Source organism: Canis lupus, chromosome 8, assembly GCF_003254725.2.
Source record: "Canis lupus dingo isolate Sandy chromosome 8, ASM325472v2, whole genome shotgun sequence".
Lineage (NCBI taxonomy): Eukaryota > Metazoa > Chordata > Mammalia > Carnivora > Canidae > Canis > Canis lupus.
Window position 1 is genome coordinate 21,461,036 of NC_064250.1, and position 288,358 is coordinate 21,749,393.

At 34.7% G+C, this 288,358-nt stretch overlaps 1 long non-coding RNA gene, 1 other non-coding gene and 1 pseudogene across 2 annotated transcripts; all 3 read right to left on the bottom strand.

The window, feature by feature from the left end:
* Window positions 1-48,759: 48,759 nt before the first annotated feature.
* On the bottom strand, window positions 48,760-187,472 carry LOC125755553 (uncharacterized). Its single transcript, XR_007412290.1, has 3 exons — window positions 187,424-187,472; window positions 52,970-53,045; window positions 48,760-48,858 (listed from the first exon to the last, which is right to left on the bottom strand). It is a non-coding gene; the product is annotated as an uncharacterized LOC125755553 (long non-coding RNA).
* Window positions 187,473-214,496: 27,024 nt separating this feature from the next.
* Window positions 214,497-214,596, bottom strand: LOC112658124 (U6 spliceosomal RNA; annotated as a pseudogene).
* A 37,718-nt stretch (window positions 214,597-252,314) lies between these two features.
* On the bottom strand, window positions 252,315-252,420 carry LOC112658090 (U6 spliceosomal RNA). The gene has a single exon (XR_003135495.3). It is a non-coding gene; the product is annotated as a U6 spliceosomal RNA (small nuclear RNA).
* Between the last annotated feature and the right edge of the window lie 35,938 nt (window positions 252,421-288,358).

Genomic DNA, 288,358 nt, shown 5'->3' on the forward strand with positions numbered 1-288,358 from the left:
GCCCTTTCAGTGCCCACCACCCAGTCACCCCCACCCCCCACCCACCTCCCCTTCCACCACCCCTAGTTCGTTTCCCAGAGTTAGGAGTCTTTCATGTTCTGTCTCCCTTTCTGATATTTCCCACTTATTTTTTCTCCTTTCCCCTTTATTCCCTTTCACTATTTTTTATATTCCCCAAATGAATGAGACCATATAATGTTTGTCCTTCTCTGATTGACTTACTTCACTCAGCATAATAATACCCTCCAGTTCCATCCACGTCGAAGCAAATGGTGGGTATTTGTCGTTTCTAATGGCTGAGTAATATTCCATTGTATAAATAAACCACATCTTCTTTATACATTCATCTTTATCCCATTTTATTTTTTTTTCTACAAGTTTTTCCTGATAGAATACCCTTTAAGTATCACCTGTATGAAAATCCCCATCTGAAGCTCTGGATGTAGGAAAGCTGGGTTTACAGAGTGACTTAGTGAAATATTAGATTGGAGAAAAAAGTATAAGGAGACCTCTAAGTTTTGGGTCATGGTATTAGATGTAGATATTGGAGAGAAAAAATGGAATTTAATTCTTCTTGGGTCATTAACTGAGAGGTAGTATTTAATTTGTCAATTCATCTTCCTAGGACTCAATTTCTCCATCTTTAAATTGGATTACTCTGACTCTAAATCAGGGGTGTTGTGCTGCTTCTAACATCTTAAGTGCATTAAATAGCATTCCATCTATTATTGTTGAAGATGCCTAGTCTGTTGAAGGTAGTGGCTTTTCATACCAGTGTACCTCGTATCTGTACTCATTGAAAATGAGTTACCTCTTTCCAAAATGACCATAGTTAATTCAAAGAGCTAAAGTATATATATATTTATCCTAGGTGTCTCCCACCCACCCACTTATAAAAGGGATATTGAGTTGTATGCATTGAGTTAACATATGAGGACTTCCTTTGACTTCTTCGTACTGCTTTCTGTGGGATTACTAAGCAAAGAACATGAATGATCAGCCACTACCTTCCACTTCTGGATTCTCTGTTCTGTTCCATTGATCTATGTGTCTGTTTTTGTGCCAGTATGACACTGTCTTGATGACCACAACTTTGTAGTACAACCTGAAATCTGGCATTGTCCTAGAGGAGAACACAGGCAACACCCTTTTTGAACTTGGCCACAGTAACTTCTTGCAAGATACATCCATGAAGGCAAGAGAAACAAAAGCAAAAATGAACTATTGGGACTTCATCAAGATAAGAAGCTTTTGCACAGCATAATAAACCATCAACAAAACTAAAAGACAGCCTACAGAATGGGAGAAGATATTTGCAAATGACCTATCAGATAAAGGGCTAGTATCCAGGATCTATAAAGAACTTCTTAAACTCAACAGCAAAGAAACAAACAATCCAATCATGAAATGGGCAAAAGACATGAACAGAAATCTCACAGAGGAAGACATAGACATGGCCAACAAGCACATGATAAAATGTTCTGCATCACTGGCCATCAGAGAAATACAAATCAAAACCACAATGAGATACCGTAACCTCACACCAGTGAGAATGGGGAAAATTAACAAGGCAGGAAACAACAAATGTTGGAGAGGATGCGGAGAAAGAGGAACCTTCTTGTACTATTGGTGGGAATGTGAACTGGTGCAGCCACTCTGGAAAACTGTGTGGAGGTTCCTCAAAGAGTTCAAAATAGATCTGCCCTATGACCCAGCAATTGCACTGCTGGGGATTTACCCAAAAGATACAGATGTAGTGAAATGCTGGGACACCTGCACCCCGATGTTTGTAACAGCAATGTCCACAATAGCCAAACTGTGGAAGGAGCCTCGGGGTCCATCGAAAGATGAATGAATAAAGAAGATGTGGTCTATGTATACAATGGAATATTACTCAGCCACTAGAAACGACAAATACCCACCATTTGCTTCGATGTGGATGGAACTGGAGGGTATTATGCTGAGTGAAGTAAGTCAATCGGAGAAGGACAAACATTATATGGTCTCATTCATTTGGGGAATATAAAAAATAATGAAAGGGAATAAAGGGGAAAGGAGAAAAAAATGACTGGGAAAATATTAGAAAGGGAGACAGAACATGAGAGACTCCTAACTCTAGGAAAAGAACAAGGAGTGGTAGAAAGGGAGGTGGGTGGGTGGTGGGGGTGACTGAGTGGCAGGCACTGAAAGGGCACTTAGTGGGATGAGCACTGGGTGTTATGCTATATGTTGGCAAATTGAACTCCAATTAAAAAAAACACACACAAAAAAACGCTGCCTTTGATCAGGCACTAGCTCGAAGTGCTCTGTGGAATTCTTTCACTCTTCCTATTAACTACAGCCCAGAAGTGATTACCCAAATCGGCAGCTCTAATCTAAGAGCATTGTTTCTGCTCTCTTTTTACCAAAATCTTCCATTTTCTTCTTGGATAGTTGAGTTCTCTCCCCTTGTAGCATCAAAAGGAAATATTAAAAACTCCCTTGCTTCAGAGTATGAATTGAACATGGACCCACATTTGACCATTAATCTGAAAGATCTTTAATATCATTATTCTCCTACAAGGGTTGCTATGGAGTAGTTCAGAACTTTAGCTGATTCATGACCAAGATCATGGTGGTTAAATATACAAGTGAATTAATCATGGTAAGAATCAACAAATAGAGCCAAACTATTTTTTTAAATAGGCATTGCAAAATATATTCATTGTTTTGTGATACAAATTATGTGACACAAAATTTGGCATGCTCTTTTCTAGGAGGTCAATAAGTGGTAATCAAGGTTGTATAAGAACAGACTTAACAAAGCCTTAATGTCCATACATTTCTGAAGAGAACTCCACAGGTTTTATTACCTTCTTATATTTATATTCTTAAAGCAACTCGTTCTTTAAAGAAAACCTCATCCCCTTGCATGCACTTGCATTTTGCATAAGAAATTTTAGATGCTTTGTAAACAAAATCTTCACAAAATAAGCAAGTGATCCTTCTCAGGTACACTTATTATGAAAGAAAAGATGAACTTACATAAGCTACGTTTCTTTCAAGTACTTTACAAAGACAATGGTATTTTAATAAGAATTGTGAAAAGAACATTTTGTGAAGTCACCAGTGAAGCTTTGAGTGGTAGAGTGAGGTCCTTTTGACGTTTTTCCCTGCCAAAATTTTGAAATATCTGTTGTAGTGATAAAGAAAATAAATTAAAGTTATATCTGTGGCTATTTCGGCTTAGAAATAAATTATAACTTCAAACAATTGCTTGGTTCAAATAATGTTGCTAAGAATAATATGCCTCCCTGTAGTCTTCAGTTATTTTGACCTCATTCTTTAAAATAATTTTTAAAAGTGAAGAGAAATATGGAACAACCTATGACAGAGGACACATGATAAAAAAACACAAAGGAACACTAGACATAAAATCAAAAAGTAGGGATTCTAGTCCAACTCAGCCACTTATTTACAATGATTTCATGAAAAATGTTTCCTTGTCTATAAAATAAATATAGAAAACTCCCAGTTTATGACAAGGCAAAGATGCAATTATTAAATCTGAGAATGGCTATTGAAAATAAGTGAGTACACAAAAGCATAAACCTTGTTATTTTCATCATCTTTATCAATTCCCAACATTCAGAATAGCCCACCAAACTAACCAGTTGGTCAAGCAAACATGAGTTTGTTGCTTACTGCAGTAATGGACAACACCATTGACAGTCTTAGTAGTGTCTCAGTTAGTTAGTTGGCATTTATAACAATTAGGCTTTGATGTAAGGTGGATCTTTCAATGCAACATTCTCAAATTCATGATATAATAACAGAGAATTGATAGAGTGATAAGGGTTTTGAAAGTGTCTTGATGAATAACCATTCAGTTGCTAAGAGAATGACTTTCCTCAATAGGCAAGCTAATGGAGCAGTTATTTGCATAAACAGATTTTCAGGAAGTTTCTGAAAAAATTATAATGTTAATACAATATTACCTTCCTAGGAAAGAATTTTCTGAAAAAGTCATGTCAATTTAGATATTCTCAGTTTATCTTATTAACTATGTATTTGCATGAAGTTTATCATGACAATTACTGAGGTAAGTAAATGTTCTTAAGTATGAGCTATGTGGAGGCATTCATCTACTTGATGCTATACATATCAAATCTTATTTAATTCTAACAGTTATGTTGTTATTATCATCATTTTAAAGATCCAGAAGGTGAGGTTATGACCCTTGTTCAATGTTACAAAATCCTGATTTCTCCAATAAGAAAGCAAATACATGCGCGTGCATGTGTGTGCACACACACAACAAAAAACAAACAAGCATTTGATAAGACACTAAGCTTTCAAAAACCCATATTTACTCTCTCAGTTTATTTAGGATAAGGTTGTATATGTGTGTTTAATTCAATCCAGGAATGGTAGAGGCACAGAGAAGATTACTACTTGCTAGCGCCCCAGGAAGATGTTGAAGATACTGTGAAATAGTTTACATTTTCTGATCCAGGGAAGCCTGCTGTTGGTTGAGCATCTGACTTTGGCCGAGATCAGGATGTAGGGGTCCTGGGATCCAGCCAGCATGGGTCTCCATGCTTGGTGGAGACTTTGTTTCTCCTTCTCCCTCTGCTGCTCCCTCTACTTCTGTGGTTTTGTTTTGTTTTGTTTTTTTTCTCTCTCTCTCAAATAAGTAAATAAAATCTTAAAAAGATCTTTTGGCTCCCACTCAAGTTCTTAGAAAATTAAGGTACAGTTTCAAAATTGACTTGAAATTCTATCATTATAACAATGGAAAATAAATATATATTGAAAGCTGTAAATACTTTAATTAGTGGCTCTCTAGCACATGAGCAATCATTAAATTAGAATGAAAGGAAGCAGAGTGTATAACTGCTGAAAGTTACTGCCTATGTAGGAAATGTGAAAGTCTTCATCAGGCTCTGAAATGGGAATAAAACCTCAGACTTGGACAAGCTCTAAATGTGCACAAATTCTAGTGACTACCTCACTCTCTAATCAAAGTATCTTCTCATAAATAGAATTATCACTAAGAAGAGGGAAAAAACATAAAGGTCATGAATAGATGTGACTCATATTTTGAAGAGATTGTTATTTAACAAAGAGCTGTTTACCAAATTCATGAGTTCATATATATTTTATTTATGGTTAATTCATGTAAATGATAAATTAAAATTAACCTAAAAGAGAAAATATCTGTATGAAATGTTTTGTAACTCATCAGTTTGATCTTGATTGTACTCCATTCAGGAAAAGTTTTTCTATATCCATAAAAAGTAAACATTTTGATTACAGAAAGCTAGGAGTTTTTACTATACTAATTGCTGCTTATAATTAAGAAGGCTTATTTTAGAACTTACCTGAGTAAGATGATAATTATGAATCAACTCATTTTGAGAAAATTTGTGAACTATAAAAGGACCATATAAAATATAAAGTGAAAATAAAACTGAAAATCTGTTGTTGAATTTGCATGTCAAGTGGAGTAAGAACAATTTTAGTTTTCTATATTTAGAGACATACTTTTAGAGAAAATCAAAGAGCAATTAGGAATATCACCAAAGTTATAAAAATCCATTACTTATGTGTTCATTATACAAAACTAAGAGATGCTCTCTTTGGTGCTGCAAAATAATACATTCTTCTTGAGAATACAGAAAATGAAGTATCTTAAAGTCATATATTTTCCTAATTTTGATATTTGTTCAAATATCATAAATTATTTTTCTTCTAGTAACAGAAAAGGTAATCGCTAAAAGATTATTTAGTATGTCTGTAATAGCAAAGAGCTGTCTATTTTAGGGGTCAGAAAGAGAGAGTTACAGTGAAAATCTACTTTGGAATATCAGAACATGTTTAAGGAAAGCATTTGGTAACCAGGATAATATAAAATATACCAAGAATACAAATAGTACATTTGGTTTGGAGAAACACTAAAATATGTTTCACTCTAATTTTTCATTTGTGTGTGTGAATTGTGTTTCTAGCTCCATGAAGGAGAATCTAACCTTCTAAGTATAATTCAACTAATGCAAGTTTCATTTATATACATAATATAACATACAAAGCAATGATTTTCAACTAAGGGGCTTTTATTTATAGGTATGAACAAAAATAGTAATGGATCCACAAACTATGCCAAAACTTACAAAAGCTTACTACAGTTTATGAAATTTACATTCAAATAGTGGAATAAAAATTATAAAATTACTAAATGGTGTCTATGACAGGTTGATATGCATAACGGGATTTTTCTTCTTTTTTGCCTTTTACATATATTTCAACTTAGAGTTAAGAAATCTTTGGTGTTCTGATAATTATTTTTAAATTTAATTTTGTTTATTTGAAAATATAAAGTAAAAATAATAAAAAACATAAATCCTTGACCATTTAGGAATAACATAAAATATTAAATCAATATATTTATTAAATAAATAAGAGTCAATTTAAAAAATAAAGCAAGAGTAGCAGGAATAAGGGGAACAAAGAATGCACAAATGATAAAAACATCCTTGGTGGAAAAGTTTGGCTAAATATGTAAACATACATAAATCTATATTTAATATAGTGGCACTATTTTTTGTTTTTTTATTTTTACTTATTTTAAATTTAAAAAATCATTAATAATTATACTATTTCATGGCTACACTTATCACTTCTCTATGTTCTTCAATTTTTGGTATTTTAAAAGTATGTCCACAGTTTCTGTGCTTCTTCACTCTATGTTCTATTTCACTCACTCTATAACATTTCTTAACTTCCAACTACCATTCACGAAGAAACACAATAAATGTATTTCCAATCTTAACACACTTTTTGGCAGAAATAGGTTTGCAGTAAGGCCAAAGACCTGGAGGGGCTCTCCCTCATTTAGTGTGTTGATTTTGATTGGACATGGGCTGTTGAGTTTCAGTGCCACCTATAGCCAGACATTACTTTTGTGCAGCTGTGGGGGAGTATTTAGACGATACTTTCTGGAGAACATTTTTAAGTTGTTTTTAAATTGTTTTTGTTTTTGAAACCTATAACTTTTTCTGAGCATTTCAAGAGCTTCATGAATCAAGAAAATGTCAGAATACTCAATGACAGCATATTACATACAGACTTCGTATTATTAGTCGTGCCTTGTGTCCTCAAAGGCAATTACAAGATCAATACATTATAGTGTCACCTTTAGCTTGATCTTTTAAAATATTTTGATGACCTTTACAAACCAAATTAGATAGGCATTGTTTTTAATTTAATAATATAACCGACAAAGATTTTTAACATGAGAAGCTGAAAATTCAGCTCTATAATTGTTTTTTTTGTTTGTTTGTTTGTCTGGCTTTAATTCTAGATTCTTCTTCCTCCTTTGCAACCTGAGACACACCTCTCATTTGGCTTTTGGAAGCATACATTCTGTGACTTCTAGACATGAATGCCATTCATTTTTTTTCTTTTCTTTTTTTAAAAATATTTTATTTATTTATTCATGAGACACGTTAGAGAGAGAGGCAGAGCCACAGGCAGAGGGAGAAGCAGGCTCCCTGCAGGAATCCCGATGTGGGACTCGATCCTGAGACTCCGGGACCACACCCTGAGCTGAAGGCAGACGCTCAACCGCTGAGCCACCCAGGCGTCCTCATTTTTTTTTTTTTTTTCATTATTTCAAAGTGCTTAGCCATTCAATTATTTAAACAAGGAAATAAAAATATTGAAGATAACAAGATTTGTACCTTAAAGCTCAATCTTAAGGATCAGATTTTAATTGGAATATTTAGGGTATCTTTGGTGCCAAAATAAAATTCTTGTCTTATGTTATTTTTAAGGAACAAGTTATTATCATTTCTCTGAATTTAATATACATTATTTTTCCTTCAAACAAATATTTTTTGCTAATGGAGTAAGGGCAGCTACTTGTTTTTTCTCCTTTACTTGCTGCTATGAGTATTTTATTGGTTTATTTCCAGAGTGAAGATCTGTGACATTCACATCTATGAAGCCAATCTGGTTCTGATCACACTCTACCTTTGTAACACTGGTAAATTCACTCAATTTCTCCTACACTGTTTTTCTTTTTCTTTCTTTTCTTTCTTTTTTGTAACCTGTTTAATGGATATGATGATAGGATATACACAGTTTGCAGGGTGATTATAGGAGATAATGTATGTAAAGCGCTTAGAGTGTTCGATAAATGTGAATAGTTTATTAGTACTAACTATAATATTAGTTATGTAATAAATAGTTCATTTATTTATATGTGGTTTATTCAGTACTTTTGTGTTAGGTAGTGATAGATCTAGTAAAATAAAGATATAAACAATCAAAAAGAGAGACAAGAAGCCCAAAAAGGACAGCATTACTGACTTCACAAATTTTTCTGGAGCTCACCATGACATAGCTACATGGGAACAATGAATAGCACATAAAAATGACCCCCTACAATATGCCAACAACAGCAACAAAAAAAATCAGACTCAATATTCGACCAATCTGTGCATTTAGTTTTAGTTTGTGTGTGTGTGTGTGTGTGTGTGTGTGTGTGTGTGCATTTAGTTTTTAATTTATCAAACATCTGATAGGTTGAATCATTTTGTTTCAGGGTGTTGGTAACCTTTTAAGACCATATAAAGATATACAGGTCTATATTTAGTCTTGCATCAATTGCCTCTGTTTTTAAGCAAAAGGCATATTTGAAAACCAAGTTTTCAAGCTCAAAAGCATTCTTTCTAAAGTCATGATACCTATTGCCTACTATATGCAAAGTAATAAATTCATATGATAAATATTAGTGTAATAATAACCAACTACTAGATTTAAAATAGTGATTGTAGGAAAAATGAAATTTTAAAAATGTGCCAAATAACACAAATCATATGTTTACATGTTTTTTTTTGTTTGTTTGTTTACATGTTTTTAAAAAAATATTTTATCCTCATGACTTATGACCAATTTTCCATTATATAGATATGTTAATAGTTGATACACAGGGCTTTAAAAAATCAGTAAACAGTAGGATTTGAAACTGAGAGCTGTAAATTCTTCAGCAAACTAGTAGCAGTTTCTATGTCAGAGCTATTCATAATGCTTTAGGGTATTATCAAGCTTCTAATCGTAGTTTAAAGATCCCCACCTTCATCAATTCACATAGAGATATAGTAGTGTGCATTCTCTAAAGATAGTTAAGAAATATGCTGAAGCACAAACATTCAACTTCAGTGCAATTAACAGTACAGTAACCTCTGGAACAGGAAAGTTTAAAGTCAATAGCTGAGAACCACTTGAATGTACAGTGATTGATTTTGCTTGCTCTGGACTATAGGGGTATGATTGATCTAAGCTCTATTTTGTGCTAGCCTTTTCTCTATTGCAAGCCTAATGAGGCATAAGGGGTGAAGTGAAAATGGAAACAATAGAAATAGATTTGTGTCTGCATGGGGCCAACAAGACAGTGATGAAATAAAAAATTAATCGGACCAGCTATTTGGTATCAAAATGCTATACTCACAAATGTCCAAAAACTTTTTCCAAAATCATTATGGCTTTTTTGAATTTTAGTGATTCAATTCTCTTCCATCAAACATGTTGCAACTGAGTACCTTCTATGAACCTAGAACTGGTAGGACATTTTATTTAATATATTCTACAGAAGTGCCATTAAAATTGAAGAGTCCATTGCCAAAATGTATAAAAATATACTCTTGGCTGTCTGCTATAAACATTTGTAAGAATCAATTCTGCTGGTAAATACTTGTTTTCATGATTTATTGAAGAGGTTAAAAATAAATGGTATTTGGAAAATCATGGAAACTAGTAGGTCTAAGACTCCATGGGGCTCCCATAGGCTCTCAAACCATAAGCAGATGATACCTTGAGATTTTAAACTAAACATATTTACAACTAGAAAAGTACACTAAAATAGTTTTGTGGAGATGGTAGTTACAATGTAAATAAATCGGGATCCCTGGGTGGCGCAGCGGTTTGGCGCCTGCCTTTGGCCCAGGGCGCGATCCTGGAGACGCGGGATCGAATCCCACGTCAGGCTCCCGGTGCATGGAGCCTGCTTCTCCCTCTGCCTATGTCTCTGCCTCTCTCTCTCTCTCTCTGTGACTATCATAAATAAATAAAATCTTTAAAAAAAAAAAAAAACAAAACAATGTAAATAAATCATTTTTTGGAAGAAAAAATATATTAAATGTAATTGGTCACACATAAAGAAAAAAAGATTTGATGTGGCTAATAAAACTTGTTGCATTTTGTCTCTGGAGCGTAGTTTTATAACCACAAACTACATTATTTTATTCATTCAATAAATATTTATCATATTTCCTCCTCCTTCAGCTAATTAATTTCTACTCAGCTTACAGAATTCAGCTTATACAATATTTTTTCAAACCTTTCTATGTTGGGTCCATCCTGCATTTTATATCCTTATTATTCTGTCTTTCCTTGCACTTACCATAGTAGTAAATAAATAATTGTGTGCTACGTTTTTCCATAGATACACACACACACATAGAATGAAGAGAAAAAAGGATTTTCCTTATTTATATCTACACCTCCAGCAGCTGGAACAAGGCCTTTCACTTAATAAACACTAAATCAACTCTGTATAATCAATAAGTGAGTAAATCTACCAGGTATAATTTTAGGCACTAAAGTTATAGAATCAAATAAGGTATGGACATGCCCTCAGGAAGAGCAGCTGCTGGGAGACAGTGAGACAAGTAAATGCACAATTATAGTTCAGTGAAACCATGAAGGTGAAGGGATCCATTAGATTTCAGTTTCCAGGAGTCTGAGGGGTCAAGACAAAACTCCTGGAAAACGGACAGGGAGCAGGCATTCTCAGCTGAGGGACAGCTTGTATAGGATGGAGCGCACGAATCCATCCTACTCGGTTCCTCTGGAAATGGAAACTGAGATGGACCTAAAAGCTAACTGGAGAGTTAGACCTGTGAAAGGAGAGAAAGGGATGCAGGATCAGGCAGGGGAACTGAAACTTCAGTACAAGCCTGACAGGGTCTCTGACAGGCTCACAGGGAGCCTAGGGCGAAGATTTCTAGTTAGAGGGTCCTGCAACAGGCAGAAGTGGCCAAGGACTGTGACACAGTCTTTTTCAGCCTTTGGCCCGGGGCCACGCGGAGAAGAGCCTGGCTCAGCTCAGCTTTTGAGGACTCCCTGTCTGCCTTAAGCCTGACAGGTGCAGGCAGCAACGGTCTGTTCCGTACGCACGGAGAATGTGCACGTTAGGACAGAGCAAGGCATGAGGCTCGGCAGGAGGGAGGCCAGAGCCAGGACTCAAGGGCTTGTGCACATCTCAGGATTTTGGATCTTATCCCAGAGGCGGTGAAGGCCACTGGTAAGTTTAAGTTAAGGAAGCAATAGAATTTGCAAATTTGTGTTCTAAATCTTCTCTGCAGCCCTGAAATGAAACCTGAATACGGGGCCATTGGTGAGCAGGTGCTGGAGAAGCCCTTGTGAAAGCGTGAACAGAGAGCCTGTTGTAGAAATGAGGGGCAGGAGAGAATTAGAGAGGCGCTAAGTAGGCAGGCACTTCCACCTGTGATGACAGGTTAGACTTGAGGAGTAAATAAGAGCAAGGAGGCTGGGACACCTTCTAATTTTCTAGGACATAAAACTCCTGTATGCTCTGAGAATAAGCTTTAAAGGAAATAATAAAATGAGGCTCACTGCAAACTTCTACCACTCAAAAAGTTAAGTTGTCTAATTATCGCAGCCAGATCCTTGATCATCTCCCTGTAATCTAGTTCTTGCTGTGATTACACAGCACTGTGTCTCAGATTGGTGCCAATTGTCAAACAAAGAAATACAGACTATTAAATGTGATTTGGGAGCATGGGGGCGGGGAGTCTCAGGGTCTCAGTTGCAAAGGGAAGTCTTAGGTGGATAGAAGATATAAATGCAGAGAGTTAAATATTTAAAATAATACAAACACAAGAAAACAAAGAAACCCCCCCCACACACACACACAGGCATAAAATGGAGCCCTACGTGTGATATTTACTGGCATTGAATTTGAAAGCAAAATAATATGCCAATAATATTAGGTTATGATGTTATTTAAACTAAATATTTAATGAAACCTTTGTGCACAGAGTACCCAGGTGAATTAAATATGCACATAAGTCCATTTACTCCCTGATTCCAGGATATGTATCCAGCATCATAAGTAAAAAAAAAAAAAATTTAAAAAAAAGCATATTCACACCTTTGATTTTACTTATATACTGTGGTGCTTCTTCCTCTTTCCTCTCTCCTCAAATTCTTACTCACTCAACAGTGTTCAGCCCAAATTTCACAGTTTCTGGGCATTTGTCTCTCATGTTCTTCCATGGAATGAATCAATTACTCATCCATGTCTGCCTCTTCCATGGACATTTGCACATGCACATATGCATGTGGATATGGATATACTTATAGATATTTAATTAAACATTTAATTAAAATATTTAATTAAACATTCTCAAAAAATTCAGTAGTATGTCCTTGGTCTAGCAACATGTTTTGAAAAGTAATAGTTATTGAATAATTGCAATTAATTTTATTCCACTGGAGACTGTCACTGGACCATATTAAGTAGTACAAAAAGCATGAATGAAATAGAATGTAAAGATAGAAGGGGAAATGAAAATAAGAATAGAATAGAGGAAGATTTCACTGTTCTTATCACAGAGTTTGGAAATTCTTTACCCCTGACTTACCATGTCTAAAACCTATAAATCCCTTAATTTTAATATAAATCTTTCTTTAAAAGTTTTTCTAGCTTTCTACTCAGATTGAAATAAGTCTTTGAACTCCCATATAATTTCAAATTTTTCTGCCTCAATGCCTCTATGTCTATCTCCATTGTTAGTTATTTATATTTCTTTCTTTCTGTGTGTGTATGTGTATACTTAGTTTCTTCTCGTGGTAGATTGGATTATAAAATACTTGAAAGCAGGTTTCTTATAGAATCCATTTGTTCCCAACAGTGTCTAGTACAGTGTGCTGCAATATGTATAAGTCTTAAGTATTTGATAAATGCATTAATGAAATCTAATTTTCTCTACTGGAGTATTTTCCAACATAAGATAATATCTAAACTAGGGTCTCCCAACCCCAGAACTATTGATATTTTGGGGTTTCCTAACGATCTCACTGATCATTTAGACTTTGTGGGCTAACCTCTGTCATTCATTGTACAATGTTAAGTGATGTCTCTGGCCTTTATCCACTAGATGCCAGTAGTTCCCAGTTTCCTCCTAACAGTTGTGACAGCTACAAATATCTCCAGACATTGTCACATATTCTCTGGTAGAGGAGTAGGCAAAATTGTTGAGAGTTACTGATTAAAAAGGTAAAATTATAATTGTATAATAATTTTGGTTTAGATAGGCAATAATCACTGATTGATCCTAGCATCATGCAGAGGACATGTAAATAATGTGGGTGGCCATAAAATTGCCAATATGTTATTTACCTGGAAAACAAAAAAACCTGGACACAGAAATTTAATTTGTGAACACTGCTGCTATACATTCTTTAAATAGTAAACATTTTTGATAGTGATATAAACTGATGCAACAAATATTTTCAGGGTCAGATTAAGAACTTTTTGACTAGATTTATTTGTATATTAAAGAAAGCAAAATTTACCCCTGACCTGTAGAAACCATCAACCCATATGGAAGTATATAAGGCTAAGCACTCAGCACTAAAGGATAATATTTTGATTTATATTTATATTTATATAGATATTAATAGAATTTTGTGACTTAGCATTTTGCTTCATATCTTGCTACATAAATTGGTATTAGTAATCTGAATGACTTATTTTATTTATCATATATTCACTAAGCACCATTTTTTTAGAAGTACTGTTAGCATACAACTAGATACACATGATCATAGTTCTCAAAGAAGTTGTATTTAGTGGAAATAAGCTATCCTATAAAATAAAACAGCAATATATTATACTTAGTTCTATGATACAGTAAAAACATTGCAGAGGTGTAGAAAAGACACTTTTTTACCTGTAAAGGCAGTGCAGGAGGTACCTAATGGTTTTTAAGCAAAAGAGTGGTATAGTTATCAATATGGTATAGATAAAGCTTCCACTCTGGAGGCAAGTAAACCATTTCAAAGCCTATTAAAAGAATCTAGATGAGATCTGTTAAGGGCTGAAATAGGCCAGTGGTAGAAGGCTGGGGGGAAAAGACAAGACATGCTGGATAGATCTCAGAGTGATGGTGAGAACATGCTGTGGGTGATGAATCAAAGGTCTTAGGCTATCTAGAAATACATGAAATAATAAAGCTCCTCTTAGACCTTGAGAAGAGTTTAGGATCCACTGATCAATACAGTGGAAGTTTATAGGATTTCATAGAGTGAATGCACTATATGTTGTGGTATAAAGAATTTGGATGGGAAAAAAAAAGTGAAATGCTAAAATTTAAGATTTGTGATTTATAATACTATTAGGTGGCAACAAGATTTAGGCTATCACCATGGATGTTTGCAAGGAGTGGAGTCGAGATAGTTAGGAAATAGCCGGAAGATGTTGTTTGAATAAAACTTCCTCATGAGATTTGTACTAAGCTAGGGTTATGGCAAGATTTAGAATTAAAAAAAATATATATAAAAATATATATATACCAATGTTTTCAATACCTGGCCAGATCTTCAGTATTAAAGAGGAGTAGAAAAACTGTACGGAGAAAACTTCCAAAGAAAATGATACTTGTGTTTATTCCCTCAGCAAAGGAAAAGAAATAATTTAGAACTTCCACTCAGCACTGAAGAGGTATTCAAGGAATTGCCTTGAGGGAAAAATCTCTTCCATTCAAAAGCATGACAAACTTATGGGCTGAAAAAAAATTTCGGGAAGAATCAAAGCTGAAGCAATACTTGCTCAGTGATATGAATTAACATTGACTTCACTATTTCATATTCACTTACATGCTGTTTGGGAGCTACTATATTAAGAACCTGTCAGAATGTTCTTTAAAATAAAACCAAGACTTGGAAGCACAATAGAATTCAATTTGTCCTGATCAAAAAAACAAAACAAAACAAAACAAAAAAAACAAAACAAAAAAACAAAAAAAAAAAAGCAGATTTAGAGAGAAAATTTATCATAAATAGTAGAGTGCCCAAGTTTCATGGTGTAATTTTCTTATGAAGTATTTAAGTACCTTAAGGTTTATATAAAGATCATCAAAACTCCATTTGAGTATGCTTCTCTGTTTAACAGTACTGGGATGCTTCTCTAGTAATAAACTTGCTTTAAAATCCTTGGGATCAATAAACGGTTGAAATGTTAGGAATATTTCAAGGCATGGTAGATAATCAAAATGAAGACATTGACTAGAGGAAGCATTAAAGCCATTCATTGAATATGTGTGGGACAAGCAAGTAAGAACAGATTAAGATAGACATTATTCCTAAAATAGCATACTCATATATATAAAATATTTTAATAACACAAATTATTGGTGGGTTGCTAAAGGTAACTGAGTTACTATAGCTATGAAAGTATAATGTAGTTTGAGAGAGACCATATTTTACATTAATCTTGTGTATGATCCTGGCATATTTTTCTAAAACTCAGAAATTGTACTCAAAAGCCAGTTATAAATAGTCATAACTTTACAGTTTTATTTATTCATTTATTTAATCTTTCCAAAGAGCCCATGAAATAGAGCCAGTAGCATTCCCATCCCACTGCTTGAAAAAGAAAATTTTCATGATTTTTCCAAGGTTACACAATTAGAAGTTCCAAGATTAAATGCAGGTTTCATTATTTCAATTATAGCCCAAACTAATGAACACTTTACTTATGCTTAAACATGAACAGTCCTTTGCCGTTATCATTTTGCTAACTCACATTTTTTTGCTTTTTTTAGCATTTACATTGACACTAGGAAGGCTCACCACTACACTAACAAGAGAAAGAAGATGGTAGAGAGTAAGAAAATGAAATAGCTTTACCTATAAAACATCTCATCACAGACTCCTTTTTAGATGCTTCATCCACCAAAAGGGGGAATATAATTTTATTAGAGAATTCAAATCAGGCCTTCACAATATCCAATTGCTCAGTCATGAGGAAAAGATTCTACACTCAGAATACCCAGAAGCCCTTTTTCTTATGTTATTCATTCTTTTATTCGACATACATATATTGAGCACCTGTGTGTCAGATAGTAAACAAATGTCTCTTATATTCATTTTAATGAGGGAAGAATAAAGAAGATGGATAACTAATACATATATGTAAACTGGTGATAGTGTAGAAAACAGGAAGGAGAATAAGCAGGGTTGAAAGAGAGTTTGCAATTTTTTTTTTTTTTAAGATTTTATTTATTTATTCATAGAGACCTAGAGAGAAAGAGAGAGGCAGAGACACAGGCAGAGGGAGAAGCAGGCTCCATGCAGGGAGCCTGAGGTGGGACTCGATCCCGGGTCTCCAGGATCACACCCCGGGCTTCAGGCGGCGCCAAACCACTGCGCCACCGGGGCTGCCCAAGGGAGTTTGCAATTTTTAAAAAGGAAAAATCTTAGTGAGAATGTGACTCTTACATGAAGACCTAAAGGCGTTGGGGTAATGAGTCATACCACAGATGAGTAGAAAAGATTACAGGCGAACAGCAAACACTGAGGTCCTGAGGCCAGAGAATACCTCTTATGTCCCAAAGAGAGGAAGACAGGATGGTGGCATGCAGAGAAAAAGGAAGAGAAATAGGAGACAAACATAGTCCTATGTGTGAGAGGCAACAGGTCACATCTCCCAGGACCTCTCACAACCCATTTTCATGAATTTCTTTTATTCAGAGATATGAAGTCATCTGAAGGTTTTGAGCTGGAGTGACACAATCTGACATATTTTAGCAGGCTTTTTTTCATTTAGAATAGACTATAGGGAGCAAGGGCAGAAGGAAAGAACTAAAGACTTGCAGCAAGAATTCAAGCAAGTCATGCTGAAGTTTCGGATGAGAGTAGTTACGGTGGAGACCAAGAATAGTGAGACTCTGCTTAAATTGTGAAGGTAGGAGCTGTCAGGGATAGATAAGGGATTTCATGTAGGTTCTGAGAGAAAGGAATAAAAACTGATGACATATTTTGGCCAAGAATTAGAATGAAGCTAATGTGGTTCATGGTTAAAGATAAAGTGGTTAAAGATAAAGGGCTATTATTTAGTCTCTGAGTGCATCTTGCCAGTAGTAATATTTTAGAATCACCTGCCTTTTTGTGTCTTGATTTTTGATCTTCTTATTGTTGGTTTGGTGCCAAGTTATATCAAATCATCTCATGCATTATGTCCATTAATAATGAATATCTTCTTTCTTTTCACATTTCTTCAGTATGATCATATAATAAATGAATAATGATATTTTAACTCATGTTTGCTTTTGTAGTTTGAAAAGGCTATGATAATTTTAGTCTCACCAGCGAATCAACCTCTCTCAATCATAATTGTCATTCTCTTTATTTTACCCATCAATTTAGCAATTTATAGACTAGTGAAATGTTAACTTGCTAATTTTAAGTTTCCTGAATTTCCCAAGTAAGAAAATGCATAGAAGGATACAGATAGATCTGTGATATTTTACAATGTACTCACCTTTCTTCTTCCTTTTTTTTTTGTCTTCATTAAAGAACAATTATGAGCTTTGGAAATAATATTTTAAATGACACTAGTCATGAACAAGAAGGAGGCAAATGACATAGATAAAGGACTGAAGACACTGAAGTTAAGTTAGACCCTTCCATCCAATTATTGAAGAGCTGAGTCCTTAGATAGAGTCACATAACCAAGCTGTTCCTCATTCATTATTATTACCATGCATTTGTTGTGCATTTTTAATTACTAAGATAATATATGCAAAATATCTCATGACACCTGAAAAATATAAAGAGCTAAACTAATGTTAGTTTATAATTCCCACAGCTTCGAAAAACACAGATCCAAAAAATGTAAAACAATTTAGATCACTGAGAAAAAAAAGATAGGTGGTACATAAGCTCAGGTATGAACCACTTATACTCCATTCCTCTTCTTTATACTTTTTTATGTTTTGTGAGAGCTATTCAGTCCTTTATTACAAATCATTTCACTAATACCATTTCTACATATTTTGGACACTTACATCTACAACTTTTAGCATAACTGTTTGGCCATGAGCAATCATAAAAATGAGGCAAATGGCAAAGAATGTTCATTACCAGTTACCCTTATGCAGAACAACCATAGGGCACTTTATTTATTTTCATAGTCTATCTTTTTTTAGCTTTATTTATTTTAAGAGTTTATTTTTATTTATTTGAGAGAGAGAGAGAGAGTACAAGAGTGAAGAGGAAAAGAGAGAAGAAGAAGCAGACTCCCTGCTGAACAGAGAGCCTGACCTGGGGCTTGATCCCCAGACCCTGAGATCATGACCTGAACAGAAGGCAGATGCTTAACCTACTGAGCCACCCAGGTGCCCCTATTTATTTATTTAGAGAGAAAGTGAGTGCATGTGCAAGCAGGGATGGGGGATTAGGGGTAGAGGGGGATAATCTTCAAGCGGACTCACCACTGAGCATGGAGCTCCATGCAGAGGCTCGATTTCATGACCCTGAGATCTTGACTTCAGCTGAAATCCAGTCTGACACTCAACCAACTGAGACGCTCAGGAGCCCCTGGATAGTCTTTTTCTATTTTTTAACCTGAAAATTATCCCATGTTATTAAAAAATTAACTATGTAAAGAGTGCCAGCAAACTGAAAAAACTAAAATGTTTGTACATATGTATTTATGCAGCACTGTACTTGTACTTTTAATGATTGAGGAACTAAATAGTAATGTAGTAGGTACAGTAAACATAAATCACTCAGATATAATAAGGAAATGTTCTTTTACAATTTTACTAAATAAGAACAAAAATTAGTAATACAGAAATCAGAAAACAAATGTGATTTTCTATTTCAATGACAAACTTTATATTGTAGGATTCAGGCAAACACATGAATGCATTTTGTAAATCTATGTAATGTTAAGTTATTAGGTAGGTATTAGAGGATGATTAAGAAATATGAAAATTTTGTCACTTTCAGATTAATTTATACCATTATTTTCTACAAAATATTAACAGCTAAAGTATATATTTCTTAATAATAATACTGCTAAAATATTTGATAAAGTAGCTTTGACCAAATCAGGCCAAAAAAACCATTTAAGATCAGTGCAATATTTCCTATTTGGTTTTTTTTTTTTTGTCCACAAGAATTTTTAATAAAGATATTAATTTTCAAGTGCTCCCAAAAGTTCCACTCCAAAATGTACATTCCTTGCATTAAATTTAAGTCAAGAATATCATATTGATAATTTACAAATATATAATTCAAATTCTATCCTTATGTCAGGTTGGAAAATTTGACCAAAATTTACCCTATTGTTGGAATCTACATAGTCATTTTCCTGAAATTTGTTAACAATAGATATGAATACAAGTATGTAAGAAAGAGCAATTACTGTCATTTCATCCTAGGTTTGTTCTCACTTTTTTCATAGCAAAGGTATTTAAAAGACACCCAGACATCCTTTCTTCAAAACTATGTTTCTCACAACCAGTCAGAGTCCCTTCACAATCTAGCACTAAATTTATATTTTAGATTGAGCAACTATTCATTACTAAAGGGAAAATATATCTTGGTGAACTAATATATTTTTATTATTATCAATTTACATATTTAAACAACTTAACTGATTTTTTTCACCTTTAACTCAGCATCTCATTATAACTAAATTACTTTGAATAGAAAGTGAGATGTACAGAACATGAAAACTGTGCACAGTAATAAGAATAAATACAGAAAGATGCTTAAGAGGAAAACACACAAGCATGAAAGGCGTTTTTTTCTACTTTATAATCTCACCTAGATGTAGTTGTGCCTCCTCCTGCACTCAGCACTTAAAGGAATTGCAATCACGTAATTCCTTTACTAATGCTTTTTTTCCTTAGGTAAGGTCCCCACTTAGTAATGTCTGAGACCAAAGCAAGCTTGTAGGAACAGAAATGAGGAACTGAGGGAGTGACACAGGGAAGGAAGGGATACTTACCCATGGTTACATTACTGACTTAGGCACTATTGTGTGTATGGATCCATTCTCAATACTGCTAGGACCTGTTGAGGAGCCTCATGAAAAGTATCTTAGAACCAAGCCTTCCAAGGATGATAAAAAGAAACATTTACTTGTCACTCTCCCCTTATAGAATAAAACACTGCTCATGGAACATTAGTACTTCTAAGTTGTATATGCATGAGAGACAGGAGGTTCCTACAAATTCTCATGTTAAGGCATCAGAGAACTAGGGCAAGAAGCAAGAGGTGCAGAGTATGTGCTTGACATGAGAAACTGTCAGGTTTTACCCACTCCAAATTAGTTGTGACAATTATGCTATATATGAGATGAAGCCAAGATGATTTTAAGTGTTTTAAAGAGGCATTTTATACAATCCACTCCATGTGCCACTCAGATGTGTGTGTGTTCTCCATTAACCCCAATCCATCCTATAATCCCTTTCAGCTGGATTCAAATATTGTGAGATTTCATGAAAGATGATTATTGTAACTAATTATAGTCCCTGATTCTGCAAGTTACCTTGAGGCCTTAACTGATATTAACCATATTCCTCTCATCCTCCTCTACCATGCATTCTAGATTTCCTGAGCTTTCATTTCTCATATCAACTGGTCCAGTGTGTTTTTGTCTGTTGATACAGCTCAGAACATCATCCCTCAAGGAATCCCTCAATTGCCTTGCCTTTTTGAGGCTCTGGCTGCTGCAAGTGCAGGCCAAGAGAAGTTAGGATGAATGGGGCCCACCTTGCATTCTTCTTGTTCCCAGATGAGTGTGTATTTTTGTTTTGTTTTGTTTTGTTTTGTTTTGTTTGTTTTGTTTTGTTTTTAGGATGCAGCACACCATATCATTCATTGGTTGAACATTGAGACCACATCCTAGGAGACAGAATTCCAACTCTCAGTGGTACTCACTGAGCTGATATTTTATCTGAAACTTTATGAGTTCAATCTATGTTTCTATCAGTCTAGATGTTTCTGAGTAATGAGACATATAGGAGGACTAGTGGATCCCATAGTCATATGCATATTATAGAATCTCATTTATTAAAAATTAAGACCCCTTTTCCAATGTTACATTGTGCAGGTGCCATGGTAATAAATCAGGATTCTGTAAATTCTCCCATGATGATGACATCCGGTAGCACTTATAATGGGCTCCTATTGTCAGATGACTAGTAACACAGTCCTCAACTACTAACCTGTGAATATGCTTTCTATAGCTACTTCCTGTATTAACTCTCTCATCAAAAGCAGAGTCTGAGACCAAGACCTATAGTCAGGTAGGTTTTTGATAGGTTTTTGTTTGTTTATTTTTGTAGTGCTAGGGAATTGGTGAAAAGGAGTGAAGTATCCACTCAGGACAAGGAAACATATCTGTTGGCTCTTATCCTCCTCGGATAAAATGTAGCCTATGGAGTATTAACTCTTCCACTCTTCCAAGTAACTCGTTCATTAGGATCAAGAGGTTCCTTCAGGCTTTCTCAGCTGGCTTTCTATATCTTGTCTTCAGAGAAGCCCTGGGGCAGGAAGTGCAAGGTGCAGGGGATGCCAAAGCAAAGTGTAATCAGGGTAAGCTTTGTAAAGTTTGTGAAAGACTGCACAAACCCATTACAACATGACTGAAATAGGTGGTGAAGGTAAGAGGTTATGAAGTTGGCAGAAAAGCTTGGCAGAGGCTCAGTACATTCCGATGGTTAAGATGGTCATAGTGAAAGTGAATTCTCATTCTGTGGTTACTTTATCAATATATATATAAATTTATAAATAAATATCAATATTTATTTTTCTTCCTCCAAGAAGAATCAAGTTGATCCTTCAATATGTCCTATATCAATAAAATTGTATAACTATAATAAGCCATTAGCTAACATACTACTTAAAGAAAATAACTGGCTATTACAAGAGATGTCTATAATATACAGTAATTTTGAATTATTTTTCTCAGCCAGTGAGAGGCTTTGTTTTATTATGTTAGTAGATGATCTTCCTTCTTCTAAAAATAATATAAACCTAAGCCATGAAAATCAGATTTATTCTCCCACATAAATCCTTTATCTCAAATCAAAGAATCTCAAAGCAAAGAATCAAGATTTTCCAATTAATCTAAGGGAAATTCATGATGTTTTTGCATCAATTTTTTGATATACCAATTGTTTTTCTTGTTGAGTTCTCATTCAAAATAAAGTTAGATGAGTTAAAGTCAATAATTATACTCTTAATTTTATGGTATTTTTGTTATAATTATTGGGTGGGCTAAAATAGTATCAAACTATCAAACTAGTTAACTGATTTCTGCTATCCCATTGGCTTCTCATTTATCCTGATTCAGTAAAAGACACTAGGTGTCTTTATTTAATATATTAGAAATTGACATTATTTGCTCTTCCATGATGTACCAGGGGCATTGAGCTTTGGGATATATATATATATAAAGAGTTTTAAATAGAAATTTGCCTTTAAGGATAACCAAAGTAGTATCAATAAAGTACCTACAATGTGCCATAGAATGAACTAGATTCTGAGGGTTAAAAAAGGAATGACTTAATCCTATACCTTCACTGATTACTGAAGAATTTTAGTTTACTTTGTAAAACTCAAGAGTATTTTGCTTTAGAATTTCATGACATCATATACATACGATTTTATTTTCTCTGATACATGTTGAATTTGAAATCAGTAGAATGGATTTACTAATATTTAATGGTCATATATTCTCTTAAACATACAGCTAAAAATAGGCACTATTTTTACCCATAAGCATACCTAAACAAATGCCAAATCCTGCCCATTTGTCTGTATTTGTGCCTTTGAAAAGTTTTCTTTGATTTTATCCCAATATCACTGTAGTCTATTTCATATCTAGATTATAACTGTGTTCTCTTTCTTTTCTTCCATCCTCTTATATACATCCCTAAAGCACACCATGGTCTATAATTTGGGCAACGATACATTCTAATTTGCCTGAGAAATTCTCAGTTTTGCCTACTATAATTATTGAAAGCAGAACCATTCAGTCTAAAAAAATGACCAACTGGAGACACATGAAAAGATGCTCAACATCACCCATCATCAGGAAAATACAAATCCAAACTATGAGATATCTACTCACACCTGTCAGAATGGCTAAAATTAACAACACAAGGAACAACAGGTGTTGGCAAGGATGAGAAAGGGAAACCTTCTTGCACTGTTGGTCGGAATGTAAACTGGGGCAGCCACTTTGGAAAACAGTATGGAGGCTCCACAATAAGTTAAAAATAGAACTACTCTATAAGCCAGCAATTACACTACTAGGTATTTACCCAAAGGATACAAAAATACTTATTTAAAGAGATACATGTACTCCAATGTTTATAGCAGCATTATCCACAAGTGTCAAATTATGGAAAGAACACAAATGCTCATTGAGTGATGAATGGATATATATTACTCAGCCATCAAGTAGAATGAAATCTTGCCATTTGAAACAACATGAATGAAGCTAGAAAGTATTATGCTAAGAGAGATAAGTCAGACAGAGAAAGGCAAATACCATAGGATTTCACTCATATGTGGAATTTAAGAATCAAAACAGATGAACATGGGGGGAAATATGAGACAAACTAGGAAATGGACATTTAACTATAGAGAACAAACTGAGGGTTGCTGGAGGCGAGGTGGGTGGAGGATGGGCTAAATGGGTGATGAGTTATGAAGGGCACATGTTGAGTTCTGGGTCTTGTATAGAAGTGGTGAATTACTAAATTCTACACCTGAAAATAATATTACACTGTAGGTTAACTAACTAGATTTTAATTAAAACTTGGAAAAGAAACAAAATGATCCAGTTGGGAGATAAATTGCATGCCTATCATACTTCCAATGAAATTATATTCAATCTGCCATCTTATACTTTTCTAAGTCTTTCAATGACCAGCGCAAAAGCCTCTGTAATTTGACCACAGTATACTACTTTTAAAAATATTTACTTATTTATTTGAGTGGGGGAGAGAGAAGAGAGAGAGAGAAAGAGAGAGAAAAGAATCTTAGGCAGACTCCCCATGGAGTGTGGAGTTGAATGTTGGGCTAGATCCCACAACCCTGAGATCATGACCCAGTCTGAAACCAAGAGTCAGAAGCTCAACCGACTGAGCCACCTAGGCACCACCACAATCCACTATTTAAGTTTTATTTAGTATATCTTATATTTCAACCCACCTAAATTATTTTCCTTCTCTAATGATTTTGATGACCAACTCAAATTCTTGATTTTATGCTGTCTTTCCTGATCACTTACATATTTTCTTTGAACCATGGTGAATACTCCTTTGTCAGTAAAATACCAATATATATTGAAATGGCTCATATATATATTCTTATATAAAATTATTTTCTAGTAAAGTTAGCTCTAATATGCAGTATCTGGTTGCCTGACATGTTCTGATAAGAGACTGTATTGAATAGTGATTAATAGTGTGGTCTCTGGTATCATAATGCTTAGGGCTTCAATTCTAGGTCTTCTGACATGTTCTACCACTTAAGCTCTTTTTCATTTTATTACACGATTTCCAAGGCAACAAGGTAGCTCATTAAATAGGGAAAGTGTTAGAAAATGGAAATACTAGGAAGCAACATTGGACAATACTTCAAAAATATTACCTATGCCATCACCACTTTTCTCCCATTAATAGATTTTTTTGCAAACTTGAAGACAAATATTACTTCCATAAAAAGATGGGAGCCAGATATATATTATAGACTGGGTATTACATGATTGAATACACCACATTTAAGGAATATATGGGTGTGATGGGGGTGTTGCAGTATTTTCCTCAGGTCTATTGTTCACTCGTTTGGCTTGGTCTTGGGAAATTTCTTATCTCACTTGAGAGCAACTACTCATTTATCCCAGAAGGCTCATCATTCCAGCACTGGTTCTCTCCTCCACAAAAGTTGTAACCTAAATTTTTCACATTCTCTGAATTGGACTCCTTTGAATCCAGGCCCAACAGTTTCCCTGTCTTGTCCTTACTTGAGGCAACTTGTCATCTAGTGTATAAGAAAATACCCATAAATAAATCAAACTCAGTGTGATAAGTACTATGATAAAGCATGCACAGGTGAAATGGAGAATAAGTGTTGGAACTTGGATATCTATTTCTCAAATCTAGAGTAAGCTGGAAAATACTATCCATAACTATTTAATGGACAAATCAATTCACTGAAATAATCATTTTATGGATAATTAATCTCAATAATCATTTTCTTATTTTTTAAAATATTTTATTTGTTTATTCATGAGAGACAGAGACAGAGAGAGAGAGAGAGAGAGAGAGAGGCAGAGACAGAGACACAGGCAGAGGGAGAAGCAGGCTCCATGCAGGGAGCCTGACATGGGACTCGATCCCGGTTCTCCAGGATCAGGCCCTGGACTGAAGGCAGCACTAAACTGCTGAGCCACCTGGGCCGCCTTCATTTTCTTATTTTATAGTTCTTTCTGCTATGGTATTTCAACCATTTTTAATAGTGCTGAAGTGTGGGGTTATGAGAGGACTCTACAACTTGTGAGGCAAGATTATTATCTTTCAAGTCATTATCAGATTCATTGTAATGCTTTAAATTTTTTACAAGCCTGGGTAAGCTAATGAACAGTCTATACAATACCAAACTAATGTCATACAGATGATAACTTTTTTATAATAAAAGCTAAAAATAAATATCAAAAGTGGTGAGTGAATTATTCAAAACTACTATACTGTGTATATGTAACTTTACATAATAAGCCAATTTCATTATCTCTTCCTTGCTCACCAGAAGACTTATGTAACAGTCTGCTTTCTCTGAGATGCCAATATACATAGTAACTATAACATAGGCATCTTAAAATTTCTGTCATCTAGATGGTACTTCTGAACAAAAATTCCTTGGTAACGTTTTAAAAGAAACAAAGATCCTTTTAAAAAATTAAATGAGTAGATACAAAATTTTAAAAAGTAAAAAGTTAGAAAGTGACAGGTCTTTGTATATGAGTCTGTCAAGGATCTCCTTGTTCTGTTTTGGCCATTTAGCTTTCTCTCATTCTATACATGAATAATATTGGTACATTTAAGAAAGACAATTCAAAAACTCCTGAAGAAAAAAACTGGCAATTGAAAAGTATCTCAAAAGGAAAAGTTTAAAATTGCCTTTGATCATTTCCTGTGACTACTTTTTTTTAAAAAAAACAGATCTATTATCTTTAAGTTCTTCTACTCAGGTCCCTGATGAAATTCAGATGAAGCTAGGCCAGGAAAAATGCAAGATATATAGAAATGTATTAAAATGAAAATTTAGGAAAAATACACCCATCTACATACACACTAGTCCTGTCATGTATTTTTAGAATACAGTTTGCTAGTTATTATCAGTGCTGGCAGGTGCTTACTGGCAGTATTTGGAAAGCTTATAAAAAAAAGGAATAAGGAAAAAGAGTCTAAGTCATGTCAGATTAAAAGATGAAATTCCCCAAAAGGCTCCTCAGCTCCTGTATGGGTGTTTGGAAGTCAGTAATACATGAAGTTAGTAAGATCAATTCAGATCAGTTTAGGCCATTAAATAGTAACTTGACAGAAAAGCAAATATCTGGGTAAGCATGACTGTCAGCATTCATGAAAGACAAGAGTCAGCTGTGAAACTGTCCAGGAAAAGGTAGAGCAACCACACTTGTAATTAAGAACATAAAAATGGGAAAATATTGCAGCATGAGAGAATTAGGCACCTGGGCCATACATGCCATGGAAAATGGGGCCAGAGAATCAGAGGAAGCAGAAGAAACATAGTAAAAGACATGTAAGCATGTTAGTAATAAGGAAGCGTGATTCAATGAGTTTGTTTTCTGCTCTCTGTGGTCATAAGGACTGTTAGTGTATAACCAATAGCAATATGTATCCAGATGAATCATTTATTGATTTATCCATTAAATATGTTTTTATTAAACAAGGTTAACATCTCCTCTCTTTGACACTGAGGTGGTCGATATAACCAAAAAGGAATTTTAGTTCCTCTATAATAATATTAACTAAGTTAAAAAATAAATTACATTGTTATATTAGGATGCTTAATAAATTTATTTGCTCAGTTCAGTGAAGGAGATGCTAATTGCTCATTTAAGTGTATGTGACCTTCCTCACCTTCCTCCTAAGTACATAGCAAGATAGCATTTCTCAGCTTTCTTTTTTTCTTAACTTTCTTTTAATTATATATGTCCAGGTTACTGAGCCCTAGACAATGAATTTTGAGTAGAACTTATGTGTGGCTTTTTCAGATCAAGGCTTTAATAAAGTAGCTATGTCTCTTCCATAGCCTCTGACTCCTTTTTCCAGCTAGATAGAGATAGCACCAATAAAACCCTAGATTAAGATAGCCACTGGCTACATATAGCTATTTATATATGAATTAATGAAAATGAAATGCAATTATAAGTCAGCTCCTCAGTCATGTCAGTCACATTCCAGGGGCTTAAAAGCAACAAAAATGGTGTCCATTATAAAATATATCTATCATTGCAGAAAGTTCTATAGGACTGTGTGGCCCTAAACCATGGTGAGATAAAATTACAGAAATAGACTGAGTTCTTGAATCATCACAATAAAATCCACACAGAAATCAGTACCATCTATTTGCAACTATTATATGAATGAAAAATAAACATACAGTGTGTTTGAGGCATTCTGCAGTATGGGCCTATATTGTTCTAGCTGCCAGTTACCCTAACTACTACAATTAGTTGATATATTTACCAAAAATGGAGTTCCAATTAACCCAAAAAATAGCAGCACATACCAAACATAAGCCTAGGTTAGCATCAGGTAAGATGAACAGCATTCCATTTACATGGCAGATAACATGATATTCAGGTAGAGTATTACAATTTATTCTTTGTAACCTAGAATAAATTCAGCATCCATGTGAGACTTATAACAAGTAAGCCAAAGCAGTTTAGGGTTTGAGGATATGTGGAAATGGGTCTATTGTATAACTAACCCCATTTCTATTACACAGGACAATAAGTTCTGATGACAAAATGTGGGAAGATACTGGCTGCAATTAATTATTCAAGGACAGACAGAAACTGAGACTATGTCATTTCTTTAAGACAACAAATCAAGCAATAGAAGATTTACACTCACAAATCTAGGAAAGTTTAAAGAAATAAATATTTAAATGTTCACTGAGAATAACAACAACATTAAATTGATAAAAGGACTTAGAAATCCTTTTAGGAGGAAATCTTCAAAACATTTTTACATTTAGTGAGTTTTATGTTGACATTCTTTGTGTTGCATATTGAAGTGATATCTTGGTCTTTGGCCAACAACATAGAAGGAGGAGGAGGAGGAGCAAGAGGAGGAGGAGGAGAAAAAAGCAACTGAATATATTAAGTCAAAAACAAAAGGACAAAGTATTCCTCATCTTATTTTTATTTCTACAAGAAAAAATGGTGCCTAGAAAAACAGTAAAGAGAATGCTGTGAGATGGAAAGTGCACTTTTCCCCTGTACTGAAAGAAAAAATTCAATTGAAGTATAAATCTTCAGAGGATGAAAAATAACAAATTCCATTCAGACTGAAGGTGTTTTTTTTCCCCCCTGGAGATTACTGCAAGGAAGGTAATAAAAAAAATGTGGTGAGGTTTTCACGTGATCTTATAAAATAGTAAAAATAGCAAAAAATAATCACTCTCGAACCACTAAGCAATGATATGCAGGAGTGTAATTTATTCTATGAGCCTTTTACTTTAGGCCAGAAGGTACACTTGTAATAGCTGCTTAATTGTAACCTCAGGATTTTACAGCTCATGAACTTTTGTATTGACATTAATGAACAGCCTAGGCAAGGTAAAGTAGTGATCAACACAGACATCTTAGTTTCTTTAGAAAATTAACAAGGAGAGCTCTCTGGATGAGAATTTACTGTGAGTACCTTGAGAATTAACCACTCTAATGGTGACTCTTGATTGATTGAAAAAACACTTACACACACACACACACACACACAATTTTATAGGCCATGGTGTGGATAATTACACTATATCAAATCACCTACAAAGTTCATGTTTTTAGTTTTTCCCCTGTTACCATTCTTTAAACAATGAGCATGAATAAGATAGTAGATTGGCAAATAGAAATTAGAAACCCTGAGAAAGAAACCAGTCCATTAGCAAAGTAATTAACTGTTTCTTCATACAAATAATACTGCAAGGAAGTGTAATTAATGGTACCATAGTTATGGATACCAAAGAAACAGAATTTTCTGAAAATAAGACATATACTAAGAAACTTTTCATGCTTTTTTTATAGGGAAGACACTATTTATAATGTGTAGAATACTTGCCAATCTGACCTTAATCCTAACTGTCCATATATCTGAATAAAGATTGGATGCAGGACATTGGATCAGAAGTTTATTTCTTAATAGCCTCAGTACCAAGTAAACATAAATGTCTGGAAGTCAATGAATAGCAGAAATTGAGCGGCTTTTGCCCTTCCTGCATCATCTATCTTTCTGTACCATGTGCTTGGCAATGCAATTGTATTTTTACCATGAACACAACAGAAACAGAAATTTTGACTGCAGCTTTAAGGGTGCAGGAGCACTATCATCCATGTTACACAATTATACATTGATATAGTCACAAAGGTGCGGAGATGATTCATGTTACCCAGTATCTTACTTTGGGCTGCTAAAACAAATTGATATAAATTGAGTAGTTTGTAAACAAAAGAACGTTATTGCACATATACACATAAATGGTATGGACTTGCCCCTCCAACCCATTTGTCAATTTATATATTCTTACATAAATGTGTATATATTTTCATCCTGATTTATATAATAAATGATTTATATAAACATATATATATCCTGACTTTTAAATCCATATGTATCTTTATTTATATAAAAATAAATAAATCTACATATTTATAGCACAAATAGCTCACTATGTGAATCATTCTGTCTTGATAATGAGTTTAGGTATCTGTAGGAAGATTCACTTTCACTGTTAATTTTCAAGCAGGGTTTTGGTTCCACATCCACATATATTTTACCAATATTTCATGAAAATACCCTGTTGGTAATTTTATTTCAAATAATTATATATAAAGATCTATTTGAGGAGAATTGAGATTATTAAAATATTGATCCCTCCTATCCAAATATATATTACCTTCAGTGTTTTTCATGAGGTTTTAAAATTTTCTCTGTAGAGGTTTTACATATTTTTTCTTAAAATATTAACTTGAAAAATACAACACTAGCATAAAGATGTAAGGCACTGAAGTATAAATAGAATTCTTACTGTTTGTGCTTAAATAAATAAATGCTATTTATTTCATACATCCAGTTTGCTACTCTTTAAAAAAATTTTGTTTTCCTGAATATTATTTCAGTATAAATATAATATTTGTAATTAATGCAGATTTTGTTTCTTTCTTTTTAATCTTTATATTGTGTATGTTTTTAGCTTACCTTACTGAACTGATTAGGATCCATGGAATGAAGTTGATTAAAAGGTATTATAGTTGGCATGTTTGTATATAGTTACTGATTTTAAGAGTTAAACGGTTCAAAATATAGAATGCTGAAAGATTTCATTTTTAGCCTTTCTTTAAAAAAAAAAAAGATTTTATTTATTTATTTGAGAGAGAAACCAGAGTGAGAGAAAGCATATGAGTGGGGAGGAGCGGCAGAGAGAGAGGTAGAAGCAGACTTCCTGTTTGAGCACGGAGTCTGATGTGGGGCTCCATCCCAGGACTCTGGGATCACGACCTGAGCCAAAGGCAGATGGTTAACTGACTGAGCCCCATTTTTAGTCTTTTTAATTAAGGGTATTCATTTTTATGTTTCCTAATTTAAAAAAATAAATAAATGGGTAATGATATTTTTCTATTCTTCTTTTTCCTGCATCTATTGAGACACCATGGATTTTCCCTTTTAATCTGGTAATATATTAAATTTATTGTCTTAAGGGTACTATCCCTGCATCAAAAAGGTAAATCTAATTTGGATATATCTTCTTTATATGATACTGGATTATGGCCTATAATTTAAAAGTTGCCCTATTATTAATTTCCTTAATATTTTGAATTTAAAGTTTGAATAGCTTCACGCAATTATTTTAGGAAAACTATACTTTTTCTATCCTCTAGAAAAAAAGAGGGGACTGAGGACATGAATTCCTTGAAAATGCATTTAAAAATATTTCTATCTGGTGATATTTATATTTTTCCTTGAGGTAATTGTCAAATTTTATTTTTTCTAGCAATTTTACACTTTTGTCTAAATTTCAAACTTTTAAATGTTTTTATTTAAGTTCAATTTGCCAACATATAGTATAACACCCAGTGCTCATCCCATCAAGTATCCTCCTAGTGCCTGTCACCCAGTTACCCCAAACCTCTGCCCACTTCCCCTTCCACAACCCTTTGTTTCCCAGAGTTAGGAGTCTCTCATGGTTTGTCTCCTTCTCTGATTTTGTCCACTCAGTTCCCCTCCTTTCCCTTATAAGCCCTTTCACTATTTCTTATATTCCCCCTATGAGTAAAACTATATGATGATTGTCCTTCTCTGATTGACTTACTTCACTCAGCATAATACCCTCCAGTTCCATTCACCTTGAAGCAAATGGTGGGTATTCAACCTTTCTGATGGCTGAGTAATATTCCATTGTGTGTGTTTATCACATATCTATATCTATATCATCTATCTATCATCTATCTATCTATCTCTCTATCTATCTATCATCACATATCACATTTCCTTTATTCACTCATCTGTTAAGGGACATCATGGTTCCTTCCACAGTTTGGCTATTGTGGACATTGCTGCTATGAACATTGGGCTGGAAGTGTCCCATCATTTCATTATATCTGTATCTTTGTGGTACATACCTAGTAGTGCAATTGCTGTTCATAGGGTGACTCTATTTTTAACTTTTTGAGGAACCTCCACACAGTTTTCCAGAGTTGCTGTACCAGTTCACATTCCCACCAACAGTGTAAGAAGGTTCCCCCTTCTCCACATCATCTCCAACAGTTGTTTCCTGTCTTGTTCATTTTCGCCATTCTGAATGGTGTGAGGTGGTATCTCATTGTGGTTTTGATTTGTCTTTTCCTGATGGAAAGTGATGCAGGGCATGTTCTCATGTGTTTGTTGGCCATATGTATCTCTTCTTTGGTGACATTTATGTTCATGACTTCTGCCCATTTCATGATTGGATTTTTTGTTTCTTGGGTGTTGAGTTTAATAAGTTCTTTATAGATCTTGGATACTAGCCCTTTATCTGATATGTCACTTGCAAAGATTCTGTAGGTTGTCTTTTTGTTTTGTTGACTGTTTCCTTTGCTGTGCAGAAGCTTTTTATCTTGATGACGTCTCAGTAGTTCATTTTTGCTTTTGTTTCCTTTGCCTTCAAGAGAATAGTCCAGTTTCATTTTTCTGTCCAATTTTCCCAATACAATTTATTGAATAGACTGTCATTTTTCCAGTGGATATTCTTTCCTGCTTTGTGAAAGGTTAGTTGACCATACAGTTAAATGCCCATTTCTGGGTTCTCAATTCTATTCCATTGATCTATGTGTCTGCTTTTGTGCAGTACCATACTGTCTTGATGATCAAAGCTTTGTAACACAGCTTGAGATCTGGCATTGTGATGCCCCCGCATTGGTTTTCTTTTTCAATATTCCTCTGGCTATTTGGGGTCTTTTCTGATTCCACACAAATCTTAAGATTATTTGTTCCAATTCTATGAAGAAAGTCTATGATATTTTGAAAGGGATTGCGTTGAACATGTAAATTGCCCTGGGTGGCATTGACATTTTCACAATATTAATTCTTCCAATCCATGAGCACGGAATGTTTTTCCATCTCTTTGTGTCTTCCTCAATTTCTTTCAGAAATGTTCTATAGTTTTTAGGATATTGATCCTTCACCTCTTTGGTTAGGTTTATTCTTAGGTATCTTATGATTTTGGGTGCAATTGTAAATGGGATTGACCCTTTAATTTCTCTTTCTTCAGTTTCATTGTTACTGTATAGAAATTCCACTGATTTCTGGGCATTGATTTTGTATCCTGCCACACTGCCAAATTGCTGTATGAGTTCTAGCAATCTTGGGGTGGAGTCTTTTGGGTTTTCTCTGCACAGTATCATGTCATCTGCAAAAAGGGAGAGTTTGACTTCTTCTTTGCCAATTTGAATGCCTCTTATTTCTTTTTGTTGTCTGATTGCTGAGGCTAGGACTTCTAGTACTATGTTGAATAGCAGTGGTGAGAGTGGACATCCCTGTTGTGTTCCTGATCTTAGGAGAAAGGCTCTCAGTTTTTCCCCATTGAGAATGATATTTGCTGTGGGCTTTCCATAAATGGCATTTAAGATATTGAGGAATGTTCCTCTATCCTTACATTTTGAAGAGTTTTGATCAGGAATAGGTTCTGTATTTTGTCAAATGCTTTCTCTGCATCTATTAAGAGGATCATATGTTTTTGTTTTTTTTTTTCTTGTTGATGTGATCTATCACGTTAATTGTTTTATGAGTGTTGAACCACCCTTGCATCCCAGGGAAAAATTCCACTTGGTCATAGTGAATAATGCTCTTAATGTACTGTTGGATTCTATTGACTAGTATCTGGTGAGAAATTTTGCAAACATGTCCAAACGTCTAAAATGAGTCTCTTTCAGCATATAAATGGGTCTTGCTTTTTTATCCAGTCTGATACCCTGTGTCTTTTGACTAGACCATTAGCCCATTCACATTCAGAGTAATTATTGAAAGACATGAATTTACTGTCATACCTATTCAGTCCCTGTTTTTCTGGATTGTTTCTTTGGGCTCCTTCGTTCTTTTACAGGGTCTCCTTATTATTTCTTGCATAGTCAGTTGAGCGGTCACATATTCTTTCAGTTTCTGCCTATCTTGGAAGCTCTTTATCTCTCATTCTATTCTGAATGACAACATTGCAGGATAAAGTATTCTTGACTGCATGTTCTTCTCATTTACTACCCTGAAAATATCATGCCAGGACTTTCTGGTCTACCAGGTCTCTGTGGAAAGGTCTGCTGTTAATCTGATATTTCTTCCCATATAAGCTAAGAATCTCTTGCCTTGCACTGCTTTAAGAATTTTCTCTTTTCCTTTGAAATTTGCAAGTTTCACTATTAAAGGTCGAGGTGTTGATTTTTATTGATTTGGGGGGATCCTCTCCATCTCTTGGATCTGAATGCTTGTTTCCTTCCCCAGATTTGGGAAGTTCTCAGCTATAATTTGTTCAAAATATGCTTTGTGGTCCTCTCTCTCTCTCTCTCCCAGCCTCTTCCGTAATCACAGTTATACATATATTCTTCCTTCTTAAGCTATCATTTATTTTTTCTAAGCCTTTCCTCATGGGCTCTTAATTGTTTTTCTTTTTTTCTTCAGCTTCCTTCCTTACCAGCAACTTGTATTCTATGTCACTCAAGCTCTCTTCCACCTCATTAACCCTAGCTGTTAGAACATCCAGTTTGGATTGCATCTCATTTAATCTATTTTTAATTTTGGCCTGATTAGATCTCAATTCTGCAGTAACGAAATCTCTAGTTTTTTTTTTTTTTAATTTATTTTTATTGGTGTTCAATTTGCCAAAATATAGAATAACACCCAGTGCTCATCCCATCAAGTGCCTGTCACCCAGTCACCCCCTCCCCCAGCCCACCTCCCTTTCTACCACCCCTTGTTCGTTTCCCAGAGTTAGGAGTCTTTATGTTCTGTCTCCCTTTCTGATATTTCCCACTCATTTTTTCTCCTTTCCCCTTTATTCCCTTTCACTATTTTTTATATTCCCCAAATGAATGAGAACATATAATGTTTGTCCTTCTCCGATTGACTTACTTCACTCAGCATAATACCCTCCAGTTCCATCCACGTTGAAGCAAATGGTGGGTATTTGTCGTTTCTAATGGCTGAGTAATATTCCATTGTATACATAGACCACAGCTTCTTTATCCATTCATCTTTCGATGGACACCGAGGCTCCTTCCACAGTTTGGCTATTGTGGACATTGCTGCTAGAAACATCGGGGTACAGGTGTCCCGGCGTTTCATTGCATCTGTATCTTTGGGGTAAATCCCCAACAGTGCAATTGCTGGGTCATAGGGCAGATCTATTTTGAACTCTTTGAGGAACCTCCACAGTTTTCCAGAGTGGCTTCACCAGTTCACATTCCCACCAACTGTGAAAGAGGGTTCCCCTTCTCCACATCCTGTCCAACATTGGTTGTTTCCTGCCTTGTTAATTTTCCCCATTCTCACTGTTGTGAGGTTACGGTATCTCATTGTTGTTTTGATTTGTATTTCCCTGATGGCCAGTGATGCGGAGCATTTTCTCATGTGCGTGTTGGCCATGTCTATGTCTTCCTCTGTGAGATTTCTGTTCACGTCTTTTGCCCATTTCATGATTGGATTGTTTGTTTCTTTGTTGTTGAGTTTAATACGTTCTTTATAGATCTTGGATACTAGCCCTTTATCTGATAGGTCATTTGCAAATATCTTCTCCCATTCTGTAGGTTGTCTTTTAGTTTTGTTGACTGTTTCTTTTGATGTGCAAAAGCTTCTTATCTTGATGAAGTCCCAAAAGTTCATATTTGCTTTTGTTTCCCTTGCCTTCATGGATGTATCTTGCAAGAAGTTACTGTGGCCAAGTTCAAAAAGGATGTTACTTATGTTCTCCTCTAGGATTTTGATGGAATCTTGTGTCACATTAAGATCTTTCATCCAGGGGAATCCCTGGGTGTCTCAGCGGTTTAGCGCCTGCCTTAGGCCCAGAGTGTTATCGTGGAGCCCCAGGATCGAGTCCCATGTCGAGCTCCCGGCATGGAGCCTGCTTCACCTTCTGCCTGTGTCTCTGCCCCCCTCTCTCTCTTTCTTTGTCTATCATGAATAAATAAATAAAATTAAAAAAAAATAAAAAATGAATTAAAAAAAGTTCTTTCATCCATTTTGAGTGTATCTTTGTGTATGGTGTAAGAGAATCATCTAGTTTCATTCTCCTGCATGTGGCTGTCCAATTTTCCCAGCACCATTTATTGAAGATACTGTCCTTTTTCCAGTGGATATTTTTTGTCAAATATTAGTTGACCATAAAGTGGAGGGTCCACTTCTGGATTCTCTATGCTGTTCCATTGATCTATGTGTCTGTTTTTGTTCCAGTACCACACTGTCTTGATGACCACAGCTTTGTAGTACAACCTGAAATCTGGCATTGCGATGCCCCCAGCTCTGGTTTTCTTTTTTAATATTCCCCTGGCTATTCGGGGTCTTTTCTGATTCCACACAAATCTTAAAATAATTTGTTCTAACTCTCTGAAGAAAGTCCATGGTATTTTGATAGGGATTGCATTAAACGTGTAAATTGCCCTGGGTAACATTGACATTTTCACAATATTAATTCTTCCAATCCATGAGCACGGAATGTTTTTCCATCTCTTTGTGTCTTCCTCAATTTCTTTCAGAAGTGTTCTGTAGTTTTTAGGGTATAGATCCTTTACCTTTTTTTTGGTTAGGTTTATTCCTAGGTATCTTATGCTTTTGGGTGCAATTATAAATGGGATTGATTCCTTAATTTCTCTTTACTCAGTCTCATTGTTAGTGTATAGAAATGCCACTGACTTCTGGGCATTGATTTTGTATCCTGCCACACTGCCAAATTGCTGTATGAGTTCTAGCAATTTTGGGGTGGAGGCTTTTGGGTTTTCTATGTAGAGTATCATGTCATCGGCGAAGAGGGAGAGTTTGACTTCTTCTTTGCCAATTTGAATGCCTTTTATTTCTTTTTGTTGTCTGATTGCTGAGGCTAGGACTTCTAGTACTATGTTGAATAGCAGTGGTGAGAGTGGACATCCCTGTTTTGTTCCTGATCTTAGGGGAAAGGCTCCCAGTGTTTCCCCATTGAGAATGATATTTGCTGTGGGCTTTTTGTAGATGGCTTTTAAGATGCTGAGGAATGTTCCCTCTATCCCTACACTCTGAAGAGTTTTAATCAGGAATAGATGCTGTATTTTGTCAAATGCTTTCTCTGCATCTATTGAGAGGATCATATGGTTCTTGGTTTTCCTCTTGTTGATACAGTCTATCACATTGATTGTTTTATGAATATTGAACCAGCCTTGCATTCTGGGGATAAATCCCACTTGGTCATGGTGAATATTAATGTATTGTTGGATCCTATTGGGTAGTATCTTGTTGAGAATTTTTGCATCCATGTTCATCAGGGATATTGGTCTATAATTCTTTTTGGTGGGGTCTTTGTCTGGTTTTGGAATTAAGGTGAAACCTGTCGATTGTAGAAAGCGCTACATTGAAGTCACCTAGTATAACTGTATTATTATCTAAGCATGTCTTAACTTTGGTTATTAATTGATTGATATACTTGGCAGCTCCCACATTCAGGGCATATATATTGATGATTGTTAGGTCCTCTTGTTGGATATATCCTTTAAGTATGATATAGTGTCCTTCTTCTTGTCTCACTACAGTCTTCGGGATAAACTATAGTTTATCTGATATAAGGATGGCTACCCCTGCTTTCCTTTGAGTTTAGTGTCATTATACCTATTCAGTCCCTGTTTGTGGATTGCTCCATTGGACTTCCTTTTTCTTTTACAGAGTACCCCTTAATATTTCTTGGAGAACTGGCTTGGTTATCACATATTCTTTCAGTTTCTGTCTATTGGAAACTCTTTATCTCTCCTTCTATTCTGAATGAGAGCCTTGCAGGATAAAGTATTCTCAGCTGCATGTTCTTCTCATTTAGGACCCTGAATATATCCTGCCAGCCCTTTCTGGCCTGCCAGGTCTCTTTGGAGAAGTCTGCTGTTAATCTAATATTTCTCCCCATAAAATTAGAGATTTCTTGTCTCTTGTTGCTTTAAGGATCTTCTCTTTATCTTTGAAATTTGCAAGCTTCACTATTAAATGTCGAGGTGTTGAGCGGTTTTTATTGATTTTAGGGGGGGATCTCTCTATTTCCTGGATCTGAATGCCTGTTTCCCTTCCCAGATTAAGAAAGTTTTCAGCTAGGATTTGTTCAAATACATATTCTGGACCTCTGTCCCTTTCAGCACCCTCGGGAAACCCAATTAAATGTAGATTTTTCTTCCTTAGGCTGTCACTTATTTCCCTTAATCTATCCTCATGATCTTTTGTTTTTCTTTTTTCCTCAGTTTCCCTCTTTGCCATCAACTTGTCTTTTTATGTCACTCACTCGTTCTTCTACCTCGTTAAGCCTGGTCGTTAGGACCTCTAGTTTGGATTGCATCTCATTTAATTGATTTTTAATTTCAGCCTGATTAGATCTAAATTCTGCGGTCATGAAGTCTCTTGAATCCTTTATGCTTTTTTCTAGAGCCACCAGTAGCTTTATCATTGTGCTTTTAATCGGCTTTCTGACATTGAATTGTAATCCAAATTTTGTAACTCTGTGGGAGAGAGGACTGTTTCTGATTCTTTCTTTTGAGGTGAGTTTTTCCTTCTAGTCATTTTGCAGTGCAGAGTGGCCAAAAACAAGTTGTATTGGGAAAAGGAGAAAATGAGAGAAGAGAAAGAAGAAACGAAAAAGAGAAAGAAAAAACGAAGAAGGAAAAAAAAAGAAGAAAAAGGGGGGAGCAAACAGAAAACAAGAAACAAGGGGGAGTATCCTCTGATTTTGTATACTGTAAATCCCTCGACTTCATGTGGAACTTTCCAGTGCTTCTTGGTCAATAATTTGTTTTTCCTCTGTCCCTCTAGCTGGTCTTCTGTGGGAGGGGCCTGCTGTGCTGATTCTCAGGTGTGAGCACTTGGGGGAGCTGGCTCTGCCCCCTGCCTGGTATACCGCTCAGTGAAAGTTGTTTAACCTGTTTATCCTGTGAGGCCACTGTGAAGCTCAGTGGGGGTTGTTTATCCTATGAGGCCCCAGGAGGAACAACAACAGTGGCGGGGCCAGCTCTGCAGCCCTAGAGTCAGCCCTAGAGTCAGCTCCTAAATGAAAAGACATTTAACATCATGTGTATAGGTGTATACACACTACCGCAGCTCCCAGTCTGCAGGGGCCTGGACGCTCCAGTGGCGGGGGCACTGATCTGTACTGCTCCGGCGCCCAACCGCAGGAGTGTCCTTGCTGTCCTGTGCCCTCCCTGCCTCTGCCTGTCCCGGGGGGAGCGCAGGATCCTGGGCTCTGTTCCCCGGCGCCCTGGGCTCTGGGCCTGGGCTGCTGGAATCGCGCTCCTGCTCTGCGCAGCTCCCTCTGCCCAAGCCACCTCCAACTTTTCCCGGGTCCAGCTGGGGATGCACTGCAGCCCTTTAGGCCTCTTGGCCGCGGGGTGTGGCGCCCTCTCCCCCAAGTCGCAGGTGCTCTGTTAGTGTCCCAGGGACCCTGAGGGCATTCCTGCCCTTCCTGGGATCCTGCTCCAACTCCCTGCAAGCGCCTTTCCACCCGGGAAGATTGGTGAAGCTCCTGCTTCTCCTGGGCGGGACTTTCCTGGGGCTTTCCTGTACTGGGGGCACTCGCCCGGCCTTAGCCTGGCTCCTCGTGGGGCCCCTCCCCCTTGGGTGCTTTTTTATTTGTTTATTTTTTTCCGTCTTCCTACCTTGATAGAAGCACGAACTCTTCTCACTGTAGCATTCCAGGTGTTCTCTCTTTAAATCTCAAGCCGAATTCGTAGGTGTTCAGGATGATTTGAAAGTTATCTAGGTAATTTGGTGGGGACAGGTGACTTGGGGAGCCTACTCTTCCACCGTCTCTCCCTGCCCTCGAAATCTCTAGTTTTAAGATACAACACTAAAGGGGAATCCATAAAAACAAAAGTTATTGTAGACTTTATTAAAATTAAGGGGCAGCCCCAGTGGCTCGGTTTAATGCCGCCTTCAGCCCAGGGTGTGAACCTGAAGACCCGGGATCAAGTCCTATGTCCGGCTCCCTGCATATGGAGCCTGCTTCTCCCTCTGCCTGTGTCTCTGCCTTGCTCTCTCTCATGAATAAATAAATAATATCTTCTAAAAATATTAAGGATATGTGCTCTGCAAAAGACAATTTTAAGAAAATTAAAAGCCAATAATTGGGAAAAATAGTTGTAAAACATATATCTAATGGAAGACATAGACAAAATAAATGACCAACTGTTAAAACTCAACAGTAAGAAAAGAAAAAATGCAATGGAAATATGGGCAAAATAGTCTAATAGATGCCTCACCAAAGAAGATATGCAGATGTCCAACAATGATTTGAAAAGACATTTAACATCATGTGTATAGGTGTATCAATTTTGTTTATTCATCTACTTTTTGAAGATCATCTTAGTTGTTTCCGGTTTTTCAAAATTAAGAATAAAACTTCAATAAACATTTGGGTGCAGGATTTTTTAAACATAATTTTCCAACTCATTTGGGTAGATCTATTGGAGAAAGACAGCTGGATTATATAGTAAGAAAATATTTAGCTTTATAGGAAGCTGCCAGATTATATTACAAAGTGGCTGGGCCATTTAGATTTTCCACTAGCAATGAATTTGTTGCTCAACATCTTCATCAGCATTTGATACTGTCATTTTTTAAAATTTTCACCTATATAATGACACATGATGTTAAATGTTTTTACAACACAATCTGAAGAGTATTATTATTATAACTATGGCATTCTGGAAAACTATAGAGATAGTAAAAAGAATGATAGTTGAAAAAATTTCATGGGGAGAGAAAGGGGGATATGTTTAATATAGGAAATTTTTAGGGTGATGAAACTATTCTGTGTGATATCATAATGAATGAAATGTTTCAACATGCATTTGTCAAAACCCATAGAACTACAATACAGAGTGAAACAATGTAAACTACAGTCTTTAGTCCATTTTAATATATCAAAATTGATTTGTTAATTATAACGAATGTACCACACTAATGCAAAATGTAAAAAGACAAGGAAATATGTATGTAGGCAAGTGGAGAAGGCACATGAAAGCTCTCTATATTATCTTTTTCAGTTCTTCTGTGAATCTAAAAATGTACACAAATAAATGCTATTAATTAAAAAGGAAGTTTAGACAATTTTAGAGTAAATGTTCTTTTCAGCATAACAAGATCAGTTCTGTATGTGTAATGTAGTTTTATAAGACTTTTTTTCTGAAGTGACTCAACACTTAGCTTTCAAGCATTTTCAATACCCTATGTTAATAACAATTAGTACAATACCAGACAAACTAATTGTTTTTTTATTGGAGAGAATAATTATGTCATTAAAGTCTTCCCACTGAGATTTCTCATTAGAATAACTTACAGTACTATAACATTTACCAATTAAGTAACAAATTTATATCTAGACCAAATAGTTAACTTTGTCAGTAATTCATTAATAGTTCACTTAAATTTTATCTCTCTAAATAGGTCACATGTCCCATAGTCATTACTGTAACTCTCTATCCACATAATTTTTAAATATTGTATTTATTTGAATAAAAGGGAGTGCAAGAACAGGGGAGGGATAGAGGGAGAGGGAGAGGAAGAGCCCCTTAAGCAGACTCGCTGCCATGTGGAGCCCAATGTGAGGCTGAATCTCAGGAGTCTGAGATCTGACCTGAGCCCAAACCAAGACTCAGATACTCAATAGACTAAGCCACATAGGGGTCCCTCTCAATCTACCTATTTACTTTGTATCTGCATTACTCTGATTAAAGTATCTCCCTACGTTTATAGAGGTGAAATGCTAAGTGGCTTTTATTGGTTGCTATCCAGAAGCTGCATATGAAATTTTCATTCATAGATATTTTCTCTAGGAATTTCTCTATGAATTCTAGAGTTGTCATCTTTATTTTTATAGGAGAGAAAATTTAAGCTCAAAGAAGTAAACTTATAGGAAGTGGTAGAGTTGAAATTTTTATTAAGTTCTGTCTGAAACAAACAAGCCTATATAAACTTTTCATTACACTATGATATTCCTTTTTCACCAAGATGGAGATAAATCCAAAAATTATAGTACATCTTAGATTAAATATTAAATTATTAGTCAAGAGAGCCTAAAATGTTTCCAAAAAGCAGTTCTGGCTGTATTTGAGGAAAAGAAGAGATACCTGGAGAAATTGATTAATTTGCATAGAGAACTTTTCAATCGTTTGAGACTTTTAAGTTATATAATAGACAAAAAGGAAACATGGCAAAAGACTGATAAAATGGATACCAAGGAACTGAAGAAATGATGTGAAGACTCAAGATTCTGGGCAGCCTGGGTGGTTCGGCAGGTTAGAGCCACTTTCGGCCCGGGGTGTGATCCTGGGGACCCAGGATGGAGTCCCATGTCCAGTTCCCTGCATGGAGCCTACTTCTCCCTCTGCATGTGTCTCTGCCTCTCTCTCTCTCTGTGTCTCTCATGAATAAATAAATAAAATCTTAAAAAATAAGAAGACTCAAGATTCAAATTCATAAAGCTTGCAAACATATTACTGTTATAAAAGAAGAAAAAGAAACATAAATGAAGGAGAAGGTTACAGTGTAAGTCTGATGGATGGCAAAGACCTGCTTTCTCTTTTCAATGTAAAAGGTATAAACTAAATATTACTAATAATAGCAACAAGAACAACAATACCTAATAGAAACCCATAATAAGTAGAGGAATCATAAAAATAACTAAGTAACTTAAAATCTCTTGGTCTGAATGGGCTTAAACTTATATCAACAGATCTAGATAATAAATGTTTAGAATCTTTGATCAATCATGGAGCAAGGAAGAGGCAATGAGAAACTGGAAGCTATAAAAAAATCCAACTTACTAAAAATGAAAATACATGGATTCTCAAAACTAGAAATAAGTAAATATGACATCCACTCAAGGTAGATCTCCCAGCAAATATCCCTGAAAAATTTATAAATTAGAAATACCAATTTGTACACTGGTTGGCCACAATGATAAGGTTTAAAGTAGCATCATATATAAAAATATTTATGCAACAGTCTTTACCTCCTAAGGACTCTTGGACAGAACTGGAGGTTAAAAAGCCAAAAATAGGGGTAGGGGAGTTGAATAAGGGAGAAAAGAAGAATATTCTATGTTAAATATAGAATATCATTTTAATCTGCAGTGAATTTGTTCATAATACACACATAAACAAAGAGCCCCAAACTGTGCTTTCTGCTTTGGGTTTTTTAAATTATTAAACATAAATGGACAATCAGGAATCATCATATAATTGACAAACACACCCACATGGAACAGAAAAGAAAAGAAGCAAACAAAAACATGTTATAGGAAAGAAACAAATATAAATAAGGAAACCCAAATAAATATTTTTTAAAAAAGATTTTATCCACCTATTCATGAGAGTCACAGAGAGAGAGGGGCAGAAACATAGGCAGAGTAGAAGCAGGCTTCCTATGGGGAGCCCGAGGTAGGACTGGATCCCAGGATCCCAGGATCACAACCTGAGGCAAAGGCAGATGCTTAACCACTGAGCAACCCAGGTCCTCCACAAATAAATCTTTACACAAATCATACCACCTCACAAAATTGCCTCCACATAGGTACCTCAGGGCAAGAGAAGACAATTCATTCATAAAGTGGAAAGAAAAAATAAAAAGACCAGAAAATAAAAAATTTAAATGCTAAAATCTAAAAACATGCAGAAAAATTGGAAAGTAGTTAGGAAAATCTACTATATCTATTTAGAGGACTCAACATCTGGACTAATAGAAATTACAGATAGGGAAATTAAAAACTATGAAAAAGAGAAACAGTTTTTTAAATGATGTGAAAAAATTTCACAGAAATGAAGAATATGTGTTTCCAGATTGAATAGACCCACTGAGTCACTCCTTGACAAAATAAGAATGATGAAAAATAGAATGTCACACACAGTCACCTTCCAGCAATTTAATGGAGAAATGGGAGGTCACTTAATATATTTATCAGTGTGGCACTTTATACATAAAAGAAACAAGACAATTATAGTATAGCTACATGAGAGGAGTGCCTGGGTGGTTAGGTCTGTCAAACATCTGACTCTTGATTTTGGCTCAGGTCATGATATCGGGAGTTCTGGGACTGAGCCCCACTTTGGGCTCCACCCTCTGCAAAAAGTCTGCTTCTCTTCCTCTCTCTCTGCCTCTCCCTCAACTCACTTGTGGATTATCTCTCTCTAAAATAAATAAATAAATAAATAAATAAATAAATAAATAAATAAATAAATAAATAAAAAATCTTTAAAAACTTAGCTGCATGAGAATAAAACAGGGTAGTATAGTAACACAATTCAGATTAGCATTAGCTCTTTCTTCAGCAATGATGAATACTAAAACCAATGGAGAAATTGCTCAAACTTCAAGGAAAATGTAAGATTTTTGTATAAAGCTCTTTACCTCCTGAGATCCCTTCTGTTTGAGTATAAGTACAACTTAGATATTTCATGTAGCAATTTATTAGGTTTTTCTGTTTTTTGAACAGTCTAATTTCGATTTCTTTTTTTTTTTTAAATATATTATGTGTGTGGATGGGGAGATGACTCTGAAGTACACACAATTTTAATCAGACTCCTATATTCATGGCACATAACATCACCAGCTGGCATAAGGACCCTTTTTGTTTTCGTGTTTTTATTTTATTTTATTTTATTTTATTTTATTTTATTTTATTTATTTTATTTTATTTTATTTTTTAAATATTTTATTTATTTATTCATGATAGTCACAGAGAGAGAGAGAGAGAGAGGCAGAGACACAGGCAGAGGGAGAAGCGGGCTCCATGCAGGGAGCCCGATGTGGGATTCGATCCCGGGTCTCCAGGATCGTGCCCTGGGCCAGAGGCAGGTGCCAAACTGCTGCGCCACCCAGGGATCCCTGTTTTCGTGTTTTTAAATGTTCATTATTTTTCTCTCTTTCTTCCATCTCTCATTCTGAGGAAGATAAAAGTAGTCTCTAACTTCTGGGACATGACCTAATTTCAATGTAGGACTTGCTCTTTTCCTGTTGAATCTATTTAATTTTGTGTTCAGGCAAGGCCACTTCATGACTACAATAGAGAAGGACAAACATTATATGGTCTCATTCATTTAGGGAATATAAAAAATAGTGAAAGGGAATAAAGGGGAAAGGAGAAAAATGAGTGGGAAATATCAGAAAGGGAGACAGAGCATGAGAGACCCCTAACTCTGGGAAACAAACAAGGAGTGGTGGGAAGGGAGGTGGGTGGGGGGTGGGGTTGACTCTATGACGGGCACTGAGGGGGGCATTTGATAGGATGAGCATTGGATGTTATGCTATATGTTGACAAATAGAACTCCAATAAATAAATAAATAAATAAATAAATAAATAAAACCTTAAGAAAATAAATAAATAAATAAAAGCAAATGGAAAAAGAAAAAAAAAAAAAAAGATCAGGACAAAAACAAGACTACCAGGGAATCATTCTGAACATAGACAAAGACATGTCATCCATACCACAAAAATGAAGAAATGTTTTCCTATTTTGGTTAAAGTAAGTGATTGCTGCTTCTTCACTTTGTATCTATTTAGCTGTCATTAATTCTTCCTGTGTAATAGATCTAGTTTATTAAGATAATGAATCATAAGTTTTCACTTACTTTCAGACAGAATCCAACTCAGAACAAAGCCTTCTCCAAAATCATCTAACAGGAGCCCAAATGCTATACTAAGTTCATTCAACAATCTCTTACTACAACACCATTTGGTTCCCTGTGATGTATGTTGTCTCTCATTGGAAAGAGCAAAAAGTCTAAATTGTTCAATTATAGGTTTGTTCCTGGAAGTCTTTGGTTAGAGGAATTAACAATATCACTCCCTTTCCATTATAGCCAACCTACAGTCATTGCATATACTACAATTCAGTTATTCAAGTTACCAACAAGTAGGTTGCTACTACAATCACTACTGAAAAGTGAACTTGGATACATTTGTCTTAAGGACCTATAACAATTGAGATCTAAGCAGGTCTGCTGTACTCAGGAATGCAATGACAAGAGCAAAAGATACTCATTATGCTTTACATCTGAAACTAATATAATGTTAATGCCAATTATATCTTAATTAAAAATAAAGATGAAAAATATAAACTGATTTTCCTCTACTCAGCAAACACACTAAACAACCAAACTTTATGAGAGTTCATTAAAAAGAAATGAAATTCTCATCTGTGACACATACAGTTTGAACATTGCCTTTTCTTTAGACTTTGTCATCATAGAGAAATTTATAATTTGTAAGCAATTGTACTTATCAAAATTTCCACCATGGTTTCTAGAAGTTGATACATTATTTTTATGAACACATTTTCAAACTTGCACAATGTTGCATGGCAATTGTATATCTCAATAAAGTGTATGGGAGGTGGAAAGGACATATCTACCTTTCACCAAGACAAACTATAATAGGGGAGAGTGGACATTAGCTAGTGCCAAAATGTAAAACATTTGAAATTATAGAGAGAATTGTAACTGAGCACTTACAGATTAAATAAGATATAAATATCAAAAATATATCTGGACAATAGCCAAACCTTTTAAAATTAAATAGTATAAATTTAGATTATCTACAGGTGAAAAAAGAAATGACAAAGGAAATTGGAAAATATTTGAACTTACTGATGATAAAAACATGTCAAATGTGGGAGAAGCATTTAAAGCTCTGCATATATGGAAATCCTTAAGTTTAAATGAGTACATTAGAAAAAGAAATAGGTGCATTTAAAATTAACGATCTAAATTTCTATCTAGTGAAGCTAGGAAATTATCAAATTAAACAAAATAATAAAGATAAGGGTAGAAGTGAACAAAATATTAAATGGGTAATAGAGAAAAACCAATAAAAACAAAAAGATTCTTAAAAAATTAATAAAACAGATAAATCTCTAGATTTACCATTAAAAAAAGAGAGAAAGCAAAAATCCCTGGTACAACAGAATGAATGATGGAGTATCACTTCTGATTTTAAAGATGGGTGATATCAAACAGGATTAAGGAATACACTTGTGATGAGCACCAGGTGTTGCATGGAAATGCTGAATCACTATATTGTACACTTGAAACTAATATGACACGGTATGTTAACTAACTGGAATTTAAATAAATATTTAAAAATATGATTTTATATTAAAAAAGTATTGTAGGCCAAAGTAGACAATAACATAGATAAAACTGACCTATTAACTTCAAATCAAACTATAAAATATCCTTAGGAAGAAATAGAAAATATGAATAGTCCTATTTAAATAGCAATGTCAAATAAATTGAGTTTTAAGTAAAAGTATTCTCATCTGAACATTCCAGATTCAAGAGGCTTTTTTTTTTTAAAGATTTAAAGATTTTATTTATTCATGAGAGGCACAGAGAGAGAGAGAGAGAGGCAGAGACACAGGCAGAGGGAGAAGGCTCCATGCAGGGAGCCCTATGTGGGACTCAATCCCGGGACTCCAGAATCACACCCTGAGCCAAAGGCAGATGCTTAACCGCTGAGCCACCCAGAGATCCCCAAGAGGCTTTTGAAGTAAATTCCATGACACCTTGAAGGAAGAAATAATGGTCATGTTAACACAAACTTTCAGAAAAAGAGAGAAGCAGGGACACCCTCAAACTCAATATAGGAAACCACTATCACAAAAATATGAGAAAAACACAGACACTTGTATGGCTCAGTGGTTGAGCATCTGTCTTCTGCCCAGGGCATGATCCTGGAGTCTTGGGATCGATTCCTGCATCCGGCTCCTTGCATGAAGTCTGTTTCTCTCTCAATCTATGTCTCTGCTTCTCTCTCCATGTCTCTCATGAATAAATAAATAAAATCTTAAAAAAAAGAAAATATGAGAAAAACATTACTAAAAAACTAAAGACTGCTATCCCCCATAGACACACAAACACAAACCCCTAACCAAATAATAGTAAATATGTATTTAAATTATACTACGATAAAAAGTGATTTAAAATATTAGCATGTCAAATCTAACATATTTATAAAGTTATGTTATGACCAAAAGGAATTTATCCTAGGATTATAAGGTTGATTGAATATATGGAACCATCCTAGAATTATAAGGTTATTGAATATATGGAATTAGCTCATGAGATCTAAATCAAATCAAAATGAAAAATTTTCAGATACCAAGTGAAATAGCAAAAATTTTGAAAACATATACACAAATATCAAGTATGGACAAGTGTGTGATGTAATGAGAACTCTAATGCTCTGTTAAATAATATAACTACTTTGGAAATTTGTTTGGCAATCTCTTTAAAAATAAATATGACATGGTCCCTAGACTTGGTCTACATTTAATGTAAATGTATAAAGTTGGTCATACATTTAACATATGACAAAACAACTACATTCATAGGCATTCCACCAAAAAACTTTTCACAATAGGCCATAAATGGAAATAGGCTAAGGGTCTGTCAATACAAGGAATGAAAAAAACTGTTATGCTTATTTAATGGATTAATAGCAATAAAATACAACAAACTACTGATACCTCAATAATATATCAAAAATAAGATGTCGAATAGAACAAGTCAAACACAAAGAGTACCAACTGCATGATTCATTATCTGAAACAATATAAAGGCAAGATTAATCTACAGTGATGGATACCAAGGCCAGGTGTTGGGAGTAGCGATTTACTGAATGTAGCATGGGTGAATTTACCTTTTGGGATGATGAAAATGTGACATACCTTTTTTTTAGTGTGATGGTTACTTGTGTTTGCACATCTGTCAAACCCACTGATCCGAACACCTGAAAATTAGTAGTACGTTTTATTATGTTTAAACTATGCCTTAAAAACTGATTTTGCAATCTCTTTAAAAATAAATATGACATGGTCCCTAGACTTTGGAGTAACCAAAGAGAAACTAACACGTTTACTTTCCTCATGCCTAATGAAGTCATCATGGCAGGAAATAACAAAAGCAAGGCCTGCAGTCCATCTGTATTCTGTAGATATCTTGATTGAATAGCATGACGTTACAAAGAATGTGTTCAAGTGTTTTTAGTTGAGATAGGTTCTCTCTACCACACTGCCCACAGTTTTTTATTAGTAGAAATTTGTGGGAGTTGTGGGAGGGTTGTTTTGTTTGTTTGTTTGTTTGTTTATTTATTTATTTATTTATTTATTTATTTATTTATTTATTTATGGGGGCTTCACATACTCATGTTACTACCCTGGTCACTAAAGACATTGAAATGTGCTGCCTCTGTATTTTTGTAAAATATTTGCAAATCATACTCACCACCATAATCAAAGGTAGATTCTACCAAATTCCAAAAGCCTGAACAATCTGTTTTTGTAGTGCTGCTCATTCTGACTATTTTCACTTAACCTTAGATTGTCCTACACATTCATAATCATATGAGCAGATTCTTGGGCATGAGGTCCACATGCTTCATCAAAGTTTCTAGGAAATGCTACCAAATTACTTATCAGTCATACCATCATGCATATACTTAAGGAAGCTTCCTATATCCAACTATTTAATGTTAAAAATTGTAAGGTATATTTACTCAATAACATACTTTTGTGTTCTAAAATTACTCCGTACATAGTGTTTATATGGTCCTATAACCACAAAGAAATATTTTTTATATATCATTCTACATCTTTGTATTTTATAAAGTTGTTCTGATAATGAAAATTTGCCTATTTGACTTGGATTGTGTGTATGATGATCTTTGGCCAAACACGTTCTCGTTTAACGGAAACATAAATATCTTATAAAATAAATACATTGGCATAAATTACTTTTAGTGGAAGAGTTTTCTAACATAAGATCTACTTTAGCTTCTAAAAAGAATAAATAAATTATTAAAGGCAACTCCAGTGTTTTACATTTCTTATTAATAGTTTTCCTATACCTTTTAAGTACTTCTAAATGTGAATCAATTTTAATACCTATTGTGTGTTTTCCAGAATGTAGACTACTTTAAATTTATTTTATTTTATTTTCACTACTTTAAATCTATATGCTGCTTAGATGCAACTGCCTATCTTTGGAATTTTATTAGGAATTCCTCATGCTAGAGAAATCATGTCCAAATGCCACAGTCTTTCCTCTGTAGAGAGTCTGGACAATTACTGAATTTAAAAAAGAATTATCCTGTGTAATATATTTTGCTGCTTTTTCAGACATATTTAAACTATAAATCACAATGAGAAAGTCATTAAAGGTTCAAAGAAAAATATTCAATAAAAATGAGTTTGGGTTTAATAGTATCTACTTTTAGATGACTTGTTATTAAGAGTGCACAGGGTTCCCTTAAAAGGCTTCTTGTGTTTGTTTAGAAAGTTTCTCCTTGGAGGATGCAGATCAGATTCCTGAAATGGCTCTCAATATTCACTATGGAATAGAAATAAATGAACAGTTAAGCTCAAACTCAGAGCTTATCAGAACACTTGACTGAATTCAATGCTGAAGTGAAAATGTTTGCCAAGTCACTAAGGATTTATTTCAGTTTGCTACAGCCCAAGGTACAATGCTAAAAGGCCATTTACATATTAGTGCTGACTATCAAAAGTCCTTTTGTAACGTGTGTGGATTCATTTCCCATTACTTATTTATGAAACTGCATAAAAAGTGGTGCTAGACAAATTGCTTTAGTTGCAATGAAATTGTCAGATACTGTATTTTCAAGCAAAATAAACAATACGTGTATGATCAGTTGAGGCTTCATTAATTCACATAAAATATAGCCATCTTTATAACAATGAAAGTTAATATTTTCCATTTTGTTATAAAATCCATAGATATTTTTATTTAGATTTTTATGATTCAGTATTTCACAATAATTTTGATTTTTAGGAAAATGTAACACTATAAGTAGAAAATATAAAGTACAAACATCATCTTTGACATTCTATTAATTAGTCATCATTAAATGATTTATCTTAAGAGCTTAGAATTACAAGAACTGATTTCCATAAGAAGAATAAGATTTGGAAATTTTACAAAGTCAAGACAATTAGAACATTTCTTTTAAAATTCTTCATTTAAATGCATATCAGGTCTAAAGATAATCATAGCAATTATTTTCTCATGAAGAATAACCCAGATTTTAGCCTGTAATTAATCACCTTGCCAGTCACTGAAATATACCATGTATTATTTTTATTACTGGGAAGCTGTTTTTAGTAGCCATAAAAATGTGTGATTAAGAATGGAAGCAGAGAGGTAGATTAATGTGAAGCTAATGAAGCTTAACACAGTGCTATTCACTTTCATAGGCCCCTCCTGGACCTTGAGAGAAACTACAGCGATGTGTTCATGTGATCCTACATTAAAAAAAAAAAAAAAAAAAAGATATTTAAGAGTAATATTTTGACTGAAATCAAGTAAAAACCACATACTTTATAGACAATTATATGTTGCTGGAGTGATTTTGAACACATTGGGGATCCAGGAATGAAGTTGGATTTGCGCTACATTTAAGATATAGACCAACGTCATTATATGAATTGTGGTGAATTCAATGCATAGTTAGGTTATTAGTGCCCATCTGGTAGAGAGGAGCTCCACTATGCCAACTTACCTAACATCACAGGACAGAGGCTCTGGGGATAAGGACTAATGATGTTACAAAGTGCCCAAAATGCCTTGAATGAGACGTATGCACACAGTGGAAGGGTAACAAAGTTTAAAGTGAGCAGAATAAGAAGGAAGTCATGCAAATTCTTCCAAAAATTCCATGAGAAAAAGTAAAAGTGGAAGATTTAATTCTAGTTAAATTTTAATCAAATTCTATCAGAAATATATAATGCAGTAGTATAATGCGATATATGCAGTATTTGTATAATGTGAATGCACAATATTTTTCTTTTACCTTTTCTCATGGGAATCATGCAAAAGAGAAAATATCAGAATTCTAATTCCTAACTGTTATAATACACATCTGAATGTTACTACAGTGCTACTCTTGAGTGAACAAGTCCATGTGGAGAGTCAAATCTCAGTAATTAAAACAAATTTTGAGAACTACAGTAGAGAAAACTCCAAATTACCTTTTCATTTTTCTATAGAAAATTTTATTATAAAAATCATGATGATATGAAGGGGAAATATGAATATGCAAGCCCAAAATATGGAAATAATAGGGATATATCAAAATATTAATAATTACTTACTTTTTAAATTTTATTATGTTTATGGTATTAATAAACATTTTATAATTTATATTTTTGTCATTTCTTTTCTCTTATAATTTTATTTTATTTTAAAGATTTTATTTATTCATGAGAGACACAGAGAGAGAGGCAGAGACATAGGCAGAGGGAGAAGCAGCCATCCCGTGGGGAGCCTGATGCAGGACTCAATCCCAGGATCCCAGAATCATGACCTGAGCCAAAGGCAAATGCTCAACCACCGAGTCACTCAGGTGCCACTCTCTTATAATTTTATGTCCTGTTTTTAGAAGAGACTATCGGAACGCCTGGGTGGTGCATTCGGTTCAGCATTTAACTCTTGGTTTTGCTCAGATTGTGATCTCAGTAGTCTGCTTAGGTGCTCTCTCCCTCTCCCTGTGCCTCTCTCCCCACTCCCACTTTTTCCCTCTCTTTCTCTAAAATAAATAAATAAATATTTTAAAAATATAAAAATAAAAAGGGATATCAAAAAGTATAAAATTTTAGGGCCCAAAACACATGGCGTTTTTCTTATTAAGTAGTTAATATTCACACTTAATTAAATCAATATTTTTAAGAAATAAAAATTATTTCAAAACAAACCTAATGTCATTCCCCTAAATTTATATAAATATAAATGTCTGGGAAATTGTATTACTAAGCTTCTCATTTGTCCCAAGGATAGTCCATTATGCCAAAAAAAAAAAAAAAAAAAAAAAAAAAAAAATCACATACCTGCTTGTAGCAAGCAGAGCTTCCCATGATCCCAGGAAGGTTAAGACATCCAGGCACCCGAAATTTTTAAGCAACTCTATGAATAGCAAAAGTAATATAATTGAATATAAAAAATAACAATGAATGCAAGGATCTCATTCAATTAAAAAACCTTAATCTTGCTATTATTCTGAGTACTGTATAATTAATATAAATCCTATTACATAAGAAATTGTAAGCTTATATGGTTTATAGAATCCAAAAACAAGACCATTAAAAAGACTATAAATCGGACAGCCTGGGTGGCTCAGCAGTTTAGTGCTTCCTTCAGCCCAGGGCTGATCTTGAAAACCTGGGATTGAGTCCTGCGTCAGGCTCCCTGCATGGAGCCTGCTTCTTCCTCTCCCTCTGTCTCTCTCTCTACTCTCTGTGTCTCTCATGAATAAATAAATAAAATCTTTAACAACAACAAAAAGACTGTAAATTGCTCTATTAAACTAAACTAAAATAAGTACCTATTACAAAAACTTTCCTAGTGAAAGATTGACCAGTGAAATAATTGTACTGCTTAAAATCATTACTGTTCTGTAAATCTCCCTCCCTTTTACTTGATACTCTTTTGTTCCATCAATATTTTCTTTCTTTTGGGACATTTGGGTGGCTCAGCAGTTAAGTGTCTGCCTTTGGCCCAGGGCATGATCCTGGAGTCCCAGGATTGAGCCCCACATCAAGCTTCCTGCATGGAGCCTGCTTCTCCCTCTGCCTATGTTTCTGCCTCTCTCTTGCTCTCTGTGTCATAAATAAACAAACACACAAACAAATAAATAAATTCTTTAAAAAATTTCCTTTCTTTTGATTACTATACCATTCATATGGCAAATTACTATTCATTGCCTATATTAATATTTTGCATTTCACCTCCAGAGAAAAGTGACAATAAAGAATCTCATTTGTAAACTGAAATAGAAATGAGGTAATTTTTCTCTGTATTTTTCTGTCATCATCTTGGAGGTGGGAATTAAGATACACTTGAATTTCACAGGAGAGCACCTTGAAATAGAGTCTATATAAATCACTTAAGTATAAAATAAAAATAAAATGCATTTGAATATTGAGACATTTAAGATTTAATACTCAAACCACCATACGATTATTATAAAGCCTGTCATTTTTATCTCTTAAGTAATTTAATTATGTGATCAGGTGTTTTAGGATCAAGGCTTTACTCACCATTTATTTTAATTAAATGTTCTTCTTTCCCATCCTAATAGGTATAAATAGAACTATTTCTTACATCTTTGTATTTTTGCAATAGTGAAAGATTTTGTTGTTAAATAATTGATAATATTTTGTATAATACACATAGGATGTTCTTTGTAAATGCATGACTCCTGTACTTGCATAGGGCCCACAAAGTTATGTTTAGCAAGGGGGTCAATGTTGTAAGATAAACATATTTTTTTGATGATGGATACATTCTGAAAAGTAAAATAATGTCTCACATTGGAAGGATTTCTACATATAGGCAGCTAAGATGGATACTGGCATAGTTTCATTTTATTTTACTTTGAAATTAAATTTTGATAAGTAGAATAGGTATTTGAATATAGGTTATCATTTTTTTCATTTTTATTCAGACATAATTGACATGTAACATTGTATAAGGTGTACACTGTGATGATTTGGTATATGGACATACTGTGAAATGATTGACACAAGTTTAGTTAACAACCCATCAAGTCATATAGTTACAAAGTTGTAACTGTGAACTTCTGGTGATAACTTTTAAGATCTAGGCTCTCAGTAACTTCCAAATATACAAACCTTGTTATTACTCACAGTCATCATGTTGCACACTGCATCTCCAGAACTTACTTTCTTATAATTGCAAGTTTATACCTTTTTACCATCTTCACCCACATCTTGCTCTTTGTGTCAGTTTTAGAAGGAGGAAATGTCATTCTTTATGTTTTCAAGAAATATACTATGTCCAATTTGAAATTATTTTTCATATTCCCATTTTTCCTTCCACCAATTCTTCCACAAATGTCTCCTTGCCTTCTGTTTCCACCCTATGATTGGACATATTTCCTTGCAAGCTCTTTGCCTCCTCTAGTCCTTTAAATTGTTTTCTTCCTTAGGTTTGTCTTCTAGGTTCTCTTCTTTACTCTTTTTAAAAAATCTTGCCATGGATTGGAGTTACACAGAAATCTCGATGAGAGCAATTCTATATGTATAAGTCATCCTTTTCCTCAAGCTGCAGACAAATTATTGAACTGCCCCTTGGATGTCTTTATAAGATATCTTATAATATCAAACTCAACATGCCCAACACTGAACACTTCAGCTTTCCACAATAACTCAAATTTGAGGGTCATAGTCATAAAATTCTACTATGCAATTAGAAATAAAATTATGTCAATCTACATTTTCAAATATATCTAAAACCCCCACAGCCACTTCTCCATGATAGCCTACAACCATGATCTACATTGCAGTCAGAGTGATTTTCTAATATGCTCTTGCTTGAAAACTGAAAACTTTAAATGCCTCCTCATTTGACATAGAACATATACTAAATGAGAAACCATGTTCTCTTAGTCTGCAGAACTAAATGCAATGTCACTAAATTTATTTCCAAAGCTGGAATATTCTCTACCTCTTTCTACCTCTCCCAAGCCTGCCTGCCTCTCTCTCTGTCTCTCCCTGTGTTTCTATTTGTCTCCTACTACACTATATACAACACTCAACTACTCATATTTCAGATCTTACACTAGCTCTTTTCTAAAAATTCTCTTATGGTCACCTTTGTTGTGTTGTCAATTCATAGCATAGTGATAAAATATTTTACATTTTATTTCAGCAACTTATTGAATTGACTGTCTATTTCCAGGAGGATAAGAGATTATGCCTACCTATCTCTATCATTGCATGCCCAGCATCTAGCAGTGACTGATATATAACGGACATTCAATGAACACTGAGTGCTGTTGAATATCATAATACATTTCTTGCACAGCATTTCTCAAAGTATCTTGCTAGGAATGCTAATTATTTGGACTACTACTGAGTGTTACCTCAAAAAAAAAAAAAAAACACGAAGTTTTCATAGCCAATCAATGAATTTAACAATGTTTACCTTGATTATTTAGTAGAGACATACTCAGGACACTTAATATGAAAATAGAGATGATGAATTATGAAGATAACACTATATCCTGCTTTTTCCAAATGGTTTTATTGCACAATTTTTTTTCTCACAGCATCTCTCATATTGATTAATCTGTATGACTAACTTTAAGTCAACATCCTTCTACAACCTTTTTCTTTCTCTACAGTTAAGCCAGAGGTAAGTCTTCCTGCAAGAGTTAATGGTGCCCTTTGCTCTCAACATTTGTAAGCTAATTAATAACAAAATTCTAACACTTCCACAGATCAAAGAATCATATGGAAGTTCTTTTTACAGAACTATTTTATAATAGCTCATTAATACCATCAAAGGCACATGTAGAATATAAAAGCCCATTGTCAGAAGAACCAAATAAATAACCTCATTAAAATTTAACATAGAGTGCATGTATTAAGGAACAATTAGAGTTTTCATGATAAACATTTTAAGTGCTAATTGGTTCCAATGGGAGGTCTTAAGATTACAACTTCTTTGAAACTTGTGCATTGCTGCAAAAAAATGTCCTTATACATATAATAATGAAAATAATAATAAACAACAACATTAATATAAAACACTACCAATTGACCATAACGAATATGAACAATATCATTAAGCCAAACTTCATGAAATCTCTAATCACTAGGCAAAAATAATCATAGGCAGTAACAAAGAATATTTCTGAAAATGTAGATGTAAATTATCACAGTCGATGAGGATGCTTGTCAAACTTCTGGTTGGTCTATATGAGATTTAGATCCTGGTTCAATAACTCTAAGGTAAAGAAATCCCGAGATTCTATGTTATTAAATGTCAGAGATAAGACATTCCAAAACTTCCTCTGTTCTCAGCGCTCTTAGTGGTCTGTTGTGCTGTGTTTTGTCTCATAGCACCTTTAGCTGAAAGAAATACATAATTGTTTATTGAATGGCTAAACAACTTAGTAAGTATTTATATCCTAAAAACTCCATAACCACTTCAAAAAATGATGAATACAAATATTATTGTTAAGGAATATCTATCATTTACTGGCATGTATGCTAGGAACTCTTGGGCACTGCAGGACATCTCCTTCACTTCAGATTCCACATTGATTTTTATGCAGCAATTGCTCCTCATCACAGCAGCTATCCAAAACCAAACTATTGACTTAATATTGTTTTCTCATCCTTTAACATGAGTGACTCATTTTCAGAATCTGCTTCTTAGAGCCCTAGAGATGCCTTGGTAATAGTAGAAATAGTTGACAGCAAGTAGGGTAATACTACAGGTATAGAACCAACCATGGTAAGAGTAGCATCACATTTTGAAAAATTTTATGTGTATGGCCACTAAGTGATATGATTTTTAAATTATTGCAAGCCAACTCTAAAGGACATACACTTCTGCTTAGTTGTAACATGCTATGTAAATTTTGCTGCCAAATTTTCATGTATTTACTCATCTACATAACATTCAACATTTTAAAATATTCCACTTAAGGCTCATCTGTTTTGGTGGATGAAAATAGGTAGGTTATATAAGTTAGATGGGGTTATCAAGAGCACCTTAAATATGGTGGTTCACTAAAAGGACTCAGGAATAAGAAAAAATGTCCTACTCACAGTTATGATTTATTGCAGAAAAATGCAGATTAAAATGAGCAAAGGATTAGGTTTATTCCTAGGTATCTTATGATTATTGTAATTGTGCAATTGTAAATGGGATCAATTACTTAATTTCTCTTTCTTCACTCTTTGTTAATGTATAGAAATGCAACTGATATCTGTGTATTGACTTTTGTATCCTGCCACATTGCTGAATTGCTGTATCAGTTCTAGCAATTTTAAGATGCAGTCTTTTGGGTTCTCCATATATAGTATCATGTCATCTGCAAAGAATTAGAGTTTGACTTCAAGCTGTATTACAAGGCTGTGATCATCAAGACAGCAGGGTACTGGCAGAAAAAAAAAAAAAGACATATAGATCAATGGAACAGAATAGAAAACCCAGAAATTGACCTTCAACTCTATGGTCAACTAACATTTGACAAAGCAGGAAAGAATATCCAATGGAAAAAAAAACAGTCTCTTCAATAAATGGTGTTGGGAAAATTGGACAGCCAAATGCAGAAAAACAAAACTGGACCATTCTCTTGCACTACACACAAAGATAAACTCAAAATGGATGGAAGTTCTTTTTTTTTTTTTGGATGGAAGTTCTTAATGTGATACAGGAATCCATCAAAATCCTAGGGGAGAACACAGGCAGCAACCTTTTTGAAGTTGGATACAGCAACTTCTTGCAAGACATGTCTATAAAGGCACAGAAAACCAAAGCAATATGAACTATTGAGATTTCATCAAGATAAAAAAGCTTTTGTACGGCAAAGGAAACAGCCAACAAAGCTAAAAGACAACCTACAGAATGGGAGAAGATATTTGCAAATGACACATCAGATAAAGGGCTAGTATCTAAGATCTATAAAGAACTTATCAAACTCAACACCCAAAAAACAAACAATCAAGTCAAGAAATGGGCAGAAGATATGAACAGACATTTCTCCAAAGAAGACCAACAAGCCAACAAGCATGTGAAAAAAATGTTCCATATCATTTGTCATCACAGAAATATATATCAAAACCACAATGAGTTACCACTTTTCACAGTGAGAATGACTAAAAATAACAAGACAGGAAACAACAAATGTTGGTGAGGATGTGGAGAAAGGGGAACCCTCTTGTACTTTGGTTGGAATTTGAGCTGGTGCATCCATTCTAGAAAACAGTGTGGAGGTTCCTCAAAAAGTTAAAAATAGAGGCACCCTATGACCCAGCAATTTCACTACTGGGTATTTACCCCATTACATTTACAGATGTAATGAAACAATGGGACACCCGCACCCCAGTGTTCATAACAGCAACGTCCACAATAGCCAAACTGTGGAAGGAACCACGATGTCCTTCAACAGATGGATGGATAAAGAAAATGTGATATATATACGTGTATACACACACACACACACACACACACACACAATGGAATATTACTCAGCCATCAGAAAGGATGAATACCTACAATTTACATTGACATGGATGGCACTTGAGGGTATAATGAAATAAGTCAATCATCAATTGAGAAAGTCAATTATCATGGTTTCACTCATATATGGAATATAAGAAATAGTAAAAGGTACCATAAAGAAGGGGGGAAACTGAGTGGGGAAAAATTAGAGGGGAAGACAAACCATAAGAGACTCCTAACTCTGGCAACAAACAAAGGGTTTCAGAAGGGGGGGTGGGTGGGAAGATAGGGTAACTGGGTGACGGGCCTTAAGAAGGGCACATGATGAGATGAGCACTGGATGTCAGACTATATGCTGGCAAACTGAATTTGAATTTAAAAAAAATGAGCAAAGGAAAAAAGAATATGGGTGAAGTCAAGTAAGAACTCTGTTCCACACCTTATTTCCTCTATTGGTATTTTTTACTTAATATATTTTTATATTTAATTGTCCTTTCAAATTCAAGTATATTGTTATGTAAAAATGTATCTTGCATTGTATATATAAATAGAATTGGGGGAAAATTATGTTTATTTTTAAGTCTTTCAATACTAAAATCCATTATGGACTTAAATTGAAAATATTGACTTCAAACATAGGACTTTGTTACATTTTTCTTTCCTGTTTGAATGGTAAATGGAATTGTCATCCTTCTAATTCTTAACAAAAACAACTCACGGAGGTGAAGTATAAATAGCCTCTTTTCCTAAATTAACTGCCAAATATTTCATTAATTCTACATATATAATATCTATCATTTTGGTTTGTAACACTATGTTTTGGCATACTATAGAAATTAATTTTTCATATGGATTGAATAAGATGTTTAAAACTAAATATAACTTAGAGGTCTTTCTATTTGATCTACTATTTTACACTTTAGAAACTTAAAAGGTGACATAACTGGCAAAAGTTACAAGGAATAGTTTTATGAAAAAAATATACAAGAAAAAATGTTAAGTTCATAACTTAGGAACTTAACAGTAAATATACATTAGGCATTAGATATATTTAAATTAAATCACAATGGTATAATACCACATACTCATAAAAATAAAGTGAGAAATTAAGGAGAATACCAAGTAATGGAAAGTGTTTGGATTAACAGGAACTTTCACATACTATTGTTATTGGTGGTGAGGGGTACTTGACTTGGCAAACATTTTAGACAATTTTTGTCAGTATCTACTAAAACTGAATATATGCATACCTTAGGCCCTAGAAACTCCTGACTGATGTGTTTAAAACAAAAATTAAGTTATGCATCCTCATAATGCTCACATGTTAGTAGCTCCAATCTGGAAACCACCCCAAAGCTCATCAAGCATAGAATGAATGAATAACTTCTAAGTTCATATGGCAGAATACTACACAACAATGGGATAAATAATTGCAAATGACATGCAATAATATAGATGAATTTCACAAACCTAAAATGAATGTCAATCAACAGAAATCAGGTATCCACAAAAAAATCCCAAAATGGCAATACTTATGCTGTTAGAAGTCTATACATCCTGAAGAAGTTAAAAGCAGAACTACCCTACAACTCAGCAATTGCACTACTAGCAGTTGCACTACTTTACTCAAAGGATACAAAAATATAGATTCAAAGGGAGACATGCACCCAAATAAAATATCAGCATTTTCAACAACAGTCAAACTATGGAAAGAGCCATGTCCATCTACTAATGAATGGATAAAGAATAGATGGTACATATATGTACAATGGAATACTACTTAGCCATCAAAAATAATGAAATCTTGGGGCACCTGGGTGGCTCAGCTGGTTGTCTGATTTTGTCAGTGTCCTAGTCTCATGGTCCAGGGATCAAGCCCCACATAGGGTTCTGCACTCAGTGGGAAGTCTGCTTGCCCCTCTGCCCCTCCCCCTGCATGTAACTCTCTCTCTCTCTTTCAAATAAATAAATAAATAAAATCTTTAAAAAAATACTGAAATCTTGCTATTTGCAATGACATGAATAAAATAATAAATATTATGCTAAGCAAAATAAGTCAGTCAGAGAAAGAAATAGCATATGATTTCATTCATATGGAATTTAAGAAACAAAACAGATGAATGTATGAGAAGGGGAAGTGGGGGAAACAAGTAAAAGACTCTTAAAGATAGAGAACAAACTGAAGGTTGCTAGACGAAGGTGGGTGGAGGATGGGCCAATGGGTGATGTGTATTAAGGCAAATGGGGGATGTGCACACTTGTTGTAATGAGCACTAGGTATTATATGTGACAAATCACTAAATTCTGCTCCTGAAACCAATATTACACTATATGTTAACTAACTAGAATTTAAATAAAAATTTGAAAAAAAAAGTATACAGAGCATAGTTGAGGTGGTGGTGTGTAATGATGGTGGTGTGTAATGTAATGACCATTGCATTAAGGGTCTTTAGAGTCTGGGGAATATTCTGTTTCTTCATATAGGTGTATTACCTAGATGTGTCCAGTTTATGAAAACTTATTGTTATGTAATTATTATATGCACATTTCTATATATAAATATTAGGTTTTAAAATACTGCAATAGAAAGTAAGTATATAAAAATAAAAAATTAAACTTCTAGCAGAATTTTATTTTATTTTATTTTATTAATTTTAAAAATTTTATTTATTCATGAGAGACAGAGAGAGAGAGAGAGGCAGAGACACAGGCATTGGGGAAGTAGCCTCCACAAGGAGCCCGATGTGGGACTCGATCCCGGGACTCCAGGATCACGCCCTGGGCTGAAGGCAGGCGCCAAACCACTGAGCCACCCAAGGGTCCTCTCTAGCAGAATTTTAAAGAGAAAATTAAGATGTAAGCAACATTTGGAATAGAAAGGACATAATTACAGCTACAGGAAAGATTAATAAGATAACAAAATAATAATATAAAAGTATTAATATGGGTAGCCTGGGTGGCTCAGCGGTTTAGCACCGCCTTCAGCCCAGGTTGTGGAGACCCTGGAGACCCTAGATCGAGTCCCCGTTGGGCTCCCTGCATGGAGCTTGCTTCTCACTCTGTCTGTGTCTCTGCCTCCCTCTCTCTCTCTCTCTCGCTCTGTGTCTCTCATGAATAAATAAATAAAATCTTAAAAAAAAAAGTATTGATACATCTTAAAATGAAAAATGATTGAACAATTTTCTAGAAAACTACCACTTTCCAAAACTGACTCAAATAGGAGAGATTCCAAAAGGGCCTATAAGTATAAAATAAATGAATAAGTATTTGAAATCCACTCCCCATTAAAAAGAACAAGAAGTTTCCATTTTTTTCTATAGAACAATTCTGTCAAGCACAAAAGGAAAAATAATTAATCACCTTATCATTAGTCTCTTTGATAGACTAGAGAAAGAGGAAATGTTCCCAACCTATTTAATGAAGCCAGTATAATAGTATATACCAAAAAGGAAAATTAAAAATTAATATTATTTATGAAATTACTGTAAATATAAAAAGTATAATGGACAAACTGGATCTTCCCAAGGAATCTAAGAAAGTACTAATAATAGTATATCTACTAAACTAATTCAATAATAAAAATAATAGTTTAAAAGTATCACCTACACAGATGCACGAGAAATATTTGATAAAATATAATGTGCGTTCATAATTTTTTAAAAAATTCACCAAACTAGTAATAAAAGATGTTTAATTTAATACTAACATTGGCCAAAACCTAACTTATTTTTTTTTCAAAACCTAACTTATTGATAAAAATTTTAATTTTTTCATTTTGTACAAATTGTATATTTATTACATATTCAATATTAGGCCAAAATAAAGAGAAGCTATTAATTGTTGTATTTTTTCTTTTATCTAAGCACTTTCAACTTTCAATTATATTTACTTCACATGTCTTTTTTGTACCTGATTATCTTAACCATAACTAAAATAATTTTAGTTCAATTTTCAAAATTACTAATTTTGTATTTAAATTTTATTAAAGTTGTTACCACTTCTAAAAAATGTTTTAAAATAGAACTGATAGGGGTGCCTGAGTGGCTCAGTCAGTTGTGTCTGGCTCTTGATTTCAGGTTAGGTCATGATCTCAGAGCCCTGCCTTGGGCAACTTGCTCAGCAGGGAGTTAGCTTGAGGATTCACTCTCTCCCTCTGTCCTTCCCCCTGCTCACTCTCTCTCTCTGAAATAAATAAATAAATAAATAAATAAATAAATAAATAAATAAATAAATCTTTAAAAGAAGTAGTACTTATACATCTCTTTCTTAATTATAACTCCTATAAGTTCGTTTATTACTTTAGCATTTAGTACGAGTATTATATTTTATTTTTGAATTAAAAATTACCATATTTAGTAAATCTTTAAAATGAAACTTTTCTCTTTGTATTTAATTAGAAATTACTATTGGATTATGTGAAATACTGTTTTGTATCAACAGAAGTCCATGTATTTATATATGATTTAATCAATTGGGTGCAGGGTTATTCAATTTTTGAATAATTATGGGTTCCATTAATTAACTATACTTGCAGTTTCCATAAGGGTGTTTTAATACCTATGAGCCTATTCATTATTGTATGAAATCAGCAATCTATTGCTCAGGTAAGAGGAGTTTACAGAGCAGTGACAAACCAGCAGGACAGAAAAACACATAAAAATATATATTATTTTTGGGACAGAAATACATTGTTAAATGCTTTGGGACAGAAATACATTGTTAAATGCTTTTATCTGTATCTATTGAGATGATCATATTTTTATCCTTCTTTTTATGTGATATATTACATGGATTTGAAGTTGTTGTACCCTCCATGCATGCATGCATGAAATAAATCTTATTTTGATCATGATGTATGATCCTTTTAATATATTGTTGAATTTGGTCTACTGGTATTTTGTTGAAGATTTTTGTATCTATGTTTACCAGGAATGTTGGCTGGTATTTTTTTTTTTCCTATGGCATCCTTATCTGGTTTCGGTATTAGAGTAATGCTGGCCTCAGATATGAGTTAGAAAGTGTTCCCTCCTCTTGTCTTTTTTGGAAGAATTTGAAAAGGGTTGGTTTTAGTTCTTTTTAAATGTTTGGGAGAATACAATAGTGAAACCATCCGGTTATGGACATTTTTGTTTGGGAGGTTTTTGATTACTGATTCAATCTCCATACAATCCAAAGCAATCTATAGGTTTGATGCAATATCTTAAAATTCCAATGGCATTTTTAAAGAAATAAAATGAATAATCTTAAAATTTCTATGGAATTACAGAAAACCTTGAGTAAGCAAAGCAATCTTGAAAAAGAAGAAAAAAAGCTGAAGACATCATGCTCTCTGATTTCAAACTATATTACAAAGATGCAGTAAAATAATATGGCATTGGCATAAAAACAGACATATAAATCAATAGGACATGGACGCCTGGGTGGCTCAGTGATTTGGTGCCTGCCTTTGGCCTAGAGCCTGATTCTGGAGTCCCAGGATTGAGTCCCGCATCGGGCTCCCTGCGTGGAGCCTGCTTCTCCCTCGGCCTGTGTCTCTGTCTCTGTGTGTGTGTGTGTGTGTGTGTGTGGAAAATAAATAAAATAAAATCTTTAAAAAAATAAAAAATAAAATCAATAGAACAGAGTACAGAGCCCAGAAATAAACCCACAAAAATATGGTCAATTACATTAAAATAAGAGGGCCAACAACAAGAGGAGGGGCAAGACGGTGGAAGAGTAGGGTCCCCAAATCACCTGTCCCCACCAAACTACCTAGATAACCTTCAAATCATCCTGAAAATCTACGAATTCAGCCTGAGATTTAAAGAGAGAACAGCTGGTACACTACAGTGAGAAGAGTTCGCGCTTCTATCAAGGTAGGAAGACGAGGAAAAAGAAATAAAGAAACAAAAGGCCTCCAAGGGGGAGGGGCCCGCGAGGAGCCGGGCTGAGGCCGGGGCGAGTGTCCCCAGGACAGGAGAGGCCCGTCCCGGAGACGCAGGAGCTGCACCGACCTTCCCGGGCGGAAAGGGGCTCGCAGGGAGGTGGAGCAGGACCCAGGAGGGCGGGGATGCCCTCGGGCTCCCGGGGACACTAACAGCAACTGCGCGCCCAGGAGAGTGCGCCGAGCTCCCTAAGGGCTGCAGCGCGCACGGGGGGACCCGGAGCGGCTCGGGGGGGGCTCGGGGGCGGCTCCGCGGAGGGGGCTGCGGGGCGGGAGCAGCTCGGGGGGGGGCTCGGGGGCGGCTCCGCGGAGGAGGCTGCGGGGCGGGAGTGCGAATCCAACAGCACAGGTCCCGGGAGCACAGGGCGCCGGGACACAGCCCAGGATCCAGCCTCCCCCCGGGACAGGCAGAGGCCGGGAGGGCCCAGGACAGCAAGGACGCTCCTGCCCCAGCTGAGCAGATCAGCGGCCCCCGCCTGGAGCTTCCAGGCCCTGCAGAAGGAGAGCTCTGGAGCTACTGCAGGAGCTGACTCCAGGGCTCCAGAGCTGGCCCCGCCACTGGGGATGTTCCTCCTGGGGCCTCACGGGGTAAACAACCCCCACTGAGCCCTGCACCAGGCAGGGGGCAGAGCAGCTCCCCCAAGTGCTCACACCTGAAAATCAGCACAACAGGCCCCTCCCCCAGAAGACCAGCTAGACGGACAAGGTCCAGGGGAAGTCAAGGGACTTAAAGTATACAGAATCAGAAGATACTCCCCCGTGTTTTGTTTTGTTTTGTTTTGTTTTGGCTTTTTATTTGTTTGCTTCCCCACCTCCTTTTTTCCTTTCTTTTTCTTCTCTTTTTTTTTCTTTTTTTCCTTCCTTTTTTTTTCTTTTTTCTTTTTCTCTTTTCTTTCCTTCTTTCTCTCCTCTCTTTTTCTCTTTTTCCCAATACAACTTGTTTTTGCCCACTCTGCACTGAGCAAAATGACTAGAAGGAAAACCTCACCTCAAAAGAAAGAATCAGAAACAGTCCTCTCTCCCACAGAGTTACAAAATCTGGATTACAATTCAATGTCAGAAAGCCAATTCAAGAGAACTATTATAAAGCTACTAGTGGCTCTAGAAAAAAGCATAAAGGACTCAAGAGACTTCATGACTGCACAATTTAGATCCAATCAGGCAGAAATTAAAAATCAATTGAATGAGATGCAATCCAAACCAGAAGTCCTAACGACGAGGGTTAACGAGGTGGAAGAACGAGTGAGTGACATAGAAGACAAGCTGATGGCAAAGAGGGAAACTGAGGAAAAAAGAGACAATTAAAAGACCATGAAGATAGATTAAGGGAAAATAAACGACAGCCTGAGGAAGAAAAACCTACCTTTAATTGGGGTTCCTGAGGGCGCCGAAAGAGACAAGGGCCAGAATATGTATTTGAACAAATCCTAGCTGAAAACTTTCCTAATCTGGGAAGGGAAACAGGCATTCAGATCCAGGAAATAGAGAGATCCCCCCCCTAAAATCAATAAAAGCCGTTCAACACCTCGACATTTAATAGTGAAGCTTGCAAATTCCAAAGATAAAGAGAAGATCCTTAAAGCAGCAAGAGACAAGAAATCCCTGACTTTTATGGGGAGGCAGACCTCTCCACAGAGACCTGGCAGGCCAGAAAGGGTTGGCAGGATATATTCAGGGTCCTAAATGAGAAGAACATGGAGCTGAGAATACTTTATCCTTCAAGGCTCTCCACAGAGACCTCTCCACAGAGACCTGGCAGGCCAGAAAGGGTTGGCAGGATATATTCAGGGTCCTAAATGAGAAGAACATGCAGCTGAGAATACTTTATCCTTCAAGGCTCTCATTCAGAATAAAAGGAGAGATAAAGACCTTCCAAGAGAGGCAGAAACTGAAAGAATATGTGATCACCAAATCGGTTCTCCAAGAAATATTAAGGGGGACTCTGTAAAAGAAAAAGGAAGTCCAATGGAGCAATCCACAAACAGGGACTGAATAGGTATAATGACACTAAACTCAAAAGAAAGCAGGGGTAGCCATCCTTATATCAGATAAACTAAAATTTACCCCGAAGACTGTAGTGAGAGATGAAGAGGGACACTATATCATACTTAAAGGATCTATCCAACAAGAGGACTTAGCAATCCTCAATATATATGCCCCGAATGTGGGAGCTGCCAAATATATCAATCAATTAATAACCAAAGTGAAGAAATAATTAGGTAATAATACACTTATACTTGGTGACTTCAATCTAGCTCTTTCTATACTTGATAACTCTTCTAGCACAACATCTCCAAAGAAACGAGAGCTTTAAATGATACACTGGACCAGATGGATTTCACAGATATCTACAGAACTTTACATCCAAACTCAACTGAATACACATTCTTCTCAAGTGCACATGGAACTTTCTCCAGAAGACCACATACTGGGTCACAAATCGGGTCTGAACGATACCAAAAGGATCGTCCCCTGCATATTCTCAGACCATAATGCCTTGAAATTAGAACTAAATCACAACAAGAAGTTTGGAAGGACCTCAAACACGTGGAAGTTAAGGACCATCCTGCTAAAAGATGAAAGGGTCAACCAGGAAATTAAGGAAGAATTAAAAAGATTCATGGAAACCAATGAGAATGAAGATACAACCGTTCAAAATCTTTGGGATGCAGCAAAAGCTAACCTTACACATAAAGGAGCTAGAGAAAAAACAGCAAATAGATCCTACACCCAGCAGAAGAAGAGAGTTAATAAAGATTCAAGCAGAACTCAATGAAATCGAGACCAGAAGAACTGTGGAACCGACCAACAGAATCAGAAAAGACCCCGAATAGCCAGGGGAATTTTAAAAAAGCAAACCATAGCGGGGGGTGGGGGGGCTTCACAATGCCAGATTTCAGGTTGTACTACAAAGCTGTGGTCATCAAGACAGTGTGGTACTGGCACAAAAACAGACACATAGATCAATGGAACGGAATAGAGAACCCAGAAGTGGACCCTGAACTTTATGGTCAACTAATATTCGATAAAGGAGGAAAGACTATCCATTGGAAGAAAGACAGTCTCTTCAATAAATGGTGCTGGGAAAATTGGACATCCACATGCAGAAGAATGAAACTAGACCACTCTCTTGCACCATACGCAAAGATAAACTCAAAATGGATGAAAGATCTAAATGTGAGACAAGATTCCAACAAAATCCTAGAGGAGAACACAGGCAACACCCTTTTTGAGCTCAGCCACAGTAACTTCTTGCAAGATACCTCCATGAAGGCAAAAGAAACAAAAGCAAAAATGAACTATTGGGACTTCATCAAGATAAGAAGCTTCTGCACAGCAAAGGATACAGTCAACAAAACTCAAAGACAACCTACAGAATGGGAGAAGATATTTGCAAATGACATATCAGATAAAGGGCTAGTTTCCAAGATCTATAAAGAACTTATTAAACTCAACACCAAAGAAACAAACAATCCAATCATGAAATGGGCAAAAGACATGAAGAGAAATCTCACAGAGGAAGACATAGACATGGCCAACATGCACATGAGAAAATGCTCTGCATCACTGCCATCAGGGAAATACAAATCAAAACCACAATGAGATACCACCTCACACCAGTGAGAATGGGGAAAATTAACAAGGCAGGAAACCACAAATGTTGGAGAGGATGCGGAGAAAAGGGAACCCTCTTACACTGTTGGTGGGAATGTGAACTGGTGCAGCCACTCTGGAAAACTGTGTGGAGGTTCCTCAAAGAGTTAAAAATAGACCTGCCCTATGACCCAGCAATTGCACTGTTGGGGATTTACCCCAAAGATACAGATGCAATGAAACGCCAGGACACCTGCACCCCGATGTTTATAGCAGCAATGTCCACAATAGCCAAACTGTGGAAGGAGCCTTGGTGTCCATCGAAAGATGAATGGATAAAGAAGCTGTGGTCTATGTATACAATGGAATATTCCTCAGCCATTAGAAACGACAAATACCCACCATTTGCTTCAATGTGGATGGAACTGGAGGGTATTATGCTGAATGAAATAAGTCAATCGGAGAAGGACAAATATTATATGTTCTCTTTCATTTGGGGAATATAAATAATAGTGAAAGGGAATGTAAGGGAAGGGAGAAGAAATGTGTGGAAAATATCAGAAAGGGAGACAGAACATAAAGACTCCTAACTCTGGGAAACGAACTAGGGGTGGTAGAAGGGGAGGAGGGCGGGGGGTGGGGGTGAATGGGTGATGGGCACTGGGTGGGGCACTTGACGGGATGAGCACTGGGTGTTATTTTGTATGTTGGTAAATTGAACACCAATAAAAAATAAATTTATTAAAAGAAAAAGTATTTGATACTGAATTTCCTGTGAAAATACCCAAAGGTAAAGAACAGAGTGTCACTGTAGCATCACCTATAATGGTGCCAAACAGGAGACAACCCAAACCTCTATCAGGAGGGAAGTCAAAAAATGCCTGAACTTCCAGCCATGCTGCCATACTCTGCAGCTGCTCTGAGAGGGGCACTGGTCCGACATGTTATCCAAGGTATAATAAATGCATTGTTTTTCTCAAAAGAAAAAAAAAAAAAAAAAAAAGAGGGCCAACAACATACAATGGGGAAAGGATCGTATCTTCAATAAGTGATGTTGGGAAACTGGACAATCATATGCAAAAGAATGAAACTGGACCATTATCTTAAATCATACATAAAAGAAGATCAAAATGAATTAAACACTTGAAAATAATATCTGCAACCATAAAACTCCTAGAAGAAAACTTAAATAATAAGTTCCTTGCCATACATCTTAGTGATAATTTTCTTGACACTAAAAGCAAAAGCAACAAAAGCAAAAACAAGTAAATGCTACTATATCATACTAAAGAGCAAAGAAAACCATCAACAAAATTAAAAGACAGCCTACTGAACAGGAGAAAATATTTGCAAATCAAATATCTGATAAAAGATTACTACCCAAAGTATAAAAAAATAAAGAACTCACACAATTCAATAGTATAAAAGCCAATGATCCTATCAAAAAATGGACAGAAGATCTAGATAGACATTTTTCCCAAAGAAGACATATGGATGGCCAACAGGCAAATGCAAAATTGCTCAACATCACTAATCATCAGGAAAATGCAAATCTACACCACAATTAAATAACACCTCACACCTGTTAGAATGGCTAGTATTAAAAAGATAAGAAATAACAAGTGTTAGTAAGAATTCAGAGAAGAGGGAACTCTTAATTCTTGTTTGTATACTGTTGGTGGGAATGTAAATCAGTGGAGCTACTATGGAAAATGGTATGGAAGTTTCTTAAAAAAAAAAAAAAAACAAAAAAAAAACACCAAACAACTACCGTATGATCCTGCAAATCCACTTCTGAGTATTTATCTGCAGAAATTAAAAAAAAAAAAACACCAATTAGAAAAGAAATATATACCCTGATGTTCATTTCAGCATTATTTACAATAGGGAAGATATGGAAACAATCTAAGTGTCCACTAGGAATGAATGGATAAATTGTGGTAAATATACAATGGAATTTTATTTAGCCATAAAAAAGAATGAAATCCTGCCATCTGCAACAACATGGATGGATGTCAAGGGCATTATGCTAAGTGAAATTAGTCAGACAGAGATAGACAAATGCTATATGATCTCACTTATACTTATGTAAGGAACCAAAAAAGAAAAAAAAAAAAAGAAAAAAGCTTATAGATACAGAGAACAGACTGGTGGTTGCCCAAAGTAGGGGCTAGGGTATGGGAGAAACTGGTGAAAGAGGACAAAAGGCAAAAAGAAAAAAAAAGTATATGATGTATTACTGAACAACAATAACAAAAAGAAGCAATTGCTTTTTCTGGATGCACAAACCTAAAAGTAGAATGAAAATTACCATAGGTACCATGTACAACACCAAGAGTGAACCAAGAGTGATAATGATGTGTCACTTACAGTTCATCAGTTGTTACAAACGTACCACTCTGGTGGGGGATGTTGGTAAGCTATGCATGTGTGGGGCAGAGGGTTTATGGGAAATCTCTGTACCTTCAACAAAAAGGAGGGAATAGTTCTATTCTCTTAATTTTAATGAAGATAGATAGGCTGGAATATTAAATTTAGAGTTTTGTAACTCATAGTTCTACCACCAGTGCCTGGTCCTGACCTGACTCCTTCTCTTTTTAGTCTTGTATCTAGTTCCATTGTGAATTTTAAGAAGATTTACATTTGCTGAGTCCCAGTTTATACTGCATGTCCATTGCTTATACACAGTACCATGAACTCTTGAGCCCAAGGTTTGCATACCAGCTATGTATTCCATATTTGGGGAGACAGACTCAGGAATCAGCCCCCATCAGTTTCTGAAATAGGTTGAAGACCATTTGGGCAGAAAATATTGATTTGCAGGGTAGAAGCAGCAGTATGAATTCCTATAGATAATCCCTTTGGTTCTATAGAATCCTCACCTTGAAATGTGCTTCAGTTAACCAAAGTCTATAGTAAGGCTATCTGAGGTATGTAGCCTAGTTAAAGGACCCTTTTTACCCAGGTCTAGGGTTGGAATTTCAAATGATCCTGTTTCTGAAGCAAAAATATTGGAAGCAATGCATCATATATATTGGTAGCTGTAGCTCATTATACACTCTTCCAGTTCCATCAATATTAGCATGATTATGCCACTCATCCAATAATCAAAACCACAAATAGCAGTATTCCATCTCTGAAAAGCATCCGTAGGTTTCCAAATGTCAACCTCTTTCAGATAGTCAGGAAATTACATGTCTTCATCCCAGACATAAAGAAAAACATTCTTTCCTTTTCCACTGGCCTAATAGGTACAGAGAAAACAAAGTCCTATTCATCTTCTCTAGATCTCCATCCTCATAGAGATATACATAGAATGATATCTCAGTCACATACTTTATCTCAACTTGCTTTAGTTTATGTGAGTGACATAAACATTAGATCACACTTATACAGTATCAAGCTTTATAATAAGTTCAGGAATATAAGAAATCAAGAGGCACAGATGAAATAGAGGTCTAAGACAACTCATGTGGCTTCACAAATCCTCCTTTTCCTCATCACATTCTATGGCTTAGAGTTGTAGATGATATCTTAAATGAACTTTGCAAGTAATCTCACAAATGGAGAGCATTTAGGATACAAAAAGTGCCTATTTTATATTTAGATGTTCAACCAGCTTATGTGACATTGGTCAGGAAATCATGTCCCCCCCTTAATCCATAGAACTTGTGTTCAGATACCATAAGCAATCCTAAACTAAGGACATCCCAATCAAAGCATTGCATAAATGAGGACACTCCTACCAAATATCATAGATATAGTCTATTTACCAGGATCACTTACCATACTCTTTACAAAGATATTAGACCAGATCAGCTATCTTCTTTGTTTCCTCAGGAAAACTCTCTGCTCCAATTGTCATTGGTACTCAGAAAAGCATGAGTCATAATGTTTAAACTTCTTTGTTACCATTATATTATTTCAGAGAAGAAAATGGAAGAGAGACTATTAAGGGTTTATTCCATGACACTATTTACCCAAAAATCTAATTTTTTTCTTTATGAACCATGAATATTTTGACTAGTTATAAGGAATATGCATTGCCTTTATACTAAGGGAAAAATGAGTAGGGAATTATTTTTTAAGTCTTTATGGGTATGGAACACAAGAAAACACTGACTCTTCAAAGACATGAATTCCTATGATAATTTTTATCTCCCATTAAAATTATAAATAGTGAGGACACCTGGATGGTTCAGTGATTGAGCATCTGCCTGCAGCTGAGAGTGTGATCCTGGGGTCCTGGGATTGAGTCCTGCATCAGACTCTCCCCAGGGAGCCTGCTCCTCCCTCTGCCTATATCTCTGCCTCTCTCTGTGTGTCTCTTATGAATAAATAAATAAAATCCTTAAAATAATAATAATAATAAATTATAAATAGAATTTGTCATCCTTCAAATTTTGAATTTTGAAGTCCATTAAGTTATTAATGGACTTTCCCTCTAAATTAATGGCTAAATAGCTTATTCTACATATATCATGCATGCTAATTCGTTAATTAATTAACTTTCTTTAACAGAAGGGAAAGTAAACAAGACAGGGTTTTTCCTTAAAAGAAAATGTGGGTTTTTAGGGCATTATCATTTATTTTTCAAAATCTATGCTTTAGCACACTGTAGGAGTCCATAGATTAAGATGTTTAAAACTGCAGAAAAATTTATAGGTATAATATTATTATATTCTACTTACTTTACAGGTGAGGAACCTGAAAGAATAAATACACTGTCACTCAGCTCTGTATTGTCTGTCTTCTCAACACTTTTTCTAGAGTCTATAGTAGCTCAGATAATTCTTGAATTTGCCATTGTGCTCTCAAAATTACATTCTACTACTTATTCACTTGTTCCTAAACTCAATTCAACATTTCAATTTTAAATAAAGACAGATTTATTTCATTTAAAAACCTCTGGGTATTCAACCTTATCCCTTTAATGTATCATAAGTTTTATGCATCATATTAAGCCACAGAAAAGAGTGACAATTCTTACTTTTAAGCAACTGAAACTGATGATTGATTGAACATGTTTTAAAATATGGCTTTAAATCATCTAAAATTCTTGTCTCATTTTTAATTTAGAAAGGTCACAAACTGAGAATTACCACAAAATGAAAATATGATGCCTGATTCAACTGAAATTTAAATCAGAGAAAAAACAGTGGAATTCAGGAAAACTCTCATTATCTTAAAGTACTTATTAACTTTCTATTTCCTTTTTATATACACACCAAATATAAAGATGATTCATGCATTATATGCATCATCTTTCTGGCTAATTATAATTTAAAATAATCTCTAATGACAATGTAATAATGATACTGTAATTATAATGTCTATTTTCAGACAACACTTTTACCTTAGAATCAAATGCATTTCCTCAAAACATCAATTTGTTGCTTTTGTTAGGCACATAGAATAAGTGGATTCATATTTTAAAGTTAGAATATCTGGGCAAATAAACATGAAATTATTTTGTTATTGGTAGGAGGCATGTTATAAAGATTTTAATAAGATATCTACATTGGAACACTTTGAAAATTATATAAAAAATTGGAAAAAGAAAAAATATATAATCCAGTTGTATCTGGTTTTGTATTTCTAGTTTATATTTATTCAATCCCAAACAAATATTTATTTAATACCTATCATATAATGAGCATTAAATTGTGGGCTAAAGATCACAGAAAACCAAAGTTTTACTGTCAGAGGGCCACTGCCCAAATGGAAAGCCCAGGCCAACAGTTCTAATTCATAATATAGTAGAATGTCTAAATATTGTGTTGTACAGTGTCCTATGATGACATAGTCAAAGAGAACTAAATTCATCTGACAGGCTAGTGACAAGGTAAATATATCTAAAAGGATATGAGAGATCACTACTTAGAAACAAAGGAAGACAAATACATTTGTTACCCTGTTACGGAATTTTCCAACTGAAAGCAACGACCAACCTAACACTACTTTTATTATTTCAGTTTAGCAATTTTTAGCAGTAAAAATACACAGTAAATCAAAATACTTATATACATATCAGAACAAACGGGGTCATTATAGAAAGTGATATATATTACATTTTATATATCATTATAGAAAAATGATATATTATTCCTGAGAGAATATTACTGACTACTATTCAAATGAGTATTTGTATATTTTATAACAAATCAAGTCTCCTAAGTAAGCATGGACCACACTAGGTAACAGAGGAGAAAGTTTTCAACCTGAGTACTTTAGAAATTGAAGTGTTTTCTAGTTTAAACAGTATCCTCTGGATATCTCAGTCTCTACAAGGTACATACACAGTCTTTCAAATATATCCCTCACTCTTACCTGATTGCTACTCTTCAAGATAACACCTGATTGTATTTGTAGGGGCAGGTAGCTTAAATGGTCCCATGACTCAGAGAGAGAATGGGAGCTATATAGATCTACAGAGTGTTCATATTGTTTCCTGCTGCAGTCTGACCTGATCACTGGACTAGGGACTGCCGTGAAAAAGTGCTGATATGTTTTTAGGGTCAATATGTTGTCATCCACTCCTGCTACACATGTTCCCAGCCATGGCAAGAAAGAAGCCTCTTTGTTCTACTGCAGATCTCTAGTGGTTCTAGTATTCTTTCAGCACTTTCTTGCCCCTACCTTGAGATATAGATGTTTCTTAATTTTCTATGTGGCATAGTAAGGCTGTAGGAAGTCAGAAGTTCTACCTCAGTCTAACCTGTGTTGCTCATCTCCCTGTGCTACTACTGTTCAATTTCCCCAGCTGGGTGACATCGCTAAAACTCTAAAAAGGAATTGGGACAGAATATTTTGTGGGGTTTTTTTTGTTTGTTTTTTTGTTTTTTGTTTTTTTTTTCTTTTGCTTTGTTTTGTTTTCCCTTCAACCTATTGATTAAAACGAACTTCAAGAGGAGATCCATGCACCTGTATCTAATTATTTGTCCTCCTTGCCTCCATATCCCTAATCTATTTTCTATATCCATCAGATTTAGAGTAGCAGGCTTCTTCTCTCATCTTCTTGCAGGATATAGGATTTTTCCTATATCACATCTCCTGCCCAACGCCCACATGGAATTTTTTCTGATCCTTTCACAGATTTCCAAATTGTAGATGATAAGCAAACAAAGAAACAAGTTGAGAAATAGAGAAAGAGGGGCGCCTGGGTGGCTTAGTGGTTGAGCATCTACCTTGGGCTCAGGTCATGATCCCAAGGTCCTGGGATCATATGCCACATAGGGCTTCCCCTGGGAAGCCTACTTATCCCTCTGCCTATGTCTCCACCTCTCTGTTCCCTCACGAATAAACAAATAAAATCTTTGTTAAAAAAGAGAGAGAGAGAAATAGAGAAAGATGCGATGAGAGTTACCAAAAATATTATTCTCATTACAGCCAGAAAACTCAAGAACATCAATTAAAGTTTTAGCTACATAAAATGTAGTCAGAAATTTCCCATATGCCAGCAATAACTAGCTAGAAAATATCTAAGTATGTGCTATGTTTCTGTCTATAAAGCTAGATGTGAACATATTTGTACTGATCCATTTGCTTAAGTTTAAATCAATTAATCTTATAAAAGCATCTAAAAATAAATAAATTATATTAATTTGAAAAAGCAAAACTACCCATAACTTTGGAATCTGGTTGCTAATCAAGAAATGAGAATACTTCAAGCATCTGTGACCTGAGAATTTCATATAACTTCTATATGAATGTCTTTTCATTTTTAAGAACAAAATACAGGCAATAAGGTATGGTATATCTACATAGATTCTGTTCCATCTATGTTTTTACTTTTATTTAGCCATATATAATTATTAAGGACTAGATAGATGAAGGAAAAATCATTACTATAAATGATTTTTATTTCTGGATTTCATCATTTTAATAATTCTAATGTTGAAACAGGACTATGATGCAAGACACCATCTGTTTTCAGATACGAAAAAAAATCCCCATATGTGAACTCTAAAACTCTATAATTGTTCAAATGTTTAAAAGTAATAATCTTATAAGATTGACTGAAAGATAAATTTGGGTCCTCTTGTTTAATGTCATATCTTACAAAAATTAGTTTCTCTTCTGTGAGCTCAATGATTTCTGCTTTCCCAGTGAAACTATAAAATTTGGATGGCTATATAGTCACCCTGATTGGAAATGTTCACTTGTCTACCAAGATCACACAAATAGAAATAATTGCCAGAGTTTAAGGCAGATGGCTATTTCTTAGTGATACGTTAAACTACCTCTAATTCTAGAGATTGCTTTAGCAGGAATGCCATGAAAGTATATGGTGAAAATCTACCATGTGAAACCTAGTGAAAACACAACAGTTTAACACATCTCTCAATATAATTCTTCTGTGTCACTGATGTAAATACAATGTCATATTTAGCTATTATTTTTTTTAAAAATGCATTCAATTTGGAGTTTTATATAGTTGTGGAAATATAATTTTAAAACATTAAAATTAAAAGTATCTATATAATAATGATATAGTTCATATAGATATATATTCATGACTGAACTATATGTGTCATGAATTACAATGATCATTCATTAATGAATACTTGGCTTTCTAGTTTTTGTAATTTAAAAGGTAATTACATTTTTATTTTGAATTTTAGTTAACTACTACATTGCAAATGATTATAAAATTATAATAGCCTTCATAATTTTATCACGATTTGAGACAGGATAATACGCAATAAGAGCCCAGGCTTTGAAATTTGAGAGCCCTAATTTGGAGTCAAATTTACATCAATTACCAGTGATACTGACATTGAAGAAAGTTATATCACATCTTTCGGCCTGTGTTACTTCAACCATAAAATTGGGTACCTACCATGTAAGGTTGGTCTTATGATTATTTCTAAGCATAAGGTAAATAAATACTCAGTAGATGTTAGCTTTAAATAGTTTACTGATCCAAACATTCACATCTTCTTTTTTCAAATGTAGTATCAGTTATATCTGAGTATCAGACATTTACAGAATGCCTTCTAATTCAAAAGTCATCCTCAGACAATGACAAATTCACGCCCATCAAATCAATAGAAAGCATGTCACTTCAATTATAAAATCAAATTCAAAATCGAGTATCATTTTCTGATTCTGTGTTAGAAGTATTAAGCCTCAAGAAAAAGTCACTAACAACCCTAACCACAAGAACAAAATGCATAATCTATAAAATCATATTTGGGGGAGGGGGATGTCCACCTGAAAACTGAGAAAGCAAGCCCATTTGATCAACCAAACCCAAAGAGTGACATGTCTCTCTGTGAAGAGATAGGTCATATGGATTGTTTCATCTTGGCTGAGCATAAAAGGAACAGATGGTCACAATAAAGTAAGAAAGAAAACAGCTGGATTCTTAAAGAATCCTTTAAGTAGTAAGGTTTAAAATCCCTGGGAACCCTAGAAACAAGGCAACTCTGTACCTGCTTTCCAACTCTTTTATACAGTCTTCCACTGACTCCTTGGAGAAGTGAGGAAGAAAGTCGCTGAGGAAAGGAAAATCTGAGGTGAAGCTTACCTGTCTAGACAACGTGATTCAACAGAAAAGTGAATTGTTTCTAGGGTCAGAAGCTCTGAAGGCCAACAGTGGTTTGAGGTCTTTTATAACTACCAAATTTATCTAATCTAGGGCTAGCAGGTGTCAAGTTCAGTTTCACAGGGTATGAAAAGCAGGCAGACTCTCAAATGATTTTTTTAAATTCTATGAGATACATTTAAAGTAGTTGGATGTGCGGGAATTTGAGTTTAGTGCTGATGGGCTTCCCAGCGTGCTGTGAAGAAGTACCAATATGCACTAGCCATCTCTAGTCCATGTACATAAAACCTAGAGAAAGCCATCTGCACTCTAGGACCTATATTAGTACAAGTAGTTTTCTATCAATGGGGAATGGACAGGAAATCCAAATGTGCTTTTGACCGTGCTCTGATTTGAGTCAGGAAATATATGTGGACTTGACAGGTGTCATTTCCAGACAAAAGTTTTTAGGAAATAGTGCATGATTCTTGCTTTCCCCAACTGCCATGACAACAGACAATATCCATGATACAGACTCAGGCTGCATCCATGAGTGAGTTCAATGTAAAATGGAACATGATCTAAGCCAACATGAATATACAATGTGAACAGGAAACCCATCCTTATTGTTTTAATTTATAACTGTCTACGGGTTGTTCGCTGCCATGCATAAACTACTCAAATCTGACTAAAATAATGCAAATGGATTTGGTTCCTAATGCTGGTTTGTTCATGAGAATTAAATTTGCTATTTTATTGAGAGGATATAATTTCTAATTAATTACCCATAACTGAAAATTTTTATAAATCCCATTTTGACAGTAGAGATAATATTGAAGCAGGCATTTTTTTTAATAAGTGCTAGTCCTTTTTACTTACTCAATCTCATTTCACCATTAATGATTGTTTAATGTATAAGTGTTGAGCTTGCTTTCTGAACTTTGTGTACCAAAGAATTTTAACTCCCATACCAGACATAATTTTGCCTTATGCTTACTATTAATTTTTTATCACAAGTTGTGTTGTTATAAGTTTATCATTGAATAATAGTTGCATCTTTAAAATTATACTATAATTATGAAGACTATTGAAATATCAGTTAGATATCCAGATATATATCTATATTCAACGATATAATTGTTCTTCACAACAATAACAGTAATAGAATGTTTACATTTCTCAATGAGAACTGTGATGTGTAAAGTGAAAAGAACATGACAAAACATTGCTTTTTTGCAATGAATCTTCTTTTCCAGAGAATCTCAATTTCCTTCTCCCAAAATCTTATCAAAATCTCCATTTTACAAAATTCCCTCATGTTGAGAAGCCTAGTTTTACCAATGCAGTGTTTTATAGGTCACTGACACTCAGTATATATTTGATTAAGTGTCTTTCTATAAGATATTCAGAAATTCTCCATATTTGTTTATCTGATTTTTGAGTATGAATTGCTCATATAGAAATGCAGTCACTATGCTACTGGTGAAATGGTTAAATCACTTTTGGATATTACTTAACTTACAAACTAGATCAAATATATTCTCTGTGCTCTAGTCTATCCACTTCTCAGAATTTAACTTATCTTTATCCAGCTGTTTCAGTCATATTTAAAGCCACCATTCAGAACACCTACCTACCTACCTACCTACCTACACATACACACACACACACACACACACACTTTATTTTTAGAGCAGTTTTAGGTTGACTCAAAAGTACAGAAATCTTTCACAAAATATCTTTTTATAGAATATATTTTTAACAGAATATCTTTCAGTTCTAATAGTCTAGAAAAAGAGAATCATCTTGTCTATCTCAAAATCATTCACACTTTAGTTTTTATATATCATGGATATCATTAGAAATGCTATCACTTTACTATTCAGTAAAATATATCAGGTATGTCAAAGTATAGTTATAGCTAAAAGATAAACCCTTTCTTTCTCTCAACAAGAGTGCTTATTGAAAGAAACTATTATGTTAGAGCAGAAGAAAATGTAAGATCTTGTTTTGAAGTATAAGACATACTATTTGTAATGCTAAATAGAAAATCAAAGAAAAGAAGGAAAATAAATTTAAAAATGAAGATGCTAAACAAGTGTTGAGAAATTGGGCCAGTAGATCATGGCTAGAAAATTGATAAAATAATTTTTTATTGTCTCGAATTTAAGATCTAGGTTTTGTTTGTTTGTTTGTTTTTTTACATTATAACATCTCTGAAAATGGTAGTTATCTTATAGTTTATGATTCATTGATAATTATGTGATTTTTTTTATTTCCTGTTGGTACATAAAATAATGGCTTGTTTTATAGATTGCAACTTAAAGTCCATGAAATATGGAAAATGTATGAAATATTTTAGGGTATGTAATAAAAATTAATTTTACAAAAGCTATTATGATTGCATTCGGGAGTTATTCATTTCCAAAACACTTAATATTGTACTATGAAATGTGTATATTTACATGATCAAAGAGAATTGCTGATAACCCATTTAAAGCCCCATTCCTATATACATATACAACACTAAATATTCCAGGAAACATTAGCACTAGAGCATTTCTAAAACTTCTTTTAAAAAGTATATATATATACACGCACACACACACACACACACACACACACACTTTTGTATCTGGTGTGAAATTAGGTATTTAAATATTTTACACATTTGACATTATTTGAAATATTATGAAGTATATATGCTCAAACTCCCACAAATGGAAAGAATAAGGCCAGCAAAAACTGAAAGACAAATGCCTCCCTTACAAGATCATTTTTGGAAATAAAATGTGAAGATCTGCCTCTCTGCCCCCCAATATATATATGCTATGATTTAAACTGGATATATATATATATATGAGTTCACTCCATACTTACAGGTTTAAATATTAAAATTTACCTGAAAAAATATTCATGGCTTTGGTTTTTGATTTAAAAAGTTATCTTCCAAAGTTTTGAAACTTAGGCTTCAAAACTTCTCATGTCTTTATATATGTAGATAACAGCAATTTTATTTTTCTCTATTCTCATTTTAATATTTTTTATATTTTTTAATTTTTGTATATATATTTTTATTGGAGTTCGATTTACCAATAAAATAAATAGCATAACACACGGTGCTCATCCTGTCAAGTGCCCTCCTCAGTGCCCATCACCCAGTCACCCCATCCCTCTGCCCACCTCCCTTTCCACTACCCCTTGTTCGTTTCCCAGAGTTAGGAGTCTCTCATCTTCTGTCATTTTTACTGATATTTCTCACTCATTTTCTCTCCTAGCTCTTTATTCCCTTTCACTATTTTTATATTCCCCATATGAATGAGACCATATAATGTTTGTCCTTCTCTGGTTGACATACTTCACTCAGCATGATACCCTCCAGTTCCAACCACATTGAAGAAAATGGTGGGTATTTGTCATTTCTAATGGCTGAGTAATATTCCATTGTATATATAGACCACATTTTCTTTATCCATTCATCTTTCGATGGACACCTCCTTTCGAGGCTCCTTCCACAGTTTGGCTATTGTGGACATTGCTGCTATAAACATCGGGGTGCAGGTATCCTGCCGTTTCACTGCATCTGTATCTTTGGGGTAAATACCCAGTAGTGCAATTGCAGGGTTGTAGGGCAGGTCTATTTTGAACTCTGAGGAACCTCCACACATTTTCCAGGGTACCAGTTCACATTCCCACCAACTGTGAAAGAGGATTCCCCTTTCTCCACATCCTCTCCAACATTGGTTGTTTCCTGTCTTGTTCATTTTCCCCATTCTCACTGGTGTGAGGTGGTATCTCATTGTGGTTTTGATTTGTATTTCCCTGATGGCAAGTGATGCGGAACATTTTCTCATGTGCTTGTTGGCCATGTCTATGTCTTCCTCTGTGAGATTTCTCTTCATGTCTTTTGCCCATTTCATGATTGGATTGTTTGTTTCTTTGCAGGTGAGTTTAAGAAGTTCTTTATATATCCTGGATACTAGCCCTTTATCTGATATGTCATTTGCAAATATCTTCTCCCATTCTGTAGGTTGTCTTTTAGTTTTGGCGACTGTTTCTTTTGCTTTGCAGAAGCTTTTATCTTGATGAGGTCCCAATAATTCACTTTTGCTTTTGCTTCCTTTACCTTCATAGATGTATCTTGCAAGAAGTTGCTGTTGCCAAGTACAAAAATGGTGTTGCCTGTGTTCTCCTCTAGGATTTTGATGGAATCTTGTCTCACATTAAGATCTTTCATCCACTTTGAGTTTATCTTTGTGTATGGTGTAAAAAAATGGTCTAGTTTCATTCTTCTGCATGTGGATGTCCAATTTTTCCAGCACCATTTATTGAAGAGACTGTTTTTTGCCAGTGGACAGTCTTTCCTGCTTTGTTGAATATTAGTTGACCATAGAGTTGAGGGCCCATTTCTGGATTCTCTATTCTGTTCCATTGATCTATGTGTCTGTTTTTGTGCCAGTACCACACTATCTTGATGACCACAGCTTTGTAGTACAACCTGAAATCCGGCATTGTGATGTCCCCGGCTCTGGTTTTCTTTTTCAATATTTCTCTGGCTATTCAGGGTCTTTTCTGATTCCACACAAATCTTAAGATTATTTCTTCCCACTCTCTGAAGAAAGTCCATGGTATTTTGATAGGGATTGCATTAAATGTATAAATTGCCCCAGGTAGCATTGACATTTTCACAATATTAATTCTTCCAATCCATGAGCATGGAATATTTTTCCATCTTTTTGTGTCTTCCTCAATTTCTTTCAGAAGTGTTCTGTAGTTTTTAGGGTATAGATCCTTTACCTCTTTGGTTAGGCTTATTCCTAGGTATCTTATGCTTTTGGATGCAATTGTAAATGGGTTTGATTCTTTAATTTCTCTTTCTTTTGTTTCATTGTTAGTGTATAGACATGCCACTGATTTCTAGGCATTGATTTTGTATCCTCCCACATTGAATTGCTGTATGAGTTCTAGTAATCTTTGGGTGGGATCTTTGGGTTTTTCAATGTACAGTACCTTGTCATCAGCAAAGAGGGAGAGTTTGACTTCTTCTTTGCCAATTTGAATGCCTTTTATTTCTTTTTGTTGTCTAACTGCTGAGGCTAGGACTTCTAGTACATGTTGAATAGCAGTGGGGAGAGTGGACATCCCTGTCATGTTCCTGATCTTAGGGGACAGGCTCCCAGTGTTTCCCCATTGAGACTGATATTTGCTGTGGGCTTTTTGTAGATGGTTTTTAAGATGCTGAGGAATATTCGCTCTAGCCCTACACTTTGAAGAGTATTGATCAGGAATGGATGCTGTATGTTGTGAAATTCTTTCTCTGCATCTATTGAGAGGATCATATGGTTCTTGTTTTTTCTCTTGTTGATAAGATCTATCACATTGATTGTTTTATGAGTGTGGAATCAGCCTTGCATCCCGGGGATAAATCCCACTTTGTCATGGTGAATAATCTTCTTAATGTACTGCTGGATCCTATTGGCTAGTATCCTGATGAGAATTTTTGCATTCGTGTTCATCAGGGATATTGGTCTATAATTCTCCTTTTGTCTGGGTCTTTGTCTGGTTTTGGAATTAAGGTGATGCTGGCCTCATAGAATGAGTTTGGAAGTATTCCATCCCTTTTTATCTTTCAGAACAGGTTTAGTGGAATAGGTATGGTTTCTTCTTCAAAGGTTTGATAGAATTCCTCTGGGAAGCCATCTGGCCCTGGACTGTTGTGTCTTGGAAAGTTTTTGATGACTGCTTTAATTTCCTCCCTAGTTATCAGCCTGTTCAGGTTTTCTATTTCTTCCTGTTCCAGTTTTGGTAGTTTGTGGTTTTCCAGGAACATGTCCATTTCTTCAAGATTGCCTAATTTATTGGCAATAGCCGCTCATAATATGGTTTTAAAATCATTTGTATTTCCTTGGTACTGATTGTGGTCTCTCTTTTCATTCGTGATTTTATTAACTAGAGTCTTTTCTCTTTCGTTTTTAATAAGGCTGGGTAATGGTTTATGTAACTTATTAATTCTTTCAAAGAACCAACTCCTGGTTTTGTTGATCTGTTCTACAGTTCTTCTGGTCTCTCTTTCATTGAGTTCTGCTCGAATCTTTATTGTCTCTCTTCTTCTGCTTTCTGCTTGGTGTAGGTTTTATTTGTTGTTCTTTCTCCAGTTCCTTTAGGTGCAAGGTCAGCTTGTGTATTTGAGGTTTTTCCAATTTTTGAGGGACACTTGTATGCGATGTATTTCCCTCTTAGGACTGCTTTTGCTGTATCCCAAAGATTTTGAACGGTTCTATCTTCATTTTCATTAGTTTCAATGAATCATTTTAATTCTTCTCTAATTTCCTGGTTGACCCTTTCATCTTTTAGCAGGATGGTCTTTAACTTCCACATGTTTAATTTCTTCCAAATTTCTTCTTGTGATTGAATTCAAGTTCAAAGCATTATGGTCTGAAAATATGCAAGGGACAGCCCCAATCTTTTGGTATCAGTTAAGACGTCATTTGTGATTCAGTATGCGGTCTCTTCTGGAGAAAGTTCCATGCGCACTTGAGAAGAATGTGTATTCAGTTGCGTTTAGCTATAAAGTTCTGTAAATATCTGTGAAATCCATCTGGTCCAGTGCACCATTTAAAGTTCTTGTTTCTTTGTAGATATAGTGCTTAGAATATCTGTCATTTGTAGAAAGTGCCATGTTGAAGTCTTCCAGTATTAGTTTATTATTATCTAAGTATGTCTTTACTTTGGTTATTAATTGATATACTTGGAAGCTCCCATTAGGGGTATAAATATTCATGATTGTTAGGTCTTCTTGTTGGATAGACCCTTTAAGTATGATATAGTGTCCCTCTTCATCTCTTACTACAGTCTTTGGGATAAACTTTAATTTTTCTGATATGAGGATGGCTACCCCTGATTTCTTTCGAGGACCATTTGAAAGGTAAGTGGTTCTCTTACCTTTTATTTTCAGGCTGTAGGTGTCCTAGGTCTAAAATGAGTCTCTTGTAGACAGCAGATAGATGGGTTTTGCTTTTTCATCCAGTCTGAAATCCTGCGCCTTTTGATGGGATCATTAAGCCCATTCATGCTCAAAGTTACTATTGAAAGATATGAATTTAGTGTCATCATAATACCTATTCATTCCCTGTTTTTGTGGATTTATTTCTTGGACATCCTCTTTCTTTTACAGAGTCCTCCTTAATGTTTCTTGCAGAGCTAATTTGGTGGTCACATATTCTTTCAGTTTCTGCCTCTCTTGGAAGCTCTTTATCTCTCCTTCTATTCTGAATGACAGTCTTGCTGGATAACATATTCTTGGTTTCATGTTCTTCTCATTTAGGACCTGAATATATCCTGCCAGCCCTTTTCTGGCCTGCAAGGTCTCTGTAGAGAGGTCTGCTGTTAATCTAATAGTTCTCCCCATGTAAGTTAGGGATCTCTTGTCTCTTGCTGCTTTAAGGATCTTTGGAATTTGCAAGTTTCACTATCAAATGTTGAGGTGTTGAACAGTCTTATTGATTTTAGGGAGGGATCTCTCTACTTCCTGGATGTGAATGCCTGTTTCCCTTCCACAATTAGGGAAGTTCTCAGCTATTATTTGTTCAAATATGCTTTATGGCCCTCAGTCCCTCTCAGCGCCCTCTGGAACCTCAATTAAAGGTAGATTTTTCCTTCTGATGCTGTCATTTATTTCCTTTAACCTTTCCTCATGGTCTTTTAATTGATTTTCTCTTTTTTCCTCAGCTTCCTTCCTTGCCATGAACTTGTCTTGTATGTCACCCACTCTTTCTTCTACCTCATTAACCCTCGTCATTAGGACCTCCAATTTGGATTACATCTCATTTAATTGATTTTTAATTTCAGCCTGATTAGATCTAAATTCTGCAGTCATGAAGTCTCTTGAATCCTTTATGCTTTTCTCCAGAGCCACCAGTAGCTGTATAATTGTGCTTCTGAACTGGCTTTCTGACATTGAATTGTAATCCAACTTCTGTAATTCTGTAGCAGAGAATACTTTTTCTGATTTTTTCTTTTGTGGTGAGTTCTTTCTAATCATTTTGCTCAGTGCAGAGTGGCTGAAAAATGAGTTGTACTGGAAAAAAATAGGAAAAAAAAAGAAAAAGAAAAAGAAACAAACAAAATAAGCAGGAGGGGTATCCTCTGATTCTATATACTGTAAATCCCTTGACTTCCCCTGGCATTTTCCAGCTCTGCTCAGCCAACAACTTGCTCTCTCCCTGTCCTTCTAGGTGGTCTTCTGTCCTTCTAGCTGGCCTGCTGTGCTGATTCTCAGGTGCGTGCAGGGCTCAGCGGGAGCTGTTTATCCTATTAGGCTCCTGTCCCCTGGCGGCCCCACCCCTCCAGGACAGGGTGACACCAGGAGGAACAACCCCACTGGCAGCGGCCAGCTCTACAGCTCTAGAGTCAGCTCCCGCAGTAAGTATGGCAGGTCCCGGTCCACACTGGCCTGGATGCTCCAGGGGCAGGGGGAGCTCACCTGCACAGCTTGGGGGCACCTAGTGGCAGGGGAGTCGTTGCTGTCCTGTGCCCTCCATGCCTCTGTCTGTCCCGGGGGGAGCGCAGGATCCTGGGCTGTGTCCCCCCAGTGCCCTGGGATCAGGGGCCTGCACTGCTGGAATCCCGCTCCCCGGGTCGCTCCGGAAGGCAGCACGGCGCAGCCCCCTCTGCCCGGAGCCCCCACCTGACCGACCTGCTTCTCCCCGAGGGCCCACTGGGCCGCTCCAGCCCTTTACCGAGATGGGCCAGCAATATGAGGCCTGCTCTCACCCTGGTTCACTTCCTCTGTTAGTGACCCCGGGAACCTGGGGGCTCCACTGTCCCTTGGGTGATTCTTCCCGAGTTCCTGCTAAGCACCTTTCCATCCGGGAAGAATCTGGTGCGGATCTTTAAAGTTCCCACTTCTCCGGGTCTGGGTTCTCCTGTCCCCGAGGCTCTCACTGACGGGCCTTAGCCCGGCTTCTCGTGGGGCTCCAACCCCACTGGATTCTTTTTTATTTTATTTTCGTCTTCCTACCTTGTTAGAAGCGCAAACTCTTCTCTCTGTAGCATTCCCCTGTTCTCTCTTTAAATCTCAGGTCGAATTTGTAGGTTATCACGATAATTTGAAAGTTATCCAAGTAAGTTGGTGGGGACAGGTGACTTGGGGACCCTACTCCTCCACCATCTTGCCCGCCCCTTCTCCATATTTTTAATATTAAATACTTGAGTATGTTCTCAAGTTGTTATTAAAATTTTTCTTGATTATTCTGATAGGCTTTGACAAAAGGGAAGATTTATATTTCTTTTTTGTAAAGATTTTTAAAATTTATTTATCAGAGAGAGGCAGAGACACAGGCAGAGGGAGAAGCAGGCTCCATGCAGGGCGCCCAATGTGGGACTGGAACCCAGGACTCCAGGATCACACCCTGGGCTGCAGGTGGTACTAAACTGCTGCACCACCGGGTCTGCCCAAGATTTATATTTCTGAAATGTATTGGTACAAACTTCATTATACACAAGTAAAAAATTCCATGATTTTTAACTTTTTTTTGTATCTATTGAAAATTGCCATCAAAGTTCAATCACTTAATGTTACATTCAAATATTTTGTATTGCCATTTTTTAACTATACTTTGTATAAAGTAATATGTACAGATTACATACAGAAAAAAAAAAGCAATCATTCATTCACTAAAAACAAGTGAACAATAGCATTATCTTTGAATTTTTGTATCTGCCTCCAAAAAAGCATTACTCTCCCTGTGGCTAGAAATAATTGCTATTCTGAAATTTTGTTAATAATTTCCATGCTCCTTTTTAAACCCCAAATATATATTATTTACTTTTTCCAGTTTCAATCTGTTTTTTTACCTTTAAAAATTATTTGCTTAAAGTTACACTTCTATAAAATAATAGATCTTTGTTCCTTCACAAGGTCGCTTGCTTCTCACCACCTCTAATTAGTCATACACTTGCAGGCTTATCATCAAAATTGATAATTCATTGCTAAATGTCAAGAGGAAAGATAATTAATCTATATAGTATGAACTTCTATTCACAGCCATTTTTCGTTTGTTTGGCCAGATAGAATTGCTGATGAAAACTGGTCATGTCCACTGCTATTGTAACAACTTAGAACTGCAATGATATATAAGTTAGTAATATTTTAATGCAAATCTTGAAGAATGCATATGACTGTAGCTGAATAAAATAAGTTATAGCTCAAGGATTTCAGTTCAGGCAATGGGTTCAATTTCTTGAAAGTAGAACCTTACATAGAAGTAGTTGCATCAGAGAATCTGAGTTTATTTGCCAACTGAATATGTGTTTCTTTGGTGTTTATATTTGTCCATCCTATGATACTGCTATTGTAAAATGGAGCCATAGTGAAGAAGAGTGAAATTTTGATTTGTCATTGTAAATATGTGGACAGGAATGTGTCCAGCATTGCTCTTGCAGCTCAGTTACCTGTTCCTTGTTGAATTCATTTCATTTCCTCTTATGCCTTTGGATAGTGATAAAGTGTTTTCTCTGTATAATTATGTATTATCATTTTTAATGGTTATGTTTAATGTATTAATATATCAAAAAAGGTTCCTAACTTTTTTTGAACTGTGCAGCAGACCCTTGTTAGAGATATGATTTTCCTCTGAGTCGTCCAAATCAAGAGTCAGGAGTAAAGGGCTAAATATTAAAAATTTTAGGCTTTGCCAGCCATACAGTCTCTGTTCCAACTACTGAGCTCCATTTGTACAACACAAAAGCTACCACAGACAGAATGCAAATAAATGAGGGTGGCTATGTTCTCATAAAACTTTGTGTACGCTATGATTTAAACTGCATATAATTTTTATGTGTCCTCAAATATTCTTGTTTTTTATTTCAACTCTTTAAAATTGAAAAAAAAAAAACTATTCTTGGCTTGTGAGCTGTGCAAAAAAATAGGCAGTGGGCCAGATTTTTGCCCAAAAACTGTGCTTTGCCAATCTCTGTTCTAGATCTGTACTTCTCAATTCTAGCTACATATTGGAACTAGGATTTAAACCAATCAGTTTAATCCTAATCCCTGTTACTGGGGCCTGTGGGGCTTTCTTACAATGTAAAAGCCTCCTAGATGATTTCAGTGTTGAGATTCTAATCAATTCTGTTAACAAAGTATTTTCCTTCCATGCCACTGTTTGATTTTTCCCCCTTTATATTAATTCTCCCCAAGTATCTATATAATCTCAATCTACATGTACGGCAAAAGTATGAGGGAATTGCAGATCTCTCTGTTTACTCTCTACTCTGTGATCAGATGAATACCTTTCTTAGATCTCCTGCAAGTGAGGTCAAGAATTTTAGTCCTGGGATCCCTGGGTGGCACAGTGGTTTAGCGCCTGGATTGGCCCAGGGCGCGATCCTGGCAACCCGGGATTGAATCCCACGTCGGGCTCCCGGTGCATGGAGCCTGCTTCTCCCTCTGCCTGTGTCTCTGTCTCTGTCTCTCTCTCTCTCTGTGACTATCATAAATTAAAATTAAAAAAAAAAAGAATTTTAGTCCTATTCCTCCCTTCTAGCAAAATACAGTAGAGTTCTATCTTTATTCTACCCTTCATCTCCTGGTGGTATGGTGCTCTGCAACAATTTAATACATCAAAAACTACTTTCAAATAAAAATCATTACCCTCCTTCTTCTTTCTGACACTTCCAACTCCACTTTATTGAAAAAAGCTAAAACCATGGAATGTATTAATCCATCCTCTCACAGTCCTTCTTGTTCCTTTATTTCTAGGATTCTTTAAAAAAAAAAAAGATTTTATTTATTTATTCATGAGAGACACAAACAGAGAGAGAGAGAGAGAGACAGAGAGAGAGAGAAGCAGAAACATAGGCAGAGAGAGAAGCAGGTTCCATGCAGGGAGCCTGATGTGGGACTCAATCCTGGGACTCCAGGATCACGCCCTGGGCCGAAGGCAAGCATTCAACCACTGAGCCACCAAGCATCCCTGCCTATGATTCTTCATCTGGGTGCAGTAGGATCTCAGCACAGCTACAGGTAAAAATGTCAACTGTCTAGAAACCACTAGGAAAGCACTACTGATCAAAGCTGTTTTTTAGACTTACCGCAGTAAGGAGGACATTATTTTGACTGACTCTTAGTAGGGTCTCAGAAAGGTGAAGTCAAGGAGTATACTTGAAGTGTCTTAGGGACTGGGCTGAATAGTTTCAAAGTTTTATTTTTTACTTGGTTTTGGTGGGGGGTAGGGACTAGGCTAAAGGATTTTGTGGTGAATGTTGCAAGGTAGGAAACTTATTATGATTAGGAAGTTTACAACATAATAGTTTTAGCTTCATTGACATGGTGAAGTTAGTCTTGAAGCAAGTCTTAATAGCAAATAGTTTGGTAAAGTAAGATATTTTAGTTCTTTCCCCAGCCTTATCTTTCAGAAACAAGCTTTTCTTAGGGCAAATTGCTAAATTGTTTTTGCCTGGTCACAGTAGTGTTCATCTCAGGGACAGGAAATTATGTTGCTATCAGTATTCAAGGAAAATAGAATGGAGGAAACAGCTAACTTCATGAAGCAACTCTTCAGAAAAAGTGAGTGGGCAACGCCATTTTAGATTTGCCTACGTTCTAAAAATGTGAATCACAGAGATTATGGTGGAAAGGAACAAAGCACATTTTGTGTTTTTGGTTGGGTTTCTTTCATATTGTAAAAGTACAAATTCCAAGAGTTAAAACATATTTTTCAACATATATTAATTTATCATAGGGTTAGTTATGCATTATTACTGATTCTATAATTAGATTGTCCAGTGTATTTTTTACCACCACCAAGAAATTCTCAAATTCTTAACAGACACTAACTGTGTATCAGATGCTAGTCACAAGTTCATGTTGTTAACCTGTCCTTCTGACCAACTGGTTACAAATCAGAGGTTCCCAATGCCTCCTAGGGGTCAATTAATTTGCTAGAGTGGCTCAGACCTCAGGACAATGTTTGCTTACTAGATTACCACTTTATTAAAGGATTCAAATTAGCATCCAGATGAAGAGTTACATGGGACAAGGTCCAGAAGGATCCAAAACACAGAAGCTCTTGTCCCTATGGAGTTTGGGGTATGCCACCCTCCCAGCACACAGATGCATTTGGTTTGCAAACCTAGAAGCTCTCCAGTCTCTGTCATTTTGGGGTTCTGTTGAGCCTTCATAACATAGTCATGCTTGGTTAAATCATTGGCTATTGGTCATTTTACCCAATCTTCTCTAATCCTTTACCCCTCATGAGGCTGGGACTGGATGTGCCAATCCTCTAATCACCTTGTTGGTTCCCCAAGCAGCCAGCCTCTATACCTGAAGTCTTTCCAAAAGTCACCTTACTAATATAACTACAGCAACAACAATAAAAACCTTTATTTCTATCATGACTTAGGAAATTTCATGGATTTTAGGAGCTCTGTGCCAAAAATGGGGACAAAGACTCAATATGTATTTATTGTAAATCACATCATAAGTTGCCTTTTACTGCTTTTATTGGTATAATTTTCTTTTGTAAGTTGGAAATATTTTATATTTTATAAGTTAGAAAAATCTGCTTAATTATATGACATTTTGGAAAGAAATTGTTTATGTAATAACTTCTAAGATAATATACATATAGATCATTAATAGTTCAGTATTTGTAGACTCAGTATTTGTACTGAGTCATTGGCATAGTAAATAATTGCTTTGTAGGAATAGCTGGGATGACAGGACTATTATTGTGGTAGATAAATAACCCACAGAGACCTGGCAAGGAAGATGCTAAAGGAAAAGAATATTTCAACATCACTCTCCTTTCTACTTTCAACCTTCTGGTATGATTAGCTAAAACAAACCAGATATCAGAGTTAGCTGAAGAATTCCATTTCTGTTAATCCTCTGTGTCACAGAATGACTAGAGAAGGGTAAAAAAGGCATATGGAAGGGAAAATGGAACATATGCAGGACAATCACATTCTACACAGTTCAGGGAGGGCATATTTACACATAGAAACATCTTCATACAAACATCAGATCTGAAGGAAACCAATATCGCACAAATATCAAACCAGGAGGAAAGATATTATAAACACCCTGATTATGACATAGTGAGATTAAAATAACCCTGGAAATTTGGTGTTAATGCTGAGCTACAGAATCATATGTGAAGACAACTTACCTCAAACTATCTGCATTAAAAATAATAAAGTTCTCCTAGAATATAACGCCTGAAAAAAACCTACATGACCTTGGATATGGCAACGACTTTAGATACAATACTAAAGGCATGATAAATGAAAGAATAATTGATAAACTAGGCCATTAAAATTTTTGCTCTGCAAAAAAACAATGTCCGGACAATAAAAAGACAAGAAACAGACGGGGATAAAATATTGGTAAGAGATTTATCTGATAAAGGAATATTACCCAAAGCGTAGAAAGAACTCTTAAAACAATAATAAGAAAGAAACTAGATAAAAAGTAGGCTTATGAGCTTAACAAATACACCTCATCAAAGAAGATATATGAATGACAAACACAAGCATAAGATACTCCACACATGCCATCTAGGAAATGCAAATTAAAACAATTACTACTATTACACCTATTAGAATGTACAAATCCAGAACACTGACAGCATCAAATGCAGGCAACGATGTGGAGTTGGAATAAGGAACTCTTATTTATTGCTAGTGAGAATAATAGAGCCACTTTGGACAACAGTTTTGTGGTTTCTTACAAAACTATATATACTTTTACCATAGGTTCCAGCAATTATTCTCTTCAGTATTTACCCAAAAGTAGTGAAAACATATCCACACCAAAACTTGCACAAAACTAGCAGCTTTATTCATAATTGCAAAATTTGGAAGCCATTTATTCAGTAGGTAAATGAATAAACTTGGGTACATTCAGACGATGGAATATTATTTAGTACTAAGTAAAAAGGAACTTTCAAGCCATACATTCATAGTTCTAAATTAAATAAATTAATAAGAAAATGCTATATACTGTATGATTCTATTCTGGAAAATGCAAAAACTATGGAGGCAGTAAAAGGATCAGTGGTTGCCAGGATAGTGAAAGGGACAGACAAAAAAGTGAATACAGTTAATGGGACAATGAAAATAAAATACCATGATACTGTAATGATAATATATGTCATTATTTATCTGAATCCATAGAATGTTAAACATCAAGAGTAAACTATAATGTAAATTATGTATTTTGCATGATTATGATGTGTCAATCAGGTTCATCTGTAGTAACAAAGGTACTACTCTGGTAGAGACAATGATAATAGGAGAGGCTAGGCATGTGTTGAGGCAGATGTATATGGGAAATTTCTATAACTTCCCTTCAATTTCGCTATGAATTTTAAATTTCTCTCAAAAATACTTAGTTTAAAAAAGTATTTATATTATTTAAGCTGCAATTCTGTTATTTGTAGTTGCAAATATCTAATATACTACGTTGTGAGACAATTACTGTTGTTATTCCCATTATCCAGATTTTTAAAAAAAAGTCCAAAAGGGAACTTAATGAAGTCACATAGCTGATAAGTGTCAACATCAAACTAAATATCGGCTGTATCTGATTCTAGTGCCCCAGCTATTTAGGTCATTGCTGTATTACCTTTCATACTACTATACATGTAATTAAACATGCATATTAAAACAATGATCTACATTTGAAAGTGGTTCTATTATACTAGATTTGGAATGAAGAAACACGTATGCTTTTTTTAAATTTGTGAACATTACTCCAATGAGCTTCATTTTCCTTATCTGCAAAAGTGAAACCATGCCAATTAAGTCGGTGTGGTTGTTATGTGACTTAAATAACATATCAAAAATATTTCAAAGCAGTAAAATCCTATACCAACATGCAAAGTGAGAAATATTTATTAACGTGTATTTTCATATTTAATATCTATTTATATATTTCTTTATCAATCAACAGATTCCTCAGACAAAATAATCTGTTTCTACATTTTATCAATAGCTTCTTCTCATTGTTTCTTCACAGTTCCTCGTCTCCTCTAATTTAACGTAAGCTCTTGAAGCTGAGGATTATGATTTCACGGTTTCATATCCCCACAGACTTCTGAATCATAAAGTGTTATACATAATACATGTTCAATATATTTTGTTGAATGAACATGATGGTATGTTATCCTTTCACATCCAGCATATACATTTCCTACTATATCCCATAAAGTATGAGATGATGCTTATTTCCAACATTAACCACAAATACAGTATCAACAAAAAGTAATGTATTGTTCTATAGCTTAGGTTAGGAGAAATGCTCTCACTTGTTATTCTTACTGAATAAAGGAAACCCACCAGAAATAACATTTTTGAATTCACTTCAATTGGCTGGCTTGGATTTTTGTAAAAACTGAAAAGATTGTAATAAGAAAAAACCTTCTGGGTATCAATAAAGTTTCATTTCCACTACCAGCTTTTTGTCTGCATTTTTTCTTTCTACCCTATCTACCCAACTACTCATGGTCCACAAGACACTAAGAACATAAGCTTACCTGAAAGAGTCTTGAAAATGCATTTGGAAACATGGCTTTCTTTCTTGTTTTTACAATTCCCGTTGTTAAAATATATCTTTTACTATACATAACTTAGGGTTTTAAAAAATTAAGTCCCATCAAATGTGAGCAAATAATTGAACTATACTTACCCCAAAAAACAATAAAATGTAATACTAACACTAGATACTTGATGCATCTGACCTTTGAATATGTTAGCACCACTTAATAGAAAGAAGAAAATCAAATGAAATAGAGAGATGATTTAGTTTTTAACTTTTGACACAATTTCTGCAAAGGAATAAAGCATCTACTGTCTAAAAAAATTTGTATATAACTTATTCATTGCATTTGTTACTCTCTGTTGACAACTAAGAACAGATATGAGAATGCATTTATACATAAGCCTATGGATCATTAATAACTTATGTCAAATGTTTATTTGATTTTATGTACCCTAGGAGCAGTGAGCATTTAAGGTAAGTAAATGTGATTTTTAAAATATAAATGTTAAAAATTTTAAATTTAAATTAAATATGAATTTTTATTATGTACTTACTTTAAATTGAAGAATATGTTGAAAACTTTATTGTTTTGTTTACTTCAGTAACAATTCTATTATATATATATATATATATATATATATATATATATATATAAAACAATGCCAACTTTACAGTGTAGAAAGGTGGGATTCTGGGACAAAATTATCTGACTCCATTTCTAGGGCTTTTGCAAAGCTTCATAAATTGCATAGACTTTCTGGTTTAATAGTCAACAATAACCAAGATCTTACTTTTGTGGTTGATCATTGTATAGCCCTAAGCAATTCACAAGTACCCTGTGCTATTCTATCTGTCCTTACACAATGAAAAGTAATTCACCTGTTCCTTTTTTCCTATATCATTCATTCATTCAATCAGTCATATTTATTGAGCATATAACATCTAGCCTCATCCTAGCTCTCAAGATCTAGAAATATAATATGCATACACTGCCTTAAGAGATTTCCAGTGTACTGAATAATAATCAATTTAAAACCTTACTTATAACTCAGGGAGATAAATGCTGTAATAGTAGCATGTACTTGACTCTAATTAGAACACAAGGAAGGTGCATTTAATTCAGACCTTTTTATCTAGAAAAGCTTCCCAGAGGAAGTAGCATTTGAACTGAGTATTTGTAGTGCAATATCCTTAATCCAGTAGTCACTCCGTGAATTAAACTCACTGTTTTTAGCACTCAGTAAAATTTTCCTTAATCATCTTTATTTGCTGAGTCAATTAAAATAAGCACTTACTTGGCTCTTAAAAAGACTTATTTCTGGTATTGAAATATAGACTAGGCCTTATTGCCCCTTTCTCATCCTCTTAGTTTTAGAGATAGGGGACTCAACAGGGAAGAAGAAATTAGGCAGACGCTTTTTTCCGATAAAGAACTAGTAAATGAAATAAAAGGAGCTCTTTGGTGTCAGGTGAAAAAGTGATCTATTGATGAGCAGGGGTTTTTTAGATTCTCAAAGTCTAGATTCTATGTTATCCTGTCATCCATCTTCCTAAGCTCTATTCTCACCGGCCATTTTCTTACAATCTAAGAAAAAAAAATTGGTCAATTCCTCGTGTTTATAAGAATGAAGACAATCACTTTCTACCTTTTCCCAGGCTAATACACAGAGTTATCAGATCTTGAGCTTTCTTCAATCTTTAGCACTCCAAGTGGCTTAACATTTCTAGAACTTCTGGCATCCTACTGTGTATTCCGGGAAAGAGAAGAGAGAACCAAGGGTGGGGGGCTTTATTTCTGTTGGGTCAGCTTCCTTAAATAACTTTTCTGGAGTTACTACACAATACTTCTATTTGCATATTATATGTCCATTTCTAGCTACAAATGAAGAAATAATAATGGTAGTGGTAATAATCATCTCTGCAATATAGATTTGGGCTCAGAATATGTTTTAGGGTCAGGCTCAACAAAATTTATTAGTGTTGTGTATATGAGAATTGAAGCAAACAAGACTTCAGGATAACATGTAGGTTTTAGGCCTGAGGAAATGGGTGGCTACAGATGGCATTAATTTAGAAGGAACAAGTTTTGGATCAGGGAGAAAATCCGAGATTTCTGTTTTGATATTACCAAGTTTACAGTGCATAAAAGACCTATCATGCCTGTTTGACGTTAGTCTAAATTTAGGGGATAGGTTAGAGTTATAGTTATAAATATTCATTCAAATAATGATGATATTGAAAACCATGGAAGTAGATGAAGTTGCCAGAGAAAACATTAGGAAACAATTCTCCAAGACATTGCTGCAGTTTTTTGTTTGTGACTGTCTTTTTTTGAGAATATTTAAGTAGTAGACTGCCTTGAAAGGTAGAGATGGATAAATAGAGACCTACCTAGTGCAGAGGGGAAATTTGTTTCCTGACCAGGGTACCAGAAAGAATGACTCCATCTAGCAAGAATGCTGAGCATTTTTGCTAGTAGCTCTTGAAAGATCAGTTCAGGGCTTTCCTGAAAATGTGATGGAGGTGTGCCATAGTATCCTACTGGATCATCTTATATCTTTTCTAAGTGCATTGAGAAAAAAAAGAGAAAATAATGGAAACATGAAGGCATCATGCTATCTGTCATGCCATGAGCAGTAAAGACCATTGCCTCTGACTTAGGAGTTTTGAGTCTTCTGCTAGCATCTATAAAACTTTAGCAAAGCAGAACTTTTTAGTTCTTGAAAATGTAAATGAAGAAGAAAAAAGAGAAAATGAATGACATTTTGGACTAGCTGATATGTATAGATCAAGAGGGACTGGGGATGAAAGAAAGAAGAATAAAAAGTAAAGTAAGAGTCATATTGGAGCAAAACCAGGACTTATTTTACTATTTTCCATGGAATCCTATATTTAAAATGCATTTCGAATAGGAGATCATCTTTGTTCTGTTGCCAAGGGTTTGAATAGATAATTGGCCACTGGATCTAGTAAGTTGTAGGAACTAATTAAGGAGCTTAACTAATAATCCATTACCATTGACCATAACTGATTCATAGATCTGTGAAAAACCTCAATTTCTTTAATAAGCAGACATTGCTAATGTCACACAAATGATACAAATATTTATGGTCATCTGGGAAAGTTATTTTTCAAAGTTTTTTTTTTTAATTTTGAAATAACTGTAGATTCACATGCAGTTGTAAGAAATGATACAGAGAGATCTAATTATGCCTCACCCAGTTTTCTTTAGTGGTAACATTTTGCATAGCTATCATATAATACACAACTAGTAAACTGACATTGAAAAACCCATTCAGACATCACAAATGTTATATTCACTTGTGGGTATTTTGTCCTATGCAATTTCATTATATTTGTAGATTGATGTGATCACCACAACATTTAAGACACAGAAATGTTCCATCACAAGTATCTCTTGTCCTACTTTTTATAGTCATAACCACCTCCTTCCTTCCTTAAACACGAATTAAACAAATAAAACAGAGAGAGAAGTTGGGCAGAAAAAGATGTAGAGAAGCTATGAAGCATGAAAGAAAGCGTTAAGCTTAAAGAACAGCAACTTTTATTCTATATTTTAAATTTATTTTCCTTTGTTTTATGATGGGTGGACTTATAATCTGTGTTGTTCTGAAGGTGAAAACAATTTTTATGGTAGATGGATGGCTAGATATCTAAATAGCAGATGGACAGATGAATGGATGGATTGATGAATGGATCAATAAAGTAAGTACTTTTTTCATTATTATCCTCTTTTTATCATCTATGGTCTATCTTCAGCAATTTACTGTACAGATGTTATTAAATATCCTCCATTTATTTTAAAAATTAAGCTCTGATGAACTAAGACTATATAATATAATCAATGCAAATGTCATCTTATCCAATCCTAGGTCCCTGGTTGTAAATCAAGATATTACAGAACCCAATGCTGTGATTTATATGGCAGCATATAAGTTTATATAACTTATTATATAAGTTAGAAAGGGATACATGCCATAATTGAGATTAAAAAACCATGTCAGTTAAAAATGAGAAATAGTGGGAGAGGTTTTTGCTGGAAAATAGTAAAACATTTGTAGTACAGAAGCCATAATGCACATTTCCAACTCTTCTTTCCTCCTGGCCAGGGGAAGTATCTTTTGACATATGGCATGAAAATAAAATTTGACAGGTTTTCTTGTGTTCATCTATTTCTGAATCCTTCTTAGTACTAATAGTCTTTTTCCATTGATCCTAAAATCTCTATACACAATAGTCTTATATGTGGTCATCAAATAGAAGTCAGATACATGCTTAACTATTTCTCTCCTGGAGTCAATGAGGAGATCAAGTGAGAAAGTCTCTGCCTGCTGAGTCTCCTCCAAGATAGTCAACCTATGTTGTACCGAAAAATGGAACAATTCCAAATAAAAGGTACAATGTAGTACTGTGGACTATACTCTAGATTTCAAAGTAAAGGGATTTTGAGAGTTCTAATGTGTGCTTCTCTCCTGCTCAGGTAGATTCCCTTCCCTCAGGTTTATTAAATCTCTCCAGGTAGTCCTTCTTTAAACTTCTTCATCCAAATCTCCACCTACACTCCTAGACATATACCTTTTCCTATTGACAAGAAGAAATCTTGCACCTTAAATCTCTATGTCCCCTGAAACCCCTTCCCTTCACTAGCTTTGAGTTGATCTATCTGAAGAAAGCCCTGGGTTTCATCAATGATGTCTATTGTTCCCTAAGCTGCAAATGAATCAGGGAATCTAAAATCCCACCTGAGGGTTAGTATGAATCGTCTGGTTAGTAGAATCTCTTTTTTATTTTCCTACCCATGTTAGGAGGAGATATTCCAGTTTCCTCTATGTTTCTGCTCAATTAAACATATGTACATTCCCAAGTACAAATATTAATCTCCATAGAAAATATAGTTTGCATCCTTATTTTAAAATGTTATTTTATTAATTAACAAATTAACCAGCCTTTTTTTTTAAAGCCATTAGACCCATTTAATGTAAAGATTAACTTCAAAAGCCTTTCCTTTACAGACAGTCTTGCTCTGGTGAGGCAAGAACAGTGGAGAAGGGACAGCCAATATTCTATATGAGCCTATGTTAAAGATGGATATAGAAAAAGAAACAAAAATAACATTCCTCAAATTTTGAAAACAACTAGTGTCTACATATAAAATCAGTAAATTGTTGGGAATTCAAGGAAGAAGTGAATAATTCTACTTTGCCAGACAACAGTGCCATGGAAAAGAAAGACTATGGAGCTTAAGAAACAAGCAGAATTACAGAAAACTGTTATAGAAAGGACAAGATTTTCATTATTCATTAACGCAAAGGAAGTAGCATGCATGGAGATGTCTAAAAAGGACTAAAGTGAAGTGATAACTGGCCAGGGTGAGACTATTAAAATAATCCAGGTGAATGAGTCCTGAAACACCTGTCATCCATATTACCCCCAAGACAGTAATTGCCTCTCTACTACACAAAAATACCATGAAAATGAATGAATCGTATAGGCAGATTCTTACAAGTTAACATACAAAACAAAATAAAACTGTGAGCTCTAGAGTGTTTGCAAAATGTTAACTTTCCCAGAACATTAAGATATAATCTTTTAATAGGTTAAAGGGAAAAAAGATACTATCTGAAATATTTATCTTCATTTTCAGATTGTGCTCTCGTCTTGAGAGAATATTTTAGATAAACTTGGCAAAATATATTTTGATTCCTCTGATTTAACTGATGTAAGCACTGTATTAGATTGCAGTACCCAATACTTAACTATACTACAGTAATCTGTTATTGAGCTATAAATTTTACATTCTACACCACAATATATGTTAGTGTTTTATAAAATGCCTTTTTGTGATGAAATTTGAGATAATGAAATTGTAATAAAAACTGCTAAAATACATTATATATATTCACTTAACTTAAAGCAAGTTCTTTTTATTCTTTTTTACAGATAAAGAAAATGAGATTCAGGGAAGCTGTGTCTAATATTCAACTTAGTAAGTTGCTAAGCTGTGGTTTTAAATGGTTGTCTCCAAATCCAGTGCTAAAGTTTATAAGAACAGTTATATATCTAATTTGTCACTGTAGAAATGTTCATTTTAAGCCTTAGCAACTTCATTCAAAATATCAGTTTAACAGGTCTTCAAAGCCAGGACCCACTATTATTAAAACCATCCATTAAGCTCCTTTAAAATCATAAACAGGAATAGCCGTGCTTTCTTGATAGTGTACTTGAGTTAGTTCAGTAAGATATTTAGTCTAAAAAGGAACCTGTGTTATTCAGTCCCAAGCTGACAAATGCATAGCATTGTTGCTCCTTTCTGTTCCAAATTTGTTTTCTTTTTTTAAAATATTTATTTATTTATTTATTTATTTATTTATTTATTTATTTATGAGAGAGAGAGAGAGAGAGGCAGAGACACAGGCAGAGGGAGAAGCAGGCTCCATGCAGGGAGCCCAACATGGGACTCGATCCTGGGACTCCAGGATCATGCCCTGGGCCAAAGGCAGGTGCTAAACCACTGAGCCACCCAGGGATCCCCCAAATTCGTTTTCTATTTAAATCCGCTCCTCAAGGAAACACTCAACTCTTTTGATAGAATAAATCAGCAAAGCAAGAATTGCATCTCTCTCCTTACCCTTCTCTTTTACAGGTTCATTACTAAATTGTGTCAATAGCTTTTTCCCATTTCCCTCTATCCTCTTAAGCACCATTTATTCTAAGTTTTTTTCAACTTAAATAATAATCTCTTCTTTCAAAGAGAACTCTAGTAAACATCGAGAAGTAGGCATTTTTCCATCATCAAAGTCGAACTAATACTTGGCAATATTAGTGTCTTTCCATTCACCTCCTCATTCTTAACTCTCAATATCAAAACATGATTTCAGGTGAGAATCTAATTAGCACAAGTACATTAAGTTATGAAGAATGTATTATTTGCATTTTAAAAAAGGGTAACTACCTAGGCCACAGAAAGGAAACTCAGTTATAGAATTTAGACCCTGCAAGGGTGGAGAAAGCTTTTTTGGGAAGAGGGATCCAGCATAGAGATTAAAGTCATGGATCTTTTCTCATTTCCTCTAAAATCACTGAACTATGGGAGCACCTGGGTGGTACAGTCAGTTAAGTGTCTGACTCTTGGTTTCACCTCAGGTCATGATCTCAGGTTTGTGAGATTGAGCCCCACATAAGGGCCCACACTCATCACCAAGTCTGCTTGTGACTCTCTCTCCCTCTGCTCCTTCTCCCCACCAAAATAAATAAATAAATAAATAAATAAATAAATAAATAAATAAATCTTTAAAAAATATAAAATCACCAAATTCTGAAGCCAGTTTTATCCCTTAAGAGTAAATGAATGCCTGATGATTTTAAAGTGCTGACATAGACCATCCCTGCAAAAAGAAAGTTGGATAACACATAGAACACTAAGTCAACTATAATTATACTTTTAAACCCTTAATCTACTCCTTCACAAGCCATTTAGATAATCAGTAAACACCAAAAAATAAAGTCTCTTGGGGAACAGCTGCCTCTCTAAAGTACTAACAGAAACACAACTTTAATTTTACTAACTAAAAAAAGCTTGATAGAGATTAACTGAAATGATTTATACTCAGAACAAAATGTAAGATCTATATTATGACCCATTAATATTGCTAAATGAACTATTTTAATAGAATAATCATATGTTTATTATTGAAAGTATACTTTCTCTATGTAGAAAATCTTTCTATTCCCCTTGTCACATCCTGTAAGTTCAACTCTTTGCTCCAGACATAGCTGTGGTATCCAGCTATGCACAATGTAGCCTAACATCACCTAGACTCAGCTAATATGAATACATCTCTTCTTTTCTGCCCTTGACATTTCTACTACCACCATACAGGTTGCAATAGCCCAACTAACTACTCTAGCCCATGAGCAAAACAAACATGGATGTTTGAGGTATTTATTCTCCCTGGACAACCCTTGACAAATGGGAAACTGAATGAAACCAATACAAAAAGTCCCTCATGTCCCAAGCAAATAATGCTGAAGGATATTTTACATGATTCCTCAAAAGGCATTTGAACCCTAGTTACTCTCAGTGGTAACCAGCTCATCATACTCTTGAAATGTACTCTTGAAGTACATTTCTTCCTTTTTTTGCCATTTTTTGTCCCCCCGCCATTCCTGATCAGGAAGGTACTTGCATTCAAGACATAGTCTCTGATCCTGAGACAACTGTTTACAGGAGTGGTCCTAATAGTTTTAAATTGGTTGATCACTTGTCTAGGGGCCTGAAAAAAGAAAAGTTAGAAGATGGTGGGCAAAAAGTTTTGGGAAAAAGAAAGTATGGATGGAAGTATGAAAGTGGGCAAATGTGAAGATTTTTAATGACATATGAATTCCAACAAGAAAACACCTATAGTGGAAGTGGCATTAAGCAACCAATGCATAGGAATATATATCAGAAACATTTCACAAAGAAGATCACCATTTTTCAAAAGAATTCAGAGCCTTATCATGATCCCAGATTTCAAGGTATATTATAAAGCTGTAGTCATCAAGACAGTATGGTGCTGGCACAAAAACAGACACATAGATCAATGGGACAGAACAGAGAACCCAGAAATGGACCCACAACCATATAGTCAACTACTCTTTGACAAAGCAGGAAAGAAAGACAAAGCAGGAAAGGAAAAAATGACAGTCTCTACAACAAATGGTGCTGGGAAAACTGGACAGCATCATGCAGAAAAATGAAACTGGACCACTTTCTTACATCACACACAAAAATAAATTCAAAATGGATGAAAAACCTAAATATAAGACATAAAACCATTAAAATCCTAAAGGAGAACACAGGTTGAAACCTCTTTGACCTTGACCATAGCAAATTCTTCCTAGACACATCATCACAGGTAAGGGCAACAAAAGCAAAAATGAACTATTGGGACTTCATCAAGATAAAAACCTTCTACACAGCAAAGGAAACAATAAAAAAAAAAACTAAAATAAAAGCAACCTCCTGAGTGTGAAAAAGAGATTTGCAAATGACAAATCTGATATAGGGTTAGTATCCAAAATCTACAAAGAACTTACCAACTCAACATCCAAAAAACAAATAATCCAGTTGAGAAATGGACAGAAGACATGATCAGACACTTTTCCAAAGAAGACACTCAGATGGATAACAGACAGATGAAAAGATGCTCAACATCATTCATCATTAGGTAAATATAAATCAAAACCACAATGAGATACAACCTCACACCTGTCACAATGGCTAAAATTAACAACACAGAAAAAATAGGTGTTGGAAAGGATGTGAAGAAAGGGCAACCCTTTTGCACTGTTGGTGGGAATGCGCACTAGTACAGCCACTCTAGAGAACAGTATGGAGGTTCCTCAAAAAATTAAAAATAGAACTACCCTACCACCTAGCAATTGCACTAGTGGGTATTTACCCGAAGGATACAAAAAAATAAAGATTCAAAGGAACACATGCACCCTCATGTTTATAGCCGCATTATTAACAATAGTTGAAATATGGAAAGAACCTAGTTGTCCTTTTACAAATGAATGGGTAAAGAAGAAGTGGTATATATACACAATGGGGTATTACTCAATCATCAAAAAGAATGAAATCTTGCCATTTGTAATGACATGGATAGAACTAGAGTGTATTATACTAAGCAAAATAAGTCAATTAGAGAAAGACAAGAAAGACAAATAGCATATGATCTTACTTATATGTGGAATTTAAGAAAGAAAAGAGATGAGTATATGGGAAGGATGAAAAGAAAAGAAAGGTAAACAAACCATAAGAGACTCTTAATGATAGAGAACAAACTGAGGGTTGAGGAAGAACATGGGTGGGGAATGGGCTAGATGGGTGGTGGGTATTAAAGAGGGCACTTGTGATGAGCACTGGGTGTTGTACATAAGTGATAAATCACTGAATGCTACTCCAGAAACCAATATTGCACTGTATGTTAACTAAAATTTAAATTAAAAAAAGAACTGAGAGTCTCATTTGGTGAACATCTGAGCCATAGTTAAAGGCATACCCAACATCTAAATGTCAATAAATGTTTTCAAATGGAAAGAAATTTATAATAAATATTTTACGATGACTCCAGCTCCCTTATTTTTTAGACTTCAATTGTTAGTATATCTGACACCAAATCATCTGAAGGTTTAAGAGGTAAGACATGCGATAACTTTTTATACTAATCAACATAGACAATGTTATAGTCTCTTGAATAAAAGAAAACATATAAAACAAATAGAATTACATGAGGAAATCTATATGTGTTATTCATATTTAAGATTCCATACAAGGGAAAGAAGATTATTGTAGTGAGATTAAAAATGAATTTCAAACTGGCTTTTGAAGGAAAGGAAGAGTTTGGGATGACAAGGAGTAAGAGCAAGGTAAAAGGTACACAAGAATAGAAATAGCAGGTATGGTGGAAAAGCAGAGCTAATACTTACTGCACTCTTTGTAGGAACCAGGTCATACTCTAGGCCATGTTCATTCCATTCCTCTCTCCAGTTGAAGTCCTATTCTGTCTCAGCTTTTCTCATCTCAGTGAATTTCAAATCTTGTAGGTGCTCAGCTAAAAACTTGAGGGTCTATCAATCTACAAATCTTGTCTGCTGTACTTCAACTTATGTACTGAGCCTATAAATCTACCACCAATAGTCTCATCGAACCCACAGTCATGTTTCTCCTGGACTCTTCCTTCGTTTTGGTCTCACTGTACCTACCTTTGCTCTCCTAGTCTCTTCTTCCACAAGAAGCAAGTGTAACAATTCCTTAAAATCCCAAGGAGGATCATTTTATTGTTCCACATAAAACTCTAGTGGTTTCTCTTCCTGATTCAGAATAAAATCGAAAAAATTCCTACTATGGCTTCAGGAGGTCTGGGACTTTCCCCAAGATCTCTCTCATCCAATCATCAACCGATCCAGCCACATGTGCCTTTTTGCCTTTCTTTAAGGATGTCAAACACATGCCTATCTTTGGGCCTTTGCACTCATTTGCTGGTCTCTCTTAAAAACAAAACAAAACAAAAACCAAAAGACAAAACCCTCTTCTCCATATGATAACCACTTGACTGCTTTCACATTATTTGGGCTCTACTCAAAGATCACCTCTTGAGAGAGGTCTTGCACAATAACTGTATCTAAAATAGTGATCCCATTTACTCTTAATGTCTTTATCTTGCTTTATTCTTTTTAAAAACATTTATTACCGCCTGTAGTGCTATGTATTTATCCATTACTTATTTCTTATTACTAGAATTTCAGTGCTATAAAAGTAGAGATTATGTCTATTTTTTACTTCATTGGTATATATTCAGGAACTAAGACAGGGTATGGTGCATAGTGAGTAGTTTACAAATAATTACAAGTAATTACAAATAAATTACAAAGGATTTGTTACTTTAATTCTTTCAAAACCCTATGATATAGGTAGTATTCCCCTTTGTACTAAGAGGAGATTGCTCAAAGATATATTAAATGGTCTTACTACAGTAGTAGCTAAAAGATATATAACCAGATATATACCCAGGCTTCAGAATCTACATTTTTAATGATCATTTTATGCTCCTTTTCCAGGAAAGGACTTCGAACAGGAGGTACAAATGAGCAGAAGTTGCATTGGTGAGTAGTAAGAGATAAGGTTTGATAACCTGTATTTTTCATACTACGACATAACAAAATCCCCATATTTAAATCTCTTATTTATAGACATGCCTGACCCAGGGACTATCGGAATTTTATCACAGCCTGAATTTCTAAATTTAAAAAGATATTAAAGATAATTAGTGCTGAGGTTTTAAATGTTATATATTTTATTATTTTATTACAATAGAATAAAATAAATATCTTGAACTTATTTTTAATCAAAAAACAAAACTAGTATTGAAATGCTATTTGAAAATGTTGCAATTTCCCAAAGAAAAAAAGTTGGAGGGCAGCCCGGGTGGCTCAGTGGTTTAGCGCCGCCTTCAGCCCAGGATGTGATCCTGGGGACCTGGGACCGAGTCCAGGTCAGGCTCCCTGCATGGAGCCTGCTTCTCTCTTCTGCCAGTGTCTCTGCCTCTCTCTCTCTCCCTCCGTGTCTCTCATGAATAAATAAATAAAATTTAAAAAAATTTTTGGAAATATCATTTAGTAACTACTACTTGCTGACGGCTATAGTTTGGAAGTGCACATATAAGAAAATGTGTTCATTTCCAGAGCAAGGATCAAATACTTCAGAATGATGTTAATCAGCTTGGTGAATTCTGGGGCTGTAATCTCCACTTCCATGTAACATCATAATCATCTTTAAATATTTAGTACTGAACAACATTCATAAATTACTTTTACTCAGCTTACTTTAGCTGAGATATACCATCTGAAACATGCAGGTGGTGTATCAATGAAAATTTAATTTTTTAACTCCAAACCATGTGTTTAAAATAATAAACATTTAGAAAACTTAAAATATCCTCAGCTACATCAATAACTATTTACAAAGTATTTCTTGTCAATGTCTTAAATTTATGAAATATGACAATTTAATTAAACGCCTTCACTTTTTGTCCTGGTCTCATGTTCTGCATGCTTACATAGGCTCCAAAGTCCATAATTTCTTACACTGATGGGGCTTTAAGAGCCATTCTCCACTCACCAAATTTCATCAATAAGTAATCTTTTTAAAAAAATTATTTCAAGACAGTGAGATTTGTCTTTATATACATGATAAATTTCCCTGGAGATTTTTTTTTATTTTACTCTTATTTGTAACTCCAACAACACCAACTTCAGTAATTCATGATTCATTCAAAACTTAAATGTATGAATATTAGCTTTTCTTAACTTCCATTATATGAGGAAAATGAGACTTAAAGTCACAAGGCAAACATCCAATTCAAAACCCAGAAAGAGAGGAGAATCCAGACAGTATATAAGCTGAGATCTGCTTACTGAGAGCAGAAACCTCTGGAAAAATAAACTGGATGGAGTTGGAACACTTAAATAGTAAATTTGGCAAATTGCTAGAGACTCACTATGGACTAGCATATAAGTGAGAACCTAGAAGCCACTATCAAAGGGGTCCCAATACCTAAGTTGATTTTATCTTCAGGAATCCCATCAGATTCTCTTTAGTAAAGAACAACAACAACAACAAAAATCCCCTTGTGAATGAGGCAGTGGGAGAGGAAGAGTAACCATCATGATATATAATCACACAAAAGTCTACCCTCTGGTGGGAAAGACTTTATCCTACATGAGGTAAGGGCATTTCTCAGACCTCAGCATCTTCCAGTCTTCTTTATCAACTAATAGGGTGGCAATAGGAAAGCTAATAAACTTTCATGAAGGTCAGAGACACAGACCTATTTAAGCACTCATCTAATCACACATGTACAAAATGCTTTCTCTCTCCTGTACCTCTCCACAGTCACAACAAGGATCCAGTATAATAACAACAGATTATAGCAGAAAGAAGTGCAAAATGTAGACTAAGAGATCGTTTTTAGGGAAGTGCAAAGACATCAGGAGACTGAAATAAGGACCCTGGAAGATTCTGAAGACTTTGGAACCCATAACTACATCAAACACTAAATACAACCAACTCCTTACTAGATTAACCTGCATTCTCACAAGAAGGGCCTATTTAGCTCAGTTTCCATTACTCAACATGTGTGTAGTTTCAACAAAACATTATAAGACATACTCAACATAAAAAAAAAAATCTGAAGAGACAAAGTAAGTCATAGAACGAGACTAAGATGGGACAGATTTTTGGAATTATAACATATTAAAGATCGAATAACTATGATTAACATAGTAAGGTTTCTAATGGAAAAAGTTGATAACATGTAAGAATTGATGAGTAATATAAGTAGAAACATGAAAATGCTAAGAAAAAAATGGAAAGGAAATACTAGAAATCAGCAACACTAGGGCAAAAATGAAGAATACATTTGATGAGCACATCAGTGGGTTGGACAAACCAGGAATAAGAATCAGTGAATAGGACAATGGTAACTTCCCAAAATGAAATGCAAATAGTAAACAATAATAAAAATGGAATAACCATCAAAATCCTAGAGGAGAAGACAGGCAACACCCTTTTTGAACTTGGCCACAGTAACATCTTGCAAGATACATCCATGAAGGCAAGGGAAACAAAAGCAAAAATGAACTATTGGGATGTCATCAAGATAAGAAGCTTTTTCACAGCAAAAGATAGTCAACAAAACCAAAAGACAACCTAAGAATGGGAGAAGATATTTACAAATGACCTATCAGATAAAGGGCTAGTTTCCAAGATCTATAAAGAACTTCTTAAACTCAACACCAAAGAAACAGACAATCCAATCATGAAATGGGCAAAAGACATGAAGAGAAATCTCACAGAGGAAGACATAGACATGGCCAACAAGCACATGAGAAAATGCTCTGCATCACTTGCCATCAGGGAAATACAAATCAAAACCACAATGAGATACCACCTCACACCAGTGATAATGGGGAAAATTAACAAGGCAGGAAAACGCAAATGTTGGAGAGAATGTGGAGAAAGGGGAACCCTCTTGCACTGTTGGTGGGAATGTGAACCGGTGCAGCCACTCTGAAAACTGTGTGGAGGTTCCTCAAAGAGTTAAAAATAGATCTGCCCTACGACCCAGCAATTGCATTGCTGGCAATTTACCCCAAAGATACAGATGCAATGAAAGCTGGGACACCTGCACCCCGATGTTTATAGCAGCAATGTCCACAATAGCCAAACTGTGGAAGGAGCCTCGAAAGGAGGTGTCCATCGAAAGATGAATGGATAAAGAAGATGTGTTCTATGTATACAATGGAATATTACTCAGCCATTAGAAATGACAAGTACCCACCATTTACTTCGACGTGGATGTAACTGGAGGGTATTATGCTGAGTGAAATAAGTCAATTGGAGGACAAACATTATATGGTCTCATTCATTTGGGGAATATAAAAAATAGTGACAGGGAATAAAGGGGAAAGGAGAAAAAATGAGTGGGAAATATCAGAAGGGGAGACAGAACATGAAAGACTCCTGACTCTGGGAAATGAACTAGGGGTGGCGGAAGGGGAGGTGGGCGGGGGTGGGGGTGACTGGGTGATGGGCACGGAGGGAGGCACTTGACAGGATGAGCACTGGGTGTTATTCTGTATGTTGGCAAATTGAACACCAATAAAAAATAAAATTACAAAAAATAAAAATTAAAAAAAATGAAATAGAACATGCAAGAACTATGAGAAAACTATAAAAGGTGAAATATAAACATAGCTGGCATACCAGAAGGAGAAGGAAAACATAACAGAGCTGAATAAATAATTGAAGTAAAAATGACCAAAATTTTTCTAAAGTTAGTGATGGACACTAAATCATATATCCAGGAAGCTCAAAAATTCTAAGCCAGATAACTACCCCAAAAATCTATACCTCTGCTTGTCATATTCAAATTGCAGAAAACCAAAAACAAAGAGTACTTGTTAACTTGTTTTGTTGTATTAAAACTCTGGGAAACGAACAAGGGGTTCGTTTCCCAGAAACGGAGAAAGGGAGGTGGGTGGGGGGTAGGGGTGACTGGGTGAGGGACGCTGAGGGGGACACTTGATGAGATGAGCACTGGGTGTTATTCTGTATGTTGGCAAATTGAACACCAATAAAAAATAAATTAAAAAAAAACTCATTCTGATCTAAAATGCGGTTTTTAAAATGATTATTAGCAACAGAGTGCTTTCTTGAGATTAAATCTTACATGGAAGCCCAACATATAAAACAAAAGTATAAGAGAAAAGCAGAACTTGTTTCAGGGAAGTTTGTTTGGCATTGGAAGGATAACACAGAAAACCCTCATCTCCACATACCCCTAGGTTCCAAAACAACTCTGTCCAGTAAAAATATACTGTAAGCTACATGTGTATAATTTTAAATTTCCTAGGAGCCATCTTTTTAAAAAGTAAAAAGTTTAAGTGAAATTAATTTACAACATATAATATGTTAAAATATATATATGTATATATATGTATATTACAAGCATCAAACACCTGTACCAGACAAAAGGCACCTCTGCGCAACACACCAGGATCCCTGAAAGATCCTGGGATCTTTCACAGGGGAGGCTGTGGATCAAGGGAAGTGTCAGCAGAGCTAACAGCAGTAGAGGTAGCAGTACCAGAAAACACAGTGGCACGTCTGACAGTGAGCCAGCACGATTTTTTTGCAGAGGAGGTAGAGGGTGAAGGCAGTGAGTAGAAGAGTCTAATCAACTGGTACAGGCTGAAGCTGTAGGGACCAGCTGCTTTCTCTGAGAAGAGAGGTATGACCAGAAAGATGGAAAAGAAAGAAAAATAGGCAAAGAGAATTAAAGGAAAATGTCTCATTCTGTCTGCCCTGGGAGGGGAGAGGACTCCCCAAGGACCTCTGAGATTCCCTCCCACACACTTGAAGGATACCCCTACTGTTCTATGGGTATACTCAAAGCCCCAAATGCTAAGTATACTTCCCACCCACCGCCTTTATTTATTTATTTAGTATGTATGTATGTATGTATTTGTTTGTTTGTTTGTTTATAATTCAAGCACTCCCAACTTTGGCAGGGAATCAGCACTGGTTAAGGGAAACCAAAAACTTGTGCTATTACTCCATCTTCTGGAAATCAAGAGGAAGGCTCCTAACTACCAACCTGTTGAATTTAAGAATCAAAGAAAACAAAACCTTGCCTAAATAAGAAAGGTGTTAGCTACTTTAAATATGGTGGCAGAGGCACTTTTCATCAAGTACTTGAAAAATCATGGTAATACTGTATCACAAAAAGAAACAGGCAATTTTCCAACAACTGAACCCAAATTATGGAATATTGGAATCCAGAAAGTTCTAAAGTGCCATGGAATACAGCTTAAAAACTACTAGCCTGCTCAAAATACTTCTCAAAACCATCATTCAAGAAGCTAGTGCCTTGCTTACTATGAAGCATTCTTCTTAGTATTTGACACGTGGGTGTCCTGATAAAATCATGTTCCTAAACCTATAAGGTAGAGTTTCAGACCACAGACCTAGTTAAATCCACTGACATAATAATATTCTGTGAAGGATCTGGGAATCCTGCAAGGAAGCCAAAACTTCCCTGGCAATGCTCCCTTTTTAGCATGCATATTGCTTTCAAAATGTCAACATAACACCACTCTGAGATTTGTTCATCTCACAGATGGCAAAGTAAGCTCCTTAAATTAATCAGCCTAACCTGGAAGATATAATAAGTATGAAATAGATTAGGCAGGAGTTATTCCCCAAAGGCTTGTCAATCCACCAACTTAAAGCAAAGCTGATCACTGCTCTAATAGTTGCAGGTAGTGGCTGAAGATAGGCAAATAATTCCCAGATGGACTATTGAAAGGAGGGAGTAAGACCTGAATCTGCAGAAGGATAAGCACAAAGTGAATTATAATTTCAAGCAGTGTAGCTTACTTGTGGGCAATAGAGGGTAGAGTAATATGAAGTGAAGCCATCAAATGAAATTAATGCTGTCCTAACTTAGGCTACTGTAGTTTGTGAACTGTGAAAAGTAATTCTTCAGGAGGCATTAAATCTTGGAAATGGTGGGAATCTTCTAAAAGGATCAGTTTCACTTGGAATTTTAACTAGTAAAATATCCTGAATATTGAACATTGACATCTTAGTAAAGGAATTGACAGGAGGAATTCAATATGGAACACTCCTCTTGCTCTCCTCATGTTTTCTGTCTTGGTCCTTCTGTAACTCTATAGAGTACAAATGAACACAGACATGGTGATGCAATTTGTTACATTTACACCACTTCCCCCAGCTGTCTTCCCATAAAGGACACTTGATCTCACTTGCTATACATAAGTTTATGAGTAATGTGAAAAGAAATTTTATTTAATGAAATTAGAAACAATCCTGAATACATATAAAAAGAACAAGAATAGGTTTCAAAAATCACATTGGATGGAATCTATGTGATTTCACATGCTCTTCTTAATTATAACTTTCTCTTAGCTAATTTGGACACCTATGCCAAATATAAAATCTATATTCTATCTTACCCTTATAGATACTTTTAAAATAATTACAGTTTTGATCATGTCACCTACTTCTCATAAAGAAATAAAAACCAAAAATATTAAATTCCCCACAAATCCTGTGCATTATAGTCAAAGCTCATCACATTATGTTTTCAATGTTTCTTTCTAGATATATCTTTCATTCTAATCTATTAACCCAAGAGTTAAACTCAAAATATGTAATAACCACTATGGTAAATTCACTGACTGACAAAAATTGATACTAGGAAGCTTTGGTCTGAATCCGGATCTTTGAAATCTCTTCTGAAAAAAACAAGCAGGTTTTTGCTTTCATTATTAGATCCTGGAGAGGTCCACTGAATCCCAGACAACGTTCTGGGCTGAACAGACCACAGGAGCATACTTCACATGAAGAGCTAGGGCTGTGATTATTTATCAAGTAGAATCACAGTGTTTCAATAATTTAACACTTAGAATGCTGTATCCGTGTTTACCGGCTGAATGTCAATCTGAAATGCACTCTGAATTATAAATTTCAGAGTTGTAATCATTCCTTATGCACAAGATCAAGCAAGTAAATACTTCTTAAACTGAGTATAATTTAAATATTCTGTAGACTTTTATACCTCTTAATGTTTGCTCATAAGATTTCTGTTAGATTACTCTTTAGTTTGTCTACCATCTAGATCAATCCATCTTCTGTAAAGCAGCTGCAGCATCAGCTCTACTCTTATGCCTTCCCAGAACTCTGTAGTGGGAATTAATGGCTGCTTTCTCAGGATAACAACAATTAAAGTATACTTCAAATGATGGCTACCACAATAATACTTTAATTATAGTTACTACTTCTAAACATACTTAGAGTTCCTGATTTATTTGCCTTGTAAATCCATAATGAGAGTTCAGCTGAGTGGTTTTCCATAACAATGCCAAATAAATATTTTTTTTAAGTCACAAATGCTGGATGAGTAACCATATTGAAAATTTATACCCATTTGAGAATGTAGCAAACAACTCTTTTATGTATATTAAACCCAATGAGTTTCTTCTCTGGGGATAAGATAAGCAATTGTGAGCACAAAGGAGGGAAATATAGAAAAAACTAAGGGCTGTACTTTTAAGGTGAGAGCTTTATGCTAATCCTAAACCTCATTTTTATACTTTTATATTTAAAACTCATATTGCTTTAATAATTCAGAGTGGTTTAATTTACTTTTAATAGTGAAATAAATACTACAATGACCTTTTTACAGGAAAGGAAAAGAAATGTAATTTGTTCCTATTGCAATACTGTGGGTTTTTTTCTTGACTTTCTGCTTAATGGGTCATCCAAGGGCAAGATAAAGTAACTTGAAATCAAACTTCATTAGGGCAGTGATGTCAACTTGCAAGAAAAGTGAAAGTCTCATTACACGTTCTTTTCAAGATGACCTTCTTGTAACCCCCATTTTGCTTTTATATTTTCACATATTTTATGCACAAAGATTCACTGAAAACTATAAAAGTCATAAAACTTTAGGGCAAAATTGTTCTTTCAGCTGCGTAAAGAGAACATGGCAAACTCACATCCATTCTAGGATTACTTTCCAACTCTCTTTCAAGATATTCACTACATCAAAGATCAGAACTCATTTTCAGACAAAGTCCATAACATGCAACATACATTTCCTGTTCCCTCCTGTATATCCTTAGCCACGTATTTATTTGCTTCTTAGACAGAATAAGGTAATTTGTTTAAAAGTGCTCTATCCTTCCTTTCTCATTGATTCTTCATTTGTTTCCAATGAGTTTCCCACCTCTTTTTCACAAATGTCTAAAGGAACTGTGAATAATGAACCATCTATTGTTACTTTTCCATTTTCTAGTTTTTGACTTTTCATTTCAATGTAATCCCTTCTACAATGACTATTACATAGCACCTGGTGGTTTCCTCTGGCACAGGCAACAGAAATGATTTACAGTGTTGTTTCTAACACCTACACCACCTGGTTTCCCTTAGGCTTATGATAAATAAATGGCCAAGAAAATTCTTTACCAAACCTTTGCCTCCCCCTTTCACCTCCAATACATACATTTACCAAATAAGGGAATAAATAATACTTGCCTCAAAAATCATCCAACATCTTATTTCTGTCGATCCTTTCCTTTTGGTATGGTGCACCATTACTAAAATAGTTGTGGTGCAAGTACATAAGCTAATGAGCCATTTCTAAAATCATTATACCTGTATTCTTTAGTTTTTAGTTCCTATGTTTACCAAAAGTTAATGAAATCACAACTTGTTTGGTATATTTGGGGGGCTCTTTTCACATACACTTAAGTTTCACATTTTCAACAGTGTAAAGTATTTTTATTTTATTTTCTCTGGGGTATTTAGAAAATTACGTGAGAACGTTGGTGAGAGAGTACACCTTATAATGGGTTTATGTTTGGAGAGCAGAGTAGGAACTAAAAGGCATTTTATGTTTAATGCATTTTTTTTTTTTTTTTGCTGCAAGTTAAGCCTTTCTCCTCTTGTTTCTTAAGATGAAAATAATTTACATTATTCTCTAAAGGCATGTGCCAATGTGGAACACATTAAAAGTTTTTCTGGAACAGATATATTTTCTTCTGTATTCCATCTTCTATACTTTCTGCATACTTTATCCTGAAATGTGACAGAAGAATAAAATAAAAGAGACTCTAAAAATTATTTGTAACTAGTGAGTGCACTAAAACAAATGAACGCTTGCTAAATCTTGGTCTTGAGATGTCATGAACAAGCATAAAAATAATTTATATAGATGTGGCTATAATTACAGATTACAAATCTCAAAAAATTTACTAGCCCTGACTTCTCCTTAAAGCCAAATGTGATACATTATAAACTTTCTTCTAGCAAAGAACTAGAAATCTCAAAGTTTACCCTTGCTTAATCTTTCCAATGGTTTGTAATCCAAGTCAGAAAAAATAATTGTCATGAGTAACACAAATTATTTGCGCTGTAATTGAAACTTAGTTTCTGGTTCATTATTGAGATGGTAACAGTCACCATCCTCTCATAATACATTATTAGGTACTTAGACAAATGAAACTATCACCTGGGTCTGTTTGTTTTATTCTAGTAAACCCAGTGTTCACATTTTGGTGGCAATCCTCTGGATACTGTCTTTCATCTTTGGATTTCAAACTTTTTGACTACAAACTGACTCTGGAATAAAGGCAGATTGCTCTTTTAGAAGATTTGTGAGTGTTTTGTTTTGGTTTTGTATTTCTTTTAAGATCAATTAGCTGAAGATATCTTACCTACAGAAATGAGTTTACCTGTAAATATATTTTGATTGCTTTTTTTCCTCTTTTGTTCTTACCTTAACTCTAATATCCTATCCTATTACAGAAAATAATAAAAAGAGCATTTTTAAAAAAGTATCTTTTTCATTTTTCATGTAAGCAAAGAAAAGGAAAAATATTACCAAAAGATTATGATATTTCCTAAATACAGTTCTAGTCAAGACTTTTAGCTTTCAGGCAATGCCTAAGGCTCCAGATTCCCAATACTCAGAAACAAAGTATATCTGATCAGGACCTGAGAGACTGGTCTGGCTTACTTATACCCTGGATTAGCCTAGAGATAAACTTCGATGTTCCACTTCACTCTACAACAGACCTAGGTGCATTAATTATCTGTCTTATTTCCAAATAACCTAAGTTTCTCAATTTTCTCAGAGATTGAATAAAATCTCCTTGATCTGCTTTGCACTGAAACCAAATTCCTTATCCTATTCATCCCATGTCCAGTTTTCTAAAATGTACCTAAATTAGACATGTTTCCTGGAGAAGGACATAGCAAACCTAAGAGGCAGACTGTGTGTCTATCAGAACTAATAGCTCAATTGATATCCAAGTAAAAAGAATTTAGTTTCTTCCTAACACTACATTTATGGTGCAAGAATACAAAAACTCAGAATATGACTTTATGTCACCAAACACTTGAATTTTTAAAGATGAGAAAGGAAATTACCATTTTCACCTTCTTTCTAAATTGGAAATTCTAAAAACAAAAATATACCTCCTACCATTTAATAATTTTGTTTAAAAGTATATATCCCAGATTTATCTTTCAACAAACTGGAAAGAACAACACATCATCCATATTGGGCTCTATTTTTAGTCTTGATGACTTCTCATCTTTCAAGTGTTTCTTACTGCTTCTTGCTCCCCAGCAATTTCTTCACTTGGTAACACCCTGAGAAGGCCCAAACATTTTCCTATTTGACAGAGCAAGGTACCTTTGTCCTATAACCCTAGGGAATGTGTTATGTAAGTCAATGGATGTGACTTAATGTGATTTTATCCCAAATAACTAAAACAGAGAAAGTATATAACTATATAGATTTACTTATAGATTTATGGACTGCATAGTTCATTCAACAAACATGTATTGAGTCTGTTATCTACCAACATATACATATTACTGTATGTATATTCACAAAGAACATCAGGTTAGTAATATTACTATTGGACAGGATATTTTAGTGTAAAAGAATTCAGGACCCTTCAAAATGATTATAAACGTTAGTGCCTCCAAGATGCAGAATTTATGTAAAATGGCATAAATATGTATAATTTATAATTAAGAGGGAATTGTCCCTTATTATCTTGCAAATAAATGTAGAATTTTATGGTTAAAAGAAGCTTAGCTATTATTCACTTCAACAATTTAACACATGAAGACACGATGTAGAAAATGTAAATATTACACAATTATTGAAAGAATTGGATCTTATCTCAGTTCTGATTATTTTTCAAACTCCAGTTACTTTCTTAAAAATAAAAAATAATGCTTCCTCATAGGCTATTTTATATTTTATGCTATAGCTAACAATAATCGAAAAGTATTAACTATGAGAATTTTTTTCATGACTCTTAAAAGTATACAATGAATTTTATCACCATTACCCGGAGTGGTGGTGAGGAAAAAAACTTAAGCTAATATGGATCTCTAAGTGTAGTTCAATAATTGCATTTTATAACTTAAAAGTCATACTATCTTTATCACTTTAAATAAGGTCAAACCTTATATACTGCTTAAGTCTAAGCTGACTTTTTTGATACTGCTAACACAGGAGTTTTCAAAAGATGGTCTTTGAAATTACTTATTTCATAACCATTTTGAAAAACAGTTTAGGAGCTACTCTCCCTTACAACCAGAAGGACCTTTCCTCTGCCACAATCTCATCTTATGGTCAGCTGAGAATTTTGCTCCACAATTAATTGTGCTAACATGGGCAGCAGAGAAGAATTACCATACTCTCTTATATGAGAAGGCACAAGTCACCGTAATGGAAAATATTTTCCTGTGTTCAGTAGTCTTTCTGCCAGTTGGGTCAATGAATTATTTCCATCCAGGTGAACTATCAGGAATCTTTAATAAACATAAACCTCCCTTGATTTCTCTCAAAATCAAATGATATATATTTGTTATTTAGAATTAATTTCCTCTAAAATTATGAAAAATATTATTAATGACATTTCATATCCAGCTGTCTTTACCTTTTGACACCACATAAACCATCAAATCATCATGGAATTAGGTTCCTTATCTTTGAATAATTAAGCTCCTAATTTCACCCAATTAGTTTGTCTAAAGACTGAACTCTCAGAGTTAGGCACAAAATTCTGAAATTATCAGGATAATCTTACAGAAGTAAAAGCTAATACTAATGTTTCTAGACATACACATGAAGCAAATGTGAGTAAAACTTAGGTTAACTAAAGTTAAATTCAAAATTAAATAAATGGATCTTAAAATAATAATGGCACAATTGAAGGAATTCTAAGAAAGTAAATATACCTTTTTTTAAAAGAAAATATTTTATTGATGTTATATAATGTTAATATGAAAATATTATATTGGGGAAAAACTATTAACTATTAAACTATATTAGTTAATGAAAATAAATCAATGAATTAAGAGGAATGTATGTATACGTATACATATCAATAGAAGTTTTTTAAGGAAAAAAAATAAAATAAGAAAGAAATCGGGGACCCTTGTCCTGGACTCAGTCTCTAGATTGTCCAGTTCTGACCTTACCCTGACCACAACTCTCCCCAGTGGATGAGAAGTTTTTGGGGCCAATAAGACATGCCCACATTGAGCCTTTCACTTATTCTAGGCCATGCTCTAGATTCTAAGACACTGTAATAGCTATTTGAATTCCCTGTATCCATTTCTAGGGTCTATGCAAGTCTCTTCCTGAGTCTGTCTTCTTGAGGGACAATGAAGTTATTTGTATGCCTATCTACAGATTATACTTGACCTTTTTGGTAATGCACAGGTGCTGTCAAATGAAATGGTATATTGGTAGGTGAAAGAAGGAAAGTATAAAATGAGTAAGAATAGCACAGATATTCTACAATGAATGACTCTTTGTCTTTCTTACCAAGAGACAAAACAAAAATTCCTTTCTTTGCTTCAGTGGCATTCAGTACCATATTCTGATAAAGTTTGTCACAAGTTGCCTTAATACATGATTTGCTACCCTTTTTTGAGATTATGCTTTTATTTTAACAAAAATTCCCAAAGTTTAACTCAGAGTTCTATATATTATGAGAGAATCCATGACATGGTCAGGATTTTTTTTTTAGTAGACCTTCATATCACACTAAATAATGTTATGTCTTTGTAGGCAGTGGAAAGCTCTAGGACTGGTATCTGCTAGGATGCATTGCCTTGACAAAGTGTAATAACATGAGCTCTCTTTCTTCATGCTAAATGCCTTCCAGCACTTATGCTTCTTAATATGATGGTCTTCATCAATTGTTGGAATTTTATATTAGGCTTTCTTTTTGTGCACAAAATGAAATCTACATGCATTCAGTGTCATCCTCAAAAGTCTTCATATTTTTTGAGTTGATCAAAGAATCACATTAACAGATAGTCCCCACTGTTCTAAGCTCTACCACTTGATAATTGACCACAGTGGGAGTTACTTATAATGGCTATCAATTCAAGAGCAATTAATGAGCAGTAAAGCTTACAGAGAAAGCAACATGGGCTGGAAGAAAGTGCTTTTAGATCAATACAGCCTTTAAAATCTTCTAAATTTGGGGGGAGAAAAAGAACCCCTGATGAACAGAGAATGTTCAACTACTTATAAACATTTCAATCACAATAATATGAACATTCCAGGGAATTGGCACAGGAAAGAGTTCTGGTTTAATTGTGGAAAGATTATGTGTCTAATTATGTATAACCTCTAGATGATATTTACTTTATGAGACAAAAGAATGTAGTATTTGAATAATGGACATCCCTATATAACTAAAAGTATTTTCTCTCCTCAAGCTTTCATTGTTTGGCCTCCACTCAGGAAAGCTCCAAATTAAAGGAGAAGACAATGATAATAAGACTTCTATTTTGCCTTATCACATGAATTTCTACTATAGCCTAAGTTGAAAATAGAAATGGCAAAATGGAAACTGAAGCCATAATTTATAGATTGGGCTCAATCAAGTTATAAATAACATATTTTAAAACTTTAAATGCAGTATATTTGCCCTAAAAAAGGACTGCAGATATTTTTCTATATTAATTTGAATATAATTATTTAGGTTCATAAATAGGTAAGCTTTAAGGCATAAATATATCAAAATAAAAGATTATTCCACTATGGAAACACTTCCATGTACATTCACATTTTATTTATTAATAATTTTCAATAAATCATTAGGATTTTAAAATGAAATCCAGTATAATGCAATGACTTCTCTTGACTGTTTTTCCATTTCCTGAAAGATTCAAACGATCTTAAATTCAGGAAAGTATTATTTGATAACATTAGACACTTCTGTATTATGCAATCTAAAACACAAGTAGGGCACAAGTACTCCTTGACTGATATGGATTAATGTTAGAAGATACTAAAAGTCCAAATGATGGAAAAATCTTTTAAGATTTCTCATTCTTCACTTCATGAAAGTATTCAAGTATATACACATTTATGATGGTCTCTCTTCCAAAGCATCGCTTCTGAATTAGGTCAAGTATCTGAAGAATACTTCTATAGATTATGTTAAAATTACCTTAATAAGAGAATGGCCACAAAAGTCTTAGTTATGATGAAAAGATAATAAAACTTTCACAAGCACAGTGTTACTTAATATTTATAAAGAATATTAGTGCTTTTGAATACTATCTTGCTGGTTACAATTGGTGTGAAAGGTATAAATTAAGATAACATAAACAGAATATATTTACTCTCCCTTAAACTATTTTTAAACTGTAGTCACTGGGGCAGCCCCGGTGGCTCAGCAGTTTAGGGCCGTCTTCAGCCCAGGGCCTGATCCTGGAGACCTAGGATCGAGTGCCACGTCAGGCTCCCTGCATGGAGCCTGCTTCTCCCTCTGCCTGTGTCTCTGCCTCTCTGTCTCTCTCTCAATAATAAATAAATAATAAAATATTAAAAAAATAAGTAAGTAAGTAAGTAAATAAATAAATAAATAAACTATAGTCACAGAGTGTGGTAGACAAGATTATAAAATGATCCCAGTCATTCCCATTCCTAGCATTCTTTGTTTAATTCTCTCTTTTTGAATGTGGTCTGACTCTGAGGCTTGCTTCTGATTATTAAAATATGGCAAAGGTAGAGGGATTTTGAAGATATAGTTAAGATCTCTAATCAGTTAACTTCATGTTAATCAAAAGGAAAATTATCTTGGGTGGACCTGATCTAATCTGATGAGCCCATTAAAAGGAAATTTAGAGATCAGAGAGACAGACACTCCTGGTGGTCTTGAAGAAACAAACTGTCATGAATTCTGGAGCTGTGAGGAAGTAAATTCTACCAAAAACAGTGAGCTTGGAAAAGGATCTTGAGCCTCAGATGAGAATGCATATCCTTTCATTGCAGTCTTGTGAGACTATGAGCAGAGGAACCAAATACTCAGATTCCTGAACTACAGAAATTGTGTGATAAATTTATATTAAGATACTGAATTAATTGCAATATGTTATTCAGAAAAAAACCATATTAAGACACAAAGAAACAAAAAAGGAGAAACATGGATGCTGAAAACAATAACAGTATCATAAATAATGTTCATAAGGGATAAATAATATTTTTTCTAACACTTACTGCAATTGAAATCTTTGGATTTATGTATTTATTGTACAAATTATCAATTAGAATATGCTTTTGGAAAATAGGGACCTTGTTTTGTTCACTGTTGTATCTTAAAAATCCAAATCATGTCTTACTTAAGACTGGGTCATTTGTGTTTGTTTTGAGACCATAGATATGTCAAGAAATCAAACATGAAATTGGAAAATAGTCCCGAATATCAGCCTTTTACTGAAATTCTAATGATCTAATTTCACTCTCCTGCCTTTTATTTTACTTCAACCCTCTTCCCTCAAACAGCATGCCACTGCCATCGTGTTAGTTCTCTCCTACAAACAACTATGGCTATCTACTGCACATATAATTTTAAGTGAACCACTCTGCTTGGTCATAGAGACCTTCCTTAGCTCAGCTCCACCCAATTTTTCCAATCTGATATCCTTTGAACCCAACTTCCATGTATATGTTGTGGTTCAAGCAGGTCTCCCCCTGCTCTGTAACCTCCTGAACTGTTTTTTGTCACTTTCTTCTCCAGTTCTGAAATGCCTCTTTCCTTTACTTTCTCTATTCTTCAAAGTTTAATTTAACAGATAAAATCTCACCTAGTTATACTGTACTGAACTACAATCTCATCTCTCCAGTTACATGTCAAAAGCCCTTGATGATAGGATGGTGTAGCAGAAAGTATAAAACACAAAGATGATGGATGCCAGACTATATTAGTCAGTAATTATGTGACTTTGAATAAAGTAATCTCTCTATACAATGCTTTCTACATGTGAAATATGATAGGATAAGGTCACATACTTTACAGCTTGCTCAAAATTACATACCATTTTAGCCTAATTCCTAACATGTTACAAGTTATTGCATATGAATCCATTTCCACTTATATGTTTTTCTTCCCAAAAACAAATGGTACAAATAAAGGTGTATCAGCTGTAAATGAATATTTTGTTTATCTAATCATTTCCATTTTCCTCAAGAATATTAAAGCCATAACTGACAAAACATCAAGCCCTATAGTATTACAAATTTAATATAATATAAACTAAATCAATGCAAATAAACCCTGTGTGTGCGCACACACACACACCTTCAGTGAGGCCTGAAACTTCTATAGGATGAAATCTGCCTTTCATTTGTGATGTTCTTCAAGTTATGGCGTGTAGGAATTGTAAAGGAAAGTTAGTTGGTACTCAAAGCTATGCTGACAGAAAATGTCAACCTACTATAAAAACACATAAGAGAACTAAGGAATATTTTGCTTAATTAAAAAAAAACCTTCTATTTAACCTGTATTTATATATAACACATAATCTAGGATAGGTTGTTATAGATGCAAATATATAGTTCGATAATATGTTTAATTTTTTATCGTAATAAGTAGAAAACATCAACATTAGGTGAAATTCCAAAACATTTTTCTCATTGCTTTTTAAGATTGTTTTTTTTTTTTTTTTTTTTTTAATTCATTTATGACAGTCACACAGAGAGAGAGAGAGGCAGAGACACAGGCAGAGGGAGAAGCAGGCTCCACGCACCGGGAGCCCAATATGGGATTTGATCCCGGGTCTCCAGGATCGCGCCCTGGGCCAAAGGCAGGCGCCAAACCGCTGCGCCACCCAGGGATCCCTAAGATTGTGTTTTCATGAAACTATTGTTAAATATTAATTACTGACATTTGAAAGATTTGCACGTGACAAAGTAAACACTTCTGAAGAACTCCTAGGTTTACAGAGTGAAATTCTTGCTGTTTTTAATTGTATGAGAGCAGTACTGAAGAGTCAACAAATAGCTTCTATGCACAGGTGCTTTCCTACCTCTGACCACACTTAGAACCTACTTCAAACAACGTTAAGAATAAGAATAGTTAGCATTTTAAAGACAAATCTTCAGTTGAAATTGTTTTATTCTGGATCAAAAATAATTTGTAAAAATGCAACATAAATTTTTATCAAATATATTACTTCTAGTGGTTTGCAAGTTGTTGGTAAAGATATATGAGTTGGGGATCCCTGGGTGGCGCAGCGGTTTGGCGCCTGCCTTTGGCCCAGGGCGCGATCCTGGAGACCCGGGATCGAATCCCACATCGGACTCCCGGTGCCTGGAGCCTGCTTCTCCCTCTGCCTATGTCTCTGCCTCAGTCTCTGTGTGACTATCATAAATAAATTAAAAAAAAATTAAAAAAAAGATATATGAGTTAAATACAAAGGACTGAGGGGTTTCCACTTTACATAGGGAGGAGATAAACATTCATTCATTTAGCAAGCATTTATTGTGTTTCTTATAAGTACTGAGGGGTATAAAATATACTTTCAGATCTTAATCCTAATGTTTTCCCTAGTTTTGGAGAGAATAGACACACAAATGAGTAATCATAATGAACTGTGGTAACAGATTAAAATGAATGATAGAGTTGGTTAATTATAGAATAGTCATAATAAATTATATATATATATATATATTCACTGCATATAACATGTTCCCATAAACTTATTTTGGAATACATTTCATATATATAGTAAAATTATATCTACTGATACCTCTGTATATCTATGTCTATATCTATATTCATGTAGTTTCTTGTTTCTTGGCACAGGAGCATCTTTTGCTCTAACTTTTGGTCTTTGACCTTGTTTTTTTTTTTTTTTTTTTTTTTTTGACCTTAGTTTTTAACAGAGGTCCTAAATTCCATGGAATTCTCTAGGTAATAAGAATATATTTTGTTCCGATGAAGCAACTTTTGATGGGCTTCTGGATAACTTCAGGATGAATGATAGTCATTAGAAAGACCAAACCATGATTAGAAGCTTGGAACTTTCAGCCCCAGGCTCCCAGCTTCTGGGAAGGAGAGAGGATCTAGTAGTTGAGTTAATGATTAATTATGAATGTTTGATGAAGCTTCCAAGAAATTCTCAAACTTCAAGGTTCTGAGAGTTTCCAGGTTGGTAAATATATATATATATATATATATATTTTTTTTTTTTTTTTTTTTTTACTTCGCATATATATATATATGCGCCAGAAGCCTGACACATCCTAATTCCATAGGAACTTCCATGCTCAAGATCCTTCCAGACCTTGCCCTATGTAATACTTGTCTGGCTGTTCCTCTGTATCATCATATCCTTTGTTATATAATAAACTAGAAAATGTAGGCAAATGTTTCTCTGAGTTCTGTAGGTTCTAGCAAATGATCAAAGAGATTGTCAGAATTTCTGGTTTTTAGCCATGTAGGACAGAAATTGTGGATAATCTTGGGACCTATGATTTATGATTGGCACTTAAAGTGGGGGGCAGTATGATGGGAATGAGTCCTTAACCTGTGAGATCTGCATTAATTCTGGTTAGTTAGTGTCAAAATTGAACTGAATTGCTGGACACCCAGCTAGCATTTAGAGAATTGGTGGGTGTGGGGGAAAAAACACACATCCAGTGTCAGAAGTATTGTGTGGCAGCAGTATAAAAGTAGTACAAGAGAAGCACGAGTGTTTTCCTTTATATATACATATATACATTATACATATATGCAGAAACTCTACATTAAAGTGTAATTATTACTAGGCATATTAATTGTGAATTGGAGGTTTGTGCCACATTCTAGATGGAAAAAATATTAAAGTGTGAATTGTCCATCAATAACCTTATCTATTAAAAAATAACCTTATCTATTTTAAGCAAATCAAAAATAAAATTCTGATGGAAACTTTTTTACATCTTGTAAATATTTCTAAAGTTTAAGAATGACTAAATAAGCAAGAAAAAACTAAAAACGTTTTTCACTGAGAAAGTAGTGATGGAGGATATAATTTCAAAAATTGAAAGTATTTAAAGTATAATAATTTTGGTAATACTCTGATAGTAAAACTAAATAGAAATTCAAACTGCAACATTTACACTATACACAGATTCAGCATGTGCTGACTGTATCAGTTTGATCATGAGGCAAGAATAAATTATTCAAAAATGGTACTGTAAGTCCTCCCAATGGGGGAACAAATGAAAAATAACATTCTGATTTTTTAAAATTTGTTTTTTATTGGAGTTCAATTTGCCAACATATAGCATATCACCCAGTGCTCATCCCGTCAATTGCCCCCCTCAGTGTCCATCACTCAGTCATCCTAACCCCCTTGCCCACCTCCCTTTCCACTACCCCTTGTTCTGGTTTTATATATATTATTAGCCAAAAAGATGACAGGGATAAAAAGTTAAAAGTATGCGAATAGAAGAAACTATAGGGAGTTTCTCACAATGGTTTAGTGCATAGAGTATAGAGTTAGACTGTTTGGATTAAAATCCCAGCTCTGCAAATTACAGACTGTTATGACTTTAGGGAAATTATTTAATGTTTTTATCCCTAAATTTCCTAGTCTGTAAAATATGAACAATAGTGACTTCTTATAAGGATTTTTGTGAGGATTAAAAGAGTGAATACGTTGTAAAGAACAGTGCCTGATACATAGGAAGCTTCATATAACTAAAGTAGAAATGTAGAAAAACATTATAAATATTAAACCAGATAAATAAACAATACAAGAATAACTAATATTTTTTAAAACATGAAACACTACTTCAAAAAATATTGTAAGCAAAACCAAAAGAAAAATAAACTAAAAAAATAATTATAATATCTAATAATTATAACATCCAAATTGAATGGATATTGAGGTGCCTGGGTGGCTTTCAGCTCAGGTTATGATCCTGAAGTCCAGGAATGGAGCCCCACATAGGGCTCCCTACTCAGCAGGAAGTCTACTTCTCCCTATGGCCCTCATGCCACGTGTGCTCTCTTTGTTGCTTTCTCTCTCTCAAATAAATAAATAAATAAATAAATACATAAAATCTTTTTAAAAATTGAGTGGATATTATCCTTGATATAAATTTGCAAATAAATAATAAATGAGTCTGCCATTTATTATAAAAACATGCTTAACACATACTTAAAAATATACTAGTCACTCAGAAAATCAGTATTCAAATAACTTATGGATAAAGAATAACCTAAAATAGCAATAATAGATTTTCAAAAACCGATGCATTTTCATTTGGATTGAAGTATAGTAAAATAGAAAGACTACTACTAAGAATGTTAGTACAATCTTTCAGGATGGCAGTTTGACATGTTAAATCAAGACCCTAAGTATATTCAAGTTCCTTAGCTCAGAAACTACATATCTAATATTCACCATAGGATAAAATTAGGGCTATGTACAAAAATTTATGCAAAAGTATGTTCAGTAAAGTCTCTTTATATAATAGAAAAAAAACTTATAGCAATATGAATATCAAAAAATAGAGAAATGTTAAATTAGGGTATGGTATTTTTAAATTAAAAATTTTATGGAATATTTTGTGATTTGAGAAAATGTTTACAATATAGTACATAAAGGGGAAATGTTACAATGCTATGGAAGTAATACTATCCCAATTTTGTGTAAAATGGAAAGAAAAGAAAGAAAGCATAATCAAATTTTAGCAATAGTACTGTGTCATTAGTTCTTAGTGCTTTAATTTGTTTCATATATTTTGTCTCTCTTTTTCTATTTTTCTATAGAATGTATTTATTTTAATGAAAAAATTATAATTTACATTTTTAACAAAATCACATTCTAATTAGGCACAAAATACTAGAACCCCTAAGTAGCATTTTTAATTTTAATCAATTTTTTCATGGTGATTTTATTTTAAATATTAAAGTATTTTTGGTTTGCCCTGTCTTTTTACAATTAATTCAGTCCACTATAATGAATGATATACTTTTAATAATATTTCAAAATTGACTATTAAGGATGTCAGGAAGATAGCAGAGTAGGAGATCGCTGAGCTCAATCATCCCCTAGACAAACCAAGATAAAAGCTATTTTATTTGTGCAAAAAAATACTGAAAGTGACCTGAAGACTGGCAGAACAGACTATTCATAGTTAATCATAGAAAGGAGACCACATCATAAAGGGTAGAAGGAGTGGAGATGATGTGGTTGGAAACCAAACTCCCTGTGAGATCAACCATAAACATCAGGAATACTATAAGCACAGAGATACAAGAGGATCAGATCCCATACCAGCACCCCAAGCACAGGGGAGCTGCACTGTAACATTTGGCTTTGAAAACCAGTGGGGTGGGGTGCCTGGGTGTCTCAATTAGTTAAGTATCCGTCTCTTGGTATCATCTCAGGTCATGACCTCATGGGTCCTGGGATCAGCCTCACATTGGGTTCTGTGCTCAATATGGAGTCTGCTTGAAAGATTCCTTCCCTCTACTTCTACCACCACTCATGCATACCTATTCTCCTCTTATTCTCCTCTCTCTCTCTCTCTCAAATAAATATTGAAGAAGAAAGAAAGAAAGAAAGAAAGAAAGAAAGAAAGAAAGAAAGAAGAAAGAAAGAAAGAAAGAAGAAAGAAATAAGAAAGAAAGAAAGAAAGAAAGAAGAAAGAAAGAAAGAAAGAAAGAAAGAAAGAAAGAAAGAAAGAAAGAAAGAAAAAGGGAGAAAGGAAAAAAGAGAAAAGGATACCAGGAGCCATAACTTCATCATTTTCTTTAAATCAGCAGGGCTTTACTCTGGGTACATTAAAAATCATTGGGCTTAGCTCCAAGAGAGCCAGAGAGCAACAGAAAACTGAGTCCCCACCCTTAAAGAGTCAGCATTACAAATAATCCTCCCAAGACAAACATAGAAGCAGTAGTTTGAAAAGGGCCTGGGGAATATGTGAAGATTTACTTACTAATCTCAGAGAGTGCACTGGAGGAGCAAGGATCTTTAGGAGACTTTTCCAGAAAGAAAAGTGGTATTGGAAACCTATTTCTCTTCTAGCCTACAACCTAGGTAACTGGACATTTGCAGGAGTCAGTAAGAACATGCTTTACCTATCTTGCTAGCAACATGCGCCCCATCTCTGTATTCCCCTATAAACCCACCCCATTTGGCAAATGTCCTTCCAAAAGCAGCTGTTACTCCAACATACTTTTCAAGTAGCTCTGAGAGGAACTAGACTCAGCACAGGTGCTTCCTGTCCTGGGGAGAGAGGGTGATAGCCACACATACCAGCTTGCCTGATTCTTTTAGCTTACAACACAGGGACTTCACTGCAGCTGAAGTCCTAGCATACAGCTACCCTGAGTGTTGGCATTCCCTAACTACTAGCCCATGCCCATGTCAGCTTCTCCTCAGCAGCACAGGGACCAAACCCTGCCTGTATGCTCACAGTAAGCGAGGTAGGTCATTGCTTCTCACTGGACTGAAGGCAAACATGGCTCAGCTACAACAATAGGGTGCATGCAACCCACATAGGAGACACCCCTAGAGGCCCCCTGGTGACTAGGGTCATTGTACTGCAGGGCACCACAGGATCTCTTACATAAAACCATTACTCTCATGATTAGAAGATGGAGTTGAGGTTTGTAATACAGAAAGACACAGAGAGTTAGACAAAATTAGGACACAGAAGATAGGTCCCAAATGAAAGAACAGGACAAAATCAGAGCAAAAGAACTAAATCAGGGATCCCTGGGTGGCTCAGCGGTTCAGCATCTGCCTTTGGCCCAGGGCGTGATCCTGGAGTCCCGGGATGGAGTCCCGCGTCAGGCTCTCGGCATGGAGCCTGCTTCTCCCTCTGCCTGTGTCTCTGCCTCTCTCTCTGTCTCTCTGTCTCTCTCTCTCTGTCTGTCTATCATGAATAAATAATAAATAAAATCTTTAAAAAAAAGAACTAAATCAAACAGAGGTAAGCAATATCTCTGATGCACAATTCAAAGTAATGGTCATAAAGTAATTGTCATACTGCACTTGAGAAAAGAGTAGAGCATCTCAACAAGACCTTCAACAAAAAAATTTAAAAAAAAATAAAAAATAACCAGTTAGAGATGAAGACCTCAATAGCTGAAATAAATAATACACCAGAGGAAAACAATCACAGATTAGAGGATGCAGAAGAATAGACCAGCACACTGGAAGAGAGTAATGGAAAGCAAGCAAGCTGAATAGCACAAAGAAAAAACAATAATACAAAATGAGACTAGGTTAAAGGAATTCAGGGACACCATCCAGTGTAATAACACTTGCATTGCAGGGTTCCAGAAAAATAAGAGAGAGAAAAGAGAGCAGAAAAACTTACTTAAAAATAATAACTGAAAACTTCCCTAATCCAGGGAAGCAAACAAACATCTAGATCCAGGAGGTACAGATTCCCCCAACAAAATAAACTCAAGGAGGTCCACCCCAAGACACATAATACAAATGGCAAAAATTGGTGATAAAGAGAATTTTAAAAGAAGCAAGAGAAAAGAAAATAATTACATACAAGGGAGACCTCATAAGGCTATCACCTGATTTTTCAGCAGAAATTTTGCAGGCCAACAGAGAAAGGCATAATATATTCAAAGTGTTGACAGGAAAAAAATCTGCAGCCAAGAATTCTCTATCGAGCAAAGTCACCATTCAGAATAGGAGAGATAAAAAGTTCCCTCAAAAAAGTTAAATGAATTCATGACTACTAAACTAGCCCTATAAGAAATGTTGGAGGGGATTTGAATGGAAAGAAAAAAAACATAAGTAAGAGTAAGAAAAGTGGGAAGAACAAAAACAGTAAAAATAAGTATATCTATAAAAGTCAAGGGTCTCACAAAATAAAAGGAAGTAAAGTATGACACTATATACCTAAAATGTGTGTTGGGCAGGGAAGGAGTAAAGAATGAGTTCAAACTTAAATGACCATCAACTTAGGATAGACTGCTATATTCAGAAGATGTTACATACAAACCTAATGGTAATCACAAATTTACCAGTAAAAAAAAAAAAAAAAAAAAACAGTAAAAGATATGCAAGAATAAAGAGAAATAAAACTAAGGAAAGCCAGCTTATCATGAGAGAAAAGAGCAAGGGAAAAAAAGAACAGAAAAGATCTATAAAAACAACCATAAAACAAGTAACAAAATGGCAATAAATACATACTTATCAATAGTTACTTTGAATATAAATGGACTAAGAGGTCAAAAGACATACATTAATAGAATGGATTAAAAAAATCAAGAACCATTTATATACTGCCTACAAGAAACTTATTTTAGACCTACAGACATATGCAGACTGAAAGTGACAGGATAGAGGAGCATTTATATGCTAACAGATGTGAAAAGAAAGCTGGGGCAGTAATAGTTATATAACTATTATTATTTTGTTTATATCAGACAAAATAGACTTTAAAACAAAGACTGAAAAGAAATAAATAAATAAAAATAAAACAAAGACTGTACCAAAGGATACTATATAATCAATAAGGGGACAATCCAACAAGATTTAACAATTGTAAGTACTTATATACCCAACATGGGAGCATCCAGATACATAAAGCAGTTAATAACAAACACAAAGGAACTGAGAAATGGTAATACAGTAATAATAGGGTACTTTAACACCCTGCTTATATCAAAGGACAGATGATCCAAACAGAAAATCAACAAGAAAGCAGTGGCTTTAAATGTCAAATTGGACCAGATGGATTTAAGAGGCATATTCAGAACATTCCATCCTAAATCAACATATTACACATTCTTTTCAAGTGCTCACGGAACATTCATTCACCAGAATAGATCATATATTTTTGTTGAAATAAATCGTAACAAATTCAAAAAGTTTGAAGTCATACCATTTAACTTTTCTGACCACAATGCTATGAAACTAGAAATAAACCACAGGAAAAATCTGGAAAGAGCACACATACATGGAGATTAAACACCATGCTACAAAAAAAAAAAAAAAAAAAAAAAAAAAAAAAAAAGAATGGGTGAAACAAGAAATCAAAGAGAAAATTAAAAAAAAAAACAAAACAAAAAAACATGGATATAAATTAAAATACAATGGTCCAAAAGCTTTGGAATGCCTCAAAAGCAATTCCAAGAGGGAAGTTGTTTTTTTTTTTTTTTTAAAGATTTATTTATTTATTTATGATAGACACACAGAGAGAGAGCGAGACAGAGAGGCAGAGACACAGGCAGAGGGAGAAGGAGGCTCCATGCGGGGAGCCCAATGCTGGACTCAATCCCGGGACTCCAGGATTGCGCCCTGGACCAAAGGCAGGCGCCAAACTGCTGAGCCACCCAGGGATTGCCTAAGAGGGAAGTTTATAGTAATACAAGGCTTCCTCAAAAAGCAAGAACTTCAAATGAAAACCTAATCATATCTAAAAGAGCTAGAAAAAGAAAAAAACAAAAGCTGAAACCAGCAAAAGAAAAGGAAATAATAAAGATTAGAGTAGAAATAAATATTATAGAAACTATGAGAAAAATAGAACAGACCAATTAAATCAGAAGCTATTTCTGAGAAAAAAAATCAACAAATCTTTCACCAGTCCTACCAAGAGAAAAAGAGAACTCAAATATATAAAGTAAATAAATGAAGGAGGAGAAATAAAAACATACACTACAGAAACACAAAGGATTATAGAGAGTATTATGAAAAATGATATGCCAACAAACTGAATGATCTAGAAGAAATGGAAACCTTTTGAGAACCATATAACCTACCAAAACTGAAGCAGAAAGAAATAGAAAATCTGAACAGACTGATTACTAACAATGAAAATGAATCAGGAATTTAAAATCTTCCAACCAAGAAAAGTCTAAGACCAGGCAGCCTCACAGGCAAATTCTACCAAACATTGAAAAAAGAGTTAATACTTACTTTTTGAAAGTTATCCAAAAAATAAAAGACAGCAAAGCTTCCAAGTTTATTCAATGAGGCCAGCATTACACTGATACCCAAACCAGAAAAAGATAAAAAAGAGAAAGAAAGAAAGAAGAAAGAAAGAAAGAAAGAAAGAAAGAAAGAAAGAAAGAAAGAAAGAAAGAAAGAAAGAGAGAAAAAACTAACTACAGGCCAATATCCCTGATAAACATAGAGGTAGAAATCCTCAATAAAATATTAGCACATCAAATTCAACAATACATTTAAAAAATCATTCACCATGATCAAATGGGATTTATTCCCAAAATGCAGGCATGGTTCAATATTTACAAATCAATCAGTGTAATTCATCACATTAACAAGAGAAAGGAGGGGATCCCTGGGTGGCCCAGTGGTTTAGCACCTGCTTTCAGCCCAGAGCCTGATTCTGGGGTCTTGGGATCAAGTCCCACATCCAGCTCTCTGCATGGAGCCTGCTTCTCCTTCTGCCTGTGTCTCTGCCTCTCTCTCTCACTTTCTCTGTGTCTCTCATGAGTAAATAAATATTTTTTTTAAAAAAAAGAGAGAAAGGATAAAAACTAGATGGACATCTCAGTAAATGCATAAAAAGAATTTGACAAAGTACAATATCTATTCATGACAAAAACTCTCAACAAACTAGCTTTAGAGAGAACATACCTCAACATGGCAAAGACCATATATGAAAAACTCACAGTTAACACTATGATGATGAAATGATGAAAAACTAAAAACTTTCCCTCTAAATTTGGGAATAAGAAAAAAAGATGTCCGCTCTTACCACTTACATTCAACATAGTAATAGAAGTCCTAGCCACTGCAATCAGGCTAGAAAGAGAAATAAAAGGCATCCAAATTGGTAAGAAAGAAATAAAATTGTCACTATTTGCAGATTACATATACACAGAAAACCCTCAAGACTCTACCAAAAAACTATTAGAATTAATGAATGAATTCAGTAAAGTGATAGGATACAAAATTAATACATGGAAACTGGTTGCAATTCTATATACTAATAATGAAGTAGCAGAAATAGAAATTTAAAATGCAATCACATATATGATTGTGCCAGAAAGAATAAAATATCTAGGAATAAACTTAAGCAAGGAGGTAAAAGGCCTGTACTTTGAAAACTAGAAAACATTGATGACAGAAATTAAAGATAACACAAACAATGGAAAGATTTTCTATGTTCATGGATTGAAATAACCAAAATTGTTCAAATGTTCATATTATACAAAGTAATCTATAGATTTAATGTAATCCCTACTGAAATAACAACAGCATTTTTCATAGTATTAGAACAAATAATTCTACAATTTGTATGGAATTACAAAGCAATTTTGAGAAGGAACAAAGTTGGAAGGATCACAATTCTTGATTTCAAGATATATTACAAAACTTCAGTAACCAAACCAGTATGATACTGGCACAAAAACATATACATAGATCAATTAAACAAAATAGAGAGCCCAGAAATTAACCCATGCTTATATGGCCAATTAATCTATGACAAAGAAACCAAGAATATGAAACTGGGTAAAAACAGTCTTTTCCACATATGGTGCTGGGAAAGTTGGATAGCTACGTGCAAATGAACAAAACTGGACTACTTTTTTACACCACTTTCTTACACAAAAATAAACTCAAAATGTATTAAACACCTCAATGTGAGACCCAAAGCCATTAAATTCCCGGAAGAGAACATCAGCAGTAATTCTGTAACATTACCTGGAGGAACATTTTTCTAGATATGTCTTCTAAACTCAGGGAAATCAAAGTAAAATAAACTATTGGTACTATATCACAATAAAAAGCTCATGCATGGCAAAGGAAACCATCAGCAAAAGGAAAGGCAACTTACTGAATGGGAAAATATATTTGAAAATGATATATCCAATGAGAGGTTAATATCATTCATATATATATATATTCATTCATATATATATATATGACTTAGATAATTCAACACAAAAAAAAACAACAAATAATCTGATTTTATAAATGAGCAGAGAAACTGCATAGACATTTTTCCAAAAAAGACATACAGATGGCAGAGACATAAAAAGATGCTCAATGTTACTGTCAGGGAAATGCAAATCAAAACCACAATGAGATATCATATTATATCTGTCAAAATGGCTAGAATAAAAAAGACAAGAAATAACAAATGTTGGTGAGGAGGTAAAGAAAAATGAACCCTTGTGAACTGTTTATGAAAATGCATGGTCACTGTGGAAAACATCAGAGATTCCTCAAAAAATTAAAAATAGAAATACCATATGATTCAGGAATTCCACTACTGTTTACCCAAAGAAAATAAAAACGCTAATTCAAAAAGAAACATGTAGCCTTATGCTTACTATAGCATTATTTACAATAGCCAAGATGTGGAAGCAAAGCCATTATCCATCAGTAGATGACAGTAGAATATCACCCTGCTACAGGAAAAAATGCAATACTGTGATTTGCAACAAAGATGGACTTAGAGGATATAATAATAAGCAAAATAAATCAGTCAGAGAAAGACAAATACCATGTGATTTCACTTATATGTGGAATTTAAGAAACAGAACAAAGGGGGAAAAAAGAAAAAAATAGAATCTCAAATACAGAGAACAAACTGGTGGCTTCAGAAGGGAGGTATAGACATAAAGATAAAATATATAAAAGGGATTAAGAGTACACTTTTCTTGATGAGGACTGAGTAATGAATAGAATTGTTGAATTATATTGCACACCTGAAACTAATATAACACTATATGTTAATTATACTTTTAAAAAATTAAAAATTATTGCATTGCGCAAACACAGCTATAATACCTTACATTTGCTCAGAAACCTCTTATTACATTAAAGAGAAATAATTTTCTATTTTATTAAAAGACAAAAAAAAATTGAAGCAACATAGGTCGTTGATTCAGTCTTCCCTATGGTTAGGCTTGCCTTCAGCCTGCCCCCCATTGGCCTCCATAGCAGGATTTGCAACATCTCCATCACCCATATTTAACTCTTCCAGATGACTTGAGGCAGTGGTTCTTCCACTGTGCTATAAAGTGTGAGATCTGACTTCCCTGATAGCTACTTGAAAGGTTCAGAAACATAGGGGATACAAAACAACCCTTCCATTTTAAGTACTAGTTTTAACAAAAGGAATACTTTCTAAGAAGTTATATACATTACAAACTATTTCAATCAGCTTTGAAAGTACTTTCCATATGCCTTTTAATCTGATCACAAGACATATTAAGAATCCATTAAGTGGAAAACCTTGTTTTTGCAGGAACTCTTCTAAATATTAGTAAAATAAGATCCACAAGTAAGACTTAGCCCTTCTTTTAGCCCATGATTTAGGTTTAGTGAGAAATACAGGCAATTGATCAAGTGGTAACAATGTGTATAGCACAGTAATTCTTATTATAAGGAAAGCACACCATGATGAGACCTGGGCACACAGGGTTAGGCTAAACTTGCTAGAAACAATGAAACTATACTGAGTACTAAAGGTAAATTAAGATTTAGACAACATGGACAAGTGTTCCACTCATTTATTTATTTATCCAAAAAGAATTTATAAATACCTAACTGTTCTTTTATAAGCAGTGGAGGCATTACTGAACAAAATGGGAGGGGGGGAGAATCTCTCTCTTGCAGACTTTATATTCTATTGGGTTGGGGACACAAAACATACAAATAAATATGTAAAATATATAATAAGTTAGGTGATAAAGGCTGTGGAGAAAAACAAACCAGAGCAAGCGTATAGTCAGTGCCAAGGTGAAAGTGATGGGTAATTTTAAATAGATTGGTCAAGAAACTTTTCACTGGGGAGGTTATATTTGAGCAAGTATTTAAAGCAGGTGACAGCCATAAAAATAATTGAGACAAAGACATTTGGGGCAGAAAAAATAGCAAATGCAAAGTTTCAAAGGTACTTCTAACAAACCTCAAGCACCAGCAAGGAGTTTAGTAGGGAGTAACAGAGAGGCCATGAAGGATAATACTACAGGTGAGCCAAGGGATGAAAGAAGGAGCCTGATCATTTAGGGCAAATGGAGATGGTAATTTAAATCTGTGAGACTGAGATCACCAAGAGATTAAGTTTGTATTCATAAAAGAGACTATCAAGGACTAAGCCTGGAACATCCCTATATTAGCACACTCATAAAAATGAGAGATATCTCACACAGAAGATTGAGGAATAGAATGATGAGATGGAAAGAAAACAGGGCAAGCACACTTCTCAAAAAGCCAAGAAAGAATATGTTTCAAAAAGAAGAAATGATAATTTTGATGAATTCTACTGAAAGGTCAATGGGATTTATCACTGAATATAGCAATATGGAGATCATTGGTAACTTTAAAAATGCTGGATTTAGTGAAGAGATGGTAATAAAATAAGATGTGAGAAGAACCTAGGCAGCTTTTAGGGAGAAGATTTGATGTAAAGGGGAAGAGATAATTGGGAAGTACCTAAAGAGGTAAATGTGGTCAAGTTTGATGGTCAAGTTCAAGAAATAGTGTGAAAGAAAATCCAGTGTTTCTTTAGGTAGTGGGGAGAGTTGCTGGAGGACTGTGCTTGCATAAAAGAAGGGGGATAGGATCCAGTAAACAAGTAAAAGTTTGGCTTAGTCCAGGGGAAATGCGGAATGCCCTGCAGGTGTGCCTCTCATGGTGCCTAACATAAAGAGGAAGTAAGTGCACAGTGAGAGCAGTGATGATGATTGAAGGCAGATAGTGCTAACAAGGTAGTAAATTTGGGGAGGATAGGAGTGGAGACCTCTACCCTTCCCCACTTTGGCAAGTAAAGATGTGAAAACCAAATGCATAGAGACCAATGTTGGTCTGCCTCTGAGAAGACAGAGATTGCTTCTAGGAAATGCTGTCAGAAGTTTGGTGGTATTAGGGTGAGAAAGTCTTATTTCCAGTATGCAGGAATCTCTGTGGACTCTTGCTAATGGAGGCAAAAATGCCAGGAAGAAAGATATCAAGAAGCTGGATATAAGAATATTTGCTGGAAAAAAAAATATAAGAATATTTGCTGGAAAAAAAAAAAAAGCCTGAAACTTAAAAGGAACAACAACATGGGAATTAATATGGCTGATCCTAAAATCAATGAGGAAAGTGACATGAAAATGAGATAAAATTAAAGGAACTACTAGTGACCAGAACGTGAAGGAACTTGGAGCATATTTTTACCTATGTTTTTAAAGACTGAACTCAGGAATAATTTCCCCTTTGGACTTCTTCCAAGACTGCCAAAGTTCTTTTGTCTTCTACAATGACAAGCAGTATCACATGCTATGGAATAGATACTTCAAACATTGTCCTCCTCTCCAGAACCTAAATTCCTCAAAATCAGACTGTATTTATTTTTGAATATCAGAAGCTCAAACAAGGTTTTATATATAGAACCTACTGAATAAGAGATAAACTTAATTTTTATTAATTTTACATGGTAAACATAATTTATGGGTTATTGTGTTATGTATGCAAATTTCTGGCTCTCATTTAGGAGAACAAGGTGGGAGTGAATGGGTGACGGGCACTGGGGGTTATTCTGTATGTTAGTAAATTGAACACCAATAAAAAATAAATCTAAAAAAAAAAAAAAAGAAAATCCATATGTCCTCTCTAAAGATGTTAAAAGTCAGTTCTATTATATATTTAATGGGTGTATATTCCCATGCATTTCTCTTTTGGTGATGAAAGACAAAAGCAGCATGGAAGCACATTAGGGATTTCTATTAAACACATATCTCAAATGACATCAGCATTTTGTCAGCTAAAAGTTTTTGATCCAAAATATGTTTTCAAATAAATATTTGATTGTATATGTGTTTATGTATAATATAAAATTTCTTTTGAGGCCTTTATTATAAAAAAGTATATCCTATAGAGTTGTTTAGAAAGTTTCTTTTAAGGTGAAGTTTAAAACAACAAACAATGACAACAACAACAAAAAAAGATATTTAGCTTTTAATCTTTTAGCCTTCTGGAGTCCAAGATTGGTGTAAATTCTATTAACAGCAATTTATAAACTTTGAAAGTCACTCTTTGTTGGCATAGCCCACTTTTAATTGTTTGGATATAGATTTTTAACTCATTATCTTTTACTATCAAATAATTCATTGTCAGTAAGCAAGTCACTAGATTTGATTCCTTTCCCCATAATGTGTCAACTAAAAAAAGTCATTTTTAAAAATAAGTCCATAATAAAAATGTCATTTGCTTCACAAAAGAAGTAAAGGATCACTTCTTCAGGGCATCATGCTGCAGAAAGGATAAGATTCAATTTTCTATCTGCAACAATCAAAAAAAGTAGAACTATACGAAACAATGGTTTTTAAGACTTTGAATATTATGCAACAAAGGACAATTATCCCTAAGAGACAAGACCCAAACAGGTGGTCCTATAAGAGTTGTGATTCACTGTTTTAAGAGTTTCCAGGCCATGACATAAATAAGAAGAATCCATTTGAATTGATGGAGTTCTTTATTTGAGAGTCTAAGATGACTAGAACAGAGAACTGGAGAACAAAGAAATGAACAGAAAAATCCAAAGATTTGCAGTGGGTCTCACTTAAGTACTCAGCAGAGTACTGCTCAACACGTTCAGTGAGTAAACTATCAAAGACCAAGTAAATTACCACCTGAAAGGAGTAGAGGAAATAGTAGTTAATGTTCCCACAGGGCTAGCGGAACTGAAAAACATCAAAATTTACAAGGTATTGGATAAAACTTCTTGACTCATTATCAAGACAAAATTAGCTTTAGTCTACATGCTAATCTATTTCTGTGTAACACATTTTAAAACCAAGAACTGAAGAAATCAAAGTATTTCCAAGTAATTTAACAGCATCTCAGAGCAAAGCTCAAATATACTTACAGAAATACAAAAATATCCAATAAAAAGATAAAATTCAAAATGTATGGCATTAAATCCAAATTAGCAGTCAGCAAAGGAGAAGGAAAATATGAACCATAATGAGGAGAAAGAATTAATCAAAACAATCCCAAACTGACACAGCTGTTAGAATTGGTAGCAAAGGACATTGAACAGATATTAAAATATATTCCCTATGTTCAAAAACGAGTAGATAAATTGAACAAGTGTAGATCCAAAAGTTAGAAAAGAGACTTAAACTGAACCTCTAGAAATGAAAACTATAACTCCTGAGATGAACAATATACTGGATAGAGTTATAACAGATTAGATATCAGAGAAGAAAATGCAATAAAAGTGAAGGCATAACAACAGAACTGATTCAAAATTAAATACATATATACAAAGAAAGAAAACTTATCAAGGATCATTGTACTATTAGACAACTTCAGAATATATAAAATATAAACAGAAGGAGAGGACAGGGAGGGAGAACAAAAAAAGGGGCACTTGAGGGACTCAGTCCATTAAGCATCCAACTCTTAGTTTCAGCCCAAGACCAATCATGACCTCAGGGTTATGGGCTCTCTGTGCTGGACCTGGAGCCTGCTTAAAATTATCTCTCTCCTTCTTCCCCTCCCCTGCCCTCTCCTTCTCTCTCTCCCTTTCTAAAAAAATATAATAAATAATAATAATAATAATAAAAACCTATGGGGGAAAAAAAGAAAAAAGACATACTAGTTGAAACCAAGTAATGTTAGTATTATATTATTCTTTAAAAATTGTTAACTATTCTATCTTTTGTATTTTGTTATGAATTTTAAAGTTAGCTTCTTAGGTTCTATAAGAATACCTTCTGAGATTTTGATTGAGATTGTATTGAATCTATGTATCAAATTTGGTGATTAGCGTCTTCTTTCTATTTGGTTTTCTAACAAATAAATGCAGTTAAACTCTCTTCATTTAGATCTTCATCAACAATGGTTTGTGTTTGTTCAGTGTTTGGGTCATACACATATTTTGTCAGATTTAGTCCTAAGTATTTCAGGTTTTTTAAAGCTATCATAAAAAGTAGTGCTTAATTTTGATTTCCAAGTGTTTGTGCTAATATATTTAAATGTGATTAATTTTTGTATATTGACCTTATATCCTACATCCTTGCTAAACATACTTGTTAGTTCTTACAGCATTTTTTTTAGATTCCATTGAATTTTTAATACAGATGATCATGTTATATTATAATAAAGACAGTTTTACTTCTTTGATTTAGATGCCTGTTTAGAACACAAGGGCAGACACGCACAGAAGGAAGATGATGTGAAGACACAGGGAAAACACCATTTATGAGCCAAGGAGTGCCTGAAGCCACCAGAAACAAGGAGAGAGGCATAAAATAATTTTTTCCTTCACAGCCCTCAGATGAAACCAGCCCTGCTGATTTCATACTTCTAGCTTCCAGAATAGTGGGACAAAGAAGTTCTGTTGTTTAAGGCACCCAGCTTGTGGTACTTTGTTCTGACAGCCCCAGTATATAATACCCTTTATCTGGTTGAAGAAGTTCTTTTATATTCCCCACTCTGCTGGAGGATTTATCAAGAGTGAATCTTGGATTTTGGCAAGTGCCAACTCCCTATTTATTAAGTTGAACATATGGTTTTCTTTATATTTTGTAATCTGTTTAATTATATTAACTGATTTTTAAATGTCATCACAAAATTGTACTCTGAGGAAAAATGTCACTTGGTTATCATGTATTTTCCTTGTTATGTATTATTGATTAAATTTGCTAAAATTGTGTTCCTAGGTGCATGTTATGTCCTGTAGTTCTTAAATATTTAAATATTTATAAGAAGTACAGAGAAAAAATTACTAAATCAAAAATATTTTTGTAAAGCTGAAATGCTACTAATGTCTATACATGTGTGAGAAATTGTGCACTTACAGAAAGGATTGGAAGGTTTAGATCTGGTAATGCTATCATTGTACATAACATATTCTGAGCCCCAGGAGAATCAATGAGGAGATACTGATGAAATTATTATGTAGTTTACTCTAGCAAAGGATTTTAGTCCTCTCCTTTCTTTTATTATTAGTTACTATATTAAATTAATCACATCTATTTACTATCATCTACAGATGATCTTGGCTCACCTTAAGGTTCACAGCCTAGATCACATGACTTTAATAAAGAAAGGCAAGCTCAGAAAATTGTATAAAAAGTAAGCCATATACTCTTTACTACTGATATTTGAAAGAATAGACCAGACTTCAAAGATGAAAGCTGACATAACTTAGACATTTGTCCGGACTCATTTTAGTCCAAAGCATAACTTTATGGTAAAGGAGAGGCTAATCCAAAACCTACTCTTACAAAAACAAGTTACACAGGACTGAATTGGCTGAGTGAAAAGTAGTTGCGGTAATTTGTTTTGGTGTATTATTGGTATTATTTCTTAATGTTCTGTTTTCCAATAGACTTAAGAAAAAGCCCAGTTTTCTTATTCTGTTTTCAACTGTCAATTTAATTTACAATGATTTTGTCAACTGAAATTAAAACATTTTAAATAGGACTTGATTCTCATTGATAATTCAGAAACAAATTACTTAGGAACCTTTGTAAAGATTTTCCCCAAAAAAATCTTTCTGTGTAAACATCATTTTTTATTTCTTTAATTGATCCACATAATATTAAATCAACCATTTTAAAGGGCACAACTAAATGTCACTTCATTTGCACCGTTTTTACAACCACTATCCATATCTAGCTCCAAAATATTTTTATTTTTCCCCAAAGGAAAATCTATACCCTTCATTCTCTATTCCTCTTTCTCCTAGTTGTTGGCTATCACCAATCTGCTTTCTATCTGAATGGATTTATCTATTCTAGATATTTTATATAAATGGACTCATATAATAGGTGATCTTTTATGTATGTCTTCTTCTAATTAGCATAATAATTTTGAGTTTTCTTCATATTGTGTAATGTGTCAATGCTTCATTAATTTTTAAGGCTGATGGGACGCCTGGATGGCTCAGTGGTTGAGCGTCTGCCTTTGGCTCAGAGCATGATCTCTGGTCCAGAGATCCAGTCCCCTATTGGGCTCCCTGCGGCAAGCCTGCTTCTCCCTCTGCCTATGTCTCTGACTCTCTCTCTGTGTCTCTCATGAATAAATAAGTAAAATCTTAAAAAAAAAAAATCTGAGGCTGAATAGTATTACATATGTTGTAAGGATATGCCACATTTTATTTACCTATCTATCCATTGATGGATACCTGGGTATTTTCTACCTTTTGGCTATTGTATAAAGTGTGATGAGATGTTGAGTTTTGTATAAATATTTTTGTTTACGTGAGAAAATCTGCTGCAGTGTAAAAACAGGACAATATATGTACATGTCCTTTAATGCAAATGAATTATGTTGTACAACATTCTAGATAATCTACTTGAAAGTATGGTATATTTAAGAAGAAAATATCATCCATATTGCTTAATAGCTGTGTAAATAAGGCCATGGGTAACTATTATCATCACCACTGAGTGGTGATGCTAAAAGGACACTTTATCTGGTGAGATGAGTCCCGAAGGTCTATCTTAAAGAGTAAAAATACATGTTACTGAGGAAATTTATAGGGCAGAGAGGAGAGTATGCAAGTCTGTGAACCCAGTTCCTGTTGACTGAATGCAAGAGTTAATAAAGGAATGAATAGGGAAGATATAATCAATCTTGTTTAGACTCTTTCACAGTTCAGTCTTACATGCATAAAACTTATCTGCTAACTTATATCTGGTAACATAATGTAAAACTCTCCAAAAGGAATACAAACATTTCAACAAAGTATTTATCAAATTGTAAACAAAGTAGGAGACTATCCTCACATCTACTATTAGCATTTGGTTTAGATTAATGAGGATTTCTAAATTGCTACATTTCTGAAGTCACTGTTAGTGAATTATTTGGTGCTTGACACATAATAGGTGCTAAAAGTACTTTTGGCATCAATAACTAATTTGTTAAGTCTTAGGCTTATATCATTGTTGCAATTAGTGTCCTGTGGTATCTTTAAAATGTTAAAATATAGGCTTTTATTAATGAAGATTGTTTAAAGATTTAACTCCAATAGCACTTCAGTTCACTATAGTGAACAAACTGAATGGTTAATGATAGTGTATCAGATAGTGTATCAGTAATTTAGAATAAGTTATATATTACAAGAAAGTCATATTTAATCATTAGCAGTCATCTTACATAGAAATATTTATTGTTATGCACCACATACAACTAAGTGAAAGCAGAACTTTCAAATGATAAACAGAACTGAAAGACATAAAAAAACAAAATGAAATTGCACCATGTGTGTCATATAAGCAAAGTAAAATGGCTGGAAAATATATATGAAGTTACTAGTGAAGTTGTCTTAGGGGATTGAATTTGATGTGTATTCCATTTTTCTCCTTTGTAAAATATTTTCTCTAAGCATTCACAAGTAATGCCTCCATTTTATTTAAGCCAAATATATGTTTATTCTGAATTATATTTTCAACCTGCATTAGTAAAGAGCACACTGGATTGATCATGTATACAGATACTCAGAGATAGGATTCACTGATTACTTTTCATGGACTGCTTATACATTGCAGGAAGCATCCAATTACTTTAGTATTGCTCAATCTGTCTTCCAACAATTTCCATGAAAGAGGGCTCCACGTGAAATGAAATGTACTTGATTTATCTTGGAAAAAATTTCAAATAGCTGTTACATTTTAACAGGTTTCTTTTCCCTCTTTGCTGAAAATTCATTTGAGATATTTCATTGTACCATAGTCCTATATTTTGTCAGATAGGGAACAAAAGGATTTATTCCTTTAAATGTTCTTTGCCTTTACTAGGTATGCTTTTATTTTTCATTTGTTTTTATTGAAGTTCAATTTCCCAACATATAGTATAATACCCAGTGCTCATCCCCTCAAGTAAGTGCCCTTCTCAGTGCCCATCACCCAGTTACCCCAACCTCCGACCCACTTTCTGCAAATCTTTGTTCATTTCCCAGATAGAAGCTTCTCATGATTTGTCTCCATCTTTAATTTTTCCCACGCAGTTCCCTTCCTTTCCCATATAATCTTTTTCACTATTTCTTATATTCCCCTATGAATGAAATCATATGATAATTGTCCTTCTCTGATCGACTTACTTCACTCAGCATAGTAACCTCCAGTTTCATTCACGTCGAATCAAATGGTGGGTATTTGTCCTTTCTAATGTCTAATACTCCATTGTATATATAGACCACATCTTCTTTATCCATTCATCTGTCGCTGTGGCTCCTTCACAGTTTGGCTATTGTGGACATTGCTGCTATAAACATTGGGGTGCAGGTGTTCTGCCATTTCACTGCATCTGTATTTTGGGGGTAAATACCCAGTAGTGTAGTTTCCGGGTAATAGGGTAGCTCTATTTTTAACTCTTTGAGGAACCTCCACACAGTTTTCCAGAGTGGCTGTACCAGTTGACATTCCCACCAACTGTGAAAGAGGGTTCCCTTTTCTCCACATCCTCTCCAACATTTGTTGGTTCCATTCTCACTGGTGTGAGGTGCTATCTCATTGTGGTTTTGATTTGTATTTCCCTGATGGCAAGTGATGCGGAGCATTTTCTCATGTACTTGTTGGCCATGTGTGAACATTGGTGACATTTTGGTGACATTTCTGTTCGTGACTTCTGCCCATTTTATGATTGGATTGTTTGTTTCTTTGGTGTCGAGTTTAATAAGTTCTTTATAGATCTTGGATACTAGCCTTTTATCTGATACATAACTTGCAAATATCTTCTTCCATTCTGTAGGTTGTCTTTTAGTTTTGTTGACTGTTTCCTTTCCTGTGCAGAAGCTTTTTATCTTGATTAAGTCCCAATAATTCATTTTTGCTTTTGTTTCCCTTGCCTTCATAACTGTATCTTGCAAGAAGTTGCTGTGGCTGAGTTCAAAAAGGGTGTTGCCTGTGTTCTCCTCTAGGATTTTGATGGATTCTTGTCTCCCATTTAGATCTTTCATCCATTTTGAGTTTATCTTTGTGTATGGTGTAAGAGAATGGTCCAGTTTCATTCTTCTGCATGTGGATGTCCAATTTTCCCAGCACCATTTATTGAAGAGACTGTCTTTTTTCCAGTGGAGAGTCTTTCCTGATTTGTCAAATATTAGTTGACTGTAGAGTTGAGGGGCCATTTCTGGGTCCTCTATTCTCTTCCATTGATCTATGTGTCTGTTTTTGTGCCAGTACCACACTGTCTTGATGATCACAGCTTTGTAGTACAACTTGAAATCTGGCGTTGTGATGCCCCCAGGTCTGGTTTTCTTTTTCAATATTCCTCTAGCTATTTGGGGTCTTTTCTGATTCCACACAAATCTTAAGATTATGTGTTCCAACTCTGTGAAAAAAAAACTATTATATTTTGAAAGGGATTGCATTGAATGTGTAAATTGCCCTGGGTGGCATTGACATTTTCACAATATTTATGCTTCCAATCCATGAGCACGGAATGTTTTTCCATTTCTTTGTGTCTTCCTCAATTTATTTCAGAAGTGTTCTGTAGTTTTTAGGGTATTGATCCTTTACCTTTTTGGTTAGGTTTATTCTTAGGTATCTTATGCTTTTTGGGTGCAATTGTAAATGGGATTGATTCCTTAACTTCTCTTTTTTCAATTTTATGGTTAGTGTATAGAATGCCACTGATTTCTGGGCATTGATTTTGTACCCTACCACATTGCCGAATTGCTGTATGAGTTCCAGCAATCTTGGGGTGGAGTCTTTTGGGTTTTCTATATACAGTATCATGTCATCTGGGAAGAAGGAGAATTTGACTTCTTCTTTGCCAGTTTGAATGCCTTTTATTTCTTTTTGTTGTTTGATTGCTGAGGCTAGGACTTCTAGTACTATGTCGAATAGCAGTGGTGAGAGTGGACATCCCTGTTGTGTTCCTGATCTTAGGAAAAAGGCCCTCAGTGTTTCCCCATTGAGAATGATATTTGCTGTGGGCTTTAGATAAATGGCTTTTAAGATATTGAGAAATGTTCGCTCTATCTCTACACTTTGAAGAGTTTTAATCAGGAATGGATGCTGTATTTTGTCAAATGCTTTCTCTGCATATATTGAGAGGATCCTATGGTTCTTTTTTTTCTCTTGTTGATGTGATCTATCACATTGATTGTTTTATGAGTGTTGAACCACCCTTGCATCCCAGGGATAAATCTCATTTGGTCATTGTGAATAATCTTCTTAATGTACTTGGATCCTATTGACTAGCATCATGGTGAAAATCTTTGAATCCATGTTCATCAGGGATATTAGTCTATAATCCTCCTTTTTGGTGGAGTCTTTGTCGGTTTTGGAATCAAGGTAATGCTGACCTTATACAAGTTTGGAAGTATTCCATCCCTTTCTATCCTTTGGAACAGCTTTTGTAGAATTGGTATTATTTCTTCTTTAAAAGTTGATAGAATTCCCCTAGGAAGGATCTGGCCCTAGACTTTTGTGTCTTGGGAGGTTTTTGATGACTGCTTCAATTTCTTCACTGGTTATTGGCCTATTAAGTTTTTCTATTTCTTCCTGTTCCAGTTGGTAACTTGTAATTTTCCAGAAATAGATCCATTTCTTCTAGATTGACTAATTTGTTGGCATATCGCTGCTCATAATATGTTTATAAAATCATTTGTATTTCCTTGGTATTGGTTGTGATCTCTCCTCTTTCATTCATAATTGTATTAATTTGAGTCTTTTCTATTTTCAATAAGTCTGGCTAGGGGTTTATCTATCTTATTAATTCTTTCAAAGAATCAACTCCTGGTTTTGTTGATCTGTTCTGCAGTTCTCTGGTCTGTATTTCATTGAGTTCTGCTCAAATCTTTATTATCTCTCTTCTTCTGCTTGGTGTAGGCTTTCCTTCTGTTCTTTCTCCAATTCCTTTAGTTGTGATATTAGCTTGTGTACTTGATTTTTTCCAATTTTTTGAGGGAGGCTTGTATTGTAATGTATTTCCCTCTCAGGACCACTTTTGCTATATCACAAAGATTTTGAATGGTTGTATTTTCATTTTCATTCATTTCCATGAATCTTAATTCATCTCTAATTTTCTGGTTGACCTAGTCATCTTTTAGTAGGATACTCTTTAACCTCCATGTGTTTGAAATTCTTCCAAATTTCTTCTTGTGATTGAGTTCTAATTTCAAGGCATTGTGGTCTGAAAATATGCAGGGGACAATCCCAATCTTTTGATATCGGGTGAGATTTGTGACCCAGTATGTATTCTATTCTGGGGAAAGTTCTTTGTGCACTTGAGAAGAATGTGTATTAAGTTGTGTTTGGATGGAAAGTTCTGTATATATCTGCGAAATATATTTGGTCCAGTGTATCATTTAAGGCTCTTGTTTCGTTGGTGATATTCTGCTTAGAATATATGTCATTTGCTGAAGGTTCCGTGTTGAAGTCTCCTACTACTAGTGTATTATTTTCTTAGTATCTCTTTACTTTGGTTATTAATTGATATACTTGGCAGCTCCCACATTAGGGGCATAAAAATATTGATGATTGTTAGGTCTTGTTGTTGGATAGACCCTTTAAGTATGATATAGTATCCCTCTTCATCTCTTACTACAGTCTTTGACATAAACTCTAGTTTATCTGATATGAGGATGGCTACCCCTGCTTTCTTTTGAGGACCATTTGAATGGTAAATGGTTCTCCACCCCTTCATTTTCAGGCTGTAGGTGTCCTTAGGTATAAAACGAGTCTCTTGTAGACAGCAAATAGATGGGTCTTGCTTTTTTATCCAGTCTGATACCCTGCGTCTTTTGATGGCATCATTTAGCCCATTCACGTTCAGAGTAACTATTGAAAGATATGAATTTAGTGTCATAGTATTACCTATTCAATCCGTGTTTTTGTGGATTTGTTCTTTGGGCTCCCTCTTTCTTTTACAGGATTCCCCCTTAATATTACTTGCCGAGCTGGTTTGGTGGTCACATTTCTTTCAGTTTCTACCTGTTCTGGAATCTTTATCTCTCCTTCTATTCTGAATGACAACCTTGCTGGATAGGTATTCTTGGCTGCATGTTCCTCTAATTTAGTACTCTGTATATATCATGCCAACCCTTTCTGGCCTGCCAGGTCTCTGGAGAGGTCTGCTTTTAATCTGATATTTCTCCCCATTAAGTTAATAATCTCTTGCCTTGCACTGCTTTAAGAATTTTCTCTTTTTTCTTTGAAATTTGCAAGTTTCACTATTAAACGTCGAGGTGTTGAAGAGTTTTTGTTGATTTGGAGGGAGAGGTCCTTTCTATCTTTTGGATCTGAATGCCTGTTTCCTTCCCCAAATTAGGGAAATTCTCAGCTATGATTTGTTCAAATATGCTTTGTGGTCCTCTCTCTCTCTCTCTGCCTATTCTAGAATCCCAATTAGACATATATTCTTCCTTCTCAGGCTATCATTTATTTCTCTAAGCCTTTCCTCATGGGCTCTTAATTGTTTTTCTCTTTTTTCCCCAGCTCCTTCCTTACCATCAACTTGTCTTCTATGTCACTCACTCTCTTTTCCACCTCATTAACCCTAGCCATTAGAACACCCAGTTTGGATTCCATCTCATTTAATCTATTTTTAATAATGGCCTTCTTAGATCTCAATTCCGCAGTAATGAAGTCTCTAGAGTATTTTCTTTTTCCCAGAGCCAGCAGTAGCTTTATAATTGTACTTCTGAATTGAATTTCTGACATTGTATTGAAATCCAAATTCTGTAACTCTGTGCCAGAGAGTACTGTTTCTGGTTCTTTCTTTTATGGTGAATTCTTCCTTCTAGTCATTTTGTCCAGTGCAGAGTGGCTGTATGAGCAGGCTGAGTCAAAAATATCAACCATGACCTAAGTAAAATACACCCTAGATGATTCTGAAGAGGTCAGAAACCAGAAAATAAAAGAAAAGGAACAGAACAAAATAAAACAAAAGGACCACTAACGTGAAAAACAAATTTGAAAACAAAGTAGTAAAAATAAAAAGCCAAAACCAAAAACAAAGAAGAAGAAAAAAAGAAGAAAAAAAAAGAGTAAAAAACAAAGGGGTGGGGGAGATGGTGGTGGTAAGGAAGTGATAGTGGAGAGAGAATGTTGTCTACCTGAGGAGTTCTAGAGGGTGATCCTCTTGGTGCTGAATTTATTTTGTTCTGTATGTTAGAAGATGCTCAATCCCAAATTTATACAAACCAGTAATACTTATATAAAGCTCCAACATTGACCACAAAAACATAAACAGGATAAAAGAGGCAGGAAGAATGAGAAGGAAGAGAGAATATATTCTCATAGAATGAAGCAACAAAAACAGTGTTTCACTTGGTTCTGGGTGTATGTTGGTCATGTTTTAGAAGGTACTAACTCCCACCATTGTAAAGCAAAATGAGGCAGAAAAAACAAACAAACAAACAAAAAATCCATATCTTGTATATCTAACAAAATTAAATTGAATACATTGAAGGGAACCCAGATGTGAAAAATATATCTAAGACATGTAATTGTAGAAATATGAAATTCAAAAAAGGAAAAAGCTTAAAAATGAAGAGCTTGTTAGAAGCAAAAACGTTTCTCTCTGTAGCATTCCATCTGTTCTCCCTTTAAAATTCAGGTTGAATTCATAGGTGTTCAGGATATTTTGAATGTTATCAAAGTAAGTTTGTGGGGTCAGGTGAGTTGAGGACCCCTACCCTTCCACCATATTCTTTACTAGGTATTCTTTTGAGAGCAGACTACCGAGCTAATATTTTTCTCCAATCAAGTTCAACAATAGGAAAAAAAGAAAGAACAAAAGATTAAGAAAAAAATGAATAAAACTATCATCTTGTAAAACAGGCTCCTGGTTGAAACGTTGGTTTAATGTTCTTCACAAATACAGAATTTAGTTGAAGACCAAAGTTGATCCTATTTCTTAGTTTTAGAAATTCTCAAATACTCTTCCATGAAAGAAAATGACAAATCCTCACTTTGCAAATACCTAAGCAAGAACACACTGTCAGCTCTACTGAAAACACTGATCCCAAATCCCAGCCATATTACTAGCAGGCTGTACCACTTGGACAAGTTAAATAATGTCCCTGTGTCCCAGACTCCACATGTAAACTATAGATAGATGATAAAAGTACCCACCTTAGAGGGTTGTAGTGGGAATGAGCCCAGGTAATTCATGTAAGTAATTCAGAATAGTACCTTACTCATTATAAACCCTCAAGATATATTAGCTATTTTTACATTATTATTATGTTACCAGTATTAGGTAATAGAAAACATTAGTCTCAATGGTATCATTGTTATTATAGGTACATTGATGATTTTTAACATCTACTAAAAAGTTATGTGGTACAAAATTAAAATGTCCTAAGTCATTCTACTATCAGAAGACACTATCTAATAAACCTACTTATTGACTTGGGTAAATGAGTTGTTTTCTTTTCAATTACCCCAGACTGTACCCCTTCTATCTATGATCATAGCCAATTCATGATAATGTTTTCCAGAAGGACAAATGAATCACTATCTGAAAATACACCTCCAAACATTTTATTGTGCATTTACAGAAAAAATGTACACTTAAGTATTAAGTATTTAAAAAGAATCAAGATACCTGTATTTGACCATTAGTCTACAAGTAACAACTCAAGAACCTATAGATCTTATTTCTGGAGACTAGATGAATTCTAGGAAAAGTCACTATTATTAGATATCTTGATATCTATCTATACATATACGTACTCATATAGACATATGTGAAATACATACATATATACCTGCATATATATCTTCATACACATGAATACAGACATATATGCAAAGATTTTATTTTTCATTTAGATTATTCTCTTAGGACAAACACTAAAATTAGATTTACTGAGTCAAAATAGAAAAAAATATGAGTATATGTGTTTCTACATATGCTATCTATCTACTTTTCACAAAGCTATATTAATTTATTGTACTACAATAACGTAGGAGTAAACATCTTTGTGAAACCTTCAATATTCCCATTGGGAAAAGCATGCTATTTAGTAAATTTAAACATGCTATTTAATAAACATATACACTATGTAATAAAAATGTGCTATTATAATTCACACTGCAATCTCAATATATAATTTTAAGTAAAGCTGATCATTTTCATTATGGATAATGAAATACATTTTCTCTTGGTATTTATCATTTCTTTATGACCTAGTGTCAGGAATTTTTAGGGATAGCTGTCTAAATGAAATTTAAAATCTATGTGTACATGTATGTATGTACATAGATATATATGACTGCAGCACTAAATTACACAGAAAGGAAATACCTAAGTGAGATAGATGTCAGATGACCAAGATGACTTTAAATTTCCCCTCAGCTTGACTAAACTTCAGATTTCTTCCTGACTATAGGTCCCTGACCTCCCTTTTCTTGAACCATATTCTTTTGAAAAGTTGCCATTGTAAATTTTTTCTGTCTCTTTGAGATGCAAATCTTCTCCCAGACTATTGTCAGTTTTACAACCCAGAAATGTCATTCTCAAATACCTAGAAGCCATCTCTTTGAAATATAATTATCAAAGAAGTTAGTCCTCCTGTCTCTTAATGTCTGTGAGAAGATAGCAGCCAAACTTGCATAAGTACCAACTAGCAAACCCAGATGACTTAATGATATTGACTAACCTATGCCCTAGCATCTCCTAGTACTTTCCTACTAGTTCACCCCAACACTCAAGACACTCTCCTGCTTTTTGTTCCCGGAGAGTTGAGTTAATCTCCCATCCTTATTGTAATAGTCTTGACCTCCATGACCATTTCTCAATAACATATTGCCTTCTTTGCCTTCTTGAATAACTTATCCCCTGCCCAGCTTCATCTGGTACAATTTTTCTTTGGCACAGATTAAAATGTACATTTCCCAAAGGAAATATGAAATCATTCAAAGATCCCTCAGTCAGGAAAATAAATAGATGATACGGATTTCAAGAAAATTATTTTCTTTGAAGATATTTGCATTTATGACTGCATTAAGCTGTACCTGTAGAGTCTGAAACCAGATAAGACCAGAGAGGGTGGCAGGAGACACATGGCAGGGCAGGAAGGTGGGATGGCAAAGGTGCATAAGAAAACTTTAGGGACAAATGTTCATTATCTTGATCATGGTAATGATTTCACAAATGTAGACATATGTCTGTACTTATAAAATTGTACACTTTAAATGAGGGCAGTTTACTGTACGTATGTCAGGAACATAAAAGAAAGGAAAGGAAGAAAATAAAGAGCATAGCTTCAAAGCCAGCTACCCTGTCAGTAAATCCAACATTAAGATAAGGTGGTAAATAACTGGTTATGTTAGTTTATGGATTCATTTTGTACTTGAGGTCATTGTTGCTTTTAGAACTATATGTCTGGAGTAAGTGAAGGGAAAAGCAGAGGAAGGAGACTGAGTAGCAATGGCCAAGCAAAAATGATGACATTCTAGACCAAGGCAGAGGGGATGGAGAGAAGTATATATATGTTGAGAAGACATGTTGATGAGAATTGGTTGGATTTGGAAACCAAATGAACCTGGATGGGGAGAAAGAAATCTGGGCCGTTTCAAGAAAGATATATTTAAGCAGACTAAGAAAATAATCATGTTTTGTCTGTTAGCGGTGTGATTGTTAATTTTTCAGATATAAGTACAAACTTAGCAGCATGTCTGGAATTATAATTAAGGTATAAAATGACATAAATACAATGTATGTAGTATACTGCCAAGAGAAATAGATTGAGTACACCTCATACACAGCCTGTTGCTAATTAGCCCTGAGACTTCATTTTTGGGTCCTTATGGATTTCTACATCAGAAAAGTCTAAATGTTAAAAAAGCCATCCTCATAATCAGACAGATCTGAATGTGCCTCTGAGCTCATTTACCAGCCATGTAATTGTAAAGCAATTTTTCTTTATAATCTTCGGTTTCCTACACTGCAATTTGAGAACATCCCAACTTCTTAGACTGGTATGAGGATAAAATTACATTAAGGTATATGAGCTGTGTACAATGGCTTGTACGACATAAGTGTTTAAAACTAAAATTGGTTTTACTATAATTTATATCCTTTACCACTCTTAAAATCAATGAAAACATATCCACTATTTTATTTATGACTTTGTAACTGGTGGTTTTATGCTCATAAAACTACTTTTAAAAAGATATGACTAATAGTAAAATTGTGACTGAATACATGAGAATAACTGAATCATGGAAAAACAATTGAAGTTTAAAGTTCATAAAAGTCCCTTTGTGTATTTTAGGAGAAAATATTTTGGATTTAAAGTGTTTTAATCTCTCATTTTTCATAAATATATAGAAAAAGCATACTTTCAGGCAATAGTATCTTGTAAAATAATTTTACTTTTCCTGGTAATGTTTAATGTTTTTATTAATGTCTTCTGAATATAAAACAGTTTTGAAGTGGTAAAATTAAAAATATATCTCTTTGTACGTATTTGGCATCTCAGACGATTGTTTCTGTATTGTCAACAAAGTCACTTGGTACATTAAAAAGGAGGTTACTTCTTTCCATGGCATTTTTTCTTTTCAATCATGGGACCACAGTTTTGCTTTTAAAAATGCCACTTTCATATATACTGTTATAAAGATCCTAACTGCACAAATTTTGTATTCATCAATGTCATATTTTTTCACCAGTTAATCTTCTAAGTAATAAAAATTTGAAAGCATCCACTTAAAAATAAAATCACATTTATAAAGTCAGGAATTAATATGTTTTCCTATGTAATAATTTATAAATTCAATAGAAGAGTCTCACACCTCATATAATATCTACGATACAAAGAGTAATCATCTCCCTTTTAATTACAAAAGGAGTAGATGTCTAGTTGTTGTATAATCTCAACCATTCACACAAAATTAACAAAATCATCTCAGACTATTATAAATTTCAGGTGAGTGTATGATATACTCAAACAAATAGTGTTTTCAATGTTAAATTCATTCAATGTTTCATAAAGACTAGTTTTTTTTACTCACAATGTGAGCCAACAGTTATTAGCCATAGATATACTTTATTGGGATTAATAGTTTTCTAGAAATAAGAGAAAATGTTATTTATGTCTGAACATTTTCTTGCCAGAGGGAAGCATGTAGTATATACCATTATTTAGGATTCCACTGATTTTTTAACCTAAATGTCAGACTCTAAGCCTCATGTTAACCGGTATGCAGACCTGACCTTTCAATAGCAAATGCATTTGTATGAAGAATATTTTAATTTTGTAGTCTTTACTTGAGATATATATATGGTCACACATAGTTGATATTTAGTCTTCTTTGTAGTCCCTATATCTCCATGCTAATTATTTTTTCCTAAGCTGTAACCAGACTCTCACTCCTCTATTTTGCAAAGTAATTTTGATGCAAAGAACCTTGCTCTCCATTTCTATGCTTTTCAAGGTATGAGACCCAAGGCTTTGTGGTATGTGTCCAGGAGAAATCTGAATGAGAGCCAGGTTATCCACCTCATTTCATTTGAACTGTGTACTCCCATCTTTCATTCTTCATTCAAAAAATCTGATTTTCTTCAGTGATAGATCAAAAGAATGCTAAATTTAAAAAGTATACAATAAAAAATGTGATTTGTACATCGTCATTTGGATCATTGGTAATTACTTCTAGAACATTTAGGAAAAGTCTCATGATATTTATGCCAAATCCATTTAAGCTGTATTATTTCAGTAGGTAAAACTGGCATAAGATCTCACATAGATTGGAAAACTTTTTACAAGTCTGGTTTTCACAGTCTTTCAGTTTCACAGGAAATAATAATCAACTTGGAACTGTGGTAAACAGAAAATCCTTCTTGGTTCATCAAACTCCTAGACATATTCATATGCACTACTACAAAATACTAAATATATCTTAATATTTATCATTATATACTTTTGTATAAATTCTAGATAACTATAAACATTTTTCCTTGTATTTAAAAAAAGTGCATGCTGAGCACCTTTTTAAATATTTATAGCAGCAATGTCCACAATAGCTAAACTATAGAAAGAGCTCAGATGTCCATCAACAGATGAATGGATAAAGAAGATGTGATATGTATGTATATATATTTCACACAATGGAATATTATTCAGTACGATGGAATATTACTCAGCCATCAAAAAATGAAATCTTACCATTTGCAATGACATGGATGGAACTAGAGGCTATTATGCTAAGCAAAATAAGTCAATCAGAGAAAGACAATTGTCATATGGTTTCACTTATATGTGGAATTTAAGAAACAAAACAGAGGATCATAAAGGAGAAGAGGAAAAAATAAAACAAGATAAAATCAGAGAGGAAGACAAACCATAAGAGACTGTTAATCATAGGAAACAAACTGAGTGTTACTGGAGGGGAGGAATGTCGGAGGATGGGGTAACTGAGTGACAAGCATTAAGGAGGGCATGTGATATAATGAGCACTGGGTGCTATATATAACTGATGAATCACTGAATTCTACCTCTGAAAATAATAAAATACTATATATTAATTCATTAAATTTAAATTTAAAAAACAAACAAATAATCAATGCAAGTTCTGTCTTCCATATTTTTATCTACATCTTCTCTTTGACTTTAACTGAAGGACGACAAATTCTTCCCATACATCAGCAATGCTGCCTTCATGTTTCCACAGCTCATTCTGCTCTTCATTCTTTATAAGCCTGGATCTACCGAACTCCTTATAGTCTTCATAGACTCCATCCACTCACTCCACCTCCATTTTTTTTTTTTCTGTCACACTCGGCCAGTCGAAATCTAGATTGATTCTAAAAAATGCTTCTTTACTTTTATGACTAGACCACAGGGAAATAGTGGAGAAAAGTAAAAATATAAGGGATTTTTGGGTTGATAGCACTTCAAATCCTGATTCCTTCATCTTCTTCAAATCAACTTAGGTTTTTCCAATAATGATCCATCTTTTTTTGTTTTTGTTTTTGTTTTACCAATTTATTTGTTCTTATTTGACTATCTCTTGAATTCCTTTTCATGGCTATTCTGAACACAGGGTGTTGAATAAAAATGCAGATGTCCTGTCCTACATCTACCAAATCAGAATATCTCAGAGGAAACTGGGCCTCTGCATTTTGAAGAGGTCTTCAACTGATTCTTATAGACACTAAAGTTTGAAAATTCCAATAGTGAAAAAGCTAAATATATATATGAAATATAAAAAATTAGTGAAAACATATAGAAAATTTTTAAAAAGACAAAATAAACAATAAACCAAAACATGGAAGTGAATAGGGTACAATTAATGGTAGTGAGTTAAAGTCTCCATCTTTAACAGTAGTAAATTGATTAGATCCCCCAGACCCCTCATATTTCATTATTACCCACATGCATATTTACTAATAGGCAAGGAGACAGTAAATAAATTGTTGTCTATGAACAATGACCAATGTAGGATTTGAATATGAAAGAATTTATATCAATAAGAATTACTTTGGAATGTCAAATTTTATTGGTTTTGTTTTGTTTTTATTTTTTTTATTTTTATTTATTTATTTTTTTAATATACTGATTAATTAGTTCTTAACAAAGAAGCTTTGTTGTCAGACTCTTCCTGCTCAAGTTCAACTACCAGCCACTCATCCTGCTCTCCCATACCCAGTCCCTTCAAGCCTTATTTACTCCTCCCTCTAAAAGAAAATTAGTTTTGCTTGCTCTTTTAGATATTCATAAGTCTTGTAGTCAAGGTGTTCTGCCTATGTATTAGTCTTTTGAAATAAAGTCTCTCCTTAGTCCAATTTTATTATTATTGTTGTTGGGGTTTTTTGGTTTTTAGAGAGTGAAACTCCCACAGACTTCCATTTGGCTGCCCCTCCCTTATTAATAGCTAATATACTTTTGATTATTTCTTTTCTAATCTAGGGCATTTGGTAGAATGTTTTTGATAGGTTTTCTATTCACTGATTAATGTTGAAGAGGGAGCACTGAAAAGCACTGTTAAACAGAATATTCCATGACATTCAGCAAGGAACAAGCACTTGTTGAGCAATGCATCAAATACCATGGTAGAGAAAATACCTTAAAATGGACTACAATAGGTGTTTTGCAAAGAAATACTTGAGGTTAATTGCTTAATAGTTGGCTGACCAATTAATAGGTAGTTTCAACCCAATACCTTTACTTCTTATTGACTAGTATTATCCTTTTCCTTCAAACATGCTGGTCATGGAGGTTTTAAAATCTGTCTATTGAAAAAATACTAACTGATAAAAGTTAGTCCTAATACTCACTTTCATCTTGCTAAAAAGGAAGTCTTCCAAAATCATCCCTCTCCTCATAAGTTCCTGTCTCAATGCTTACTAACAGAGCAGGGTGATTATGAAAATGGATGAGGTATGGCCTCAGATTGTAGGAGAAACTGAGGAGGAAAGGGAAATTGAGGATGTGGTGAAATACAAGAGAGAGTCTTCTTGTACTATAGCCAGATATCTGAATTATGTTAATGGTGATGAACTGAAAATGATCATTTTCCATAATTAACTGATTCCCAATTCCTAAAACTATGATTATTGCTAAAACAATTGTAATTGTATGTGATTCCATATTGTATCTACTCTATCAATTCTTCTCCTTGTGCTCCACCATCCACTAACTGGATCCCAAAGTTCACACAAAGACATTTTTGTCCATGGGTGACTGTCAAATTATTGTTACTGAGGGAGGATATGAGCAGGGATCTCCTATTTTGTCATCTTACTGTTATCTTAAGTCACTAAGAACTCTTTAAAGAAAACTATGTAGTAGGCTGCTTACTTCACCCCTATTCTTCAAGTTCCAAGTATCTATGCCATTTTACTTCTTGACTTTAGATTTGAAAATATCACTTCCTTTAGCCAATAAAATTAGGCAAAATGATAACCTAAGCCTAGGTTCAAGAGAACTTGTGTTTTTTTAATTGGTGTCCGGAGACTTTCTCATTGCTGGGATAGGAATATACCCAAGCAATCATAATCCCTGAAAGAGAAATGAGAGACAAGTGGAATTGAATCACCCCAGCCAAGTCTAATCAGACTAATTAACTCCAATCAGCCAAAGAAGGATTAGATAGGGCACCTGGGTGGCTCAGTGACTGAGTGTCTGCCTTTGGCTCACGTAGTTATCCTGGAGTTTCAAGATCAAGTCCCACATCAGGCTCCCAGTGAGGAGCCTGCCTCTCCCTCTCCCTCTGCCTATGTCTCTGTGTGTCTCTCAGAAATAAATAAATAAATAAATAAATAAATAAATAAATAAATAAATAAATCTTTTAAAAAACAAAGAAGAAGAAGCATGAGGTAGCCAGACCTGGATCAACAACTTCTCAAAGAACCCCCAAATCTATAGGAATAAGTCATTACTGTTTTAAACCACTGCATTTCTGAGGTTTTTGCATCACAGTCTTTTTGCAGCAATGACTAATGAACAGATACATGCTTCACAAAGTAAACTTCCCTAAGCCTCAAAGCTAGGCACAGTTGTTTCCAATCCAATATTCATCCTAGAAATTATAACCATGTACTCAATAGTACTATTTTTAAAATATCTGTCACCTATGTTAGCCATCATTATTGTCATTCAATCTTTATTACCCATCACTATATTTTTACTTATTTATATCTCATTTTTAAAAATTATAGAAAACAAAATTAACTTTTTAAAAAGATTTTACTATTTGAGAGAAAGAGAGAATGCACACAAAGGGGGGTGGAGAAGGAGAGGGAAAAGCAGACTCCCTGTTGAGCAGAGAACCCGGTGTGGGGCTCCATCCCACAACTGTAAGATCATGATCTGAGAGAAAGGCAGATACTTAACTGAGCCATCCAAGTGCCCCTGTTTTTTTATTTTTAAATGAATGGCTTTACTTTCTTATTTCTCTGGTAAGTCTTGGCTATAAAACCAGTTTTCTGCAAGTAACAAATTTATTTATATTCAACCTTGCATAAGTGCTATCAAACTCAATTAGGTCTTTGATTTTTTTCATTCAAGTAAATGAAAATTATCTGGAAAATTAGCATTCATTCTATTGAGTTATTCTGGGTAATAAGATAATAATTGTAAAGCTTCTTTGTAAAATGCAAAGCACCATACATATAAAAAGGATTATAACAAAAATTTCTGCAGGGTAATTAATAATAAAATATTATTATGAGCCATGCTCAAATTATTAAGAATATCTTCACTTCGCCTGTAATAAATACTCATATTTTAATGAAGTGGATTTTATAACACATGATTTGAATATAAAATAAATCTTAGTGTTTATTAGGTTAATTTTTTTTACTATTTTATTTACTTTATTAGAATGTTCTCTCTTTTTTTTTTAAAGATTTTATTTACTTATTTGAGAGGATGGGGAAGGAGCAGAAGGAGAGGGACAAGCAGACTCCATACTGGGTGCAGAGCCCTCTGCAGGGATCACTCCTGCAATCCTGAGATCATGACCTGAGCAGAAATCAAGTCTTCTGCCTAAATGACTAAGCCATGAAGGCATCTCTATTAGAATTTTCTTAAATGATTTGAGCTTATATGTAAGTTAAAAACAGTTAAATACAACATTAATAATAAAAATAGAAATTCTGTTGACCCTTGAATACCAAACACCCTTTTGTTGGTGTCCCTAATTTCTGATTACACCTTGGTAAATAGTCAACTTTTAAAACTATCCTCAATTAATGAGTTTGAAAATGTACTGCTCCTGCTAACCTTGATGGATTGAAAGACCATCTTCAGTATCAAAGGGAATAGATACTAGTAAATCACATAGATGAATTAATTATGTATGCCTTTCAAATACAAATGAATTTATTCAATTAATTAGAGAAAGGGGAAATGAAATGTTGCAATTTGCTTGTATTTCTTAAAAAGAAAACCAGAAATAATCTTTAGAGTTTTTTTGAGATTACATGGAAATATATCTGATAGACATAAGTAGAAAGGATCCTGGGTAACATGGTGGATAATATTTAAACCACAGTTTTATGAAAGATGCAAGAATTGTTTAAATTGATTTTTTGTCTTTCTAGAAAGAAAATGTGGTATTAATTCATACTACAGTGACTGTTCAGGATTGAACAGTCACACAACCCTTCATGACTGAGGAATTGCTCTTTGTTCATGTCAAAGTTAGTTCTCTGTTTTTCCTGAAGGGCTAATGTTCTCTGTGCTCATTCACACACTTTCTAGCACTTTAAGAGAAATAAAGAACAGATACATAGAACATGGCCATAATATTATATGATATATTAGATAAATGAATAACCTTTACGAACTGCTCTTTAAAAAAAAAAAGAAAAAAGATTTTATTTATTTATTCATGAGAGACACAGAGAGAGGGAGAGACATAGGCAGAGGGAGGAGCAGGCTCCAATGTGGGACTCCATCCCAGGACTCCAGGATTATGCCCTGAGCCAAAGGCAGATGGCGCTTAACCACTGAGCCACCCAGGCGTCCCTGTCTTCTGCATTTTCTAAGTATGGTTTCTTGAATCATATGCAATAAGTCAAATCTGTTTTATATAACAACAATCTTTTAACAATATATATCACGCTATTTGCAATTCTACCCCTCCACTAGTCTAATTCACATGGGATATCTTCACTTCAACTATGACTTTTATTAAAATTTCTAATTAAAATAATTAGGCATGTTTATTGAAAGAATATTCAGATTAAGATACACTTTTGCCCAATTAACAATTGAAATGCTTGTGTAAAAGAAAAAAAGAGTAGTAAAATATTTATTTTATTATTTATTTTTAAAATAATATTTATTATTTATTAAATAATATTTATTATCTATTTAATGCTGTATGGTAGAAGTGACATCTGAACATTGAATATGGGATATCCCTGAAACTTTTGTACATAAATTTTACTTACATAAAAATTTTTTCTGGAGGGGGCTAGATGGCAGAAAGTAGGGATCCTCAATTCATCTGGTCCCCCAAATTTAGCTGGATAACCTTAAAACCATCCTGAAAACCTATGAATTCAACTTGAGATGTAAAAAAAGAATAGCTGAAATGCTACAAACAGAAATGTGATTGCTTCTTGTATGATAGGAGTGCAGAGAAGAAAAACAGTGGGGAGAGGGTGTTTTTGCAAGCCAGCTGCAGGAAAGTGACACAAACTTGGGACATGAAATTGGGACCTTTAGATATCTGCTCCTGAGAGTCTTCCCTGCCTGAAAAGTGTTCAGTGGTAAAATAGAGCAGTATCAAAAGAGGGACAGTGAGGTCTCAATACTCCTGGAGGCACAAAAAAAAATAGGGGCACCTAAGTCAGCCAGGTTCCTAAGCACTGGAGCTGGAAACAGGTTTAGGTCAGTGAGCCTGGTTTCAAGAAAGCCCCACCTGTGGCATAAACCTCAAAGCACAGTCAGATCAGGGGACCGCTGCCATGCTGTGTCCCCTGGAAGGACTGGAATGCAGCAACCCTCCACTGGCATCCCAGAGAGGCAGAGCCAGTGTATACTCAAAGAGGTGATTGCTCTCCATACCAGGGCCTGGCAGAGGACAGAATCGTCAGCTTCCTCCAGGAGGGACAGAGCCAGTAAGCACACAAGATTTTGAAAGCTTTTCAGCCACCTGACACCCTTCAAATGGTACAAATCAATGCCCCACATCTGCCCTCAGGAGGATCTGAGGCAGTGGGCACTAAAAGTCTGCAGTGTGGGACACACTGGGAACTCCTGGCTCCAGGGCTAGAGACCTGGACCCTACCATTATTGTTATTTTTTCCTTTTACCCTGGGGAGGCACAGCCTCTAGGAATAAAGACCTCAAAGGGCAAACAGCTTACCCTGAGCCGGACCACCAGTCAAAGGGTGGGGCAGCTCCAAGAGGCACAGACACCTAGAATCAGGCCCCTCCCCCAGAAGACCAGTTGGAAGAAGAGGGGAACAGCAAGTTTTCTGACCAAACAGAGTGGAAAACTCCAGGATTGAGGGAAAAAGTGCATAGAACTTGAGGTGTTTTTTTCCTTATGATTCATTTATCTTTTCAGTTAAAAATTTCCAATATTCTTTCTTTATTCACTGTCTTAATTACAACATTTTATCAACTTTTCATTTTAAAGTTTTTTTCTTTTGACTTCATATTTTAACAATTACATCTCATAAATATATTCTTCATTTATGGATTATTTTCACCATATTCCATTTAATTTTTGTAGATATAGAAGTTAAGGTTGTTTTTTTTTGTTTTGTTTTGTTTTTGTTTTTTGTTTTTTTTTGCCTTGTTTTGTTTTATAAATCTGGAATTTAGTACCTTCTGACGTACAGACCAAAATACACTCAGAACCAAGTGGAGCGCTGTGTTGGCCCAATCTGAAATTATATTGTCTCTTCCTTCCCATTTTGCCCTCCTTTTGTCTTCTTGTTTTTGATTTTGTTGCTGCTGTTTCTCTGTATAGGTTGTGCTAGTTTATATAAATTTGGAATTTGGCACCTTCTAACATACAGAACAAAATACACTCAGAACCAAGAGGATCACTGTCTTGGTGCACTCTGTGAGACCATATTCTCTCTCCCTCACCCTACCGTTTTAATTTTTTTTTACTATTTTTTAAAATTTGTTTCACTTTTCTGGTCCTTTTTCTTTTTCTTTTATTGTTTGGTCTGTGGTGTCTTTGGAATCGTCTAGGGTATATTTTACTTAGATCATGGTTGATATTCTTGACTCTGCTCACTCATACAGCCATTCTGTATTGGACAAAATGGCTAGAAGGAAGAATTCACCACAAAATAAAGAATAAGAAGTAATACTCTGTCACAGATCTAATGGATTTACATAATATGTCAGAAATAGAATTCAGGTTTACAATTATAAAATTACTGATGGCTCAGGACAGCTAGGTGGCTCAGCGGTTGAGCATCTGCATTTGGCTCAGGGCATGATCCCAGAGTCCCAGGATCAAGACCCACATCAGGCTTCCTTCATGGAGCCTGCTTCTCCCTCTGTCTGTGTCTCTGCCTCTTTCTGTGTCTCTCATGAATAAAAAAATAAAATCCTTTAAAAAATAAAATAAAATTACTGGTGGCTTTGAAAAAAGCACAAAAGACTCTAAAGAATCTCTAATTGTAGAAATGAGATCTAATCAGGCTGAGATTAAAAATACTATAACTAAGATGCAGTCTGAGCTGGATGCTCTAACAGCTAAGGTAAATGAGGAAGAAGAGAGAGTGAATGACATAGAAGACAAGTTGATGGAGGGATTCCTGGGTGGCGCAGCGGTTTAACACCTGCCTTTGGCCCAGGGTGCGATCCTGGAGACCCGGGATCGAATCCCACGTCGGGCTCCCAGTGCATGGAGCCTGCTTCTCCCTCTGCCTATGTCTCTGCCTCTCTCTCTCTCTGTGTGTGTGTGACTATCATAAATAAATTAAAAAAAAATTAAAAAAAAAGAAGACTAGTTGATGGAAAGGAAGGAAGCTGAGGAAAAAGAGAGAAAAGCAATTAAAAGCCCATGAGGACAGACTCTGAGAATTAAGTGATAGGTTGAGAAAGAATAACATCAATCTTATTGGGATTCCAAGGGCGTGGACAGAAAGAGCAGACCAGAAAGTGTGTTTGAACAAATCATAGCTGAGGACTTCCCTAATCTGGGGAAGGAAACAGGCATTCATACCCAAGAGATAGAGAGGACCCCCAAAACCAACAAAAAATGATCAACACCCCAACATAAAATAGTGAAGCTTGCAAATTTCAGATATAAAGAGAATATCCTGAAACCAGCTCAAGATAAGAGATTCCTAACATATATGGGATAAATATCAGATTAACAGCAGACCTCTCTACAGAGACCTGGTAGGACAGAAAGGGCTAGCATGATATATACAGGATACTAAATGAGAAGAACATGCGGCCAAGAATACTTTATCCAGCAAGACTCTCATTCAGAATAGGAGAGATAAAGAGCTTTCAGGATAGACAGAAACTGAAAGAATATGTGACCACCAAACCAGCTCTGCAAGAAATATTAGGGAGGACCCTATAAGTGAAGGGGGAGACCAAAGAAACAATCTGCAGAAACAGGGACTGTACAAGTAATACTATGACAGTAAATTCATATCTTTCAATAGTTACTCCAAATGTGATGGGCTAAATGATCCATTCAAAAGATACAGGGTATCAGACTGAATAAAAAAGCAAGACCCATCTATTTGCTGTCTACAAGAGACTCATTTTAGACCTAAGGACATCTACAGCCTGAAAATGAGGGGATGGAGAACTGTTGTTCACACAAATGGACTTCAAAAGAAAGCTCAGGTAGCAATTATCCTCATATCAGATAAATTAGATTTTAAACCAGAGACTGTATTAAGAGATGAAGAGGGACAATATATCATACTTAAAGGATCTATCTAACAAAAAGATGTAACAATTATGAATATTTATGCCCCTAATGTGGGAGCAGCCAATAAGATAAATTGATTAACCAAAGCAAAGAGACACATAGACAATAATACATTAATAGTAGGAGACTTCAACTCTCCGCTGTCAGCCAGGGATAAATCTTCTAGGCAGAACATCATTGAAGAATCAAGGGCTTTGAATGACACTCTGGACCAAATGGATTTCACAGATATACAGAACATTCCATCCTAACGCAACAGAATACACATTCTTCTCAAATGCACATAGAATTTTCTCCATAATAGACCACATATGGGGTCACAAATCAGGTCTCAGCCAATACCAAAAGATTGGGATTATTCCTTGCATATTTTTGGACCACAGTGCTTTGAAACTGGAACTGAATCACAAGAAGAAATTGGAAGGAACTCAAACACTTGGAGATTAAAAAGCATCCTACTAAAAACTGAATGGGTCAACCAGGAAATTAGAGAAGAATTTAAAAATGTAATACAAACTAACAAAAATGAAAGCACAACTGTTCAAAATCTTTGGAATACAGCAAAGGTGGTCCTACGAGGAAGATACATTTTGATACAAGTCTCCCTCAAAAAAATTGGAAAAATCTTACATACACAAGCTAATCCTACACCTAAAGTAACTATTAAAAAAACAGCAAATAAAGTCTAAACTAGCAGGAGAAGAGAAATAATAAATATACGAGCAGAACTCAATGAAATAGAGATCAGAAGAACTGTAGAACAGATCAATGAAATCAGGAGCTGATTCTTTGAAAGAATTAATAAGAGAGGTAACCCCTAGCCAGACTTATTAAAAAGAAAAAAGACTCAAATTAATAAACCATGAATGAAAGAGGAGAGATCACAACCAATATCAAGGAAATACATATGATCTTTAAAAATGTATTAAGAGCAACTATATGCCAACAAATTAGGCAATCTGGAAGAAATGGATGCATTCCTGGAAACCTATAAATTATGAAAACTGAAACAGAAAGAAATAAAAAACCTGAACAGATGAATAACCAGCAAGGAAATAGAAGTGGTCATCAAAAACCTCCCAAGAAAATAGAATCCTGGGCCAGATGGCTTCCCAGGGGAGTTCTACCAATCATTTAAAGGAATGGCACCTGTTCTACTAAAGCTGTTTCAAAACATAGAAATGCATGCAAAGCATACATTGAAACTTGTTCTATGAAGCCAGAATTACCTCGATCCCAAAACTGGACAAAGACCCCACCAAAAAGGAAGATTAGAGACCAATATCCCTGATGAACATGGATGCAAAAATTCTCACCAAGATACTAGCCAATAGGATCCAACAGTACATTAAGAGGTTTATTCACCACGACCAAGTGGGATTTATCTCTGGGATGCCAGGGTGCTTCAACATTCATAAATCAATCAATGTGATAAATCACATTTAAAAAAAAAAAAGACAAGAACCATATGATCCTCTCAATTGATGCAGAGAAAGCATTTGACAAAATACAGCAGACATTCCTGATCAAAACTTTTCAAATTGTGGGGATAGAAGGATCATATCTCAATATTATAAAAGACATCTATGAAAAACCCACAGCAGAATCCCTGGGTGGCTCAGTGGTTTAGCCCCTGCCTTTGGTCTAGGGCATGATCCTGGATTCCTGGGATCAAGTCCCACATCAGGCTTCCTGCATGGAGCCTGCTTCTCCCTCTGCCTGTGTCTCTGCCTCTCTTTCTCTCTCTCTCTCTCTCTCTGTGTGTGTGTGTGTTGTCTCTCTCATGAATAAAAAAATAAAATCTTTAAAAAAAACCCACAGAAAATATCATTCTCAGTGAGGAAAACCTGAGAGCTTTCCTCTGAAGATCAGGAATACAACAGGGATGCCCGCTCTCACCAGTGCTGTTCAACACTGTACTAGAAATCCTAGCCTCAGCAATCAGACAACAAAGAGAAATAAAAGGCATTCAAACTGGCAAAGAAGAAATCAAACTCTCCCTCCTCCCAGATGACATGATACTGTATATAGAAAACAAAAGACTCCACCCCAAATTTTCTAGAACCCATAAAGCAATTTATTAATGTGGCAGGATACAAAATCAATGCTCCGGAAACAGTTGCTTTTCTGTACACTAACAATGAAACTGAAGAAAGAGAAATTAAGGAGTCAATCCCATTTACAATTGCACCCAAAAGCATAAGATACCTAGGAATAAACCTAACCAAAGAGGTAAAGGATCTATACCCTAAAAACTACAGAACACTTCTGAAAGAAACTGAGGAAGACAAAGAGATTGAAAAACATTCCATGCTCATAGATTGGAAGAATAAATATTGTAAAAATGTCTATTCTACCCAGAGTAATCTACACATTCAGTGCAATCCTTATCAAAATAGTAGTTTTTCTTCATAGTCTTGGAACAAATAATCCTAAGATTTGTATGGAACCATAAAAGACCCCAAATAGCCAGAAGAATGCTGAAAAAGAAAAGCAAAGATGGGGATATCACAATGCCTGACTTCAAGCTGTATTACAAAGCTTGATAGACAGCATGATACTGGCTCAAAAACAAACACATCGATCAATGGAATATAGAACTCAGAAATGGGCCATTGGTCAACTAATATTTGACAAAGTAGTAAAGAATATCCAATGGGGGAAATACAGTCTCTTCAATAAATGGTGTTGGGAAAATTGGACAGCCACATGTAGAAGAATGAAACTAAACCATTTTCTTACACCATAAACTCAAAGTGGTTGAAAGATCTAAATGTGAGACAAGAATCCATCAAAATCCTAGAGAAGAACACAGGCAACTACCTTTTTGAACTCGGCCACAGTAATTTCTTGCAAGATACATCTATGAAGGCAAGGGAAACAAAAGCAAAAATGAACTATTGGGACTTCATCAAGATAAGAAGCTTTTGCACAGCAAAGGATACAGTCAACAAAACTAAAAGACAACCTACAGAATGGGAGAAGATATTTGCAAATGGCATATCAGATAAAGGGCTAGTATCCAAGATCTATAAAGAAATTTATCAAACTCAACACTTGAAAAACAAACAATCCAGTCAACAAATGGGCAGAAGATATGGACAGATATTTCTCCAAAGAAGATCTACACATGGCCAACAACACATGAAAAAATGTTCCACATCACCTGTCATCAGGGCAATACAAATCAAAACCACAAGAGTCTACTTTATACCAGTCAGAATTGCTATAATTAACAAGACAGGAAACAAATGTTGGCGAGGATATGGGAAAAAGGGAACCGAACCCTCTTACACTGTTGGTGGGAATACAGACTGGTGTAATCACTCTGGAAAACAGTGTGGAGGTTCCTCAAAAAGTTAAAAATAGAGCTATCCTACAACCTAACAATTGCAATACTAGGTATTTACCCCAAAGATACAGATGTAGTGAAACGATGGGACACCTGTACTCCAATGTTTAGTAGCAATGTCCACAATAGCCAAACTGTAGAAGGAGCAACAATGTCCTTTGACAGATGAAAGGATAAAGATGATGTGGTATATAACTGTAATGGAATATTACCCAGCCATCAGAAAGGAAGAATACCATTTACATCGATGTGAATGGAACTGGAGGGTTACGCTGAGTGAAATAAGTCAACCTTATCATATGATTTCACTCATATATGGAATATAAGAAATAGTGAAAGGACCATAGGAAATGGGGGAAACTGAGTGGAGAAAAATTAGAGAGGAAGAAAAACCATAAGAGACTCCTAACTCTGGGAAACAATCAAAGGGTTGCAGAAGGGGAGGTGTGTTGGAGGATAGGGTAACTAGGTCACAGGCATTAAGGAGGGTACATGACGAGATGAGCACTGGGCAAATTGAATTTAAATTTTAAAAAAGGAACGATAAAAAAGAATTTTTTCTAAAGTAGTTGGAAAAAACATTTTTCATAATCAAAAACACAAATAGTTTTTGGTGTGTATGATAGATAGTATTATTGTTCCCAATATTTACAACATACCCTCCCCCATGAGAAGCTCACTTTCTCTTCTGACATATATTTAGTTTGGCCATATGACCTGATTTGGGCAATGGAGTTTGAGGATATGAGCTCAACACAACCTAGAGATGACCTGAGATAGGTCCTCAGAATAAGCCACTTGAAGTCACAGCAATAGTCTTCTCTCATAACCCATGTGTTCTGAAGGAATTGTTTTTATCTCATTCCTCAATTTGAAGAACTTATTGCTAACACAGCCTACCTCTTCACAGAGAGTTAAAAAAGGAAGCTGTTAATTGCTACTTACTTCTTTTCAAAATCACATTGAAAAGAAATGTACTTAGTGGCCACCATTGGATCAAATTGATTTTTCTTGCTATGTCCTTCAAGATGATTAAAATTAGGAGGACTTTTGTGCCCATCCACTATTTTTGTGTATATTGCATTTAGGTGGAATTTTCTTTTATTTCAAATAGCAATGTCTTTCTTTATAGTGCACACACCTGGAGCCCAACATAATTAATCTCACACCCACCATTAATAAAACTGTGTTAACTGAAGTAAAGAGAGCAAAAAGTTGTTAAGCACACCTTCCTTTTATACGCAGCACACATAGCAAGTGAAGATCCATCCCCTTCCCAGTAGATTTATCCAACTGGAAAAGAAAATTTCTGCAAGTGTGCACACATGGTAATTTTTATTCTTCCACTTTGACTACCATTGTTGTGGGCAGCCAAAGTTGTCCTATAATAAAGGAATTACATACATGTTATATATATATATATATATATATATATATATATATATATATATATATATTTGATTTCCCCGAAGTAACAATGGTTTTAGTAATATACTTGTAATTGTCCTTTAGTAATGACTTTGCAAAGTCATTTACAGTATAGCTATAGGTTTTCATTTTATACTATTAGTAACCTGTTCTTTGCCAGATTACTTTGCATCTTGCCTTATCTTTTACAAAATATATTTTAAAGCTCTTATAATTTCTTTAACTTTTTTTTGGTCACATTTAAAGATTGTTCTTTTTTGGTATATCACACACACACACACATACACACACACACACAAACAGTACCTTACTGTGGTTCTGCTCATTTTATTATTCATTTTTGGATAGGGCCAGAATTTTGTTGAAGAACAGTATTAAAAAGTGCAAGAAAAGAAAAAGGAAAATAAGAGAGACAAGAAAATTAATTTGAAACAGCTTTATAACCTATCAAGTTTACAGTCAGTTGCTGCATAATAAAACTGGTCATTTTTATGGGACTTGGAGCATGTTTCCTAATTAAAAGCTTCTTGCCTAGGAGCTAGTTTAGATGGCACATCAGCATGGTTTTTCCCTTTCCAGCTTCTCCTTTAATTATCTATATTATTGGTCTAAGTCTTCATCGAAATCCTCCTCCTTTAATCCAAAGACCCACCCACAATTTTTGACATATGGTGTTAATCAAAGTATCTTCAGAACCATGAGCCTAGGGATGCCTGGGTGGCCCAGTGGTTGAACATCTGCATTTGGCTCAGGGTGTGATCCAAGAGACCCAAGATCGAGTCCTGTACCAGGCCTCCTGCACGGAGCCTGCTTTTCCCTCTGCCTGTGTCTCTGCCTCTCTCTCTCTGTGTCTCTCATGAATAAATAAATAAAATCTTAAAAACAAAACAAAACAAAACAAAAAACATGAGCCTACCTTTTGTGGACATGTGGGGTTTTTGCTTTAGGTAGTATAAGGTATGTATAATTATGGACCAGATTTTGTAGCAGCATCATGTATACATTTCCTCTGGATGACTTTTCTTTTCTTTCTTAAATACAGAAGGCTTTTACACTCCCAACTTTTCACAGATCTTTGGAGGAAAGTGGATTAATGTATCTTTACTTTTTTAAAAATATGTTTACTTTGCCTTCTTTTAATTGCAGACTTTGTATCCTGTGGGATGTGAGGAGATGAAAGAACTAATTATGCCTTCAAGACACTTTATATAATCTAGTATTTTTAAGTGACATCTCTATTTTTTTATTCATTCAAACATTTTATGACAAACTATGATATGTATGATATGTCAGGCCTAGTACTAAGCAGTAGAAATAAATACAAATGAGTAAGACAAAATGCTCACAAACTAGTGAGGAAATCAGAATGAAGAACAATAAATGTGATGTCCAAAGACATGTTGCTATGAAAGACACTGTAATCCTGTAGAATTATCAATGTTCAATGTGGCTGGAACACAAAATCCCTGTTAATGAATGGTGGGATGGATTTCCTCCCCTCCCTTCTCAATGACTTGGCTGAAGTAAAGCATCACCTCCTTTTTTCTTCTCTAGAGCACTTCCATTAACTTACAATGACTTACAAGCAAAACAATCTATCCAAAAAATGCTCATCAAAATAAACTCTACAATATAAACACACCTATGAAAGCATCTTTTGGGCCACATTATTTGCTTTCATCTAACACCTATATTCCTTCTGCTTTTACAATAAAATATTTGAAAGAGCTGGGTATACTTACTTCCACTTATCACCTCTAATTCTTGTTCTTTATTTTTTTAAAAGATTTTATTTATTCATTTATGAGAGATACAGAGAGAGAGAGAGAGAGACAGAGACACAGGCAGAAGGAGAAGCAGGCTCCACACAGGGAGCCCGATGTGGAACTCCATCTCCAGTCTCGAGGATCATGCCTTGGGCTGAAGGTGGTACTAAACCACTGAACCACCTGGGCTGCCCATTCTTGTTCTTTAAAATCGTATTTAATACAAATTTCTTAAAAAAAAAAAAGTCTAAATACTTTATATGCAAAATATACATAATAAAAATAAAAGAACACTTGCATTAGTTATAAAGATAACCATGCAGGGAGAGCCTGAACTCATATCTTCCCACCAGCATACCAAATCTATAATTACATATGGAACAATTTTCTCTGAAAAAAAGTTAAAAACTCATTGGACAACTGCTACACATCATGTAGATAAGAAAATTCCACATCAAGTCGGTAGAGAAGTTGAGACACAATATCACCATAAACCCAGCCCTGGCACTATAACCCACAAATGGGAGGAAATTCAAAAGCTCAAGTGTGTACCTGAAAATCAGAACCTCACCTCAACTTTTAAGACCTGCACCTGAGACAAGCTCCCAAGACATCTAGTTTTGAAAACCAACAGGGTTGGTTTATGTCCACAAGACACACAAGGCTATAGCAAATGGAGAAACAGTTGTTTAAAGGCTTGCCTATGTAGACTCACCCACCCCTGGGTTCAGCATGGAATCAGCTGACTGTAAAGCACCTAGATTTTCTGTTAAAGAGGCTTACTTGTTTATCTTAAGGCAGTGACCAGAATGCCAGGAACTTAACATATACCTAGGGATCTACTGAAATATTCTCTGGAGACAGAGTATAGTGGGTGACATATTTGTGCTTTCCCTATGCCTCACTCCTAGAAAGGAGCTTATATCCTTCTCTGGTGCCCTGATTTTTTGAGCTGTCACCCACATGATATATCTTAGTTTGCTAGCCTTTCTTGGCCAGTGGGGCTTATACTCACAAGCCAATGGACTTATAGCCAATGGACAAAGCATTTTTTTAAAAGATTTTATTTATTTATTCATGAGAGATACAGAGAGAGATAGAGACATAGGCAGAGGGAGGAGAAACAGGCTCCATGCAGGAGCCCAATGTGAGATTTGATGCCGGAACTCCAGGATCACATCCTGAGCCAAAGGCAGAGACGCTCAACCACTGAGCCACCCAGGCATCCCTGAACAAAGCATTTGTAACCAGCTACCATCTCCAGGGAACACAGTTTTCCTGTGAAACAGGCCCAACAGTTCATTTTTATAGTTGTTGCCTGGGGGGCAGGCTTCTAATTAAACATATATCTAAGGGCCAATTGTAATCCTTTCCAAAGACCTTGGAAAACAGGTATTAAATTCACATGCTTCCTCTGCTAAGCTCCAGAGCACTCCTATCTCTCATAGGAAAGCTTGTACATGTGTCTGATGCCCAGTTTTTACTTCTGGTGCTCCATTTTTTTTTTTGTGGCTGCCACCCAAGAGTAGCCCCTTGATCACCTTGCATTCCTAGGTCCCATGGGATTATAACAAATAGTGAGATAATTTGTGGTCAGCTAACATTCACAGGACACAGCATAGATGACAGAATAAAACACACCTCAGTCTTCTGTTAAAGAGGTCTATTTACTTGTCTTGGAGTTTCAACCTGATGGTCAGGTTGTCAATATCACCAAGAAAGGGGTTTGTACACTTGTCTGGCATCCCAATTTTTGTCACCCAAGGGACATCTCTAGATTGTCCAACACTGATAACCAGCAGAAATATGCTTGTTGTCTTCCAGGATTGTATATACTTGAATACCTTAAAAGCTGATGCTTGAACATTTGATTTCCTATCAGTCTGAATCTAGGTGCAGACTGATATCCTCTCCTTTGGGATACTGATAGGTCTTATACACCCTCAAATACTGAAAATAATTTTTTAAAAAATAGGATGCTTATATCATCACAAAGACTTCAGAGACAACAAAGAGGCATGGACAGGGTTGAAAAATAAGGCCCATTTCCTACACAAGATCACTCTTTTAAGACTGGAAAATGTGGCTTTTTTATGTAATGCATAGAAACCAATACACAGAGTCAAGAGAAATGAAGAAACAGAGGAATATGTTCCAAGTGAAAGAATGAGATGAAACCCCAAAAACAGGCCTTATTGAAATGAAGATAAGTAATTTACATGATAAACAATTCAAAATAACAAGGGTGCTCATTCATCAAGTTGAAGAAAAACATGATCAAAGTGAGAACATCGATAACAATTATAAGTACCAAATAGTCACTAAGAATAATGGAGGGATCGATATTGGTTGTGATGTTCCCATATAATAAAAAATGAATGTTTTGGTCTTCGTGTCCAAGAAAAAAGTGCCAAATATAAGAGTCACAGAGCTGAAAATACAGTAACTTAACTGAAAAATATACTAAAGAGGTTCAACAGTAGATTAGAAGAAACAGAAGAGAAAAATTAGTGAACTTAAAACAAGGCAGAGGAACTCACTTAATCAAAGCAGCCAAAAGAAAAAGAAACAAAAAAAGTGAAGACACCTTAAAGGCCTTATGAGACAATATGAAGTGAACCAACATTTGCATAATAGAGGTCCCAGAAGAGAAAGAGAGAGAAAGGGAAAATTTTTTTGAAGAAATAATGGCTGAGAACTTCCCTAACCAGGAGAAGGAAATAGATATCCAGATCCAGAAGGTTCAGATTATTCCAAGTAAGAGGAACCCAAAAAGACCCACACCAAGACACATTATAATTAAGGTGTCAAAAGTTAAATAAATAGAGAGAATCTTAAAAACAGCAAGAGAAAAACAGTTTATTACATACAGGGGAATATCTGTAAAATAATTTTTTTCAGCAGAAACTTTGCAGGACAGAAGAGGGTGGCACAATATATTCAAATTGAGGAAAGAAAAAGAAACTTCCAACCAAGAATTTTCTAACCAGAAAAATTGACATTCAGAATTGAAGAGAGCAAGTCTTTCAGACAAGCAAATCTAAAGGTGTTCATCAACACTAGATTGGACTTAGAAGAAATGCTAAAGGTTTCTCTTTTTTTTTTTTTTAAGCTGAAACAAAAAGGGACTTATTAGTAAGAAGAAAGTATATGGAAGTGTAATTCTCACTAGTAAATGTAAACATGTAGTAAAATTCAAAATCATCTAATGTTGTATAGGTGGTGGGCTAATCACTAATCAAATTAGTATGAAGGTTAAAAGACAAAAGTAATAAAAATAATTATAACTACAGTAATTAGGGAGTACACAAGATAAAAAGATGTAAATTGTGACATCAAAAACATAAAAACGTGGATGTGAGTAAATATAGAGAGATTTAAAATATGTTCAAAGTGGGCAGCCTGGGTGGCTCGGTGGTTTAGCGCCACCTTCAGCCCAGGGCCTGATCCTGGAGACCCAGGATTGAGTCCTATGTTGGGCTTCCTGCATGGAGCCTGCTTCTCCCTCTGTTTGTGTCTGCCTCTCTCTCTCTCTCTGTCTCTCATAAATATAGAATCTTTAAAAAAATAAAAATAAATAAAATATGTTCAAAGTAAGTTGCTATCAACCTAACATAGATTTTTATGAATTATTATAATCCTCATGGTAACCATGATGCAAAAACCTATAATAGATACATAAAAGACAAAGAGAAGAGAATGTAAGTATATCACTGCAGAAAATCATCAAATCACAAAGGAAGAGGAACACCTGCATGGCTCAGTCGCTGAGCAACTGCCTTTGGCTTAGGTCATGATTCTGGAGTCCTGTGATCAAGTCCCGCATCATCTCCCTGCAGGGAGCCTGTTTCTCCCTCTGCCTATGTCTCTGTCTCTTTCTCTGTGTCTCTCATGAATAAATAATCTAAAAAGAAATCACAAAGGAAGAGAGCAAGAAAAAAGGCACACAGGAACTACAAAACAGGCAAGGAACAAATAGCAAAATGGCAAAAATAAATAACTACCAATAATTATTTTAAATGTAAATGGACTAAATTTTCACATCAAAAGACATAGAGTGGCTAAATTAATAATAATAAGAAGAATAAGAAAACCATCCATATATTGCCTACAAGAAGTCAACTTTAGATTTTAAGTACATACACACACTGAAAAATAAAGGGATGGACAAAGATATTCCATGCAAATGGAAACCAAAAGATAACAGAGGTAGCTATATTCATGTCAAAAGAAACTGTTGGGCAAAAATTATAATGAGACAAAGAAAATCACTACATAATCATAAAGGGGTCAATTCAACAAAAGGATACAATATTGTAAATATTTATGTACAGAACCCCGGAGCATCTAAATATATAAAGCATATGTTAACAGACATGGAGAAAGAAAGTAGAATAACAGTTTTAACTTTAATACGCTATTCTCACCAAGGGATAGATCATCTAGAAACAAAGTCAATACATAAACATCGGCTTTATTTTTTATTATTTATTTATGATAGTCACACAGAGAGAGAGAGAGAGAGAGAAGCAGAGACATAGGCAGAGGGAGAAGCAGGCTCCATGCACCGGGAGCCCGACGTGGGATTCGATCTTGGGTCTCCAGGATCGCGCCCTGGGTCAAAGGCAGGCGCCAAACCGCTGTGCCACCCAGGGATCCCTGAACGTCAGCTTTAAATGATACACTAGACCAGATGGACTTAACAGATGTCTACAGAACATTTTGTCTAAAAGCAACAGGATACACATTCTTCTCAAACCCACATGAAACATTCTCCAGGAATGATCATATGCTAGCTCACAAAACAAGTCTTAATAAATTTAATATAATTAAAATCATATCAAGCATCTTTTCCAACCACAATGGTATGAAACTAGGAATCAAATACAAGAAAAAAAATTGGAAATTTCACAAATATGTGGAGAGTAAACAGTATGCTGCTGAACAACCAACGGTCAAAGAAGAAATCAAAAGAAAAACCTTGAGAAAATGAAAATGGAAATAAACATACCAAAACTTATGAGATATAATAAAAACAATTCTAAGATGAAAGTTCATAGCACTAAATGCCTATAACAAGATATAAGAAAGACATGAACCTCAAGAAACTAGAAAGAAGGCAATTACAAAGATCAGAGTAGAAATCAGTGCAATAGAGACTGAAAAATATAATTTAAAAAGATGAATAAAACTAAACTATTTTTGAAAAGATAAAAATAATCAACCTTTAGCTAAATGCATCAAGAAAAAATAGAATGCTCAAATAATAAAATCAGAAATTAAATAGGAGACATTACAACTGATACCACAGAACTACAAAGAACCATAAGTGACTACTATGAACAACTATACATCACCAAATGGGACACCCTAGAGAAAGGCTGTAACTAATTACAAATATGCAACTGAATCATGAAGACATAGAAAATCCTGAAGCAACTGATTCAATCTCTTTATTCATAATCCAAAATTTCCCAATAAACAAAGGTCTAAGATAAGATTTCTTCACTGATGAATTCAACCAAACATTTAAAAAATAATTCATATGAATCCTTCTCAAACTCTTTTTTTCTTCTCAAACTCTTCAAAAATTAGAAGCAAACACTTCTAAGCTCATTTTATGTGCCCAGAGTTAACACTACCAAAACCAGGCAGTGGGATACCTGAGTGGCTCAGCAGTTGAGCGTCTGTCTGCCTTTGGCTCAGGGCATGATCCTCGAGTCCCGGAATCCAGTCCCACTTCAGGCTTCCTGCATGGACCCTGCTTCTCCCTCTGCTTCTCTACCTCTGTGTCACTCATGAATAAATAAATAAAATCTTAAAAAAAAAAAAAAACAGGCAAGAAAAACACAAGAAAATTACAAGCAACAAGGTCAATATCCCTGATGAACACAGATGGTAAAAGTCTTCAACAAAATATTTTTCTTAGTAGTCTCTTATAATCCTTTGTATTTCTGCAGTGTCAGTCTTTATTTTTTCTCTTTTATTAGCAAAAAATAAATTTAACAGTACATTAGACAAATCATACACCATGATTAACTGAGATTTACCTACAGAATGCAAGGATGATTCAACATCCACAAATCAATGTACTACATCACATTAACAAAATGAAAGGATACTATTATGATCATTTAAAAAAGGCATCTTTCATTTTATTGCATTTTGCATTATTATACCTAGCATATATACTTACAAATTAAAAGTTTGTGGCAGCCCTGTGTCAAGCAAGTCTATAGTTCCATTTTTCCAAAAGCATTTACCCACTTTATGTCTCCATCACATTTTCAAAATTCTCTCAGTATTTCAAACTTTTTTGATGATGATGATGAGGAGGAGGAGGAGGATGTTATTGTGATCTGTAATTAGTAGTCTTTGATGTTACTATTGCAACTTTTTGGGGGTATCACAATCACGCCCATATATGATTGTGCAAAACTAATTGATAAATCTTGTCTGTGTTCTGACCTTTCCACTAAATGGCCATTCCCCCCTTTCTTTCTCCCTTTACTCAAATTTCTCTCCTCTCTGAGACACAATATTGAAACCAGGCCAATTAATAACCTTACAGTGACCTCTAAGTGTTTAAGTGAAAGGAAGAGTCCCTTCACTCTAACCCTAAATCAAAAGCTAGAAATGATTCTCTTTCATTTTGGTGTAGTCCTAATAGTTTATATTTGCTTTTGTTTCCCAAAGCCTAATCCACAGTAAGGCCCTAACTACTCAATTCTATGAAAAGAGAGAGGTGAAGATAGATGATATAGATATAGATAGATATAGATATAGATATAGATATAGATATAAATATAGATAGATATACACATATGTACACATATATGTGTATATATATATACCATGTACATATACACACACAATGGATTATTATTCAACCATAGATATGGAGAAATTTTGCCATATGCAACAACATGAATGGATCTTGATGACATTCTGCTAATGTGTGTATTTTTCCCTCAAAACACCTATCACATTACATGATATATCTATGTTTTATTTATACATTTCTTTGATAGAAAATAAGCTTCACCAGGGCAAGGATTCTGTTTTAATTTTAGAATCATGCCACCATTGACTAGAAAAAAATATTATTCAATAAGAAATATTAAATAAAAATAAAATAAAATAAAAAATAGATAAATAATATTATTCACTATTGTATAAACAAATGTATTTGATCAATTATGTGCCCATATAACACTCCACCCTTTTTAGCAAAGAGGGAAAAAATCTTAAATATGTCAGTTCTTCAAATAATAGTGTAATGATGAACAAATGTGTTTGTGATTTATAGTACCTGAATTTGCTCCTTTATTATGCAGGCTACTTGTCCACTTTGAAAAAAACTGTCTTGTATAAAAATTGAGTTCATAATAGTTTTTAAAGGTTTGCTGTGAATCTTAAATAAAATCATGTTTATAGCTGAAGGTATATAAACTTGCAAATTCTTTCCTAAGAATTTTGGGTTTAATTAAACACAGCTTTTATCAAAAATCTTCTGTTAAATATTTGTTGAAATTACATTAGAAGAATTATAATCAGTGTCTTCAGTCTGTTTAAAATATTAAGCAGAATCCAACACAGAGATGAATAAAGGATAAGACTTTGATATTTCTGAATTAATCTTGCAAATTACTGGTGAAAACATTATAAAAAAATGAAAATTTTATTCATGATTAGACATGCAAACCAATACAAAACCAAATAAAATAAGATAAAATTGTGTTTAACACTCTACCAATTTGGATAGTTATCCTATTCGAGAAATGTAAGACCATGAGCTAGATTATCTTAATTTTCAGGGCTTTTGTTTTATAAATCAATAAGAATTATTTGTCAAATCATACCTAAGTCAATTGTGAGAACTCCCTAACGAAGTATTTACCTAGCTTCTAATTAATGCAAATGGAAATACCTCAATTGGAAATGGTCTTTGTTAGAGTAATTGTTTTTGTGAGCCAGCTTGCGTTGTTAGCCATTCTGTCATAAAACAGTGGTCTAAAGAAGGAAAACTTTAAAATTAATTCATAAATTTTTATAATCTTATTAATATTATAAAAATATTCATTTTAAGTGCAACCAAGTAATAGAGCATATATAATTTTCCTGCTATTGCATTTATGTACAATTGCCATAATGTAATTGCTTACTAAAAACATATTTCCTTAAAAATTGTCTTTCCAATAAACCAATCAACACAAATAATTCCTCAACTTTGGTTTTATTAAAAAATAAAAAATTTATAAATACTACTTTTATTAGAACATGGGTCATTTCTAGAAGGTTTTTTTCCCAGCACTTTTCTCAATCTTAATAAAGTATAGAATTTTCAAAAGGATTTAAAGTGGTTTAATAAGCTTTATAAATCACATGCTTTTTTGTTCTTGTTTTTCTCCTCTCCACTCTTCAGCAAGTGATTTTAAAACTTCAGAAGTTTGTTTTCTAGATTTCATACCAGGCTCATAAGCAATCCATTACTTGTTTATGATCATTAACTCATATGCTTAGTGCCTTTCACCATCTCATCTCATGTCCCTTTGAGAGCTTGAAATCACCTATCATAATAAATCAAATCAACAAACTGAAATCATGAAGGACTGCATGCAGCAACTCTGCATAGCCAATGTCCCACACTTGCTTACTTGTTTGTTTTTACCAGCCCATCAAACTAAAAATATTCAGAACCTTATTTATCATTTAGCCCCTGCGCTACAATAAATTTCTCTTCCTGACTCCCCTATTTCTGGCACCATTCTTCTAGTCATCCATGCTAGAAAAGCTGTGCGTATATTTTAACTCCTCAGACAGCATACTTCATTGAACATCATCTTTTGTGTAGTGAACCTTAGTTTACTTCAATTTTATTATCACCACAAAATTACTTAAGTCCCATCTTACCTCTCATTTCATCTTTTATGAGAAAATCCAAAATAAAACAACAGCTTCCCCTGGCTTTCCACCATTCACCTTTCTTATCATGTAATATCCTCTTGGCTCATTGACTGTATGTATCATTGCCCTGCCCATAGGATCCAACAGCTTCTCTTTACCTTCTAAAAAGTCCACAACTTCAAAGCTTGGTCCTAGTAGGGAGAGAGGACAGGGTTCTTGTGATAATCCCTACAGTAAATTCTAAGATCTAAGGTGGAGGAGGGCTCCAAGGTGGGAAAGTGTTATTTGTCAGCTATCCAAGAGGAATGCAAGGAAAACTAGGGAGGACACAAAATCAACTTTTCTATGAATGTTTGTCTTTTTTGGACTTCCTATTATGAAAGATTCTTCCTATGTAAGAGGCAATTTTTCATGATGTGAGCCCCTCAGGAGACTGAGAATCTCCTTACCATGTCAGCCTAAAGTAGCTATGTTCTTCCTACATCATGCAAGCTAAGATGAGAGCAAATAACCCAGGTTCGCCAATCAGACATAACCACCTAGAAATGTGATTCGTGAAAAAATATAAGGAAAGAGTTTCAATCTGTGGCAGTAACAGCAATATTTACTTGTGTACAGTGGCAAGATTTGTACATTGTACAGATGGTCATTATAGAGGCAGCCTTTGCCCATGGTGGTATTGTGGCCAGATTGGTTTTTTGCCTAAGTTCCACTGGTTCTTGATTATTTTCAAAATATAGTTCTCAAGCTTTTTTTGACAACTTAGGGAGCTATGCAAAAATACTTCTAGGGAAGTATTTTCTGCATTATTAAGTAGGTCAGTATCTATAAATTGAACCAAGTACCATATCTGGACTGAAGGTAGAATTTCCTCAGGGAAATGTAGGGGCTATGATTTGGTAAACTAACCTGTGTAAATCAGAAGGTAGAAAATTCTGTTGGTGGTCAGGGGAAGGCATCTAGCTGCAGAAGAGAAATAGCTAACTAAATAGTCTCCTATAGTTACCTGAAAATGAAATAAGCAGTAATTTTTTGGAGTCTGTGAGGCCCCTGCCATAAGAACGTATGAATAGTAGAAAAAGCAAATGTATTTCCTGGGACAAAATGACTCCTAACAATGACCCACAGTGTCTTTCTGTGACAATGCTAACAGAATTTATTTCTTTTCCAGCTAGAGTAAGCAAACCAAAGTCAGAGTTTGATTCTGCACAACATGAGAATTATATCTGTTGAATCATGACCTCTCTGTATCTCTTATGTGACATTTAGAGAATTTATCAGAAAGAGGTGAGACCACAAACACAGCAATGGAGATATGCATGAAAATCCAAAGAGCCCAAGAGTAACTCAAACTCCCAAAGACCACTGAACTTCCCTGATCAGACTTGTAATATTCTCATATCTCTGAGGCATAATATCAGTTCTTTTTTGGAGAAATTTAGGTTTCCTCATAACCAACTGTAGTCTACAGATTTATAGATCTAGAATCACATTCCATTATATTCCTATGTGGCCAATTGCAAAGTCAAAATGTGAAAAAGAAGACTACATGAATGAACTGCCAAACTTTGTTAATTGCCATCAACAAAAATCTAGGGATTACATATGAGAATGGATTACAAAGGTGTATGAATCATAACTTTAGAATGGGATGAACTTTTTAGGGGTGCAATTACCAGTGATTCTGCATTGGATATTCTCATTGATAGATCTAGGAATAATTAACATTGTTTGCTTGCTGTTTTATGGAAACCTGGATGCAGGAGTGTTGGACACTACACATAGTTGATAGTTGGCATAATATGAAGTAAAAAACCCAATGATTTCTGAAGCATTTTAATTTTATGAATGTAAGCTTTAAAATGTATGTGGAAGCTGGGCAGTCAGAAGGTAGACATAAGGGTATTTGTCATTATTTTAATTTTTGTCCTTTATCTGAATTTTTATATTTTGGAGAACTGCTCCATTTTCTACATTTTGATGAAAGATAGAACCCAATTTCTCATGGCAGATTTGAGGATGAGGGCCATAACTTTATGGCTAACCATATGGCGTTTTGGAGAACTTGACAGTCTAGAGTGAACTGTGCAAGGAAAAATGGACAGGATGATTAGACTCAAGGCAGAGGGCTGAGCAGCAGCTGCACCTAGTGGCAGTAAATAATGTCTACTCCATCTGCATACAGGCCTATGTACAGTTCCTGGGACAAGGAATAGTGGCAGCATTCTCATATGTCCTAAATCCATTGGTTCCTTCCTTCTTAAAAACCTTATTCTATACCAGATTTTGTTCTTACTCTGTGATAGTTCTCAAATGTCTCGAATAAATTGTTTTCTGTTTAAAGTAACTACAATCAATTCTGTAACATCACCAAAAACTGATTAGTCCAGAGTTCAAGTATAAATTTTGCATATTCATGGTAGTTAATTTCAAGTGTTGGAAATGAAATTCATTCTTGGGAATGGAGCCTGGATACCATTTTCTAAGTGGGAAACAGTAATGGCAGGTGTGTTAGAGTCAGGGTCAATCCAGGCATTTATCTCAAAAAAAAGGCAGAGGAAGTCAAAACATAAGGTCAGTGCCCTCAATATGGGCTGGCATTAACAAAGAAGTTGTCTTAGATTTTTAGTTTTCCTTTTTCTTCAGTTTGATGAGGTTCCTACACAGGCATAAAGTCACCCTGCCTTTGAGAGTTCAATGCAAGGCAAGTCATATAGGTAACCTGCCTGCTCAGGAAGAAAAATCCAAAATTGGGGGACAGCAAGTTATGTGTGATGTGGATATAATTTTAGAGTGAGACTCAGAAATGCTATTCTTAAAATTTACTGGTCTCAGGAAGGAGGCTTTTGATATGCTAAGCAGTATTGCTCTATGTTTCCAGCAAAGATTACAAAAAATATTAAATGGTTGGTATGCATTTTGAAAACTGGAATGAGGTCTTTGTTAAGAAAGCACTCTCTGTGGCTTTGTTTATCAAAATCCTATCTATTTATCAAAGCTAAGTTCAACGGTAAGTTGTTCCACAAAGTATTAGCTGGTCTGCCGAGCCGGAATTTCCTCTACTACTAAATTCTCTCAGTATTTTGTAGTAGGTTGAATACTGTGGCCCTGCTTAACTGACTGGCTAAAGACTACCTGATGAGTAGCAAAAAGTCAATCAAAGCATGGAAAATCTTGAGGTGTGGATTACAAAATTTGCCTCATCCTGGTGATAAGGATTCAGAATTAGGAACCTCAGCACTAGACTTGTTAGCTGGATCATTGCACACAAACCAGAAAAAGAAGGCTAAAACCAAGGAGTGCCAAGCACGTGATGAGCAGCACCCCAAATTCTGAATATAATTTCTTTCTTTCTTCATTTCCCTAGGAAATAGAAACTCTTGCCAATTCTTTCAGCCTGATTCTCTAGTTGAAGCATAGGATAGGGCTGCACATGCATATTATTGCTTGCACCTGGGTAAAGCAGGATAAACAGATTGCAAATACAGCTCTCTTGTGCTATATTTATTACCACATATTTAGTTATCACCTAAGTTATAAAGGCAAACAAAACTTTATAATTTCTGAGTTTTTCATAAAGCACAGTGCTATGTACATAGGAGAATCTCAATAAAACTTTTTTTGAATAGATGAATGAATAATTATCACTATGAAATATGTATAGTTATAAAAATATATAGTTGGGTGTTGAATGCCTATTCCATTTCCCCAGTATTATGTAATGCAGTAATCTACAGAAATTATTTACCATGTTCTACTAGATTTCACACTTAGAAAATATCACTCCAGTTCATATTACCCATGTTATTACTGTCTGTTAGGGGTCAGTATTTTGATACACTTTTGTGATTAAATTTCAGTAGCAGAGTTAAACTTTTGTGAAGTATATACACTCTTCATCACATCAACCCTGAGATCCATGGCATTTGAGTAGCTTCCAATATATTCCTGCAAATTACTAGGGACTGATAATTATCACACATTTCACACCTTGAGGTAATAAAATCCCAAACAATAAAATCAGATACTGTGGAAAATGTAGTTAACACCTCATGAAAAAAATTCTTAACGTCTTTTTTTTTTTTTTTTTAATTCTTAACGTCTTAAATCAAAACTGCATCTTCATCTTCTTTATGCTTATGTTTGGGGAAAATAAATAGGCCAATGAATTAGTGTTACCCAATTGCATGCTTTTAAAAGAGTAACACATAATCATCTGATCAATTTTGTTCTAGGCAATTATGTTAAAATGGTCATCATGAGATATAAAAAGCAATTTTTAAATCAAATCTACACTAGACATATCAAAAAAATTTACAGAAAATGCCAGTTAACGATATTATCTATGAAAATTAAAGAAACATTAAAATGTGAGAATTTTCATTTGACATAATAACTACAGCCAAAATAGTAATTTCACTTTAAATTTAATTTGACAGAAAATATTCTGAATCCTAAGTTTTCAAAAGATGTTTAATAATGCATCTCCTGACATATACCAGAGTTATTCCATTTCTGTTTTAGCAGTTATTATAAATAATATTTTAGAGTTTTACTGCAGATTATATTTCAACAATCTACTTCAAAATACTGTTGATTATAAAAATAATATCTAACCAAATGCATTTTTCTAATCTACATACTCAACTGTACTTGAGTATACATAATTGCATTTCAAGACTTAAAATGGCATTCCTATGTGCTAGGTAGTTTGCTAGAAAATGTAAAAGATCAATGTTGGAATCCCTGGGTGGCTCAGCGGTTGAGCATCTGCCTTTCGCCCAGGGCATGATCCTGGAGTCCCGGGATCTAGTCCCGCATCGGGCTCCCTGCATGGAGCCTGCTCCCTCTGCCTGTGTGTCTCTGCCTCTCTCTCTCTCTCTTTCTCTCTCTCTCTCTCTGTCTCTCATGAATCAATAAATAAAATATTTTTTAAAAAAGATCAATATTATTTCATTTAATCCTTTCAATAAATCTGTAAAATGAAAAAACTTAAATGTCAAAGCAGTTTAATAACTTGCCCAAAGTCAAACAAATTATAACATCATTTGAAATTATATCCTCTGATTAAAAGTCAGACAATTTTAAAGGATACTTATTGTATTTTCTATGTGCATTATATATACAAAACAAAGAGAACAGTTTCATTTATCCAGCAGCAGGGAAATTTTCTATGAAAGAATTTTCTAGAAGTTTACACCTTAAGAACAAAGATGTTAGTTTTACAACTTCAGTGGAAAAATTTTAATACATTGATTATATTTTAACATCCCTATTAGCTGATGCATAATAAAATATATATTTGATGTTTCAAGTCACCAACATGACCATCGATTTCTGTAGGAGGTAGTAACATAGTCATGTATTAAATGATACTGGGACGCCTGGGTGGCTCAGCGGTTGACCACCTGACTTTGGCTCAGGGCCTGATCCTGAAGACCCAATATCCAGTCCCATTCCAGGCTCCCTGCATGGAGCCTGCTTCTGTCTCTGCCTGTGTCTCTGCCTCTCTCTCTCTGTATCTCTCATGAGTAAATAAAATCTTTAAAAAAATGATACTGAATGTCTATTTATGCTCCAGGGGAACTTGAATTATTCTTGTTTAGAGTAACTTTTTTTAAAACTTTAATTATTGGGTGGCTCTATCAGTTTCTTCTGATTGTGAGTGTGCCTATTTTTTTATAAATTTATTTTTTATTGGTATTCAATTTGCCAACATATAGAATAACACCCAGTGCTCATCCCATCAAGTGCCCCCCTCAGTGCCCATCACCCAGTCACCTCCACCCCCCGCCCACCTCCCCTTCTACCACCCCTATTTCGTTTCCCAGAGTTAGGAGTCTCTCATGTTCTGTCTCCCTTTCTGATATTTCCCACTCATTTTTTCTCCTTTCCCCTTTATGAGTGTGCCTATTTGTTGGAATGTTTCAGTTTTGTATGTCCAACCAGTTGCTTGGAATTTGCAGTATGCAGATATAAAATTTCATTTGAAGTATAGCAGCTAACTCTGTGGGATGGACCAAACATACCTTACACAAAATGTTTCTATTTCAAAGTTCACTCTTCGGTGCAAGATCATTTTCATAGTCACTATTGGTACAGTTATTCAGTCACAAATATTTCATGAGCTATTACTATGTGCTAGATACAGTTTTAGGTGCTAAAGAATCAGTAGAGAATAAAACAAGTAATGATCTATAGATTAATAATACAGAAAAATTATAGATTTCTTTTAAATTGTAGGATCTTATACTTTAAAATATTCTTGCTAAAGTATTCACAATGAGGAGTCATACATTTACTCCAAGTATTCCTGAGCTTGTCTTTTGTTGTATTCTTTAGGTCTCTGTTACAAATCCAGCTCATACTAAGATATTTGTGGTATCTAACAGAATCCTAGGACAGTACTACCAGTGCTTTAACAGAGTCAGGACTCATCTGAGTCTCCTGTCTCAGAGTCTCTCCATGTATGTCTACTGCATGTTTCCTTCTCCCTGAAGACCAACTTTCTCCACATGGCAGAAAGTATATTCACCAACAACTCTGCATCTTAACACCTTATGGTTTCTAAGATTCAGAGAAAACACAGTTTTCAGAAAGATAAGAGGGAAAGTGCCAGGAGAAAAAAAAAATGTATGTTCAGTACAGTTTTCAAAGCCAATTTAACAGTCTCTTAAGAAAATGTGTTTTTCATTCTTTTCATTCATTGCCTCATATATATTGAATATGAAGCTATTGGTATTTCTCCTTCAAAACTTGTAAAGATAAAAATAATAGCATTATAGATCATTTTCATTTTATACATTTTTTATAATTTCTTGCATTTCAGCCAAAATCTCATAGAGTTAAGACTGATATAACAATTTATCTGCAGTGTTTGATCAGTACACAATAAAGGTTAGCATTGGTGACATTTAAAAGACATGATAGCAGCTAGAAAACTACAGAAAAAAGATTGTTTAGTTTAAATCCAACACTCCATGTCACATTTTAGGATTACTTAGATAACTGAAGTTAAAAAATGATGTTGAAGCTATGAAGCATGCTGAACTTACCAGAGTACAATGTAAATAAATATTCAATGTTGCATGTGAAGATAGGTCTACAAAACATAAAAAAGATATATTTCTGTCATTTGTTTATTCAACAGGCATTTATTGAGTTGTCTCTTACTTTCAAAAAATAGCATTCTGGTTCTAAAGAAAGAAAAAAGAAAAGTTAGATTTGTGTAACTACAAACATTACAAAGAAAAGAAGTATTTTGAGTTTATTAATTAGGAATCCAGCCAATGTATCTAATCAATATTTCCAAAATTATTTCCACCATTGCTACAACATAGTCTAATTCACATCATCTATTCCACTGAACAATGCAGAAAACAGATACGGCTTTGATTCTTCTCTTGCTACACAGACCATCCTCCACACAAAACTCAGAGCCATTCTTATAAAATAGGAAAGAGTTAAAGCTACTCTGTGTCAACACTTTGATGGTATCTTATTCCATAAAATCTTTTGTCTTTTGCTTGTCTTCAAGGACCAGATAAGTAAGTGCATATGGATGATGTTTAAGATAAAATAGAGTTAAATTGTCAGTAAGCTTTCCTTTTTATTATCAATGGCAGAATAAACTTAATAGAATTTACTTTCTGTGCACTTTGCCTTTGAGGAAGAAAGGTAAAAGATATGAGAGCATGGTATCAGTGTATATCTAAAGATCAATGCATAGTCATTCAAATTTCTCACACATTTTCACAGAGTTCTCTGCAATAACTTATCTTCTAGTGATGGCTCTTTACACTATTTTGAAGCTCCTTTGACATATTACTGTATTATTCTATATGGATCAAATCACAATAGTTTCTTTTGAAACTAAGAAAAAATGTTCTTTTATTTTGAAATGAAATAAGTAAGACTTTAAATATTTATTCATATGGTCTTGCTCTGAGCTGACAGTAATATTTGGAGAATTGATTTTGCTGAGGACCTATTTTCCTAGCACTCAGCCAAATGTTAAAATGGAACCCTATAGATACCATTAATATACTACAAAAAGACAGTAAAAACAGCATCCAAGTCATTAGTCAAAATAGTAAAAGTTTTGCCGGTATTGCTGATGGGAGAATACCTTCAATACTTAAAATTGTTTAAGTTTGGTAACATAGCTCAAGACCCAGTATCTATAGTATGCAGATTACCTGATAGTTTTATTGGTATTGGATTCGGATTTATTTCAGACGAATTTAATTAAGATGTGGACAAGAATCTTACAAAAGTTGACATAATCAAGGGAATGATTAATATTACAGGATAGAAGGAGATATTTACTATTCCTCATATAATTGTTAGACATCTACCAAGAAGGCTGAAAAGGTTTTGTTACTTAATATGCACTTATTTAAGTAGAAACTAGTGCTACTAAATATAAAAGTTACCTTTTTATTTTGTTATTTTACTATGTACCAATTAATAAAACAAACTAAGCATGCCTCTGTACTTACCTTAATTATTTTAGCAACAGTGTTTATTTTTTAAAATTTTATTTATTTATTCATGAGACACACACAGAGAGAGAGAGAGAGAGAGAAAGAGAGAGAGAGGCAGAGACACAGGCAGAGGGAGAAGCAGGCTCCATGCAGGGAGCCTGACGTGGGACTCGATCCCAGGTCTCCAGGATCACGCCCTGGGCTGAAGGCGGCGCTAAACCACTGAGCCACCTGGGCTGCCAGCAACAGTGTTTTAATACCTACATTAAAATTGTGGAAACTGAGGCTCATGGTATTTATTTTGTTTATGTGGTAATATGATTTGTAGTCAAGTTATCTGGCTCTGAGGCTCATAATTTTTATCACTTCATTACACTATCAAAATAGACTAGAATTTAAATGAATTTCCTTTATTTTCTTAATGAAAAATATTCTAAATAAAAACATTTATTCTAAGCATTGTTTTACCTACCACTACTGGAACATAATTTACATCATAAGGAATTGTTATTTGCTAACTAACGAATATTTCTTTTTTGTAATTAAAGATCGGAGCCTTTTCATAAGAAGTTCAAGTAAAGTTGGACAGTATGGCAGGAACAAGTTGACAACTATGAAGGTATTATAAATTCAAGTGGCTTTGATAGAACCAGAACAATGAAATGCTCCATGGTAGATCTGTCCATTGTTAATTGTTAAACTGTACAATTGAATAGTCAACAGAAGTGTATGACAAACCAGACAACTAATCTGAAAGTACAAAAATGGAATTAGCTGATATCACGAAACTCATCGGCATAACCCAAGCAGTTACACTTGTTGAAGTGCATAACAGCAAGTTATACACTGGGAAAAAGTGTGCTGAACTTGAAGTTGGAAATAAAAATAACCTTTTCTGAAGATTGTTTTGAAGGTAAAACTATCAAAGTGAACACACAAACTTTATGCCGTCTGCAGCATAAATTTCATAGGTTATATAAAAGAAGCCAGGAGGCGGTAGAAAAATACATATTACTGGATAATAAATTTCCCTTTCATTATTTTTGAATAACTTTTTTGTTGGTTATTATTTCGCACAGTTAAGATTTTCAAATATCTGGACTTCTGAGAAGATGGTAAAGTAGAGGATCCTGACCTCAATTCATCTCATGGACAAACTGAGATAACAACCACATCAGTGAAACTAACTCTGAAAATGACCTGACAACTGGCAGAACAGACTTTCCACAGTTAATTGTATAGAGAAGACTGAATCCAAATGGGTAGGAGATATGGTTTAGAACCAAACCCCCCATGACAGTAACCACAAATGGGAGGGACACTACAAGCAAAAGCACAGAGAAGTGAGAAGATCACTGTACCAGGTACCCTGCAGAGGGAACTGCACTAAGAAGGCAAGTCTCCATAACATTCTGGCTTTGAAAATCTGGCTTTGGTTTAGCTTCATGAATCTTTACTAACAGCAGGGTTAGCTCCAGGAGAGCCTGAGGGCAATAGGAAACAGTCTCTGTCCTTAATGAGTCAGCATAACAAACAATCCAGGAGAGATACAACATAGAAGCAGCAGTCTGAAAAACACAGAAGGTATCAGAGATTTATTTACTAATCTCAGAATGTGTAAGGGAGGAGCAGGGATTTTTAGGAGACTTCTCCAAGAACAGAAGTGCTGGTGGGTGCCATTCACCCAACCCCTACCCCAACCTAAATAGATGGATACAGGCAAGAACCAGTGAGAACACTTTCCACCTATCTTGCTAGTACACTGTGCTCTTTCCCTCTGTTCTCTTACAGATCTGCGCCCATTCATCCCACTCCACACTGCTGGAATCCCTCCAAAGCAGCTCTTACCCCATCACACTCTGCAGGTGACCCCAGTGGGGACTGGCACCATTATAAAGTGACTCCTGCCCTGGGAAGAGGGGAAAATAACCACATACACACCAACACACTCACAGTCTCAGTAGCTGAATCTAATAGCTGGCAGCACAGAGAGTGCCTTGCCAATCAGTGCAACTGTAGCTCTGGCAGGTTGGACTGGGGACAAGCATCTAGTCTGACTGCCAGCCCACCCCCCAATAAAGGCTCTCGAGGAGCAACAGAGGGAGAGCACCTTGTACTTTGATGTGACTGCTAGCCCACAAAACAGGCTAAGGGCAGGCATCTGGTCTGACTGCTGATAATACCCACTAAAAGCTCTCTGCAGCCCCAGACTAGCCCCAACCCCTGTCAAGGGCACCCAGAGCAGGCAAAATGCACCATTGTAGGGAACTGGACTGAAGGCAAACCTGGTGTAACCACAACAGTAGGACATATAAAACACACATAGGAGATACCCCTTGAAGCTCCAGGTTCCGGTAAATAGGGAACATTGCATTATAGGGTACTACAGCACCTCTTCTTCAGAAAACCACTATTTTCAAGGCCAGGTGACATAGATGACTTTCCTAACACTTAGAAACAGACACAGAAAGTTAGACAAAATAAGGAAAGAAAGGAATATGCTCAAAATGAAAGAACAGGAAAAAATCACAACAGAGTTAACAAAACAGAGATAAAGAATTCAAAGTAATGGTCATAAAGACAATAGGGACTTGAGAAAAGAGTGGAGGATGTCAGTGAGATCTTCAACAAAAGTTAGAAAATTATAAAAAAAGAACCCATCAGAGACGAAGAACTCAGTAACTGAAATAAAAATACACTAGAGGGAATAAATAGTTGAATAGAGGAAGCAGAAGAGTGGGTAAGTGAGCTGAAAGAGTAATGGAAAGCAACCAAATTAATAGGAAAAAGAAAAAAAGAATAATAAAAAATGAGATTAGGTGAAGGGAACTCCGCAACGCCATTAAGCACAATAACTTTTGCATTATAGGCATTCCAGAAGGAGAAGAGAAGGAAAAGAGGGCAGAAATTGTATTTCAAGAGATAACAGCTGAAAACATCCTTCATCTGGGGAAGGAAACAGAAGTCTAGATCCAGGATGCAGAGAACTCCCAACAAAATCAATCCAAGGATGCTAAACTAAGACACATAATAATCAAAATTGCAAAAAGTAGTAATAAAAGGAGAATTTTAAAAGCAGCAAGAGAAAACAGTTGCATACAAGGAAAACTGAATAAAGATATGAGCTGATTTTCAGCGGAAACTTTACAGGCCTAAAAGGAGTGGCTTGATATATTCAAAGTGCTGGAAGGAAAAAAAAACCTTGCAACCAAGAATACTATTCTGACAGGCTGAGGTTCCAATACTGTCTCTTACCAGTTATATAGCCTTTGACACAATATTTATCTTAAGTTCTGTGTCCTTAGCATCTGTGTAATGTGTAGCTAGTAGTATATACCTTTGAGATGAAGTTCAAGTGATAGAACTGTCTAAAATGTCCAGCTTTTTATAGTGTTAAAGATAAGAATCATCTTGCTTGTCCAGACCACTATGACAAATCATCTCCAAATTAGTACTCCTGTAATGGAGATGCAGATTTAACAAATCACCATTTCAAATTTTATTTAGTAGCTCCAATTTTCCTTAAAGTTGCAAAAGCAAGAGGACTTAAAATTTTCAATTAAATGGTATCTCTTAATAAAAAGAATTTTAATTATCTTCTTGAAAAGGCAGTGAGTCTATAGCAAAATATCATAAATTATACCAAAGGATGATAAAAATCTAACATATTTCCTATATCTAATATATTCCATATAAATAATACTTAGTTTTCAATAAAATATGAAGTGGAAACTCTTTAGTATAGCAGAGATAATTTATCAAAAGTCAACCACATATTTTCCAAGTAAAAAATAATTTTAAATGAAATCAGAAACTATAGAGGGGTGTCTACTGCCACCATTAATCTTCAGTATTTCTTGGAGTCTCTAGAAAATTCTGTAAGATCAGAACATCAAAATCTGGCAGAAAAAAATTAAAAGGCAGAACTAAAGTTAACTCCTATTGTTGATGACTGCATACAGACACTCAAAGAGATTCTAATAAAAAAATTGAAATTGGTAAAGGAATTGTTAAAATGGCCAGGTATAAGTTTCACCTATTCAAGAAAAATGTAAAATAGTAATTGGAAAAATATTTTACTTAAAATAATTATAAAACAAAATTCTTATGCATATATATTAAGATATAATTGACATATAACTTATTTATATATAATTCTACTAGTTTTGACAAATGCATGTCTACCCTCTAAAATTTCCCCAGTACCCCTCCACTCAACAATTTCACCAAACTAACCCCCTTACAAACACTAATCTGATTCTTACCCTCTGATTTTGCCTTTTCTAGAATCCTATATAGATGCACAGAATATGTAGCCTTTGAATCTGACTTTTACTAAGCATAATGCATTTGAGATTCATTGAATTGTTGTATGTATCAGTAGTTAACATTTTTATGGCTGAGTAGTATTTCTTTATAGGTATGTAACACAGAATATGCATTCCTTATATAAGGGCCTTTTAAAATGAGACACATTTTCTAAAGATATTAGTCATGATTATAATGAATAAAGAAACTATAGGTACTATGAACCATATAACCCAATGGCATTTAATCTGAAACATGAAGAATAAGTAAGAATCAGCTGAATATTGGGATAAAAGAAAGTCAGAAAGACATAACATTTTCCACCAACTTAGGCAAACCCAATATAATGAAATTTTACTATAAAAAAAAATTAAATCCAGAAATAGACCCACATAAACAATTAATCTTTGATAAGGGAACAAAGACAATATAATGAAAACAAAGTCTTTTCAATAAATGACACTAGAACAACTGATATTCAAAAAAGAAAAAGAAAAAGAATCTAGACACAGAGAAGGGGGCAGAGACATAGGCAGAGGAGAAGCAGGTTCCACACAGGGAGCCCTATGTGGGACTCGATCCATCATCCCAGCATCACACCCTGGGCCAAAGGCAGAAGCCTAATGGCTGAGCCACCCAGGTGTCCCAATTCCTTAACTTTTTATCTGGCATTCTTCAGATGTTAATACGCTGTATCATTTCTTCTGTCTCACCTAAAATAAGCAAATTTATAATCTGTGAGCATTTATTTCAGACTTGTTCCCATTTGTGTTTTAACATTTCATATCGAAAGCCAAAGGTGGGATGTTCCCGCATTCATAATCTCCTAAGGATCTTTTGTTCTTGACTGTGCTTTGACAAAGTAACACTATGCTATTCAATCTAATTTCTTTTCTCCAAAAGTTTTTCTAAGTAGCTATAATATTAATTTAAAGTTTCTTCAACAGATTTTGTCCTAAATAAATCACCGAAAACTGCACGAGTTTTTACTACCAGCTGACCTCCTCCTGAGAAAAAGAAAAGTACCAGGACTCTATTCTCCGTTTTTATTGCAACAGGCTGAGAAAGATTCATGTTTAAAATTCAAAGACTGTGATTGAATTAAAAATACATGTGTTTTAAAAAATTCCAGTGGTTGATGTATTGGTTCGATTTCTTTAGAGGCTTTTGTGTTTGTGTTTTTCACCATATACTTCTGCTTGGGGAAAAAGTCATTAAAAAATAATCTTCAAAAAACGTTTTTCATCAAGGGTTACTTCAGTTACTGAAATATTAGGAACTCCAACAAATATCAACAAATGGCTATGCAAAACTGGGGCAAGAAATAAAATTCTTCCATATGCCTACAATTTTAATAACATTTTGGGGAAAAGGTAGGATGAGGAGTTGAGAAAGTTAGGATTTAATGATTTAAATCCAAGATTACTGGCCATTAGTGACAATAAATAAAGGAATACATAATGAGATGAATGAATGAATGAATGAATGAATGAACATAAGATCTTTAAGACTATTACCCTTCTTGGCCAATCATTTCTTTATATTCCTCACAAATTATTCAACCCATATAAATTCTTTATATTTCTTATAAATATTTTTATAACATGATTTACCATTCAAAGAAACACAGTAGAAAGAAAATATGAAAACCTATTTGTGTTTGAGTTTCTGTTTCATTATGTTTATGCCATTGAAAGTAAACTATACACTCCCTGATGAATATTAATAGCCCCTTTAACTTATCAATCTAAACATCCTTTCTCTACTTTCTCCCATGATGCTTCATAATCAAAGATGGGAAAAATGTAACTCAAAATGCCAACAACTGGTATAGAAAGGCAGGATGGATCATTTTAAAATGCAAAAGTAAAAACACAGCAAATAAAAAGTTTAACTTCCTGCTTTTATCTCCTCCATGACTAATACTGAGCTAATACAATACAGGAAAAAAGAACTCTCTTGGTGTCTTAATTAATTGAGCACTGACTAGCAGTTCTTTTCATAAGGCTTGTGAAAAATGTTCCCTCTGGTAAACATTAAATCCATTTTTATAATTAGCATTTAGTTGTGTTCTTGAAATGAAACCAGCTTCTTTTTGTCTGCCAACACCAATTTTCAACTCAGCAACTAAAAAATAAGTCCTGTGCATTAAAACCAGCAGGTTTGATGACAAGTTGTTATAACTTATGGAAATTCTGTTATCATTGTACTCATGGAAAATTAAATTAATTTCTTCTAGATCTGATATCGATTACGTATTCAAAATTCTATTTGTATAAACTTTTGACAAAATGTAGACCCATGCTAAATATTATTAATTGGAAACACTTATTTGAAATATAAAGGCTATCCTTTCTAAATCACTTTTCTAATATAGTTCTGAATACTTATTTATAAATTTCCTTCAAAAATCATAGGATATATATTCATTAAAATTTATGTTATGTCCTAGGCAAGATCCCCATCTTCAAAGGTTCAAATACATTCACCTTATTTTATTGCCATAATACTGTATTAATTGTGATTATCACAATAAGAAAAAATAAGTATTTATCTTATAGGTATTGAGTCAAATTTTTAAAACTTACTGAATTAAGAGTATTTAAAACTTGAGCTGTTTATCAAGTCATTCATCTTAAAATGTTATACTCAAGAGTAAAAAAGTAATTGTATAATTTTCCAGGTAAATTTTCCATTTTTTAAGAACTTTCAAGATACCTAATCAATCAAATCATTAGGGTTCTGTTTTTGTACTCACCCTTCTGCTAGGTGATAGAGCTGTATAAAACAAACAAGATGAAACTGCTCTCAGAATCTATCATTTAGTTGACAAAATGAGAAAGATATTAAAAAATATGCAATTAAGATTATATAAATTAGAGGCAAAACAGAGTTTTAAAAAGGATATTAAATGGCTACAGAATTATCATGTTTCATTGATTGTTAGGCTAGAATCTTAGTCTGCCTAGGCTGTCATGACTGCTGGCATGCCCAACAGAAACAAAGTGCTGACCAAGTTTGTTTTATTCTGAGGCCTTTTCCTCTTGACTTTTCCCTCTTGGCTTCCCACAGCTCCATAGTATTGTGTGCTCATATAACCTCTTTTTTGTGGGAATGTGGAGGAAAAGAGAACACTCCCTGGTATCTGTTTCATTTCTATAAGATTAGGGCCTTACCTTTATGACTTCAATTAACCTTAACCTTAACCATTTAACCTTTTTAAAGGCCCTAACTGTAAATACAGTGACATGAAGTTAGGACTTCAACATATAAATTTTGAAGGAACACATTTCAGTCCATAACAGTATCTAAATTTTGATTAGTGGGTAAAATCTACATAAGAGAAAGAAAAGAAGTATCACCACTAACGATTAAAAATTACAAAAAGGGTCATTTAATGATAAAAATATGTTTTCTGGAATCAGATATACAGCCATATCTAGGATGCCTGGGTGGCTCAGTGGTTAAGTGTCTGCCTTTGGCTCAGGTTGTGATCCCAGGGATCCGGGATCGAGTCCCACATTGGGCTCCCTGCGAGAAGCCTGATTCTTCCTCTGCCTGTGTCTCTAGTCTCTCTCTCTGTCTCTCATGAATAAATAAAATCTAAAAAAAAAACAAAAAAAACAAATAAACAAACAAAAAAACCCAGCCATACCTACAGTAAAGGGTTGTTAACAATAGCAGAAAAATACTGCTTACTCAGAAGACAAGACCACATATTAAAGAATTACAAAACTTCAAAGCATATTTTAGAATCTCTCTCCCTCTTCCTCTCACATGTACTATTTTTCATAAGCTGGGTTATGTGTTAATATTCATAAAAAGTTTAGGTTTTATATAATAATCTTTTGTGGAAACTACAGATATGAATGACTATTAGTAACTGTTAAATACAGCTGACAATGATAGAAAGGTAGAACTCTTGCTTCTACACAGGTTATTTTAATGTGTCATCTAATTATTTGCTGCTATATTATAACAGTAGTTCAAAAAGAATATAATTGGACATAAGAATCTTAGGTCTTACATAAAAGAGCATCTTGAGAAATGGAGCCATTTAGATACTATCAGATATTAAAATTAGCACCTAACCTGTTTATATCTATCTTATTCTCCTTTTAAGGACAAACGCTAAAGTTTTGGATATTCTTTCACTCCTAAAGATTGAAAATACAGCAAAGCAATAAAACACTGTATGTTAACTAACTGGAATTAAAACATTTAGGCAAGTATTGGAAACAAGTTTTCTTATTAATTTTTCAATCATGGCTCTTTTTTACATAATCTATTAGTCTGCTAGGGCTACCATTTAAAAAATTAACACAGACAGAGTTACTTAAACAGACAATTTGTTTTTCTACAGTTCTGGAGTTTGGGAACTATAAATTCAAAGTGGTCTTTTTGGTGACAACCCTCTCCCTGACATGAAGACAGCCACCTTCTCATTGTGTCCTCAAATGGCCTTTTTAGGAGGAGGTCTGGTTTCTGTTTCTCTTCTTATAAGGACATCCATTTTATCAGATTAGGGACCTAATGTATGACCACATTTAACCTTAATTACCTAAGGATCTGATCTCCAAATATAGTCACATTGGGGGTTAGGGCTTCAGCATATGAATTCTGGGGTCACGATTCAGTCTATACTTAATTTCAAAGAGAAAGTATTTAATTTTTTATACTTAGAACTATGTATGCCCCCAAAACAAGGCAGAGAAACCAACACGGAAATCAGAACCTATCTCTAATGAAATTAGAAAATCTCATAACTCCTACACAGAAAAATAAGGAAAAAACCGCCAAATGTAATGAAGATTAGTGAACCACAGGGATCCCATCAAGAGTGGACACTTTCAGTGGTCTGTCTCAGACAAAGCCTAGAGAGTATGCAGCTACTCTTAAAGTAGAATATATGCCGAGAGATGAATAGGATGTCCTAACTGGTGAACAACCATATGTGAGTCAAATGCCTTACTTAAAAAAAAAAAAAAGCAAGAAGAAATTTGTCAAAGACAACCAACATATTCTTCCAGAATTAAATAAACTCTCTACAAAAGCATTTGCAGGGGAATTCTAAAACAAAACAAAATAAAACAAACACAAACAAAAACTTCCTTTAAGAATCTGACACATTTTTTAAAAAAAGAATCTGACACATTTAATGCTATATAAATGGTTTCAAAGTATTGAGGAATGAAAAGGGAAACTTTCATTAAAATTTAACATATACTACACCCAAGAAATAATAATGGGGGGGAAACAGAAAAAAAAAATATTCAAAAATTCTACAAATATTAGCCTACAGTATCCAGCAACCAAATAATAAATACAATCAAAATTAGATTTTTCTCAGAAGTTTCGGGATGGCTCACTCTTTGAAATATTTTGACATATTATACTATGTTCCTAAGACAAAAAATATATTTTAACATAGATATGTAATAAAAAAACATATTTTAAAATTTTAACAGTTAAAAGTGGGAAAGCAGTAAATGTCTATCAGAATGCAGAATGTCTATCAGAAATACATTAAACTTCTCCAATGGAGCTATTATAGCTAAATTATGGCACATTCATATAGTAAAATACTGATTAGCTAATACAATAAAAAATTCATTTCTGTATGTACTTATGAAAGGCATATTCTTGAATAAAAAAGAAAGAACAGAATAGTATGTGTATACACACATGCATAATATATTTATATAAAAAGAAAAAATTGAGTATATATACTGGAAATGTATATTTGTAAAATAATAGAAAACTCACAGCAATTATTTAAAAACAAGAAATGAGAAAAATATACTTTTCAAAAATATACTTTTCATGTTATATTCCATCCTAGCTTTTAATTTGTCTAACCACTGCATGCACTACCTATTCAAAACTAAATCAAGTGATTTTTCAAAAATGCACAAGCTTTCTTAGAGTGGCAAGAAATAAAAGGGTAAGGCAAGATGATTCACAGACAAAATGAATGGTAAAAAGAAAAAAAATGAATAAAGGGACCAGTAAGCATGAATGAGTATAATGAGATTGCCCACTCTTTAAGATACAGCGTGCAAACATGATTGCTTCTAAGGACTCTGACTTGGGCACTCTAAATTGAAATAATTTATAACCCATAACACTTTCTTTACTTTTCCTACACTTTATACTCTGTATTATAGTAATTAATTTGCATACTTCAATCTCTCATACTTTAGTACCTTTCCCATGGTTAACATTTCTTGAATAGGTAAGACAATATCTATCTTTTTAGAAAGTTGTGGCTCATGCATTACGTCTTTTTGAAAGCCTTATTAGTCTAAGGGTGTAGTTTTCCAAGAACTCTCTTTTCATGAATTCTTCTATGAATCCATCTATCCCAGCACATGTTACATCCAAAATTACTTTTTGCAAGACCTTTTTCCTTTCTGGGCCATTAATTTTTGTGGAGTATGTTATGTATTTCACATCATTCACCCATGACCCCAACCCTATGAAGTAGAGACTTTACCCACATTCTGCTGATGAGAAACCTGAGGTCCCAGGTGATTAAGTAACTTGTCTAAGTCAAAAATAATCAAGACTGGATTTGACTCACACCCATTGGATTGTATGGCTGTACACTTAACCTCTATGTTATGCCATTGCCCACAAGTTAATACTTTTATTAACTTCTGGGGGTTTTAGTCTAAAAAACTATCTATTACTTCTACTATGAGGAAGGAATCCTTGGACCTGTCCTTGGGAGGAAAAGAGATGATACTACTTATCTAAGTCTGATCCATCATACCAGCTCACTTTGGGGAAAGAGGATTAGTAGTTTTCTAATCTTACTCTAATTTTTAAGCACCTAAAAAGTTGCTTTGAACTAGTACAATAGCCTCAAATTATTTTAGAGAGTTGCCAGAAACAAAGTGATAAAAGGCAACAGCATTTCCGAAATTTTCTGCTCTAATTAATAAAAAGATAAGACTATAATACAATACAGTATGATGACTCAGTGTCTTAATTATGTCAATTAAAACAGCCTGATGTCTTGGTCTTACCTATTTTAATAATATTAATGTTAAGTTTATACTGAAATTAACTCAAAAGATATCCCATAATCTTCATTTTATGTCACTAGTTACCAGAAGTTCAATAAACTTATCATTTAAAAATATCCCAAAATTATCCCTGATGCTTTTATCTATAATCTTAAAAAGTCATTGCTGAGAACAATTATTCTGTGTGTTCAAGAGAATGAAAAAATGTTATTTGTTTCTATTTACCTGAAAAAAATAAGGCACATTTTAAAATAATAAATTAAATAAATACATTTAAAAAATCTATCCTAGCTTGTTAAATTATTCCTACTTGAAGTCAAGAATCAGATTTAGGAACTATAATCCAAGAACCCAATTTAGATACTTAACTTATCAACTGGAGGAGTTAAGTCATTTCTAAAAGAAAAGCTCTTACTCTCATTTATCCAGATACGTTTAGTTTATTAAGAAAAGCTCCAAAGAGTTTTATTTCTAGATGTGATTTCAGAAGGTGATGGAAAGCTTCAAAATGACGAGCATTTTGCCTACCTTGCTTCAATTAAATCAAGAGTAAACTTTAAGTGGCTTGTCAAGATTCATTAATTTGGGGCCATTCTTACCACTAAAATATATAAGCCACCAAATTTTAGTGTGTGACCAGTTTTATTTAAATCTATAATTTATATTAAGGATCTATTCTGGCTACAAAATAATTTTTAATGTATCAAGCACCAGTACCAGTTCACCATTTATTGGTGTGCCACTAGGGCAACCCTCCAAAGGGAACTTTCAATCTGTTCTCACAGCACTCAACATGTGCAAGTAACTAATCTCAAGGCAAGAATGTTGTATGGATGTATGTTTCTAAAAGAGCAGCTGGTGTGCAATCTTAAAATGCAGTTCAAAATCAAAGGAATAAGAATAAAGTGAGCCCCAGTGGGGCTGCTAGCTTCTGTTGATTACCAGCTGTCATGGGACCAAACTCCAAGATTGTATACTGCTTCCCGTCTTTAAAAAGATTCACTAGTTTGGGAGAACATATGTTTTGTTTTGTTTTATTTTTATTTTGCTACAAAGAGCTTATTCTAACTGGTTTCTCCATTTACTAGTAATATTTTGAGTCCTTGGGAAACTAAAATTCTGAAATACAGTAAAAGGATTTTATATTATGACTACTTTAAGGTACCCTTTCCTGGGGCTGCTTATTTGGGTGATCTGTGTGCTATCCTCTCGGAAATTTAAATCAGACCTGCTTAATATTTTAAATTCCTTATAATCTTAGTTAGGAATCTAAAATCATGCACTATGAAAATTGAAAAGGAAATGTGTCCTTTAAATAATTTATTTTCAATATATTTAATAATCAACTATTTTGAATATCATATTTTACATGGTTAGTGTAGAATGTAAACAATTTAAGTAAAATGTTAAACAAAACTACTGCATTCTAGTTTGATATTTTCTGTAGAAGTACACTTGGCCTTCTTGATGTTTCTAATAGCTTAATCTTTATTAACTACACAGGTTAGTGTACACCAATATATAAAACAAAATGTAACCTAAAGTCATGCACTACATATTTCTAAATATGAAAAATGCTTATCAATTATATCTTAGAAGTCACCATTTCCAAGTAAAATATCTCATACCTCCTATGATAATCTTCTTCAGAATTTTTTAATGTCTGGTTATTACCTACATATTAGTGTAGTAGTTGTCTCTTTTATAGAAAGCATTTAAATTAATTTCACACTTCCAAGACTGTAGTATTACAATAGTATGCCTAAGATCAGACAGAAAGACCTAATACCATAATATTTGTGGGAGATTCACTGATCACATTAGCCTCATAATGTGTCTCAGGTTACTTCCTTCCTCTTCTCTTTTGGGTTGTCTTTCATTTGGTTAACATCTAATGCTCTATAAAGATGCTCTCTTACAGCTACACACACAGTTAGGAAATTCAAGTTGGCTTGTCTTAAACACACAGCAAACAAAGCTCAAGGTTGTATCCTTTTAGACCAGTATTTTTGTTAATGTTTGCTATGTCATTCACACGCTTCTATAAAAGCTCCTACAAAAGTACCTGGGGATTTCAAGTACTTCATTTACCAAAGAAGCATGATAGACTTTGCTTCATGTTGTGTGTTTCTTCTAAGTTATAAAGGAAAACACACAAGAACTAGACAACCACAAACAATAAGTTTATATTACAAAAAGTTATGTCTTATTTTACATATATACATACACACATATATATAAAGATATGTATAGTAATTTTATGGAATATGTAATTAATGTAATCATATGTGTGATTACTATTGGGAACATTAGATCCACATAGAAATTCTCATCTATTAAGAAGCTTTTGCACAGCAAAGGATACAGTCAACAAAACTAAAAGACAACCTACAGAATGGGAGAAGATATTTGCAAATGACCTATCAGATAAAGGACTAGTATCCAAGATCTATAAAGAACTTATTAAACTCAACAGCAAAGAAACAAACAATCCAAACATGAAATGGGCAAAAGACAAGAAGAGAAATCTCACAGAGGAAGACATAGACATGGCCAACACGCACATGAGAAAATGCTCTGCATCACTTGCCATCAGGGAAATACAAATCAAAACCACAATGAGATACTACTTCACACCAGTGAGAATGAGGAAAACTAACAAGGCAGGAAACCACAAATGTTGGAGAGGATGCGGAGAAAAGGGGAACCCTCCTGCACTGTTGGTGGGAATGTGAACTGGTGCAGCCACTCTGGAAAACTGTGTGGAGGTTCCTCAAACAGTTAAAAATAGACCTGCCCTACGACCCAGCAATTGCACTGCTGGGGATTTACCCCAAAGATTCAGATGCAATGAAACGCCAGGACACCTGCACCCCGATGTTTCTAGCAGCAATGTCCACAATAGCCAAACTGTGGAAGGAGCCTCGAAAGGAAGGTGTCCATTGAAAGATGAATGGATAAAGAAGCTGTAGTCTATGTATACAATGGAATATTACTCAGCCATTAGAAACGACAAAAACCCACCATTTGCTTCGACGTGGATGGAACTGGAGGGTGTTATGCTGAGTGAAATAAGTCAATCAGAGAGACAAACATTATATGGTCTCATTCATTTGGGGAATATAAAAAATAGTGATAGGGAATAAAGGAGAAAGGAGAAAAAAATAAGTGGGAAATATCAGAAAGGGAGACAGAACATGAAAGACTCCTAACTCTGGGAAACGAACTAGGGGTGGTGGAAGGGGAAGTGGGCGGGGGGTGGGGGTGACTGGGTGACAGGCACTGAGGTGGGCACTTGACGGCATGAGCACTGGGTGTTATCCTATATGTTGGCAAATTGAACACCAATAAAAAATAAATTTATAAAAATAAAATAAAGTAACTTTGTATATGTAAAAAAAAAGAAATTCTCATCTTTGCTTATAAAAAAAAATCTCATGTCTAAAAGCAGATTTTCACTGGTTTCATATTTCTAAAACCTGAAGTATGAAAATAGACGAAATGTCACAGTAGACATCAGCTTTAAGAATAATTCTTTAAAAAAAAGAATAATTCTTTAGGGGTGCCTGGGTGGCTCAGTCGGTTAAGCATCTGCCTTCACTTCAAGTCTTGATCTCAGGGTTCTGGGATGGAGCTCCACATCAGGCTCCCTGCTCAGCCAGGGGTCTGCTTGTCCTTCTCTCTCTGCCCTTCCCCTCCACTCATGCTTTCTCTCTAATAAATAAAATATTTTACAAAAATAATAATTATTTTAATAATAACAAAGATATGTTCTCTAGCCTTATCACTTAGAGGATATCTTGATCCTTATCTTATGACCCTACATAGGCTACAACGTAACTCCTATATAACCAGTTTACCATTATAAAATTCAGTAAACTATGCAACACAAATAAACCAACTTTATGAATTTAGTATACTTTTTCTTTATCCCTCAAGATAATTAATAATTAATTAATTAATCTTTAAGATTAATAAAAAGCTAAAAAAATTTATGTTCTGATTCTAAACTTACTATTTATTGCTATAATTTGAAGGAGATAACATGCATGAATATTAATGCTATACATTTATAAGGCACTTTGGAGTTTTACTGAATTCAAGACTGTCATCTTTATTCATTAATCTTGAAGAAGCTTTCATTATTCCTTCATAAAACCAATCATGTAAGAATCCCACTACATCTCACACTTATATAGACCACTATAATTAAACTATACCCTGTTCTGTAATTGCCAGTTTGCAAATAAATTGCATCTACCAAACCAGAACAATAAATTTTATGTATACCAGACAATAAAATGTTCTCACATCACTACAGCCAATTTAAATCTTAGAGCCCCATAAAGATTTTGTTTAGGCTTTATTTTAACAGATCATCTCTCAACTTTCCCTTGCCATGTACTCCAAACACTCCATTCATGTTAGTTATTAAACCACTTTCTAAAATGCCCTAAAATAGGTCTCTAGGTCATGTTCAAAAAGATAGGTAAATAATGGAACTTTGGAGGGATTTTTTTTCTTATTTTCTAGGTTAAATGGCACTGATATATAAACTGCTTTTAAAAGTATTTTTTTAAACTCTTGCCTCAGTTCATACCATATGTATTTTACTAAATTTCTCTTCCAATAAGCCTAGCTGAGAATGGTCATAAAGTCAACCTAAGTGAAATACACAAATGCATATATAATATATATAATACTTTAATAACTTCCAATATACAGTTTAACAAATGGAATCCGCTGACTTTTATACAATGATAAACCCACAATCCTAGCAACAATTCAAAATCATCAAAGTAGATAGCCTGTTTGCAACTTTGTCATGGATGTCAAGTTTTGTAATTGAATTTCCACTCTGGATATAATTATCGGTATTTTATGTAGTAATATCAGAAATAATAACTACTTGTTCATGCTTAGTATTATACTGAAAATAGGTCCAAAGTAATTAATTTCAAGCCCATAGAGTTTAATATTTTAAAGCTTTTTACTAGTTATATAAAAATTAATCATTAAATGCTTCGTAGATTATCAAAAACCTAAAGAGTTGGGTGGTTATAGTGGAAAATAATTAATGGTTTATTCTTAATTATGAAACAGAAGTACATACTTAGAAAAATTTATAATACAACAAAAATAGACAAGCGTAATGCAAATTAATAGAAGACACAATTATAATTCTACTTAATTTATGCATAGATTTAGTTAGGAAATACACTTACACTTTCCAGAGATATGATAAACTAACAAGATCTTTAATATATCTTATAAATGTTAATTTTCCCCACAGGGGAACTAATGCTTCTGATTAGCTAAAGTAAACAGCAAGTGATATGCAATTAAAAGTGGTTCTTACGGGCAGCACTTTCCCTTTTCAAATATAATAAAAATTTAAAACAAACATATTGCTCTATACACTCAGGAGAAACAATGAAATAGGATTCCAGAATTCAGGTTGTGTATTAACTTTGCCATTAATTAGCCTTGTGCTATATAACTTAACTCTGATTCCATATTATAGTTAAATGCATTATAATATCTGTCTTAGATATTTTAAAGATATTTTAGAATTTCCAAAAAGGTAATGTTGAAATAAAGTTTTTGTACCTAACACCTATTAATAATAAGGACTGTTTATCTTGGAAATTCATCAAATATAATTTTTCAGCATTATAATGATATATCTTAATAATTCCAGGGAAGAAAGGAAGAAACTAGAGAGATAGAGTCCAGTGAAATAAAGAAGAAATCAACTAGTTGGCATTTTTGTTATACCTATACAGCCCAAGATTATTGTACCAAAAAGAGAGAGAGAGATTATACATTAATTTCTCAAGGCTACTATCTAATTTCATGGTTATAACATCCTGTAAGCAATATAGGTATATTCAAAATTATTTTTGTCTCCTAGATCAAGAAATTAGATTTCATTTCTTGTGCAAATGTCACTCACACAATAATGTCAACCATTGTATCAGAATGAAAATTTCCTGATTCCCAGTTTATTCCTAATCTTTCTACTCAGCGATGACTAGCACACGGTTTCAATCAAAACTCTGCCACAGGGTAGCTCTATTTTTAACTTTTTGAGGAAACTCCATACTGTTTTCCATAATGGCTTCACCAGTTTGCATTCCTACTAACGATATAAGAGGGTTCCCCTCTCTCCACGCCTGCAATCCAGCAATTGTATTACTAAGTATTGACCCAAAGGATACAAAAATACTAATTCAAAGAGATACATGCATCTCAGATATTTGTAGCAGTATTAACGATGGCCAATTTATGGGAAGGCCCCAAAGGCCATCCACTGATGAGTGGATAAAGAAGATGTAGCATATACATATCACATGGAATATAGAATTTTTACTAGGCCATAAAAAAGAATGAAATCTTGCTCTTTGTAACAATGTGGATAGAGATAAAGACTATTTTGCTAAGTGAAATAAGTCATTCAGAGAAAGATAAATACCATATGATTTCACTCATCTGTGGAATTTAAGAAACAAAATAGAAGAACATTAGGGGAAAAAGAGAGAGGGGGCAAACCAGAAAACTCAACTATAAAGAACCAACTGAAGGGTACTGGAGGGAAGTGGGTGGAGGGATGGATTAAATGGCTAATGGGTGTTAGACTCTTGTGATGAGCACTGGGTATTGTATGTAAATGACAGATCACTAAACCCTATGCCTGAAACTAATATTACATAGTATGTTAACTGGAATTTGAATAAATCTTAAAAAAAGGAAAAAGAAAACTCTGCAGCAAAAAAAAAAAACCATTTACTGCAGCAAAACAATATTTGCACCAGAGGATCAAAGTGAGGAGTTCAGTTCAACTTGTTTTAGAGACAGACTCTGCTATCTTCATTTGAATTTCCTCCCCATTCTTTGCCTTATCAAGTTCCATTTTCTTCCTGTAATACCTATCATAAGGTCTCATAAATGGAAAAGATTGCTCCTTCTGAACCGTAGAATCTATTGAGCATGATACAAAGCTTGTACTTATTATATGGGGCTTTCTAACTTTCATATGTTTCTCATTTCACTAAATATAAAAAATGTGAAGGTTCAATGATTATGAGATCAGTCTTTGCAAACCATCTGCCTCTTTTCTTTGCTAAATAGCTTTCATAGTATTTCCCATAAGGGTTATTTATGAACATGTCTGCCTCCTATAGACTGAGTTCCTGGAGGATTGGGATATCCAGTTGAAAATCACTATGACACCTACAGGGTCACAACTGCTATTTAGCACTCAACAAATAATTAATTAAGACATAAATGTTCAAGTAATGCTTTCTGTATATTTTATAATGGAATTAGCCAAGCATTTATTTAAGATTTTTAGAAAGAAAAATGATTTTTCCAACTGATATTAAAAAATAAGATTAAAATTAGGAATATAGGTGAAAAATACATTTTGTCCTTTAATTTTGGACAATTCTGTTGAAGTTTTGCTGGAAGGGGATGAATCAATGAGTATAACTTATTCGGAAAAAAATAATAAAGTTAAACTACCCAGCTAAATAAAAATATTACATTAATGATGGTTGTAGATAATTGACAACAAAGAATTTGTTCAAATGTGTTTTGGAGTTGGAGATTAAGGATTTTGTGATGAGTCATGGCCATTCTTTTTTTTTTAAGATTTATTTAAATATTTATTTGAGAGAGAAAGAGAGAGAGAGAGAGCACATTAATTGGGGGAGGGGGGTGGACAGAGGCAAAGGGAGAAGCAGGCTCCCTGCTGAGCAGAGAAACCAGAGATGGGTCTCAGTCCCAGGACACTGAGATCATGACCTGAGCCAAAGGCAGATATTTAACCAACTGAGCCAACCAGCCACCCTTCATGGCCACTCTTCTAAGATCATAGAGCATAGTTTCTTTATTGGAAGAGAAAGAAAAATCAAATTCAAGAAGAAATGACTATTTGGGTAGCATAATACCATGGTAAGTATTCAGTGAAGTTAGGAAGGGAGAAAGGAAGGGGGGAATGTGGAAGACTGGAAAGCTGGGGTAGGTGGGGCAGAAGGAAGCTTATCAGAAATTTTATTTGGTCAGAGCAAGTGAAAGGATTTGTTTGTATTTCCTTGTCCTTTGCCTTCATACACAGAAGATAGAACAGGACCATTTTCTAGAGGAGAGAAAAAGTTCATTATCTAGACTTAGCACTATGTCACTGTTAACTAGATTTTAACAGTCATATCATAAGTAAACGTGTGTTAATCAATCCAAAATTAAAAAAAGAGATTACTATTATTATGTATCTAAAGCTTTCATTTTAAAATCCGTAAAATATTTGCAAATCTGCTAGCTACTTATTGTAGCCCTTAAATTTCACTTTGTCTCTTTCGTACCTTACATCCCAAATGTAGGTATAAATATTAACAATATTTATATCCTCTATTACTCTCTAGCAGTAATTTTCTAACAGATATAACTATTTGAATTTTTCTAAGGCAGTCCAGAGAAGTGAAGGTTTTTTTTTCCTAATTTGAAAAACATCAGAATAGGTTTTATTTAACATTTATTTTTAAAATACATATATTAAGTTTATTATCTAAGAATATTAAAGGGCAGCAACCCTGCCTATTTGTGATAAAATCACTTCATGTAAGATAATACTAGACACATATAGGAGCGCCTGGGTGGTGCATTTGGTTAAGCATCTAACTCTTGATTTTGGCTCAGGTCATGATCTCAGGGTCATGGGATCAAGCTCCACATCAGGCTCCATGAAGGGCATGGAGCCTGTTTAAGATTCTCTCTCTCTCTCTGTCTCCCCCCCCTTTCTTTCCCCCCATCCCTTGCTCTCTCTAAAATAAATAATAAATAAATAGTTGTTTTTAAAAAGCTATATGGCAGATAATAGTAGCAGCTTGTATTTAATGAGCATTTGCTAAGTTCCTTAAGAATCTTAAAACCCCTGCCTTAACTAACCTTTAAAAAATGTGACAGTAGTTTGATGCTGTCATTTTAAAATATTGATCCTAGGCTCATGTTTGTTTTTTTTTGGCAATGAACTTTTCCTTTGCCCTTTTGCAAACTCACTCTAATCCACCTCCATTTACTGCTTTATATAATTTCCCTTGGTCATTCCATACTATTTTATGTGATAACCTATGTTTTTATGCCTTCAAAGTATGCATTTGCATTTTCTTCAGCACTGTTCTTTGAATCTCCATTTTTCATCTGTATCTTAGATGAGTAGCACTTAGTTTAAAAGAATAAAATGCAAGAGAGGAAAAAGAGGGTGGAAACAACTAAATTGAACTTGCATTTAAAAAGCTGCTAAACTGAAGCTTCCACTACTGAACAAACTGCACAGATTAATTAATCTTTTGATTGGATTCAAGTTATTCACATTGAAGTGAAATTTTCAGTCCATGCACTCACAGTTCTGGGAATCCAGCATGGCAAGAGTGACCAAAATGATCAGGCTGTTATTTATTTATATCCATCTATAAAACAAATATTAAATGTAACTGTTTTATCTATTTTTCTATACTACTTTCTTAGATAATGATTAGTGATATCACCACCATATCCTAATGCAGAGTTTCTTCCTATATAGTATGATTTCCACATACCCATGTGTCTAGATGCCTTGTATATATAAAAGCACAGGAGGTAGATGGGAGAATGGATGAAACAGGTGAAGGAGATTAAGAGCACACTCATCATGATGGGCCTTGAGTAATTTGTAGAATTCTCAAATTGCTGTATTGTGTGCCTGAAACTCACATGACACCCTATGTTGATTATACCGGAATTAAAGGGGGAAAAAGGTACAGTCAAGAAATATGCTCTAGTCTTAGATATTAAATCACTTCTTTCAAGGTAATTATAGACATCAACTATTGTTATATGTTTGCTGTGATTCGTAGATGTATTGCCTTTGATGTTTGAGCTTACTTTTAAAATTTTTACTAAAATCTAACTTTATATACAGGGGACATTAACAATATCCTTCCTTTGCCTCTCTGTGACAAGGCATATTCACTTGTAGAATAAAATGTAAACTATTTATACACTATTAACAATCCTACTTTTACTCAAAGGATAATTTTTTATATTTTGACTTTTGTAATGCTATAAGGATTTGACATTTTAAGGTTATATTAATTTTTTCTGCATGAATCTGTCTTTTCCTATATTTTACAATTTTTTCTGTTAGCATATTACATACAAATTCCACTTCTCTTTTACAGAGGAACCAGTTACCCATATTATCCAGTTATGGCAGTAAAAATAAATACTATATAATAGATATTTAGAAATACTAAAATGTTCCATAAAATATGTCACTTACTGCCTGATTCTGGTGGATAAGCAGCTGATAAGGAGCAGCTTAAAAAAATAACATTCTGGTGAGTTTTCAGAACTACTGTGTTCTAATAACGAGAAACAAGCCAGGGCTGATAAACATTTCAGTATCTACTTTGAGGCCAGGCATAGCACATTATAGGAGCAATTATTTCATATATACACAACCACATATTATTTTGGTGACAGCCTGGAGAATTTATCACACGAAAATTCAGCTAATACAAAAGCACTATATTTAGATAGGAGATATCTAAAATAGATTATTTACCTTATTAAAACATAGGTTTAGTGCACAGATACCTTTGCACTAAAATTAAAACAGCACAGCCTTTACCTAGGCATCTAGGAAATGTGATTAGTCCTGCAGCAAAGATAAGGGGTTTACAATGCTGTTTCTCTTGCTAATGGAATGAAGACAGACATACTAACTGGAAATCATTTTTCTATTTTCTCTTACCATCTATTTTGCCTCCTTCTCTTTCTCTTTTTCAACTTATGTTCCTTTCTTTCTTTCGTTCTTTCTGTCTTTCTTTCTTTCTGTCTTTCTTTGCTTTGCTTTCTTTCTCTCTCTCGCTCTCTTTCTTCTTCTTGTCCTTTCGTATCTTTCTTTTTCTTTCTTTTCTTCTTTATTTCTTTCTTTCCTTCTTTATTCCTTCCTTCCTTCCGTCCTTCCTTCCTTCCTTCATTCCTTCCTTCCTTCCTTCCTTCCGTCTTTCTTTCTTTCTTTCTTTCTTTCTTTCTTTCTTTCTTTCTTTCTCTTTCTTTCTTTCTTTCTTCTTTCCTTCTTCTTTCTCTCCCAACACTCTTCTTCCAAAAATGCCTCACATATCCCAAGGCTTTAAATAGCTCACTTTTTCTAGAAAAGTTATTAGAGATCACCATACTTGGGCAAGAAAAACTCAAGAGTAGGAGTAGGGTGGACTCTTACATAAGACTATAAGATGTGTGATATGAAAGAACAAAATAACAAAACAACTCAAAGAGATCTGGATAAACTCCTTAAGGATGCAGTAAAATGTAACATAAAGTTGAAAAATTATTGTTATCTACGAAAATTATATAGATAATAATATACTGTTTTTCAGGACAGTGTGGTCTTGATTTAGCAGAAATAATATGCAACCTTCAGGGCAAATAACCAAGCTAAAAATGACAACGGAATGCCCGGAAACAAAGTAAATCAAAACCAAGAAATCCAAAGCTTGCAAAATTATCTAGTATGCAATGTGTCTGTCCTAAGGACACTGAAACCTAGCTTTGAATAATGTCATGATTTCTACATCTCTCTTCTGAACTTACACATACTAAGCTACTCCTCCAGTCATTATTTTTAAAATCACTTGTTTATTTTATGTTCATTGATAAAAAAAAATTGAAAGAAAAGTGTAAAAAAATGTTGCTCTGAAAAACATCTAAAACAACTATTACTGTTAGTATTTTGGCATATTTTACATTTTCTTTTTAGTTTTACTGATTTTTGAAGAAGTTCTTGCTGCATTTATAACTTGAGTCTTCTATTTTATCCATGTATAATTTACTTTTATATTAAATGGTTTCATTTCACCATATTACTGTATTGTTTAAACCATACTTATTAAATAAGCATCTTTAAATATTAGTTGGCTTGATAAATGGTCATTACCTTTTCATAACAACTAGAAGAGTATATTAAAGTCCTGAACATCACCAGGTTATATTGGGTTATTGATCAGTAGTAAATGCTAGGGTGTGCTGCTTATTTTCCATAATTTCAGATTAAAGCCCTCATTTCCTCAGTTGCTACAAGTGTCACCTGCTGCCAGTTCGCAGCTGAATCTCTCCCCTAGAACTCCCATCGGCCCAAGGGAGCTGCTTCATACTGGCTTGAAAGCCTTTCCCAGTTCCTGATCTATATATGGACACTAAGCCCCAGCCCTTCTGTCTCAATTCCCAACTTCTAGGGCCTCCCACCTGCAGCACTCCCCATGGCATTGCAGTATGTGTACTGGATCCTGTTTCCTTCATTCCCTCCCTCACAGGATGTTTTATTCCATTTGGGCTATTATAACAAAATACCATAAATTGCGGGACTTATGAACAACAGGCTTATTTCCTACAGTTCTGAAGGCTGGGAAGTCCAAGATCAAGGCACTGGCAGATGTGGTGTCAGATAAGGACCCTCTTCTTTCCATAATCTCACTTGGCAGAAGGAGTGAGGGAACTCTCTGGAATTTCTTTTATAAGCATACTAATATCCCAAGCATGCATGTTCCACCCTCATAAAATAATCACCCCCCAAAATCTCACTTCCTAATATTATCACCGTCAGGGATAGTATTTCAATGTATGATTTTGGGGGTCACCACATTCACCCTACAGTACAGATTTTGATATTGAGAGACCCACACACACACACAATAAACTTACTGTTAACAAATCTCCATTTCAGAGTCTATGCCAAGGGAACTGGGTTAAAGACAGTTTATTGCAATTTTTACAAAGACCAAACAATATGTTGGAAATGGTATCTATAACCATTGTTATTCAGTTGGAATCTGTAAATTATTCATTCATTTATGCCCTGTGATTCAATTAATGATTGCCTATCTTATATGATAATTTCCCTGAATTGTGACATACATTTATTATTATTTAGGAACATTAGACAGCACATATTCCTTTTATGTGTATTCATGATGGTGTTCATAACCTGAATCTTGGTTTTTACCTATTTAATATTTTTTGTTGTTTGACAATATGACACATACTATTTCCTATCTGTTATACAATCACTTTACAATCATGATAAAAAGCACTGTATATCTTCTCTATTCTATAAAGTTTTGTAATTGTATGTTAATTTGTAATACTTAAAAGATTCAAAAGTGGATAAATCCTCTTTTAAAACAAATATATTGCAAAATATTAAAAAAAAATCTTAAGGATGTTAAGATGCAGAAGATCTGATCTGTTCTTTCTCTTTGAGAGAATGTGTCTAAAGAAATTAGCAGAACAAGCAGGATGTGCCTGGCAACATCAGTAACCTAATCATGCAGACAATCATAACCTGATATGACCCAGGGGGATAACACAAGAGTTACAATACTATGTATCTTCATTATAATTTTGACACATGAGGTGAAATGAAAGAATTAAAAAGAAACCCAGTTGTTTGAGAAGCATAACTTTGTTCTGACCATGAAAGAAATATAATCCACAGAGGAAATTCATATTGAATTAACATGTTGAGTAAGTCAAATCTGATACCTTATGCCATTATGACAAAGGGTAGTAAATGGTCACTATAAAAGCGTTAAAACACAGTATTTTGTTATCTGATGCTTCTGATCCTCAGAAGTAATGATTATGTGAAAATGCATTTGATAGCAGATATTCATAATTAACATTGTAGTGTAATTAGGCACCCCTAGACTTTAAATTCCATTATCCCAATGATCAACAGATTTTTGTGTGATTTCTTGCTTAAAAGTAGGTCAAAAAATGTCTTAGAGGCCACCCTTTAGGCCAATGTCTATAATAAATGTTTCTAACTACATTCTTAAATCTTGCCAGTCACCTAAGAAAATGTATTATACTGCTTGCAAGTAGGGCTGGCCAAGTGAGTAAAAATAGCTTAAGCACTTAGCAGTCAAAATGTACCACTCAAAATCCACATCTTACAGAATCTGTGCCACAAATGATGTTCTTAGAAAAAGCTCAGCCCAGGATATCAGACCTCAATTGTAACGATATTCACTATCCCAAATCAATAGCATAGGAAAACAAAGAAAGAAAAAAAAAAAGTAGAGATAAATGTTGCATTGGTCTCTAAAACAGGGCTCTTTGAGTATTATTCAATGGATACACAGAAAAAAATAAATATCCCTTAGGAGTTGATCATAAATCAGTTATTATCTGAATTGATTTTTCTCATGGCATAATGATTTTGAAAATTGAGCTGCAGAAAATGTTTCTTTTTTAAAATTCTTTTTAACATGGAACACTTCACAAATTTGTGTCATCCTTGCATAGAAGCCATGATAATCCCTGTATCATTCCAATTTTAGTATTTGTACTGCCAAAGTGAACATAATATTCTCTTTGTAATACAAATCTTGTTTTTTCTATATACTGTTGCAGAAATATTAAACACTTGTAGAAAATTTTTGACATATATTTAATGCTCCTAAGTAATTTTTATTTTGATCATGTTAGTAGAAGAAAAACTTGACCACCAAATGAGTAGAGCTTTAAATATCAGACTAAACGTTTATTCCCTAAGTAAAATCTTTATGGTAACTTTCAGTTTGATATATTATTTTAAAGACTGAAGACTGGTATATAGAAGTATAAGACATATACACTTGATATACAGTAAGCTAAGAGATGTTAGCAGAAAGACTAATATAAGTCACTAATACACATATTAGTTATTAGATAGTTTATGAGTAGACAACATCATCTATTTTATGAGTAGTTTTAAAAGTATACTCATTAGGTTTTCAAAAATATGGTTAGTAGGAATTGTACAGGATGTTTACTGAACAGAGCACATATAAAAATTCAAGTTATATTACTAAATGTATTACTGTATTAATGTTAAGCATCTTGAAATTAAGATGTTGCCCAATATTCTGAAATAGTAAAACATAAGAAAGTAAAAGTTATTATTCAACTGATAATAGTGATAAATTTTAGAATATAAAATTTATTAATGCTTTGGTGTCCTCATAAATAAAATGTATATTTGATACACTTTGTTCTACAAATATTTCCTAATGGACACAGAGATACCAAGCCTTTACTTTGCAAGAATTCTTCACAATAATTTCTAAAATGAGACATTCCAACTCATTTTTGAGCCAGTGAATGACAGGTTATATTTGGCTTAAAAAAAAAAAAAAAGTGGAGAGGAGCAAGATGGCGTAAGAGCAGGGTCCCCAAATCACCTGTCTCCACCAAACTACCTAGAAAACCTTCAAATTATCCTGAAAATCTATCAATTCGGCCTGAGATTTAAAGAGAGACCAGCTGGAATGCTACAGTGAGAAGAGTTCGCGCATCTATCAAGGTAGGAAGACGGGGAAAAAGAAATAAAGAAACAAAAGGCCTCCAAGGGGGAGGGGCCCGCGAGGAGCCGGGCTGAGGCCGGGGCGAGTGTCCCCAGGACAGGAGAGCCCCGTCCCGGAGACGCAGGAGCTGCACCGACCTTCCCGGGCGGAAAGGGGCTCGCGGGGAGTTGGAGCAGGACCCAGGAGGGAGGGGATGCCCTCGGGCTCCCCGGGACAGTAACAGCAACTGCGCGCCCAGGAGAGTGCGCCGAGCTCCCTAAGGGCTGCAGCGCGCACGGCGGGACCCGGCGGGACCGGAGCAGCTCGGGGGCTCGGGCGGCGGCTCCGCGGAGGGGGCTGCGGGGCGGGAGCGCGAATCCACCAGCGCAGGCTCCGGAGCACAGGGCGCCGGGACACAGCCCAGGATCCCGCCTCCCCCGGGACAGGCAGAGGCCGGGAGGGCCCAGGACAGCAAGGACGCTCCTGCCCCAGCTGAGCAGATCAGCGGCCCCGCCCTGGAGCCTCCAGGCCCTGCAGACGGAGTTCCTGCCGGAGCTGAATCCAGGTTTCCAGAGCTGCCCCGCCACTGGGGCTGTTCCTCCTGCGGCCTCACGGGGTAAACAACCCCCACCGAGCCCTGCACCAGGCAGGGGCACAGCAGCTCCCCCAACTGCTAACACCTGAAAATCAGCACAACAGGCCCCTCCCCCAGAAGACCAGCTAGACTGACAACTTCCAGGAGAAGCAAGGGACTTAAAGAACACAGAATCAGAAGATACTCCCCTGTGGTTCTTTTTTTTTTTTTTTTTTTTTTTTTTTTTTGGCTTTTTTGTTTTGTTTTGTTTTGGTTTTTTTTTTGTTTGTTTTGTTTTGTTTTGCTTTTTGATTTGTTTCCTTCCCCCACCCCCCCTTTTTTTTTTCTCCTTTCTTTTTCTTTCTCTTTTTCTTCTTTTTTTTTCTTTCGTTTTTTTTTTCTCTTCCCCCTTTTTTTTTCTCTTTCTCTTTTCTTTCCTTCTTTCTCTCCTCTCTTTTTCTCTTTTTCCCAATACAACTTGCTTTTGGCCACTCTGCACTGAGCAAAATGACTAGAAGGAAAACCTCACCTCAAAAGAAAGAATCAGAAACAGTCCTCTCTCCCACAGAGTTACAAAATCTGGATTACAATTCAATGTCAGAAAGCCAATTCAGAAGCACTATTATACAGCTACTGGTGGCTCTAGAAAAAAGTATAAAGGACTCAAGAGACTTCATGACTGCAGAATTTAGAGCTAATCAGGCAGAAATTAAAAATCAATTGAATGAGATGCAATCCAAACTAGAAGTCCTAACGACGAGGGTTAACGAGGTGGAAGAACGAGTGAGTGACATAGAAGACAAGTTGATAGCAAAGAGGGAAACTGAGGAAAAAAGAGACAAACAATTAAAAGACCATGAAGATAGATTAAGGGAAATAAACGACAGCCTGAGAAAGAAAAACCTACGTTTAATTGGGGTTCCCGAGGGCGCCGAAAGGGACAGAGGGCCAGAATATGTATTTGAACAAATTCTAGCTGAAAACTTTCCGAATCTGGGAAGGGAAACAGGCATTCAGATCCAGGAAATAGAGAGATCCCCCCCTAAAATCAATAAAAACCGTTCAACACCTCGACATTTAATTGTGAAGCTTGCAAATTCCAAAGATAAGGAGAAGATCCTTAAAGCAGCAAGAGACAAGAAATCCCTGACTTTTATGGGGAGGAGTATTAGGGTAACAGCAGACCTCCCCACAGAGACCTGGCAGGCCAGAAAGGGCCTAAATTCAGGGTCCTAAATGAAAAGAACATGCAACCAAGAATACTTTATCCAGCAAGGCTCTCATTCAAAATGGAAGGAGAGATAAAGAGCTTCCAAGACAGGCAGCAACTAAAAGAATATGTGACCTTCAAACCAGCTCTGCAAGAAATTTTAAGGGGGACTCTTAAAATTCCCCTTTAAGAAGAAGTTCAGTGGAACAGTCCACAAAAACAAAGACTGAATAGATATCATGATGACACTAAACTCATCTCTCTCAATAGTAACTCTGAATGTGAACGGGCTTAATGACCCCATCAAAAGGCGCAGGGTTTCAGACTGGATAAAAAAGCAGGACCCATCTATTTGCTGTCTACAAGAGACTCATTTTAGACAGAAGGACACCTACAGCCTGAAAATAAAAGGTTGGAGAACCATTTACCATTCGAATGGTCCTCAAAAGAAAGCAGGGGTAGCCATCCTTATATCAGATAAACTAAAATTTACCCCAAAGACTGTAGTGAGAGATGAAGAGGGACACTATATCATACTTAAAGGATCTATTCAACAAGAGGACTTAACAATCCTCAATATATATGCTCCGAATGTGGGAGCTGCCAAATATATAAATCAATTATTAACCAAAGTGAAGAAATACTTAGATAATAATACACTTATACTTGGTGACTTCAATCTAGCTCTTTCTATACTCGATAGGTCTTCTAAGCACAACATCTCCAAAGAAACGAGAGCTTTAAATGATACACTGGACCAGATGCATTTCACAGATATCTACAGAACTTTACATCCAAACTCAACTGAATACACATTCTTCTCAAGCGCACATGGAACTTTCTCCAGAATAGACCACATATTGGGACACAAATCGGGTCTGAACCGATACCAAAAGATTGGGATTGTCCCCTGCATATTCTCGGACCATAATGCCTTGAAATTAGAACTAAATCACAACAAGAAGTTTGGAAGGACCTCAAACACGTGGAGGTTAAGGACCATCCTGCTAAAAGATAAAAGGGTCAACCAGGAAATTAAGGAAGAATTAAAAAGATTCATGGAAACTAATGAGAATGAAGATACAACCGTTCAAAATCTTTGGGATGCAGCAAAAGCAGTCCTAAGGGGGAAATACATCGCAATACAAGCATCCATTCAAAAACTGGAAAGAACTCAAATACAAAAGCTAACCTTACACATAAATGAGCTAGAGAAAAAACAGCATATAGATCCTACACCCAAGAGAAGAAGGGAGTTAATAAAGATTCGAGCAGAACTCAACGAAATCGAGACCAGAAGAACTGTGGAACAGATCAACAGAACCAGGAGTTGGTTCTTTGAAAGAATTAATAAGATAGATAAACCATTAGCCAGCCTTATTAAAAAGAAGAGAGAGAAGACTCAAATTAATAAAATCATGAATGAGAAAGGAGAGATCACTACCAACACCAAGGAAATACAAACGATTTTAAAAACATATTATGAACAGCTATACGCCAATAAATTAGGCAATCTAGAAGAAATGGACGCATTCCTGGAAAGCCACAAACTACCAAAACTGGAACAGGAAGAAATAGAAAACCTGAACAGGCCAATAACCAGGGAGGAAATTGAAGCAGTCATCAAAAACCTCCCAAGACACAAGAGTCCAGGGCCAGATGGCTTCCCAGGGGAATTTTATCAAACGTTTAAAGAAGAAATCATACCTATTCTCCTAAAGCTGTTTGGAAAGATAGAAAGAGATGGAGTACTTCCAAATTCGTTCTATGAAGCCAGCATCACCTTAATTCCAAAACCAGACAAAGACCCCACCAAAAAGGAGAATTACAGACCAATATCCCTGATGAACATGGATGCAAAAATTCTCAACAAGATACTAGCCAATAGGATCCAACAGTACATTAAGAAAATTATTCACCATGACCAAGTAGGATTTATCCCTGGGACACAAGGCTGGTTCAACACCCGTAAAACAATCAATGTGATTCATCATATCAGCAAGAGAAAAACCAAGAACCATATGATCCTCTCATTGGATGCAGAGAAAGCATTTGACAAAATACAGCATCCATTCCTGATCAAAACTCTTCAGAGTGTAGGAATAGAGGGAACATTCCTCAACATCTTAAAAGCCATCTATGAAAAGCCCACAGCAAATATCATTCTCAATGGGGAAGCACTAGGAGCCTTTCCCCTAAGATCAGGAACAAGACAGGGATGTCCACTCTCACCACTGCTGTTCAACATAGTACTGGAAGTCCTAGCCTCAGCAATCAGACAACAAAAAGACATTAAAGGCATTCAAATTGGCAAAGAAGAAGTCAAACTCTCCCTCTTCGCCGATGACATGATACTCTACATAGAAAACCCAAAAGTCTCCACCCCAAGATTGCTAGAACTCATACAGCAATTCGGTAGCGTGGCAGGATACAAAATCAATGCCCAGAAGTCAGTGGCATTTCTATACACTAACAATGAGACTGAAGAAAGAGAAATTAAGGAGTCAATCCCATTTACAATTGCACCCAAAAGCATAAGATACCTAGGAATAAACCTCACCAAAGATGTAAAGGATCTATACCCTCAAAACTATAGAACACTTCTGAAAGAAATTGAGGAAGACACAAAGAGATGGAAAAATATTCCATGCTCATGGATTGGCAGAATTAATATTGTGAAAATGTCAATGTTACCCAGGGCAATATACACGTTTAATGCAATCCCTATCAAAATACCATGGACTTTCTTCAGAGAGTTAGAACAAATTATTTTAAGATTTGTGTGGAATCAGAAAAGACCCCGAATAGCCAGGGGAATTTTAAAAAAGAAAACCATATCTGGGGGCATCACAATGCCAGATTTCAGGTTGTACTACCAAGCTGTGGTCATCAAGACAGTGTGGTACTGGCACAAAAACAGACACATAGATCAGTGGAACAGAATAGAGAATCCAGAAGTGGACCCTGAACTTTATGGGCAACTAATATTCGATAAAGGAGGAAAGACTATCCATTGGAAGAAAGACAGTCTCTTCAATAAATGGTGCTGGGAAAATTGGACATCCACATGCAGAAGAATGAAACTAGACCACTCTCTTTCACCATACACAAAGATAAACTCAAAATGGATGAAAGATCTAAATGTGAGACAAGATTCCATCAAAATCCTAGAGAAGAACACAGGCAACACCCTTTTTGAACTCGGCCATAGTAACTTCTTGCAAGATACATCCACGAAGGCAAAAGAAACAAAAGCAAAAATGAACTATTGGGACTTCATCAAGATAAGAAGCTTTTGCACAGCAAAGGATACAGTCAACAAAACTCAAAGACAACCTACAGAATGGGAGAAGATATTTGCAAATGACATATCAGATAAAGGGCTAGTTTCCAAGATCTATAAAGAACTTATTAAACTCAACAGCAAAGAAACAAACAATCCAATCATGAAATGGGCAAAAGACATGAACAGAAATCTCACAGAGGAAGACATAGACATGGCCAACATGCATATGAGAAAATGTTCTGCATCACTTGCCATCAGGGAAATACAAATCAAAACTACAATGAGATACCACCTCACACCAGTGAGAATGGGGAAAATTAACAAGGCAGGAAACAACAAATGTTGGAGAGGATGCGGAGAAAAGGGAACCCTCTTACACTGTTGGTGGGAATGTGAACTGGTGCAGCCACTCTGGAAAACTGTGTGGAGGTTCCTCAAACAGTTAAAAATATACCTGCCCTACGACCCAGCAATTGCACTGTTGGGGATTTACCCCAAAGATACAAATGCAATGAAACGCCGGGACACCTGCACCCCGATGTTTATAGCAGCAATGGCCACGATAGCCAAACTGTGGAAGGAGCCTCGGTGTCCAACGAAAGATGAATGGATAAAGAAGATGTGGTTTATGTATACAATGGAATATTACTCAGCTATTAGAAATGACAAATACCCACCATTTGCTTCAACGTGGATGGAACTGGAGGGTATTATGCTGAGTGAAGTAAGTCAGTCGGAGAAGGACAAACATTATATGTTCTCATTCATTTGGGGAATATAAATAATAGTGAAAGGGAATATAAGGGAAGGGAGAAGAAATGTGTGGGAAATATCAGAAAGGGAGACAGAACGTAAAGACTGCTAACTCTGGGAAACGAACTAGGGGTGGTAGAAGGGGAGGAGGGCGGGGGGTGGGAGTGAATGGGTGACGGGCACTGGGTGTTATTCTGTATGTTAGTAAATTGAACACCAATAAAAAATAAATTAAAAAAAAAAAAGTGTATGGAAGTGGGGGAAGCTGATATTAAAAAAGACAGCTTACTTGGAGCACTTGTATTATTTTAAATATTATTTAGTATGAGTAAACAATTCCTGTTTCCTAATACTATGCATATTTTCCACAAGCCAAAAAATAACATCTGTATCATAATTGATAAAATATACGTGGTTTTCTCATATATCTAAATCAATCCCCCACAAAAACCTCTTAATTGTACCAATAAATCTTCTCCTAAGTCAGTTCATTTCTCCAATTGTACCACCACAAATATATATCAAGTGGCCTAATTCAAGTCTCATCTGTACTACTGAATGACTTCATAAATGACCTCTACATGTTTACTTTTTCCTATTCAACTCTATCAAAAATATTAAAATCTATTTTAAAAAATCAGCACTCTTAGAGTAAAAACTACTATTCTTTATATCATCTATAAGATCTACATTCTGTCCCGTTCATTTTTTTGGTCACAGGAACATTTTACATGCCATTTTGGTGTAGGATTTCATCTGTTGTTTCATTACTCATTTCCAGGAGCTTGAAAGAGTATCAAGCATATGCCAAAACTCAATAAATGTTTTCGGAAAGAACAAAGATTAGGTGAACTTAGAACACAAATCAATGAAATTGAACATAGGATATCAATAGAGACAAATAAATAAAACCAAAAGCTAATTATTTGAAAAGATCAGTAAAATCTGTAAGCCTCTAGCCAGGGTAACTCAGAAAAAAACAGATAGTATACAAATTACTAATAACGGTAGTGAAATAAGAGACCTCACTACAGATCCCATTGACATTAAAAGTCTAATAAAGAAATACTATGAACAACTCTATACCCATAAATTTAATAACTTAGATGAAATAGACCAATTTCTTGAAAGATACAATTAGCCAAAATTCACACAAGAAGAAACAGACAATCTGAATAGCCCTGAACAAATCTCTTTTACAAGCTCTTTCTAAACTATTAAATGAACTGAATAAATAGTAAGTAAATGTCTAAAGTAGAAAGTACCAGGCCCAGATGAGTTCACTGGTGAATCTGACCAGACATTTAAGTAAGAAATTATACCAATTCTCTACAATTTCTTCCAGAAATATAGAAGGAAAAGGAATATTGCCTAACTCATTTTTTGAGGCTGGAATTACTGAGACACCAAAACTAGACAAAGATATTACAAGAAAACTACAGATCAGTATCTCTCATGTACCAAGACACAAGTTTCTCAACAAAATATTATCAAATTAAATCCAACAATGTGTAAAGAATTCTATACAATGACTAAGTGGGATTTAAGTGAATCTAGACACAGATGTTGTACTCTTCACAAAAACTAACTCAGAGTGGATCACAGACCTAAATATAACATGTGTAAGTATAAAGCTGTTGGAGGATAACACAGGAGAAAATCTAGATGACTTTAGGTAAGGTATGCCTTTTTAGATACAACACAAAAGGTATGAGCCAGAAAAATAACTGATACACTGGACTTCATTAAAATTAAAAATTCTTCTGTAAAAAACAATAGAAAATGAAAAGTCACAGACTAGAATATTTGAAAAAGATATCTGATAAAGCACTGTAATCCAAAATATACAAAGAACTCTTAAAACTTATCCAAGAGAAAACAACCCAATCATGTTCACTGTAGCATTATTCACAATAGCCAGGACATAAAAAATTTAAGTGTCTACTGATGGATGAATAATAGATAAAGAAACCATAATTATACACACACATATACAAGCACTGAGATATTATTCAGCCTTAAAAATGAAAATGATCTTGTCATTGACAATAACATGGATGAACCTGGAGAATATTTTTCTAAGTGAAATAAGGCATGCACATTAAGAAAAATACCACATGAAGCACTGGGTAATATGCTATATGTTGGCAAATTGAACTCCAATAAAAAAGAAATAAATAAATAGATAAATAGATAAATAAATAAATAATAAAATTTTTTTAAAAAGAAAAATACTACATGAATTAAACTATATCCAGAATCTAACAAACTCAAAATCATAGAAACATAAAGTAAAACACTGGTTAGCAGGATAAGGAGGTGAGGTAACAGAGACACATTGGTCAAAAGGTACAAAGTTGCTCATGTACAATAAATAAGTTCTAGAGATCTAGTGCACAGCAGGATAACTATAGTTAATAATACTGTATTGTATATTGGAAATTTGCTAGAAGTAGATTTCAGATGCTCTTACCACCAAAAAAGTAACTATGTGAGGAAAAGAATATGTTAATATACTACTCATTTCACTATGTATATAAAAACATTATATGCCTTAAGTTCTTTTTGTTACTTTTTAAAAATTTTTATTTATTCATTCATGAGACACACACACACACACACACACGCACACAGAGAGAAAGAGAGAGGCAGAGACACAGGCAGAGGGAGAAGCAGGCTCTATGCAGGGAGCCTGATGTGGGATCCGATCCCCAGTCTCCAGGATCTGGCCCTTGGCTTCTGAGCCACCTGGCTGCCTTTAAGTTCTTTAAAAAAAAAAAAAAAAAAAAGGAAATTACACATTTAGAAAATTACCCAAGGACCTTTACAGACACCTCATCAGAGAAAATATATAGATAGCAAATAAGTGCAAAAAACGACACTCTGTCACCCTGGTAATGCAAATTAAAACAAAGTTACCACCACACGCTCATTACAATGACCAAAATCCAGAACACCGAAAACCCAAATGCTGGTGATTATGTGTGGAGCAGCAGGAATTCTCTTATATTGCCAGTAGGAATGAAAAAAATGGTGAAGACAATTTGGCTGTTTCTTGTAAATTTATTCTTTTTTTTTAATTTTTATTTATCTATGATAGTCACAGAGAGAGAGAGAGAGAGAGGCAGAGACACAGGCAGAGGGAGAAGCAGGCTCCATGCACCGGGAGCCCGATGTGGGATTCGATCCCAGGTCTCCAGGATTACGCCCCAGGCCAAAGGCAGGTGCCAAACCGCTGCACCACCCAGGGATCCCTTGTAAATTTATTCTTATCCTAAAATCCAACATTCGGTTTCTTAGTATTTACCAAAAGAGTCATCAACTTAGGTCCCCACAAAAAACTGCACACAGACATTTATAGTAGCCTTATTCTTAATTGCCAAAGCACAGAAGCGACTAAAATGCCCTTTTGTATGTGTACGTAAGTTTATTTATTCTAAACTTTCATAACCTGAACAATGGAGTAGTATTTGACCCTAAAAAATGAGCTATCAATTCATTGAAAGACATGGAGAAAGCTTAAAACACATATTATTAATTGAAAGAAGCCAATTATAAAAGACTACATACTGTATTATTCTAATTAAATGATATTCTGAAAAAGACAAAACTATGTAGACAATAAAAGATGAGTAGTTTCCAGAGATTAAGAAATAGGAAGGGATCAATTAGTCAAGTAGAGGATTTTTTAGGGCATTGACACTACTCTGTATGATATTATAATGTGAATAGGTATTAATACATTTGTCCAAACTCATGGTATGTACAACAGGAACCCTAATATAAATTACAGATTGTGTGATAAAGATGTGTCAATGCATCAATTATAACAAATGTATCACTCAGATAGGGAATGTTAATAATGGGGGAGACTATGCATATGTGGGAGGCAGATGGCTTATGGAAAATCTCTGTACCTTCCATTCAATTTTGCTTTGACCTAAAACTGTTCTAAAAAATAGTCTATTAAAAAACGAACTTTAAGATCCTTCCTCATTCTAATATTAGATAACCATTGGAAAATGACATTGTTCTTTATTTTCTAGATTGAAGTAAAGAAAAAAATATATATGAACAATGCTGCATTGGTAGCAACACCACACAACAGTCAGTTTGTTAACAAGTGACAGGCAAAGGGAGGAGGACACGAGGAGTGGGACGGGACAACAGGTTCAGAAATAGAAAAAAGAGAAATTAAGTTAAAGCAATTTATAAACCTAAATACATGGCTTGACCAATTCAGGAATAGGCATTATTCTTAAATTCCTCTCCAAGAAAAGAAACACTAATGTTCAACTTCAATTTGAAAACTTCTGGTAATGAGCAACTGGCAACTGCTACAACACATGATAGAATTTTTATTTTTTAATGGAACTCATTCTTACAATTAGCTTCCCTCTCACCTCCATTCACCAGGCTTAATTCCACATTTTGAAGCTAAACAAAAATCAATCTAATTATACTCCTACATAGCAGTAGCTTCTCCTAATGATAACTATTACATCTCTACTAGGTCTTCTTTCTTTCTATATACTTAGAATTCTTCCTGGTGTTCCCAACAGGATTTGGTTTCTACTAATGTCTCCTTCCCATTTTCTATTTCCACTCTTTTGCCATTTATCCATGAGCTCAAGTCCCATAATTTAATGATTTCCTTTCTTCATAAAAAATGTGTTTTTATTTTTTATTCTTGTGTGTGTGTGTGTGTGTGTGTGTTTAAATATGACCTGATTACCTTAGTTGGTTTGGCAGCTTTACCACACAACTAAATAGTATTGAGTTTATGATCTACTCAATTTCTTATATCTTTTCTATGTAAGCTTCTGATAAATATGAACCCTCCCTACCTTATATATTGAGTTTTTTTAATCAAGCCAGTTTTATTTGTGCCATTTAAAAGTACACCTTATTAAAAAGAAGAGAGAGAAAAAAATAAAAATAAAAAATAAAAAAAGAAGAGAGAGAAGACTCAAATTAATAAAATCATGAATGAGAAAGGAGAGATCACTACCAACACAAAGGAAATATAAACGATTTTAAAAACATATTATAAACGGCTATACGCCAATAAATTAGGCAATCTAGAAGAAATGGATGCATTTCTGGAAAGCCACGAACTACCAAAACTGGAACAGGAAGCAATAGAAAACCTGAACAGGCCAATAACCAGGGAGGAAATTGAAGCAGTCATCAAAAACCTCCCAAGACACAAAAGTCCAGGGCCAGATGGCTTCCCAGGGGAATTCTATCAAACGTTTAAAGAAGAAACCATACCTATTCTCCTAAAGCTGTTTGGAAAAATAGAAAGAGATGGAGTACTTCCAAATTCGTTCTATGAGGCCAGCATCACCTTAATTCCAAAACCAGAAAAAGACCTCACCACAATCCCTATCAAAATACCATGGACTTTCTTCTTCAGAGAGTTAGAACAAATTATTTTAAGATTTGTGTGGAATCAGAAAAGACCGCGAATAGCCAGGGGAATTTTAAAAAAGAAAACCATAGCTGGGGGCCTCACAATGCCAGATTTCAGGTTGTACTACAAAGCTGTGGTCATCAAGACAGTGTGGTACTGGCACAAAAACAGACACATAGATCAATGGAACAGAATAGAGAACCCAGAAGTGGACCCTGACCTTTATGGTCAACTAATATTCGATAAAGGAGGAAAGACTATCCATTGGAAGAAAGACAGTCTCTTCAATAAATGGTGCTGGGAAAATTGGACATCCACGTGCAGAAGAATGAAACTAGACCACTCTCTTGCACCTTACACAAAGATAAACTCAAAATGGATGAAAGATCTAAATGTGAGACAAGGTTCCTTCAAAATCCTAGAGGCGAACAAAGGCAACACCCTTTTTGAACTCAGCCACAGTAACTTCTTGCAAGATACCTACACGAAGGCAAAAGAAACAAAAGCAAAAATGAACTATTGGGGCTTCATCAAGATAAGAAGCTTTTGCACAGCAAAGGATACAGTCAACAAAACTCAAAGACAACCTACAGAATGGGAGAAGGTATTTGCAAATGACGTATCAGATAAAGGGCTAGTTTCCAAGATCTATAAAGAACTTATTAAACTCAACAGCAAAGAAACAAACAATCCAATCATGAAATGGGCAAAAGACATGAAGAGAAATCTCACAGAGGAAGACATAGACATGGCCAACATGCACATGAGAAAATGCTTTGCATCACTTGCCATCAGGGAAATACAAATCAAAACCACAATGAGATACCACCTCACACCAGTGAGAATGGGGAAAATTAACAAGGCAGGAAACCGCAAATGTTGGAGAGGATGCGGAGAAAAGGGAGCCCTCATACACTGTTGGTGGGAATGTGAACTGGTGCAGCCACTCTGGAAAACTGTGTGGAGGTTCCTCAAAGAGTTAAAAATAGACCTGCCCTACGACCCAGCAATTGCACTGTTGGGGATTTACCCCAAAGATACAGATGCAATGAAACGCCGGGACACCTGCACCCTGATGTTTCTAGCAGCAATGGCCACAATAGCCAAACTGTGGAAGGAGCCTCGGTGTCCATCGACAGATGAATGGATAAAGAAGCTGTGGTCTATGTATACGATGGAATATTCCTCAGCCATTAGAAACTACAAATACCCACCATTTGCTTCAACGTGGATGGAACTGGAGGGTATTATGCTGAGTGAAGTAAGTCAATTGGAGAAGGACAAACATTATATGTTCTCATTCATTTGGGGAATATAAATAATAGTGAAAGGGAATATAAGGGAAGGGAGAAGAAGTGTGTGGGAACTATCAGAAAGGGAGACCGAACATAAAGACTCCTAACTCTGGGAAACGAACTAGGGGTAGTGGAAGGAGAGGAGGGCGGGGGGTGGGGGTGAATGGGTGACGGGCACTTGGTGGGGCACTTGACGGGATGAGCACTGGGTGTTATTCTGTAAGTTGGCAAATTGAACACCATTAAAAAATAAATTTATTGGGATCCCTGGGTGGCGCAGCGGTTTAGCGCCTGCCTTTGGCCCAGGGCGCGATCCTGGAGACCCAGGATCGAATCCCACGTCGGGCTCCCGGTGCATGGAGCCTGCTTCTCCCTCTGCCTGTGTCTCTGCCTCTCTCTCTCTCTCTGTGACTATCATAAAAATAAATAAATAAATAAATAAATAAATAAATTTATTATTAAAAAAATGAAAAAAGTACACTTTGTTAAAAAGTAAAAAATAAAAATAAAATCACACTGTTCGTTTCTTGTCTATGCCAAATGCTTTCCCTCCTCAGATATGTTGCACATGTTGCTGTCTCTATCTTGAATGCTTTTTCCTCATCTTCATTTTAGTTTTTTTATCCATTGTTTGATCCTTCAAAAAGGCTTTTCCTGATTATTATTTATAATCATCTCTCTTTCTCAGCATCATTTTCTATATCAGAAACTTCTGTACTTTTTACAAACACTTACAGAAGTTATTTGTTTGCTTGTTAGTCAGATTTCCTCAATAATTACAAATTTCATAAAGTCAAGACTTATGTCTATTTTGTTCACTATTTTATACCAGCACCAGTACAGTGTCATGTATCTATTAGATACTAGGAAAATTAATCAAAATTTGGAAATAAGGCAGTAGGAGGAGAATATGACTTCCAGAATGATGTTTAACAAACTGGCCTGAGAATTACTCAAGTCTAGAAGACAATTTACCTCATTGATTGGCTTAGCTATTTATTGTACACCTGGAGCCCTCACACTGTGGAATTACATGTTAATTTAGATTTTTGTCATATAAGAATGATAACTTCAAAGTTTGATATATGATTAACTTGTAAAACATTACCCAGGTCTATATTTATCAATTTTACCTCAATATTTTAATATCTATAATTACTTTTTTCTCATTGTCCTTTGAACTAGATTTACCATTTCACTATTTCCTCATTAATAAAGTTAACATAGCAGGACACCTGTGTGGCTTGGTGATTGAGTGTCCGCCTTTGTCAGGGCATGATTCTGGGTTCTGGCATCAAATCCCGCATCAGGGTCCCCTTAGGGAGCCTGCTTCTCCTTTGGCCTGTGTCTCTGCCTCTCTCTCTCTCCCTCTCTCTCTCTCTGTCATGAATAAATAAATAAAATCTTTTAAAAAATGGTTTCCTAGATTTTTGTTTTTTTTCTTTCTGGTCTTTCAAACTTTCTATATGACTTCATAGAAATAGAGAAAATATGTCTAGACTCTTAGAAAGATTACCCTTTGAGATCCGAATTATGAATGTTTCCTACTTCTTTTGTCTTGACCCACTGCAGAGACTGAAGAACTAGAAAAGGATTTACCAAGTGTAAAATATTTTCCTATCTTTGAAGGATATGAACAAATAAGATTTAAAAATCTCTTAAACAGTTCAGCTCTATTCTGATTGGTTTGGAGAGATTAACACATGTTTATAAATAAATAAATAAATAAATAAATAAATAAATAAATAAATAAATAATCCTCCTCAATAGTTAGCAAGAACTCTTTTAAATTAAACTTCTAATAATATAAAAGTGATAGCCTTTTAAAAATTACTCTTACAGAACCTGCTACATTAGCAACATTTTTATATAAAAAGGCAAATCCAGTCAACCAAGATGAATCCTTAGACCAACGAGATGGTCTGAAATTTTTAGAAACAAACCAACCAAATAGGCTTTTTCTGACCTTATCCATTTAAGATATAATACAAGTATCTAATGTTTTGGGTTTTGCTTTTCATAGAAGAACTAGGTATTCTGAAATTCCTAAACTTCTTACACTGGTTACTAGCAGATGAACTAATGTAACTCTTACATCATGTTTAGGATTGAAAAAATTGCATAATTATAGCTTCTGCTAAATGAAGCCATATTTCTAAAAATACTTTTAATAATTTTGCTCAGTAGTATGTTAATTTCAAAATAATTCAGATCCTTAAATTTAAAGCCTTGAATAATATCGAGTTCATTATTAAGTAATCTCTGCATATCTAATATTACCTGAGATAGACTACTGAAACACTGGTCACAAAGTACAGTTTGAGAACATAGAAAGCTATGTTTCTTAGTTTTATATGTTAGAGGGCTTAAATCTGGTGAAAAAGTGATGTGAGTGTGTAAAGTGGTCATTAGGTAGGAACATGAGCTTTGCTACTTTGCTAAAATGCTTGTATAACAAGAATTTTTAATTGCCAATATTCAGTATTTCAACTCCCAATATTCTCTATGAAATAATAGTTAATCTGGTTCAGTTATAATTTATATGAGTGACTGAATGTACACTGGATATAATTGCAAAGAAATACAACTGTGTATACAAAATAATGGGATATCTTTTTGTTTTTCAAGAAAAAGAGTACTTTTGTTCAAAAGAAAAGTGATTTTGGTAAAAATTCCTTTTATTCTGTCTCCTTACTTTTCATAATATTGTTATTCAACTTAAGTACAAGTCTTAACCCTTGTCTATACAAGAATTTAACCGTTGTCAAATTGATTTTGCAACAATCAAGAGCAAACCTGGAGTGTTATGTTTTGTAATAAGTCAATAACAATTCCACCACTAATGAAAAGGGACTGCACTTTATATGTAGGATCAACATCTTTAAATCTCTTCAAGGAAACAGGCTTTTCACTCAGTTTCCAGGGTCCCAGCTTCCCAGGTGGTAAGGAAGGTGACTCCTGGAAAGCTAGGAAGATTAAAAAAAATCTGGTGGTCTCCAGATAACTGCTGGAGAAATCTGGTAAAGAAAGGCTCTTACACTTGGTTTTTCGAGCCTCAGGACAGAAGAAATTGTAGAGACCTTTAGTGACTTTTAAATAAAAATTTCTTGAAAGAATTACCAGGTCTCCATAGTTATTTTGACACTATATGAATAAAAGAGACTTATATAGTCATTTAGCAACTCTTGTTAAACCTATGTTAGCAAGCAGAACTACACATAAAAAGAACCTTTTTGTCACCAATACTGTTTAGAAATTTATTATCAAAATGAGAGAGGTTGTTAGTAAAAGTTATTTAAATATCATTTAAGTATCTAAGGCAAGGATAGGCAAATTTTTTCTTAGAGTATTTTAAGTTTTGCAGACTATACGGTCTATATATCACAACTACTCAACCCAGAAAAAAACAGGGCATAAATTAATGGATATGGCTGTGCTCCATTAAAACTTTATGAAAACAGGAGATTGGGCAACAGGCATAATTTGTTGGCCTTGATCAAGGGAAATACACTTGTGTTTATCTTTGTTGTTTTCTATAAAACAAAGTTCTGTGAGTTTACATGTTAATTTGCACATTTCTGTTCAGCATCAAGGATAATATACAAAAGCTATTGTTCTATTGCCTTGTAGGATATTAACCATTATCTAGCCTAGCAATCTCAGTTTTTTAATGCCTTTTTGGGGAGACTCTTTAATCCTTATTTTGCTAATTCACATTTGGGCTTGATTTACTGGTTTACTGGTTCTTTCAATAATGAGTTGACTAATTTTGACATTTTATTCTATGTCTCTAAGAGAATGTTTTAAATTTTTGAAAATTATGCATGGGTGATAAAAAAAAATATATGGATGCTTTTTGAATCCTCATTCTACTATCTTAGAACTTTAGATTCTAAGTACCAACTTTCTCTTAGATTTGGGTCATCTTTAGTGGTAGAATCTGGGATTTCCAAATAGCACCGCCTCTCATCTTTGGAGGAAATTAAATGTGATTATTTAAGTGTATCAAGACCAAAATGTTTAAGACACAGTCAGGGACCAATTATATTGTTTCACAGTACCTACACCCTCTTAAACATACAGCTAAATATGTATATTTTACTTACATTTAGTCTTCTACCTTGAGGTTTTGTTTTTGTTTTTGTTTTTTTCAACTCTATGAATAATACTAAATCTTAAATTGCAGTTGTTTCTCAGGTCACTTAGGGCATTAAACAGACATCAGGCTTGTGCTTAGAGAAGAGACTTTGTAGGCCTGGAAGGCAATGGTTACAAAGAGAAAGAAACTTCTTTAACTACTTTCCCTCAAGATAGAGAATCTGAGCCTTTGATCCATCCAATAAAATTTATCTTAAGTCATTAAGGACACAGAGGCAAGATTCACTCACAGTTAAATTGCTGCAGAGCACAAGACTTCTAAGTAATAAGCATGCCTCTTGGTCTTTACCAGGCAAAGTTCTTTACGGTTCAGAAATCTATAGTTAGACCATAAATGTAAAGCTTCATGGACTAATAACCAAAACTAGAGGTTTAGTCCAGTCACAGTTCTAGAATCAAGACATTAATTGGGAATTCTTTCTTTTATACAAGAGGCTTTGGTGCTCTGTCACCTCCCTAGAAATAGGTATGATGGCTTCCATCTTGGCCATTCTTCTGCAACAACAGAACTAATATAGTTCTTTCTTTAAGGTTGTTTTCCAATAGATGGTATGCTGCAATGGGAGCAATTTTTATACTTGTCAGACAGAAATTGAAAACTTAGCTACATGAGGAAGGACAGTGTTTCCTCCAGGGTTTTTTGTTTTTTGTTTTGTTTTGTTTTTTTAAGATTTTGTTTATTCACGAGAGACACAGAGAGGCAGAGACACAGGCAGAGGGAGAAGCAGGCTCCATGCAGGGAGCCCAATGCAGGACTCAATCCCAGGACTCCAGGATCATGCCCTGGGCCAAAGGCAGGAACTAAACCGCTGAGCCACCCAGGGATCCCTCCTCCAGGGTTTTAACACTATCTCTCTTTTGCTTCTTACTTCCTTCGCTGTGTTTTCCACCATGAACTCTAGCTTGGAGCATGGTATTAAGATTTACAGTCCTGTCAAACTGAGGAATATCAGATTCTCAGCCATCAGGTGTCAATAGTTGCAGGCACAAAGAGCTTTTCTTCCTTAGGTTCTATTTTCAGAGAGGCTGTTGAGAAGAAGTTAATCTCTTTCTTGGAGGAACTTACTGAAAGTCACCAAAAAACTAGTTGACACATTCTAAAATACTGCCATTTCTGTACAGAATTTCCAAAAGCCTAGTCTCAGAAAACTAAAAATCTGAGAACCAAGTGAATTTGCATGAACATGGCAATATAAGTAATTTTTCCACTTTATAACAATCATCACTAATTTTTCAAGTAAAGTTTGGGAGAATTCTCACTCTGTGTTATTTAACAAATAAACTTAACCCACAAGTTAAGTATTCTAATTGTAATACTCCACTTCCCAGGACCAATTTCAGAATTAGAACTCTTTTAGTTCCAACTAACTCAAAGTGGCATAAGCAAAAACAATATTTCATTTACCTGAATATTCCAAATAATCAATCTTGTTGCTAGAATTCTGTCTCACTCAGTCTAGAAATTCTCTTTTGTTGGTGACATTCTCAGTTAAGTTTCAATCACAACACAAAATGGCCACCAGAAAAACACAAACTCACATTCCTCTAGTTTAGTGCCTGAGGAAGGGGCTTTTCTTTTTGCAGATGGTTGCAGAAACATCCCAGGCGTCTGTTCGTTGTCTAGCTGATTCAATCAGCTTGTCTAAGAGATGGAATTATCTGACAAAACCTAACCCATGCCTGACCAACACCAAGAACCTAAAGGAGACTGGGGATGGTTCCACAAAAGAAAATAAAGGTTCTTTAACAAGAAAAGAAATGGGGAAAAATTGAAGTAGAAAGAAACAGCCATAAAGCATGTTGAAAATTTTAATAAATTTAACTTTATTTTTATTTTTTTAAGATGTTATTTATTTATTCATAAGAGACAAAGAGAGAGAAGCAGAGGCCAGCCCCGGTGGCCCAGCAATTTAGTGCCACCTTCGGTCTGGGGTGTGATCCTGGAGACTCGGGATCAAGTCCGACGTCGGGCTCCCTGTATGGAGCCTGCTTATGTCTCTCCCTCTCTCTCTCTCTCTCTCTCTCTCTCTTTCTGTGTGTCAGTCATGAATAAATAAATAAAATCTTAAAAAAAAAAAAGTGAGAGAAGTAGAGGGAAAAGTAGGCTTTTCTCAGGGAGCCTGATGTAGGACTCGATCCCCAGACCTGGGATCAGGACCTGAGCCCAAGGCAGACTCTCAACCACTGAGCCACCCAGGAGTCCCTAAATTTAACTTTTGTTGAAATTTGTTGGTAGGCCTCTGGTGACTTTTAGTAAGCATCATTTTCTTTTATAAATGTTTATAAACATCTGCTGAATAATCTCAGAGTTTTATTAGGTTTATCATTAATAGATTATACAACGTTCCTTTTTTTCTGAAGAAAAAAAAGTTATGATTCTGTCCTCCAATGAGTTGTTGTATATCTTAAAGTTCTTTCAATAATTAGAAAAAAACTGGTCTCATTAAAACAGCTATGTGGTCTTTTATGTGTTGGTTATCATTCTTCTTAAGACATTTTTTTTTCTTAAGCACATTTAGATTTGAGATTAAATTCCTGTTTAAAGATATTATTCCATTTTTATTTTGTTCATATTAGATCTTCAAGTGATAGAGGTCTCTGCCTGTCTTCTTACACTTCACATAGTTAAAACACATACATTCTTTTTAAGAGTAATTTTCACAGGCTTTTGGCACAATCTATCATTTAGTATTCCTGACACTATAAATGTCACTTGTACATCTATATTCTATCTAAGACATTTGTTCCAACATTGATGCAATCTTGTAAAATCTGTGCTCCTTTAAAATCCTCACATATTCGATTTCTTTAATTGATCTTTTACATTCTCCTTCTTTATTCTGTAATTTGTAATAAAACTTAAGTTTTTCTAATTTTTAGAAATCCTCATTCTCAAAAAAAAAAAAATCTGCTTTCAAAAATCTAAAACCATGCCATCTTGAATGTGGTTTCTTAGCCCCTAAATTATGGAGCTTATGTCTGCCTATATCTAACAGCCTCTCTTTTAAGTATTATAAACTTAAGAATTACATGATCCCATTTTCTCATGGTGCTTGTCTGCTCTCAACAGTACTCCAGGAGATATCATAATGCAACATGAAGAACACAGTTTAAGGATTTCTACTCTTCTTGCTGAAATGTTTAATAACTTGAGTATTAACTTATTTGATGACTTAATGTTTTTCTCTATAAAATGATTATATTATATGCATCTTGGAGCTGCTATAAAGATTAGATATAATAACTTGAATAGAGTACTTACTTAGTGTGATATATGGTAGTGTTTAATATGAGGTTGTCTTTTATTATTGTTACTGTTACAGTATGTTAGATTTTTTTTCTTTAATGCCTCCATCAAGAATAATTTCAAGGTAAGAACTGTTTTTCCAATAGTAGCCTATTCCTTTTTTTTTTTTAAATTAACTTTTTATTTATTTATGATAGTCACAGAGAGAGAGAGAGAGAGAGAGGCGCAGAGACACAGGCAGAGGGAGAAGCAGGCTCCATGCATCAGGAGCCTGACATGGGATTCAATCCCGGGTCTCCAGGATCGCGCCCTGGGCCAAAGGCAGGCGCCAAACTGCTGCGCCACCCAGGGTTCCCTAGTAGCCTATTCCTAAGTTAACTTTCTTCCTATAGATATCTTCCCACCCACAGAGAACTACCAAATTACTTCCATTTTCCTTCTAAATTCTTTACATCTGCTCTTGTCTGAAAATGCTTTTGTTTTTTATAGGCTAAAACATGCCATTATTTTTTTTTAAAGATAGGAGTCTCTTCTATATCCTCCCTATTGAAAAATAATATAGCTGATACAAAACTCCTATAAATCCCTTTTTCCTTTTGCTTTTCCATTCACCAATTTCTGGGTTCTGGTTTGCATCTCTGTTTCATTATACTTTTTTTTTCTTGTTTTCACCCCTCAAAGCATTCTCCCAAATAGTAAAGTAACAAACACTCCCTCCTCTGTAACATTTCAGAATCAGAAAGACATTCTGTGAACATTTAAATTTGCCATCAATGTTAGGGATTGGTGCCTGTCATTTTGAATTATTTCTCTAGCCTGGATCACTACAATTGTCCCCCTGTTATCTATCTTAACTTACTTTTTTTTTCACCTATCCAGAAGAGTTATTTCTAGTATGATTATGAAACAAAGTTTTCAAAAATTAGAGCTTCTTCACTCCTTCCTCCCCCTACTGACCTTGATCAAGGTCAGTACCATAAAAAAGAAAGCCGTCCATTATCCTGCTTTACTCCCAGGTACCAAATGCATATATACCTGCCATACTGAGCCAATTACTATCCTATATTAGTACCCAGTACACTTAGTTAATGAATGCTTGTTTATAGACTTGACAATAGAATGGGTCATGCCCAACTCAGTTTCTGGTTATAGTGTAATATACTAAAGAACTTATGTGCTGTGGCATTAACAGATGGACTAGGCCAATCAGAATTCTCTGACAACTTATATTTTGTACATTGAGGAATAAATATAGTAATCCATGGAGACCTCAGCTAGAAAGTCATGTACTTTGAAGCCAGAAGCCATCAGCTATGAGTGTACAGAGAAAATAACAGAGCAGAAATTAGAAAAGAAAAACAGAGATTCAGGCTCAGAAATTTAGTCAATGAGGACACTCAAACAGAGGCAGACAGGGAGATATGGACAGACTGCCTTGATTCATCACACTTTCTAGATACTATTTCACTGAGATTTTTGTGCCTTTTAAAAATAAGCTTTCCCTTATTTCTTGAGCCAGCTTTAGTATGTTTTTGCTCTTTTCCACTGAAAAAGTCTTGACATGAACAGAACAGATGAGCTCTTCTCAGTCATCTTATATTTTTTCCCCTGGCAAATTTTTCTCCCTTTGTAAAATTCCTACTTTCATGTCAAAACTTAGCTCAAACATTGCCAACTCTATGAATTCATTTTCTACCTTCTTAGGCCAAAATGATTTCTGTCCCTAGCATGAATGAAGAATACTATTTATTTACTTACACTATACAGATCATATTTGATTTTAATTACTTAGCACTCAATTCACCTGGCCATGCCTCAATTTCTACATCTGGAAAAAGTAAATACTTACAGTATCCTTTTTCTTAAGAAATACATATTTTTTTGAGAGGAGAGAGAGAATGAGCAAGAGCACAGGAGCAGGAGGGTGGGACAGAGGGAGAGAGAGAATCCTCAAGCAGACTCCCTAATAGTATGGACTCCAACCCAAGCCTCTGAGATCATGACCTGAGCCAAAACCAAGAGTTGCTGCTTAACCAACTGAGCTACCCAGGCACCTCACTAATAGTATTTCTTGTCAGAGAGTTGTAGTCATGATTAAATTATTTGGTACATGCAAAACACTTACAAATTAGCTATTATAGTAGTAGTGACTTTCTTATCTAGACAATCTTAATTCTGTTAGAATCCAATTTCTAGTATAATTTTCTTGCTCAGTAATTAAGATAAAACTATTAAATATTTTAAGTTATATCTGTTAAAAAATCTATTTCTATATAATTGTACAGGTAGATAGCAATACCTGTGGCCAAGTATAAAGTTACAACTAAAATTGATTTGATTTGAAAATAACAACTTTTTGTAAGATTTGTCATCATAAAGCTTTATCCTAAAATGATTACCAAGAACCGTGTTGGTTAAAACCTGTTTTATACGTCACATACTTTATTTTTCATAGAGCAGATCCAAGGACAATGGAGAGTGGGACATCTATCTTTTAATATGTAAATGTAGAAGCACTTAGAAATATTTAATATGGAATAGTACCTCAGTCATTTATTTGAAAATTCAGTTTTTATAATTCCAAGCCAATTCGTCATAAACCCAAGTGTAACAGTGCTCAGAATGGCATTGTATGATAAATAGAAAAAAAAAGAGTGCTATTCCTTAACTACTGAATGCATTCCCACTGTGCTTTAGGCTTTTGCTTATATTATCAGTGTATTCTGCTACTTTTTTTGTTGCAAATTCAGAAATAAACATGTAACACTTCAATAGAAAAAAAATTAAAGGAAATAGATCAAACTGATTAACCTGCTTCTCTGACCATGATCAGTTGGGTTAGTTGTATTCTGTTTGAAATGTCCTTGGAATAATAAAATGAACCCTGTTCCCCAGATCTTCTGTAGCTTGTAGAAACTGGCGAGAAATTGTTTTATTTAGAGTTCAAAAAACATTAACGTTAAAGAACTGTAGCTATCAAAACCAGAGAAATTCTGCTTCTTATATTCCATAAACCTGTAGCTGTGCTGTGCATTAATTGCCATATTCATTAGCAATGATTTGACTCTTAGTAGACAAGGCTAGAAACTGCTTAAAAGAAATATCTCTTTGCAAGTGGCTTTAAAATTAGGGCTTTTCCTCAGAAAATAAATAGAAATCTGCCAGTAGTCATAAAAAGAAAAAAAAATAGCTGAGAAAAAAATAGACCTCTGTTAAGAATCAGAATAGTTTTTGGAAACCTATGCCAGATAAAGTAATATTTATTCTTCAGTGAAAACTCATTTCTTTAAAACTTTACAGTAACAATTTTGTTGTGTAATTAAAAGGCCATAATAAAGTACTACCAGTTGAGGGACCTCGGCAAAAAGAAATTTGCTTTCTCAGCTTTGGAGGCTGGAAGTCCAAAATCAGTGTCAGCAGGGTTTGTTTCCTTCTGAAGGCTGTGACAGAGGGGCCTCGCCTCTTCAAGGCCTCTCTCCTTGCCTTATAGATGGCCATCTTTTCCCTACTTGTATCCTCTACCTCCCATGCAAGTCTGTTTGTGTGTGCAATTTTTTTGATAAGCATACCAGACATATTGGATGAGGGGCCCATATTACTCCATGACCCCATGTCTAAATAAGGTCCTGCCCTGAGGTGGGAAGGGTGTTGGGGCAGAACTTCAACACTTGAATTCTGGAGACACAATTCAATCCCAGCACCTTACTTCTTAATTTTACTACAGTCATCTCTTTGGCAATTGCCTTCTTCAGTATGGCCACATGTACTCTTCACTCAACAGATTCAAGCACATTCTTTAAATTTCCATTTTCAGTAACACGGATTGTGTAAAGGTAACAAAATTTGCCTGCCTGTCGACCATCTCTTAATAACATATATATAGTGGCAAGAAGCTTGCCTTCACATTTTTGGCACTATCTTTGTGTTTTTCTAATGCATATTGCAAAGAAAACCCCCAAAACTACCAATACCAATACCAAACTCAACCCTTAGGTCTTTTAGCTTCACTTTCTAGCCTTTCCCACATCTACACCCCAGTTTCTCTCTTTCTAAATACTTTTAAATTCTGTCCTTTCAGGGAACATCAAGTGTCAATTTACCAACTTATTCTTTGGCAGTTCCTTTTTGTTTTATCTTTTTCTTTTGCAAATTTTTCATGAGGTGAGTTTCCTTCTTAATTCAGTAGTCTCGGAAGTGCTCTTGAAGTGTCAGTTTTCAACATTTAAAACAGGGTTAAAGTGTATAGGTAGAGACACTGAAAAAATTAACCTTTATATGGTTTCCATTGGTAATTTAAGTAGCTACTCTAGAAAGCATAGAAAAATACATATATCTATATGTTTTATATATATGTGTGTGTGTATGTGTGTGTAATATATATATAAACTTAAATTAGCCATTTGATTATCTTTCAAAGAATAAACAAAGACTCTTATTTTCTATGACAGACAGTTTATGGTTATGACATACTATCACTATTTAGCTCCTAATCATTGATCTTTAATTAGAATTTTTTCTTAGTTATTTATCAATGGACAAAGAACAATACTACTCAACTGGACTTCCAACTCTAATACAATCTGTACACCACTATTTACATTATTCTGTACAAAGTTCTAATCTAGAAAATCTACACTCATTCATTCAACAAATATTTATAGATCACTCTATGCCAGGTAGTATTTTAAGTGCAGAAAATACAGCAGTTCAATAAAATCTCTGTGCTCATGACTATGGGAGAAGCATGTAATAAGTAATTGTAATAAATTAATCATGTATTATAAAGTGATAGTTGCTATGGAGAATCACAACAGATAAAGTGTTGGAAACTATTTTAACAATTACCAAAAGTTGAAAATCCAAAATTGAGAAATTGCACTATAAGAAAATTGAGAACTCCCAAAGGAGAATAAAAATACTATAAACAATGTCGAAACACTAATAACAAACTGGTGAAAAGTATTTGTAGCATATAAGAATACATGATCTCACTTATACAAAATGAAATTCAAATCAAAACTACAGAGTCTTAAAAAATACATTGAAAAACTATTAAAAATTAAATTTCTTAGTTGAGAAGGTCTATAACAAATGTAGTTGTCAGGGCAGTGTGGAAAGTTTGGCCTCATGGATTAATGATGAAAATATAAAATGGTACATGCTCCTTGATTTTACCTGGCTGTTCAATTACCAGAAATATATTCCACAGCTGTGTCTTTTATGTAAGGTGACATATATGCAACATTATTTCTCATAGAACTGTTGGCCTTAGAAATATAGATGATATCATTAAAAAATATCTATAAGGAACTTAAGATATATGGTGTGTCTCCAAGAAGATGAATAGTGTGCAAACAGTGGAAAATAATCTAAATCTGCACTTCCATAAAATGCAAAATTATATTAGTAATACAGGTAATAGGTAAATAGTAATTTAATGTTTACCTCACAATGCATTTTTATTTTGAATATATGAATATGAGAACTATTCAAAATTACTTTTCTTGTAAGAAAAAAAAGCATTTGTTATTTAATCTGTGGACTTTTCACAAAATAACACACAGATTAAGCTGTTCTCACCTCTAGTTCTACTACTGAAGAAGATCCTAAATCTTTTCCCTTAATCAGAAATCGGCATATTGGGAAACACCAATATAATAAATAGCTGATATCTCTTGCTTTAGCTTTATTTGGGAATAAGTGGATATATCCCTAAAAATACTCCCCCTTTTAAATATTTTATTTATTTATTCATGAGAGACAGAGAGGGACAAAGACATAAGCAGAGGGAGAACAGGCTCCCTCCAGGGAGCCTGTTGTATGAAGAAATTTTTAAGACAATTATATTACAAACAGGAGAGGATAAAGGGACTTAAAGTAAGTTTTCTACTCTTTACTGAAACATAGACACTAGTAGATTTTTGTGGAGATAGAATAGTTATGTACCTTGATGGCAGTGGTGGTTACATGATTTTATACATATAATAAAATTGACATAGAATTTTATGTATATATATAGTACCAATGTCAATTTCCTGGTTTTGATACTATACTATAGTTACATAATGTATAACCATTTAGGGCACTGGGTGAAGAACATATGACATCTTTCAACTTTGTTACTGCTTGTAAATGGGTAATTCATTGAAAATAAAAATTAATTATAATACAAATTTGCTAAAGAAGCTGATCATGTGTTCAGTATTCTAATACATACAAAATTGGGACAATGTTTGATATATCATTCTTCAAATTGTATTTTTTGCTGTGCTGTGCACAAATAGAAATCTGTTTCCTGTTTTTTATACATACAGAATCGAAATAGATGGTCCTAGATTGTAAATGGCAATTCAGTATGTGAGTATGTTAAAAATTTGACTTTCAATCTTTATTAACCTTTAGTAGTAAAGGTTAATAAATTTACATTTTATTTTTTTGTTTTTTTATATTTTTGTTAATATGTTTTTCAAGAGGAAATCATGTTATATATTATTTATTCAGCTATGAAGGAAAAAGACCCTGGAAACAACTTTATACTAGGCTAAATACATAGAAAATACACATTAGCTTGTGTAAGAAATTTAGAAGCCTCTTGCATTCACTGATTTCTATGCCAACATTCCTAATTCTTCCAGTGATATATTTTTAAATCTTTTTTTCTAATCATGTGAAAACATTTAGGGTAAAATGTGGTTTTTAAAATCATAATGTTAATTGTGAAGAAATTTGTTTTAGCCAAAAAACTCACTTTATTGCCTCACATCTCTTTATATGTCCATTTATTTAAATGGAAAATTAGTTGATAAGGAACACTGCAGCTGAAATATCTTATAAAATTGTTATTTGATTGTTTCATATTGAATTATAGTTTCTTCTCTTCTACTTAGTCATTAGACCTTGGTATATTTAATCACATTTTGTTTCAATAATATATAGTACTGTTCTTAATTTACTTAAGCTTCTCTGCTTAATATAAAAATGTGTTAACTATAGAATTATATATATAGCGATATATAAATATCACTTTTTCTTTATAAATAACACTTTTTCTTTTGTTAACGGATTTCTTGTTATGTTAGGCTGCCAAATTGAAATAGCTTAATATTTTAAGATTTCAATACATGAAACACACAAATATACATAGGGATGAAAAAATTAGGAGAGGCTTGTGAAATCCATCTCTCAGTGTATTCAGCTGATAATTTCTCATCACATAGATACAATCTTATGTCATCTCTATCATAAATATCTAGAAAACTAATTAATATAAGAATGTCAGTGATGTTTTATACACATAATGGAAAAGTAGTGAATTTTTAATTACTTTCATGATATAAAATTTGTATTTAATCTTAAATCTTATGCTAAATATGGAACAGAGCCATTTAAGTCTCCCTGTGTTATATCTATATGAGTAAGAGGCAAGAAACTATCAAAGAAAATTGCCTATTAAGTTAAAAGAATTCCTCATTCAATCTCATTATTTTGTATGCCCTGATATAGTTAATATTTCAGTGAAACACAGAATTCACACACACACACACACACACACACACACACACAAATAAATCTGCCAAACAGATATCAGATATCTACTTCAAGGTAATGCTAAGATTTCTCTTATCAGCTATCATTTAGTTATCTGGAGCCAATCTTCTAAAATAATTTGGTCAAAGTAATCTCTTTAAAAATAAGGTTATCATCCAAGAATGTATGTCTATGGAGAGAAGGATTCATTATGGCACTAGGATTGAGATTCCCTGAGATAGTATAAGTTAACAGACATAGATACAACTAAAATGACAAAGACTAAAGAAAATTAAGTTGAGTAGACATTAAACAGAGGTGTATGCATCTTAACAAAAGGAATAAAAGTGGTAAAATATAATTTTACTATTATTGAGGACCTACAATGAAAAGGTCTATAATTTGCAAGGCGAGTCATAATACACTTATAATAGTAATAGCATGGCTGGTTAATCCCTATTTTTAGTAGAAAATTGTATGTCTTGATAACAAAGATACTAAACATTTTTTAATATTATTTTTAGGAAAAAATACGATTTAGGACAATCAAATTCAGGATATTGCATTTAGATCCATTTCCCAACGCAACTCATCATCAGGATGGGATCACCTGTCTTAAAAGATAATCCCATAGTGTCCATGGTATAAAGGAAAAGGAAATCATTAGATTTGGGGAATTTAAGTTTTATAGTTGAAGTTTCAATAACACTACCAGAGCTGAATAGATCCCAGGTGTCATATTGAAGAGTCAGTATAAATGACTAATTCTGTGTGGTGAGAAAGCCGATAGGCTTCTTAAACCAAGCTATCTAAAGACAGGAGGGGGGCAGGGGACAGTCAACTCTAGAGGATTGCTTCATTGTACAAATTGGGAAAGTGGAACATCTGAAGATCTAACTATGCTGAAACATTTTGCAAGGAATAATATTATGAGAAAAATTCAGCAGTATTAATCATTAACATCAGTGCCAATGTGCGGATTCCATGAATGAAATAAGGTTTGCAATTACAAAGGTCCTTAGGATACATTATAAATAATGTTAGATGTGGTAAATTAAACTTATAAGCACTGTCATTTCCATTTGAATCCCTACAGTGACTCAGGTCTGCTTATCACAGTCTCCTACCATCCTCTTGAAAATAAGAAACAGGGAAACCTCGTGATGGGCTAAGCAAAAAAAAATTGTACTCTTGCTGACTGTAGATCATCCCTGGTTGACTCATGCTGTTTCTATTTTAATACATAGTCATGATCAAACAGATATAGTAACTTCTCATTTAGAAATGAAAACAGCACCACCACCACCACCACCACCACCACCACTACCACTACCACTACCACTACCACCGACATAGGAACAAAATCTTTGGTGGGGAGTGGAGGGATAGGGGGATGGGAATCTTTTTCCAACGCTTTCATTAGAGAAGGATATTGACGAGCACACATAGGAGAATAAACCTGAAGTTGTACCTTGATGGAGAACAAATGTTTGATACTTGTTCTGGGGAAGGTAAAAGGGGCTTCCAAAGTGATGTTTCCTGATCCTCCACTTTGCTTCCTTTGAGGAAAGCCTTAATGGCAGGTGAAGAACTGTTTGATTAACTGCTGAGTTAAGCCTGAGGGAGTATACTCAAGAGTCCCTCTTTGGCAGGCTCTTCTAACCTGTCTTTCTCCTATTATGTTTGCACATATTGGTTAATGTCCATTAATCACATAAATTGGAGACAATGGATTTTGGATAATTTCCCCTCTTTCTCATAAAAAGAAAAATCGTTCCAGACAACACACACAAGCAATTCAGCTGAATTGTAACCTAGGGTGGACTTACTGCTGTCAAGGGGGAAGTTTGGGTTGATGGTTCTTCTGAGCTGCCCAGCTCAGTGGTTTTTCTGTTCACATTGTCAGCTTTTTCTTGTAGACTGTGTTGTAATAGAGACTTCAGCTATAGAAGGAATGTGGGGAACTATTTCTGTTGGGAAAAAAATGTTCAACCTCCTTAACTTTCAGCATTAACTTTCTGCATAATTTCCCCCTTCTGCTAGAATTTCTAGTTTGCCATTTGTAAAACTGAAATGAAAGGAGAAGGTATAATATTAGCAATCAGTTGTGACATTCAGAGAAAAGCATGTGAACCTTTTCTTTTTTTTTTTTTTCTTCAACCTACTAACTACTTTTCGAGCATAAAGTCTAATGGTCAACTACCACGGAGGAGCAATCAGGGCCTTAGAGCTCAACTGTTTTGCAAATGACAATAAAGCAGTATTTGTGGTCAAATAAACACGGATATAAAGCCAAGGGCAGAAAACCCAAGGCTTTCAGGAAGCATAATACTGCCATCATTTAATAGGAATACAGGAAGAACATGGTCTAATCAGATTTCTCCAAAACAACTTCAAGCATACAAAATTTAGAGCCCCAGCAAGAAGCCTTAATAGGATACTTTCTCTGTACACACTGGTATTTCAGAAGCTATTTGAAAACTAACTCTTTAAAAATAAAAACTAGGGCAGCCCGGGTGGCTCAGCAGTTTAGTGCTGCCTTCAACCCAGGGCGTGACCCTGGAGACCAGGGATGGAGTCCCTCGTTAGGCTCCTTGCATGGAGCCTGCTTCTCCATCTGCCTGTGTCTCTGCCTCTCTCTCTGTGCCTCTGTCATGAATAAATAAATAAATAAATCTTAAATAAATAATAAATAAATAAATAAATCTTAAATAAATAAATAAATAAATATAAAAACTAAACTACTTCTAAAATTATTGTCAAAAAATCTTTAAAGCAGATGTTTTCATTGAAAGAGCATTTTAGTTGTTTTTATGTTACATAGATATTTTATATCAAACAGTTAAAACCATACTTCCAAATGCTGTACTATTTTTCCATAATTAAACTTGGAATTGAAGTACAATATTTATTACAATGAAAACGAAAGCTTCCATTTTTGATATAGCAGCAGGAACTCTTGTCCCTAGCAGATAGATATTATAGAGGTATCATACAATAGTGAAGGGAAACAGCAGATGCCTGCGGCAGAGTTTACTTTTTAAAATATTTTCTTGGGATCCCTGGGTGGCGCAGTGGTTTAGCGCCTGCCTTTGGCCCAGGGCGCGATCCTGGAGACTTGGGATCGAATCCCACGTCGGGCTCCCGGTGCATGGAGCCTGCTTCTCCCTCTGCCTGTGTCTCTGCCTCTCTCTCTCTCTCTCTCTGTGACTATCATAAATAAATAAAAATTAAAAAAATAAAATATTTTCTTGCTATAAAATTGAAGAGCAGTTTATAGTCCCATTATTAACAAGAAAAAATACATTGACATATAGAATATATACTTCCCTCTAATCTTGCTATTAATGCTAGTGTTATACATTGTATTTAAACCTTCTGACAATAAGAAAAAAAATACAAAGAATAGCATAATTAGCCATATTTTTCCATTAAAAATTAGATAAATGTATCCTTCGACTAAAATTTTACCTTTTGTTTCTATTTATACTTTAAGAATAATAAAGCATTAACAAACAACTATTCATGTAATAAGATAAAGCTCAAATTAAATACAGAAATGATCATGATAAGGCTGTGTTGAATTTCTAGATGGTATTTTCAGATTATGGTCTCATCCAGATATTTTCCCCTAATATGCCAGTTTGGAATATTAAGAAACAAATATCCTAAAGTATTGGATAAACAGTTGAAACAGAAAAGTCTAAACAAAATTCAAGATTTCCCTCATTATGTATGTATATATGTATGTATTTGTTTATTTTTAAAGATTTTATTTATTTATTCACGAGAAGACACAGAGAAAGAGGCAGAGACATAGGTAGAGGGAGCAGCAGGCTCCCTGTGGGGAGCCCAATGCGGGGACTCAATCCCAGGACCCCAGTATCACCACCTGAGCCAAAGGCAGAAGCTCAACCATTGAGCCAGTCAAGTGCCCTGATTTCCCTCAGTATTTAGAAATAGGACAGAAAATCAGTCCCTCAGTGGTTAATCCTGTACAGATAAATTTAGAGAGATTCCCCCCACCCCTAAAGAAATGGAGAAAACACTTGAGCAGGAAAAAAAGGAACTATAGAATGCAAAGGCCAAGTGAAGAATGTAGGCTAGGAAAATAAAAATCCAAAGAATAGAAAGATATTTGCCACAGTGTTTTACATTAGAACATTTTTTTATGAAAGCAAATTTGATAAATAAGAATTCATATAGGTGATGATAAAGAAACTGAATTAAAGAGAAATAGGGAACTAAAATACATTAAGGAACAAAGTCACAGTATTGAGTAACATAGACTGGGATGCCTGCGTGGCTCAGCGGTTGAATTTTTGTCTTCGGCGCAGGGCGCTATCTTGGAGTCCTGGAATCGAGTCCCACATCGGGCTCCCTGCATGGAGCCTCCTTCTCCCTCTGCCTCTCTCTTTTTGTGTCTCTCATTAAAAAACAAATACAATCTCTTAAAAATAAATAAATAATAAATAAATAACTAAATAAAATAGACTACAGCAAGGAATGAAATAGACATCATGGACAATTGAACAGCAAATTATTAACAATAAGTAAGGCCTAAGTTGATCATAGGAAATAGTGGATAAAGAAAGCTATCCTTAAAATAAGGAATCAATCTGTAAATTGACAGACCACACAGAGTTCCAGGTAAATTCAGTACAAAGTGCTCAAAATCAAGACTTCCTCTCATATATTTATAGTATAGAAAAAAGAAAATTCCATATATTCAAGCAGACAATACCTATTATCTATAATATCTCTGCATCTATAGTACTTAAAATTCTTGTGGGGGAAACATAAGCTGCATTTAACAAAAAAAAACTATTAAGAGACATCAAAATAAACATACAGAATGAAGAAGCCATTGTAAATGTACAGTAGTGAACACCAAATCCCTTTAAATATAATGCTTCTACTAAATAACTGTGTGAATTATGGTTATGTAACATACTATAACTATTAGAAGCTTGACCACATAAAACACTTAATCTGAAAGTGTAGCAATGGAAGAGAATGTCAGAGTGCAAATTGCTCTTATTCTCAAGCAGTGAGTTCATCAGTGATGCCTAAATTTTTTTTTAAGTTTGAAAAATATATTAAGTTACAATGTCTTAATTTATTGCATAATCTCACTTTAGAGAGATTTTTAATGCTCAATTTTTGTAAAGATGAATAAGGAGATGAAAAATTACTGAAATGTCAATCCCGTATTTGTTCTATTTGAAGAATAGCATGCAACCTTTTATTTAAATAGCACACATGAAAATCCGTTTTTAGATAGAAGGATGGATCTCTTGTCTCTAAGTAATAGTTATCTCATACTGATGGAAATTATTTCTGCATATTAGAATCTGGAGTGGATTTCAGTTTATGTAGGTTTTTGTTAATAGCTTGAATATATCATGAACAGATATTACCTTGATAATGCCAAAAATAAGACTTCTTTTTAAAGTATCTTGTTTCTGGAAACATAAAGAATGCCAATTAGTTTGACTCATTCGACTAACCCAACTTTGAAAGTATCAAAAATTTTGTTTATGTAGATAGCTACCTAAATTACGCATTTCCACATCTTTTTTTTTTTTTTCAAATTCCTACTATGTCAACTTTGTGGCTATTCAAATACCACTTTCAAGACACCAAGTTGAGAGTAAATATCAATTCTAAAATGTTTCATTTGAGAAAGTTGCAAAATAAACAGGAAATATTTTGACTGGCATGACATAAAAGATGAAATATGGTCTACAAACTAAACTCTTCTTGTTTACTCTTCCGTGTTCCTTTCTCAAGTGCCTTTGAAAAGCCTAGGATGATAGCATGTGCTTTACAAACTTTGTTAACTTGTTATGTGTTTCAATTTCACACAAAAGCTATAAGAGCTTCTAAATGAGAATATTCAGCACCATCACCCTTAACTTCACTATCTCTAATAAGACAAATTTTATAATTTAAGTATAACTTAAAACAATTCAAAGTATGCATGCTTCACTATTTTATTTGATCTAAAGAAAAATAAAATAAAATCAGTCAAATTTATGGCTACTTTGGGTCTCAGAACATAATTAACATCTAAAAGAATAAATTGTCATGCGATTATTTTCTCATTTTCAATATTTCACCCTTCTAAATAAGTTTAATTACTTAATTTGCAGCATTTAGTTCCTATGCCATATGCTGCATGTTAGATGTGCAGGTCCAAGAGGTTAGGACTTTAGTTTTGTGAATCCAGGGTTCAGTCTGTGCCCTGGTGTACACTCTGATTTGTTACGAGAGGTAGCATATTTTATGTAAAAGAGACTATAGTCTCTTTAGTATGACAAGAATGCTTTAAATTTCAGCTATGTCCTTTATTAATACTATGAGTTCGGGCAAATTACTTAATATTACTGAACTTTAGTCTACCCCTATGTAAAGAATAATAATGAGTGTATTTCATTGCCTTTATGCTATAAGGATTAAGCGATATAAAAATGTGTTTTTTCCACACCTAAGATACCATCTATTGTAAATGTCCCCATCTCGCTATACCACAGTAAATATGGCTAATTAAGTTATGACACAATTCTTTCTAATCCCTTAAATTTTTATACTTGAACTCTTGAATAATTTAGTCAAAATAATGTATTTACTTATGTATGTAAAAAAAGAGCTAAACAAATAAAATATGAAAATGCTTTTAGAATAACCAACGTTTATCTCTCTTGATTTTTTTTTTTTTTTTTTTTTTTTTTTTTTTTTTTAGTTGGCATTGTCAACATTTTCTGAGATAAGGCATCCTGGAAAAGCAACATTTCAGATTGCTCCTCTATTAAGATTCCCTTCCAAGAAAGTGACCACCCCCAATCTCTTTATTTTTAAGCAACTCTAGATTTAGAAAAGAGTTACAAAGTCGTACCGAGCACTTCCATTTTCAGCAGGGTGCTTCCCAATGTTATCGTGAATGTGATGATAGTATAATTCTGAAATTTTAGAGATTAATATTGGTAGAATACTATAAACCAAACTGCAGACTTCATTTCACATCAACAGTTCTCTCATGACTGTTACTCTTTGTTTCAGTTCAAATGAGTTGAAGACTCATACAGCATGGAGTTGCCATTGTCATTGTAATCCCTTCTATTTGTTCCTATTCCTTGTGTTTCAGGACTTTGACATCTTTGAAGAATACAGGTTGAGTATTTTGGATGCGTTTGATCTTTTCTCATGATAGAAGTTATTAATTTTTGGGAAGGACACTATATTCATTTTATGTTTTGGTCACATTACCACAAAATTAATCATCTCATTGTTCTATAGGTCAGAAATTCTAGTTGGCTTGGCTGGTTTTCTCTGTGATATCACACGCTGATGTAGAGATTTGGCAAAGCTGCCTCCCTTACTCAAAGTTTTGGGGAAGAGTCTACTTTTTCCCGTATTTAGGTTATTATTATTTTTAAAAATTTAGTTCCCATTTCCTTGCTGGCTATCAGCCAGGGTTAATTTCAGCTTCTAGAGGCTGTCTACATTCCTTTTGTTGCCCTCTTTCATGTTTAAACCAGAATGGGGAGATCACATTCTTCTGATTTTTTAAGTCTGTCTGAAAATGTACTGGAGAGCTCATTTAAACTTTAGGGTTTTAACTAGGAGGCTAAATAAAATGTAATATTAAGCAACACTGTAATCTAGTTGGTAAAATAGTTTCTCACAGGAGAGTGGGTTAGCAATTCTGGAACTATTTTATATTACCCTAGTAATATAAAAGTCAATATACAAGTAAATAAGTGTATCGTATAAAAATAGTGACACCATTAGCAATAAGCAACACTTAGGATCAGATCTTAGTTTCTTTTTCTTTTTTTTTTTTAATTTATTTTTTATTGGTGTTCAATTTACTAACATACAGAATAACCCCCAGTGCCCGTCACCCATTCACTCCCACCCCCCGCCCTCCTCCCCTTCTACCACCCCTAGTTCGTTTCCCAGAGTTAGCAGTCTTTACGTTCTGTCTCCCTTTCTGATATTTCCCACACATTTCTTCTCCCTTCCCTTATATTCCCTTTCACTATTATTTATATTCCCCAAATGAATGAGAACATATAATGTTTGTCCTTCTCCGACTGACTTACTTCACTCTGCATAATACCCTCCAGTTCCATCCACGTTGAAGCAAATGGTGGGTATTTGTCATTTCTAATGGCTGAGGAATATTCCATTGTATACATAAACCACATCTTCTTTATCCACTCATCTTTCGTTGGACACCGAGGCTCCTTCCACAGTTTGGCTATCGTGGCCATTGCTGCTATAAACATCGGGGTGCAGGTGTCCCGGCGTTTCATTGCATCTGTATCTTTGGGGTAAATCCCCAACAGTGCAATTGCTGGGTCGTAGGGCAGATCTATTTTGAACTCTTTGAGGAACCTCCACACAGTTTTCCAGAGTGGCTGCACCAGTTCACATTCCCACCAACAGTGTAAGAGGGTTCCCTTTTCTCCGTATCCTCTCCAACATTTGTTGTTTCCTGCCTTGTTAATTTTCCCCATTCTCACTGGTGTGAGGTGGTATCTCATTGTGGTTTTGATTTGTATTTCCCTGATGGCAGTGATGCAGAGCATTTTCTCATGTGCATGTTGGCCATGTCTATGTCTTCCTCTATGAGATTTCTCTTCATGTCTTTTGCCCATTTCATGATTGGATTGTTTGTTTCTTTGGTGTTGTGTTTAATAAGTTCTTTATAGATCTTGGAAACTAGCCCTTTATCTGATACATCATTTGCAAATATCTTCTCCCATTCTGTAGGTTGTCTTTGAGTTTTGTTGACTGTATCCTTTGCTGTGCAAAAGCTTCTTATCTTGATGAAGTCCCAATAGTTCATTTTTGCTTTTGTTTCTTTTGCCTTCGTGGATGTATCTTGCAAGAAGTTACTGTGGCCGAGTTCAAAAAGGGTGTTGCCTGTGTTCTTCTCTAGGATTTTGATGGAATCTTGTCTCACATTTAGATCTTTCATCCATTTTGAGTTTATCTTTGTGTATGGTGCAAGAGAGTGGTCTAGTTTCATTCTTCTGCATGTGGATGTCCAATTTTCCCAGCACCATTTATTGAAGAGACTGTCTTTCTTCCAATGGATAGTGTTTCCTCCTTTATCAAATATTAGTTGACCATAAAGGTCAGGGTCCACTTCTGGATTCTCTATTCTGTTCCACTGATCTATGTGTCTGTTTTTGTGCCAGTACCACACTGTCTTGATGACCACAGCTTTGTAGTACAACCTGAAATCTGGCATTGTGATGCCCCCAGATATGGTTTTCAAAAATATGGAACGCTTCACGAATTTGCGTGTCATCCTTGCGCAAGGGCCATGCTAATCTTCTCTGTATCGTTCCATTTTAGTATATGCGCTGCCGAAGCGAGCACAGATCTTAGTTTCTAAATACCATTTAAGTCTATACATTTTAAGGATTATTTATTTTACCATAATTTATCACTGGCAGGTTTTCAGGCAGCAACTGTACTCCTTTCTCAAATTATCTAAGTTATTTGACATTTAAATGTCAAATTCAACATTTACAGTAATACAATGCACATATTCAGTTGATGTGGAAATAAATGTCTATAACCAAATCCCTGCATGCATAATAATAGAAACTACATAGCAACTGCTTTCTGGTCAACAATTGTAAAACATCCTCAATTGTATTTTGACCTCTGAAATCAGGATGTATCAATGAAAACTAAAAATATGCAACTTAGAATGAATGAAATACTGTAAATGTAAAATGTCTGAGATATGGTCAGCAATTAAGTCAATAAAGTCTGGCTGGATCGCAAATTTAATATTAATATTAATTTACTCTTAAATTACCCATCCAATGCAACTCCTTTACCTCTTTACACATTGCTGACAAAAACCATTATTATAAAATAACTGTTAGCCAGCATATGTGTATCCAAAGAAATGCCCCTTTTCCCAAATGAAACACTGATTTAAAAAAAAAAAGGCATCTCAGGGCAGACTAAAATAGAACTGTATGAATTGGTAATTCATTCTGATTAAGGTTACATATATGCACATACCCACACATGTGCACATGCACATACATGTGTAATTTGTATATATGACAATTACACCAGCTTTGATATATTAGAAAATGTCTTCAGAAAAGACATTCAGAAAATTAAGCCTTGGGATGCCTGGGTGGCTTAGCGGTTGAGCTTCTGCCTTTGGCTCAGGGTGTGATCCCAGTTTAGGGATCGAGTCCCATATCAGGATCCCTGTGAGGAGCCTGCTTCTCCCTCTACCTATGTCTCTGCCTCTCTCTGACTCTCATGAATAAATAACATCTTTAAAAGAAAAGAAAAAGAAAGTTAAGCCTTAAATCAATATAACCTAGATTCTAATTGAGTCCATTAACTTAAAATATTTCTACTTAAAAATCACTATCATTAAATTCCATCTCCATGAAATTGTTTTAGAATGCAAACACATATATTTTTATTTTTATTCATGTGTTATAAAGCTTTCAACATGGGCTCTTTTGGGGTCCAATTCATTGATTTTAGTACATAATGTTCTCACAATGGATGAGGAGTTAATTAGTAGCAGTTTGTGCCATATTTTCTCCACAAATAAATCCTGAGATTGATTCAAAATAGCAATTCATAACCTTATACAAAAGCACACAATAATTTCAACTAGAGTTAAACTTTGCCACATATGGTTCCTTTCCATTATTAACAAATGACTACTGGATGAACAAATGATTACTTGGCAGTAATTCTGATTCTAGAAAAAGGAACAATTGAAAACATTTTAATAACTATATAATTAATGCAAAAATGGTGTCTTCTGCTTATGAATAAACTTCTGAATTTTCACAATTTAACTACTGATCTGTTATTCCACTGTTCTACTTTTATAGCATAGGTACTTGCTTAAAATCATTTGGAATGCTATTCTTTCCCTGGAAGAAGGTATTTCTAAAATCAAATTGTTCATCTTTGAGTAGCAAATCAGCCTCAGAGGTGTTTGTACCTGATAAAATATTGCTAGCATCTTTATAAGTTTATAAATAGTTTATAACCAGGGTAAGAAAACTAGAGAATTTTTATCCAGACAATGGCAATAAAACACAGAAAAACAAACGTGTATTTGGCATCAAAAGTTCCTGGTTATATTTTCACAATGAATTTCTAGCCTGTGATCTCCATCATATTACCTAACTTCTCCCTTAGTTTCCTGATTTATAAAATAGGAAAAATAATGATACACTATACCATTGTTGGGATCATTATGTTCATGCATATAAAGTTCCTGATATTAGAGTGCCCAATAAGTGATATTACATGCATTCAAATGATTCATAATCCATACATACAAAAGGTTTCGTTTTCACCTTTGCATATTACACATTTCAATGAAATATTAAAACATACTGATGTATTTGTAAGTTAGTTATGTACATACTATGCTTTTGCATTGAATTCTATTTTAATATTTAACTTTTCAGACATAATCTGTAGCCCCAGTGAATATCAGAGCTCCTCAATGACAGGGACATTCCTCTACACTTTAATGCTCTTGCCCACCCTGGCAACGGTGTTTCTGACAAAACTCCTAAGGAGCTTAAAAATAATTCAACAAAAACCAAAGCCAAAATAACAAAAAACACTTAGAAGTGTTACAACCAGATCAGGTAAGCAGCATCCCATGGAGAACTTTCTCTTGTTTGGGTACATCATATACTATACAAATATGTGATGCTGCTTATAGAAAGTGATTAAATTTTATCAAATTTAATAAGTATGCACATATACTTAACCAGTCACATAAAAATCATTTCCTTTTTCTTTCATTCTACATCAACCTATTCTGTTCATATTTTCTATCCATCTGCATAGATTATTTCTTTTTTTTTCTGTGTGTGAAAGGTCAGCAAAGAATTATCTGATCAGAATATAGATTATTTTTCTACACACTTTTCTCTAAATCCTGTGAATAGTTATTGAAAATAAAATGCTAAAACTAAAAAGTAAAATTTATAAGTGAAAAATATTTTAAAGGGCAGCCTGGGTGGCTCAGCTGTTTAGCGCTGCCTTCAGCCCAGAATGTGATCCTGGAGACCCGTGATCGAGTCCCACGTCAGGCTCCATGCAGGGAGCCTGTGTCCCTCTGCCTGTGTCTCTGCCCGCCCCTCCCCCCCTCAGTGTGTGTCTCTCATGTATAAATAAATAAAATCTTTAAAAAAAAATTAAAAATATTTTAAAGGTATTTATATTAGTATATAAACATATATTAATTAACATGTATATAAGAAACTATAGGCGTACCCAAATGGCTCAATGAGTTAAGTGAAGTGTCCAACTCTTGATTTAAGCTCAGGTCATGATCTCAGGGTCCTGAGATTGAGCCCCACATCCATCTCTGTGTTCAGCAGGTAGTCTGCTTGAGATTCTCTCTCTCCCTTTACCCTTCTCACTGCTGTTTCATGCTCTCTCTCACACATAGATAAATAAATAATGTAATAGGCTTCATAACAAATGACAAATTTAATCCTCCTTGTCCAAAATGTTTTGAATTGTTGAAAGACAACTCTCATTCAAGAAGTGGGTCAAGCAAAAATTAGTTTCTGTCAGCAGAAAGTCAGTTTAGTGACTGTCAGTAAATCCTTAACAGGCACAGAAGGAGAAAAACTACTTAGGTAAATGAAAGAGCCTAAGTAGCTAAACTTCAGAGCCAGGAGCAAAGACTAAAAGGCTCACATTTGAAAAAAAAACAAAAACAAAATCCCCACCTATTTTGGTATGCAGCAAAAAATGCCACAACTTTTCTGGTATAGAAACACTCTGAGAACTGAGCCAAAAAATCCTCACATTTTAGTCTGTGATTTCATTTGACACATTAAGTCATGAAATGTTATAGCTAGATGGACCTTAGAGAGCCTGTCATCCACACTCCCCGATTTACAGTAAAAAGTGCATTGGATTTGGAGTCCAGATACTTGAGTTAATTTCCTGATCTGTATTTAATATGCCATTTGAACTTTGAACCTCCTTTTCATATCCACAAAACTAGGAAAATGGTATCTATGTTACAGTTTTATAATGGTAATTATATTAGTTTCCTATTACTACTGAAAAAAAAAAAAGTCATCACAAACTTGGTGAATTATAAAACATGAATTCATTATCTTACAATTCTGGAGGCCAGAGACCTGCAAGGGTCACACTAAGTTAAAACCAAGGTATTGGCAGGCTTGAATTCCTTTTGGAGGCTCTAAGGTAAATGTTATCTTACCTTTTCTGGCTTTAGAGGCTGCCAGAAGTTCTTGGCTCCTGGTGCATTTCTTTCCACTCTGACATCAACTCTCCTACCTCTTCTACCTCTCCTGCTTCTCCCTCTCTCCTTCTCTTATAAAGACCTGTTAATAACATTAAGCATACTTGGATAAACCAGGATACCCTCCCTATCTCAGCGCCAGCTGATTAACAACCTTAATTCTATGAATAATCTTAATTCCTATTCCATTTTTTAAAGATTTATTTATTTATTTATTTATTTATTTATTTATTTATTTGAGAGAGAGAGAGAGAGACTGAGACATAGGCAGAGGGAGAAGCAAACTCCATGCAGGGAGCCAGATGTGAGACTCGACCCTGGGTCTCCAGAATCACACCCTGGGCTGAAGGTGGCGTTAAACCACTGAGCCAGCTGGGCTGCCCAATTCCTCTTCCCTTTTAACAACATATTCACAGGTTCTAGGGATTTGGATGTAGATATTTGGAGGTAGAGAGTGCATTATTTTGCCTGTCATTACAACTACTTAAATAATACATCATAAAGTGCCTGTGACACAAACTATTTCTGTTAGAAGTAAGAAACAATGGTCAAAGTCTCATTGTTAGTCAGCGGCTGAGCTCACCTTGGCCTTAGGTCTCCTAAGGCCTGACCAGAATATTAGACACAATATAAGGGATCTGTAGGAAGCATATATAGGCAGGACCAAAAACTTAGCTTAGATTCAAGATGAACTTCTGACATCAAATTGCCTAGATTGACTATAGTTCCATAATTGTTTAATGCTGAGAACTTTAGCAAGTTTCTTAATATTTCTGAGCCATATGTAAAATAAGTATAGTAGTACTTACTTCAGAGCTTTATTGAAAAAGGTAAAATTCATGGAAAGTGCTTAGCAAACTGACACACACAGCAGGTACTCAATGGATGTTAATTATCTTCAATACCTTAGATCACTACATCCACCTACCAGTCACAAAATAGTTACACTCAGCACCCTGGAATATAAAAATTTAATTCAGACTCATGTTATGTTCTTAAGAAGTCTATAGTCCAATAGTGAAATAAGTTAAATATATTTATTTAGCTAATTAAGGTATTTTCATATGTAAAGTCGCCTTCTTCACACCATTCTATAACACTTTAATCTACAAAGCTGCCAAGTCACAGGGAAAACCTGTAAAAGTCCGTTGTTGAGCATGATCATCAAATCCAAAAGCTTCTGACAATGAAAATTAAATTACCACCTCAAGAAAAATATAAACTGCTAAACATAAGATCTGTGGAAATTATATAAGATCATATATTAAAATATATATTTCTATATGTGTGTATGCATATATATATACACACACTCATATAGAGAGACACATATATAAAACCAAGGTTAATTTACATAGATCCAAGAGCTGTGTATTTTTAGAAATTGATTTGTGAATGTACTTTGTGTTCAGTGAGGACTTATTTAAGATAAACTTGTAGACCTTTTCAAGGGTATAAACTGGACAGTGAGTTTATGGTGAATTCTTTAAGAGAAATCTAGTAGAAGATTCTGAAGGGCAAGGGCACAACAGGATTTTAAAGTGAGTCAGTGACCTTGTAATTATAGTAGGTGAGCTAAGAATGTGATATTTTATACAGTTAGAAGGACTTGATTCTAAAAGTCAAGAGAACTTAAATAGTAATGCCAAATATCTCTCCATTGAATAAGTTATCCTATCCTATCTGGTTCTCATCAAGGTAGATACCATGTTCTTAGATGAAGCTCAATATCTTAGTAGTTAGTGTTCCACAAATTCAATTTAATTTTAAAGAAAATCACAATAAGAAGTTTTAAGTACCTTAAAAAAACTGATTCTTAAGTTAAGCTAGAAGAAATTTTGCCTGAAAATATAAAATTATTTTCTAAAAAATATAATTAGGAGATTAATCTATAAAATATGCTATAAAATACATTAACTAAAAATATTGTGAAGACTGCCAGTTTTCATTTCCCCATGTAAAAAGCTTTAAAGTCTGACCTCACAACAAATAAAAAACTGAATAGACTGAAAAATCAACTCTTATTGGGTCCATATATGAAGGGAGGACACAGAACACACTTCTGCTCCCAAGATTAGAGAGACAGATTGATGAATGTAGAGAGTCATGACTTCTTGGAGCAGAGGCTTTTCAGCAGAAATTGCCAGGGGAACCAGTGCTGGAGTAGGAAAATTTGACCTATAATTGACAAATTGCTGGAGGCTAAGTGCTGACAACTCTGAGTTGAAAGTTCCAAGAGGGCTCCACAATATTGTGGAATTTACCTAGAGATCTTGACTAGATTCCCATAATAAATTTCAGAAAAAAAAAAAATTCCCTCTTGCTTCCTGAAGGGAAATGCCCAACTCCAACTGGCTCTAGCATTTCACCTGGAAAAAGAAAAATACTCAAATCCAGCCCAACTGGATTTAACTACTTATGGATCTTGGCTGAAGTACCTGACAAAATTCAAGAGGCCACTGCAGAGGTCAAGACAGAGTACACATAGAGGGAGAGATGGGTCATGGAGTAAATATATTTTTTAAGATATGTGGACAGAGTACTAAAAGGATCTCAGACTAAGTCTAGATTGGTCAATGCAAACCAAAACAATAAGATTTTAGTTAGTCCCAGAGTTCTTATCTAAGGAGCACATAAGAGGAAAGGTTTTGGGAGGCAGGGAAGACTGTTGATCACAAAGCTTCTGGGGAAGTCATATCAAGAATTTAACATTTACTTGTGATCCTGTAGGCTTCTAACTAGGACATGTACTTATATGAGAGGCTAGAGTTAGTCACTGCAGGCTTCTTGGTCAAACAAAATGGATGCAGAGGTAGCAATACCTCAGCAGCTTAGTTAAACTCTCAACATTAAGGAAGGAGAAAAAAAATGGAATCACAGAAAATGTTCAATTAAAATCACAAAAGGCAGAAAAAGAGTAAAGACAAAAATAGGAACAAAAAACAAGGGCAACAAATAGAACACAGTAATGAATATGGTAGATACTAATCCAACTATATCAATAATCATGTGATATGTCAATGGTCTAAATGCACCAATCAAAAGACAGAGATTGTCAGAGTGGATAAAAAAAAATGACCAAACTATATGTTGCTATGAGAAATTCATTATAAATATTAAGACACATATAGATTAAAAGTAGGAGAAAAATATGCCATAATAACATTATCAAAAGAAAGAAGTAGCTATTTTCATTTCACACCCAGAATTTAAAGTAAGGAAAGTTATCAGGGATAAGGGAAGGCATTGCTTAATAGTGAAAGAGTCAGTTGTCCAGGAATATACAACAGTTCTTAATAAGTATGCACGTAACAACAGAATTTCAGACTACATAAGGCAAAAATTTATAGATCTGCAAAAAAAAAAAATAGATGAATATACTATCATAATTATTTTCAACATCCCTCTGTCAGAAATGGCCAGATCTAGAAGACTGAAACTTAGTAAGGCACATGGTTGAACTCAACAACACCATCAATCAACTGGATATAATTGACATCTATAGACTATTTTATCCAATAGTGCCAGGATATGCATTTTTCTCAAGCTCCCATGGAATAGCTGCCAAGACAGACCACATTCTGGGTCATAAAACATTCCATAATAAATTTAAAAGAATAAATTTAAAAGAATTATCTCCTCTCGGGTTACAGTAGACTGAACTAGAAATCAATAATAGAAACATAACTAGATAAAGCTAAAATAAAGAGAATCAATACCATACTTCTAAATAAAATGAAAGAAGAAATCTCAAGAGCAATTTTGAAATATTCTGAACCAAATTAAAACAAAAACAGAAATTATCAAAATTTGTGTGATGCAGTGAAAGCAGTGCTTTGAGGGAAACTTATAGCATTGAATGCACATCACATATTAGAAAACAAGAAAGGTCTAAACTAATCATCTAAGTTCCTACCTTAGGAAACTAGAAAAAGAAAGGCAAATTAAATTCAAAATAAGTAGAATAAAAGAAATACTAATAATTAGAGTAGAGATCAATAAAATTGAAATAATAAATAAAGAAAATCAACAACAAGCCAAAAGCTGGTTCTCTGTAAAGTTCAACAGAATCTTTAAGTCTCTAGCCAGGCTAACAAAGAAAAAAAGAGAGGACACAAGATAGCCTAAATGAAATGGACTAATTTTTTTGAAAGACACAATCTGTTAAAACTCACACAAGAAGTAATATATAATATAAATAGACCTATATCTATTATAGAAATTGAATCAATAATTAACAACCTTCTACCTCCCAAAAGAGACATCGTCAGACCTAGATGGATTCATCGGAAAAAATTATGCCAATTCTTCTCAATCTCTTCCAGAGAGTAGAAGCAGAAGTAACACTATCCAACTCATTCTACAAGGCCAGCATTTCCCTAACACCAAACCCAATAAAGACATTACAAGAAAACTGTAGACTGATACTCTTCTGAAAAAATCCTCAACAAACTATTAACAAATCATTCTCTGCATGAGTGTTTAGCAGCCTTATTCACAAATGCCAAAACTTGGAAGCAGCTGTGCTCTTCAGTGGGTGGATGGATTAATAAACAGTAGTACATCCAGGCAACATAATATTATTCAGCACTAAAAAGAAATGAACTGTCAAGCCATAAAAATACATAAAAGATCTTTCTTTTTTAAGACATGGAGGATTCTTAAATCTATATTACTAAGTGAAATAAGCCAATCTGAAAAGGTCACATACTTATTATTTCAAATATATGACATAACTGGAAAAGACAAAACTATGAAGACAATAAAAGGATAAGTGGTTGGTAGGCATGAACCAAAGAGATGCACAGGCAGGCATAGAGAATTTTTTGGCAGTGAAAATACTATGTATATCATACTAATGGATGTATGCCATGATACATTATATGAAACAATAAAATATAAAATACCAAGAGTGATCTCCAAGATAAACTGTAGAATTTGGGTGACTATGATGTGTCAATGTTGGTTCATCCTTTCGGTAAAATTGTATGATTCTGGTGCATGATGTTGATAATGGGGGAAGCTCTACATGTATAAGGGCAGTAGGTATATGGGAAATCTATTACATTTCTCTCAACTTTGCTGTAAATCTGAAACTGCTTCTAAGAATTTGCACTTATACTGAAAAATAATTGTGGTGTTGGCACAGGATTAATACACAAATCAATCCCTGAAATAGAATTTAGAAACAGTACTGCAATATTCAGCTGATATTACTGGTATGTTGCAGTTTATGTCCTGCCAAGGTGCCCACATGTCTTATTCCAATCCCAGTCCTTTCTAGGAACCACTAAAGAAATTCCACAGCTCAGAATCCAGTAGCAGTAGGCTTAATGCTAGCAAAGCAGGTTTCTGGGACCTCCTTCAGCACAAAAGTCTGTCAGTTCTGATTGATCAGTTCATTTATCATTATGGTTACTAAACATATTGAATATCACCTTATATATTTATAGGTATAAATATCTGATAAGATTAGAGTATGGGGAAGCTAAGAAGGTTCGTAGATGACATGATCCTGTACGTAGAAAACCCAAAAGACTCCACCTCAAGATCGCTAGAACTCATACAGCAATTCAGCAATGTGGCAGGATACAAAATCAATGTTCAGAAATCTGTGGCATTTCTAGACACTAGCAATGAGACTGAAGAAAAAGAAATTAAGGAGTCAATCCCATTTACAATTGCACCCAAAAGCATAAGATACCTAGGAATAAACCTGGCCAAAGAGGTAAAGGACCTACACCCTAAAAACTACAGAACACTTCTGAAAGAAATTGACGAAGACACAAAGAGATGGAAAAATATTCCATGCTCATGGATTGGAAGAATTAATATTGTGAAAATGTCAATGCTACCCAGGGCAATTTACACGTTCAATGCAATCCCTATCAAAATACTATAGACTTTCTTCAGAGAGTTAGAACAAATAATCTTAAGATTTGTGTGGGAGATGTGGTGTATATATACAATGGAATATTACTCAGCCAATAGAAATGACGAATACCCACCATTTGCTTCAACATGGATGGAACTGGAGGGTATTATGCTGAGTGAAGTAAGTCAATCGGAGAAGTACAATCATTATATGGTTTCATTCATTCAGGGAATATAAAAAGTAGTGAAAAGGATTATAGGGGAAAAGAGAGAAAATGAGTGGGAAAAATCAGAGAGGGTGACAAAACATGATAGACTCTTAACTCTGGGAAACGAACAAGGGGTGGTGGGTGGGGGGATGGGGTGACTGGGTGACAGGCACTGAGGGGGGCACTTGACAAGATGGGCACTGCGTGTTATACTATATGTTGGCAAATCAAACTCCAATAAAAATATACATATGTAAGTTTTATAGTTATAAGAACTTGATTGCCAAAAATAAGACATCAATTTTTGTGTATAGTGTTTCCATTAATTTTTCTATACTTGTGGGGTTTCAACATATATACACTCTACATATAGACAAAATGTTATGGACTACATATTTGTGTCCCCCAAACTCATACGTTGAAACTCAAAGTCTCAACTTGATGGAATGTGGAGATGGGGTCTTTGGATGGTAATTAGGATATGAGAATGGAGCCCTCACAACAGAATTAGTATCCTTTTAAGAAGAGATAGAGGGGCACCTGGGTAACCTCTATCGTTCGTTGAGTGTCTGATTCTTGATTTCAGCTCAGGTCATGATCTCATGGGTCATGGGATCAAGTAACGGATTGGGCTCCATGCTCCGGGGGGATCAGCTGGAAGGTTTTCCCCCCTGCCCCTCCCCCCACTCGTGTGCTCTCTCTCCTCCCTCCCTCTCTCTCAGTTTCACAGCTAGAGAGGAATTTTGCCTCAGGATAACTAGTACCTCAAGTCTCAACCATATCTGATTTAGATGATATTGAGATAAGACTTTGGACGTTAGATTTAGAATTGATGCTGGAGTGAGTTCAGACATTTGAGGGTATTGGGATGAAATAGATGCATTTGTCACGAGGGAAAGATGAATTCTGGGTGTCCAGGGATGGAATGTTATAGACTGCATGTTTGCACCCCTCCTCAAATTCATATGTTGAAACCATAATTCCCAATGTAATAGTATTTGGAGATGGGGCCTTTGGGGGTTAATTAGGTCATGAGAGTGGGACCATTATGATGGGATTAGTTCTCTTACATTAGAGACATCGGAGAGCTTCCTCTCTCTTCTACCTCTCTCTCTTTCTCCCTTCCTCTCCCAACCCCCCATTTCCCTGTCAGTGAGTATATAGCAAAAAGGCAGCTTTCTACTAGTCAGAAGCCTAACCTCAGCAGACACCAGGTCAGCCAAGACCTTGATCCTGGACTTCACACCCTCCAGGACTGTGAGAAATAAATGTTTGCTGTTTAAACGACCTAGTCTATGGTATTTTTATTGTAGCAGTCCAAAATGACAAAAAAAGTAATACCATATCTTTCCAATTCTGAGAGGTTGTATAAAGTCAAATATTTGAATTGTTATAGTCATTATAAATTGGGACACTCAACACAGATTCCAATCTCTTTCTGTTTTTCTTACCTTCCAAAGGCTGGAAAACTAAAATACTAAATTTACCTGTGCTGCTAGTTGGTGCAGTATGACAGGAATATAAAAGTACACGTGTTATATTTTCTCATGCTATCCTTCCTACTGCCTGGAATATGTTATATTTGTAATATTGTCACTAGGGATGATAGAGCAAAAAGGGAAAAAGTTTCTGGTTCCTTCATGAAAGTTTTGGATTGCTATAATCTCCATGGACTACCCACTTCTAGATGACTTTCATGCGAGAAAATTAAATCTTTTATTTGCCTAAGCTTCTATAGTAGAGTTTCTGTAACTCATTTAAAAAAATCAATTCTAACTGATATACAGACCCAGGAAAAATTTTACTTCTAGTCTATTTTTTTTCTCCAGAGGACTTAGTGGATTCCTCTATAAGCAATTGAAGTATGGCTACCTTTCTTTCTTTGTATTTTGTAACTCTAGAGTAATGGTAAATCAGTTGGCTTTATGTTTCATTTACCTGAAGAGATTCTCACAGAACTGTGTGCCTTTGAAGGACAAAGACAGCCTTCACAATATTCACATTCCCTATGGTGTTTAGGACAGTACCTTTCTTTTAGCAGATGCACAAAACTATTTTATTTAAGTTGAAGAATAAAGTAGAAAGTCACAGTGAAAGAATAGAGCAGATATGAAAAAAAGAATAATATAGGAAAATAACTTTATAAGACAAGGAATAAAAATCGTTGGACCACATTATTTGGTTTTTGTTTTATCTCAGAAATGCAATAATGATTTAAAAATCTGTGATTTTTTTCAAGATTTTATTTATTTATTCAGGAGAGACACACAGAGAGAAGCAAAGACATAGGCAGAGGAAGAGGTAGGCTCCCTGGCAGGAGCCTGATAAGGGACTCAATCCCAGGACCCCAGGATCTTGACCTGAGAAAAAGGCAGACACTCAACCAACCTCTGAGCCACCAAGCAGTCCCCTAAAACTCTGTTTTACTAAGAAATCAGTAGCTATCAGCTTACCCAAGGTATCAGCACTTCCTAACACCTATTAATTCTCAGGTAATGTCTTATATCTCAACTATTTTTGCCTAATTGAAATAATATAGTATTTCAAATTTGTCTTCAGAACAAAGGTGACAGAAATACCAAAATTCTTTTGAGCTTAAAATATTTTTCTATTTTTTTAGCAGAGAAAATGAGCAATTGGGACAAAATGAGGAAAAGGCAAATTTAACTTTGTAACTCACAGCTGAATTTAGTGTAGGAAATCAGAAGAAGACCAACACAATGAATAAAACTTTTTAATAATCCTCCAGTTTTCATTTAGTTTTCAGTCTAAAATGTGGGTCATGGAGAATTTTGCAACCATTTGGGCCTGACTCAAGCAACCTTCTCAGCAACATGCATTAACTTTTTTATATCATCACCACCATTTATTAAAGAACTATTATCAAAATTCAGCAGGAAAGTTAATTGAATTCTTGATCTCCAACTTCTACCGGCTTTCAGTCAGTTAGCCATGCAAATGAGGAAAATTGAAAGATGATTCATTATAGTTGATAAGCAGTATAAATATTTACTGTTACCTTCTTTTTCACTCACCAAGATTTAGACTGGCATAATTATCTCCATCTCCAGAGTAAAAAGGACACTACAACACTTGTAGACCCAAATCCTATGTAGCCTCCATAGGTGCAAAGGGTTTAAATCTTCTGTTCTCCAATTGAAAAAGAAGTAAAAGAAATATCCTCTTAATCATAGTGAAAAATAAGCTCCTAAATAATAGCAGAGCACTACAGTATATTCTATGCTTCATCCTTTCAACTGTGTTAATTTTAAATCAGTTGATCATTTGTTTGATAGACATGAGTATGATTTAAGTAGGGAATCTTCTAGTAGCTATATAGTGTGAAATTTTTTTGAAAGATGAGAAAATTATATGGAGAAATTACTTTTTGTCATCAATTATTTTAATTTCCTGAAACTATTAATTAAACTAGAGACTGCATGGTTCGTAGAATTACACTGACACAAAGACAGAATATTCATGAAAATAAAGTTCCATAATTCTGATTTTCATTTTATTTTAATTACATCATTAGATCAAAGAGGACCTAAAGAAAACTATTTATAAAATTCTAACCATGTTATAATGCTTTAAAGATATTATGGACTCTGGTTACATTTTGTTGACATTATAGATACTCGGTAACAAATAGATGTATCTCGGCCCTATGAAAGCCAAATTAAAACTCGGCATTCAGAAAGCCTTGGCACACAATACCTGTTGTCTGCCTAGCATTGGCTCTGCAGCCTCTTGCCTTTCATAATGTATAGGGCCCATTCTTGAGCAATTCTCCTAGCATGCAGGCTAGTGGGGGTCACATAATTCCTCACCATCACAAGCTTGTCATTTTAATACGCAGATTAAAACTAATTAAAGCTTTTATATCTGAAAATTAACACTATATAGTACAACGTTGTTATTCTTTTTAAAAAATTTTTTTCAACTTTGTTATTCTTTACAAAAAGACACTTACATATGTGCTATTTAGTGGGACACAGAAATTTTATAAGGTGAATGTGGAAATCTCACATTGAATAAATGAAGCAACTTTAGAAGGTCAAGGCTATTTAAAGAAGTTCCAGAAATCAAACACTTGACAAATAGCTCTTCTCTGACCGGAACCTGCATAAAGAGATTAATGTTCGGCCAAACCCCTATAAATGTCACTAGTAGTATAACCAGATGCTTTGTCCCATCTAGAAGTTCTACCTAAAGCCAAATTTGCCAGGGCTGTGTAGTCAGGGTTCTCTAAAGAAACAACCATTCATTCATTAATTCGTGAATTCATTCATACATTCATAGGAATTGGCTTATGCTTACATGATTGTAGAGGCTAAGAAGCCCCAACATCTGCAGTCAGCAAGCTGAAGACCAGGAGAGCCGATGGTATAGTTCCAGATACAGTCTGATGACCTGAGAACTCACCAGGAAAACTGATGATGTAATTTCCAGCCTGAGAGCCAACTGGCTTGAAATCAGTAAAGAGCAGTTATTTCAGTTTGGATCTGAGGGCAGGAAAAGATCAAGGTCCCAACTCAATAGTCTAGTAGGAAGAGTTTCTTCTACTCAGCCTTTTTGTTCTACGTAAGTGTTCAGTTCGTTGGATGAGGTCCACCCACATTAGGAAAGGCAGTCTGTTGTGCTAAATCTACCAATTCAAATATTAATTCCATCCAGAAACATCCTCACATATGTACATACTCAGAATAATGTTTAACCCAATATCTGGGCACCTCATGGCCTGGTCAAGGAGAACACATAAAATTAACCATTACAGGGCTCTTCTGCCCACCCCAAGAGAAGAAAAGAAAATATGGCTAGGTAACCATAGTGACCACAATTTCATCAACTAATTTTTTTTAATGTTGTTCATTGTTAGAGTGGTTAATATAAATAAACTTTATAACTTATTTTTAAATTCTATACTGTCAAAAAAGAAATTGTACTAGGCACTTGTTAAAAATGGTAAGGAAGAGTCGATTCAAGAATATTGCAAGATGGATCAATGTTACTGCTATTGGGGAGAAAGACTGAACTCCATTGAAAGGAAAGGCAAAGAGTGTTTAAGTACTGAGGTGAGCTAGAGGACATTAGAGGTAAGACTGGTCATCATGATTAGGTCATCTCTATCCGCTAATTGATTATAAAAAGTAGTCTCCTACCCTCTCATAATGCCTTGGTGACAAGGACACTATCCTTTTTGGTGATTACATTTCAGAAGGTTAGTTTCCAGATTCCTGGGGAAGACATTCCTGGGGTCTAAAACTTGCCAGAGGCTGGGAGAAAACTTATATCTCAAAAAAGTAGAAAAATAATTTATAATTTCAAGGTTTCTAAAGTATATGCTCTATGTAAATGGAGGTCAGGGGCCTATAGTCAAGAAGAAACCTGCCTAAAGTTTAGTCCTGCTGAGGAGAACATAAGGGAAATTTTGGTCAATATCAAAACTTTACTCATAACTTTCCAGTTTATCATTCAAAAGCAAAAATAAGGTGTGGGGCACGGGCATAAGTACACGGGCATAAGTACACGGGCATATGTTGCAGGATTGTTTGTAAAAACTGATAATTTTTCAACTTCATTTACCCATTTCAGTGTCCAGTATTTAAAATTTTGCCTCTTTGTTATGTCCATGAATCTCCAGCATATATACTGTAGTGTGCTTTGAATATATATGAGATATTATTAATTAGCTGAAGCAAGTGATACTGGATTATTAGGTAATAACATTGAACTTACTAGCATCCAGGGGACTTTTACAATCACAAGCAGATGGAAGTGTTTTTAATGCACGTTGAATGAATTGACAGATAAAATGTTTACCTAGTCCCTAGTGTTCTTGCTTCTTCTTTACTATTGCATTTGCTTTCCCAAATATTTTCTCCAGAAAATTCTACATATTCAGTTTTAATATATCCCTTTACATTATTAAAATTGGGAATAACAGCTGAATTAAATACATTTGCTCTAAACTTTAGACAATATAATACATGCTCTAGGTTTTTGGGTTTTTTTTTTTTTAACTTTAACATAGGTGATGGTCCTGAGAAACAAATCTAGGAACTAAATATTTGATATATAATAGTATATACTATTTCCTATAACATATAAAATATCACAATTATTTATATTGCTTTTGTTTCTAAATATGTTGTTATATGAATTATGTGCTATCTTTCATCAATTTGTATTAAGTCCAGAAATATCCTAGTTTATTTCTCCAGTTAGTAGTTTATATCCACTGATCCACTTAGTTTATATCCACTGATAAATTTTAATTGTACTTCTATTCCTATTTCTTTCATTGAGTAATTTATTCAATTACTCAACAAATATTTATTGAACACCATGTATATAACAGGTATTGTGATAATTACCAAAAACACAGGATACAATATATTGATATAATCACAGAAAGCAAAGTGGCTAGGCCTGAGGAATAAACCTGGACACTAATTTAAAGAGCACTTGAAATCATCATTGCTTGAATTTTAGACAATACACTACACTGGTTATTACAATGAGTGTCTAGTCAACGGTATTTAATAAAAGCTTCATTATGTTAATGGTATATATATATATATATACACACACACAGACAAACACACCATATATATCACTATGTAATTATACATTATATAATACATAAGTACATATAGGTATATATACTACATGATAATATTATATATATTAATATTATCTGTTAATATATTAGTAGCATATATACACACATATATACTACTGTTACTATTTCTATTACTACTACTGATGATAATTACAATAATGATAATAATCATACAAATATCTTTTTTTAAGATTTTGTTTATTTATTCATAGAGACACAGAGAGAGAGAGACAGAGACACAGGCAGAGGGAGAAGCAGACTCCATACAGAAAGCCTGAGTGGGACTCGATTCCGGGTCCGAGGATTACACCCCAGGCTGCAGGCGGCGCCAAAGCGCTGTGCTACTGGGACTGCCCTAATCATACAAATATCTTAATACATACCTCATTATTATATTGTATTAGTTTACATTAATGCATAAAATAATTGTAATACTACTAATAACAACAATAAAGAAAGAATATGTATCAGAGATGAAGTCTGCTTTTAATAAAAAGCAGAGATTCAAATCTCTCCAGTACAAGCTTAACATCCAAATATGGGGCCTTGGTGCAAAGGAAATTTCTTAATTATCTCTGATTATCCCACAAGAAGTACAAGGAAAGGTAAAGAAGCTTCTATATCGTAAATCATAAAATATTATTATGATTTCCTCTTTAGAAAAATCAAGCAAATTTAAGCTAATTATACCTAGGTTTCAAACAGTGAGTATATTTTCACTTAAAATGTTCACAGAATTATCAATAGCTTTGCACTCACAAATACGATCTAACAGAAGAATTCTGATTTCTAATGTTATTAAATTGTTCCCTTAAGTAATAAAATGAGGCAATAAAATGATACACTAAAAAGTCTTGTTCTTCTGAATAAGGTAAAAGTAGAGAAAAAAACTAAGAAGAAGCAATCCCCCACCACTTCCAGAGCTGCCATCCAGAGGGACCACTTGCAAAGAACCAGCATCTCAGAGTTGGGAACACAGGAAAGAGTAGGATAACAGGATGAATTAGTCCTGGGTGGGATTCCTGGAGGACTCATTGTCCCTTAGATGATGCTTTGAGACCCAACAGAGACCCTCAAGAATGCCTACAGGATCTAGTAGAGTGGTCCAAAATAGAGGCCAGTCATCCTACAAGCACCTTCCTGAGGAGGATGCCCAGATGGTAAGAAATACTTTTCCAGCATCAAGGAGGGACACAAAGGAGTAATAGTTATTGGTGCCATTTTTCTCCTTTCCTTCTTTTTTTTTTTTTTTTAATCCACAATGCCTAAATTAATAGGCTTTTTTTTCCCCTTATGTACAGTTTGATGTACAAAGAGTATACAGTTTATTGAAAACATCTTGGGAGATTGGAGAAATGTATAACTGGTTTTCTTAAATCAATTAAAAAGGTTCTGTATCTATACTGTAATAGCTTGTACAACTTAATTAACATTTCCAATCATGGTTTCCTCATATGTGAAATGGGCATATAAATTATAGTTATTTCATGGAAGCATTATGAAGATTAAATGTTATAAAGCTTAGGTCAGCAAACTTTGCCCATAAAGGGCCAGCTAGTGAATATTTTCTTCTTTGTGGGCCAGATAGTCTTGGTCTCAGCTCCTCAATGCTGTATAGATGCAGCTACAGAAAATATACAAAAGAATGGAGGTAACTATGTTTCAATAATACTTTATTAAAAAAAGGCGACAAGATGTGTATTGTAGATCATAGTTTGCTGACTGCTATTATCATGCATGATAAATGATTATCATAGGTCTTGTAACATGGCATAATAACATCAGTAGATGCTACTATTATCATTAGATCTTAATTTATCTATTTAATTTCAGTAATATAGCTAATGGTAGTAGGAAGCTCATTCATTTTTTTATTCAACAAATAATTTCAGTATGCCAGGTTATTTATTATATATTCTCTGGAGTAGCATATGGTTATAGTCCATAAACGTAGGACTCCTATAGCACAAGGGAGAGTTGAGAAGCTTAAGGAGTGGATCTGAAGGTACAATAGAAACACATTACCAGATATATAGTATCTTAATTAATCTTTACTATAGCAGTTTACTTGGATACTAGGACCAGCATTTTCTGGAGCAGAAACTGAAGCCCAAAGAAGTATTCTGCAGAAAATCACATAACTAGTGAGGAATTATCATGTGAATTCAGGGCCATCAGAAAATAAAGCCCATGTTTTGTTGTTGTTGTTTATTTTTTGTTTTGTTTTGTTTTGTTTTTTGTTTTGTTTTGTTTTTTAATTTCTGCCACTCTGCCCTACTGCCTGCCTTGAAATATGAATAAGCAGAAATACTGAACTCAAGAATCTCAGGACCTCATATAACTCTATCAAGTTTAAGCTAAACTAATAGGTTAACATAAACTAAAGGGATATCATTGAGCATTATCTGAGAATGTTTGAGGAGGCAGAAAAAATTATAGCTAGTTGGATGATTGGCTCAGAGTGGCTAAGTCCATATGTCTATTTTCTAGCATGTTCCTAAATTACTTAACTGCTAGAAAATTTATTTTTTAAAAGGAATTAGTTTCCCATTTCTTTTTTTTTATTTATTTATTTTTTATTTTTTTTATTTTTTATTTTTTTTTTAGTTTCCCATTTCTAAAAACTTGTTAAAAATGTAATGAAAACATTTTCAGCTAAAAAATATATATACAAATTGTTAAATTTTAAAATTTTTCTCAAAATATGGGTAAGAAAGTCATGAGACAGAAGAGATAAAGAACAAGATTACAAAGATACAAGAGAATATCCAACCAGATATTTTCCCTGAAGGGATCTTCTAATTCTGATTTATAGCCTGGGATTTGATTGACCTCAAGAGCAATGAAACTAGGAGATAAAGCTTGGGGCTACCACAATAACAAAGAGGATATAAATAAAGTTTATAACTTCAAAATTAGTAAGGGTAAAATCTAAATTGAAGCATTCAGGAGCAAAACATCATTAAAATCAAAAGAAATCAAGAAAGTGCTAAAAAGCTAAGAAAAAGAATTACAGACCAAGAAGGACAAATAAACATAAATTAAGATATAAACTTTCCATGTACTAATGGAACATTTATGAAAACTGGACATAATTTGGGCATTTAAAAGATAAAACCAAAAAATTTACTAGTTAATGATAAAAAAGTGACAAAATATGCAATGCATTTTTATATATATATAAAATTATATATTATATATATTTATATAGCATCTCACAATTTAAATAACCTGTTGGCTAAACAAGAAATTGTAATGAAAATTATAAAATCCGATGAACAACATAATGAAAATACTACCAATAAAACCTAAGGTACAGCTAAGTGAAGTCTAGAAGGAAGTGTATATAAAATTCAAAAATAAGCAAACTTAAACTGGATTGGAAGCCAGGAGAGTGGTTTCACATTGGAGCTCACAACTGGGAGTTCTGAAATGCTAGTAGTAATGTTCTTTCTTAATTTTTTTTTATTTGTTTATTCATGACAGACACACAGAGAGGAAGAGAGACAGGCAGAGACACAGGCAGAGGGAGAAGCAGGCTCTATGCAGGGAGCCCGACGTGGGACTCGATCCTGGGTCCCCAGGATCCGGCCCTGGGCTGAAGGCGGCGCTAAACGCTGAGCCACCCGGGCTGCCCCATGGATGAGGGTTTAAAAGGAAGGCACTTGATGTGATGAGCACTGGTATTGTATGCAAGTGATGAACCACTGAATGTTCCTGAAACATTATACTATAAGTTAACTTGCTAGAATTTAAGTAAAAACTTGAAGGAAAAAAGAGAGCATCTTCTTTGGGCAAAAAATAAGAACTAGAAATATTGCCAGATTGAACATAACTTACATACATACAGTGACAATTTAAGAACTATTTAAAATTAATAAAGTTTGTTCATTGTTAAAAACACAAAGCGAGTACTAATTTGGGAGGATATGGCTTTTTTAAAAAATCTGAGTATAGCTGACATACACAGATTTACACCACCTCAAACCCAAGCCCTCTGAACTCTTCTCTATCTACATTAATTCTTATGTTGATCTTATCAGTTTCTTCTAACGATTCTCATGCAATCACAATCTCCACTGGACCAGACCATATAAACTTCTCTACCTACCTACAACCTCTCCAAACTTAATAAATCCATTCAAATTTAATATGTAACTAGAACTATTGATTCTACAGCCTCTATTGACCACTTGCTTATATGTGAGGAATCCCTAACTTTGGATAAGATATTATCATTCTCCCTTTGCTCAGGCCCCAGGCCTGTAGCCCTCTTTGATTACTGTCTTTCTTTCACACATGTCAGCAAATTCTTTTTACATAAAACTTCCTAGCATCTCCTTCTCTAACCAAGATATCACCCTTTTTGATCTTGACTACAGCCCTTCTGGACTAGCAGCCCCACATTCCCTCTTAAACCCTCTACATGGATTATCCATACACAAGCCAGGGTGCTCCTTTAAAATATAAATTTAACCAACTCTGGGAAATGAACTAGGGGTGGTGGAAGGGGAGGAGGGCGAGGGGTGGGGGTGACTGGGTGGCAGGCACTTAGTGGGGCACTTGACGGGATGAGCACTGGGTGTTATTCTGTATGTTGGCAAATTGAACACCAATAAAAAATAAATTTATTATTAAAAAAAATTTAACCAAGTCACTGCTCTGCCAAACACCTTTTAATGGTCTCTCATTTCCCCCAGAAAAAGACCCAAAGATTTTTGCTGAAAGTCTTTCAGGGCCCTTAACACCTGAGCCCTAGTAACTTATCCCACTTCACCTTTGGTCATTTTTGTCTTTTCTCTCTTTGTCTCTTTGCTGTTTCTCAAGCACTCCATTAAGTCTTTGCCTTAAACACTAAAGGATTTTCCTGTCCTGTTGCCTAAGGACACTTATCTACAACATATCCAGAGCTCTCTTCTTCACTTTCTTGTACCCTGCTCACATGTTATCACTTCTGAGAAGGCTTCACTACCTATAGTTAATAATTAACATTGATTTTCACCTGTTATCCCTTTTATTTATTCATTAATTCCTTATTCATTTTAAAAATTCAAATACAAATTTAATATCTATCATGAGTCAATTACATTTTTAGGTATTGAGAATACAATATAAACAATCAGATTTAAATTTGGAAGGACATGTGCCAGATTTCATTTCTGGAATTCAATAGTAACAACAGGAAAACTCCTTCAATGTGTTTATATTTAAAAGAAAAGCAAAACAGAAAACACACACACACACATACACACACACACACAGTATAAAAATATGTAAAGAAGCAGTCATCAAGCTGCCTCCACTGTGATTTCAACAGCACTATGCCTGCAATACCTCACTAGTCTGTGATTTTCAGGAAATCCATTCTTACTCCATGTCTTCTAAAACATGTGTGATTAGGTGGCTATCTTTATTGTTTTAATTCCAAATCTGACAAGTAAGATCCCATTTAAGTCTTCACAATTGTGATATTGCTCTCCCCAGATATATTCAACAACTATTAAATTAAGCAGCCTTCCATTAGCAAAACTGATTCTTAACCATAATCACTCAAGAGGGAAGAGAGTAGGAAATAGGAAGAGATTAGTGTTACTTTTATTTCCTGAGACAGGTGATCAGAAATCAGTATGACTGAGCTATTTTTGTACAAAAGCTCATGAAATAAAAATAAGGCAAAACAACTTAAGTCTAAAAGTAAACATTTCTCCTTTTGTCTCTTAGAAATAAATCCTGCATCTGCAGAAAAAAATGCCTCACAATTAAACAGTACGATTTAACTGATATGTTTATTTTGTAAATATACATGATCTACCCAACAACAAATCTCTAAAGTAGTCCAAGAGATAAAAATTGAAAACAGATAGAACTATTTTATTATACACAAAGTAAATCAACACAAATATTGTCTACCATTTAGAAAATATAAGAGGGTTAATATTCATTCTTATAATCATTCTTGTATTTATATTCACTCATCTAATCTTTATTGAGTCTGTATAATGCAATTAGCCAGTCACATGTATATATAATTATTAAACTGTTTTAAAATTGGTTACTTATCATTCCAACCTTTATTCCACAAATTATGCATTAATTTTCAGTATCTTTTCACAAATGAATAAAACTATTTACTTTGAATATTTATTAACACAGTCAAAGAGACTGTAACAATAAAAAGAAAACACAAGGCAGGTATATGAAGGATTTAAGCAAAACAAATAAAACATCTTGACATCTAGGTAATTAAAGCAAAATAGTTTTTTTTTTTTTTACAAATTTTATGTCATTTATTAGATTCAGTTAATAACCTTACTTCTCACTTTTTTCTTTAATAAAAAAATTTGGCATATACAAAAATTAGAAGTTATGCCATCATTTAATTCATATGATAAAGGAAGATAAATTTAGTCTAAAAAACATACATTCTTATGTCTTTGATACAGGTCCTCTACTCTCAACCATACAAACCAGAGAATGCCAAATCTATACTTCACTCTGTTTTAAAATATGCCCTTTAAAATGATCATTCCTCCTCTAGACCTGTGCAAGGAGCCTGTACACAAAAGCAATACTATACAGAGATGTCATCAGAAACTATTTCCAGCACCTCTACATGAACAAAACACTGCACCCTCCAAGGTATTATTGTTAGTCTTTTAAGGAAGAGTAGGCAATTGATAAAGCTATAGAATACAAACAATAAAACTGCACCCGAGCATTTTTTACAGTTCATGATTTGTGAAAAGATCCGGCAGAGCTTATCAGCCTCCTTGACCCAGGTTCTGCTACAAGTCCACTCAGGAATAAAGATATGGGTGTCATAATGATGGAGTATGGAGTGAAGCAAAAACCAAAGATGTTAATTGCCTAATATATTTTGATTATTCTTTCTGTTGGAGTGAGAACACTTCATTTCATTACACTTCAGGTTAAGTGCAATGATTTAAAAGCTTTTGCTTTTCATTAAGTGACAGATATTAGAAAAAAGAGTGTGCATTTAATAGTATCATTATATTCTCCCTGTTGTATATCTAAGATGTAATCATGGAAAATTTGAAACTAATAATGTACTCAAAGTCTCAAAAAAACTTGTAATGACAGTTAATACTTTCTACTTCTGAATGAGTATAAATGAGGAATACATGAATACACAACATGCTTTATAATCTCACGCTGTTTCCCTAATCTAGCGTAACTCCAATAGCCTTAAGTAAAAGTAAGTCATGATGCTTTTTACGTTGGTATAAAAAGCTTCACACCTAAATGAAGCATCTCTCCTTGAGATTTAACTATCAGACTGGGGTGCTATAACTTCTAAATGATGAAAACTGTTAGTGTTTACAACGGTTAAGTAGCAAAATCAATAGATGCATATTAAATTATGAGAAATAGAGTGAATTACAAGTGTTGCTATATGCTGTAGAGCTTGCCTCCTGGTTAAGAGTAAGCAGTTAATTGAATCAATAACAAAAGCCAAAGATTACACTAATTCAATAGATAATTACTTATTACATCACTTTAATACTATATAGCAAAATAAACTATTTTATTTAAGTTTTTAGTAAGCACATAAACATTTTAGAGAAGTATCTGTTTCACAAATTGTTGATAAGAGTTTTTAAATGTCTGTGGCAGAATAAGTAATTAGCATATTCTATTCTTAACCAGGCAATTGAGTTCCAGTCTAGGCATGAAGCTTAATGTAAAGGTAAAAATAAAGGCATCAGTGTACGATTCAAGGATCCCCTATCAAGGCAACTTACAAATCATTTAGTTGTAAAAGGGATAGTGCTTTTTAGTAGATGATTTCATTTCTTCTATGAAAATTAGACCTTTGGGATGCCTGGATGGCTCAGCAGTTGAACGTCTGCCTTCGGCCCAGGGCTTGATCCTGGAGTCCCAGGATCAAGTCCCACATCAGGCTCCCTGCATGGAGCCTGCTTCCCCCTCTGTCTATGTCTCTGCCTCTCTCTCTCTCTCTCTCTCTCTCTCTTTGTGTCTCTCTCTAATAAAAAAATAAAATCTTTAAAAAATAAAAATAAAATTAGACCTTAGACTACAGAAGAACATTTGAACAAAATAAGTTAGAATATTTAACTTCTGGCTGGCTCAGTCATTGGAGTGTGCAACTCTTGATCTCAGGATCATGAGTTCAAGCCCCATGTTGGCTGTGGAGCCTATTTAAAATAAAACATAACAATAATAAAAAAGAATATTTAACTTCTCTGTCTATAACTCTCCTATGTCAATTAATATTACAGTTTTGATAACTCATGCTTATATAAACCAAAGCATTAAAGAGAAAAGAAGGAGTGCCTGGGTAGCTTAGTACATTTAGTGTCTGCCTTTGGTTCAGGGCATGATCCCAGGGTCTGGGATTGAGGTTCTTGTCAGGCTCCCTGCTCAGGGGGAAGTCTGCTTCTCCTTCTCCCTCTGTCCCTTTCCCCCACTTATGCTCTCTTTTTCTCTCTCTCAAGTAAATAAATAAAATCTTTTTAAAAAATTAAAAATAGGGGCCCCTGGATGGCTCAGTGGTTGAGCGTCTACCTTCAGCTCAGGGCGTGATTCTGGAGTCCCAGGATCAAGTCCCACATCAGGCTTTTTGCATGGAGCCTGCTTCTCCCTCTGCCTCTGTCTCTGCCTCTCTCTATATATATATCTGTCATGAATGAATAAATAAAATCTTTGAACAAAATTTAAAAAATAGAGGAGAAAAAAATCCCTAGTATTTGAACTGTTGTTCCATTTTCTAGAGCTAGAAGTATTTTCTAGCATACATCATTCAGTACAATGAGATTTATCAACATAGTAATAATTATTTATAAATGATATCCAACAGATATTGACCACATATGTGTTAGCATTATACTAAATACTGAGAATTATCTTATTTTTCATATTAATACTTTGAAACAAATACTATGATTATTCCCATTTTTCAAATGGGGAAGGTGAAGATTAGAACGATATGGTAATTTGCCCAAGGTAAAACAGCTAATAAATAGTACTGCAGGACCTAAGCCCATCTGATTCAAAGGCATGCCCTTAACCACTAAACAAGAGTGATTATATCACATTGGGTCTCCAGTGTACCATTTTGGAAAACTTGAGATCAGATATTCCCCAAATCAGCTTTGATTAAGGCATCCCATGCAAATCCCACATTCACATGTATTTTTTATGTGCCCTCCTCTACCAAACTAAAAATGCTTTTGGACTGGGAAACACATATTATTTATATTTTTACTGACCTCCTTCCTTTATTCTCCCTTGTGTTTGGTATATAATCTCTACTATGCTCAATAAAGATTTTCGGATGATTTTCCAAACTTTTTAATGATGTGTTGGAAAGCAAAAGTATGTGATTCCATGTATAGTTACTACAAACTAATAAAAAAAGATCCAGTTTAACTAGAAGAGACATGCACTCACATTATAATTCTGGCCTTGATAGTCCTAGAAATATTCTTTATATTAGGATGACATAAATGAATTATTATATCTCCCCTGATAACCTGACACCAGAAAAAAGTTAGGAAGCAGGTGCTTATTAAATTATATAAATATATGAGTTGATTTTCTACTGTTGAAAACAAAAAGCATCAAAATTGGCATTGACCCGACTATACATTGGAGTGAGTGCTCTATTTCCAACTATAGTCATCACATTCAAGAGTAGAAAGAAATCTTTAAAATGGCCTAGTTAATTGCATCCTTTAAATTGGGGAAAATTATGGCACAAAGAGGCAAATATCTTTCACAATGCTACATAGTGTGACATTAAGTAAATTTTGGTCCAGAACATCAAGTCAGTGTGAATTTTTCAAGACTACCTCACCTTGAGTAGAAGTAGCTGGATATACAGGTAATTTGAGATATACTTACACTGATGCTTAACCTCCAGTAAATTCTGGAAATATTTTATTATTGTTGAAGTAGCAGTCTTTCTTTATTGACACTACTGTTTAATGAATAGTAAAGGGCTCTATGCAGAAGATATTCGTTATTTTTGGTATGCTAACTTCCACATTCCTCGGTGCACATTTGACATTTGGAAACATGACAGATGATAGATGAATAAATAGAGCTTTTCTTGGGTGCTGTGAAATCCTCTTATTCACTTTATGATTCTCATCTAAGCTGCTTCTATTTCTTTTTCAAATTCCAATGGCCTAGTGCTACCATACATTCCCTTAGAGTCTTTTAAAATTCTGTTGAAGTAAGAAACATTACTCCTTTATAAAATAAACTTGGAACAATAAGAGATTATGGCAAGGTCACAGAGCATATACTTAATATACAGAGGCCAATTGCTTTCCTACACACCAGCAAGGAACAGATGGAATTTGAAATTTAAAAACATAAATAAAAAATAAATTAAAAAAAAAAAACAATACCATTTACATTAGCTCCCAAAATAATAAAATACTTAGGTATAAATCCAACAAAATTGTACAAGATCTGTGTGAGAAAAACTATAAAACTGTGATGAAAGAAATCAAATAACTAAATAAATGGAGAGATATTCCATGTTTCTATAAAACTATGATGAGGGAAATCAAATGATAAATGGAGAGACATTCCATGTTTCATGGATAAATAGATTCAATATTGTCAAGATGTCAGTTCATCTCAACTTGATCTATAGATTCAATGCAATCCCGACTAAAATCCCAGAAAATTATTTTGTAAATATTTATAAAATGAATCTAAGCTCTGGATGTAAAGGCAAAAGACCAGAATAGACAACTTAATACTGAAGAAGAACAAATTTGGATAGATGCTACCCAACTTTAAGACTTTCTATAAAGCTACAGTAATGAAGACAATGGAGATATTTGTAAAAGAATAAATGAGAAGATCATGGGAAAAGAATAGAGAACTCAGAAATAAGTTTCCATAAATACAATCAACTTATCTTTGACAAAGAAGCAAAAATTAATATAATGCAGCAGAGACAGTCTCTAAAGCAAATGATTCTGTAATAACTGGACATCTACATGTAAAAAAATTAATCTACATGCAGACGTTATACCCTTCATCTAAATCAACTAAAAATGACTCATAGACTTAAATATAAAATACAAAATTAAAAACCTCTGGAATATAACAAGGAAATAATCTAGATGACCACAGGTATGGTGATGACGTTTTAAATACAACATCAAAGGTATGACCCATGAAAGAAATAATTGATAAGCTGGATTTCATTAAAGTTAAAAAATTCTGCTGGGCAAAAGACCTTGTCAAGAGAATAAGTAATACACACTACAGACTAAGGGTAAATATTGGCAAAAAACATAACTGATTAAGGTTTATTATTCAAAACATACAAAAAACTCTAAAAACTTAACAAAAGGAAACAACTCGGTTAAAAAATGAGTCAAAGGCCTGAACAGATGATTCACCAAAGAAGATATACAGATGGTAAATAATCATAATAAAAAATCCTCCATATCAAATTTCATCAGGAAATTGAAAATTAAAACAATAAGGTACCACTACACACCTATTACAGTGGCTAACATTCGGAACACTGACTACATCAAATGCTGATAAGGATGTGGGACAACAGGAACTCTTAGTCATTGTCAGTGGGAATGTAAAATGGTATAGCCATTTTAGAAGATAGTTTGGCATTTTCTTACAAAACTGCACACTCTTACCATACAATTCAGCAATCACATTCTTTGGTATTTGCCCAAAAGTGTTGAACATATATATCCACACAGTAGCCTGCACATGGATGTTGATAGCAACTTTATTCAGAATTGCAAAAACTTGAAAGCAACTAGTATGTCCTTTAGCAAGTGAATGAATAAACTGTGGTACATCCAGACAATGGAATATCACTCATTGCTAAGAAGAAATGACCTATCAAGCCATGAAAAAATATGAAAGAATCTTAAATGCATATTAATAAGTCAGAGAAGCTGGGCAGCCCTGGTGGCGCAGGGTTTGGCACCGCCTGCAGCCCAGGGTGTGATCCTAGAGATCCGGGATCAGGTCCCATGTCGGACTCCCTGCATGGAGCCTGCTTCTCCCTCTGCCTGTGTCTCTGCCTCTCTCTCTCTCTATCTGTCTCTCATGAATAAATAAATAAAATCTTAAAGAAAAATGTCAGAGAAGCCAATCTGAAAAGGCTACATATTACATGATTCCCACTGTATGCCAGTCTAGAAACGGCAAAATTATAGACATAGTAAAGAATGACTGGTTGCCATGGGGTAACAGAGAGGGAAGGAAGAGTCAGAGGGGCACTGAAAATTTTTAGGGCAGTGACCTTATTCTGTATGATACTATAATGGTGGACGCAAGTCACTATACATTTGTTCAAAACCATAGAATGTACAATATCAGGAATGAATTCTAATGTAATTTACAGACTTGGGCGATATGTCAGTGTAGGTTCATTGACTGTGACAAATGTACCACTGGTGTGGGATGTTAATAATGGGAGTGGCTGTGAATATGTAGAGGGAGTGGCTATTGGAAAATCTGCTCAGTTTTGCTGTGGACCTAAAGCTGCTCTAAAAAATAAAGGCATTTTTTTTTAATTTCTTTTTTTATCTTTCTTTTTTTCTGACTTTTTCTCAGAGTAGTTGTCTCTTTGTTAAACTTTTTTTTTCCATTCATGCCTCTGCTCCAAGACTTCTTACCCTCTGTTATCATTTCTTTGCACTGACCCCTGATTGAGACTATTTTTAAGTTTAAAACTCTCTCTTGGTTAATATTTTTTTATTACTTGGTGAATTAGTAACAATTATAAGTTCATAACTCCTAAGAATATAAAAGTATCTGGGTCACAAAATTACATATCAAGCTTAAAAACATAACTTGTATACGTGATTGTAAAGATGAAATCTGTACCAATTTCTTTTTAACAGAGATGTTATTAATAAGAACGATGCATTTTCTACCCCCATTTTCTCACCAACTCATATAGAACCACTAACCCTCTCCAAAATATTAGGGAAGTTCTTGCCCTTTCTTCTGTGCATATTGCCAGAGAGAACAGGTAGGGTGGTCCCCTGGCTGTTGCCCCTGGAGACAGCCTGCCATCTGCTGGTCAGTATTTCCCTACTAAATAGCACCTAAGGTACTGAGTACGGCAACTGACACATGATCTCCATTGTGCTCTCTGATCCTTTCCAATGGCGTGTGGGGGAAGCCTTGGTTCTATATGCCTCTCAACCCAGTATGGGTTCCAAGGTTCATGGGGCAGGGGGGAGTGTTTGGTCCAAGCTGCATTCTAGAAATTAGATTTAGCAGTCATAAAACCTCTATTTTTATTCCTGTTTCTCATGTCCAGATTGGTTCATAGCTGAGAGGAGAGAAGAGTATGCTTAGTTATCAGGCCCTCAAGCCCCTACACCATCAATGCAACTCTATTGCATTTTTTAACATCAATACAGATTTACAGGATATAGAAACATATTTCTACATGAGCCATTCATATCAAAGTTTGCAAGTCATCTCTAAGAGAAAAGAGAAGGAAAAATATCATTTTTGAATTTATAAAATTCTCATTATTTTCTTCAATCTTCCTGCCCTATTTCTAGGCCAATTCTTACCCCCATTACTTGCTTTCCTAAAGCATTATCATATATTTATTGGAAGAAAGAGCAAGTAGACTCCACGCAAGCTTCATGGGAAGTGGACAAGCTTTGTTGAAGAGAATATTGAAGAGGAAGCACAATGATAAAAAAAAGTAAAATACAAGGAAGAAGATCCTAAAAAAGCTGTTTGCTGCATATGCAATTACTTCTCTTTCTCTGATCCTCTTCCTAAAACTAATGAGCAATGTAGAATATTAAAATGCTGTAAAGGTGGCTTATCCTTATTGTCATCTTTAAACCCATGAGAGAAAAACTTAATGTAATGTGTAAGATAATTGAATCTGTATCACATTAGAAAGTAATATGAATATATATATATATTCAAACAGTTTTCATAGCTCTATACATAAACATAAGACTTATGAATGAAAATATCACAATTACTCTTTGAAATAAGGTGTGCTGATGACAAGGAATAATTTAACGTGAAGGATAAAGTGTTGTTAATATCTGGCCTTCCTGGGTACTTATGAAAACAGAGTAATCTATGGAGGGTGGCTTATTATCAGAGTAAATGATATGGAGGGAAGCAAAGTTGAGTTCAAGACAGCAGGAAATAAAAGGCATAGAAAACTATTGAGCCAGAAAGGGGAATTGAATCAGACTTGCCGTAGCACTAATCGTTAGTGAGTGAAGTAATGAACTAGGAAAGAGATGGCGTTTTAGTTATGGCCCACCAAACGGAAATGAGAAATTTCCAGATGTTCCATATGGTCTGTAATTCAAATGTTTTGTGCCTTCAGGTCAGAATTTTCAAACAGATACCAGATGTAGAAAAGACTCAAAATTTCATGCACACACCATGATAGTTAGCTTTCAAAATCTCAGAGCTTGCGTGTAAACTCTTCACATAAGAAGTAGGGCTTAAAATAAAGCCTGTCAGACCTTAGGCAGAATTCCAGTTGAGAAAAAGAGCTCCAGTTAATAATTGCTTTCTTTTTACATTCCAATTCAAATGGTACAAAACAGCATTAGAGATTTTAACTTGACGGCACCAGAAAATTTCTTGCCAAATGGCCTTTTTGCTAAAGAAAACTTAAACCAAAGACCTTGATATGAGGAATTTAATTATGTATACAACTGAACATAACGCTCAAAAATCAAAATATCAATTTTATCCTAAAGGAAAGGTAACTGAAATTTTCTCTACAATGACAAAGTCTCACCATTTTTTAAAAGTCAGAACTAAAGGAATTACTAAATTTCCCAAAGCAAAATTTAAGTCATTGCATAAACACTGGTGAGGTACTATGTGATATACTACCATTTTGACGTGAACTCCTCCCCAAGGAGCTTAAAATAAGTAAAGGAGGTAACATTTGTACATGAATAAATGACCAAAATTCTTAGACATCCCAGACATACTAAGTAGATGCAGAGATGCTGAGAGTAAAATATATTTGTCTGATACAAGAGTAAGGGAAGTATATCAGAAAGGGGAGGGGAGTATGTTGCTGAGGGGTTCAGTAGGTTGATGGCTCCAGTCCTGATCTCAAGGTCGTGAGATCAAACTCCCTCTCAGGGTGGGGTCTGCTTATACTCTCCTTCTACCTTCATCCCTCCTCCCTCTCAAATAAATGAATAAATAAATAACTAAATAAATAAATAAAATCAAGGAAGGAAGGACGGAAGGAAGAAAGAAAGGAAGAGGAAAACATGTTAATGTTAACTGGGCCATGGAAGGATTTGTGATGAAATGCCATGTAGGATTTCAGAGCACAAGTTGGAGTCCCAGATCTGCATTACACTGGCCTTGTGCCATGGGCCAAGCTGCTCCACTTCTCTAAGCCTCAAGTCCTGAATGTATAGATGAAGAATGCAAATCCCCTATATCATTGGTCTCTCTCAGAAATAAAAAGAGATAATACATATAGAATGCTTTCCTAGCACATAGTACATCACATAGGAGAAAATCTTCTTCCCCTCTCCACAAGTTACTGCTTTAAACACAATATAGGAACATGTAGTGCTATTTCTGCTCTCTCAGAGAAGGAGAAAGGCTTTTACTCTGTTCTCCATTTCTCAATCACTCCTCTTTATGACAGCAGAATCAATAAATGAGCTTGAAATAATAGTTATTGATCCTGCGTGGCCCATATTTCCCACTCTCTTCTTCTTTCCCTCTCTTTTGCTTTCAGTTAGTGGCCAGTAAGTAAAGCAAATTCTCTTTCCCACTCTGGCTTCTGATAAATCCAGATCCTTAGCTGCCTAGTCTATTACTTCATGATCTGTGAGTCAGGGTATGCTCCTTTCCATTGGCTTCCTGACCAAGCATCAACTTTGCAGTTCCAGGTCCCAAGATTTAGGATGGGAGGAGCATTACAAGGGTTCTTTTTTGCCTTTAAGCTGGAATGCTGTTCCCCAAACCAACTTTACCATATATTATCCATATGCCTTTAATTTTCTACTGGTCTAGAAAATAATGAAGAGGAGGGTTGTTATTAATAACCCTTGATAATCTAAATTATCAGGTGATGCCTTGGGGAAAGTGTGGATAATTACATGAGCAGGGGCTTACAAAATAGAGACTCTAAAATGAAAAAGCAACACATGTACATCTGTATAAAGGACTGAGTCTTCACTAGAGGACTAAGGGAGAAACCCTAGGCATGGGTGTTTGGCTCCCTTCTCTTTGGAAGGACAAAATATGATTCCCCTTTTAATTCAGTTTGTTTAAAACATACAAAATTAAAATATCCAAGCCCCTTTTCTGTATAATTAGCTAAATTTTCCGAGATATCTCAGAAATATGTATATATATATATATATATATGTTTAATATATATTATGAGAATGTTTATCTTTGTACAAACAGCTTTAAATAATGTAAAATCACCAAGGAAAGGATACTTCAACATTTGCTACAAAGAAAGATTTCCCTATACACTGAAAAGAGCTCATTTCAGCATTAAAATGTATATATTCTGAGGACACCTAGGTGGCTCAGTGGTTGAGCATTAGCCTTCAGCCCAAGGCGTGATCCTGGAGTCCCAGGATAGAATCCCACATCGGTCTCCCTGCATGGAGCCTGCTTCTCTCTCTGTCTCTGCCTCTTTCTCTGTGTGTGTCTCTCATGAATAAATAATATATATATATATATATTATATATATATACACACATACTGGAATATATATATACTGTCTCTCATGAATAAATAAATAAATAAATAAATAAATACTGGAATATATATTTTTTCCTGGAATATGAAATACATATATATACTGGAATATATATTTTTTCCTGGGGAAAAAATATATATATATATATTCTGGAAGACATCTCTACCACCTATGTCAAAAGGACTAAAATATACCTCTGCACTGTGCCCCCAAACTCACTTAGGGAATGTTCTGCTCCTCCACTAAGGTACTGATTGGCTATATCTGAGGCAAAAAACATGCATCTATACTTCTGCATATCATATTCCTTTGTCTTCATTTGTCCACAGCTAAGAGTGATGCCTCCTTAAATTCTGTGCCCTTGGTATCTTGCTTTCTTCAAGCTAGTTTTGGCCCTGCTTAATTGACTTATCATATATATACACAAACACATACTGCTTTTCAATATTAACCATGAAGTGTATGTGTGTGTATATACTGTATATATAGTGTGTATATATGTTGCTTTTCAATATTAACCATGAAGTGCATTGAACTCTAAATTCTACCAAGGCTTACCCTCCAGGCTATGAGAAACCATTCATACAGGATATATGATACAACAAAATTTATTTGGACCAGCTCCCTATGCCAATCTTGCTTTGGGAGGAGGAATGGAGTGATAATTAGCAAACAAACCTATTTTCTACTATATTGTTTCCCCTAAGCTATTTGCTATTTTGTGAAAATCACTGTGGTTGGATTTCATAATAAATTCAAACTAGAAAAAAAAAAAAAAACAACAGAGCTAACTGTAAGATCAACTTGAGAGGACCCTGTATTCTTTTTAACAAAAAGCAAAGTAATAATACCACTTCAATTTGATCTTTTTCATGTTTTTTTGTTAAACCTGCTGTGAAAGAAGGTGACTTATTAAATTAGATAATACAGTTTCTCTCTCTCTCGATATTTTCTGACTATAAAAAGAAAAATAATGTGAACTTGCCAATTTTTCATATGATTTTTCACTTAATATGACTATATATAATAGATGTATGTATTAGATATTACGTTGATATTAACATGAGGGATCAGAAAGTAAAAGCTCCCGTATTTCCTAACAAGACACCATAGCCATTGGGTATTTTAAATTTTTCAGTGACAAAGGCAAAAACTGCATGTGTTGCATAAGAAATCCTCTAAGAATGTGATAGTGCTCCACAATGTGTAGATGGTGTTATCTGGTAATAAAATAATGAGAAAATCCTGGTGTATGGCTGTCAGCAGATGAATGCTGTGTATAACTCCCGTAGGATCATACAAAGAGTCAAAGAGAGAAGAGTCTTGTTTCAGTCTTTCTCATCTCTAAAATATTTCAGTCTTTCCCATCTCTAAAATGGCTTTGCATTCTTTTTTCTTTCCTTCTCCTTTCTTGATTAGATCTAGGGCCTAAACTCCAGTAGGAATTTGGCTACATTATTACTTTTCCTCCATTTCAATACCCATAATTGAGATTACCTTTGGTAATATGCACTCTAAATCCCTAGATTTTGTTTTTTTGAGTGAATATATTTTTTAAGTTATTTTTACTGAACTAGGTCATTTCTATAACAGAGACTGATATAATATAATTTAATTTAGTCAATAACATGCAATATATGGAATATTGTACTAAAAACTGAAACATTCAGAGAATAGCTTCAGGGAATAAGACAAGCACAAAGTTAAGACTAAAAGATAAGATGGTATCTGCCAAAGTATCTTCATAAAATGCAAATATCATGGAAATACAATGGAAGAAGTGATCAAATATGCTTGATGGGTTAAAGATTCTTTGGTGAAGAATATATTACAGGTAGGTCTATAAGATGACAGGAAGATATTGCCAAATGTTTATTAGACAGTTACTAGTATAAGTAAAAATTCATGCTGTAAAGTTTGGAGATATTCTGGTGGAGAGCTAACGTTAGATATGATGTATTGCAGAACATTGGAAAATCTGGAGTAAGCTTTGAAATGTTATTCCGGACAACTCTATCTTGGACCTTATATATCAGGGTACAAAATCTCCACTACTTTCAGGAAGCATTAGAAAGCAGTGAATACTCACTAAAAGGATATTATGAGGTGAGTGATGACATCCTGGCAGCAGGATAGGAAAATGATTCAGGCAACTATTTATCAAGCAAGACTGGGTGGGAGGAAGAATTAATGGGAAGTATATTCAGTTAACAGGCTATTTAAAGTTCTTTAAATCTCTGAATTTCAGATGCCTCTTCTGTGAAAAATAATAGCCTTACAGCATTGTTGTAAAGATTAAATAATATGTGGAAAGTAAAAGTGGGCACAGAATAAATGGTAGCTCTTGCTATTGTTATAAATTATATAGACTTAGGAAAGTTTTATAAAACCAGAAAACAGTTTCTTTAATAATTCTGGAATAATACTGTTACCTAAGGGTTTTTAAAGTCTTCAATGAAATAACGTTTGCTAAAGAGCTTTGTAAGGATTGGAGTTCTACACAAGCGGAGCATAGCGATGGTATAATTATTTGTTTTATAATCTTCAACAACGGGTGAAAGAAAGAAAA